Genomic DNA, 283401 nt, shown 5'->3' with positions numbered 1-283401 from the left:
TTATTTATTCATTACTAAAACTAAATTAGACCTTCAAAATATGTCAGATCTTTCTTGTCATGTTTTGCAAATGCTCAGTACATTTGGTTACACAAGTCTAGGCTCCAAAACTTTAATCTTCGCTCTTTACCTAATGACTTAACAGAAAGAAATTAAGCTCCATTCTAACAGATCCATACTACATCAGTGTCATTGATAATCATATCAATCATAATATACAATATTTCATGATTAGTTTCCTATCTTCAATCTTATGTTCAAAGCGTCCTTGTCTTTCAATCCCACCTCTGTTTTTGCACAAGTTTGCTATTTTCAAGAAACAGCGGCCTTGGCATTTCAATTGTCTGCAGTGGTCTTGTTGAACTTGTCGGTTTAAACTTGATCTCTGTATTCTTGAAGGTATTCTTGAGAAATGGAACAGGCCCAGCATCATGTGCTATGATCAACAGAAGCGAAGAACACTGTACACTAACCCTAACACTAAAATATGAGAGGTTCTCCGGTTTTAATGTCCAAGCTTCCAGCTCAGAATCGATCAGTAGTAAACCCTCCATTGATCCATCCAGCCATTCATCCATTTTCCATTCACTTGTCTATGTCTGGGTTGTGGAAACACAGCCCAACATCCTTTCCTTATGAATTTGATGGATTCCTAGAACTTGTCAGGAAATTTAATCTCTCCAGCTTGTCCCGGGCCTACCCCAGAGTCTTCCTCACGCCAGAGGGAGGAAACTGTCATTTACCATCCTGAGTGACTTCTGGCAGGAAGAGTGGGAGGAACTCCTCCTGTCTCTCAGTTCTTAACAACGCCTTAAAGAGCAAACATAGCCAAAAAGTCATTTTATCCACTTATATCCATTATTTTATTGCTGAAGTACTCAGGGCTTGAGGCTGAAGGTGAAGGTCAGGCTGAAGATGGGCTGGTTAACTTTGTCACAATTCAATCTCTTTTAGCAGCTCCTTATCTTGCCTGGGGATAATCAGACAATTAAGCCTAAGTAGTTAAAACAGGGAAGAAAAGGCTTGTTCTGTTGAGTATAAAAATGATATTGTAGGAAAGCCATTTTCAATATTCAAAGCAACTGCACTGCAGATACTCGTCACGTGTCTTTTGCAAGGTTTTCAGACTGCAAGGTGTCTCAGAGTTCTTCCCACACTTCGTGGTTGTTTGATATCAATACACATTAGATATTTTTCTGTTTCTTTTCTTCCATAAAACTGCTTGCTGCTGTTGAATTGACATCACATCTCTTAACAGAGCTCTAGGTTAATTCTTAATTTCCTTGTTTTACAACATAGAGTATTATACAGGACTTAAATAACATTGCAGAAATTTTTTTCAGGCATTTCAGGTTATGTTGATTTAACGTTGTGTGTCCTGCTGATGTATACACAAGTGAATTCTGTAGTTTGAACTAATATAACTGCAAGCTATGCAGTTTCTACAGGGATAGATTGGAGAATATGGCAACACTTAGAAAGAATATACTTAAAAACAGATGCAAAGGGGTTATATGTAACAAGGCAGTTGATGATTAAAGCTGTCTCAATGTTTTTCGAAAAAGAGCTTCTCCCAGTGTGTCTATGACTTTATCGTATGCCTCCGTCATTAACGAGTGCTCCAGGTATGAAGGCTACATACATCTATCCAACATATCAGCTGACAGTTGGAAAGTCACTTTTCCAATGACTTGAAATGAGTGGAAATCTTTAAGATTTGAAAATTGCTGTAGATTTGGGCCTTAAAAGCCCAGAAGTCTCCAAAATGATAACTTAAGACTGGTTCAGTCGATGCTGCTGTTGTGCGCGATCAACAGGCGAGCTCCAGCCTCAGTGCAGGGGAGATAGATAGACATTAGTACTGATTACTCAGTTACCTGCAGCTGCGACTGCAGCGCTGTGAAAAGCGCTGTGAACCCCCACTGCACAGACAACATTTCTAAACCGTGTTTCTGAGTCCAAAACAATACGCCGTGACATTTCCATCTCCTGCTGCAATGAAGCAATTCTCTAAATGCTCTAACTTTAGCTGCTTTTAAAACTAAACATATGGTCACCACAGCTGTTTAGTGTCTGTAAGTCACATTTAAGTTTTCAGTAGAATGGTTAAGTATTGAGTTTTATTTCTGATAGAGCAGTCTAACCTCCCTTTCCCTCCCATTTCCCTTTATCCTGGTGAGCAGCCTGGCTGTCTATCTGGCCCCCTTATTCATTACAGTTGTCAATAAATCCACAGGAACTGTTATGCCGGGCCACACAATATTTTGTTTTCTTTTTTTTGGGATGAGGTTGGTGTCAGATTAGTTGACTGTGGAGTCATTAATTCTTGCTGTGACTTGGCAAGTGGAAATAAACCAAATTATTCACAGCTTCCTCAACCTGCTTGATGTACACAGGTGATTGGGAAGGAAGTGCTAGGGACTGACTTAATACCAGTGCTCTCTTTTTCTCACATTTAAACTGATTTGAATCATTTTTACACAAGGAAACATGAAGGCACACATTTATATGGCACTAAAAAATGAGCTTTCCATAACTGAATGAATATAAGGTAAAGTGGAAATTTTATAATGACGTTGATAAAGACTGTAGTAAATGTGGATCTGATCGACACCTGAGTCATGTGAAGAAGTCAGCACTGGGACTGATACCAATCCAGTGTATCAGACCGAAGCATTGCTACCTGGCATCACCAACATCTTTTCTCTTGTGCTTCGCCATGTTTACAGTTATGTGAGGAAAACTGCTCCATGCGCCACTAGTCATTGTTGAAGGACACATTATGGAAGTTGTCACATAGGTGAGAAGTGAGGAAAAAAATGAAAAAAATATGACAACACCCCACGTCTGTGATGTAGGGCCTTTGATTACCGTTCTGATGGTCTGATTCCAACATTAAAGGCTTCACATGCTCAAGTTTTGTTCTGACAATTTATAATAATCATATTATTGGATTGGGCTACTTATATATACTATTGCCTCATTAGATCATCTTTAAAAATGTCTTCTATTTTTTCTTTTTATAAAAATGGGAATTTACTCACATTGTCTTGTAACATATGAAAAGAATCTGCCGTCGAAGCTCCTACATCTTCTCAGATTAAAGCATGGAAGCAAGGAACTACTGAATTTCATGCATCAGTGAAATAAATCATGCTGTTCAGAGTGGACCAAATTAAAGGTGAAAGGACATACTGTACATAAATAGGAACATGGCACACACACATACACACATATAAGCAAACCAAGCAATAAGGGTTATAACATGCACCATATACTTGATGGGATAGTCAAAGCACATGCAGTAATCAGTGTGGATCCTCTTATGCGTCATTCAGCATGTCACGGTCAGGCCATCAAAAACCCTCGAGAGCAGAGACACGCTATCTAGCTTTTCTCTGCTCGTTCTCCCTGTCACTTTTCTCCTCCTATCTCTTCTCTCCACTCTCTCTCTCTTTGTATCTTTTTTCCATGCACTCGCACTCACTGTCAGCAGTGTATTATTGGAGGGTAATTAGTTCCTTCAGAGTGTCCACCACTTGCTCCCAGGCTCATCCTGTTAAGCACATGCCTGATCAAAGACAGGCCTTGGCTTTTCCTGCAGCTTTAGGCTCCTGTAGTCACGAGAGACAGACTCACTGTTTGGCTTGCTAATTCTAAATCAATGTGGCTATTTAAGGGTGAAATGCATGACTGCTTGGCTTGGCTTCTTCCGCATTAGAAGAAAGGCTTGTCACTTTGTTAGAGCATCACAATGACAGGGAAAGGAAAGAGCACACGTCTGGTTAAATGTAAGATAACTGTCAAGTTGATTTCACGTGATTTTCACAGACTCATCTGTGGGATTATTGGACATTTTGGTCAGAGGTGCACTGACCGTTGCTCTCGCAGTGAAACGCCGGAGGAGAGGAAAACGTGCCGGTGCGCTTGCGCGTCTCCGCCGGCGCGGACTCCGCACACCTCTCCCAGGTATCTTTCTCTCCAACGTGCGTTCACTGCCCAACAAACTGGATGAACTTCAGCTACTGGTGCAGAAGAACAGAGACTTTTCCTCATCTGCCGTCCTGTGCTTCACGGAGACGTGGCTGTGTGGATCGACTCCGAACTCTGCGCTGGAGCTGGCCGGCTTCCAACTCTTCAGAGCGGATCGCGACACAGAGCTGTCCGGCAAAACCAAAGGTGGAGGAATCTGCTTTTATGCAAACAGTGGCTGGTGCAAAGACGTGACAGTGATCCTGCAGCACTGTTCTCCTGACCTGGAGACTTTCATCATAAACTGCAGGCCCTTCTACTCCCCCCGTGAGTTCACCTCAATCATCCTGGTCGGTGTTTACATCCCACCACAGGCCAACGTGCAGGAGGCACAGCGGGCGCTCGCCGACCAGATACTGTGTGTGGAGCAGACCAACCCGGACTCCGTAGTTATTGTCCTTGGTGACTTTAACAAAGGGAACCTCAGCCACGAACTGCCCAAATACAGACAGTTTGTTAATTGCCCGACCAGAGAGGGGAACACTCTGGACCACTGTTACACCACAATCAGTGGTGCTTATCACGCCGTCCCCCGGGCTGCACTGGGCCACTCTGACCATGTCATGGTCCACCTGATTCCCACATACAGGCAGAAACTAAAACTGTGTAAACCTGCTGTGAGGACATCAAAGCAGTGGTGCAGTGAAGCCATAGAGGATCTGCGGGCATGTTTGGACTGCACTGACTGGGAGGTGTTCAGGACTGCTTCCAACAGTCTGGATGAGTTCACAGAGGCTGTGACGTCATACATCAGCTTCTGTGAGGACTGCTGTATCCCATCACGCACCAGGGTGAGTTATAACAATGACAAACCCTGGTTCACAGCTAAGCTCAGTCAGCTCAGGAGGCAAAAGGAGGAAGCTTTCAGGAGTGGGGACAGGGACAAGTTTAAAGAGTCCAAGTACAGGTTTAGCAAAGCGGTGAGAGAAGCTAAACGACTGTACTCTGAGAAACTTCAGCTCCAGTTCTCAGCCAATGACTCTGCTTCTGTCTGGAAAGGGCTCAGACAGATCACTAACTACAAACCTAAACCCCCCCACTCCATTAATGACTTCCGTCTGGCCAACGATCTGAATGAGTTCTACTGCCGCTTTGAAAGACAGTGGGACAAGCCTGACACTAACCTCCACATCAGAGCCACATCAGAACCCCCCTCCTCCTCCTCTACCAAAGGAACGTCTCTCTCTATCCTGGAGAGAGATGTCAACAGGCTTTTTAAGAAGCAGAACCCCCGCAAAGCAGCCGGTCCTGACTCTGTCTCTCCATCATCCCTGAAGCACTGTGCTGATCAGCTGTCTCCAGTGTTCACGGACATCTTCAACACCTCACTGGAGACCTGCCACGTGCCAGCCTGCTTCAAATCCTCCACCATCATCCCTGTCCCCAAAAAACCAAGGCCCACAGGACTAAATGACTATAGACCCATTGCCCTGACCTCTGTGGTCATGAAATCATTTGAGCGTCTTGTCCTGTCCCACCTCAAATCCATCACTGACCCACTCCTGGACCCCCTGCAGTTCGCCTACAGAGCCAACAGGTCTGTAGACGACGCCGTCAACATGGCTCTCCACTTCATCCTCCAGCACCTGGACTCCTCAGGGACCTATGCCAGGATCCTGTTTGTGGACTTCAGCTCTGCCTTCAACACCATCATCCCGGCTCTGCTGCAGGACAAGCTCTCCCAGCTGAGCGTGCCTGACTCCACCTGCAGGTGGATCACCGACTTCCTGTCTGACAGGAGGCAGCACGTGAAGCTAGGAAAGCACGTGTCTGACTCCCAGACCATCAGCACTGGATCCCCGCAAGGCTGCGTTCTTTCTCCTCTGCTCTTCTCCCTGTACACCAACACCTGCACCTCCAGCCATCAGTCTGTCAAGCTCCTGAAGTTTGCAGACGACACCACTCTCATTGGACTCATCTCTGATGGCGATGAGTCTGCCTACAGGTGGGAGACTGAGCGTCTGGTGACCTGGTGCAGGCAGAACAACCTAGAGCTAAACGCTCTGAAGACAGTGGAAATGATAGTGGACTTCAGGAAGAGCCCAGCCCCACCCACCCCCATCACCCTGTGTGACTCCCCCGTGGCTACCGTGGAGCATTTTCGCTTCTTGGGAACCACCATCACACAGGATCTCAAATGGGAGCTAAACATCAGCTCCCTCATCAAAAAAGCTCAGCAGAGGATGTATTTCCTGAGGCAATTGAAGAAGTTCAACCTGCCAAGGACTATGATGGTGAACTTCTACACCTCCATCATCGAGTCCATCCTCACCTCCTCCATCACCATCTGGTACGCTGCTGCCACGGAGAGGGACAATAACAGACTGCAGCGTATCATCCACTCTGCTGAGAAGGTGATTGGCTGCAATCTTCCGTCCCTCCAGGACCTGTACGCCTCAAGGACTCTGAGGCGTGCAGGGAAGATTGTAGCTGACTCCTCCCACCCTGGACACAAACTCTTTGAGACACTCCCCTCTGGCAGGAGGCTGCGGTCCTTCAGGACCAAAACCTCTCGCCACAAAAATAGCTTCTTCCCATCTGCTATTAGCCTCATCAACAAGGCTAGAGAGCCCCACTGTTGCTGATCAATTGCACCAATCACCAGAAAAAATTCCTTGTATGTGAAAACATACTTGGCAATAAAACTGATTCTGATTCTGATTCTGATTCTGATTCTGATTTTCATCATCAGAGGCAAAGACAGTTTTGTCCGCAATGACTAACAACTTTGTAAAGCTTGAGGCAAGTGAGCTGATAAAAGACAAGACACATTTTGTCACGCCTTCTGGAGCTGTTTTTGACAATCTTTATGGTCATTATTTGGCCAGGTTAAAATCCCTGATCCCTAAACTTTGCACCCGTGTCATCATCAGGTCAAAATTTTAACACTGCCAGCACCTAGCTGTACTTTGTGGTTAGTGCTAATTAGCAAATCTTAGCATGCTAATGTGCTAAGCAAAGATGGTGAACAAGGTAAACATTATATCTGCTAAATATCCACATGTTAGCATTGTCATTGTGAGCATATTAGCATGCTGATGTTGGCATTTAGTTCAAAGCATCACTGTGTTTAAGTAAAGCCTCATGGAGCTGCTAGCATGACAGACTCTCTCATTTCAATGTGAAGTTTTGCTTGACCTGAAACATCATCAGATCGAATATGTTGCATAACAGATCGAAGCTTTATGAGGCTATTATATTGTAAATATAACTCAACATCTGGATCAGGCGTGCCCTGGAATTTAACTGTATGTTTGTAAAAGCGAGAAAACTCTTCATTAATTATCTTTCGTCATAAATGTTTTTATCACTCACTGCCTGCAACTTTCACATGCACTCTCATTATGCACGCAAATGAACCCTTATGGTTGCCACAGGGAGTGTGGCAAACAGTAAATGTGAAGTGCTGAATCAACTGAGGAGAAAGTGCAAAGGTTATAATTAACCTCCTTTAAATGAAGGATGCTTAAGATCTTCAGTGGCAGAACAAAGGAGGGAATTAAGGGAGTGACTGTGCCAACAGACGAAGAAAAAAATGATTGGCTTTATTTTTTTATTTTTTTGTCATAGTGAACAAAAGGTCCAATTAATTGACTGATTTTAATTGCCCTGGTGTCCCCTCGGCCAATTAGAGGCTTAAACAAGGTTCTGGCAGTAGCAGTGAATCGGAGCAGCGGGCAGTTTTTAAGACAGGTACCAAAAGCTGAAATTACACAAGCATCTCTTGGGAGAGGCCTTTTCATTAAGCTTTAAGACTCAGCTCGCCTCTGTCAGTGACCTCAGAAAACTTCTAAAGAGTTCTGAAGCCACTATAATATAATGTAACTTTTTACCCATACAGCGTACTGTATCTAGATCTGACCTGTTCTAGTTTTATTTTTAGTTAACTTCTTGGAATAGTTTTGTATTTCCTGTTGAAATTAGCTTCACTGAAATCAAATCAAACTATTTCTTCTGATTTACTCCCTCAGATATCATTGGTTCATCAGACTGATGAAAGCAATGCAGATGGTGTTGTTTGGGGTAATAAAAATAACAGAATAAAAGCTGTACGACCTGATTTTCATTTATCTCAGAGGACTTCAATGGCTTCAGCCTCCACTGGTCTGCACCCTGCTGTGTGTTCTCTATCTAAATTTGAAATTAAATGAGACTCACACCTCACAATGAATCAAAGGAGGGACTGATAAAGATTGAAGTTTAATTGTAAGGGTGATAAATGGGGATAAATTAAATCATTGCATACTCTCCCATTTGCTGCAGCATTCTGTCATTGTTTTGATTTGGACCTTTATGTGGGACTTAATATTGTCTGGAGTCCTTTGTGTGTTTGTTTGTGGTTTTATGTGCACCAGATGTTGTGATTATATAAGTGCTGTTAGCGTTTTAGAGATTGAATTTTCTACCTAGTCTACCCCTGAGATGTGGAGGTCCCCTGTGATTTAAATTAAAATTGTACTGTGGTTGAAGAGGTGTCTTCACAGTGTTTCTGAAAAATGATTGTTAGGCTGTAACATTTGGTGACATGATTCAGATTTAAATAGCTCCTAAAATAAGCATCAAGGGATAAAATTCAATTCAGACGGTTATTTCCCTTGGCCTTGGCGAGGCTGATTTGTAAACACAGAGTAAATGAACAAGTCTCCTAAAATGAGAAACTAGACAGACTGTAATCTCTCATCTGCAAGATACAATTGTACTCCCAACAGCAATAAATGGAAGAACTGCTTCATATGTAGCTGTATAGACAGTGAAAATGAAATTGTTTGAGCATATAGGTTCTTCAGCAAATTATGTTTTTTGAAGGTACCATCCCAACTCAAAGTCTACATATATTCTCTCTTTCAAAGTCTGTCTCTCTATAGAAAACAACAACTGCACTTACAGTCCAGCCATGCTAGCTTTGATTAACTGGTTGTTTAGCCTGTAATTAGTTTATATTTTCACTACATATTTTTGATCAGTTGCAACGTTTGCTGTGAAAGACTGCCTCCAAAACCAATTTGTGGATAACCTACGCAGTGTTTCAGTTGTTCTTCCCTGTACCAGTTTCAGTGATGGGACATGACACACAAATTATTAAGAGATGATAATGAGGAAGATGATGAAGAGTAAGCTGATGGGAAAATGTCACTGTAAAGTTGTGAACCAGTTTTTCATGCTTCTGCTTCAGTTCTGAGTCAACTGACTCACAGAAAGATCGTGTCCCATTAAAGGACCATGTTTTATTTAGATGTTGTCAAGGAAACAAACCTTTTCAGTGAATGTGGCTATTTGTGTGTATATGGGTTGTGCCCCATTTGCCCTCTTGGTGAAGCACATTCTCCTCCATCTCTAAAATGGTTCATGTAGCTCACTAAGTGCAGGTTTGATGGGTTGGGACTGTGTCTAATAATGTGTGCACCACTTCTTGACTTGAAAGCTATAGAGGTCTCTGCTTTAGAAAAGAAATAATTTGTTGTTGGTTGTCTCAGTGTTTGTGTTTGAAGAATATCACTCAGTCAGTTCAAAATCCAAGGGCATACAGAAAGACTAACAGCATCTCAATGGCCAACATGGAACTAACTAACTACTGTTGGTATCCTGTGTTTAGTTAACCAGAACAAAAAGGTTATAGAGGATTTGCATAGAGGGCTTGGAGCCACCATTGAAGCCACTGGCAGTGTTTCTGTGGTTGTGCTGGTGGGGTGAGTGTGTTGCTGTCCCAAGAGAGGCAACATTTTCTGCTTGGACGGGTGTGGGTCTATGCACCATTCAAGGCATCAGTGTTTCTAGTGGCAGTTGCCCACAATATGACCTTCAATCCAGCCTTACAAAGGGCACAAACACTTGTGAAGACACGCTCAGGGACACGTCATTCTTTATCTATTTAAAGCATTTTGTATTTGGAGATATGCTAAAAGCTTTTAGGCTTTGCCTTCACTGTTTAAACATGCAGCTGAAATGCCTCTTATAACACTATTCGATCTCTCACGGCCTTCATTCCATCGACAGCAAAGAGAAATAGATTAAACATTTGAGGGGTCATTTCACCATTTCCATTTTCCCCACTCATCTCAAGGCTTTGGTTAATTTGCCCCCAGAACTCCCAGGAGCATTTCTCTCAAAACTTCAGAAATTAAGTAAAACATTGGCACACTTAAATATCCCTATTAGTGAATGGGAAAATGTACTTTTTGTAGGGGTGTGTGTTGCTTAGCCTGCCTGCTGTAGGTAGAAAGCGAAAGAGAGAGCATTGAAGAAATGTCCTATGTAAGAGAGCAACACTTTTTAATGGTTTAACCTCTAATGAGAACGTAACAATCATCTATAATATTTTGTTTAGAAGACACTAATGTTAAATCATTTTGAGTGTCTGACCTTTTCGTAATGTTGCAGTCAGGTTAAATTTTCTTGCAGTTATGGTCTTGGCAGGCTTCTCAACACCCACATTTTAATACAGTAGATTTAAAGTTACATTATTTCCCCTTGTCTCTGTGACTTTATGCCATTACAATTGTTCATAATCTTCCTCTTCCATTTCTTCCTCTTCCTCATCTCTGTTTCATTAGGCTGCTTTTCATCTAAAGCAGAGGACAGATTATTTCGGAGGTTGTTCCGGAGGTACAACCAGTTCATCCGACCGGTGGAAAATGTATCTGATCCAGTCACAGTGGAGTTTGAGGTCTCCATATCGCAACTGGTCAAAGTGGTAAGAATAGAGAATGAACAACTAATTGACTTTAATAAAAAAAATAACATGTTTTATGAAAGCACATGGATCATTCATTCATCTAAGTTCCTTTTTGCTCTGATGACTAATTTGTCCATTTCCTCTTCACAGGATGAGGTGAATCAAATTATGGAAACCAATCTGTGGCTGAGACATGTGAGTGATATTCATCCTACATGTGATGTCTGTCAAATTATTTGCACAACACTAAATTACACTAAGTTTCACCCGTCTTTCAGGTGTGGAATGACTACAAACTGAGATGGGTCCCTGTTGAGTACGACGGAATTGAGTTCATACGAGTTCCTTCCAATAAGATTTGGAGGCCAGACATCGTTTTGTACAACAAGTAAGTTTTGTTCACCCCAACCCTAACCCATCATAGGTAACCACATTAACCCACCAGGTGGCTCTTTGGCAGTGGTACCATGATGTAGTTAGCCCTCTTATGTTTTCATAAGATTACATCTTATTCTTCTAATGTTATTTATTTATGCTCACCATCTTCTGACCTTTTGAGGTAAATGCTGTAATGGCCTTTAAGTGAAATGACATTTACATCTTCTTGAAAACACTCTCTCACAGTGCCGTGGGTGATTTCCTTGTAGAAGACAAAACCAAGGCTCTGCTTAAGTTTGATGGCACCATCACCTGGATTCCTCCGGCTATTTTCAAATCCTCTTGCCCCATGGACATCACCTATTTCCCCTTTGACTACCAGAACTGCTCTATGAAGTTTGGCTCCTGGACCTATGACAAGGCTAAGATTGACTTGGTGCTCATTGGCTCAAAGGTCAGTGGGCTCAAAGGTTAATGGCCAGAAGAAATCCTGGCCATTAACAGTTGGGCAGTTTTATTCCACATGACATATTTGCTATACAGTATGTTGCTTTTTTGTGGACTGGTATTTTGTTTTTTGTGAGAACTTTCTAATGCTAAAGGTATCAGCAAGAACATTTTACTACTAAGCCACAAATACCTTTTTTACCTCATTTTCTCAATTTGGGCAAAAAATTTTATGAGACATCACAGTTTACAAACTTCTGAGAACTTCTGAACATGTTGAACTGTCCACATTTTGTCACTTTGAACTGGCTTGATTTTGAATTTCACAGAAACTGTGAAATCTAAAAATAACTTTTCACTTTTGCATTTTCGCAGGTAAACCTGAAAGACTTCTGGGAAAGTGGAGAGTGGGAGATCATCGATGCTCCGGGATACAAGCATGACATCAAGTATAACTGCTGTGAGGAGATCTACCCGGACATCACCTACTCCTTCTACATCCGCCGCCTGCCGCTCTTCTACACCATCAACCTCATCATCCCTTGCCTCCTCATCTCCTTCCTCACAGTGCTGGTCTTCTACCTCCCCTCTGACTGTGGCGAGAAAGTCACCCTGTGCATCTCCGTCCTCCTCTCCCTCACTGTGTTCCTGCTGGTCATCACCGAGACCATCCCGTCAACATCACTCGTCATCCCTCTGATCGGCGAGTACCTCCTGTTCACCATGATTTTTGTCACACTCAGCATCGTCATCACTGTCTTTGTGCTGAACGTACACTACCGCACCCCCATGACTCACACAATGCCAGAGTGGGTGAGGGCTGTGTTCCTTGGGGTCCTGCCCAGGGTGATGCTGATGAGGCGTCCTATCGACCAGGGCTGTTCCTCCCCTGCTATTACAGCAGGGACAGGCGGAGCAGGAGGAGGGAGCAGTGGAGGAAAAAAGAAGAGAAAGAACAGCATAGGAGGGGGAAGTGGCACAGGAAGTGTAAGTGTTGGAGGTATAACTGGGGGTGTAGCCTGTCCACCGCTGGAGGGTGGCGCAGGGGGAGGAGGAGCCTCCTCAGCTGGTGGCTCCATGAACTGTGTGGAGTATGGTGAGATAAACCGTGACATGAACAGGGATATGAACAGGAGGTGCCCCTACAGAGGCAAGGAGGTACCGACTCCTGTTCCACCCCCGATGGTGCCCCCTCCTCCTCCCCAGGCACCCCAGACCCAGGGGCCCCAGGAATCGGAGCTGCCCAAACTGCCAAGGCCCCTGAATGCCCCGTCACCTGTCAACGCTGTTGTTGCCTTCTCCGTGGTCTCACCAGAGATCAAGCAGGCCATCGAGAGCGTGAAGTACATCGCAGAGAACATGAGAACTCGCAACAAAGCCAAAGAGGTGCGTAGACAGTTGTAACTGTCTGTTGTTTTCTGAAAAAGGACTGAAGAAAACATTAATATTGAAATGCATTTACTGTTGGTCATTTATTTTTTTCCCATAAGACTTAAACCATCATTCAGCAGAAAGTCTAATAATACTATAACAGTATAATTCACACTGAAAATCCCCATGTGTACAGTGAGAGAGAGCCTTGTTCTTACATGGTAATCTCTAGTCTTGCAAGAGAAAATAATAATACTAATACTCAATAGTGGAAAAGAAGCATATTGTTAAAGCTTTAAAAGGGAACACTGATTTTACACATCAGCCTGTTTACAGGAGTTGGGGAATTCTGCTGCATATGTGAAAGAAGTTGTATAAAGAGAGAGCTGTGTGAAATCTAACGAACTGCTTAAAGCGACATCACCTGACTCAGGGGGAGTTGGGGCCGAACAAGTTTGAAAATTAAAAAAATCTGGGGTTGTGGAGTTAGAAGGAAGCGAGCTCACCAGTCATCTGTAGTTGGTCCTCATCTCTGCTTGAGGCTAGTGGCTCGAGGCTACATTACCCACTATTAGCATACGACACCTGAGCCTGTTGACAGTTGAGTTTCATTGTGTGTAATGTAGGCTCCAGGTTTTTGAAATGGAAGAAGAATGCATGGAATAAAAAAGACAATATCTCTGGTTCAGCTGCATCTAGTATATTTATTAGATGCTCCACCTACTAGCTCCTAAAGGGAAACACAAACACAAGCATAAGACGAGGGAAAGACACAATCCAGAGGCCGTGGCACAACTAGAGAGCCATCACAGCTACACAAGCCTTAACTATAACTGCAAATCGTACCTTAACCATAACCTGGTCCTAGCCTAAAATCAAGTCTTAACACTAAAATAAATGGTCCCCTCTCATAGAATGGTGTGAACAGATTTTGTCTTCACAATGCACCCAGCCTGCATACAAACACACACAAAACAAAGCTGTACTGCATGTGTTTTATCTCTGCAGTGTCTGAATGTCTACCTAGCTTAGTAAATGGTGTAGAAACCATTTAGACGGAGCTATAAAGGGAGTGTAAAGCTGCTTGTTTGTTGCAGATGGAGGGCTTTGCTTTTGCCTCCTGCACACCCTGGATGCCCCTGATATGCTTGTTGCCTCAGCTCCATCTTTTCTTCGCTTCAGCTCCATCTTTTCTTTGAGGCATCTAGAATAGCCATACTGCCTCCTCTATAGGCAGACAATTGGCATTATGGTCAGTGCAGCCGTGATCCTATTGTTCACACCTGACTGATCAAGGAATACACACACACACACACACACACACACACACACACACACACACATACTGTAGAAACTCTAACAACAACCAGATGCATGGTAGTAAACACTGGTGGGTCTTTCATCTTATCTTACACATAAACACACACACTCCTTATAGCCATACCACTCTGTTGTTGACACAGTGAGATGCAGTGAATGTGGCGGTTTGTGTGTTTTTGTTACTTATACATACATCTAAAATCCTATCTTCCTCTCCTCAGGTGGAGGATGACTGGAAGTACGTCGCCATGGTCATCGACAGGATCTTCCTGTGGGTTTTTGTGACAGTGTGTGTGCTGGGAACTCTGGGACTCTTCCTCCAGCCGCTCATCAGCTTCTGGAAATGACACATTTGTCTTTGTCCTGCCTCTTTCTCTCTCTCTCTTTGTCTACTTCTGTCTGTCTGTGTAACCCTCTTGAATTAGAGTGGGAATTATCCTTCCTGCAGCTCTTTCACATCAAACTCTGGGCTGTCTTCTTTCTCCATTGCTGGCATTTGGTCTCTCCTCTTCCTGCCTCTTGCTCTTCTCTGGGACTCCATCATCATCCATCATTTCTCGCCCTCAGCTGTCTGTTTCCTCACATGACTTACTCACATTTCCCCATCCCTCCTTTTTCTTACCCTGTCAATGTGCATGCAGTGTTGTTATCCAGTCTTCTCCTCTACATTGCTGTTTTTTTTGCCCCAGACATGATTATCACATCTGCTTTCCTCCTTTTCTTCCCCTGTGTTTTCTCCTCTGACCTACCACTGCCTACAGCTTATCTCTTCATGGCCATCCTCTGTTTCCCACTGTGCTCGTTCTTCTCTGCATTCGCAATGTTATTGTACTGTCTGATACAATATTTAATATTTTCCAGTACTTACTAAAGTAATTATTGTTTTAATTACTGTGGAAGAACCTCTTAAGATGTGAATCACTAAGAAAGAACAATCTGAGTTTTGCAATACACTTCTGAGAAATGTGGAACAGTATGTTCCTCTATAATTTCTAAATTAAAGAAAATACTTAACTATTTTTTTGACAGCTGGTAATCATATGTTCGATCTTGTGATGTAAAGGTCATTTGATGGCTGCCACATTTTTTTTTCAGAAGGATTTGCTTGTTGTCAAATACCTGCAATTATCTCTATGTTTCTCTGTACATACCTTATTAAAATATAAGTGAGTTATGCATGACTTCTGAGAAGGACACTGGCTATGGTTGTATATCGTTGATGTTTTCCACATGTGGTCACATTTCATATAATGATGCACGACACATAAATTCACAACATGAGTGGAAACTTCAAATGTATAGAAACACTTTAATTTGCACAATGTAGAATAAGCTTGTAAAAAGACTTAAAAATGGCCAAACTGTCTCAAGTCATTTCTAATAATAAAGAACTTCCTGGACTCAAACTCTGTCTGGAGTTTCTATGTGTGTTTCCTCCAGTGTTCTCACTCACAATATAAAGATATAAAAGAAAGGAAAGAAAATAAAGTAAAGAAATGGAGTCTCTAAATTGAATGTTGATGTGAAAGTATTCCTCTGTATGTGTGGGCCCACACCCTGGGAGTACTCTTGCTTCTTGTCTACTGTTAACTGGCATAGTTTCCAGCTCCTCACGACCCTTAACTGGATACGTTTTTTTTATAAAAAGGCTGAATGTATAGAATACATCATGATTATGCATATAACATAAAGAGGGAATAAATCTGGGGATTTTTTCTTGTGAAGTATCAATAAACCTTTTACATTTAGCATAACTGCTTGCCTGCTGATGTGTGTCTGCATGTTGCAATCATGCTTGAGAGGTTAATGCCCTCTGACCTAGCATGTAATTGCATTGGTGTGTTTGTTTGCGTTCCATAGATGTTTTTGAAGCTCATGTCAGACAGTGACACAGGGCTTTAAGCTGTTCAGTGAAAGAATAATCTGTCCTTGTAGGGTTGGATAAGAAAAAGAGACAGAAGGTAGACAGAGAGGTGGAGATAATGCAGAAGAAGGACTGCAGAGAGGAATGACTGAGAATGAATGCAAAATAGAAACTATTAAACCACATAGTGTAGTAGGTCATCAGAGTGGATCAGTGAAAAGTGGGCACACTTATAGACGAAATAATAATAGTAATAATAATAATAATAATAATACTTCAAATTATTGCAAGTGATAAAATGCAGGCATATACCACCTGTGTTGCATTTCTTTTTACATCTGAGGCAAAATGTTTTAAAAAAACATGAAAAAGAAAAACAGGGAAACAAGGAATACTCAGATTAAAGGATGATTAAAAAATATAAAGATGTCACGGGAGCAGTCTTCAATTTTTGCTGTTGTTTAGCAGCTCAGAGACACAAGTATTTCAGCTCAGTGTTATAAAAGCTTTGCCTTTTTATTGAGTTTTTCTTGAGCTACTACTGCAGTTATAGCTTTTGACATATAACACAAAATGTTAATTTTAGTGAGCAGCACAAGAGCCAGTGATCTGTCTTTGTCATTATGACATTGAAACAGTCTAGTTGTAGACTAGTACCAAAATCATAGCGTGTATTATTAACTGTATGTTTTTTACTGTATGAGTATTGCTTCGTCACCCAAACACACACTTCTTTGAGCACCAACTTGTGCAGCTGAGTCTCACAGTGCAAGACTGCTCTTATGTGGGCAGGTGGTCATTATTTTTTATATTAGTTATTACTCAATTAGTTTTTAGCTGCTGGTCACTTAAAAAGAGAAACAATGGGACAAGAGATTTGAATACTGAGGGGGGAGAGCAGAGCAGAAAACACAGGGAGGATTGAGTGTTGAGAGAAGATGGTGAGGGGTTGGGGGAGGAAGACAGTTGTTAAAGGAGCCCATGCAACTCCCAAGTGTATAATGGGTACAACACTGCAAATATATAGAGACCAGTATAGTATCCAGGTCTCATACATGCACATACAGAGGTTCATTCAAATTATAATATCCTCATGTTAGATTAGGTTGTATTTCTTTTTTTACTTTCCTTCAAAATAAAGGCATTTAAACAATTATAATTATATTGGTCTTTTTATACCTTGTGAAGCTCTTTTTTTAATTGTTCTGAGAGGTGCTTCACAAATAAAGTTCATTTTATTATTTTTATCTAGTTTTGTATATTGCAGCTACACATTACATTAGTTAGATCTGTTCAACAATTATTTTTCTGGTGGAAATATTTAAGAAAATTAATTTCAATAACAGAAATTTCAGGGTGAATTCAGGGGATTCTACTCACGGAAACTAAAATTCAGAATCAGTTTTTACAGGACTGTGAAGACACACAGTCAAATATATTGATACATGTTGGCTGAAGTAAAATCCCAAGTGGCACAAACAGCAACTCAAAAGCAAAAAGCACAGCAACGCATTTTTTCTTTGAAGCTCCTCTCTTTTTCTGACTTATCCCTCTCTTTCCCTCCCTTCATCAAAGGTTACGGGTGAGTCTGAATGTGCCTGTCAGCACTGACACACACACACGCACACACACACACACAGATCCTGGAAGTTCAGGGTGCTGACGGAACAAGATGCAGCCCTTTCCCCCTCAAGTCAGATTGGAGAATGACTCCATCTTTGAATCAGCCCACCCTGTGGCCCCCAACAACTCAACCACTCACACTTAATCCCCACAGTGTGCACATTTCTGTGACTATATGAGTGTGTGTGTGTGTGTGTGTGTGTGTGTGTGTGTGTGTGTGTGTGTGTGTGTGTGTGTTCCAGAGGGGAGGGGGAGATTACACATGTCACCTGAGGAAGTGAGAGTGAGAAAAAGAGAGAGACAGTGAGATTGTGACAGTGTGTTTATGTGATATCATACGTGCCCTCTTCAACATGCACTTCACTAAATGCGGATTATGGGATGGATAGAGTGTAGCTATAAAGCAGCAGCCGTACAGACACACACAGTATCCCAGCAGTCTCAGGGTCACATCAGGGCTGATGTGACACAGTCACACCTGGCTGCCGCAGAATGAAGACATCAGCCAGAGAACCAGCCACCCCAGCTTCATTTGGACAGTATTTGTATGATACATTAATTATCACAAAACTCCTCCATCTTATTGAGTTACCCTTTAATCTTGAAACAGGAAATGAAATAGTAGAAAAGCCTGATAACACCTCAGTCTTTTAAAATCATATTTGTGCTAGACCAGCTATTCCACCCAAACATACAAAGACATCTCTCTTTAACATCTTTGGAAGTGACTTCTACAATATTTTGAGAAATACACGAGGGTTTGCTGCTTCTCCAAGCTGCAGCCACTTTAAGCTGAATTTGTAATGGTGTAAATTTGATATTTTAAAGCAGTGGATCTTCCTTGAGTGATTGGGCTTCAAGTACTTGGTGGCAGTAAGAGCAAAGCAGAGCACAGCACAGCAAAGCTCTTGGTGCTAAATCGAAGGATAATACATTATTAAGCCAGCCGCACGGATGAATATTTTACATGATTCCTCAGTGTTGACGGCGACTGTTAGCATCCAGCTCCTGGATAGCAGGACTCCATGATGTCAGACTTGTCACAGCATGTGTGTCTAAAGGGTCTAGTATAATGCTTTTTAGTTGTTTTTCTGATCCAATTCTTTGAAAAATAAATAACATAATTCTATTATTTGCTTCACTTGTTTAACTTTCAAACAATCTCACATGGGTGTCTGTCCTCGTCTTCCTTTCCGTTTTTTTTTTTTTCTCTCTGTCTGTCTTTTCCTCTCAGTCTTCAAGGGACCCAAGAAGCAAGGAAGTGATGAGCCATCTGCAGGGGCCCACTAGAGCATGCTGGGAAAAGTTGGGGTGGGGTTGTAGGGTGAGATGAGGGGCATACTGTAGGAGGGTGGATGGTAAATTAGGGTAGTCTCTTGTGTTGTCAGGAGCAGAATGGTACGTGCCTGCGGCCAGTCAACTGTGGATAAGTAAAGGAGACTCTCCTCTAAATAATTCATTCCAGTGGGAGCCTTCTGAACACACACACATGCATGGTCCGCTCATACACATAAATGGCTGCTTCTTGAATTAGAATACTGCACACACACACTCACAAAGAGCATGGGCTTCTAATTTTACTCTCTGATGAATATTTATAGATGGATGAAGAAACATTGTCTTAGAATTAAGAAAGAGCATTTTGGTGGAACAACAGAAAATGCTAGTGGCACTTTTTGGGTTTGAAAGCAAAGATGACAGAAATTGTGTGTTAAAATGGCAAAGAGTTTCAATTAAATAAGTGTCTTTTTAGTCACCAAATGGGAGCCTATGACCCAGTGAGGAAATTATATAGGTCCTTGCATTTTACAATTTCATGAACTGAGTGTCTGGAATGACTCACCTGCAAAAATCATAAGGAGCACGACCCACTAACACAAGTGACACGTGAACCGCGTTAGTTAGTGACTTTGGACCACAAGTATGGTTCAAAATCAAACCTGATAACTCTTCGAGATTGCTACTTTAACATTTGGGCAAATACTCACTGCACCTTAGGAGCCGTATTCATACGTTCGTGCAGACGTTTTTTTTTAATCTATTGATTAAAAAAGACAAGAAGGGAAGCAATGCTGCCTGAAATTTAGTCTGTGTATGATGCTGGTGTGTTGTTCATGGGGACATGGTGTTGTCAAGTGCTGTTTTTCATGAATGGGAGATCAGAAAAATATAAAATATAACTGTAGAAAGAAATGCAACATAGACATGTGCAGTGCTGAGTTATCTGCTAGGTGAATACAACAAGGCAGATGAGCACTGATACACCTTTAGGCTAGAATGTTTGACACAAATGGGGAAATATTGTAAGAGAAGAGGAGGAAAGAAGAAAGACAAGATGGAAAGATATGCAGCAATACTGGATCTTAAATGGACAATTTGAGGAGTGGACACTGGATTTGTAGCACTCTTGAGTAAAATCTGTCTGAGCTCCTGCATGGCTGTGTCAGTGAACTACACATGCACTCTGTTGTCAAGCTGTGTCACCAGGTTGTAGCAAAGAAAATTATACACACACACACACAGTATATAGGCAATTTGAAGCTCCTTGATGTGTTCCATAATACAGTTTAATCTTATCTAGAGCATGACAGCATTTACTGTAGACACACATGGACTTTTTACATTATGATGCATGAGGTGCAGAGGATCAGCGACAGCAGCAGACAGCCCTGCCACTGTCTTTTCAGCACCTCTGACAGCAACTGAAGGATCTCACATCACATGTTTTGAACAGCAGTTGGACTAATTTTTGGGGCCATTTCTGTTGAATTTGCTGTTTCCATTCATTTGCTCCTGAAATCTGCTGCCAGGATCTCACTGGACTATTCTGATGCCACTGCAGCAGCTTCATGTGAATGTGACACACTGCACATGTTGGTACGTGACATAAGGCGCCTCGTTATCGGCCTGTCTCGTCCAGAGGCTGTTGAACACAGCATTTCTATGATTCCAGATGAGAAATGGAGACTGATTTCTCCTGGGACAGTAGCCACTGTCTGTGTGTGTGACACTGACACACAGAGACAGACACAGAGAGACGAAGAACACACCAAGCCCAATCACATCACTGGAGCGCACACACACACACGTATATGTACAAATATAAAGAACACACATAAATACCCAACATGTGCAAGTGGATGAAGCAAACAGAAATAATATGCAAATTAAAATTTACACACATACATATTGGCACACGGACCAACACAGATGGGCAGTCACACTACAACGGCACATCACACAAGAACATGAACTCACACATGCACAAACACACACATAAACAAACAGCACAGCTGACTCACATCTGATGACAACATCTTTGGTGTGTCAGAGTTAATTTACTCTCGGCCAACTGACTCTGGTCTTAAGTGATCTGACTGACAGAAACACACACAAACACACACACAAACAAACACACACACACACAGAGTTCACAGTGCATTTAAATAATCTTTTGTACCACCGTGCAAATATGTGAATATAGTACACCGTCAGGAGTCTGGTTTGCTGCCTGAAATACTGACATGTTGATTTAAAAAAGTATTTGGTAACTGTTCTACTAATCGAGTAAGTCAATCAGTTATTTGCTTTTAATCCTAATGGGAAAGAATATTCTAATCTCAGCAGTTCTCCTGCTTCTTTATAATTTCATAAGGCACCACTTGTTAAAAAGCTGATGTAACCTCATGACGATGAACATCTGCACTAAATATGATGGCCTGCAACTGGCAGTGGTAGTTTAAGAATGTGAGCCTAAACTAAAATATATATATGATAGAGAAGTATTCTCAATATTTAAAATGTTCATGTTCCAGTAAAATATTAGCCACCAAAACCTTTCCACCATGTAAGGAGGGGCTTACGCCTGCTTCTTTCTCTCTGGAGATTGTGGGGTCCCCAACCTGCCTGACCCTCCAGACAGATAGAAATAGTGAGTTATTGAATGGAAAACCACAAGTGACTGATGTTTTACTGAAAGCTGATATTGCAAACAATTTTTTTTAAATGTTGGAAGATTTTTGCTGCTATAATAAAACACTGGTACTTTAGAAGCCACTACGAGAGTAGCATACTACATTAGAGCCACTAATGCGTAGTCATCTACAATGTAGTACTTTTGGCCACTCCAGTGCTAAATGATTACAACACTACATGTTTTTGTTAAACTATTTGTCAAAGCAAGATGTAAAATATTAAAAACAATTTAGTTAAACGATCCATTTTTGAAAGACATCAAGAAAATCTTTGTGACCTCATGTCCCAGTCTGTGATAACCACAGGCGGGCTATGGAGGTTTTGATTGGTAGACTGTTGTTACCACGCACGCACGCACGCACGCACGCACACACACACACACACACACACACACTCCTGTGTCACATAAAGGAGACTGTATTGTGAAACTGCCTGCAGGCTCGAGTTTCAATCAGTAGTCTTTTCTTCTTCCTTGTCAGTCAGACAAAAACAAAAGGAAAATCACAGTTAGCCATCTAGATGAAGTATCATGCTACAGGTCAATAAATATTTTGTGAGTGTGTCTGCTGAGTGAGAAATCTCATTCTGCTGCTAACTTTTTCCAGTCTTCCTTTCCTTTCCTTTCCTTTCCTTTCCTTTCCTTTCCTTTCCTTTCCTCTCTGTTGTAAGTTTTGACAAAATTTCCAGTGACTTTTTTCCTCTGATCTGGTCAGAATCTATTTTGCTCCACAGTTCTTTGGTACTTTAGATGATTAAAGTATCAAATAACTGAACTCTTGATGAGTGGGGATTTTTACATCAGATCACTTAAAAGTTCAACTAATTTTTTTAATGTTTTCATCCGCTTAAAGCTACTGTGGGTTTCACTGATATTCTGAAAGGTTCCAAGGTCATCAGGTTTCCGTTTAAAGTGTTGGTGGTAGCATTAGTATTAGTATTAGCTAATAGTATTAGCATGTGTGAGACCACTGACTTTGTATTTTCCTTTGAAGCCTGTGTGAGATTTGAGTTCCTTTGCTGTATCCCCCTCCTGCTGTTATCACCAAAATCCTTACAATAACAAACAGATTAAGATTAAACCCACAGGCCCAGGGAGACAGGGCTGTTTCCTTTTATTATTAAATATTTCTACACTGAGTCAAATTATGCAGATTTTAATTATGAGCGCAACAACAACTGAGAAAACAAAAACACCACCAAACAGAGGCAAGAAGAGAACACTGGCCCTCACAAACAAGCTTTGACATTTGGTAAGCACACACACACACACACACACACACACAGAAAATGTTTTGTCCCTTCTCTTTCTGTCTTCTCTCTCTCACCTCCTCCCTCTCACACACATACATTAACTAACACTACGCACATGCGCACACACTGTGCAGCTGCCCACAGTCGTCTGGGAAGAGACCGACAGGTTTCCAGCCCGCGAGAATTTATGTTTCCAAATGATTAGAGGCGAGGCGGATGGGACCATCTCGGAGGCAGCAGCTGCCCACCCCACAACTCCAAGTGGAGCAGAAAATCAGGATAATTTCATTGTGATAATCAGCCTGCCGTTATCCCCGTCACTTCAACCCATGGAGGAGGTGGAGACAAGGGGAGCACAGGGGGAGAGGGAGTGTGTGACAGAGAGAGAAATTGAGGGAGAGGAGAGAACAAAAATACAAAAAAATTGTGTGGCTCATGCCTGGTTAGCTGCAGGATATGTGCGTGCGTGTTGGTGTCTCTGTGTGTTCCACGCTTATCTTATTATACTTGTGAGGGCATGCATTCTTCTTGTGTCTTTACAGTCATTTCACCCAAATTACAGATTCTAGCAGATGTTTTAGTTTTGGTTTTATGATATCCATTGCTGTTATTTTGGCCTGAGTTTGCTTTTGCATTGTTCAGATGTAAATTGTCATTTACAAACTCTAAAGCACTGTCATTCCAGAAAAAATATCACACATACTTTAGAAAATCCAAAAACCCTATTGTCAGTTTTTTTCTATTGGAATTGGAGCTAAAAATAGTCTAAATTTAAATTTGTCACAGTCTGTGGACCTTCAGAGTTGCTTCTGTTGACATATTTCTATTCCTCTTCATTGTGTTAATGCGGCAGCAGAACTTTCAGACACTGACCTTTCAAAACTAATTACATCTCCTAATTGTTGTGTCCATGTAGTCACTAACCCAAACCCTAACCCTACCTCTACCCCAAACCCTAACGCTAATACTCTAATGCTAATACTCTAACCCTAACCCCAGCCTGAGCCAACCCCGACCCAAACCCTAACCCTTTCATTGTAACCCAAACCCTAACTCTAACCCTAATGCTCCCTGGACACTGCTTGTCATGGTGAATTCTTGAATCGGAGCTCTATTGACAATGGCTTTTTATATTCCTTTTTATATGACTCTGATCAGCTGTTCTGGAACCGAACACTCTGAGTTTCCCATCTCAGTGTTCATCAACTCAGAGTTCGGGGTTACAGTCAGAGTTTGTTAAACCTACTTTCTGGAATAGAGCCCAGGATTTTCCTGGTGTTTCTGTGTTTGTTTTCCCTGTCTGTCTTTCCTTGTGTCTTCTCCCCATTGTCTTTGTGAGTGAGTGCATGCTTCCCAGCAGGGGCATAGCCCAGCGCTAGCTACCTGGCTCGACTGATTCTGATCACTTAATCAACTCAGTATAAGAACCCTGGCTCCCCATTCACTCATCGCCAGATTGTTCTTCACTTCATGCCTGCTCCAGTGCTGCTGCCTGCTCCTGTCCAAACCGCCAGCTGCGTCACCATTTACATGCCGTGCCACTCACCTGCTCCACACCAGCCACCTACCTCCTTGCTCCTCCCACAGCCACCAGGATCTTTCGCCACTCATCATTCCCCCTGAACACTCTACATCTTTACTTTTCCAGAGGTTTTGTTCATTTGTGAAATGTCTGTATTATGATTTGCAAAACTGAAAAACAAGGGCTGACAGAATTTAAAAAGAGAGTGGGTTAATTGCTATCATAAAATTTCTTTTCAAAACATACAAATAATTTCACAGGCAGGTGAACAAGCAGAAATACTTGACTTAAAGCGCACACTGTCACAATTATAAGAACTGCAACTTCCAGCAGTCTCTGGCTTCACGCAAACCCAGTAGCAGACTGAAGGTAGCTGGGTGCTGCAGTGTGTTAACAGATTTAATTCTCTGTAATATATTTTTTTCTGTTGGTTCGACTCCTCCTTTGTATTTTCACATCAGAGACACCGAGGAGAAAGAAGAAAATGAAGATGAACGACACGATGGTTATCAGTGAGTACAACAACAAAATATAATAACAACCTCAGCCAACTTTATCGAAGTTAACTTTAGCTCCGTTTATGACTTCCTGATTATTTGCATCAGATTTAGCTCCAAATGGAGATTTTCTTCTTTTGAAATTTACGTTTAAGGTAAAGGTTGGTGGGCATCAGGTTTGAGTAGTTTACCAACAGTTGAGTAGTGGTTGGTAGCCAATCGCCTTAAATGTTTTGTGCTGAGTGTCATCTGATCAATAATCAGGCTATTGAATGGCATAACCTCATGGTGAACATGCTGACAAATAAATGCTGTTTTGAACCAAAGTTGGCATGAAAACAGTCATCTTTGTATGGATATATGTAACAAAATTGCAGTGGTCCTTGATATTTTATATTAATTAGGAAATCAGAGTAAGGGTAGGAGGGAAACCTATGAAATACAATAACAGGATTATTATAAAGACTAGACCCTTAAAGTTATTTAGTTATTTTTTATTCTTTTTTTTTAATTAAACAACAACGTTCCAGCTTTTAATTGAATGAAATATAATCACTTTTTACAGTTTAATACACATTTTCATCTGACTATTATTAACCACCCACAAAGGATCTTATCCTATAACTAGATTTGCTTCTCATTACCTTAAAGTGCCTCGTCGGTTCCTTCACATCTATCCTGCTGTCTCAGTCCCTCTCACAAATGAAAAGATGCAACATCCTTTTCCCCGACCCGTCATCTGAAGCAATGTCAGTGTCTGGTGACGACATCACAGCCAAATCACAGCTGGATCAGCTGTCAGTCTGCATGTGTTATGCCTTGGAGTTTGTAATTGCACAGATAAAACGAGGCACTGTCCAAATTAATACAGCCAGTGCAGCGGTGTTGTAACAGCAGCTGGAGATTCCTTAAGAATATATTTTGTATTCATATTGTCAAAACAGATCCATCAAACCACAGTCTGTAAAGTTACTGCTCAGACACTGAATGCTAATAGCAAGGCTTTATTTATTTAATCATTTGCATCTGCATTTAATGGCCTGTTTGTAGATTCATTATACAGTTATCTAAGTTATGGTAGGAATGTTTCCTAGTGTGTAGAAATGATTTATAATTATATGTTTATGTTTAAGTGACAGTGGAAAATATGTAAATATACCAATTTAAAATAGTATCTCTACCTGGCACACAGGTAGAAATAATAATGCACAGATTTTCAACCAATGTTTAATGTTTTTACAGCTGAAAGACAACAGACCTATCCTCTCTCTAACTGTAAGATTATTCATGGTGCAGTTTAAAATAGGAAATTTGACCAACAATAAAAATCTTTCTGATGAATGATGAAGATTGTTTTTTGCTTCCATTCTTTAAGCAGACATACAATTAACATGGATCCAGTCATATGAACGAAATGGTGAATCAGGACACAAATCAAATCTAAACCTGGTGTTGATATTACAGCTGAATTGAATCTATTTTTTTTTCTGGTATAAAACCGGAGTGAAGTATCAGATCAGTCCAATCAGCTGCGGTGTCCAATCACTAACAGTTGACAAATAAATGTGTGTCGATCAAATGAAGTTCAAGTTAGTAAATTTGGCTGAATACTTTCAGAAAGCACTATATGTCTAAGTGATTGATCTGTCAAACCGACATCCCTTAGTATTGTTTTCCATGTTTTCAGAATTTATCAGATATCACATGACTTCCAGAGGCTTCATCCCGGGGCAGCAGGGAAACTCGGCTGCTATTGGTACTAGAGTCCTTACATGTGCCCATTGAAAGGGACACTGCACTTAGTGCTGGGTAACATGACACCAGGTAAGCTACAATATTTCTTGTAGTGTTATATCATTTTCTATTAAAGTAACAATTGGGAAATGATTTAGATATTTAATTTTTTTAGGTCAGACTGTATTTCACACTTTTCTAACTTGGTAAAATATTACCTTGCTGTTTGCTGTTATTTTTAGTTATTCCTCTGCCTCCTTTAGTAATAATGATATATTTAAAGTCATGATACATGTAAAAGTAGTTTATTTGCCGTAATGGAGGTGAGACTCAGTGTTTTGGAAGTGTTCCTTCTTCCCTGCAGTTCCCAAACAGCCATGAAACCAGAGTGGCTCAGTAGACTTCAGCTTGGCACACCGCTGAGCAGTGGTGAAAATACCATCACTCACCCACTCACTCACTCATCCACCCAATTATAGTGCTATAGTGCTATATTCTGTCTCTAACAGGCCTGCCTGATACTGTTAAATACAGGGGCACAACTGAAGTTACTGAATACAAATTTTTGTATTCAAACTTTGTAGAAAACGTTGTATTCTTTTGTTTGTTTATTTGTTTGTTTTGTCTTTTAACACTTAAGTTGGATAAAATTTTATTGCAACACGAAGTGACACTGATTGACCGATGTGCAGTTAACAGATGAGGACCAACATGCTTGAGTATTTACAAAATACAGAGACCAGTCAACTGCTCCTGCACATTTTGTGCCTTGGTGATGACATGACAATGTGCCAGGCCTTCACCATCATTTCAGGCCGCACCACTGAAACAGGCTTTTCACTGATGGCTATATGTTTTTGTTTCAAGGCTTTCTTCATGTTTACACCTCTTACACCAGTGCCCCTCCACCTGGGAGTTTCTCTAGCGTGCAGTAATGTACATTTGTAGTCACGCATTATAGCTCGTTTTGGCAGAAAAAAATTGTAAAATGTCTTTCGATGCACATTTACAGTGAGCTCTTTTTTGTATAGTGTGTGTTTGCATGATTTTGAGAAATTATTATAAAGTACACAATATTATTATTATTATTATTATATTTATTGTTGTTGTTGTTGTTGTTGTTGTTGTTGTTGTTGTTGTTGTTATTTTTATAGTTGTTACGGTAGTAGTAGTATTATTGAATATAAAAGTATCAAGGCAATGAGACAGGAAATAACCCAGACTATGGGTAATGTGTAACTTAGCAACAGAGTTATCCAGCAATGGGGTTAAAGTTGGGATATTTTTTTAATCAAGCAATTTCTTGAGTGTGTGTGATGACAGTTTTGATTATTGCAGTTAGTTGACAATGTCAGATACAATGGCAGGCTAACACCAAATATGATTCCCGGGTAAGGCAGTCAAAACACTCCTGTTGAATTAATGACTGTGATTGGTAAATGAATACACATAAACACGTAAAAGATCATATCACCATAATCCTGACATTTTGAGCGGTATTAAAATGATTTTCCATTACTTCCCTGTTCTGTAATTACAGGTTTAAGTGAAGCTTTGCACCATTAGATGTTCGCCTATCCGCTTAAATAACACCAACGGCCTTTGCAGTCACTTAATCTCTGCCAAGCTGATGTCCACGGTTAGTGGTCCTGTTAGCGCTCTCCAGTGGGCGAGAAGTGACAGTGACATGCACAGCGAGACATCCGCCAATTAGACCCCAGCCTCTGCGGGGAATAAGGCACTGTGTGTGTGTGTGTGTGTGTGTGTGTGTGTGTGTGTGTGTGTGTGTCGCATAACATCCAGCTTCTGCCACACACCACTATAATTACAGCACACCCCATTTTTATATTGCTGAGAAGGAAACAATACAAATGTTACAGATGTCCAAGTCATTATATGACTCGTGGTTCCGTTGTAAAATGTGCAAACGCATTTAAAGTCGATCAGGAATATTATACCAGCGTTTTATACACACCGCGCTTTGTAATGAAACTAATTACTGAGCAGCGATACTACAGAGATAAGAATAAAACTTGCTTTACGGTTCAGAGCGACTTTTTAACTCCACGCTTCAGCCCCACCCGGGTATCTTTCCCTCCCCCTCCCCCTCCAGAGAGCCGCCCCGCTGACCGTAGCTCGCCGTGACGCACCGGAGTCTCAGTGTACGCGCACCGGCCACATGCGCCCTGACACAGTGTCCCTGCCCTCCCTTCAGCGGCGGCAGGGAGCTTGTTTTCCCGCATGGTGCTGAGTACCGCTGGTGGAAACCTCGGCGTTTCTGCCGCTCCGGTGTGTCCTCCCCGGCTGAACAACTGGTGGTGAACCAGGAGGCTGGAACAGCGCTCAGCCGCGCACCGGGGCACCATCATCATGAAGTTGGCGGTCCCCCTCCTCCTGTGGGTGTCCTGCCCGCTGTCCCTCGCCAACATCGCTGGTAAGAAAACTCTTTTTTTTAATATATCTGAGTTTACTTATCCAATACAGTTTGTTTTTTTTGGCGCCAGGTTCACATCAGACGGTTCATGCGGTGCGACGATTTAAATGAACAACCTCTGATGACCTCCTTAGACAAAAAGCTCACTCATTATTTATCCAAAAGTGGACTACTGTTCTTATTTCGTGGCAGTTTATTACAGCATCCGTGTTTACTTTCCCCATGTCTCCTTCCTTGTGCGTTATTCTTTTTTTGCTCCATAAAATTAGAAGGAGTGGGCTCTTTCGTCTTTTTTTGTATAATTGTAATGACAAGAATGAACTAGAAATACATCATTTGGAACTAACAAAAGTACTCAGATATAGTGTTTAGAATCAGTTATTTCACTAAACTGCATTCCTACATAAACAAGATTAGATTTGATTCAGTCTTCCTATGAAGTTCAACAGTAACAGCTCTTTTTCTGCTGACTCTGAGCGGCTCTCAGACAAACAGGAACACAGGTGTCAGGTGTCACTGTCCAGCTCTCCGTGCACCTCTCTCAGCCCTTGAAAGTGCAGGCAGAGGTGATCCAGTGGGATTAAAATGCCCACTAAAGCGGTGCTTTTTATGATTGCCCGCTGGATACTTAACAGTTATTCACCAGAGATGATCACATCACAGATGATGTCAGACAGATGTGAAGCAAAGTGTAGAAACCAGCAGCAGGTTAAAGGTCCACACTCCCCCTCAGCACACGCATTAGCTCTTGAACTTGACGTCCTGTGTGTCTGCCTATATAGCTCACTCGTCAATATGACTGTCTCTGTCCCTTCAGAGACATCATATTGCCTCAGGCTGATTGATGTGCTGACTACCCAGCTTCTGGACACAGTTATATTTTCTCTGCCCCCTCCCCCCCTTCATTTATTGCTCTCAGGATCTCCTCATCCTCTCTTGTGGTCTAGGGATCTACAATACCTGCCTCTATACACAGCTGGATGACTGAAGAGTATCTGGATTTGGAAGGAGAGAACTTGTATTATCCAGTCGTGTTTGCTTTTGTTTTACATATATGTGTACTTGTTATCCCTGTTCTGTTGTGTAGAGAGAATTTCAAATGAGATCATTGGAATGGATTCGTCAATGCAAATTTTCGCTCAGCTATACAAACTATACAGTTCACAAGCCTGAGATGGATTTATGCACAAGATAAATGTCCTACTTTGTAAAACATGCAAATTGATTTATCTCAGTTATGCCCCAGAAGACCTGTGCTAGAGGAGTAATCTGTAAATAGTCAAATCAATGACAATCTTGTTTATGTTCTTGGGCCAGACTTTTAATTAGCGGCCAAACACAATTTGTGACATCAAACAATGGTTATTGAGCAGAGCGGAAAGAGTGCTGACAGTTAATTTACTCAAGGTTGCTATAGATTAACATTATATGTGAGGAATATAAAAGACTAAACCTCAGCCTGTTTAAAGGGCAGTGTGGTAAACTGAGTGCAACAATTTCACTATGACAATGCTCTAACAAGCAGTCACTATTTAACTTACTGATGCTGTTCTGAGTTGTAACCATCTTTGTGAGAAAGCGCTCTGAATGTGAACTACACTTTATTGTATATGTGATACTGCTGCCGACACAACTCCACAGTTACTCTTACAGTGTGCCTTTCAGGAAGAAGCTCAGAAGAACATTTTTAAAAGATCAACTTAGATGAAAGTAGCATTAAAATGTTTCCCAGCAAATATATGATAAATGCCACCAATTATATCAATAAGCAAGTAATTAATTACTTGTAATTCTTTACAATCTGAAATGATGGAAGCAGATTGTCAGTGGTGGAAGACAGACATAGTTGCAGTAGCACAAAGCACTGTAACAATGAATGGCTGTTAATCCACATTTCTTCTTCTTATTCCAGCTCCAAGTGAGTTTGTATCCTTGGCGGAGATGGAGGATGCCCTGCTGAAGAACCTTTTCCAAGGCTACCAGCGCTGGGTCAGGCCAATCCAGCGTGCCAACGACACTGTTAAAGTACGCTTTGGACTCAAGATCTCCCAGCTGGTTGATGTGGTGAGGATGAATGCACAAACACACACAAAAAGCACATCTGTCTTCATGAGGATATTCATCTCCTTCATACATTTACAACCCATTAATCCAACAGTACCTATAGAACTAAGCCTTAACCCTTATCTTAACCTAAACCAAACCCTAACAATGTCTCCAAAACCACTGGCACCACAAGTGGATCCATCGTTACAAAGATACATTGAGTTTTTCACTAAACCCTAAAAACTTCACAATTTTTAATTCAAGCTGCTGTCAGAAATGACTGTCCCCCGACAAATGAACAATTTCCTTCTGTCTTATGTTAAACATTACTGGGTTCAGTTGATTTCATTTAGCGCTGTAAATTGAAAAACACTTTTGTGTAAAACATAAATATAATGTGTATATGTATCCATGACTAGTTTTTGCTGATTTGTATCATTAGGAATGAATGGGACTGAGAGCCACAGACATAGTGGTAAAGTTGGTATTAAGTATTGACAGATGGATGCTTTGTAAACATTCGTTTTATGGATTTGTTGAGTTGAATAAAAATATAGAATATTGCCAGTCTATGCTTTAACCACTAAAGCAAATGGTAAAACTGAAGCAGGCATATCAAGAGGCAAAGACTGAAAAAAGATGAGAGGAGAAAAAGTTAACAAACATGAAAATAAGACAAAAACTGAGAACAAAAATTAGATGTGGTCGTTATTTTCTTGCAGCAGTGTCGCTGCCCATGGTGCTGAAACCAAATAGCTGCAGAATCACAGTGTGGAGCTTTCCATGGTCCTGAAATAGATGTAGAACACTCTTCATATCTACAACCACAGTCTTTCTCTCTGTGGAGTGTTCCTTTAATATTTCAGGGGCTTGCTGTGATAGGTTGAGATGGTTTAGGTGTTCAAGAGGAGAAAACGGAGAGTGCAGATGGAGGAACCACTCTTCATGGCTTGAAATATTAATCTCAACCAGTTTAGATTTAACTCTTCAACCCTCCATGTGATGAATTAAACAAAGCCCCTCATGGTTTTGCAGAGAGGAAGGATTTATGTTGATGATCTGTTCAATTTTGGACTAGAGAGAGGAAAAGAGAACTAACCAGAGATATAGCAGCTTGGCCACACTGTCCCCTGAGTCTTTCTGAGCTGCTGCATGTCTCTGTATTAGATTATGCTTCACCTCTGCTTTGTGTGATCACCAAAATATCCAACTCAGTCTGACAGCCGAGGCTGGGTCTGGATACACTGAACAACCAGCCTGCCACTTAGTAGAGCACGTACCTCCACCAAGGTCAAATATTTTATTTCACCAAATCCAGATCATTCTCTGAATCTGCCTCAATTGTACCAATTTATAGATCTAAACACCATAAATATTTCTGATATCATCAAGATCCATTCATTATTTTCTGAGAAACTGGAGAAAATATCAGCAAATACCCATGTTAAGGAAAGTGATAAAAAAAAATCTTGGATCTGCCCCTTTAGCTGGATCGGCACCAGAATTGATTGGATTCTCCCCTGGCCCATACCCCATCCTTCCACCAAGATCGGTGTAGATGAGTTCAGTACTTTTTGCATATTCCTACTGACAAACAAAAAAACGACAACAAACAAACAGACACGGGTGAAAACATAACCTCCTTGGTGGAGGTACCTACATATTTAAATATGCCCCTTTCACTTTTGCCTGGTTTATTTCTCTCGAGTCTCTTTTCAGTCTCAGTTCTACATCTCCAACTTTGGTGATGTGGAAACAACCCTGTGTTAGTTGTTCTCTATCTCTCTATTCCTGTTGTTCCTGTCTTAATCTATTTAACTCTTGCTGTATTTATAGCAGCTTGGTCCACTGCACCCATATTGTTTGCTAAGGCAGTGGCAGAGACAAATGTGATTCTGTCTGATTTCGCAGAAAAAGAAAGGATGATTTAGTTTGCTTATAACCAAGCTTCTCATCTAGTTCATTAATCTGATGCTTTGATGAAAACTCCCAGATCAGAAATGGTGTGTGCTGTAAACAAGTTATATTATTATCTTTCTTGCTTTTTGTCGATAGAAATGAATGCATACATTAATAACAATATTAAGATAACTGTGGCCTACTAATAACTGCTCTACATCAAAGTAAATCTGAAAAACAAAAAGAAAATTGTTGACTGGTAAATGTCATTAGTTAACAGTCTTTTGTAGCCATTTTAATTCTGATATTCCCAAATATGACTTACATTTGTGGGCTATTTACTTGTCAGTCAGTTTGAAGCAAATCGCAGGTTTCCACCCTTGGTTTTTAACTTGGTTCTATTAAAACCCTTTTGTTTGCATTCTGGCCATTATATGTAGCATTAACCTGCACACATGTATCTCTCTTTTTGTTTTTTCTGTTGTCTTTGTATTTAGGATGAGAAAAACCAGCTCATGACAACTAACGTTTGGCTTTGTCAGGTAAGCAAGAGGCAAAAATAAATTGAGTTTACATGGTTACCTTAAATCTAACATTTGAATCAACAGATCAATAAAAAAAACACAAAATGATATTTGTTTAGCAGAGCAAATAAGGGATTTTTCTTTCACATTATCTAGTTTTGCTTTTATTTATTGTGAGATTAGATAATGGCAGGTTTGGTCAATATAAAAAGAATAACAATGGGAAGTACAGATGAAAGATGAATAATCAGTTTTCATCCCGATAAGGTCAAGCTAAGAATGAGTATTTTGAATAGGTCTGTTGATACAGCATCCAGTGTCTATGTGTCTATTTACCAGGAGTGGATCGATTACAAACTGCGATGGAATCCAGAGAAATATGGAGGAATCACTTCCATCAGAGTTCCCTCTGAAAATATCTGGCTCCCAGACATCGTCCTCTATGAGAAGTAAGACTTCTCTGAGTTCAGTTTCAAATGATTTAAATGTTAACAAACAACATTATGATATCTGGAGAAGTATTGATTATTTTAACAGTATGAAAAATACAGCAACAAAATTAAGAAGTAAATGTTTATATATTGTTTTTCATTCATATTTAATTTTCAAATTGTAGCCAAAATCTACAAATTTGTAACACAAAAGGTGTCATGTTATACGAAGCTATCATCAGAAGTGCCACTCTCATCTACTCCATTAACTTTAAGGTTTTTTAAATGGTTAATTATTGTAGATATTTAAATTATTAATAAACAAAAGATTGAATGTGTATATAACCTTTCATGAATGTCAGAAAGTGCTTTGAATTAACCACAAATCAACATATACAGATACAGAATTTTTTTTCTGACTTTTGCTTCATGTTTCTTTAGTGCTGATGGGCGGTTTGAGGGCTCCCTGATGACCAAAGCCATTGTCAAGTTCAACGGTACCATCACCTGGACGCCACCTGCAAGTTATAAGTCCGCCTGCACCATGGATGTCACCTTCTTCCCTTTTGACCGCCAGAACTGCTCCATGAAGTTTGGCTCCTGGACCTATGATGGCAACATGGTGGACCTGGTTCTGATGGACAACCAGGTAGATCGCAAGGACTTCTTTGATAACGGGGAGTGGGAGATCCTAAGTGCCACTGGTGCCAGAGGGAACCGGAAGGACGGCTTGTATTCATACCCCTTCATTACATATTCCTTTATCCTGAAGAGGCTACCACTGTTCTACACACTCTTCCTCATCATCCCTTGTTTGGGTTTGTCCTTTCTGACTGTCTTGGTGTTTTACCTTCCCTCAGATGAGGGGGAGAAACTGTCACTTTCTACCTCTGTCCTTGTGTCGCTCACTGTGTTTCTCCTGGTCATAGAGGAGATCATCCCCTCCTCTTCCAAGGTGATCCCACTCATTGGAGAATACCTGCTCTTCATCATGATCTTCGTCACGCTCTCAATCATCGTCACTGTCTTTGTCATCAATGTCCACCACCGCTCCTCAGCCACCTACCACCCCATGTCGCCATGGGTTCGTAATCTCTTCCTCCAGAAACTGCCGAGGTTGCTCTGCATGCGTGGACACATTGATCGCTACCACTACCCAGAGCTGGCTCCTGAAAGCCCTGAGCTGAAGTCTCGCTCTGGAGGTCGAAGAGGAGGAGGGCAGAGGAGCGGAGCCCATGCACAGGCGACTTCTGAGGGGAAGGAGGACGAAGCCTGGGCGACCATGTTGGAGAAGGCCATCTATTCAGTGCGGTACATCAGCAGACACATCCGCAAGGAGCACTTCATCCATGAGGTGTGTATAGCATCAGTCAAGAAAGATTTAAGTTATCATTAGAATAGCTCTTCAGTGCATTGCTGTCATGCCATCTCTGATTTCCTCTTTTTCCCAGGTGGTACAAGACTGGAAGTTTGTGGCTCAGGTGTTAGACAGGATCTTCCTGTGGGCTTTCCTCACTGCTTCAGTACTGGGCACCATCCTCATCTTCACTCCAGCTCTTCAGATGTTCTTGAAAATCCCTCCTCCAACTGCAAGTGAGGATCCACCTTCAAACTAGCGGGAATAACACACCCCCTTTCACAGGCAACTGATGATCCACCTTCACAAATTTGTAAAACATTTGTTACCACCAAGCAAGAAGAAGCCCCTACAGGTGCTTTGGTAAGGTGAACTCTGACCCTTTGATCTTTAGGTCCACTGTGTAAAATGTTCTGTATGTCATCAGGTCAGTATGTGTACAATTCTATTTAATTTTACTATAATTTCCTTAATGATGCATTTATAGATAAATAAACAAACTTAGTGAAAGTTGGTGCAACCCATTTATGCCTGCTTATTGCCAGAGTCATAAAATATCTAATTCTACACATAGTGGCTTTAAGTAGCATGCAGCCATTAGTACACTAGATTACACATGCTGGTCATGTTAGAAAGCTATTTAAGCTCAAACTAAATGAAACTTAAAAAAGGGTGTAAAAAGGAGTAAAACAGCCCAACCAACTTCATTTAGCATTAAATAAGACTATAGAAAATGTACAACACATTTTATCATTGGCTTGATTAAAGTACTCAGCTGACCTCCCCATTATTGATTTATGTTTCTAATTGACATTGCCTTTGCCCTCATTTTGGTGTATGAGGTTGATTTTTTTCTTGAAATGTGTCACCTGACAAATGAAACATTTAAAACAACCATCTAAGCTTTCCATTTTTTTTTGTTATTACTTCAATAATATGTTATTATTGTACATATCTATTCTGGCACAATAATAAGATCACATACCTGAAGCACAGAATACATCTTACTGCAACTCCCTTTTAGGAGCGTACTGTAATAAAATTTAAATTATTTAATCTCTGAAGGTACCATTTGAACTGTCTTACACATTCATTAGAGATGCCACCACCTTATACATGTTTGCAAAATATTTGAAGACATTAAAAACATCAAGGAAATTAAGACACTAGGTGATTGAGCAGAGCTCTAATTTGTGATGTTGTGTTTTTCTGTTAAATACTGTCGTCTGTTAAAAACCTTGTCTGTCTAATCCTGCTCAACTACAAATGTGCTATATTTTGGTCACTGCTGATAGAGAACTAATTTCAAGTTACATAATATTAAGTGTAATAAATTAATGGAAATTTTTGACAGTTCTTCTCTAAAATACACAATTCTCAAAAGTACAGTATTTGTATTGTTCAGATGTACTTTATCACACTAATAAAGTTTTTCATACACAATTCTTTGTCATACTTATTGATCAGCTTATCCTTATTTTGTGCAAGTTGTCTATTATAAATAACATTTAATGAAAATGTGGAACAATCTAGTCACCAACTTTAAATCAAAGATAACAAAGGTTAAGTAGAAGAAAGAACAGCACAGTGATAAAGTTACAAATATCTATATTACATGAAAATGACATGTATGTATACAGCCTCTGTTAAGAATATCCACAGATGGCAGCACCACCTAGTGGTAAACCACAAAGATGACAATAACGTCCCTTTTAAACAACACAGAAAACAGTGCTCAGGATTCCTTTTCCCCCCATAAACCTTTATTAAAGAAATTCTTATTTACTTCTCTGTAAACCAAATTCTGGTCCTCAGAGCCAAAAGCACCACATGTGAGATTTGTTGAGGCTGGACCATAGACTGTATATAAAAAGGGATGGACATGAAACTTAGTTTTTTTAAGTTTGATATTAAGGGTATTCAGTACAACTCATCGCTTTAAACTTCTGTTTCATTGATTTTATTTTTGGAAATGGAGCCTTAATCTGTGGATAGTCATTTGTTTAAAGAATCCAGTACAGTAGTACAGTACATTGTATTATGCAGCTTTTTAACTACAACTGTTTTGAATTGTAATGTGCTCTTAATACAGAAACAGTATCAAATGAAAAGCAAAACTAATATTTATCCTCTCCTCAGTTTGCCCTTTTCTCTATTTTCTATGCTGACCTCTCTGGCTGTCCAGGTAAGCTCCAGGTAAGCTCTCCTGTTAGGAACCTTCCTAAGCAAAAAAGACTTTTTGACTGCAGCCATAGATTCCTTTCTGGGACTCCTCTCCAGCAGACACCCGAGTTACCTCAAAGCTACTTACCATTTCCTAGATATAATTTGGCCAATGGTTTTGTCAGCTAATGCTCTCCTGTTCACGATCAATCTCAACAGCCTATATATGAACATCAATACCAAAATGGGGCTGAAAACAGTGAGAGACCAAATATCCATACAAAAATTGACTAGATACATCCTAAAACTTTTGGAAATCTGTTTAAAATGCAACAACTTTGAATTTGATGACAAACCGTATCTACAACTGGAGGGAACAGCAATGGGACTGCGGTATGTGTCCTCTTATACGAACCTTTACATGAGCCTGTATCAGTACAGAACAGCATCCCGGGAAATGGACCAGAATTCCATCTCCATCCTTTTCAATAGCCTCAGACAAAGACCGTACTCCAAAAGGTTCCCCGGATCCATTAAAAACAGCAAACTGGCAGCTCTCGCTCCCTCTGGCTCAAGTAACGGTTCCTCAACTGGGTTAGCCAGATGGCAGCACCAGGACAGGGACAACAGAGGGCCTAGAAAGGCTTGATTCTGTACGCAACAGGTGCAGACACGGGGGCAACTGGGCCTTCAAACAAAGAAAATACCTGTTTAACCCACACTGGGGCTCCAATTATAGAAAGAGTCACCCTTCACAGTCAAAATGTGGCATATTGCATCAGTTGTCAGAGTTGCTGTCTCCTCGATGTGAGGGAGACAGGACAAACACTTTAAAACAGATTAAAATAACACCTGTATAACATTGGGGAAGGTGAACTGAGCACCCCGTTGATTACTCACTTCCAGACTCATCCTGTTAAGTATCTGTCCATCACTGGCCTGCAAATGTATGCCTCATGGACTGAGGGCCAGAGCAGGAGACAAGAAAGGCTATGGAATGAAAGACTTGTGTATATGAGTCTAGACAAATATTCATGTAAACTGCAACATTTCAGGTTGGTGGAGGTGTACAACCACAAAACTGGTTTTTAAAAGTCAAATATATTTAATATTTTGACTTTTTATCTTTGCTGGTTCAGTGAACACATAAGTTTAATATACTATCATACATATATGAGAAGACAGACACAGTCAGATTCATATTTGGTCAAACAAAAAGTGACAAAGTTGAACTCATAGAGGAAGCAAAATATTTATTGGCGAAACATTTCAATGAAAAAGCCTCTACAGAGACATGAAAATATAAAATGAAAATATAAAACAAACCATTATACAATAAATGTTTTTGAATTATAATCAGCTGTGTGTGAGTGTGCTACGTGCTAACAGCTAACAACTCAAAATGGAAGTCAAAGATACATATATGATGCCTTCAGTACAGTAGGAGTGTCATATTATCCTGAGCAGGGTCCCTCCTTCACAATCAAAATGTCAGCGTTGTTGGCCCTGAACAGAAAAAAATCAACAATCAGCAAGAAATGAACTGTGAAAGATGTACTTCTAACTACATGAGACAATCTTATACTGTTTTTACACCAAAATTATCAAGTGTAAGTGGGTTTTTTTTTAAACGGGTATACCGGCTAAAAAAAGGCAACACATGCACAGGAGAAACGGTGAACTGTCAGTGTCAGAGCCCCCAACCAGTGATTGTGTGTTTGTAAAACTTATTTCAGGGCTGCAACTTACTTATTTATCACTGAGCACAGTGTGGCTGCAGTGTTTCTGGTGTAACAGCACTGTGCTGGGCAGGTGACAGGTGTGTTTACAGTGTCTGTGCTCTGAGAGACCTCACAGCAGGAAAAGGGATGTGTTCGTGTGTTCATATATCCTATATCTTATTTCAGGTTTTAGCCTTTTGACAGCATTACAGTATTTTCTGAACTTTATCATGGGACATTTTTTTTTTTCAGTCTAACCACAACAGTGCTTCAGATGTTTAAGTCCCATTCAATACAATACAAACCTCTAGTGCCAGAAAAATCTGATGAATCCAGAATTACATGTATTTTAAAACATTTTAAAACACCAAGTCTGTGTTTTCTGGGATCAACTATTCTGTTCTGATTGGTGAAGTGACCAATCAAGCCGTGAGCAGGTACAACCTGAGCAGCAGCAGATTACTGATTGGTGAGTCAGTCAGTGATCATTTTCAGTTTTTACTGATCTGGTGTCAGCTGACAGTGATCTTAGTTTCTAATGAATGAAAGAAACTGAGTAAATTATTCCCACAGTATTAGATAGGAAACAGAAAAATAAACCTGTTGTTATCATAGGGTTAGATAATTTATATGTTCACTCACAGTCTGTCAACACACAGCAAACATTCGTTTGAGTAGGTGATGCCATTGCTGCCGCACACTGGAGAATAATTCAGAGGACATGGCTGAGTCATTCTCTCCCCCAAACAGGAGGGCTGCAGCAAAAAAACACACAACAACAACACAGATGTTACAGGTCAGACAAAATTTAATCTAAATCCAGACTCCACACTGAACATAACCAGATTTAGTGGTAACAAGCATGGGGTTCGGGTTAGAGTTAGGATTAGGGAGTGTGGGTTAGGATTAGGACTAAGGGGTTTGGGTAACTCAGCAGTGATAAATCAGTCGCAGCAGCTGTTGTAAACATTCACTGTCTCTCATCACATATTTTGAGCCTCCAAACAGAAAACTTTAAAAAGCACTTTGCATCAGCTTTTCTTCCATTTAGCCTGTATCAAACTTTTTTTTTTTTTTTTATTTAAACCTTTCCATCCACTACAAATCCACAAACACTGTTTGCACTTTAAGCCCAGGATACACTGCCTATGTTATGTGTGTAAGATGCTGCAGCTTGCATGCGTGTGTGTCCACATTGCCTGTGTGTCTGCCGCGGCACTGCTTCTGCCAGCTCTGTCTTTAAACACTGAGTTTGACTTTGATAATAGCCATCAATAATCAAATCACTTTTAGTCATTAAGCTTATTTACCATCATTCATAGCAAGACATACACAGAGAGGGACAGTAGCCTTCACCTGTTACATTTTTGACATAATATAATTATAGCCTACATTTGGTTTCTGTTTTGACTATATAATACATGTGACCTCCACTGTCTGTCTAAAATGGTTAAAAAATATGATATGTATATTTTTTCATGTCTGTGTCATATTCAAATTCAGCCTAGACTCTGAAACTATAGTGAAAGGTGTCAGTTTTATGTCATGTTGCTGGTATGATGTCAACATGATATCAACTATCTTTCTCCTGTCTACTCTCAGTGATGTCCTGCAGCCGCGAGTCTTGATCAGCTCTGTTAACATGGGCGTCGAAATGAAAACCAAGATGTTTGCCGACATGCACACATAATGCAGGTAGTGAGTACTGGGCTTAAAGATACAGCAGGTGCAAATGTCACTGTTCATTTTAGTGAGTTTAAGCTTCAACAATGATCCGTGAAACAAAGAACCTTATTATCACAACATTATCCAGTATTATCACTGCAGCAGTCACCTGTCTCAATAAAACTTTATTAATGGACTAATCCCACACTGCCCCTTATGAGGGGATCTTACTGATAACCTTTAAGACTCTTCATATTCCTCGCTATAATGCTGAGCTTTGAGCCTGTAGGTAGTCTGAGATCCTCAGCCAGAGGTTTTTATCTGATCCAGAGTCCAGAAATCAAACCAGAGGCGACATAGTGTTTCCCGTCAGACCTATCTATGTAACCACACTGAACCCGTTTAAACTTGATTATTGGAGTGGAGAGAAATTTTGTTTCTTTATTTAAATGTAATATTGGTTGATAAGAACACAACAGGTTTATGGTTTTCACCTGAGTGTTGGTGTTAGAAATTAAACATTTTGTTTAAACAGGTCATTTAGGTCCCAGTTTCTTTAATTCTGTTATTTTAAAATTCTAAAACATGTACGAGCTGTTGAAAAGTTTGTTTCTTACCCTCCTGTAGAGTCTGGATTCACCCTCAGCATCTGAAAAAGAGAAAGGACAAAGAAAGAAAAGAAAAAGTTAAATGGATTAGGTTTATTACTTAGTGTATTATGTCCAATATAACCGAGACTTTAGACCTGACTCTGGACAGATTTACCTGGATTAGTAACCTGACTATGTAAAGTCTAACCAGGGCTATATATCCGAATTCATCACTCCTCAGTTTTTAGTAACACCTAACTAGTTTCAAAATAGTTATTGACTAAACCAGATTGTATCATTAAAACAGAAGAAATCTCCCTGCAGGTCAGGACTTCGTCTGTAACTAGGAAATATTTTTGCACCATCCAATCACACTCAATAACCTGAGTAAACAGAAATTCACTTTAGTATCACAAGCTGTACATGGGAGTTCCTGTTATACAGCCACCTCGCTCAGTTTGTTTGTGTTATTGTGTGGTACTTTCATTTAGGTAAAGTATGTAAATACTTCTGCCCCCACTAAAAGTCACACAATAAGACAAACAAACGAGGCGGTGCTAGACAGCAGCCTCTGTGAGGTAAAATTACAGTTTTTGTCAATGGAGTCTGGTGGCTTTGAATGGAGCAATATAGCAGTTGTTGATGGTTAAACAGAAAAGATCTTACTACTTAAGAAAGAGGTCTGTCACCGTAGGAATCCTTTCCATTATGTTGTCAGAGACTTTTAACGATAATCTGAGACTGTCAGTGGCAAAAACAAGAACTTTAATGGATTTAACGTCAAATGCTCTGTTTACATTCCAGCAGCTGTTTACTGAAGTTAAGGAGGCTCAGCAATTACAAATTGAGCTGACAGCTGTATATTTCACAATGAAGCTAAAACTGAACAAGTGAAGAGCTGTTTTCAATGTTTTCACATCAGAGCACACCTTACACTGTAAATATACCTGACCTTGTTTGCACACCTGTTCTGGTCCAGTCTTACCTGCACAGAAGAAAACAGCCACGCAAATGAGCACAAGAGTTCTGCCAATCATCCTGGATGAAAACTCAAAATCAAATAAGATGCACTGAAACTGTCTGAGAGGAGTTTAAAATCTTTTCTGTCGTCTGATTGGCTGCTGATCTGTCCGTGAGCACGACCTCTGTGGTTGTGATGGTTGCTGCTGGTGTGCTGTTGTCATATAGAGGATGGGCTCTGTGTTGTCGTCTGTCGTCCTTTGTTCAGGCTTTAATCTCGGGATCAACACTGTCTGCTCCGACATATCGCTGACCAAGCAAAAACACCCAATGACTCCAACACAAACACAACAGAGGAAAAACAACGAGCTCTGTCACGAGTCTGCACAACAACATACACGCAAATACAGACATTAAAAGTTGGCAAGAAAAAACAAAACAGCAGAAAAACAAGCTCTGAATGCAAGGATGTGACCATAATTACACAAAGCAACAAATTAAACACAAACACAATGTCTGCCTCTAAAGTTATAATTATTGCCAACTTGATCTTCAATATAGAATATGAAATCTTAATGCTGCTCTAAATGCTTTACATAAAATAATTTATACATATATATGAATAAAAAGGTGGAAAACAGCAACAAAAAAATACAGTAAAATGTGGACCAACAATAAATTGTATTAAAGTCAACCCGGACAGTCATTAAAAGCAAGACTGCAGACAACTTAACTCAAGAATAAATTTCAGATGAATTTTAAATGCATTTACATAAGTTGTTTGTGTTGTAAACCTTCAAAACGTCTTGTGCTGCTGCAGTGTTCATTTGAAACGAACGAACAGTAACATGTTGAAGAAAAGTATATGTAGCTACACAACATGTTGCTTTACTGCACACACTTACTGCCATTATAATGTCTGCCCACAAACCAATAAAATCATTGTAATTCTCCATGTGTTTCGTTCAGTGACAGAAACATTCATCTCCACAGCTGCTGTGACCATCTGTTAAAATGATTTAATAACCTGTGAAGCAGAGAAGAAGTACTGTGACTGTGACTGAGCTCCACTATGTTTTTTTTATAAGTAAGCTGTACTGCACAGCTGTGCGGGGGAGTAAAGGGTGAGACAGCCTCGCTGTGAAGTTAAAACACAGGCTCTGTTCAAAGTAAAGCCTGCCTGGTTTTAGTTGAACAGCCTGTTTCTGTGGTTGGATGTTACTGTATTTATCTGGGAGATGGTTTCATGTTTGAGGACTGACTTCACTTTCTCCAGGGCTTGTCATCCTCACAGGAGAGAGCTCATGATGCAAACTGAGTTTTCTCTGCCATCAAAGAGCATCATCTTTGTTAACCTTTGTTTATTTGTTGTTTATTTTGTCAGAGCACTTCAGGATAAAATAGTGATTGGATGTCTCAGCCAACAGGGATGGGGTTTAGTTCTTTATAAAAATGACCTAACAATGTTTTAACAGATAAACAGCTTGTCTCAGTGGATTAGTCAGGTTTATAAGAATATGGAGGCGGTAGTACCTGAAACCTACAGGAAACACCCAGACCACCAAAACACACTGGGATCTTCAACTGTGACTGAAAATTAAAATGACACATCTGAAGTATTTAATGTAAAAGAAATTAAAGCAGACGACCTATTTGGTGTTTATTTGTATTTATTTGATTGTTTTTGTTTGGTTTTCTCCTCAGTCATGAGTCTTGAGGCTGGTTTATGAGGGAGCTGGTGCATGTTTTCAAACAGTCTCTCCAAGAGGACCAGCTCGGTTGTTCACAGTCTCAGAGCTGACAGAGAGGCTTTATGCCTGCCTCCTCTCTTACCTCTGCCAGCTGACCAATCCCTGAGTGAAGTGGGGGTGAATGGCGGATCATCGGTTTCTTAAAATGACAGAAATAATGTGAGAAAAACATTGTTTGTATCCCCCCTTGGTGTAAATCACTGTTTCCTGCTGCAGCTACATCATTTACCTGCAGGTGTCTCTGTTTTATCTCACAGTGACCTCTTCTCTCAAGGATTAGATGATGTTACAAGACACCAGTAAAGCATATGGTGTGTGATAAAAAAAATATACACACAATAATCGTTGTTAAGTTATCATCTTTGCCTGAGATAGATTGATTACATTGTATTTGTGGCTGAGCCTAATCAAAGTACACATGCCACAAACTCTCATTGTGGGCATGCGCAGAGAGGACCGGTTAAAACGTTATGGATTTACCAACTGATAACTGATTCATTAAAAGATCAATGAAACAAACACATCACACAGTAGTAACCAGTTTATTACCAGCTTCATGATACCGGTTATTATTAGGATTACTGGTGTATATTTATGTGTGTGTATATAAATGTGTAGTGTCGTGCTGCAGACGGAGAGGGGCAGCGGAGCGTCACCTCTGCCTCACTAAAGAAGAAGAGAGACGCGGAAGTGACATTTAATTTCCGGGGCGCGCAGTCTTGTTGCGTTGTGTCGGAGTTTTCATTTGTTGGATTTTAATATTTTCCGAAGATAAATCATGTACGATCAGGACGAAGGTGAGCCGTCATCACCTGCACAACCTGTCACTAAACTTTGTCGATACCCAGGCTGGTTACACTTTATCAACACAACATTAGCTTCTTGTTGGTTAGCGGTTAGCTACGTTAGCTTCGTCTGCTAGCACTAACCAATGGCCAACATGCTAATAACAGCTAGCGCTAATGGCGCGGTGCTTTGTTTCAGCTAACAAGCTCATCAGTGGCTGCTGTGATTAATGGTTCATACAGGTGCAAACTAATACTAATACTAACTAAAAGTACACAAACATATGAAAGTTAACACACACAGACTGAAACGCAACCACACTGTTTGTGTCTGTGGTGAAAGAAGTGCTCAGTTCCAGATACTACAGCAAAAATACAAAAACTACAGCGTTGAAGTATGTACAGTACAGAATACTACTGTACAAAAGTACAGAAGTATTATCAGCAAACAGTATTTAAAGCTACTACAACCAACAGTTATCTGAAACAGGACCTGACCTTAAGGTGTTCCTGGTAGTTTAGTTAGTTAGTAAGTTACTCAGTGAAAAACTGTTCACATTGTGTACAGTTATCTTCAGTTTCAACAAACAGCAGAAACAAAACAAAAACGAGCTGAGGGGTCAGCCCACTGATATTGATCACTGATAATATCTCAAATATCGGTCAGTGGTAATGTCTATTGATCAGTGAAATACTGTCTGAATTTCATTTGTCAGATAATCAATACGATGAAGATGATGATGAAATCACTCCGGATTTGTGGCAGGAAGCCTGCTGGATCGTCATCAGGTAAACTCACCTGGATCTCACCTCACCTGTGTTGATGTGCCTGAGAGAAAATCCTGATAATCATTGATGAAGTTGATAAACACTGTAACAGCTTATTGATTAAACAATTGTTTGTTTGTTTTTTCAAGTGAAAGTTACAGGAGTGCATATGGTGTGTGATATGAAAAATAAACTCAATAATCATTGTTCAGTTATTGTCAAATATCTGTTGACATGAATCTCAACAGAAAAGAGTTTGTCTAACAAATCCATTTATTGCCTGTTGTTGTTCTTATTTTGATAAGCCTCTCCGTGTTGTGTTCCTACTCTCATTTTGATGGGTCTCACTATGCTCTCTTCCAGCTCTCATTTTGACAAGCCTCTGTCAGTTCTCTTCCAGCTCTTGTTTTGACAAGCCTCTCTCTGGTTTCTTCCAGCTCTTATTTTGACGAGAAGGGTCTGGTGCGGCAGCAGCTGGATTCATTCGATGAGTTCATCCAGATGTCAGTTCAAAGGATTGTGGAAGACGCTCCGCCCATCGACCTGCAGGCTGAAGCACAGCACACCTCAGGGGAGGTGGAGGAGCCGGTGAGCAGCAACACCTGAACCCTAGCCTAGATCATCTCGATCAGGACCTGGTCTGGGGGGTTTATAGGAAGATGTTTTAGTTGTCTTCAGGGACAGTGTGGAAGGGTTCTAGTTTCAAGATAATTACAGCCCCTGTGACATCACTCTGACCTCTGTTTTGTGTTTCAGCCTCGTTACCTGTTGAAGTTTGAGCAGATCTACCTGTCGAAGCCCACACACTGGGAGAGAGATGGAGCTCCTTCTCCTATGATGCCCAACGAAGCCCGACTTCGAAACCTCACGTAGGTCTCACCAGGTCTCTTCACTCTTACCTGGTCTGAACTCGTCGGTTTACTCTCACCTTGTCACCCCCCCCCTCCAGGTACTCAGCCCCCTTGTACGTTGACATTACAAAGACCATAATAAAGGAGGGAGAGGACCAGCTGCAGACCCAGCACCAGAAGACCTTCATTGGTAAGATTCCCATCATGCTTCGCTCCACCTACTGCCTGCTGAGTGGCCTGACAGATCGAGACCTGTGTGAGCTCAACGAGTGTCCACTCGATCCCGGTGGTTATTTCATCATCAACGGCTCTGAGAAGGTATGCTCTGACATCATGGTGCACCATATGACATCATCCAAAGGCTTTATACTAGACTAAGCTAACAGCTGGTGGCCATAGCGTTATAGTTACTGTACAGACAGGAGAGTGGGATCAACCTGAATGTCTCAGCTGGTCTGTTCGCTCTACCTCCAACTCAACACTCTGGGTTTTAAATGAGGCCCCTAATCTGTAGACAGGTGTGTTGGTGGTTTTCTGATCTCCAGACTGATGCGTTGGTGGTTTTTTCAGGTGCTGATCGCTCAGGAAAAGATGGCGACCAACACCGTGTATGTCTTTGCCAAGAAGGATTCAAAGTACGCCTACACAGCTGAGTGTCGGTCCTGTTTGGAAAACTCATCCCGGCCCACCAGCACCATCTGGGTCAGCATGATGGCCAGAGGAGGACAGGTGAGTCCTGACGTTAGCCTGCATACAGAGCTTGTTGATTATTGATAGATGAACGTATTGCTTGTGTTTCTCAGGGAGTGAAGAAGAGTGCGATCGGTCAGAGGATCGTATCCACGCTGCCATACATCAGACAGGAAGTTCCCATCATCATCGTGTTTCGAGCACTGGGATTCGTGTCAGACAGAGACATCCTGGAACACATCATCTACGACTTTGACGACCCTGAGATGATGGAGATGGTCAGTCTGATTATTGGTTATTGATCATGATTTTTTTTTTTTTTTTTGTTAACAGATTAGGCAGTTAACACACTAGAGCAGAATCTGCAGGAAGTCAGTGTTAGCCCGGCCTATTGTGCTTTGATGTCACCAATGATGTCACTATGTTTCCAGGTGAAGCCGTCTCTGGATGAAGCGTTTGTGATCCAGGAGCAGAATGTGGCGTTGAACTTTATCGGTTCCAGGGGAGCGAAACCGGGAGTGACAAAAGAACGAAGAATCAAATATGCAAAAGAAGTGCTGCAGAAAGAAATGCTGCCACACGTCGGAGTCAGTGACTTCTGTGAGACCAAGAAAGCTTACTTCTTAGGGTAAGTCCTATCTCGGATGATACACCTGTACAGGTGAGTCCCAGGTGATGTACAGGTATCAGTGTCAGTGTGTAGTATGTGTGTATCACTCTGTATTAGGGTGTGTATTCCTGTGTTTCAGGTACATGGTCCACAGGTTGCTGCTCGCTGCTCTCGGCAGACGGGAGCTGGACGACAGAGATCACTATGGCAACAAGAGGCTGGACCTCGCCGGGCCATTACTGGCTTTCCTGTTCAGAGGGTGGGGCTCTCACTGTTGTCACTACTGACCTTTAACAATGAGAAAACACATATACACATCAGTAGGTTTCACATGTTGTTGTCCAGTGTCGTCTGATGTATGAAACATGTTGCCAAGACAACTTGAATATAATCTTGTATTATTCGCTGAGTGTTTGGTCAGGTGATGAAACTCAACTACGTGTCGCAGCAGACGTCCCTTGGCCAGTTCAGTCATGCTGACATTTAATGACATGCATGTGTTAGATCATAACATTTTCGTTTTATTGCTGTAAAAATGAAGGCTTTAATATGGCTTTTTAAAACGTCTGCAATCAGAACGACCATTTTGGTTGTAATAAAAAGAAAAAGTTAAGGGTAAACTGATATACACGTGTACAGTGTACGAGTCAGTCTGGGATCACATGAAGAGACACTGAGACTAAATCCACGGAAGAACTGAGGCAGATTCTCAAGATGAAACAACCCACCTGACAGACACAGATCTGCTTGTTTTTACATTGAATGTTCTGCATGTTTAATGAAGTGTAATGAGGTTTAATCGTTGTCCGTGTGAGTGGGGATGATAAACCTGTGTGACCTTTTCTTCTCATTGTTCAGCATGTTTAAGAACCTACTGAAGGAGATCAGGATTTACGCTCAGAAGTTCATAGACAGAGGAAAAGACTTCAATCTGGAGCTCGCCATTAAAACCAGAATCATCTCAGATGGACTCAAATACTCGCTTGCCACTGGAAACTGGGGCGACGTCAAGAAAGCTCACCAGGCTCGAGCCGGAGTGTCACAGGTGAGAACACCAGGCTGCAGGCCTCCATGTGAAGCCTGTAAAGGAGCAGTGTAATGATCATAGTTTTTATCAGCTCACAGCTGAGCAGGTCTAGTTTTCTTACTTTGTCAGAGCTTATATTCAGATTTAATCAGGTCCAGATGTGTGCAGACAGACAGATGATTTCAGATTAATCTTCATTAGAGTGGAGCTGCTCTCAGGCTGTCTTTACCGGGTCATCTAAACATGGTCCTGTTTAATTATCCTGTTTGCAGGTGTTGAACCGTCTCACTTTCGCATCCACTCTGTCCCACCTCCGTCGAGTCAACTCTCCAATTGGCAGAGACGGCAAACTGGCAAAACCCAGACAACTTCACAACACACTGTGGGGGATGGTGTGTCCGGCCGAGACGCCTGAGGTGAAACACAGGACCCACAAAATACAAATACACTGACACCTCAGAGCCACCATCAGTGTGAATCCAGTTTAATTTAAGAGATGAGTGTAAATGTGTCACACTGACTTCTGTTTGTTGTGGGTGATTAAAAACTAGACTCCACCTGAGCTTCATTTGTTGATCACATCGATTAGTATATTGATGAACACACACTGTGCTTCAGGGTCACGCTGTGGGTCTGGTGAAGAACTTGGCCCTCATGGCCTACATCTCTGTGGGCTCTCAGCCGTCCCCCATCCTGGAGTTTCTGGAGGAGTGGAGTATGGAGAACCTGGAGGAGATCTCACCTGCCGCCATCGCAGAGTCAGTTAAATATTTTACAAGTTGAATCAAACTGTTCATCCATCAGCTGATATTAATGTGAAACATCCTTCCTCTGTCTGTGTCTCTGATGATGAGGAGACATGTTTGTTTTTCTGTAGTGATGATGTTCATGTCTCAAATTCACCTGCAGGTGGCAGCATCACCTTTGAGTCATATTTGGCTTTATTGTGTTGTTAATGTTCTAGTGCCACTAAGATCTTTGTGAACGGCTGCTGGGTGGGAATCCACAAAGACCCCGAGCAGCTGATGAACACACTGAGGAAACTACGCAGACAGATGGACATCATCGTATCCGAGGTGACAACACCGATCACGTCTAATGTAGAAACCTGTGTTTATAGCATTCAACAGGTGAATATCTCAGGTCGTTCTCCCTTCTGCTTCTGAACGTTTCAGGTGTCGATGATCAGAGACATCAGAGAGCGTGAGATCAGGATTTACACAGACGCCGGACGAATCTGCCGACCACTGCTGATCGTCGAGAAACAAAAACTACTGCTGAAGAGACGACATATTGATCAGCTGAAGGAGAGAGAGTACAACAACTACAGGTGAGACTGCTGCTTTTTTGTCTGCTGCTGTGATGAAGCTAACACAATAGAGATGTGATCTCTTCTCCTGGTTCCTGTCAGGACTGAACCTGCAGCATTTTGGATCAGCTGGAGGCCTTTTTTTTTCTTTAGAATTAATCAATTAATAATCAGTTCCCCATGATATCAAAGTGAAAACAATTTCAGAGCAAAATAAAAACTGAATAATCACAGTGACGATGCAGATCAGAGTGGAAACCATGAGGAGGAAGAAATGCTGCAGAGCTCAGAGACATGATTGTTCCTGCAGATGTTGCCAGTTGATGATGTGGGTTTAGTTGATGCCTCATGAGTTTGTTAAATGTTGCATATGTTCTCTTGGCTGACCTGTTGTTGTTGTTGTTGTTTGTGATGCTCAGCTGGCAGGACTTGGTGGCGAGTGGCGTGGTTGAGTACATTGACACTCTGGAGGAGGAGACAGTGATGCTCGCCATGACCCCTGATGACCTCCAGGAGAAGGGTGTAGCCTACTGCTCTACCTACACCCATTGTGAGATTCACCCATCCATGATCCTCGGAGTCTGTGCTTCCATCATCCCCTTCCCCGACCACAACCAGGTACAGACCAGGGAGGTTAAGTTTAAAGAAAGTGAAATCCTGTGATGTGTTGATGGGACGATCATCTTTCTGTGATGGAGTTATGAAGTCATGTATTTGTTGTTTTTCAGTCTCCCAGGAACACATACCAGTCTGCTATGGGTAAACAAGCCATGGGCGTCTACATCACCAACTTCCACGTACGAATGGACACACTGGCTCACGTTTTGTACTACCCTCAGAAACCGCTGGTCACCACCCGATCCATGGAGTACCTGCGCTTCAGAGAGCTGCCTGCAGGTAAACACACCTGTACATAACTTAAACAGTTGAGAGAAATCCCAAATGATTTCAGGAAGTTCGAGGTAGAAAAACAGCTGTGGTGCTCTCAGGTGAAGCCAGTTACTCACTGTCTTATGATTTAAAATATTTATCTGAGACCAGGTGAGTTTGTTTGTGTTTACTCTGTGTTGAAGGCACCTGTTTGCCCCACTCACTGCCTGTCAAGGCAGAGCTTGTGTCTCTGATGGAAACCTTTCTTTGTGTTTTACAGGTATCAACTCCATTGTGGCAATCGCCTCATACACAGGATACAACCAGGAGGACTCTGTGATCATGAACAGGTCGGCTGTCGATCGAGGCTTCTTCAGGTGAGTCTCTGGTCTTACTACTTCACCTGAGTGTTTGTTTCAGTCTGCGCTTTGTGTAACACTGCTGTTTTCATCGTACAGGTCTGTTTTCTATCGGTCCTACAAAGAGCAGGAGTCAAAGAAAGGTTTTGATCAGGAGGAGATCTTTGAGAAGCCGACTCGTGAAACCTGTCAGGGTAAGAACTGATTACAGAAAATCTGCTGCCTGCTGGTTAGTTGTAGTCCGGAATCACCTGTCATTCATCCCAGGTGTGGTAGCAGTGTCCAGTCACAGGTGTTAGATATTGGTGGTGGGTGGGGCTAACATTACATCACATAGTGAGAACAAATTCAAACGTCCTCAGGTATGAGACACGCCATCTATGACAAGCTGGATGATGACGGTCTGATTGCGCCCGGAGTTCGTGTGTCTGGTGAAGATGTGATCATCGGGAAGACAGTGACACTACCAGAGAACGACGACGAGCTGGACAGCACCAACCGGCGCTACACCAAGAGGGACTGCAGCACCTTCCTAAGAACCAGTGAGACTGGCATCGTGGACCAGGTGATGGTGACCCTGAACCAGGAGGGCTACAAGTTCTGCAAGATCAGGGTGAGGGGACACAGCACCACACAATGCCTGAGACGCCTGACACTAGAGGTTTTTTCTGACAAGCTTCCGTCTCCTGCAGGTGCGTTCGGTCCGGATTCCTCAGATCGGAGACAAATTTGCCAGCCGACATGGACAGAAAGGAACCTGTGGAATCCAGTACAGACAGGAGGTAAACAGGAAGCTTATTGTCTGATTAATAGTCTGTGAACTGAGTTTCTCTCTAATGCTCTAATGTTTGTGTGTTTTGTCTTGAAGGACATGCCGTTCACCTGTGAGGGAATCACACCTGACATTATCATCAATCCTCATGCCATCCCGTCCAGAATGACAGTCGGCCATCTGATTGAGTGTCTGCAGGGAAAGGTAGCAATCAATCATTATATTCTGAAATAATCAATTATCGTAAAGTGAGGGTTCTGATCACAAGGCGATAATCAGTTATTATCATGGTAATAATCAGGCTCGATGAAAGTGTGAAAAAATAAAACTCATGAATAATCTCACTAAACAGAATCAAATAAAAGCTTTTATTTTGAAAGGCGTGGGTTATTGTCACTCCCTCTGTTGACTTGCAGGTTCTTTATATTCACACATTGACAGATGCGAACAGGTACTGTGTATTTACTCTGATCTTGTTTCAGGTGTCTGCAAACAAAGGTGAGATCGGCGATGCGACACCATTTAATGACGCCGTTAACGTACAGAAAGTGTCAAACCTGCTGTCTGAGTACGGATACCACCTGAGAGGAAATGAGGTCAGTGTGTGATCATACTGTTTACTTCATGTTAAACACACAAACCCTGCATCTGTGTGATGATGTCACTGATATCAGTGTGAGGTCGGTTCAGGTCCTGAACCTTCAGCCATGATCTGCATCACATTTAACACCAGATTTTTAACATTGAAACAGAGTTGAAACAGAGTTACCTGTCCAGCTTAGCCCCACCTCTCCCCCAGTGCATGCTGGGATACATTCTTAAAACATTTTAAACTCAAAACAGTCAGCCATTTTACCTGAACAGGTTACTGCTGCACATCTGTCCGTCACTGATAATTGATTATTGATCTGTGACCAGGTTCTGTATAATGGGTTCACGGGGAGGAAACTGACGTCTCAGATCTTCATTGGTCCGACATATTATCAGCGTCTGAAGCACATGGTGGACGATAAGATCCACTCGAGGGCCCGGGGCCCCGTCCAGATCCTCAACAGGCAGCCAATGGAAGGACGATCACGGTAAGTGACACACCTGTCGGAGTTATCTGTCAGTGCTCACAGTGAGACACTCACACTGTGATATTCAGGTGAGACAGACGGGCAGCAGAGCGCAGAAGACGGCAGCTCCAAGTACAACCAAGCTTCCGCACTGAACGCGTCTGATCCTACAAACCTGTCTGTCTCAGGGGTTTCTCTCTCTCATCTCTCTGTCTCTCGTCAGTGATGGCGGTCTGCGGTTCGGGGAGATGGAGCGTGATTGTCAGATAGCTCATGGAGCAGCTCAGTTCCTCCGAGAGCGTCTGTTTGAGGCATCTGATCCGTATCAAGTTCACGTCTGTAACCTGTGTGGACTTATGGCCATCGCCAACACACGGACGCACACGTATGAGTGTCGAGGCTGCCGCAACAAGACACAGGTAAACACAATCATAACCAATCACAACACACAGGTAAACCTGATCAATAACCAGTCTCGGGTGAACATCAGTGTCTACCTGCCTCTTATTGTTTGTCTCTGATTTTCAGATCTCTCTGGTCCGGATGCCGTACGCCTGTAAACTTCTCTTCCAGGAATTGATGTCGATGAGCATCGCTCCTCGAATGATGACATCATAGAGTGGCTGAGCCAATCAGACACCTCCCTGCAGACTTTGAGTGTGACATCATCAGAAGGAAGTGAAAGTAGAAGTTTAGTTCAATGTTTTTACAGTTTCATGTCGTCTCACTTGTTTTTGTAAAAGTACAATAAATCTGATTTTCTTCTGATGTTTCTGTGTCACATGGGTCTGATCTCATTAGTCATACACAAACAAACAAGAGACCAACACCCAGACTACAGACAAAGCATCAAAAAACAGACAGCATCTCAACAGACCAACAAACAGACACATCAACAGACCAATGAACATGCCAAGAAACAGACATCAAATATCCACACATTGCTTGAAAACATTGAACTACCGAAACTATCCGAAGAACAAGACACAATGTTAGACCAACCCATAACCACAGAGCAGCTCAGGGCAGCTCATATCTCTCTTTAACAGAATGGTCAGTGAAATCAAATCAATAGGAACATACCCACTCACATGAACACAAACCTGCTCAAACCAGACAAAGATCCAACCCTCACTTCCAGCTATAGATCAATAAGCCTGATCAACTGCAACCTAAAAATAATAAGTAAAACATTAGCCAACCAGATAGAAATAGTCATATCCTTGTTAATCCAACCAGACCCAACAGGATTCATAAAGGGCTGGCACTCTTCCATCAACACACTTTCTTTTTAATCTCATCAGTTTATCTCAAAGAAATCATCTCAATGCCATAATTACATCATTAACTGCAAAAAAAGCCTTTGACAAGGTCAGCTGGACATTTCTCAACGCTACCTTGAAATAAATTGGTTTTGGGGGGGCGTTCGCTCAATGGATCACAACCAATCAGCTCCTCATCTGCATCAGTTATATCCCAATGTTTCACACTGCAGCGAGGAACAGGAAAAGGATGTCCACTCTCTCCACTACTATTTGCCATTTTTATTGAGCCCCTATCACCTGCCATTCAACAAAATACCATTGTTACTGCAATGCAAACAAGTCATTTTAACCATAAAATTAGTTTATATGCCGATGACATCCTATTGTACCACACTAAACCCGTCAACATCTCTCCCAGAAGTCTTGAACCTGGTACCCACATTCTCAACAAGACCAAGTCAAAACCAAGTATGCAGCTGGGTTGTCAAATCCTGATTTTATAACTGTGATGTTGTCTGACAAAATCACCAAACACAAAGGAAAGACAAAGACTGAGCTGTGATTTCAGCTGTATTTACTGTAAAATGATCACTCCGAGAGAACGTTAGGAGAGATGCAATAACTTTCTTTTTTAAAGTTATTTTTTAAGGCTTTTGCCTTTCTTACAGTCAGAGAGAGAGAGGGAGAGATGAAATTGGAGAGAAAAAAGAACCCAAGAGAAAATGTATAAAAATAATAATAGCCTCAGTAGAAACACATATTGCAATAAAAACAACCAAATTCACTAATTTCAGAGTTAAGAGGTCTAAGGTTGTGGGAGTATTGATTCAGTTAACAGAAACATCACTAATAATTTATCAAGAAGTTTTCTGGAACAAGCTGTTTAATACAAACAATAATTTAAATAATTTAATTATCAATAATGGCTGTAAGTAAAATTACAGGTCAAATGGAGACGTGTTGATGTGTCGACTAAAATTACATTTTCATGGTTTCAGTTAAAGAAAAGAAATTCAGACTTCTCTTGAATATTTAATTAAATATTTAATCCAAAAAACGTCTCAGTAAGTGAAAATATTAATTATTGATCAGTTTTTACACAATGAAAACTACAAACATTATGACAGTGAGAGACATTTTATTTTATTCAGAGAAATACATTAAAATATTTTCAGTTTCCACCAAGAAACAAACTGAGGTTCAGAGGAAACAGTCTAATGTTCATGTTAATTCAGAAGTGATCAATAAAGTTTCAACTTTCTGTCACTGAAAGCAGAAATAAACAGATTGTTAAATGTATGGTATATATATATCAGAAATAATAAAGAATAAGAAAAAAGGGCCAGCATTCACAAAACATTTTATCTTCCTACTCAGAGTTTTCCTGAGTTCTCCAAAACATTTTCTCCAAATCCTCCTGACATAGCTGCTGAGACCAACTTTTACTGAGGAAAACCAAAAGCTCCTGAGCTAAGACTGAGACTCTCTTGTTATGGTGATGTCAATTCTCATGGACGAGCTTGTTGCAGGAACCTGTAATGGGAAATTTTGGTATAACTCATGTGTGCCTATTCAAAACTGTGTAACCAATGACTGTGTGGATAGTTCTAATTAAGTTTTTGAACCTAACCTTTGTACATCCTTTATGGTTGTGTGAAAGACCTCTGTGTGAACTAATGAAGAACACATGTAGACAATATATGTGGATGTTGTGATAAGAGTGTTGCTCATACATTGCATTGGGGGAGAGGCAAGCAGGTGAAGACTCAGCACAGAGACAATCCCGTGAGAGAGAGTATCGTATTTTGTCTTTGTGGAATGTGTTTTTGGAACTATAAGACTGTGGCCCTGGGTAACATCTTCAGGCCACTCACTGACTGTACTACTGTTCGGTTGTGTTTGTGTGACTCCATTCATGAATGTTTATTAAACTCAAGAAAGACAGCTGACGCGTGAAGATCTTCTTTTCAATTATTGAACAAGGTAACAAGCAACATCTTGCAGTAATAATAAAAAAAACCCACTGAGAAATAAATACAAATTAAATGATTATAGATTAAATTCTGTTTACTAAAGTATCGAATTCTCCAAAATGTATAAGGTTTGTGTCGACCCAGCAGAATTGAATTTTACAATAAAAACTTTCATTCAATTCATTCAATGAAAAAAAAGAGAGCCTATGATCTACCTGTTGTACCTGTTCTAATGTAGCTGTGGGTTGAGGTACGGTGTGATATCCACTGTCCCTCACAAAGTGACAGACATGATGAATATAATCCTTTAAAAAGCTGCCAGGCCACTCTCCATTAAGATCATGAATTGTGTGTAGATACACTTTACAACAATGTCTAGAATTGTAGTAGCATCGATACAACCTGTGTGCTGATGGTGTGATTTTTATGTCTCTGCACTGTGGACAGCCAGGCATATTGTTTTCGGTTTGTCCGTCCCATTCTCGTGGACACAATATCTCAGTAACCAGTAACGCCTCTTCAAATTTGGCACAAACATTCACTTGGACTGAAGGATGAATTATTTCAGCCATTACTCAAGACTTCACACAGCACTTATGACAAAATTTCACACAAATAGTTATTATTTTATATGACTCTGGATAAACAGGGATATGTTCTGAAATTAGTCATGGAGGCATACAACCGCGAGGCAGAAATTCTAGTTTTTTCCTGTTTACAGATACGTCCTCGTCTTGTGATGGTTCAATATTTTTACATGCGTTCCATCTCTGTAGTTGGTGAACATCTTAAGGGAATAGTATGAATTGTCTTATGATGTCGGGTCTACAGAGAGAATGTATTGTTTGGTGAATAGATCGTCTTATAGACAGCTGGGAGAGCTCCAAAGCTGTCAACATAACAAAGTTGCATTTTCACTGTTACCAAGCAGCACAGCGTTGCAGCACCACAGCCCTTTATGATTCTTTGTAATCTGGTTTTAGTGAGTTAGGAGTCCTCTCCACTACTTCTAACTTATCCCAGACTTAGGTGCTACTTTTGGCACTAAGTGGCTTTATGAATTTCTCTTAGTCAAAAAAATTAGGAGTCCGAAAGTTAGGAGTTTCTCCTAAATCAGACAGTGAGGAGAAACTTTTAGCCTGAGGATGCTTTGTGAATACAGGTGCTGATTTTTAAAGAACACATCAAATAGAGTGAAGCACCAGTGCTGTTGCTATGGTGACCTGCATCAGTGCTGTTGTTGTGGTAACCTGCATTATTTAATCTTCAAATCAAAGTCTTTGCAAAATAAAAGCCTGATTGACTTCAGCTGTTCAGAGGGAAAGAAACTATAAATGATGAAAAATATAAAACATCAAAAGTAGAAAAGTTTATTTGAACAAAGGGATTGACTCCAGATGTTTTGTCTGTTGAAAGGAGGAACTAACCCTCAACCCTGAATCTCACCTTAATAAAAATAATTAAACTCAGAACGAATAAACAACAAACTTTCAACTAAAATTCAAACTAAAGTTTTGAAAAAGTTTCAGAATCAGAGAAAGAAATATCTGTTTTACTTTCAGATAAATTTCACTCAAAGTTTAAAAAAAAGATCTTCAGCTGTTTCCTGTGACGATTGTCTTCATTGATCTCTGATCAGCTGATCACAGTTCATCTTCCTTCGTCACTGAAAGGAAATTATATCATCAGAGGTTTTTATGTGATAATCTTATTATTATTTCCTGTGAATGTACCTAATATAGTGTAAAATTTAATTCTAATCTAAGAGATTTATGTACATTTTTACTGTGATGTTTATTCAGCAGATTTAAACTTTTTCTTTCTTTCTTTCTGGGGAATGGAAGAGGGGGGTGTTGAACCTGAATCTGGTCTCTGTTCAAGAGGTGAGACTGAATCCAGGTTCAGGTCTCAGGATGAAAAGCGGTTTTGTTTAGTTAAATAAAGGTGATGATTCTTCAGGTGTGTTGTGTAAACTTTTGTAAACTGTTGTGTGTGTGTTTTTTTTTATCACTGTGGTATTTGTTGATGATGGTGTTAACACCTTTCCTGACAATGATGTTGTTTAGTTTGTCATATTTGGGACTTTGTGTTTGTTTGTTGATGATGTCATTACCTGTCTTGACGATGATGTCATCAATGGACTGGACCAGGTGAATGGCTCCCACAGCCGAAGCTTCACCTTTAGAGTTGGTGGCATGACACTCATATGATCCTTCTTCTTCTTTGGTCAGAGGGGAGATCTGAAATAAAAACAGAGCAGTTTATTCTCATTCGTTCGACAGAGAGATGGAGTCATGACATCATGTGTACAGTTCTAACAATGGTTAATGATGAATATCGAGACTAGAAGGATTCTACATTGTCACTGGAGTGTCATTGTCACTTAATGGTAAACAGCCAAAATCACAGGACCCGAGTTTAAGAGAGATTTATACAGATACTATTATGAAAAGGTTTGTTTTAGTCTGGTCCATATTTTTCTTATTGTGTAGTGTGAACAGCTTAATCACACATTGAGATGGTGGTTTGGTGTGTGTGTATTTAGGGAGGGTTGTATAATGTGTATTAATGTGTGTAATTTGCATAATGTGTATCTATGTATATAGTGTGTATTAATGTGTATAATGTGTATTAATGTAATGTATATATAGTACATACATGTGTATAATGTGTATATACAGTACATACATGTGCATAATGTGTATATACAGTATATACCTGTATATACTGTGTATACAGTCAATATATGTGATACTGATCACTAACCAACACCCAGCCGGTCACTTCATGTTTCTCTGGGCCTCCTCTGGTCTGAATCGCCAGATTGTCTCTGTCTCCAGGAAGAAGCTCCATCCTATTCTTCCCATTGAGGACCTAAAGGAAGACACCCACCATCATCATCTTCATCATCCCTCTCCTCCTTTCACAGATAAATGAACAGTTAAAATTACAGTGTAAAGCTTCATATGATGTAAATTTCTTTAATTGATCTGAGATCAGATTTTAGACGTAAGTAGATCAGATGTTCAGGCTGCAGTTGTTCATACTAACAGACGTGTTGGTCACTAATATACAAAAAGCCTGTCCGATGGCTTCACTACCACTAACTGAAAAGATATAATCTTCTTAGTCCTGAGAGCTTCATGCGTCTTTGCTTTCTCAAATCAGATTATTAATGTATCAACAGTTTAGTCTCCAGATGTATTCAAATCAAGACAGTAACAGAATAACTGGGGTGAACGAAATACACAAAATATAATCTGAGCTTTACTCCATTAATTAATTAACTAAATCCCTATTAGACTGAAGGGACGACCCAGTGAGGGGCCCCAAGCCTCGAGTTGGACACTACAGCTGCAGTTTCAACGGACTGAATGTTTCTGATGATTCAAAGTTTATCCGTCCATCATCAGGTGATCTGTGACCTGCTGGAGGCGGGGCCTAATGATGATGTCACTGTGCCTGTCCATCACTTTGGACCACAACACGTGTCAGTAAACACCGTGATCTGGGACGGAATCTGCCTTCAGGTTTTACTTTGATAAGTTTGTTTCCTTCATACTCGGCCGACCTGCACAAACTCGCCCTGACGACTCCTTCACTTCATATCTGACGGGATCAGAAACAGGCTGCAGCTCGTCGGCCTGCATTTGTTTGGAAAATGACTGTCTCATCTTCAGCTTTCTGCAGCTCAGCGAGTTCAAGCCTCAGCAGAGCCTGAAGCTGCTGACAGACACACTAACATCTGAACACACCTGAACACACCTGAAGACCTGAGGCTGGAGGTGACATATGAGCTCATATCAGGAGGATTTCTACAAAGTCCTCTACAACGATGAAATGTTGATATTTCCTGAAATGGAGGAGCTGCTTCAGTTTGTACCAGTCTTATCGTAATTATTTGTTTCTGACTCACGTCCTTATGGCAACAGAGAAACAAACATGGAGTCTGGGCTCAGTGTGAGTCACTTCCCATTTGATGAATATGATCTTATTTCATTAGTGCACAGTGTTTTAACCCTGACAGACTGATGACAAACATCTTCACCTCTGTCAGTGAAGAGGAAGATCAATCAGTTTTTCATTAGAGGTGATATTCAGGCAGATTCATACGAGAGTGGAAATCATGCAGGATGATTATTACTAAATGTTCACAACATATGGAGCCATCCACATCAGTGAGCAGCAGTTCTGTGTTGATGAGAGAGGTCAGAGGTTGGAGGAGAATGGACAGGCTGGTTGGAGCTGACAGAAAAGCTACAGTCACTCAGATAACCACTCTTTACAACTGTGGTGAGCAGAAAAGCTTCAGAGTGAACAACTCGTCCAACCTGGAGGTGTTTTCTTGGCTCACTTTGTGCCTTAATACCAATCAATCGTGGTCTGAATGTTACAGTCTGTCTGAGTATTGTTGCTGACCACGTTCATCCCTTTATGGCCACAGTTCATCATTTTCTAAAGGCTACTTCCTGCTTCAGTTCAGTCTCCAGACCTGGATCCAGTAGAACCTCTTTGGGAAGCTGTTCAAGGATGTTTTTCCTTTAATCAATATTTCTATATTAGATTGGATCAACTTATCTTTATTAACAGGTTTTGTACCATAGGCTTTGAAGGTTGCAGTGATTTAACCTGCAGAGATGATGTGATGCAGTCATGTCTCAGTGTTAGTGTGGCGTCCCCAGCAAAGTGTTTGCTGAGTGTACATGTACTGTTGCTTATAATCAGCAGAGTTCACTGACATTAAATTTCATTGAACAGTGGAGGAACCTCTGTTCTCTGATCGGTTGTTCTGAAGTCCAGCTGATGTTTGTTCTGCAGGAGGTTTCGATTCTTTCTCAAATTAAAAACAAACTCTCCTCCATCGTTCTGTTCACTTTAACCGGGATTTATTTCCTGTTTTATATTTTCAGGTGGAGTCCCTGCAGATTTTTATCGTTTCAACAAACAGCAGAAGGAAACAGGAAATCACCAAAAACAGGAAGCCAGACGGAGCTGCAGCTCAGAGAAACACAGTCTCACATTTATGTTTTTAAACTGATGATGAGCCGCTGAGACAAACTCACCTTCTTCCAGGTGAGAACAGGTGTGGGCACGCCCACCGCCTCACAGCTCAGGTACACCTGAGAGCCGCTCACGTTGTAGACCTCACCTGGAGGAGTGACGATGACCGGAGCTGCAAGACAGACAGACAGACAGACAGGCAGGTAACAGCGATGTAACAGACAGGCAGGTCGATGCCAGTCACACTTAAATTACAGATAATTTCCATGAAGTTTGGTTTAGAGAATCAGGGTGAAACAGGATGAAACAGGTCGCAGGAATCCGAGTCCTCGGTGACCTCAGAGGAATTCAGTTTGCTGTGAGGGTTTTCATGTAGAAAGGAATTCAGTGTTTTCAGAGGGATCAGGAGGATTATCAGAGATCAGTCCCTGTTTCTGTCAGACCGTCAGCGAGGCGGGAACACGCACAACATACAGTACAGTGTTTACTGATCACTGATCACAGATTCTTCTCATCAATACTGCACACCTGATCAGTTTCTGTTCAGCTGTTCCTGGCACGCCTGTGTCTCACCTGCGGTCTGTCAGCAGCCTCATCTGTAACTTGTCCCACCTGTATATGGTCTGTCTGACCTCACCTCACCTGTAAGCTGTCACTCTCACCTGTGGCGCAGCGGCCCTTGTTCTGGACGCTGATAGGTTCCTTGCCCTCCTTTTGGCCTGTCAAGCTGGCGCTCTTCAGGGCGCAGCCGCTCTTGTACGTCACCCCGTCGGTCCCGCAGACCTCGTAGTTGGTCTTACAGACGCAGACTCCAAGCTTGTTCTTCTTGTCCTCATCGCTTTTGACGCACTCCAGTCCGGGTCCGCAGCGGCGCGCTGCAGCGCGGCGGCCGCCGCACAGCTCTCCCTCCGCCGCGGCGCAGACCGAGCAGCAGCCGCAGGAGTCCATCAGAGAACCAGCGGCGCAGCCCTCCACCGGGAGAGGAGCGCACTGAGCCGGGTCACACGGTCCACAGCTTGAGACCCGGACCGAGAGCACCGGGAGGATGGAGAGGACCGGGACCAGACATAGAAAGAGGATGAAAGACTTCATTATTGTCTGATGGAGATCTCTGATCTAGGCTCCGATCTGGACTCTAATCTGGACTCTGTAACAGTCTGTAACAGTCTGAGGTCTGATCTGCAGACTGAGCTGTTAAAGCTGTTGACTCCGCCTCACAGCAGGACCAGATCCCAGTCACAGACCAGCTCTATGGAGCAGCAACAGGGACTGGGCAACTGAATAGGTTACTATTACTAGTACAAGTTGTACCGCTAGTAGGCCTACTACTGCTAGTATTACTACTACTACTACAATGAAAAGGTTTTGATGATAAAAAAGTGAATCAACATTTTAAAAAAAAAATCTGGGTTATTTATAGATTAAAATATTTAACAATCAGTGTTTGATGGTTCTGAGTTTTTAATAAAAACAGTGGCAGGTGTTTTTATTAACCTGCTAATGACAGTTAATACTTTCAATTAGGTTTAAGCAGGGGAGGAACAAGATTCAGTTGGGGGGTTTCAATGCCAGTCTGACTGTGTCATGTGAGCAGTAGCCTGGCTGTTCACACCAGAAGCTCATTTTTCCATCAGTCAACAAGTGATTCTGCTCTGTTTTAATCACAACTGTAACTGTAACATCACCTCATCTTTATGTCAAACACCTTTAAACATCTCCATGTTAGACATGTCATATCTGTTCATTAAATGAAATCAGAGTCAGGATGAATTTTCTACAGAATATCATCATAAACAGAACCAACAGAACATACTCAAAACTGCATCTAATTGATCAGATTGATGTGACTGATCTGATGTGATCAGCTGAAAGAATGAAAACCTGCTGTGATTCAATTTTACACAAGTCCAAGGTTGAAAACATATCAACAGCTGAAAAAGTCACATGATTAATTTCTTTCAGTGAATCATTTTAAGGGTTTTAATTTTAATAATTGAGACTTTCTTGATTGTTTTAATTTTCATGGCAGCAGGGAGCCTTCATACATCTGGCCTGAGACAGTTTGATCTGTATCCGTAAAAAAATAGCAATTGACTGATTACTGATTTTATCCTTTTGAATATTGAAGTTCATGATGTAGGCTATTTATACTTGATAGATTATTAATAACTGAACTCATATTTATTGTCAGCAGCAGGTCAATCTTTATTTAACAACATAAATCAAACAAGTCAGTTTATGTTTGTTGAGTCCAGCACAGACCACTACAGTGAAAACCACTAGCTGCAGTCTGAAAAACTCCCCAAGTGATTGATCAGAGGCGTTTAGGAGTTGTTTAAAAGGTGTTTAGGAGACATTTCACAGATGTTTGAAAGGCATTAAGTAGAGGTTTCAAAGGTATTTCAGAGATTATTCACAGAAATTGTAGATACGTTTCAGACATACGTTTCCTTTACACCTGGTATTAAAATGTGTCTCGTATCCAGATTGTATGTAGATATGATTTTAATCTGATTACATTTAAACCTGGTAATAATCTACGTCTTCAGTCCCCACACTGAGATCTGATTGAGCTCTGATCACTCTTTCTAGCTCAGGTCACACCCTCCTCTCCTTTGTGCAGGATAAAAAAAAGATAGAAGAATGGTAGTCATGCGTGAAGCTGTGTTGTTGTGTTTGCTTGCTTTCCAAAGCGGAAAAACTGAGGGGAGGTCCACTTTGTGCATTTACTTGCTGATGACTGCTAGCTGCCTGGCTGTTACCTCGTTGGTTTGGAACAGTCGCATCTGATTACATATTTCCACCCATGTAGTTGTTCAATGTGGTCACAATTCCTCCCTAATCACCTTCAGAGGTGTTTTGCTGGTCAGATCACAAATCTGTCTTGGGTGCATTTACCAAAAACATGTTTTAATTTCAGGTGTAAATGGGGTAAGAGATGTTTCAGAGACCAGAGAGTAATTTCAGAGGTTTTAGAAACATTTAGGAGATGTTTAGGAGACATTTCAGAGAAAATTATATGTTTCAGAGACATTTAGAAGATATTTCAGGAGATGTTTAGGCATTTAGGCTTTAGGCTTTTTAAAACAGCAGGATGTCGATTGTCCGCTGGTCGGTGGGAAAATAACAAGCAGGAAATATTCCAGAGTCAGACGTCACATTTATTCTTCCTGTTATTGTTCAAACTCTGTTTAGTTTAGTTCATGCACAGCAGGATCAAACTGCACTGTTTAATGTCATTTTTGGACATTTTAACACGGAATATTACAGTGTAATGATTATTTATAAGTTAACAAGAGTTTGTCTCTTTACACTTGTAAACATTCAAACTAAGTTTATATTCTGACCTTTATACACAAACATGATATCACATGTTCTTAATACTAATATCATCAGTTTTTATTACCAAACATAAAGATCAAAGAATCAATAAAACGTATCTGTCAATATTTTTTAATAATTTTAACACAATAACCACTGAGCAACAGTAAAATATAGCTGATGATTCACTGAGAGACAAAGATAGAAGGTCAGACTGTTGCCGGTAGAGTGAAGTGGTGTAATGTATTAGTTCATCACAGTATATGTGACAGTCTGTTTGCAGCCTGAGAGGCAAAACCCAGCCCCACCCCCGACGACCATCATCACAGTCATCAGTTTGTGTGAAAGTAGGTTTACTGTGAAGACTTTCTCTTCTGATTGGTCCATTTACACACGTCTGAGACACTATCATAAAAAACATAGCAGAGGTATTCAGTGTTTGCAGTATTCTGTGTATTTATTTGTAGTCTGTGTGTTTATTTGCAGTATTTGCTGATGAAAGCAGACAGCAGGTCTCTGTATGGAGAGTCAGAGCAACGAGTTTGGAGTTTGAGGACTTTGTGCATCGCAGGAGAACGAAGGAGGAGGTTGTGACTGAATCCCAACAGACTGGAGGTAAACCAGTACAGAGCCATGGACTAGAGGGTGGGGGGACAAAAAACAATATGATGTTAGAGGGTGAATAACACCAAATAGGAATAGCACTTAACTTCAAAGTAAAATAATAATGAAACCATATTAAGTCTATGTGATAATGAACCAGGGAAAGATTCAGGTTTCAGGTGTTAATAACAAATTTAGTTTATTAACATTATGATTTCATGTTCCTCTAGAGGAACCAGAGTCACATGAGTTCGTTTTCGTGTTCTGCAGAACTCACTCATTAACAACAATGATATAATAGTCACATGAACACATGAACACATGAGGACCTGAACAGGTCCTGGAACCAGGTCTCATTCACTGTAAAGACTTTTATCCTCCATCAGAAACATGTCTTAAGAGCTGCAGATCCTGGTCTCAGATAAAACCTGTCTGTATGTGTTTAATCTGATGAATATGTGACAAACACGCAACGCTGAGTGGAATGTACAAACATATCCCAACATGTAAAACCTGCATTCCTTCTGCACCTGAACCTGGATCCACTCTGAGACCTCCAGACTCTGTTTTATTCTGCTTTATTTTATAGTCGCAACAGACACGAAAGTCAGGGGAGAGAGAGAAAATGACATGAAACCAAGGGCCGCTGCAGTAAGGACTACCAGGTGAGCTGCCTGAGGAGCCACCGGACTGTTTTTAAATGTCATATTTCACAGATGACAAAGATGATCACAGAGGGTCTGAGAGACTCACAACATAACAAAGTAAGACTCACAGAGGGGACGGTAGCAGCGATGGGGACCATCAAGACAGAGAATCCTCGGATGAAGTTCAACATCAGCTTCTGGAACCGAGTCGGACTGAGTCTCTGAAGAGAAAACACCTGAAGAAGAAGAAGAAGACAGGAAGTTAGATCAATAACATCACTGGTCAGGTGATCACACACCTGCTGACAGACTGACCTCCACAATGAGCAGGTTGGCGAGTCCCAGACAGACCGGCAAGATCCAGGTGGAGTCAGGCAAGGTGAGGTCAGGGAACCACAGAGCGCCCCCTGCTGCCAGACCATTCTGCAGTGCTGCACAAATAGTAGACAGGTTTAAGTCCTGGACCAGGACTGTTCCAGAGTCAGCTCACTGTGTGATAAAGTCCACAGGCCTGGACCACGAAGCAGGTTCAACAATGCAGGAAACTTCCTCTTATCTGGTTTAACTGAATCTAACATTGTCTGTCCTGATAACCTGGTCTATCAAGCTGGTTATCACCTGGTTAACTCTGGTTTACAGCTCCAGGTACAAGTTCGTACATGAGGAAGAGAAAGAGTTTATAATTATAGACGTAGTCAGAACCATGAATGAAGTATAATATGATCTGAGAAGAAACACTGATACATGCAGATAAATTCAGTTATAGTGATGTCATAAAGTGAAATTCACCAGGTGAAATGTGAACAAACCAGAACAGAAAGAGTAGAAGTAATTTACTGATTAAACTCAGACGGAGGATAAACTGTAAATAAGAAGATGAATCATCATCAGGTTTCTTCTTCTGTCTGATGATGAACAAACTGAACATGTGATGTGAAGTATTTCATGTGTGTTGAGGTCAGTGTGACTGAAATGTTAATTTCTAATGATGAAATATTGAACAGTGCGTGGATCTTTGTTCTAAATTAAAGACATCAGAGGTTTAGTTTTTATTTCCAGTTCTGCTCACAGAGTTCCCTCATGTTATTCTGAGCTGCAGTGATGAAGAAAAGTAAAAGCTTCATAACTGTCAGGAATCCTGTGGGATTAAAGAATCTGTGTTCAGTTCAATTGAAGCTATAATAGTTGTGATGTAGTTATTAAGTGTGATAAACTCTCCTCTGTTTGTTAGAAGCTCTGTTTTAACACCAGTGTGGACATGTGGAAAGACTCAAACAGCAAAACACCATTACCAGAATGATCCAAGCTCAGGTTTCGAAGGGCCAGAGAGAAGCTGATCCAGAGGGGCAGCTGAACCCAGACCAGCAGACTAGCTTTGAAGGGGTGACAGTTGTCTCTGACGTAGAGCTGAGAAACAATACGACGCAGGTTCTTCTGGAAGTGGAACCTGAACAGAGAACAACAGAGAACAGAGAACAATAAATAACAAACAAACCACAGAGAGAGCAGGGTGGTGAGTCCGAGGAGATAAAGTAAATGAATCTACAGATAAAAACCCACTGACAGAGGTTTGTTTGTTTGTGTGTTTGTGTTTGTTTGTTTCTTACCGGCTCTGTTTGTCTGTCCAGCCTCTCTCTCTCGCTCGGACTGAAACTTCATATCGAAGCCTCTTCGCCAGCTCAGAGATCTCCACCTGCAGCGCCTCCACCTGCACATCACCTGGAGGTTACTATAGTTACCATGATGGAAGGTCCTGGTCATAGAAGAGACCTGACCTGGTTTCATGAGACTATGATCTGATAGCAGATCGATAAACTTTCACAGAAGAAAATCAATTCTTCTTCTCTTCTCCAAAACAGTAGCCTACACAGGAAGTTGCACTGTCAGCCACTGGCAGCTGCTTTTATAGAAGAACTGATTTCTTTTTTTTTTTAATTATTTTTTTGGGGTTTTTTTTATGCCTTTATTATAGACAAGTGGAGACTGACAGGAAAGGGGGTAGAGAGAGGGGAATGACATGCAGGAAAGAGTTGGACTGGTCGGGAGTCAAACCATTGACTGCCTGCTAAGAACGTCTTGCGCTCAACATGGTACGCGCCCTAACCACTTGACTACCGGGCCGCCCAGAAGAACTGATTTCTGATAAATAGTGTAATATCAGGTGTTAGCAAAACATCAGTCATTTGGAAACACTTCACTCTGGAAAGTTGCAGAAAGGAAACGTGTTCAGGATACAAGGCTTTAATCTGGAGGATGTTCATCTTTAACTTGATTCATGACATCACATCCACACAGGGTCAGGAGTATACAGCTGTTCATTTTTTAATGCAGTGGTATCAGGTCAGTTCTCTGTATCTGTATCAGCTTATACACAAGTTCAGGTATCAGGAAGTCCATATTGACTGAAGTCTATATTGAATCCAATAGAGACCTGGAAATTACCCTTTAACACACTCTGCAGATGTTTACAAATGGAACCAGTTTTATGTGGATGTCCCTGAGGAGATGAGAGAACATCTGGAGGAGGAGGAGGAGGAAGAGGACAGAAGTCGTGGGAGAGTGTGGTTTATGTCTGCATTCCTTAAATACTTCATCACTCTGAGGACAAACTGTTTAAACTCTAATCTTCAGATTTACAGACATGAGAGCAGCAGAGTCACTGACCTCAGTTTGTCTGTTTACATGTTTACAGATTTACATGTTTACACATTAGAAAACAAAACCTAATATTATGACTCTTTACTTGGAATTAAAGTTTAACTCTGGTGGTGTTATATTTCCTGTCCCATTAAATCTCATGTTCAGACTCTAACCAACAGTGTGTCCGTCCTTCTCTCATCTCCTTCCTCCTCTGACTCTCAGCTCTGAGATCATTGGTTCCTACTGAAGATGTAAATCCATACAAACTCCTCACAGATACACAGTTTTAAAAAGATTCAGTCATTTCTCTGTATCAAACTGATAGGAAATAGGAAATTTGTTGGGGACTATTTTCAGTGGCAGATTAATCCTCATTAGGATCTGTAGTGACAATTTGTAGCAGCAGGACAGCGTGTGTGGGACTGAGTCAGAATAAACTACTGTGTGTCTGACTGATGAGTTTGAGCAGTCTGTGTAAACAGTGAAGCTCTGAGGCTCAGAGGAGTGTGTGTGAACATTTATCAGTGTGCATGTGATGTGTGGCTGCTGAACATTCAGTCCAGGTCCGGGGTCCTGGTCCACTTCATCTTGTGGATATACAAACATCTGGTCCCAAACATTAACTGGTGTTTTAATGATGTCTGTTACCATTATTATTATTCGGAGCTGCCTCTCTGCAGGTGGAGGTTCAGAGCCCAACCCTGGACCCTCAGACTGGATGTGATCAGAGCTATTTAACAATTTTAGTTCCCATAAAAGTTTCTCTTCTGTTAACACTGATGAATTCAAACAACTAATTGTGACCTGAAACCATCAATCAATTGATTGATTGGCTGATTGACAGCTGTTCTGATCATGAACAGTTTCAGTAAAAACTTCTGTTGTGTTGGTTCGACAGTAATTGAGGAAGAAGAGAAACTGATGAGGACATTAATCAATAATGAAAATGTTTACACTTTGTTCCTGTCTAGTTTCAAAACAGTTTTTTGACAGTTCACTAATCAATCAGTTAATTGAGAAGTAATCATCAAATTATAATCTGACTGATACTACAGATTAAAATGTAGTTTATATTGATATAAATATTGATCAGTCTAGATCCTTCATTGGCTCAAACAGACCACATCAGACCACAAAGACACCGATCCTGATCTATCAGTGCTCCCCACCCCTCCACACTCACCTTGGAGATGATGACCAACTGGTAGGCAGCGAGTGGCAGAGTGATGACTGTCCTGACTGAAAATGTTGCAGCAACGATGCTCAGCCACCACGGCAGCCCGCTCATCTCCTGCACACTCACCAAGAAGTGTTCACAAAGATGAACCGGAGCAGAGTCCGCCAGGCTGTTGTACCAGCCAGCACTTGCACCTGCAACATCGCCACCACCGACACCTGAGGCGGTCCTGACAGGTGACCTATGACAGCAGACTAAGGGGAGTCCAACAGATGGAGGTGTAGACCATGTGAGACCAGGTGCAGGTGACTTCCTGTGGATCACAGCTGAACAGATTCCACGAACAGGAAGGTGAAGGAGGCGGGGCTGCACAAGGCTGGACCTCACAATTCCCCCGACACTCAACATGGTGTCCCCCACCCCTCCCACAAAGTCCTGAAACACAAAGACAAACAGGACTGTGGATTAAAGACAAGTCCAGGATCCTGATATTTAAAAAAACATCCCGAACCAGAGCAGCTCTTGTTAGCACAGATCCATCTGTAGGGTATGAAGGGAAACACCTGACTCTTCTCTGATCTAACAGCTGATTGGTTTAGATGTTGGATCAATAACAGCTGATTGGTTTATTCTGTGAATAAATGTTGTGACTTTAGTCACAGTATCAACACATTTACATAACACTACAGACAGATCTCAGTCTGTCACAGTTCAAAACTACATTGTGATTATTACTGATTTAACTCTAAAGCATCATGAAGCAAAGTTAGACCTTTGGTAACAAGTGGGATGAGACAGATCAATAACTATCTGATCAATAACTATCTGTACAGATGTGACAGATCTTGGTCTGATCAGCTGATTGATGTAACATGAAAGTAAATGTTGATTTTTAAATAAAAATTGATGTGGGGGTTAAACTTACTTCACCAGTTCACCACTAATACAGGCAATGTCAGCGCTCTAATCGCCTCTTTTATTTCCTTAATTTTCTTTATTCTATTGTTATCATTTTTATTATCATTATTATTTTCATTTGTATAACATAAGGTTTGACAGATGGAACTATATATGCATCTTATGTATGTTTATGTATGTGAAATAAATGAAAAGTTCACCAGTTTAACATCTTACCAGATTAACACGTTACCAGTTTGACAGAAAATCATCATGAAACCAGCAGTTTAATGATGATCAAACAGACTAAATACAGACTAAGCACAAACTGAACCAAACTGACTGACGATGTTTCATCTCTGAAAAATTAAACCTGGACGAACCTGTGTGCCGTCAGCCCTCAGGTGACGTGTTCCCTTTTTCAGAGCGAGGAGAATAAAACATCAAAACTCAGATTAATGTTTTCGTATTCTTTCACCTTCACTCCCCCATTCACCGGCAACTCAGCGTCCCGCATATATGACGTCACACTGTTTACCGCCGCATGGCGAGTAAATGCGACGTCATATAAAGGTCGTTACAAAAAACTGAAATAGAATAAAACTTAGAAATTATAAAGAGAAAAAGAATAATTAATCGGAAAAACAATGATTTCATGAGCAGACAATTAGCTGAGATTTACCGGATACTTTAACTCGCCAAAATCAAACCGAAAAATACGCAATTATACTTAAATGTGCAAACATTGCATGCTTATCACGGATGTATAATACATCTGTGATGCTTATACAACAGTGCAGTGCATAATAAAGAAACATAACTACTCAAGTAAATTATTTTAGGATTGTAGTTAAGTGCAGTACAGGAGTGCTGAGTTACAGTAATCCTCCACAGAGTTTAGTCTTTCATTGTGAAGTCTTTAATTGTGAAGTCAGAAACCCTGGCACCGGAAGTGTTGTAGGCGATAATCGCCTCCCCGCCTCTCCCCACCCACATGACATCGGACATGGCGGAGTACAGCCAGGCGGGCCTCCTGGCGGCTCTGCTCCTTTTTACGGCTCTCACGGTCCGGGACGTTTACCTCGGTAGATCGAGCCCGCAGCGCGGATACCCACCGGCCGACAGCCCTGGCCTCTCTCCCTCGGACACAGAGCCCGAGAAACCCGCCAAGTCTTCCCTGTACACCGGGCCGGTGCTCAGGTTCCAGTACTGGTGAGTTCGTTTGCAGGCTAACAGGCTAATAGCTAACAGGCAAATATCTCGTCAGACAGGTTTTAATAAAGCCTGAATCAGACTGAAGCGGGCTGGGAACATATTATGACAGACTGGAACCAGACCAGGAGCAGCCTGGGACAAGACTGGACCCGCACTGGAACAGGCTGGGTCGGGCTGCAGCTCCATTTACACTGCAGCAAATGGAACAGCTTACATTTGCCTTTTTCCCACTGATCAGAAAACTGTCAGTTAATTGATTCATGGGCTAAATGTGTCACTTCTCAGGTGAAGCCTTTTCAGTTTTGATTTGGTGATTTTGAATTTAAGTTATTTTAAAGCTTTGAATAATGTGTAAAAACTGAATAAACATGACGATAGCGACAGAATCTGCTGAGTCTGGCAGATTAACTCTGACCTCACCTGATGTTACCTGACCTCATGTGCCAGATGTTTTGTCTCTGTATATATTTTCAGTATCTCCTGAGGTTACAGCAAGGTGTTCCAGGACTACTCTCACACCATCAGCAGGTTGTACCCGGACATCCGCATCGAGGGAGAAAACTACCCTCCAACCCCCTTCAACAGGTGAGCTGTGATATCACTACACTGTGCTCTCTCTCTCTCTCTCTCTCTATCTCTCTCACACTCTCTGTCTCTCTCTCCTCCCAGGTGTGTAGGTAACCTTATCTCCTACCTGAAGCTCCTCTCCATCCTCCTCATCGTCAGCGGTCAGAACCCCTTCCTCCTCCTCGGCCTCCAGACTCCCAGAGCCTGGACCTGGAGTCAGGACAACAAGGTACCTTTCACCATGGTAACAGATGCTGCATCTCGTTATCTCGGCGATAACTCTAACATTACATGACTGTGTTTACTCAGATCTTCTCCTGTCTCATGGCCTTCTTCCTCTGCAACATGATGGAGACTCACTTCCTGTCGACTGGAGCCTTTGAGATCACTCTGAACGGTGAGTCTGATTGGTCCAAAACATTGTGACATCATTGTTAACAATGTTTCTTTTTTCTGAAGTAAAAAAGACTTATCTATTGCAGCCCGGGGGGGATATGGTAGATGTAATGGTGATTATCATCCCCTCTCTGACTATAACTTCCTGCTGTAACGGTGATTACTGTCCCCTCTGTGTCACAGATGTTCCTGTGTGGTCGAAGCTTCAGTCAGGTTATGTCCCAAACATCCAGGAGGTCTGTCAGATCCTTGACAACCACCTGAAAATGAACCAGGTGGATCACATGACCTTCTCTTCCACTTAGACCTGCACACACAGGTAAGCACACACAGGTAACCAACTACAGCTGAACCACAGGAGTATCAGTGACAGGCTATGGTCCAAAAATAAAAATAATCATATATATATCATAATAATAGTCTCCTCGACAGACAACATCCTGAGGTCAAGGAAAGAAGGGAAGGAGAATTCATAAGGACTTAGGGAAAGACAACTGACTGCACTCGCATTAGTATTTATTTTTAAACCAACTTTTTTTACAACACAAGATAAGTACAGTGACAAACTCACTGCTGTAGACTTCAGAAAGGGTGTTCTCAGTTTATACTCAGGGAATGTTTGATCATGTGTTACTCTTTCCAAATCCAAACAAAACAAACAGGACTGAAATATACAAGCAGAGAGGTGGAGCCATTAAAATAATAATAATAAAAAAGCTAAAGTAAGTGGAAACTTGAAAATACAGCCATTCTCCTCCACCTCTGCCCTCATATGCACACTCTTCACATGCAACACAGCCGCAGCCGTGAGCCTTGGCTATCGTTAGCATGGTTATTTCACTCAGTCATGTGACCTGAAGTGCCACTCAAACACAGAGCAGGGGTGATCACAGGTGATAATAGGTGTATTTAACTTCATGCAGCACTAACTTAACACCATGGTTTGAAATTTTGTGCAACTTCACCGGGTCACATGACATGAAGACTTTGCGGGGTCACGGCGGCTGCACTGACTGGGGACCACCTGACGACAGAACTTTGCCCTGGTTGGCTGAAAGCTTCACTGACGTGTGATGCGTTCTACGTTCTTATTCAAAGAACTTCAGATTTATGGCTCTCAGTTTATTTGACCTCTTCCTTCTGGCAGCTCAGTTTTTACTAAAGTTTTCATTTCCAGCAGAAAGATATAAAACTGTTTAGTTTGTTATTGTAGAAGAAGTAATCTCCATATAGGTCATATTTTATCCTTTAACTTCCTGACAACATGGTGGTCCTTGGTTCTCAGTAAAGAGTCTTCTCATATGACATTAAAGAAAGAAAGAAAAATCTCTCCAGCAGTTATTCACACCTCCATGTTTTCATAAACATTACTGAGATTCAATCTCATGTGTCGACAGGCTCATTTAACCTTTGTGTGAACATGCTGTAGAACAACAGATGAGGTGAGTCATGTTGTTCTAGCTGTCAGAGCAGCCACTGAGCTCACAGCTCACATCAACCATCAAGTCAGTCAAAGCGAAGAACAAACACAGCTTCTGATCTGACTTCATGGTGCAGACATCGGGTCATGTGAAATGGATTGACCTTTCACCTGTCTCTCCCTCTCTCTCTGTGGTCAGGTGTCCTGGCTCAGTGGGACGTTTAGCTGCTGGCATTCATGAAGGTCTAGCCCTAAAGCAGACTCTGCAGGGCCCGACCGGATGTTCCCCGCCACAAAACGAGCACTCCCTCTGCACCTGGTCACAGCTCAGCACTACAGTACCCACAAAGCACCTGTCAGCAAGCGGAGTCTTCTGACAGGATAAGGACTGGTTTCTAACTGGTTTCTGTTGGTTCAGGTTTATTTTATTTATTTAATTTGAGGTTCAGTTTTTTCAGCAGGAACAATATTAAACAATGGTACCACTGTTAGCTTCATGCTGATTAGACTCCGCCTGGAGAGGAAGTGACAGACATAAACAGAAATGTAATGAATGATTAAAGTGCTGTTTAAATAATGTGTCAGTCTGTTAGTTTTTGATGAAATTTGTAAATTGTCTGAAATAAAAACAGAAGTTTCAGTCTGTGACTTTGTTTTAGAGCAAAAACTTTGAATTCAACATGAAACTAATGTCAGGCTTTTAATTTGAAAACAGGAAACAATCTGTGTTACTTCAAAACTGATTAAAATCATTAAAATTGGCCAGATTCAAGTGATCAGTTGTCAGTCCAGTTAATCATGATTTGTAATAGAAATATAATTTCATATATTTGTGTTTCCAGACCTGGATTTTTTTTTCTGCTCTTTGTTTCTGCTGAGTTCTGCTCTTCTGTTTTTCTGCTACTCAGATATTTTCCCCCTTACCTGAAGTATCCATGAGTACATGATCAATAATCAGGTTTGGCAGAAAACGCCTGCAGTTATTTATTAAACAGTGATAAAATGGTGACTTTCATCAGGACATTTTATGTAGTTTTATCAGACTTTATTGAGAGAAACCCGATGAACAACCACAGACTGTTGTTTGTCGTCGTCGTCTCCAGAAGCTGCTGATGTCAGATCAGATGATGGAGAAGCCTCTGAGTCGTCAATGTATCAGGAATAAAAGCAGCTGTGTCTGGTTTCTGTCTGGTGCATGATAATATCTTCAGATGCTTTTTATTGATAGACATTTTGATTACTGATCAAAACAGTCAAATTAGATTTGTATTGATAAGTACAATCACTAAAAATCAATCACTAATATTCATCATGTTTTAGTTGTGTAAGCAGAGGCAACCTGATGAATCTGAAGAGACGAGATGAAACGAGACAGACATTGACAGCAGAGCACCTGAAACATACAGGACAGGTAAATCATGTAGACCTGTACTGATTTTATTTTAGGGCAGATCAGTGTTTACCTGGTCATGGGTCAGTGTTTACCTGGTCACAGTTCCTGCAGAGATGTTTGATGATGCTGACTTTGTCTGAACAGAAGCTGCAGGATTCAACAGGGAAAGCTGCAGAAACACAAACAACACAACAGTTTACAGAATGTTTCAACTCACCTGCAGCTCACCTGAACACCTGAACTCAGGAAAGAGTCAAGAAAATGAAGATTTTACTCTTCCTGTCTGGTTGGTATGACTTTCATATGTACCATTACTCCAGGTGGTCAAATCAAACACCTTCAGAACAAGCTAAGATCAGAGGAACAGAAGGTCTGCAGTTCCCCTGGTACATTTGGACAGGTAAGGACAAGTGGAAACATGGGGTATGTGTGCAGACAGGCGAGAACAAAGATGTCCTGGTGTGTGTTGAAATATTTAAATAAAAAAATCACAGTTTGCTACCCACCTGAGATTAACTGTTGCAGGTGATCATCGTTGTTGCGATGGGAACAGGACTTGTTGGGGCTATGGGAGTCGTAGGAGTTAATTTCCTGTTTCCTGTTCAGTTCAGTCTGAAGACAGAATTTAATAATAAAAAAGGTAGAAAGATTGAAAGGAGTTTCCAGGTGTAGTTGATAAATTGAACAGGTGCCAGCTCAAGTGTAAACAGGTGGAGTAAACTGTGATTGAACAACAGAAATGTTGGTCTCAGAGGAGCTAAAGAGGTTTATTATGAAGATCTGAGACCTGAAAGGGCTCAAAGTGTCAGCTGAAGGAGAAGATTCAGTTTGTCAGTTGATGAAATGTCAGAAAGGTGTCACTGTGAGAGATGATGAGTTGTTCTCGTGTTGAATCAAATGTATGATATGAGTTTGAAATTTTAATTTTTACCCTCTGACTCTGAGTCATGTCTCAAAGATGTGTCATCTCACCTGAATGTCACCTGTAATCTTCCACAGACTCAGACTGGGGTACAGACGAGGGCTGGCACTCAGCTGTGGAGCTCTTTCTCTGGGTAAACTGCTCTGCTCACTGTCCCCCATTGTCCTCCGAGACAGCTGAGTGAAACCTTCACTGAGTCCCTGATCTTCAGAGCTGAATGAAGAAACTGTCTCAGTGTCTCCAGCTAAGAAAACCTCAGCTTCATATGGAGGAGCACTGGGACACCTGAGGGTAGGACAAAAGTACTTCAACTTTGTACAGTCATTGGACCTGATGAGATTTGGTCATTGACATAATCAAATGGGAAAGTTTTATCCACAAAATGTTTTAAAACAATAAAAAGAAAAAGTCTCACTGTCAGAAATCAGCTCACTCGCCTGGAACTAGGCCTATTTAAAAATATAAATACTACAGGAGCTAACGAGGTGTCATCAGAGGAGCACAAAGTTTTGACTGACTCTTCAGATTAGTTTCTCAGTTTGAGAAGAATTAATTAATAACACATTGAGACCACTAAAGATTAAATATTCAACACACTGTGTGCTTAGCCTGTGCTTACCCTCCTCACTCTCCTCACCCAGACTGCACCCCATCCACTCCTCTAACACTATAGTGAAGTTTGCTTACGGCCCCACTATACTGGAACTCATACCCAACAATGAGGCAACACACCGTAGAGAGGAGGTCCAACATCTGGCCAAGTGGTGTGCAGACAACACCACAAAAAGCAAGGAGATCATCAATCATTTTAGGAGAACCAGGAAGACCACACATCCCCCTCTTCACACAAATTCCTGGGAATCCACATAACTAGAGACCTCAGGTGGCTCCTTAACACCTTCCACCTGATTAAGCACAACAGAGGCTTTTCTTCCTTAACAGACTGCCCTGTTCAGACCTGGTATTAACATCCATCCCAAGTGATCTGATCACAAGTAGACAGCTCTAAGTTCAGGTGTGAACGCACCCAGGATGCATTTGAGGTCTGATCACTCAGACCACATTCAGAGGTGGTCTGGACCACATATGGCCACATTCTTTTAGCAGTGTGAACGTAAATGCGTCCTGGCCACATTGAAGGATTGACTACTCTGGTAACCTCCTCTGCTACAGTAGTCCCATCGCAGTTTCATAATGAACCAAAATATGTTACTGTTTCTAATGGCTAAACCCTTATTTCATTGTAGAGCTGTGCGCAGCACATTGATTCGCTCAACCCCTCAGTACTGCTCTCTCTAGCACTCTCTCTCTCTCCCTCCTTATCTCTCTCTCTCACACACACATACATTGACATTGACACACATTGACAACGGACATGTGTGTTGGATTGGCAACAACACAACACCACATGCCTGTTTATTTGCATATGAAGCACGGAAGTGAGATACGATCACAAGTGTCACTGGAGACACATGTGGAGACACATTTTAAAGCCAGGTGTGAACAGAGGTACTTAGAGCTGACAACTTGTGAACAGTGAGGATCACTGAAGATGCATGTTAATACCAACTCTGAACAGAGCCTTAAACTGGCTAAACTCTCAACTTCTACTAAGGCAGAGGATTGTGGGAACTGTGCTCCCAAACCTGGACACTATGTATTCTAGCCGCATACTCAAAATACCGCCCAACATCAGCAGAGATTCAACACACCTAGGTCACAGTCTGTTTGTCCCTTTGCCATCAGGGAAGAGGACTAAGGAACAACTTCTTTCCCATAATTTCGTTGTATGCCTACAATGACGAATACAGTGTCTTGTGTCTTATGGATGAATGGCGTTTCCTACCTGAAACAAACGCAGGGCATCAGCAGACAGTAACTCGAGTTGACAGATTGCAAACACCGCAGGTCTGAATCTTCCTCATCCCCCTCCTCCTCCTCCTGCCTTCCACAGAGTGTGGGGGAGGCATTCAGTCTGAAGATGACACTGTTCGACAGTCTGATCCCATCGTTGTTCACAGTGTTCACCTGGTTTTCTTCTTCTTCCTCTTTATCACACCAGTCCTCCTCATGCCCCTCACCTGTCTCCCCCTTACTGCTTCTCTCCCCCTCCTCCCCCTCACTCATCCGTGCATTAGGTGAGTGAGGTTTAGATAGAGGTGAAATGGGTTTGGGCTGTCGGACGTTTTTGCTTCTTTGCAGAGCTGCTTCCACCCAGAGCCTGGACAGACCTGAAGGAGAAGAGGGGGAGGTGGGGGAAGAGGGGGAGGACCTCCAATGCCCCCCCCGCAGTAGAGGGGAGCAGGGCAGGGAGCAAGGAAGCCTCCTACCTCTTGCCTCTTGATAAGGAGAGGAGGGGAGGAAGAAGTCGTCTCTTGTCTTTAGGAAAGGTTGGACAGGAAGTCCAGGAGAAGATACTGATGTGTTTGAGGCTCTGCCCTCTGAAGGTCTGAGATTGATGGTGTCACAGGTATCAGGTGTCAGACTACCTGAGTCAGATCTGGCCCCAGAGTCTGGACCAGGACTCTGGGTGTCAATGGTCTCTGAGACGTTCAGGTGGACCGGGGCGTCTTTCTGAAGGGTCAACTCACCTGTCACCTGTTCTTCCTGTAACAGTGACCTCCAGACAGGAAGTGGAGCAGAGGTCTGAGGTCTGCAGACTGACCTTGTTGTTCTGACATGTTCGTCCTCTCCCTCCAGGAACTCCCTGACAACAATCACCATATCAAGCAAATAAACAGACACATGTAAATAAAACAGACTCTTATCAGAACACCTTATAATGTGCCAAAGGTTAAGTGATGCTACTGAACCCTCTGACAGGAGAGTCAATCCTCTATCAACGACCTACCTTAGCTTTTTAAGTAGAAAATAGCAGGTACTCAACAACATGGCTTTGTATTTTAGTGGCTGGCCCAATTGGCTTGGGAAGTGAAGTTTGTTGGTTTATGAAAATAGAACTAAACTGTGTTGAGCTGCAGCTGGTGAAAAACTAATATGTTATCATCATGAAACATTCATTTTGAATGTCAGATTGTTTAGCTTATCGTGAGGAACAGTCCGATCTGAATCTGAATGGTTTGGGATTTTTTTTTGGTTTTTTGGGAAAAAGTTTACAACCATGTCCTCTGGGAGTACTGTAGCAGTGTGCGGTACCAGGACCATTGCTATGAATCATTTTGTCTTTTATAACCAGAGTGAGACCTGTGTCTGTTTCATCAGCAAGAAGTCAAGTCAACCAAAAATTCAAAAGTCAAGAAGTTTTGAACTTTTGGTTGTTCCTGTCACAGATTTGCGACTGTTTACCTTCTGGTTGTTTACCTGTCTGTATTCCCGTCAGTCTCTCTACCTGTCTTTCTCACCTGAGCATGCTCAGTCTGGTGGTCAGGGTAAGATCTGGATCAGATCCATCTGTCCTGGGCTGACTGATCATTCCTCCATTTAGATCTCTGCAACAGAAAGACAGGAAAAGTCACCAGTGTGATCAGTATGAGGAGTAGAACCAGAGACAGTCACACAACTCTTTATTGTTCACTTAAATACACATATAGATGTTCTGTTATTTATTTATTTTTTGGGGGAATAAATTTAATTGACATTTTGGGAGTCACCACTAAAGAAAGAAAAGTACAATGATATGAAATGCTCTTATTATGTCCAGCCCCTTGTCCTCCCACCACCCAACCCAACACCTCCTTTTTTAACCCTTTGGGCTCTTAATCTTAAGGAACTGTGCTAACAGTGTTCTCTTAATTATTTCTAAGCCACCGGTGGACGCTACAGTCTGACATGGAGGCTTTTCATTGTTTGTTTATTTTATTTTGTTTTTTGTTTCAAATGATTGATAAAGTTTGTTTCACATGAAATGAGCCAGAAGTAAAACAATCTACCACTGAAATTCATTCCAACATCTCATGAAAATGTTAAATTTAAGAAGTACCTGACCTTCAATAAACTTTATTGGTATTTTTACTTTTGAAAAATCATGTTAAGTATTTTTGTCTTAACAGCTTTAATGAGTTCCAACTTGATGAATATTTTCCTCAAAATCAAATTAGAGTAAATCTCAATAAAGTGGCCCACCCACCACCAAACATAAAGCCACCTAAATGGACACTGTTGTCCGAAATGATTGACTGGTCTGTTAATGTGACTAATGATGTTTTGATAGTTTTCTGAAAGTGTTAATGTTTCGATTACATTATCACCTGACATCCAATAGCATAGCGTCCTGCTGCTGTGGGATGGTACTCAGGGTCTCCGTAACAATGGTGACATCATGACAGGCCTCTGAGGTCAATGGTTGAATCAGGAGATTTTCTACTCCCTGTCACAATATGATAGAAAGATACAGTACAACTGTTACTACCACTGTTAGAACAACTACGAATGCAATGATATATTTGTCCACCAGGTGGGGGTCTGTTTCTTTGTGACTATATGGCCAAAATTTGCGGACACTGTGTCCCCGTCCTTTACTGTCCTTTAGCTCTGAGTCAGTTTTTGTTTTTCTGGTGCTAATTAAGATACGGCTCGGTACAACATTATACTGTGATATTTTACACAGTAAAGTTTTATAACATATTTGAACCTAAATGATCTAACCATTACTTTAAAATCCTATTCATCCATGCAGTAGTGTATTTATGGTATTTTGTAATTGAGATGTTAGGGAAGAAAAAAAATGAAAGGAATTCATATGAAAACATAGATAAGATGAATGAACTGCTTTAATGTCATTAATGGTTAGAGAGAGATTGAATCAAACACAGAGTCTTGGACATGGACATTACAGGGTCAACACGATGAAGTCAAACATCATTCTGATTGACTTATAATAACTGATCTAATTTTTTAATTAGAACAGTTATTTGTTATTATTATTATTATTGTTGTTGTTGTTGTTGTTGTTGTTGTTGTTGTTGTTGTTGTTATAATAGTAATAATAATTTATAACATAACAAACCTTAAACTGTGCAAATATATCAATAAATGCCTCTTGATATACTGAAATCTATGAACTGATTTGTTGTGTAGGAGACAAACAGAATGTCAGCAGCAGTTAATAAATTAATTAATTGAAATTAAGGAGAATGTCATGGACCCCCTTAGTTTAAAGTTTTCAAAGAGTTTTGTTCTGGCCTTGTCAAATTAACGGATTGTAGGTGTTTGATCAACTAATCATTTCATTTATAGTGTAAACTGCCTACTTTTTTAATCAAGTAGAAAATTCAGTGATGATTTTCATGATATTTTTTATCTGTTGTTTTACCTGTTAACAAAACAAACTGTGCAAATTTTCAGAGGTCAAATTAACAGGAAAAGAGATCTAAAGACATCAAACAAGTGCAGCTTGAGCCAGAACCTGACAGTATTTATTACTAATGTCTTATAACTGATGTATAAAGCACCGGCAGACAGTCTTGTACTGTGAAAGTCTTTATTGAAAAACGTGTTGTAAACTGTGAATTATAAGAAAATGGTATTAAGTATTTATTGTGACCGGGTTTAACATCAGTCTGATTCAATGCAAACAAACATCAGATCTGTGATAAAGTTCTGTGAACCTTAACATCACCAAACTGAGAATCTAATAAAAACTGTCTTCTGTAGAAACTGAATCTGTGTCCTCAGAGTTGTGTCTCAGTTGCTGTGTCTCATGTTTCTCCAGCATGTGGACTCTGAGATTTCAACAGAACAAAGTGTCTCTGAGTCCCAGGGTTAAGATTTCTAACTTTTCTATTCAAACTCTGTTAAACTGCCGGAGGACACAAACTGAGACAGATACAGGAGCTGAGGAGGGGCATAAAAGTCACTCTATATCTATAAAAACATGAACACCTGTCTCTGTCTCCAGTGTGCCCTGTAAGCAGAGCTGCAGCTGTACAGTCTAGTTCACCTGTTCTTCATAAAGTTCTAATGTCTGTAATGTTTCTGTTGTTGATTCAGTGTTTTATCAGTGAGCTGTTGTAGTGGACTGAGTTATGATCCTGTATCCTCAGCTGTCAACATCAGAAACAACAGCAGCTTTAACTCCGAGCTCAGTGACAAACTGAACTAAAGTTATGGATGTTGCATCGAGCTGTGCAGGTGTACCTCACAAAGTAAAGCTGTAGGAAGTTATTAGTTTTTTTTCTTCCCTTTAAATTTTTTTTTCTTGTTTCTAGTTTTTATAGATTCTAATTTAATCGAAACTTTGAAAGATTTATCGTTATTTATTTCATCATTTAGCAATTCATTGTTGATGTGTTTTGTTTGTTTATGTTCAGACATTGTTCTTTAATAACCACAATTAATCATAATCTATTTAATTAAGATTAAAATTAGTCCCAAAGAAATACATTTTAAACATGTACTGCATCTGCTGTTGCAAAAACAGATAACATAACAGTTTGTCTATATAAACACACATAGTAAATCCAGCTATTTGTATGGATCCACTTGGGCTGTATATAACCACTTGTGAGTGTTCACCAAAGGAGATGGAGTTGAATACAATCTCCTCCGTTTCTTAACATTTAGGTTAAGTGGTGGAGATGGTTGACATTCATCTGCTGCAGAGTCTTGAAGAGAACATGAGGTTGCAAACTATCAAAAGCTGAACTGATATCCACAAAGAAAAGTGTCACACAGACCTGAGGATTCTCTATGTTGACTTACCAGGTGGACCATGCTGTTGAGCATCATCAATTAGTTGCTGTCAATAAATTAATATAAGCTGATATTAATAAGATGAACTGTCCCTTTAAACATTGTTGGCTCTCGGTTATTATGATATAAATAAACTTCAATGATAATAACAATAATATAGAAATCAAATGTTTTTACCTTCTTTGGTTTGTTGAACCACCTCCTGATTTTATCCATCACTGCTGAAGTAATCTCTGTCTTTCTGTGTCTACCCTCTGACACTCTGAGATTTTATTTGTACAGGTAGACTTGATGTGGGCGGGCCTTCACACAGCTCTGATCATGTGTCTCTTTGTGCTTTTAATATGACATCTGATCCAGGTACAGGTACAAGTACAAGTACATCATGTTCCTGTCAGAGAAAACATGTGAACCTTGAAGGTATAAGCTGACAATCACATGAATAATTGATGATCACTCATCAATAATTGATGATCATAATTCAAACTGATGCCGTTGAGAAATTAAAGTGACATAATGTTTGATGTTTAATGCTTTCACTACATTTAACTCAGAATACTTATACTTTTACTAAGGAGACAATTCAATGCTTGACTTCAACAGTTGACATGAGGCAGGGCAATCACATGTATTTGTCTTTATTAAAACACAGAGATATGAATGACATTTATTAAAACATTAAGGCATTGATGACATTTATTTAAAAATAAAGACATTAATGAGGTTAGCCTGGGCCCTGTAAAGTAAGATACATGCTCACATGCTGCATAGCCACTTTAAAACAAGCAATGCCATTCTAATCTTAAAAATTAGTTTTAGTATAGTTTGTAACTGTAGAGTAGATGAGTTGATACTATGTGGGTCAGGTGTTAATCTCCTGAGGGAAAATTGATTATCAAAATACTAATCAGTGTCTCAGTGTAATGGGATCCAGCTGACATAAAGGAGGAGGCTGGAGTTCATTTGTGAATACACACAAGCCAGTAAGTTAAGACTGCAAGGGCCCAGACTTAGAGGGGTATTGCCTTGTGAAGAGCTGAGTTTTTTCTTTTCAAGATATATATATAATTTGTATTTTCATTTTTGGCCTGGCACTGCATGGGAATGATGGCTGCCACTGCTGAATAAATACACCTTGGACTGCATATGTGGATTTTCCTCTCAGTTTCAGCTGGGATTGGTTTTGGATAAGCGGTATAGAAAATGGATGTATGGATGGATAATATATGTATGGATGGCTCTGCCGCTGACTGTGACCTCACCGGGAGGCGCTGCGGGTGGAGCCGACGCTCCTCTAATTCTTTTACCAACTTCCGTCAGAGAAGAAGAAGTTCCGGAAGCGGGCGGTGGTACCAGCTAGCGTTAGCATCAGATGTTCGGCGGGAATAAGTCGGTCAGGTGTTCGTGATTCCGAGGTCCCGATGTTTGACTACACACTTTAAAACTGCTGCGGAACTACACCCGCTACCTGTTACCCGCTAACAGGACAGGGAACACACTGACGGTGAGGTTAAGAAGCTAACTGCTAACTGTTACCGGCGATATGTCAACATTTCCTACAAACTCTTGAGTCTTTAACCACTTGAGCAAAGAATTAACCCCACCTGTCACCTGTACCTGTCGCTTAGCGCACAGTACACCTCTTACACAACCCAACCAAGCGTTAAACCAGAGAGCAGCTCTACAGGAAACGGTTTGTAAAAGGCTACGGATTTTATCATAACACCTGCTACAGCTAGCTAATGCAAGCTATCATCAGAGTGATGAGAATTGGTTTCATTTTAACAGTTTTACGGATGAAGTGAAAGTGTCAGTAGGGTTAGCCTGAAGCTAAGTGAAGCTATTTGATGCCAACTGATGGTAAATGACCAGATTTCCTAAATGAAAACCGGGGACATTTCAAAATATCATTCAGTGTTTTTATGTATGACATAGAAAGCTGGACAGCCCCGGTTTCGTGTATTTCGACCACGGTCACTGTTGTACTGTAATTGACTATGATTGGAGACAGGAGTTCAATTGACTTTTACTGAAGGGGGGGATCATCCCAGTTGGACGAACATCGGTCATAAATTAAACTGTTTTACATCATCACAGATATTATTTGGTACAAGATTATCAGGGTCACTGCTCTGTTGTGAAAGAATGCATTCAGATGAACGCCTTGTTATGTTTTAAAGTGGGGGAGAAGACCTATAAAGATACAGGATAGCTGGGGGGGGGGGGGTGTTGGGTCCTCCCCCAGAAACAAACATTGTAATTTAAAACGGATTTCTTGCATTTTTACACCACCTAACCGCTTGGATTAAGTTAGATGACAGGCACCTACACCTGTCTAGATCAGTTTGACTGAGGTGCTGTGAAATCCAAGAATGCATCAAGAACAGTTTATAACTGGTGGATCAGGACAGGAAATTATAATTAGATTATCATTTATGTTTGAAATTATTTATAAAAACATCATGTATCTTAAATGATAGTAGGTTGCAGGCTACTAAAGAATCTTCAAGTCCAAACAAGGCAAACTATTTATATAAATGAAATTGTCTGACGTCACATCAAAGTATGATTTGAATAATTAAACCTGTTAAACCTGCGGTGTCGTTAACACTCACAAGGCATCGTCAGAGTCTAACAACTGCAACAATGTACAAACACTCTGGATGAATGATATCACCTCAACAACTATCTGTCGCCTGTTTGTTTTACTCACAGGTTCATCGGTTCTCATAGCTCCTCTAGCTGCTGTAGTTGTAATGAATAATCAGAATTTCAACAGCAGATTATTAAACCTACATTATCTTAGATCAAGGACTGTTGTAATGTAGACAAACTGTGCTCTGATGTTCATACTTTGTCCTGTGAGCACAGAAAGTCTGTTTAACATATATAATCATATTTTTTCATGAAGGAGAGCTCTGAGGCTTCATCTCATATTAACTAAAAATTTTAAATCATATCTCAAGGTTTCAGTATTGAGGCACAATTACGTTCATGATTTTGTAAAGACATACTAACCTTAAAACCTGTTATTGAGTCATGAGAAAGTTTCAAAGCAATAGAGTCACAGAAGGTTGCCGTAACGACAGTAACTAACTTACCCACCTGTGCACAGTGCAAGAGAAGCATCATGGGAATAAATGACCTACCAGATTTACGGATATTCCTCACCTTCTCCCTGATGGTCTGATTAATTCACTCCGGCCCAGTTGAACCCCTGGTTAGAGCTAAATATCACAGGTTAGACTCTTAAAACAGGTGGTTTGTATGAGATGGAAGGAAATGCTTCTGCTCCTCGTGAAGCATAAGAGTCCCTCAGCCTGAATCATGCTTCATAACACTCACAGAGAATGAGTGTCTCAATGTGGCCCTGACTCACCACCAATGTATCTTGGCCAATAATTTAGTTGGTTTTTCTATTTTTCTACATCGAGCTTAAACAGAGGGAGCAAAATATATAACTCTGCATATGCATATAACTCTTAATACCCACCTGATTGCTGGCAACCAGTTCAAAGCTCGTGCAAAGCAGCTTAGCAACAGGCAAAAAGATATATAACAATGCTACACATCCTTAACGTATAACGTTAGCTCATTGTTAGCTCTGATAGATTCTCCCCAGTTCAATTTTTCGGTTTATTTTACAAAAACCTTGAATACAAAAGTATAATTAATTCAGATTTACCCGCATCATAAACCAGCAAGACGGTGTTGACTCCCTACCTTTGAAGAGGTTAAGAAGTCTGATTGCCTGTCCATTTGTCCACAGATCGAAAGAATCAAAAGAGTTTTTATGAAAGTATTCCAGGATGTGATTATTGTCATGTGAAGTCCACTGCAGATACTTTTTTTTGCCTATAGACAACAAAAAAGAGAAATCTGATTGGATAAACTCTACTGCTTCCTTTGTGAAGCTGCTATAGCTAGCATCCAGCTCCCTCCATTGGCCAAAATGAGAACAACACAAGATGTCTGCCTGTCTGCTCTGCTTCCCGTCTCTCCGGTGTGTTTTTAATTCACAGTTAAAAACGGAGACATTTCCAAGGACAGCTTCAGCCAGGGACAGGCCACCAAAAACAGGAACGTCTGGTCACCCTACTCAGCACCTTAATAATTATTGATAAGTGGGTTTCCGTGAAGAGTCAATTTCAGTTCATTTTAGCTAATGTGATTAGGTTAAAATGGTGGATGCAGAGTGTTTCACTAACCCTGTCTCTCTGTTTCCTGTCCTCAGAGTCCTCTGTCCTGAGAGTCCTCAGTCCTCAGTCCTTTGTGTCTCTGATGATATGAGCAGCTCTGTAAGTTGAATTCTTCTTCTCTCTGACAGTTTGTAGTTTGATCTGTAGCACGTGAACATCCATTCATCACTTGATCTGTTAATGACTTGGTCAGTTAATTTATCTGTTCACAATAATCTCTGATCTTTATCAAACCTTTAGTGCTGATCTCAGATCATCAGTACAGATGATGGGTCTTATTAATATTTATGAGGAAAAAAAGCGGACAAGGACAGAGACAATGTCATCTGCTGCTCTGATGTGTCCTGTGTGACTTTGATTATATCGCGTCACAACATTAACTTGTGAGAGACTCGTGGATCTGATCTTAGATCAGTCCTACATGTCTGTGACAGGACTTTTCACTGAGGGACTCATATCATCACAATGATCATCATGACTCACTATCTCTGCAGTGATTGGCTGACAGGTGATGGCTTGTGTCACCTGTGGGGAGTGCACAGGAGGTTTAAGTGAAATGAGATTATAGATTATAGATTTGTTTTTAAATATTTCAGATATTTATAAGCAAACAAAGTAAGCATTGATTGATTATTAATCAATTATTGATTATCAAGCAAATCTTTAATTCTACACGAATCACGAGTTTACCAGGTAACCCATCAAAGGCCATGAAATCACTGATGTTTACAGGACCAGTCAAAAGTTTGGACACACTTTTGACTGGTACTGTATGTATTGATCATGTATTGATTTTAGCAGCTGACTATAATTAAAGATCCACTTTAATTAATTGATTGGAGCCTTTTGATTTAATCTGATCATATTTTTAGACAGAAACCTTATCAGTCTCAAAGGTTTTGGTGAACATGACTCCAGGGTATCGGATCAGGTGGATGAAGCCCCACGCACTGAAGCTGTGATGTCATTTGTGCCTGTGTGTTCAGGCTCAGAGGAGGAGGAGGACCACAGGAAGTCCTCTGGTTTCCAGACCCAGCAGCAAGACCAGCAGAACAGCAAACTCTAACAGAGTGGCTAGCAGAACGGCTAGCAGGACAGCTAGCAGGACAGCTAGCAGGACGGCTAACATTAGCAGGATGTCAGATGGTGACCCTGCCCCTCCCACAGAGACCATTGATGTGGTGGACAACACTGAGGACAGTTAGTACAGATCAATACTCTCATCCTTTTGATCAGTAATCAACAACAATATAAAAAGTTTCAGATACATTGATACTGATTCAGATACATTGATACAGAGTCTGTGATACTGGTCTGTGATCATTACTGTTGTAAATAACAGGAGAAAATATTTTTAAACACCAAATAAACTGCTTAGGAGCAGGTGTAAAGTGATTCACAGAAAAACTCTCAGTAACTCAATAACTGACAGGTCAATGATGTGTGAGGATTTTAAAATACACAAAATAAGAATATAAAAGTACACATAAATTCATATTAAGATTTTAAATGCAAATTTTGATGAATTCCTTACATTGAAACAGGATCATAATAATACAAAGTGTTAAGTTTCAGGAAAATATTTTTGTCACAGTCACCTTCTGAAATGTAGTTAACAGACTTATTTTTCCTGTGGTCACTCAAGATAACATGAAGACCTAATAATCTGTTTAAAGGGATCAATGCACTCCAAACAACAAGTTGATTTAAACCAGATTTTACTCAAATTTCATGTAATTTTCATGAACAGTCTAATGAATGCATTGTCATTTCTTCAAAATAGGTTTAAAAAGAAAAAAAAAAAAAAGAAAAAAAAACACTAGAGCAATGTGTACACTACCTGTCAAAAGTTTTACAAAATTTTTCAAGTTATTGAAATTTACAGTGCAGTGCCTCAGAACATATACAGTGCATCTGGAAAGTATTCACAGCGCTTCACTTTTTCCACATTTTGTTATGTTACGGCCTTATTCCAAAATTGATTAAATTCATTTTTTACCTCAAAATTCTGCACGCAATGCCCCATAATGACAAAATGAAAAAAAGTTTGCTTGAAATTTTTGCAAATTTATTACAAATAAAAAAACAAAAATATAACATGTACATAAGTATTCACAGCCTTTGCTCAATACTTTGTTGAAGCACCTTTGGCAGCAATTACAGCCTCAAGTCTTTTTGAGTATGATGCTACAAGCTTGGCACACCTGTGTTTGGGCAGTTTCTCCCATTCTTCTTTGCAGAACTTCTCAAGCTCCATCAGGTTGGATGGGGAGCGTCGGTGCACAGCCATTTTCAGATCTCTCCAGAGATGTTCAATCGGGTTCAAGTCTGGGCTCTGGCTGGGCCACTGAAGGACATTCACAGAGTTGTCCCGAAACCACTCCTTTGTTATCTTGGCTGCGTGCTCAGGGTCGTTGTCCTGTTGAAAGATGAACCTTCGCCCCAGTCTGAGGTCCAGAGCGCTCTGGAGCAGGTTATCATCAAGGATGTCTCTGTACATTGCTGCATTCATCTTTCCCTCGACCCTGAGTAGTTTCCCAGTTCCTGCTGCCGAAAAACATCCCCACAGCATGATGCTGCCACCACCATGCTCCACTGTAGGGATGGCCAGGTGATGAGCGGTGCCTGGTTTCCTCCAGACATGACGCTTGGCATTCAGGCCAAAGAGTTCAATCTTTGTTTCATCAGACCAGAGAATTTTATTTCTCATGGTCTGAGAGTCCTTCAGGTGCCTTTTGGCAAACTCCAGGTGGGCTGTCATGTGCCTTTAACTGAGGAGTGGCTCCGTCTGGCCACTCTACCATACAGGCCTGATTGGTCGAGTGCTGCAGAAATGGTTGTCCTTCTGGAAGGTTCTCCTCTCTCCACAGAGCAACGCTGGAGCACTGTCAGAGTGACCAATGGGTTCTTGGTCACCTCCCTGACTAAGGCCCTTCTGCCCCGATCGCTCAGATTGGCCGGGCTGCCAGCTCTAGGATGAGTCCTGGTGTTTCCAAACTTCTTCCATGTATGGATGATGGAGGCCACTGTGCTCATTGGGACCTTCAATGCTGCAGAATTTTTTCTGTACCCTTCCCCAGATCTGTGCCTCAATACAATCCTGTCTCGGAGGTCTACAGACGATTCCTTGGACTTCATGGCTTGGTTTGTGCTCTGACATGCACTGTCAACTATGGGACCTTATGTAGACAGGTGTGTGCCTTTCCAAATCATCTCCAATCAACTGAATTTACCACAGGTGGACGCCAATCAAGTTGTAGAAACATCTGAAGGATGATCAGTGGAAACAGGAAGCATCTGAGCTCAATTGTGAGTGTCATGACGAAGGCTGTGAATACTTATGTACATGTGATGTTTTTTGTTTTTTATTTTTAATATATTTGCAAAAATTTCAAACAAACTTTTTTCACTTTGTCATTATGGGGTATTGTGTGTAGAATTTTGAGATAAAAAATTGAATTTAATCAATTTTGGAATAAGGCCGTAACATAACAAAATGTGGAAAAAGTGAAGCGCTGTGAATACTTTCCGGATGCACTGTATATAACAAAGATTAAAAAAAGGAATCATGGAATCTTAAATTATAAATTGAATCTAAATTATTGACTCATTCAGCAGCCAAACACACTCGTGACATTCTTCCCACAGTGGATTTGTTAGTCAGTGCCTTTATTCCACCTCTTCAACTCAGAACAGCAGCCGGAGTGTGGTGGAGCCTGTGGCAGGAAAACTAGGAAGCATCCAGTAAAAGTTTCTGATGCTGCAGATGAAAAGGAAACATTGTGTTGATTACAGTCTGAAACAGAAATCAAACAAACACAGATTAACACCGGTGTGGAGAGAGAAGAGACAGACATGATGTCACCACTACAGGTTTACATTTTAACAAGAACTGGAGAAATGGGGGATGTTCTGAACTTTTGTGTACTCCATGTTGCTACATTTATAGTTTTCATTTTTAGCAATGTTAACATACCTTTCTCTTCTAGCAACGTACTCCTGTCAGAATTAAAATACTGCCTATGGCAAGGGGCAAGGGACTTTTACTTTGCTTGGCGGAGGCATCTAGCAAAATTGAAATTACATGCTCTACTATTGTTTTTAAACGTATTCCAAATTATACTAAAATAAATTACTTAATGTATATAAATTATCATATTATTAAGAAACAAAAATGTAGCCAAAGCCAATTTATGAAAAAACTCTGCAGTGGTCACAACATGATATTTTGAGACTTTAAAGAAAAGAAAAATTACAAAACTAATATTTTTTTGAAAAGTTTGTGCGTACACACATGGGAGTGGTACTACATATATATATGGTTTCTTTTTATACATTAAACTTTGAAAAAAATGCAGTCAGACAAAAAATGTAGGCATCACATCATTGACCTGTAAATGTGTTAATTCAGTCAATAACTATATGTGTTCAGATAATCAATAAGTGGTGTGTTCAGGTGTGGAGGAAGTGGTGGATCTAACCTGTGAAGGATCAGAAGCTGCTGTGGTCGACCTCACAAACAACGACTCAGTGCTGGTAACAACATATATACACTGATAGTCAGACAGACAGTCAGTCTCTGTGTTGTATCACTTTTCCTTGTTGATGTGAACTCTCTCTCTCTCTGATGATGATGTAAACTCTGGTGACCCTTGTCTCTCGGCTGCTCTGATCCAGCTGGTGGATGAAGGTAAAACCTGTTTCAATTTCACTCGACAGACAACATGCTGTTATATGGTTTAATTAAAGGGACAGTCCAACATGTGTCTGAATGTCCTCCATCAGGTCCTCAGAACAGGAGAGTTCCTACAGGTGAGAGTTACATCGTCAGCAGTGATGAAGACGAGGACACGCCTCCTGTCCTCAATGAAACTATGGTGTCCTCTGTACACACCTTCAGGTATTAGATGGATCCATCATAACATTATCTCTGTATCAGAACAAGATAACAGACTTGTCCCTGCTGACATTAGAGTCTAGCGAGTAGAGTGCAAACTAACAGTAGAATCAGTAGAGTCTCCCTCTCTGTGTTTTAGATCGCTTCCAGGGACGATCAGCTGTCCCATCTGTCTGGACTCTTACACTGAGGTGAGACTAACACACCTATTACGCACCTGAACAGCAGGTAGAATCCTGCGCTGTGATTGGCTGATGCGAATATATTGTTATTTCTTCCACAGATCGTCGACAGCGGCCGATTGGTTGTATCCACTAAATGTGGTCACGTGTTTTGCAGTCAGTGTCTGAGAGACGCTCTGACATCATCGCACACCTGTCCTACCTGCAGGAAGAGACTCACTCATCGCCAGTACCACCCCCTCTACATCTGACATCACCACACACTTTCGCTGCTGTTGGACGACATATTTCCAGTGACATCATGTGATGTTTTTTGCTGCTGATACTTTTTGTTTGTTTTTTATCTGAAACATGAAACCTTAAGTAAGAGCTGATTGATGATTGATTGATATTTGATTGATATGTTTTATTCTTCGGTTTCCAGCTCATCTTTGTTTTCATCTCTTTAAATGTTTATTTTCATGTGTGAAAGTAGAAATTAATAAATTCTATTGACTGTGAAAACAGTTTGTGTTTTCTAATTTTGGTTCCCGTTGAACTGTCATCAGAAGAACCAGAGACCAGAACACATAAGTCCATTACATCAGAGCGTAGAAGAAGTACTCAGGTCATCTACTTAAGTAAAAGTATTAATACCAAGGAGTAGACAAGGAGTATACTCTGGTACAAGTAAAAGTTCTGCATTAAAACTTTACTGAGGGTTTATCATCAATTTCTTTTTTTTAATTTAAAAAATTAAAGTGATGAATGCATCAATAATTACTGTCCAGTGATGAAACTGGACAGTAATTATTGATGCATTCATCACTTTAATGTGTCAGCTCGTGAAGGTGGAGCTGCTTTAATGCCGCTGTCAGGTAAACAGTACAATATATTGTACAAGTAAAAAGTATCTGGGAAACAGGTTGACACCATCTGAACCAGACAGGATGTTTGTCACTATAAGTCTTATAGGAATTAATAACTAATCAATAGTTCAATTAGTCAGATGGAGATTCAGTCTAAAATGTGTCCAACACATGAAGTTTTTACATGTTAATGCATCAGTGATAAGAGAAGTATTTTATATTAAAACGCTAAAAGAGGGCACACTGTGGTATTAGCACTTTAACTTAGTACTGTAGTACTGTACACTGTGGCACTAGTACTTTTACTGTAGTACAGATCCCTCACAGTGGTATTACTTTTATTGTGGTACTTTATTTTAGTACTTCACCACATCTGCAGCAGAGTTTCTTTTCATGTTGAGCTTCATCTTGTGACTCTGACTCACTTCAGACTCTTGGATCACAGGACTGATGACTCACTGTCACCTGACCCAAACTCTGAACTGCTGATTGGCTGCTGAGCAATGCCATGATGTAACACCTCAACAACTTCTGGAAAAACTGATGGAAAAAAAACAAACAAACACACACACAAAAAAAAAACATCATATGTCCAAAAATAAACTTGTGAGAACAAGAAGTTAACAATGAAGATGAGTGTTCAAGTAAAATGGATGGACATCTTCACTGATCACTGGTCGTCACTCATTTCATGTTTAATTCAGTTTAATGAAAATGAAGAGCTGAATATCAATGAATATTGTTTATTTGTTTGTTGAACTGATGGTTAAATTAATAGAAAAGTTTAATGTGACAACAGAGTGAAATTTAACGAACTATGAGAACGTATTAAAACGTCATTAAACACTGTTTAATCCTACATCTTGTCTCATGACGATGACTCAGCTTTACTTTTATTTACCTGAACCTTTTAATACCGACTATGAACTTTATACAGCTTGAATCTAATTGGTCCGCTGACTCATAGGGGAAGTACCCTCATTGGAAAGTGCTTAGTCATTCCTCGACCTCTCATTGGTCGGCTGGACTGAGCAAATTGAGCGGACCAATTGGAGGCGGCGACAATATTTACGTCTCCTGACGACAGTGACGTTTATCGCGGAAGTAAACATAAACTAAGCTGAGCGGTTTTAACGCTGCGTCACAAAGTTTCTCACTTCGGTTCAGAGTGGGTTGAACAGTGTGTTTTCTGCCCGGAGTCTGGTCCACTGTGAGCGGTCAGCACAGAGTTTGCGCGTCCGGTGTGTGGCTCAGTTTGGTCCGGTTCAGAGTGTGTAGAAGTGTGTGTTTTCTGTTCGGAGTCTGGTTCGGCTCGGTCCGGTTCAGTGTACCCGCAGCAGAATGTCAGTGACGGTGAAGGCCTACCTGCTGGGAAAAGATGAGGCGGTGAAAGAGATCCGGAGGTTCGCGGTGGATCAGGACGTTTCCTGCAGCTTTGAGTACCTGAGCAAGAAAACCGCGGGTGTCTTTAATAACCTGAAAAACAACGGGTTTAACTTGTACTACAGAGGTAAGACAATTAAATTATTATAAGAACCTGAAAGACAAAAAGAGTCTGTCAACATGTTGGAAAGAGGTTAGAAAAAGTAGGAAAAACAGCGTGAGAAAGTTCGGCATTAACATGTTTACTGAAAATAAAATACCAGGATTATTACAAAGGTGTAAACATATGAAATCGACCTAAAAAATTAAGTTTTCCACAGTGAAACAGGTTCAGGTGTTTAGTGTAAATAAAGATCCTGCTTTAAATTATGAATCAGTTAAAAATAACTTTACAAATCAAACTGTGAAGCTGTAAGCACGTTTTATGTCACACAACTTCATTTATCAGTTTCATAGACACAGATCTCACCACTGAGCAGGTGACTGAACCTCCACCTGCTCATAATCACAATGTGGTTAGGCTGGTTTCAGGGGGCGGACACAGGTGTAAACACCAGTGTGAACAGGTGTTTCTGAACTGAAGAGTTTAAAGCTCACTGACGTGATTTGAATGGGATTAGAAACTGAAATGATTTTTGTTCAAAGCTAAATAAAAACTATTGGTTGTGATTTTACAGTTTGACTTGAAGCTGCTGCAGTATAATCAAAAATGTAATCGTTTGCGGAGTGTTTCACCTGAGAACAGATGACATGTTCTGTATGAAATGAGTTGTGGTTACTGACATTTAATCACTACTACCCCCTGTAGTGCTTGGGTTTGTATGTCTGACTAGTATCAGTTTTAAACTGTCATAGTGAGGACATCTCTGCCTTGTGAGGACATGGTGGCTGGTCCTGTCTATTGCCAAAGTCTGGTTGAATGTTCAGACCCGGTTTTAAGGTTCAGGGGCAGGGAATACTTTATGTATAATTACCTCATATTTAACAACCTAATATAATAATGAGCTTGTTATAAACATCTAAATTTCACCTAAAAATACATTATTGTAGAATTTCATTCTTCAAAATTGTATTTATTCTGTGCTAAATAACTTTATTTAGATTTGATTTAAATCTTTATTTAGAGTTGATATGAATATACTGTATATATTTCTTGGTTTAATATTTTCTGTAAAAGACTTTCTAAACTTTATAAATAAAGTTATTGTGGTTGTGAATATTAAATAACAATCAGACCGAAGCTTTTCTTTATGTTTCAGCTGGAGAAGTTTTGATAATTTGATGTCATTATAATAAAGTGGAGATGATGATGATGATGATAATGTTACAACATTTCAGATGAAGATGGAGACCTGGTAGCTTTCTCCTCTGATGATGAACTGATGATGGGTCTGGCCTGTATGAAGGATGACACCTTCCGCCTCTTCATTAAAGGTAAACACATGATCCACACACCTGAGGCCTGGACTACTACTACTAAGTTCAACATACCCAGGATATCTTTTCATTATCTTGCTTGAATTAACCTAACACATCTTGTAGCCTGGACTATGAAGCTCTTATTGTCATATTGTTATCATATTGTTAAGATTATTACTGTGAAGAAAAAGAGATTAAGAATAAAATAAAAACTTTTAACACTCGGTTGTATCAGATGAATATTAATATTTAATTTTTTAAAAATTGCTTTAATGTAGAGACTAAAAACAAACTGAAATGTTTGTGTTTCCATTTGAACTCTTTCAGAGAAGAAGGAGCACCGCCGGGACTTTCCTCTCCACGCCTTCCCCCCCTTCACCTTTGCTCCCCCTCCTCCTCCTCCACCTGGAGCACCTCATATGCCCCCGGCCCCTGCCCTGCATCCTAACGTCACTTGTGACGGCTGTGAGGGTCCAGTGGTTGGAACTCGCTTCAAGTGTTCAGTGTGTCCAAACTACGACCTGTGCTCCACCTGCCAGGCCCAAGGGACGCACACTGAGCATGCCCTGCTGCCCATCTGGCACCCAATGCAGGTGAGTGGAATCATGGGAAGGAAAAGCTGAAACTGTGCTCACCTGTGATGTCATAGTTTGCCCTGAGTATGATATGACATTACTGCAGTGAGGTGGCAATAACCAGCAGCCACTACAAACAGTACTCAGTGAATAACACAAAGAGCAGTGAAAACATCATCAAAAAATTGACGGGAAATTAGATTTCAAACATCTGATATCAGTGCTCTCCCCGTTTAGTCTGAACTGAAGGACCCGGGTCCCCTGTGCACACACACAAAAATCAAAACTGTCCTGAAACTGTAGAGCTGATCTGTTCATCCACCTGATCCAGCCTGCAGAGTCACTAACAGATGACCTCACCTCTGGTGACCTCATCGTGACACGTGTTTGCTCAGTTGTGACAGGATGTTTTTCCGTCTGTCGGCAGTGGTTTCCCCGAGGGAAGTGGATGAAGAGGATGAGACACTGTATGTGGAACCAGAACCTGGGTCAGACCCACAACCAGGACAAGGACCAGGACCAGGCTGGATCCTCCACACCTGCAGCTGACTCTGGTCAGTGTCAAGAACTGTAATCTGGTTTTCCCTAATAATCTATTCAATAATCAATAACTGAACGTTGTGACTGACAACCTTCAATGACCTCTGACCTCTCCTGCTTGATGACATTATTAATGACCTCTGACCTCTATCCACAGCCTCTCAGGCCAATGTGGACTTCCTGAAGAACATCGGGGAGGGCGTGGCAGCCATGTTGAGCCCGCTGGGTGAGTAATGTCACTGTTCACGCCTGAGATTAACAATGCTTTCTGATTGGTTGTCACTCTGTCACTGTTCTTTTCAAAGTAACAGTCCAGTCAAAGGAACAGTTTCACCTCAACCTTTAATCTTTAAATGTGAACAAGATGATAATTGATTCTTCATCACCAGTCACCCGGCCTCAAACAGGAAGTGATGTCATGTGTGCAGGTATTGACGTGGACATTGACGTGGAGCATGAGGGTCAGAGGACAAAGGTGACTCCTCCCTCTCAGACTGGAGGAGTGGAGGGCGACGTGGAGGTGGACGGAGGCGGTGAAGAGAGCGGAGCCAGTGAGGGGTCAAAGGTCAGTTCTTCATCAGAAACAGCTAAGGTGTGTGAGGTATGTGACCTGAGGTAAACCAGTATAAACTGTAACCCCAGTATAACGCAGTATAAACCAGGCTGTAAGCAGACTCTGAATCTTGTGGTCTTCAGGTGAGCAGAGACTCTGATGAGGAGTGGACTCACCTGAGCTCCAGAGAGGTTGACCCCTCCACTGGAGAACTGCAATCCCTCCAGCCCGGGAACCAGGACCAGGGGCCCCCGTCAGAAGGACAGCAGGGGCCCCCGTCAGGAGGACAGCAGGGGCCCCCGTCAGGTGGACAGCAGGAGTCCCTGGGGGACCAACAGGGTCCAACAGGTCTGAGGGAGGCAGCCCTGTACCCCCACCTGCCTCAAGGTAAGACCACATTCTGACCTGAGCTATTTGAGCCTTCATGATGTTCCTGCAGACTTCTGACCCCGTCCCTCTTCAATGAATTCTGACCTTTTCTGTCCCCCACCCCTCCCCCCAGAGGCAGACCCCCGCCTGGTGGAGTCCCTGTCCCTCATGTTGTCCATGGGGTTCACAGACGAGGGGGGTTGGCTGACTCGACTCCTTCAGGCCAAAAACTATGACATTGGAGCTGCACTCGACGCCATCCAGTATGCCAAACAGCCCCGCCCACACCAGCCCTGAGGACGTCATCAGTGACATCATCACCCATATTAAACCAATGATCATTTATACAGTTTCCTGTAATGTGAGATTATCTGTCAGATGATTACTGTTATCATTTATCAATACTTTTACTCATTGATTAGTGTTTGTCACTAACATGTTTCTGTTCTGATTAATGAATAAAAACCTGAACTGAACGGCTGGATTTTTATTATTGATGTGTTCTAAAATCAGATCAATAAATGAATGTTTTCACATCATACAGAGCTGAAATTAATAAAATTAAATTGAGTAGTTTTCAATAATAAAAAAAAAAAAAAATCTGAGAATTCAAGTTCAATATATTTGACTATGGATTTTGGTAAATTATTTCATTCAGATGTCGTTACTTCTGGTTTTGTTTCTGACTGAAACTGACAAGAAGTTTGATCAGTTTTCTGATGACCTGATTTTATAGAAATGGTTAATCAAGAGAATAATTAATCAATCATGAAAATAACTGATCGAATGAAACAAATTGAAGAAGTTGCCTCTGAACAACACACAACAGTGAGGATTTCCAGTTATAAAATGAACAAGCAATCATCAGAAAAGTTGCAGATTGATCTACTAATTGATTATGTATTGTCTCAGCACTGATCAATACACCAGCAGCTGTCCAGCGGAATCAATCACTTCATCAATCAACAAAATATTGTTTAAGTCATTTTTATTGACTTTAGCTTCTTTATTTCTTGTACAGCTGCAACTATTATTACTACTAAACTGATGTTTGTCAATAAAAACAAAATAATCAGCAGGTTAATCGATAATCTTTGGAGCAGATGTGACACAGCTGGATGAACAGTTTCCTGTTTATCCAATGACCTGCTGATGAATCTGTTTCAGTGACGTCTTCAGGTTTTGTTTTGTCCACAACCCAAAGAGTCAGAAACATGAAAATGTTCTCATCTGAGAACTGGAGAACCGGACTCCAAAGGGTTCCAGATCTAAACTGAACACAACAGTCGTTCAGATTAAACACAGAACGTTCCAGTCACTGTTAAACCATTTGTTTAGAACCTCAGCAGAACAAACTGGAGGAACCGATACCTCCTCCCTGGTTTAAACCTTCTGATCTGTCAGAAAGTCCTCGTCGTCGAAGTTGAACTCCTCTTCGGTCTCAAACAGAGAGGAACCAGGAAGCAGGGGGCGGGGCCTGGTGATGACACCACAAGACAGCGAGGTGGCACTATCCATTGGCTGACTCTGCCCACTGACAGAAGGCTTGTCCCCCTTCTCTACCTGACAGTCAGAATTGAGGAGCCAAGTCCACTTGGAGCCTGGAGCAGTGCTCAGGCTAGGAGGATTAATTCTCTTCTTACTGGGGGGACTGGCACAGGTCAGACTGGACTGGTTCAGACTAGGAGGACTGGTATAAGTCAGGCTGATGGTTCTGGTTGTGGCTGAGGGTCTAGCAGGGTTCCTTATCAGACTGGAGGAACTGGACTGCAGAAAGAAGAAGGAGGAGGTCTGGTTCTTTAAATGAACAATCCAAGGTTCCTGTTCTGTGTGTGCAGTAAGTTCTGGGTTCCTCAGGGAAACTGGATCCTCTGATCTTCATAAATTTTACTGGGATTTAAAACAAACTTACAACTTTAATATCTTATTAATGTCCTGGTTCTCCAGGTTCTCATCAGTACAGAGTCCACATGGTTCAGACCAAGAGAGTCCAAACTCATGAGGACTCAATCATTTGGTCTGTAAACTAGTGAATTACCTGACTGTACTCACCTGTACCTGACTGTACTCAGAGACTTAGCACAAAGACTGACCAGACAGACTGACTGATGGGAAAATGTTAGTGAAGTGTCTGTCACTGTGCAGGTGGTGTTAGTTTAAGATGTTGGCGATGACAGCATGTTACCTGCGAGGGTGTGTCTGTTCCCTTCCTCTTCCTATCAGAACACAGAGGATTAAATGTCAGAGGTCAGTTTTTTTTTCTTAATGAACTCAGTGACTATTAACCCTTCAATATAGACCACAGCACCACCTCACCTGGTTCATGTTATCAATCAGCTATTGATTAGTTATACATCACTTATCTATCAGACCTGCTCTGTCTCTAACAGTGTGTTTTTAATAAACCTGCCGACTGACAGGTAGGTGGGCGGTGCCTCTAAGGCACTCTAAGTCTCTAAGGTCACACCTGTCAGTCATGTTGTTGCCATGGAGTTGCTGTCTGTCCATCAAAATACTGTCCTCCTCTGGTGCCTCCTCTTGCTCCGCCTCCTCTGATGCATCCAGGTACTTGCTCCAACGGCTCACCTGAGTCTGTCTCACCTGCAGCCAGTCAGAGAAGAGAGTGATTTTTAAAAATATTTGCATCTTTTAACACCATTTTTTTTTTTTTTTTTTTAATTTAGACATTTCAGAACATTTTGAGTGAGTGTGTGTGTTTGTGTGTGTGTGTGTGTGTGTGTTCACCTGGTCGTCTCCCTCCTCAGGTTCTTCCTCTCCATCTGCCTTCACCTGTTCCCTATTGGCAAACATCAGCGTTCAGAGACAGGTGAGAAACCTGATCAATAGGACACTGATGGGACTCAAAGAAGTTGCAGTGTATTGTGGGACAGGCCAGTTACCATAGCGACCAAGTGTCGTGCTCCTGCTTCTCAATCACTTCCCCTCTCATGGCATTCAGTTTCTGAACATGACGTCTGCAGTCGGCGCCGGAGCCCCGCCCAAACTCCTGTCAATCATTGAAGAATCAATCATACAGGTGAAATACATTAATAAGACATGCCTCATCAAAGTCACATCTGTCCAGGTGAGCCTCCATGACAACACCCGACCTGCTGATTTTTTATCTTATGGATCAGTCACTGATGTCCAGAAGCCAGGACCAGCTCTCCGACTCTGGTCTGTAGACCAAACAGAGCTGGTTCACACCTGTTTACAGACGCCCCGTTAACCCTGACGTCCAGTGACTGACGTGTAGTGACCACCGGGGGTTAGGGTTACCTGCTTCACGTCCTCTCTGACAAACCAACTGGTTTTCACTTTGAGATCTGGTCTGTTACCGGTGTCAGTGTCCTGACCTCAGGCCTGTTGTTACATGTGAAGTCACATGTTGTGTTTCTGTCTCCATCATGTGGTAAATATGCAAACTATATCTAATGTCTCAGAGTTTATTGAAAACATGCTGACTGTCTCTGCCGTCTTATTGATTAGCTCTCTGTCAATCGATTGATACAATCAGCTCATTGAAGACTGAAGCTGCAGCCATGAGGTCTGTCAAAGTGACTGAGTCTCTTTGGGATTTCAAAGACAAAACAATTCATGAAGAAAATAATCTGCAGATCAATAATTAACAATAATGAATACTGAGCTTTACTCTGTTCAGATAAAGGAGCAGTTCCACTGATACAGATTACAAACCCTGTGTACACCGCTCCCTGTGTTTCAAGAATAAGAGTCATTTTCTGACCTTGAGCAGTGACTGTTTCTCTCCACACACTTTGCAGCACCATCTGTTCACCTTCTTCACCTAACAGACACAGCACAGGGCAAACACACAGGTCACTCTGTAGTCAGGCCTTCAGAATAAAACAATCAGACAAAAAACATCACTCAACATTGCTGAGGACTTTTAATTTGATGAGATTGGGAGGAAATAGTTCCTCCACCTGTTTTAAAGTCTGAAAAATGCCTTCAGATGCCCTGCTGGTTTTCATATTTTCAATAAACATTAGCTTTTATTTTTAATAAAATCAGGTTTTTATTTTTAATAAATATCAAGTTTTAATTTGTAATAAACATCAGGTTCCACTTTTATTAAACATCAGGTTTTATTTTTAATGAAGATCAGTGTGTTGTGTGTAACAGACTGAGTTGTGTTACTGTGTGTTGTGTAATACAGACTGTGTTGTTACCATAGACTTTATATAAAAAGGTTGTTACTGTGTGTTGTATTCTTGTGTATTGTGTTACTGTTTTGAGTCATTCAGACTGTGTTGTGTTACTGTGTGTTGCAGTGTCTTTTCCGCCATGGCAAAAATTAATTAATTAATTAATTGATTGATTGAAACGAAAAAATTCAGTGATATAGTGATATTAGCAGACATTCATATAAGCTAAAGCTCCAATAAAGAATGAGCTTACTTGGGCATTGTCCCAGGAAAAGAAAATCAGACGAAGTAGGTTAGATGGGGCATCAAGGCATGAGTGAGGGGCGACGACGCATCTCCCTCCTCCCTCTGTGGAAACTACAACTGTGGCTACTTCTCTCACACCCCAGGGAACCCACCTCCCACAACAACTGCCCCCACCCAGCCGTCACGTTTGCCCCACGCCAACCCTCTTGATCCACAGGAAAGCCTGTGTTGTGCTACTGTGTTGTATTGTTGTGTTACTGTGTTGTGTTACTGTGTTGTATTGTTGTGTTACTGTGTTGAGCTACTGTGTTGTATTGTTGTGTTACTGTGTTGTATTGTTGTGTTACTGTGTTGAGCTACTGTGTTGTATTGTTGTGTTACTGTGTTGAGCTACTGTGTTGTATTGTTGTGTTACTGTGTTGTGTCACTGTGTTGTATTGTTGTGTTACTGTGTTGTGTTACTGTGTTGTGTCACTGTGTTGTATTGCTGTGTTACTGTGTTGTGTTACTGTGTTGTATTGTTGTGTTACTGTGTTGTGTTACTGTGTTGTATTGTTGTGTTACTATGTGTTGTGTCACTGTGTTGTATTGTTGTGTTACTGTGTTGTGTCACTGTGTTGTATTGTTGTGTTACTGTGTTGTGTTACTGTGTTGTATTGTTGTGTTACTATGTGTTGTGTCACTGTGTTGTATTGTTGTGTTACTGTGTTGTATTGTTGTGTTACTATGTGTTGTGTCACTGTGTTGTATTGTTGTGTTACTGTTGTATTGTTGTGTTACTATGTGTTGTGCCATACAGGCTGCGTTGTGTTACTGTGTTGTGTTGCCGTGTGTCTATTTTAAAAATTGTTCAAGGTCTTGATTTTTATTTTCTCAAATTCACAAACTTCCAAGGATATCAAGGACCCATGGGAAACCTGTGTCAGCCTGTTAGCTTAGCACTCAGCTCGGCAGCAGCTGTGTGTGTGTGTGTGTGTGTGTCATTGAGTGTGTGTGTGGTGTGTTACCTGTTGAACCTGGAAACTCTCACAGGAGAAACACCTGACTACGTGAAACTCCTGAACCATGACGGGCGGATTTAAAACGGATCTAGTCCTGGGTCTGCTCCTCACGGTCCTGACCCGGCTGTTTTTTTCCCGGGTTTATTTGAAGCGAGATGCTACGTCACAGTCTATGTCACAGTGAGCGTATTACGTCACAGCGCTCCCTGCAGGCCGGAGGATTTTGTGTGACTGGTAAAACCATAGACTGTATAGAAAAATAAAACATAATCAATCAATCTATATTAATTCAATCAGTCACCACTTTTTAGTACACTTTACATTTAAATAAGTTTCAAATAGTGAGAAGTTTAATGTAAATTTGATTATTGATTATGTCACCGTTTGATCAGTTTATTTAGTTCTGTTCATCAGAATCATAAATAAATAAATAGTCAGACAGAAAACTGTGCAACCTGTCAAATAAACTGCCACCTATTTGACACGAGTTTACAGCTATGTCAAACAATAAAAACCAGTTGATTTTACTCTCAAGGTTCATAAAACAGAATAATTATACTCAGTTTGGTGTAAAAAATCTCTATAACAGAAATGCTGACAGAGTGAAACCATCACAACATATAGTAAACATATAAATAATATTTTATAATACATTTGGAAGATTTGTATTTTAAAATAATTAAATCAATTTTCATGTGAAATTAAACTAAAACTGTGAACCACTTATTTGTAATTCTTATGATTAAATCAGTAATCATGACACCATAGAAGAAGAAAGCGTTTTCTTGCAGTATTTATTAGAACAACAGAAAACAGATCAATAACTGATCAATATGATGGATTTAAAAGCAGGTTGGTGAATATACACAGAGAAGAATAAAAGCACTGAAACATCCTCTGACATCATTGTTCAACAGGAAGTAAACAGGAATGATGTCATCACGTGGACAGATAAACAAACAAGGCTTCAGTGACATCAAAATAAAAGTCTACAGGTGTGAACGCATCTGGTGAAACAGATTTATGTTTTCATTTATATGACCTCATGGTTTTATTAATATACAGTTAATATATGTGACCTGTACAGAAACTAAAACATTTAAACATTAAACAAGTTTATTTTATTTCCTCTAAATAAACTGTCAACTTCCTTATTTATGTAACTGCATTTTATTTTCTTGAAATCAATGTACCAGTTCAGGTCTGCCTGTTTCCAGCAGAAATCAACTTCTGAAATGAACCTGATTCTGTGTATCATCAGGTTAAAGGACCCTGGTTCACCTGTTTCCAGGTGGGTTTGTCTTCATTATTCACTTAACTGAAATGACTCTGTATCAGAAAGTTGAGATTTTCCGTCTGAACTATGTCAGATTATTTAATATTGAGATGTGAGGACTCGGCTACACACAGATACATGATCACATGGAGTTTTCTCAGTGTTTGGACCTAAAAGACTCTGAAAGTTGTCTGAAATTATGAAAAAACATTTGTTAAAAAAAAAAAAAAAAAGAAAAAAAAAATCACCTTTTTGGACTTTGGGGCTTCTGTAGTTGTTTTAGTGTACTCCTTTACCTGCCCATCTGTTAGTGTTTGTTAGTTTTCGGCTGATTGATTGATCCTGCAGAGACTTCATAGACGTTTCACCAGCACACATCAATAAATCAGTACCAGATCAATGAGAGAGAGTTTAATAAAACTGATCGGAAACCAGTTCAAAGAGTCTGGTCCTCGAACAGGGTTTAGTCACGTCAGCCTGAATGAAGAGGGTCAGTGACATCACAGGTTAGTGACATCACACCATAATAAGCAGAGTGATGATGCGTTTCCTCTGTGTCTCTACAGGATCGATCGGCCAATCAGCGTTTGTCTGCTGCTGAAAACAGTGTGACATCATCAGGGACGCTCCAATCAGCCAATTTCAAATCAAGAATCTGCTGGCAAGTAGTGTCCCTGCTGAAAGAAATACAGGTAAACGTGGGTCAGGTGGACAGGTAAAGGCGAGTCAGGTGGACAGGTAAAGGCGAGTCAGGTGGACAGGTAAGGGTGAGTCAGGTGGACAGGTAAAGGTGAGTCAGGTGGACAGGTAAAGGTGAGTCATACGGAGTGCTGAGTGAGTTCGTGGTCGGAGGTGGAACTTATCTGACGCTCCACCGCCCTCTGGGCCTTACAGGCGGCCATCTTCTTCTGGATGTCCACCTTCCTCTCGAAGTAGTCGACGAGCGGCGGCTCCGTCAGCAGTGACGCCAGCACCTGCTCAAAGGTGATCGACCAATCAACATCCAGGGTGCTGCCCCGTCTCTGCTCACTGCCAATCAGCACGGTGTCATCAGCAATGTCCTCGCACTGCAGTGAGCTGGAGCTCACCACTGAGAACGATGACACAGATGTGTCATCTTTGGTTTCCTCGTCGGACGTCTGCAGACCTGCAGGCTCTAGCTGGGCGTCAGCCAGAGCCCGACACACCTGAGACTCATCTGCCCCCCCTTCGCCAGGCCCCTCCTCCCCCTGAGGGTTTGTGGGCGAGGCCGGGACAGAGGGCGGGGCCTGGGGAGCAGCAGCAGTCTCAGTCTTCTTAGTCCCATTGAATTTCTTGCCGACCTCTCCGATGCGCAGCAACAGACTGGCCACAGTGGCGATAGAGTGATAGAGCTCCTGCTCCAAAGGCTCCTCACTGAACATGTTGTACAGAGTCTTACACAACTCTATGAATTGCTCCTACACAGACAAGGACAGGTTAACTCACACTGGTACAATGACACCTGATCTTATACCTGACCGGGCCCTCACCTGGTTCATCCGGGGAAGGTCTTTGATGGTCTCTCTCTTGGGCTCCTTCTCTTTGGCCCACATTCTCAGGTAGTACCTGTAGTCCTTTACCTTCTCCTCTGCAACAACACCAGGTCACAAGTCAGAGGTCACAGATCAGACGTCAGGAGAGTATACAGGTCCTGGTACAACGTAACACAGGACCAACTACATATTCAACCAAGATTCAGACCTGGTCCTTCTCACTCCTCCATGAATAGTCACAGAGGGAAGGTTTGTAAAACATTTCACTTGTACAGAACAGGTGCATAACCTGTACACCCTGTCAACAGGGGGTGGGGCATTTACCTTTCTTCTCCTCGCTGTCTCCTCCATCCTTCCCCTCCTCACCTGTTCACAGAGAAGAATCATCATCATGACTGTGACAGTAACTAAGAAAATTAGTTAGTTAAACTAGTTAAACTAATCAACCCTGGTAGTTAAAGTAACAGACATCAGTTTAAAATCATTGTTGTTCAGGACTTTTCCTGAATTGATCATCAGCCTCGAAACTGCAGCATGTTGAACCTCTGGCCACGTCCCTATCAGTGATGTCATAGCACAGTGATAACAGTGCTATGACATCTGGAGCCGGGGTCTCCTACATGTTGAACATTTCCAAAGAAGGATCCTGATCAGGTGCTTGAACCAAATCGTGACTCATGTATGTATGTAGGACAAGATTCTGGTTCAGGACTTTTTCAAAAAGGTCCCTAGACTGTCCAGGTTTGCAGTTCTCCTCCCTGCTATAAACAGTCTGGACTAAGTCCTGCCATGCCCTCCCGGATCTGAAGGTTTGTCAGACCAGTAACATCATTCATAATGGACGATAAGTAATGAGAAATTAAAGCAAAGCCAAAGATCGGTGCCTGAACAACTTTAATACCAGTGTCGCCGTTTTGTAGTTTGTCCAGCAGAGAGCGCTGTGACTCCGCCTTCTTTGTTAGTCCCTGAACATGTCACAGCAGCCATGTCAATCAAACACATGCTCTCAGTTTATCAGCTGCTAAATTAATTATCCACAATGGTAGCTAATGCCACTGGACAACAGCTAATGAGTGCATACTGTTATTCTGCCAAAATGACATCATAGTAATATTGGTGCCATGGAAACATGTCTGATCTTTACTGTCAATATCACAGCTGTAGTCTCAGCAGTTTGAAGCTGAGATTTGAACTCTGACCTCCTGAGCTCATGTCTGACATTTCAGACAAGTGGGAACATCATAGGGATCATTAGACCAGCCACCCCTCATTAACTACATACAAAGGATCCTCATCAAACATCTATTTGTTTATGTTAAAACATTAATACCAGCTGATGTTTTGTTCCTGGATTTTTAAACCCTCAAATACTGAAATTGGCATCAGCCTTAAAAATCCTGTATTGGTAGGGTTCTGGTCAGGTTCTGGACAGGAGTGCCCTCCTCCTGATGAGCTGGTCCTCCTCCCTCCTCATAGACCCTCTCACCACATGCACATCTAGCTCCACAGGATCTTCTACACATGGTTATGTAATTTCCAAAGACTGGTTAGTAGGCGGAGCTTTTATATGTTTTGTAATCTTGAACCACCTTGTGTGCAGCATAAGTTACCATGGTGATAACCCAGAGTTAAACCTGAAGTTACCTCGCTAACCTCAAATCCTACTTCATAATACAGAACTCTAAGCACTGTAACACAAACCTGATGTCACTTCCTGCTGCCCCAAAATGTCCAGATCAGACAAGAAGGAAGATTCTGGAGGGAAACACATGAAGAAGAACAGGAAGAGGAAGAGGAAGAAGCAGTGTGTGAGAGGAAACACTCAGATCTGTTAATGAAAAGATTTTCCATGCAAATCAAACACAAACTGATGTTTATACCTGATCAAACACTAGAAGTAGTAGTAGCAGTAGTAGTATTAGTGACAGTTGTGGTAGTAGTAGTAGTAGTGGCAGCAGTAATGGTAACAGTAGTAATGAAGTCAGTCAGTCAGTCATTTAATGTGTTTATCAGTTTTCACCTTGTGGTTCATCCTCAGTGAAGAAGTGTGTTGCCTCCAGGGCAGATTCTGCCTCCTCAGGACACAAAGCTGAAAACACAAAACAACAAAACAACAAAACAAATAAACACCAGAGGTAGTTATCAAGAACCATCAAATCCACTGTTTATTAAATTAAAGAAATATTGTTTGTTGTTTGTTTATGGAATCATTTACAGGGTGTGAGTGTGAGTGTGTCCCTGCACACACACATAGTAACATGTCCAGGTGAGTTGTGTGGGTGTTACCTGGTGGGAGATGGAGCTTGTACAACAACTTGAGTTTCTCCGTCATATCGCCATGATACATCCCACCTGCAGACACACAAACAAGAACACACATTTAAACTGAGAACACACACACATTGAACACCACAACTCTGACAAAACAAACTAAAGAAAAACAATGTTCTGATCCTTCAAATATCTGCAGACAAACAACACACACAGAAACCTATTTATCTAAACATATAAACATTCATTCATCTGTTATCACTACACTACACAGTGTGTGTTGTTGTGTCCACTGAGTGTGTTGTTGTGTCTCCCCCGCATGGATCTGGACTTACTAAGTCCGGTGATGAATTCTTTGAAGTTGACCAGCCCGTCCTGGTTCTGGTCCAGTAGTCTGAAGAGGCGAGCTGACAGTGTGGGAGTGTGGCCTCCACAGATCCAGGGGGCAAGAGCAGTGAAGAGCTGGGTGAACTGAGCAGGGTCGATGCGGTACTGCTCCAGGTATGGCAGACTGGGGTCATGACGCTCGCCTGCAGAGCTGCTGGAGCCCCAGTAACAGCTCGTCATGTGTTTGGACTGAAGGAGGTCCAGAATAAAAACAGACCAGGATCAGACTCTGATCAAAAACAACTCAAACCAGCTGTCAGAAACATCTGGAGCCTGGATCAGGTTTATCTCACACAGGACACACTGATCCCACCCACCACAAAATAAGAACACATGCTCAGTTGTCAGGTTCAGTCACTGAGCCCTGACCTGACAGACAGAACTCAGGGCTGCTATTTATTTGATATGCTTATTGATTCATCTGTTTTCATCTCAGTGGTTGGAGATGTCAACAGCTTTGTCCCTTTTTTATTATAAATGAGAAGAACTTCTGTTTCCAGTGTGTTTCTTCTGACCTTAAAGAGACAGTACAGCTCCTCCAGCTCCTCAATACTGAAGGCCGACTCTGTCATCATCGCCCTCACCTGCACACACAAACACACAACACACACACACAGATCTCAAACACTCAGTCTGCATTAGCATGTTAGCTTTAGCTTGTAGCACGCTAACATCACCCACCACGCTCCTCTTGGCCGTGTCCTCGAGCGACTGGATGACCTTTAACCTCTGTTTGAACCTCATCTGCTCAATAACGTCAGAGCGCAGGCTACCGAACTTCTGCTCAGAGAAGAAGAAACTAGGATTAGCTCAAAAACACTTCCAGGAATCAGACCATGACTGTGCAGGAACAGGATTCAGACAAAGCGCACACTGATATATTTATGGTGTTCTCTGTATATTAATCCAATTGAGATCTTTGTCACTATGTGTGAAATATTCTTCAGTGTTTCTCACCTGTAGGGGGCACCACACAGTGATAATCAACAGTGAAAGTGAATGAGTGTCATGAAATCATGATGAGTCATTGGTCCACTCTGACCTCATAGGATGACTTGATAAGGTCGAAGATGTCGATCTCAGGTGGAGGGTCGTCTCCGCTTGTTAGCAGGGCATGCAGGTGAGGGATGGGCGGAGCCACTGTCTGTTTATTCACAACATTATCCAGGTACCTGCACATATGCACGCACACACACATGCAAACACACACACACACCTTATTTCATTTGTGTTATTACATTTTATATTTAACACTGGCACCTGTCTAGTTTGGACTCCAATCTGACTCCAGTCAGTCTCCAGTCTGACTCCAGTCTGACTCCTACCTGCCTAGGATGGTCATGGCTTCTCCCTCGTCACTGCAGGATAGCAGGGCATCCATGTTGTCATGGAGAACAGCCAGTGCCACCTGCAGGTAGAAAGGAAGTAGTTTAGTTACAGGTGAAGATAGATGTACACTGACAGACCTGCACAGACAGGTATTAGTCAGTAACACACTGTCACTGTAGCCTGAGAAGGTTAACAGAGCCTCTATCAACTAACCCTGAACCTTTATACAGAGTTTTAGTTTTTATTATCGGCCTTTGATTCACCAGAAAGTAACAGGAAGAAGAAGAAGCAGATGACCAAAAGGATGACAGTCAGCCAATAATGAGTTAACAGTGAGTAATCCGTCACTAATCACTAACCAGTTAATAGGCAGTACTAAGTCAGTGACCAGTCAACAGTCAGTAACCGGTTAGTAACCAGTTAATAGTCAGTAACCGATGGGCCAGTACCTGGAAGATGACCTTGATGCCCTCATAGAAGAAGCAGTCAACCAATAGGACGGCGCTATCAAACGGCATCACAGACAGGAAGAGGGTGAGGAACCAGGACAGGCTGATGGTGGAGATGACTCCCAGCTCCTGCATGTGTTCATACAGCAGCGGGAGGAAGGCCCGGGTCAGCTCCTCAAACACCCCCTGATCCACAAGAGCTCCTGCAGGATCACAAATCACATCAAACAGGATGCCAGGACACTGGACAGTGACATTGACTGACAACTGGACAATGAACTGGAGATGGACACTGGACCTGATGGATTCTGGCTCTGGACCTTTTTTGTCACTTGGCTTTAGCACTAAATACAGACACCACAAATGAACACTGACAGTAGATCAGAGGTCAAAGCAGCAGACTATTGGTTGTGTTACTGACCTACGACTCTGGTGTTGTAGTAGTCGGGCAGCATCCGCTCACACAGCGCCACCAGCAACCAGAAGGCTTCTTCCTCTGTACAGTAGAGCAGCAGGACAGAGGTGACGATGTTCATGGCCTGGAGGCGGAGAAGAGTCAGAGTCAGTTTTTAGTTTAAAAAACTGAATTTAACTTAAGGCGGCCTACCTAACTGACGACACATGTGTAGCTGCCAGCCACGCCCACCACTTCCTGGACAATTTGGTATTTTTGAATGTTAGTCAGCATTTTCATTTTACATTGAATGATGAATTGTTCTTCTTTTAATTCACCCTCTTGAAATAAAGGTTGAACTGAATTGAATTGAACATCAGATTCTATATTTTCTATACATCACCTGGCAGTATCCTATGCCGGGGTTGCGGTGGGCGTAGGCAGTGAGGACACGGCGAAGAGCTGCGATGCCCGTTTCGTTCTGGAAGGCTCTGTGTTCAGGCATCGAGCGATGGAGGTCACGCTCGATCTCCTCTGTGGCCAATGAACACAGTCCCATGGCCTGCTCCACCAGGTCGCCATAGTACCCAGGGTGGGTTGCCATCTCGTTCTGAGCTCCTGGATGGACAGATGAATACTTAAAAGTTCAGTTTATCTGTGGGGCATGAGAACAGCAGCCACAGCTCTCCTCTCGGGTGAATGAATGATTGAATGAATAAATGAATGAATGAATGAATGAATGAATGAACACTGACCAGAGAACAGCAGCCACAGCTCTCCTCTCAGGCGCTCTGGGATCCCGTTGAGGACCAGTTCTCTGGTTCTGGAGGTTCGGTACATGCAGACACCTCGACCAAACTCTGAGAAATGGATGTTCCATGCCTCCTCCTTCATTTTCTCCTTCATCTGCAGAAGGGAAGAGGTGAGGGAGTAGGGAAGGAGAGGGAAAGGGGGGATGTAGGGGAAGATTTACTTTGAAACTTTAAAAGCTTCATCTTCATATATCAGTTTGGAACAATGACCTGTCAAACCCCCAAAAATCTAAAAAAGGAAAATCAATGTCTGCTGGTATGTAAAAGTCCTCCTCTGTACTCCTCTGTATACTTCTGTACTGCTCCATGCTCCTCTGTGCTCCTCTGTACTCCTCTGTACAATACCAGTGTTTACAAGTGTTGTGTTGGGACATGGACTCACTGCATTGAGTTCTCCACAATGTCTCAACTGATTACTGATATACTAACAGTATACTAACAGTGTTAGTACTCTATGATATCCAACAATCATGGTAATCCTCAGTATTTAGTAGTACTAGTAATCTTCAGTATTTATTAGTACTGGTGATCCTCAGCATCTAACAGTGCTGGGACTAATAGTATAGATAGTCATCAGTATCTAACAGTATCAGTACTCTGTGTCCAGTCATGTATCTAAAGGTGCTGGACTCGAACTCACAGCTTTGGGTCCCAGGTCCTCTGGAGCATCTCGGTGGTAGAGCTGCAGCAGACCCTGGCTGGCTGTGGGCAACCCAGGGTGATAATGACGCCCCCTGTGGATGGATTCAGATCCTGCAGACGATGAAGAGGGAGCACTGGAGCTCGCCTGAAAACACACCCAAAAATCAGAGTAAAACTGGAACAACATTGCTGTGAGGATTCTTCTCTGTAACCATAAGCCTCTAACAACTTCTGGAATCAGCCAACATTCAGCAGCTGAACTGGACTCATCACTGTGAAGTATGAAAACCATGACACCACTCAGCCACATGGTGGCAGTATAACTACAGTACAGTATACAGCTTCCAATCTGTCTGATGTAGAATCTATGATTTCTGTTTGCCATTATTGATTTTAGCAGATCTGACTGGCTACATAAGTGACGTACCGAGTGACCAATCAGAGACAGCGGGCTGGTATCACCCCACGAGCTGTCAGGTGTTCGCTGCAGGAAGTCGGAGATGCGTTGGACCAGGAAGTCTCTGTCTTTGAGGTTGGCAAACAGGAAGTTCATTTTGTTCTTGGTACTGATGGAGACGGGACATGGCAGGACACTACTGCTGTCTGCCTTCTCCACGATTGACACCTGAGGAGCAGAGGATCATGGGTAAAACTGCTTATCAAGTCTGGTCTGATTTTGTTTATCTGCACAGCCACCGTTTTACAAAGGTTTAGGGTTTAGGTTCTTCAGAGGATCGTGAACATGAGCACTAAATTAAATGTTTTTCAGTAAAGCAAATCATTTCACTCATTTCACTTTGCCACATGAATTTATCATGAACTTTAAGTCTGATGTTCTTCACAGTTTGACCTGAGAAGAGCTCCCTGACAACTAACAGGTGTATTGTCTCCTTCAAAGTGACAACAGAGTAAAACTGGAAGACAACAACAACATAATTGTCTGGCACTCTACTGTGGTGTACCACATATGAATATTATGTTTCTATATAATCATATTTCAAAGAAAGACAAAATTTCAAATGTATGCAGCCCATACAAACATGAGATTAAAGGATAACACTAAAACATTCTCAATGCCTAAATAGTCGTCGATAATGTCTTAAACACATTAATGATAACAAACACTCACAGGTATTGCTCTCCATAAAACAACAAAGAAGAATGGACACAGTCCCTGTTGGCCATGACTGAACATGAGCTCTGTTTCCTTATTAACTTTAATAATTCCTATTGGCTATTGCAACACATGAGAAATTATCACATCAAACACAATAGCAGCACTTGCTGATGTGATTTAATCTCTGCCAGTGTAGCTGTAGATTTTAAACTTTTTAAACACTCCACTCTCCCACTCCCAATGAATTACACACCAGCAGGTTGTCACTTTTTACTGGATATTTCAAGTAATGTTGAAACATGTGGAAAAAAATATTTGGTCTGTAACATCAGTCTAGATTCAAGCTTCATAGTGTTTAAGTGCAATAGACCTTGTATATTCATATAAAGGGGATTCATAAAAATCAAAAACATAGTTTAGAATTAGGCTACACTGCTTGTGTTCAAGAAAATTTTACACTTTACGTATATGTTTTCATCTTCTTGATGCTGACTTTTTAGTTAGCTACTTAAGAACTTTGATGTCCAAAAAGTCAAAAAAAAATTGAGTTCACCATTCACCATTAAAAACTACAATATTTAATGAGAATACACGTCTAGACATGAATCAATAAACAACCTGACTTTTAAAAGGCCTGTGAGGGCAGCTGGAGCTGGTTGTAAAGATTAAAGATGTTTCACGTCTCATCCAAGAGGTTTCTTCAGATCTGACTGACAGGTGAGGAGACGGCTTCTTGGATGAGAGGTGAAACTTCTTTGAGTATCTACAACGAAGTACAGTTGCCCTGAGAATCTTCAGACAGTTAAAAGACATAAATACAAGGTTTAAGAGGCATGAGAGGACTGAACTCATTTATGGTGGCTCTATCTATAGTGCCTCTCTGAGGGTAAATGCTCATGGTACAGGTTACACGAGGGAAAAAGTGGCAAAGATACCCACTGACTCTGTCTATTTGATGAAAACACTGAAAATGAAAACCTGCCTAAACATAAAAGTCACATCTGACTGGTGGATCTCAAGCTCACAGGGCGTGTGGAGGCTGCAGTTTTAATGGAAGTGCTACTTCTTACTATCTTAATTCACAGACATTCCTATGAACATGTCCTTGCTACCAATCCTTTTGTACTGCTAATTCAGAAGGCATATGATTCATTGAGAAAGAGTATAAAGACTTAGTTTGCACTCCAAAAATCTGAACAAGCTCACAGGGCGTGTGGAGGCTGCAGCTGTAACTTCAACTTTAACTTCATCTGGAGTGAAAGTCTGAGTATTTGAAAATGGACCTGGGGCCACTTGTTTACCTCTCTGAGTGGTATGATGAGCTGACACAGGTCTTCTTCTCTGCTGTTAAAACAGATGTAGTTGTTGGAGATGAACAGCTGTCCGACCACGTGCATCTTGGCAAAAGGTGTCCACAGCGTGCAGTCCGTGTGTCCGTCCAGACGCTCGTCCTGCATCAGCCGAAACATCATACGGTACCGCTCGTTCTTTGCCCGAGCGTCCAGATCCCTGCAGCAATAACACAGACCGGAAGCAGCTGATCAGGTCCAAGGTCATACGTCAGCAACAGAGACATCCAGACAGTCACTGTTAGATTGATGGTCAGTTAGAAAAACTGAAGGCTGCATCATAAACATCATCACTGCTGATACAAAACAAATATCAGTTTGTCTGTGTATATTTATTAATATTTATCACTGTATGCTTGCAGAGTATGGTGCAGTTTATTGAACTATGCAGCGATTTAGTGAGTACAGAGTGATACCTCTTGAGCGCAGAGACATTCTTGAGCGTCTTGCAGGGTTTGGGCAGCGAGCGGTCGGCAGCAAATGCCTCATTATCAAGCAACTGACGCATGGCGATGTTGGCAAGCTGCTCCATTAGCTTGAAGGTGTCGTTGATGTTGAGGAACATGGAGAAGAAATGTTCAGTGTGCCGGGTGCTGACGCGAATGCTCTCTGGAAACACCAGGGTGGCGTTCTTCTCCAGCTGGGTCACCTCTGTCCACTGCACCACCAGAGTCACTGAGGGAGGGGGTGGAAATTAAATTCATAAAATATATAAATGTAAAATAAAACATGAATGAGTGGCATGCTGTGATGTGTGTAATGTCCCACCTAGTAAAAACAGCAGTACCCCCTGGTAATTACTTAAGTATCCCCTGGTAAAAACAGAAGTACCCCCTGACAGGTGCAGGTTTGTTGTATTTTAACACAGAAACATAACCCCATTTCCTATTTATTTCCTACTTCCTATTTCACAGATGAATGACATCAGTAATTGGTCTGTAGTTGGCTGGTCATACCCTCCTTGCCCAGAAGGAAGGAGTAGAAGCACAGGTGGTTGACGGACAGGTAAAGCCAGCCCTGCCGCGGGACTCTTCCCTTCCAGTAGCTGCAGGAGTAATAATTCACCAGCTTCTCTTCATCAGGCATCCCAAACAGCCTCCTCATCTTCAGCTCCGCCTCCCGAAACTTCCCACAGTCCTCCTCCTGCTCCTCCCCCTGCTTCAGCCGATTCTCCTCCGCGATGATGCCCTGCAGGAAGTGACATCACTTACTACATCACGTACACACATGTAGAGAAACAGTCTGAGGAGAACACACAGAAAGTAACATACAGAGATCTTCCCTTTGACGAAGGTGGTGACGTCTTCATCGTTGTCGAAGATGGAGATGGTCTGCAGCAGGTTAGACTCCAGCCAATCCCAGTGCTCCGTGATCTCCTTCCTGGATGACCCTGTAGGGCACAGATGAGAGTCAACAGCCAAACCCACTACTCCCAGTCCAGTAGAGTCCAGCCCAGTCTGATAAAGTTCAGCATAGTACTAGACAGCAGCATCCAGTCCAGAGCAATCCAGACCAGTCCAGTACAGTTGAACACAGTGCAGTACAGCGGAGTCCAGTCCAGTCTAGTTCATCCAGCAGAGAGTAGTACAGTTCGGTACAATATAGTTCAGTTCAGTTCAGTTCGGGTCAGGTCAGGTCAGTTCAGGTCAGTTTACTTTAGTTCGGTTCAATTCAGGTTGGTTCGGTTTGGTTTGGTTTGAACTGGTTCAGTTCAGTTCAGTTCAGTAGAGTACAACAGAGTCCAGTCCAGTACAGTCAAGGTGACTCACCACAAGCAATGTTCCAGTAGATCTGAGAGTCTGCAGTCTGCAGCAGGATCCTGTACGGAGCCACTCTGGCACTCGAGTCCAGAACCACATCCAGAGTCCCAACCAGGAGACCTGCACACAGACAGACAGGTAAACATGTAAAACCAAGAGACCCGGCGGCCTGTACTATGAATCAAGTACAACATACCCAGGATATCTATTCATTATCTGGCTTCACTAAGTCTAACAACCACAATCACCCTAAGTGGTCTCATGACAGGGTCATCAACTCAGTAAGTCAATGCAGGTTTTCCTGAGCGCGTTCACATAAAAGGTTGGTGTTTGCCATATATGACCAATGGAAAACATTAACATATTGAGAAATGGCTCAGATATGAACAAGGCCACTGGCAGCAGCGCAGCATATTTTAAAAAGAAAGAGCAAACAATATCAGACAAATATAAAGATGTCACACACATGATCCAGGCCAAAAGCAACAGTTTCTGCTGTCTAATGTGGGAAGGACAACTAGCAAAAAATCACCAACTGTGTGAATGCATAAACATAATTTAAGGCGATAAGAAGGCTTAGTTTCATATCTTATTAGTACAACAAGTAAGGATGTAACAATATCTCTAATTTCACAAAATCATGATACTAAAATGTCACAACACATCCATGGGACTGTGGTTGTATCTATCAGGATATTACAGAGTTATTTCACTAGTATAGCCACGTTCTACAATCTCTTCGTGTTGAACATTGTATTGTTTTTGTTAAAAAAGCACAGGTAGGTAGTTGCATGGAGGGCACTAAAAACACACATCGTACAGTGAGTTTTTGGTATCGTTACATCCCTAACAACAAGTACAGTGAAATGGCTTTGACATGGTTGCAGCCAACAGGAAAAAACTGAAATGTAGAAGACAGAAGGGGCCCTCCTACACAGGTGGAGTTGGGTCTCTGTTAATGAGGGTCACCCCTCAATGGGAAGTGGGTGTCCAATCAGGCCTGGAGGAAGTACAGCTCCCAGCAGGCCTCATATGTACAGGGTATGTGTCAATGAGTCAATATTAAACTAGTGGGTTGCTAATAAAACACAATTATATAATAAACTATTTGTTGGTAGAGTAAGTAAGATATAAAAACATCATCAGGGAACAACAGGTAGTTTAGATAGATAGAGAAGGCATCTGCTGGTCTCTGGTCTTCTTCACTCCTCAGAGACCCTCTCAGGACCTGCACGTCGAGCCATAAGAAGTGAACCACCTACATAGCCCTGAAAACCCAGAGTTAAACCTGAAGTTACCCCACTAACCACAAAGCCTAGTACAGACCTCTGCACACAGCGGGAGGGGTATGTGGGTAAACCAGGAGACCTGCACACCCGCACACAGTTAGACAGGTGAACAACAGACTGTTTACCAAGTCGAACCTGTCTGACGGTATCAGGGATGTGATGGACTCTGATTCCAATTAATATATATATAATATATAATATATATAATATATAAGTATTTCACACAGTCTGTTTCCCCTCACCTTTAACCTAACCATACCCTAACTTGAGCCTTAACTTGAGGGGGGCGACAGTAAACACAGACAATGAAGATGCTGTCTGATGTCACAACTAAATGAAAAAGCAACAGAATCATCATCGGTTCAGCTGTAGACACCAACAGGTTAAAGACTGAGTGATTTATCTGAACTACAAAGTCTGAACACGTGAACGTTTAAACACATAAACTCACATCAGCTGATGTTGCTAGGAGACTGTGTGGATCACAGCTTACTTCCTGTCAGCTGACATTACTGACTCAGTCATAACAAGTGGTTTGTTGAGGTTTGAGTCTGATGAATCATCATGATCCAGGTTCACTGACAGCTGCAGTTTAACATCATCATCATCATCTGTAGCAGCCAGAGGCCAGGAAACATTCAAAACATTTACTTGTTTGTTTGTTTGTTTGTTTGTGTACAAACAGCTAATGTAAACAGAAATACATCATGAGCAGCTGACTGTAAAGGACAAACGCACCTGAGTCCGAATCATAACACCTGAAAGCTTCACCACTGACAAAACTCTAAATATATAAAATATATAAATTGAACAAGTGTTAAAGGTCATGCCTCAGAACCAGGTCTTCTCTCCAGACTCTGGTTCAGGATTGAGTGGATCAGGAATGAACAAGAGGTGGTGTCAGAGACTAAACCAGGAGAAGCAGTAAAATCTAATAAAAAAAAAGAACAATGGGAACTATTTGTGTTGTGTTCAGGGTCAGTCAGCAGAGTCTGAAATTTTAACAGCAGCAAAATAAAACGGATGTATTTTGTTAGTTTTATTATTGATCAGTAAATCAGTGGTGGAAAATAACGAAGTACATTTACTGCAGTATAGTACTGAAGTGCTGTTGTACCTGTGTACTCGTACTGCATGTATCTCATCTGAACTGTGATTAGTTCACGAACTGTGGGACCGTTCCCCTGCTGAGCTGTAACTCGCTTTATATTTCTGCATCATCCCTGCATGGTAACAGATTATGATAATGTTTGCACAGGTCCATCTCCATGACAACTGGACGGACTCCACCCGCTGAAGAAGACCCTGTGATAATAGCTGAAAGCCCAGGAGAGCTTATCAGTGGACCTTATGCGTTTTATCAAACTAAAATTGTTCAAAGTGTCATTTGAACTGGATGCTAACCCTAACCCAGCCTGATGTGGACTGTGGTGTACTGCAGAGCCCCCCCCCCCTCCAACCCCCGAACCACAGCCTGTCCTCTATCTCGGACCATAGTGGACTGTAGTGAATCATAGAGACCTGGACCTAATACACTATGGAGGTACTCACCGGAGAGGCCACCCCCGCGGCCGTGCCCCCTCCTCCTCTGCAGGATGAAGAACGGGTTGGCCCGCTCAGAGACCCACAGAGCTCCAGCTAGCAGCACCTCCTCCGGCTGGATCCACATCTCACCTCTGGCGGGTACACACCGGGAGTTACTGCCCCTCGCCAGAAAACAACGGGAGATACCGTCGCCCCCTCCCGCCGGGAAACACCGGGACAAAGTAGCGGCTCCGTCTGATTCAGACAAACACGGAGCTGATGTTGTTTTCACCCGTCAGATGACTGCACATCACTTCCGGGTCTGACGACTCAGGACACGCCCTCCGCGCACGCTGCGTCATGACACCACAGGCCGGAAAATAAATATTTCAGTTTTTTTATTCAAGTCAACAACAGAGAGGAAGAAGTACGACTACACTGCACTTTTTGTTAACTAAAAGTTGTTGTATTTATTTAAATTATTTTGTCTTGTTTATAACTGAAGTTCTTGTTTTTATCTTAAATTCTATGGTTTTTATTGTAAAACACTTTGTTACTTTGTGCTGTATAATAAACTTTATTATTATTTATCTGGACAATCACTACATGTAGGTACAGTGCATTTATCACAGCTGACACTAATAACTGATCAGGTAATCAACAAAAATCAGCTGTTTTCATTTCATGTTCATGTTTTTGATTCTAGTTTTTCCTTCTAAAATCATATTTTCAAAAACTGAATCTTTTGGTTTTAGACAAAATAAACATCTGAATGTCAGTCAGACTTCTTTCACCATTTTATGTTATAGACCAGACAGTAATCATCAGATTAATCAATAATGGAAATAGTCATTAAAGTGACCAGTCTGATTATCCAGCTTTGTACAATTACACAAGTATTTACAGTACTTTATGTCACAAACATGCGGATAATTAGTACAGCACATGTACTGTATGCCAGTGTTAAACAACATCCACCAGACTTCAGAGAAAAAACTTCAAATTCATCATAAGTGATCTGGATCTGCCCCAAAATGTACTGGGTTCCTCCCTGGTCCATGATCCACCAAGGTCTCTGCAGATCGGTCCTGTAGTCTCTGTGTAATCCTGCTGACACGTAAACAGACACAGATGAAAACATAACTAAACACACAATCATACTGTGTGTATGAATACTGTTGATGAAAGAAACTGAATCTGTGACAAATATACGGAGAATCTTCATTTTAAAGACATAATGACAATTTAATTACATTTAATGACATTTAATGACACTGACATTTAATGCTGAGGCAGTAAAGAGACTGAACTGAAAGCATCACACACATCCTCCTTCTTTCTTTTGTCATCATCACCTTCATCACTATCAGTATCATGTGACACAGAGACAGAGACAGAAGCTGAGCACCCTGCAAGACTCCAACAGACATCATCAGGACATGTTCAGGTCACTTCAGAGATAATATTGATCGATCAGTCAGGTTATAGATTGTATAATGCAGTTTATATCTGATTATTACACGCTGAGTAATTCAGAAGCTGTTTAATACACTTTAAAGGAGCAGTCCGTCACTTCAGGAAACCCTCTGCTGGACAAACACAAACACGAAAAACAGACACGTCAGCAGCTGTTTCTTGACCGAAACTGAAGTCCTGGACTCACACCTGGTCCACCTGCAGACCTGTTAGCAAATAGGAAGAGAGCATGATAGAGAAGCTGGTGTAGGATGAATTTTAATTTGAAGACAACCTGATTTTACTGATGTTTACTGTGATGACTAACCATTGATCATTGAAATAATGGTAAACTATATACTATATACAATATATTTCCTGGTTTAAATGTTATAAGGTTTAACCTGATGAAGTGAGAAAACTATGCGCTCAAATTCGGGTCAAAAAGATTCTGAACAAATAATTTCAAGTTAGTACATGTGTAGAAAAGATTTGCATTTATAAAGTGTGTGAATAAAATGTGAACGAATGGTAGGAGTGGTGAAGTTACACAAAGAGGAAGTGCTCTTGTGGACATCAGTGTACAGAGACAAAGCAGGAACTTGTACCAGATGGGTTTTCTTACATCTGGTTACCGATGGTCTCATAACATTTTTTCCTTGAGGATACCTGAACTTGTGCATCAGCAGATACTGAGTACTGATCTGATACCAGCGCATTAAGAAAAAAAAGTTTTAACAGCTGTATACTACCTATCCTGTATGGATGTGATGTGATTGCTATCATTGTTGTATGGCTCAGGTTACACCCTTTGTAAAAACACAGATACATTAATTATACAGAATCTTTATTATCTAATCTGATTGTCAGTCAAAAAAAATAAATCTTGGAATAAATAATTGTCCTGACAGCCTGCAAATTAAAGCCTTATATCCTGTGCACATTTCCTTTTTACTGTTGGGACTCTCCATGGTGACAAATTGCTGACATTTTACTATCGTTTAATGTTACTTTTTACCAGAAATCAACTCTTCTTCACTGAACTAAAACAGATACCAGTGACTGCACAGCACAGCTTCCTGTGTAGGTTACTGGTTTTATTACAGCAAAGAAGAATTAATCTCTTGGAAAACTGGTATTTTAACTTGGTGTGAAACTATAAAGTTTATTAATAAATTACATCAGTGCATAGACTCACATCAGAGGCCTTTCTGATGCTAGTATCAGTACCGGAAAAACTTGAGAAAAGAATGGTCATCGTCCAGGTTGAAAATCCACTACACCTTTTGGGACCTGTGGCAGAGATGAAGGTCATGGAACCACTTGTCCTATGACTGGACTCTGCTTTGTGACTGGACTGTCATTGTCCAATGAGATTCAGGTGTAAAGATGGGTTCAAAATTCAAACTTAATTTACAAGCTCAAAATCTTTTTTGCTGGACCACAATAGCGGGGTCCACCCTATAAACGCTGACTGGCCAGCCAATTGTTGGAGTTTCCTGATTGGTTGTTGGCATAAACAGTTACTCAACTTAGTGCCTTTGTTGCTAGATTCACTGCCTTTTTGCAATTTAAAAAAGCACCTAGCAACAAATCTTGCAACTTTTTGGACAAACCTTATCTACTTTCTTTAGAAAAGAGTTGCCGGTGTTGCCCCGTGAATGGCTTGGAAGTGACTGCTGGTTAACAGACTGAAACCAGCTGACCGTAGGCTGAAACCAGCTGACACTAGAGTGAATGATAATACTACATGATGTAATGTAATGTATGTGCAAAATTAGCGTATTACGTCATGTAGCGACATTTAGTGACTTAGTGACTTGAGTGACTTAGCAGGCTTTACTTTCCATTGAAAGTCGTTGTTTCAAGCGGTTACACAACTGTTTTCAAATACATCCTGAATTTCACACATCGACCATACACAGTCCAACCATATACTGGGTTGGGACCTGGTCTTGTTGACCCTAATTTGAGCGCATAGAAAACTGTAAAGTTTGTTTTCCACAACCTGAACCCACGAATATAAAGTACAGCTGCAAAGACAAGGTGATTAATAGACTGACAGAAATTGTAAACTATTTTGATAATGGATTAATTGTTTAAGTCAATCCAAAATGCCAAATATTTAATACTGTCAGATTTTCAGTTTTTCTGTAACAGTAACTAAACATCTTTGGGTGTTGGACAAAACACATCTGAACATGTCACAGAGACTTAGAAAACTAATGGACTGGAGCTCTCCTAATGACCTCATCTTCTTCTGCAGTGGTTTAATGGCATCCTGGACTTGTTTCCGATGAAGCTCAAATTCATCTATTCATCCAAATCTGGTGAAGGGGAAGGGGGTTTGACAAATGTTGTTCCTTTAAGTGTTCCTTTAAATCTGTAAGGTTTAATAAGAAGATCCAGGACTGTTCCCTGAGGACCTCCATGTTACTGGACAGAGGAGGTTTACTGAAATGTTGGACTGTTCCTTTAAATCTAATAATTCTTTGTTCTACAGAGAAACATGTTTTTGCTACAAGGGGGTGGGGGGTGGAGTGGGGGTGGGGGGGGGTTAACACTGTTAAAGTTTACATGATTGTTTCCTCCAGAGGATCAGGATCAGGGTCCAGGTCCAGGTCCAGGTCCTCTTATGGTCATGGTTCCAGTCTGATTATAAACAGCTCTATCAGTATACAGTTATAATCAAGGTCCAGGTGACTGGAGTCCATAAGTGTCAGTGATGGAATCATCAGTCAGCCAGTCAGGAGGCCAAGTTACAGTTGTCCAGAGATATAACTGACTAAATGCAGAACATCAGGGAACACTGACAGGAACTTGGGTTCTGGTTCTGGCATAGCTGCTGTCAGGTCCATTTCGGTTTGGGTGAGGAATACTCAAGTATAGATCTTTGGCCCCACTTTCCAGGAACACAAGAAGCGTTTCAAAACTTCAGGAACTGTTTCAGGAACCTGTGTAGGAACTGGGAAGTGTTTTTAAAAATCCAAAAACCTCTTTAAGACCTCAGAAATGTTCCCAGAATCTTTTAGGAGCTCAGGAACATTTCCAGGAACCCATGTAACCTTTTCAGGAGCTTGGAAGCTTTTCCAAGAAAACAAGAACCCTCTAAGACTTCAAGAACCTTTTAGGCACTCAGGAACTTTTCCAGGAGAGGTTTTAGGAACTTGGAAATTTATCAAGAGCTCAAGAACCTTTTTAAAGACCTAATAAAAGTTTCCAAAATCTTTTTAGGCACTCAGGAACATTTCCAGAAACCCAGGCGAAATCCTATGAACCCCTTCCACAAACCCAAGAACAACTTCAGGGGCTAAGGAACTTTTCCGAGGAACAGTTTAAAAACTTGAAAATTTTCGTAACCCAAGAACCTTTTTAGGCACTCAGAAACATTTCCAAGAACCCAAGAGCCCTTTTAGGATCCAATAAATGTTCCAGGGAACCTGAAATCATAAACATCTCTAGGAACTCACAAACTTTACCAGGAACCTAGGAATTTCAAGGAACCCTGGAACTCTTTAAGGAACCTCTTAAGAATCCAGGAAATTATGGAAGAACCTTTTAGGAACCCAGGAACCATTTTAAAGGAACTCAGTAACCTTGTTCAGAACGGATGTTTTTCAGGGACCCAAGTACTTCTTTAGTTAGGAAACTTTTAAGTGAACCTTTTATGAACTCAGGAATCCGGGATTCCAGGAACCCTTATTCAGAAACACAAGAGCGCTTGGAACCTTTCTAGGAACTCAACAACAGCATCATCTCTAGTTCTGCTACAGGAATCTATTTCAAATTCTGGTTCCTGGGCTGAAATCGGTTTTGGAATTCAGTTCTCTGGCTTATTTGTTTGAAAACATCTTTTTAACCATTTGACCCGACTGCCAGCTCCGGTATCTCCAGTTTTGCTTCTTCTGGGGAAAATAAAAACAGCTGTGTCGAGCTAACAAGTCAAAACTGAGACCAGGATCCAGACCAGGATCCAGACTCCAGAGGCCATGTTCAGTTTGAAGAAAGTTCAATGGTATAAATGCTCAGAAGTCCATCCAGGTTGTCATTTTTAGATGCCTCCCCAAAAAGAAACACTTCCACCCTCCATCAGCAGGTGGAGGGGTGGTAGTGGTGGTGGGGATTGTAACCATGACGACGGCCCTCAGGACTTGTTGTCATCGTAGAGGTCCAGCGAGGCCTGAATGTCCGGCAACTCCATCTCACAAACGACGCTGCGAGGAGACATCGAGTTCCTGTTGAAGAAGTGACCACCGCCTGACAAGACAGAAACATAAAAATGTTAATTACCATTCATGAAATTAAATAAACACAACTAAAGATGAACTATTCACTAAAACCAAACTGGACCCATCCTACAGGGAGTTCATGAGATGCATCATGGAAAATTTTATGAAGAAAAAAAATTCTGCGACACAAATTTCGATTCTTGTCACCAGTTTTTGCTTTCTTTCCTTTTCGTCTTAAAAAAAATTTAGAAAGAGAGTTTGGAGGTCAAAGTTTTTCAAACAGTGTAACCAACCACAACAATATGCATCATAATAGTCATAAAAATAACAGCTTCACTCTGATCGATCATCTACAAAATCAGTGGAATCAACACTTAAACTAAAACATGTCAAACCTACAGTGAATGTATGAGGCAAGAACAGATTTGCTGATTTCTTATTTCTCCTTATGTAATTTAACTATGTTTTACAGTAACTTCGGATCTGAAGTTTAAATATTGGTCTAATAGTCATTTATGAGTGAGTTTAATTGAATATGGCTATTTGTTCATCTTTTCTGTCTAGCCAGGTCTATTTCAGTTAAGTTTAATGCTGGCTGTACTGTAGCTTTAAGAGGCAGCAGCCTCGCATGCTGGCAAGTGAGGTCATTGACCTGAGTAGTGAACGCCAGACCAGCAGTGGAGACACACGGTTTTTTACCGTGTCCCGTCCTGTATTGTTTTGAAAGCCAGGTTTGTGGATACTTGAGTGACACTTGTGGAATAAATTTCTATATTTTTCTAACATTATCTGGACTTCGAGTGGATTTTTAAGGACAACAGTGTTTTTGGACACGTGTAAGCCAGGAACACCTGCTAGTCAACATTTGCCATTACAGTGAAGGACACAGAGTTTCAACTATTTAACTATAAACCATCAATGTCTATCTGCAGGCTGATCTGATGACATCATCATATGTGTTTACATCACCATTGTCTCCATCTGTCGGACAATCTGAGACACTGCAGCAAAACAAACCACACACTGAGGGAAACAGTTCTGAAATCTAAAACCAGCCAGGATCAACTTTAACGAGTAAATCATATCATCACATTATTCTGCTGTTTGTCACCTTTAAATGTTTGTTTAAATCCCATTCAGACCTTTTCTAAACCCTCAGTGATGTTGAATCACTTTCTTTTTAAATCTGATTTAAACCAAATGTTTCAAAATAAAGTTTATAAAGGCAAAGGACTGTGTGGTAACTGGATCAAAATAATTAATCTTGCAATAGAAAGATTACAAAAAACTAACTTATGACAGTTGTCTTTTTTATTTTATTTTTATTTGGAAAAGCAAGAATTTCACAGGTTATATTTGAAGTCGTGGCTACTGCAGTTAGGACTAAGCCTTCATGGTACATGCTCTACCAGGTGAGCCACCGGGGCATCCCGATTGTTCACAGCACTTTGAGGACGTAGTTAATAAATGAAACGATGTGAATGAAAATATGGGACAAAATGCAACATTTTATTTTGAAAATCAGGTCAGGGACAGGTGGAAGTGAAGTGTCATCTGTGTCAGGACTGTGTTGACAGTTTTGAGTTGTGTCGAGCCGTGCTGCGTTCTTACTAGTCACAGCAATGGTGATGTCAGCAGGTGTTCTGGGTGTGGACTCAGGGTGGGGGGGACTGAGTGGCTCCAGGCTGATGGATGGTTGGTTGCTGTCGCCAAGTGGCGCCCTCTGGCTGCCAGATGCCTGACTGACGCCCAGACGCTCCACATCCAACACCACGCTATCCACACAGGGAAGACTGGTCTGAGGACAGAGAACAGAGGACAGACAGAGGAGAGAGGACAAAGGATGAAGCTCAGTCATCAGCAGTTGCTCCTACAACACAACAGGGTTTCAGTTAGAAGACAAAACAGGGCTTGTGTACACCACTTCCTGCGTGGGCATAGTTTAGAGAGAAAAAGACACCTCTTACTGCAAAAACCACAACCTGTCTGATCAGGTCTGGACATGATACCACCTGCTGTTTCTCTGTTGCACACATTACGTTTTCTCTCTCATTCCTCTAGATGTGTTTGTGAACCTCCAAATTTAAAGTTCAAACTTCACATGAGCACCAGGCCTCCGATCTGTTGGCGGTGACTCACCATGATGCCAAGAGCTTTGAGGATGTTCAGTTTACACATGGGACAGGTGCAGTGTTCATTCAGCCACGGGTCCACACACACTTTGTGGAAGACGTGTCTGCAGAGACACAGAGACATTAAAAAATGGACACAGATCCACCTCAGACAGTCTGATATTGGTCTGTGTGATACTGGTCTGACTGGTCATATCACTGAACCTATAGAAACACAGTGAGAACCCTGTGGAAACAGTCCGTTGGTGTTTCACTCACTTGCAGGGCAGAATTCGAACCACATCGTTCAGCTGGTATGCTTCAATACACACCGCACAGTGGTTAAAGTCTGGATCGGTTTCCTGTAACACACACACAACACCACAACATAAACACACAGAGGGAGGAGGACAACATGTCAACTGGAGTCTTAGTGGTGGTCTGGACTCTGTGTGGTGGTCTATTGTCTCTGTGAGTCAGTGGTCTGGACTCCCCTCCACTTCTTCCTCTTGTGACCTTTGACCTTGACTCGTCTTACCTGAAGCTTGAAGGTCAAGGACATAAACACCTGAAAGCTCTAGGTCCTACCGCCCTCCTGGTATCAGAGCTCCACTGTTACACTGACAATGAAAGGGTTAAGAAACTAAAGACTGATGATGATGATAACAGCAGACACCACACAGGGTCACAGTGTCTTTACCTTGTCTCCCTTCTTCACCGTCCTCGTTGTCAACTTCCCAATGGCTTTCTTCGCTGCGTCACCGAGACGACGCTGAGACACAGAGGACAGAGGGTCAGTTCACAGAGACCAAATCTCTCAGTAAAACCAGGCCCATCTTGTACATCAGCTCCTGACACTTTACATTCATGTTTTCACAGAACTGATAAACTCTTCACTTTACTGTGTGGATAAACGTGAAGCGGTTCCTCCTCCATGTCTGTGAAACGCTCAAGTGTTTCAGTTCATTCAGTTAATACTTTGATCATAAACTGTCCCTTTAAATAAATACAACCTTGCATCCAGTTCGTAACTCCGCCCCGTCCAACTAATGTTAATCCACGTTCACTTAAAGTGAAGCTGGTGATGTGGACGACACAAACATGAACCTCAACATCAGCAGCCACTACCTGAACAGAACCATGTTTTAAGGGTTAACAGAGGTTGTTCAGTCAGGGTGACATGTGAAGTTGTAGCTGACCATTGAAACAGTAATTGTTCACAGCATCAACACGTATCAGCTCTGCAGAAATCAACAGTACAACAGTACAACAGTACTACAGTACTACAGCACTCAGTGTAGAACTACTGCTGTCACTTCGTATCATCAGGTCTGTTCTCTTTCCAAATACTACTGACACCCCAATCACGTTTTTTTGTCCTGAGACAAGAGTCCTGAGAAGAAGGTTAGATTACACTGAGGGGTGAGGGGGTGGTGACCATGGTGACCACCCACTGCTGCATTAAACCCTCAGCAGAGATTTACCTCATGAAATATTAATGATTCATTTGAACAGGGGGAGGATATTAGCCTGTATATTAGCCTGTCAGCGCAAATATTAGCATGTTTGTGTGTAAACTCTACATTAGCCTGTTACCTGGCTGCGGTCCCTGGCACTGGTGTAGCGGATCTTCTGGATGAAGTAGAAGATGAGCCAGGCCGACGAGATTATCATGAGGACGATGAAGGAGATGGAGACGAAGACTAGCGAGCCTCGGTTGATGTTTTTGGTGGGACCACGTTGACCCACGACCAGTGAGACCAGGACCGTCAGGTTCCTCTCCAGGTGAGCCAGAATCTCTTTACCATACGCCTCCGTGATCATCACTGCCACTGTGTCACCAGTACCTGTACACAGAACCAGGACTAGAATTAGAACCAGAACCAGAACCAGGATCAGACTCAGGACCAGGACAAGGACAAGAACAAAACAGAGAAACATTAACCAGCTCCAGTTTTGAAAATTAATTTCTGCACACACTCTCATTCAGGTCTGGTCCACAGACAATTTTCTAATTACGAGAGTTTAACAATCCATTTATCTAAACACCTCTGCCTCAGTTAATTACATAAAGTAATCAGACTACTGGCAAAGTAATCAGATTGTGCAATATATAATCAGATTACCAATGAGATAATCACTTTATGCATGTGGTAATCAGGAGGAGGAGAAACCTGAGAAATAAAGAAGTAATCAGATTAATGGAGAGGTTTCAGATCAGTTTAAGCTCTAAAGAGATTTTAACCAAGCACCCTAATCAACCCGTCCTGCTTTAGTAATCAGAGTGTAATCTAATAACGGAGCATGATCAGATAACTGTGAAGTAATTAGATTAGCAAAACAAGTAATCAGTCATTAGAAAAAAATGTATTATAACTCTTGATGTATTCACACTGGCAAAAAATAAGATTTATAATAACAAACTTATAATAATAATAGTAATCTGATTACCCTAAAAAGGTATCTGATAACAGAATAAATAAACAGATTAAAAGTACTTGATTACAAGTGTAGTCAGATTATACACAATGTAATGGGACCGCAGAGTAATTCAAGATTACTTAATAAATAATCAAATGAAGTAATCAGATTGCAATATGAGAAATCTATTAAAGAAGTATTGCATAGAATTATTGGATTACACAAGAGTTAATAAGATTAAGAAGTAATCTGACCACATGAGAAATCTAAACTGTCTTTCTGTCTGTCACTGTCTGTCAAATGCATGCTGGGATACTCTCTGAAGTGTCCTAATAAACAGACACAGTGGGACATCTTCAGGTTACCAGAATGTGGACAGAACTGAGACTGATGAGTCACATGGACTCCGACTGAGAAAGACCTTCAGGAAACAGGGACTGAAACTGACCGAGAGTATAAAACCACCAGACTGAGCTTTAATAACCAACAGGTTGATTTGAGGATCAGGAATCTGTAGCTGCAGGTGAGATGTGTTCAGACCACACCTGAATATCACGCATGTTATTTGGATCTGAATAAAAGGTGTTGGCAGAATCACGCCTTCACCTCAGGGTTCAGTTTCTGTCAGGGTGCAGATTCTAACAGGGTGAGGCTGGTTGAGTCAGTCATCCCCAACAACATAAACCACAGATTCCTGATGTTTGTGAGGAGGACAAACGTCAACACTCAGTGATTCAGCTTCTGATGGAGGTCCAATCAAAACATGTTGAGACAGAAAAGTTTCTATCCTCTGAGCTTCATGAGGTGAAGACTATCGTATCTGTACTGACCTGAAGACAGTTTTACTCTCTTCAAGTGTGAAAATTAATCTGTTTTCATTTCATCCTAAACAAATAAAATGTATCATAAAATGAGGTGTTACTGTCTATTTTGCAGCTACATGTTGAATTTATTTAACTGTACTAACTAACCTGTAGCAACTGTACTAACTAAACCGTAGTAACTGTACTAACTAAACTGTATTAATTGTACTAACTAAACTATCGTAACTGTACTAACTAAACTGCAGTAACTGTACTAACCAAACTGTAGTAACTGTACTAAGCAAACTACAGTAACTGTACTAACCAAAGTGTAGTAACAGCACTACCTAACCTGTAGTAACTGTTCTAAATAAACTACAGTAACTGTACTAACCAAACTGTAGTAACTTTACTAACCTGCGGTAACTGTACTAACCAAACTGTAGTAACTGTACTAACCTGTAGTAACTGTACTAACCAAACTGTAGTACTTGTACTAACCTGTATTAACTGTACTAACTAAATTGTAGTACCAGCACTAACTTAACTGTAGTAACTGTACTAACTAAACTGTATTAAATGTACTAACCTGTAGTAACTGCGCTACCTGTACTAACTAAACTGTAGTAACTGTACTGTGATATATCAGTAATACACTGTACTGCAGCATATCAGTAATACACTGTACTGCAGTAGCACTGAAGTATACCAGTACTACGCTGTACTGCAGCATATCAGTACTATAGACTCACTAATACGTCGATGTTTGTTATTATGACATTTCATTTTCTCAACTCTTCATTATTATTTTACTTCCAGCTCATGTATGAAGGATGTGACACAGATACACAAACACACAAACACACACACACACACACACACACACAGTGTGAGGTCACTGTGACCTCATCAATTAGTGACACATTCCTCACTATATTTAGAAGTTGACATTGATCGGCAGGAAGTTACTGGTCTCTCACACACTCACACACACACACACACACACACACACCTTCAACCTCCTCCTCCTCTCTGGGGACCTTAGTCACAACCTTTAAAGGAACAACCAGCTGTTTCTTCCCTTTTCCAATCTTTATGCTAAGCTATGCTAACCAGCTGCTGTACAGACATATACAGCAGTATTAATTAGTAGTAATTAGTGGATTATAACAGAGTATTCAGGAGTTTTAATGGATTATCTAAATTGTGTGGAGTCATCTTGTAATGAAAATGTTGAGGTGTACCTCTACATGTGCTTCATAATTAAAAATATATATGTATATACAAATATAAAAAGGTACTGATCATTTAGCCCCAATCTGGGTAAACCTATTAAACAGATGAAAAGTGTCTTAATCTTCACTCAGACACTCAAGTGTCGTGATGTTTACATCACCAGGTTTTAACCCACTGACTTTAGTACCAGTCTGTTGACATGTCTCTGACCTTCGTGTCCCATCTTGACTGTCTTGTCGGTGGAGTTGTTGTAGATGAGGACAGCCGTGGCATTGTACGCAGCCGCCTTCAGGATCTTCTCTTTAAAGGTGCAGTTCCCTCTTTGAAGCAGCGCCACCCAGTGGACGCTCCGAGGAGGAACCAGGAAACGAGTGTTGGGGTCGCAGCCCTGCCGGTCCACCACTGAGGAGACACGCGTTACCATGATTATTGCATTAAATACCTATTTGTTACAGATATCATACAGTTAGATGAAAATACAGTAATTGATCAACCATCTAAGAACGCAGGTAACTGTAGCTAGGACACTCTAGAAGAATGCCCTGCAGATTATTTGTCCTCTTCTCCTGCCTTTACTGGCAGCATCAATGATCAATAATTAATAATCAATACATAAGGGAGAGGTGGTCTTCACAGGCAGAAAATCCTGACAGGCTGTTTTCTAACCTGAACCTCAGGCAGATGACACAGCTCAGATGAGAGTCTGGGTTCGTCTGGTCTCATCAGTAACACTCAGTCCCTGTTCTTTAAGAACAATAATCTACAGGGTCCAGATCACACTGATACATGCTCAGAGCTCAGACAAACAGGAACAGATCCTGGATCAGAGGGGGGGACCTCTTCAGACATGTTTCTGTTTTAAGACTCCTCACTGTCCCAGCTTGCTTTGCTCTGCCTGCGTCACTCGCTCAGTCTGACTAATTACATCTGGAGCTCATTATTGATGAATCTGCTGATCATCTGAAACAAGTTGTAAAACCATATTTTCTTATTTAAGAAAAAGTCTCATAAATATTTCAACCTGGTTTCAAAATAAATGAACTTTTTCTCTGATTTATTCTCAGACAGAAATGTTTTTATATAAAGACCATTTTCATTATCAATTAATCATCCATTAATTTCATTGAGTAAACAATCCACTGAATATTAAAAAAATACACAACTTTCCAAAACTAGTCAAAAACAATTATGTTCATTCTTGACACACCTGCTGGTTATTTCCTTCATTGATCTTAAACCCTTTGTCCATGAAATGTCAGGCTCTGCTAAATAGGTTAAAACCTGTTTGTATGTGAGGCGTTCAAGGAACATGGATAAATTGTAGCATCTACCGATAACCTGCATGTGAGTTGTTTAGGCAATACCTGTAAATTGTATACAGATAAACCTGGGTTACACTTTCGCCCTCTAAACTGCGTGACTTTTTGCATGTCAGTCTCACACTGACCCTCCCAACACCACCAGTAAATTCTCCACCTGTGGGAAACTGTACTGTGATAAAAAAAAAAAGAGAGAAACGCAGCAAATCCTAACATTTCAGAAGAAAATTTGAAAAAACAAATTTATGTCTTAATTTGATTAAAATAGTTGCTTATTTTATGTTGAACAACTAACTGATTAATTATTTCAGCTCGAACAAGAACTTGAAAGATTCAATCATCATCACGAAGGCAGGAAATATTCACGTTAGAAACAAAACAGTTTCAGTTATATTTCTTCAGTTTCAATTATTGAATATTATTTGGTTGTCTGTTTGTTACTGTCCTCATTTATTTTTGTGTTTTTTACGTCACTGCATTTTCTCTTCAGGGTGTCACAGTATTTATTTACGTGAAAGCGTCAGAGCGATGAGCTGCAGCTTTAACAGATATTAAAGCTCAGTGTTTGAATCAGATGCTGCAGACGGTCGGAGCTCCGTCCAGCAGCTGCAGTGTCCTTGGACCGTCTGACTGTAATCTGACACTTCAGAGCAGAGACACTCCGACCTTCAACAGCCTGAACACGGTCTGAAAACCTCTGCAGTGTCTCAACACAACACACACTACATGTGCTCCATCTGCTACATAAACAACAACACTGAGATACACAGACATGTACAAAGACATGTAGGGGACCAAGACTAGACACAAAACCAACACAAAGAGACAGATGATGACCACAAGAGACGCAAAACCAACTACACTACCAAAAACAGACAGTAAACTACCACAGACAGACACAATCAGACAGTAAACAACTACAAACTGACAGTAAACTACCGCAGACAGTAAACTACCAGACCGACACAAACAGACCGTTAACAACCACAAACTGACAGTAAACTACCACAGACAGACCGTTAACGACCACAGACAGACACAAACGAACACTAAACTACCACACACAGTAAACTACCACAAACTGGGAGTAAACTACCACAGACAGACAGTAAACTACCACAGCAGACACAAACGGACAGTAAACTACCACAGCCAGCAAACTACCAGACAAACACAAAACAAACTACCACAAACGGACACACGCAGGCGGTAAACTACCACAACTGGACACTAAACTACCACAGACAGACAGTAAACTACAGATGTGCTGATAATGAACTGATTCTTTAAAGTTCTTAAATGGTTGTGACTAATTCAGTTCAGCTGGATTCAGCATTGATTGAGGGATGATTGATTGATTTATGATTGATGGATTGATTGATTTCATTATGTGTAAACGCTATAGATGTTGGAAGTCGCAGTATTTTGAAGAGAAGACTCCATTAGACAGAGGTGGTGGTTTGTTTTTGTTTTCACCGTCTCTCTTATTGTCAGATTTATCTTTTTCATTAAATGTGTCCTACAGTTCAGATGTTGTTTAACATTATTGTGTTCAGCATGTGAGCTGAAATCCGGTTCCCTTTGTTTTTCTATATTCATATCTGTGTTTCTCTGTGACATGGAGTCGGCTGAGTTGAGGTGTGACTGTCGTTATCAGACTCTGTGGAGGTTTTAAATGTCAGGACTCTGTGACTCCAGCAGTTTGACTTTGTTCTGCTGACTGGACTGAACTCATACAGACACATGATGCTGGAAACTCACTCTTTATATCTTTCTATCTTTATATCACTCTTTATAAGCTGCCCCTCTTGCTCCTCTCCTTTCAGTGGTGTCAAACAGGTGTCATTTCAAGGAGTTTGTGAGGTAAATTATGAACGCTGACCACAACACATTCAGGTGGTTTACAGGATGCTTCTGTTTTTCCACAACTGAGTCTCGGAGACAACTCATACTTGACATCACAGTGACATCACTATGAAGGCTGATAGGTGTGTAACACTCATTTGGAGGAAAAAATGAAGGTTAAGAGTGAAATAATTTACCCAGCTGTTATTAACAGCTTGAGGTGTAACGATTAATCAATTAATTAATCAACCAATCAGCAGAAAATTTATTGACAACTACTTTGATACATTAATAACAACTTTAAATTAAAAATGTTGTTTGTTGGTTCCAGCTGCTCACATGTGAGGATCTAATGTTTCTCTGTTTTCTGTCATAGTAAACTTCAAACCTGGCTTCAGGACAAAATAAAGTGAAACCAAGACGTTTCACATTGTTATAGAAAATAATCTACAGATTGAATGCTGGTGAAAACGGGTCCAGGTTACCTGCTCACTGTCAGGATTTATATGACCTCAACAAAGAGACTTTAAAACCCTGAACAAGCATAAAATCAGATTTTAAATGTTTGACACATCTGATGCAGTGAACTGAAAATAAACTCTTCACACATCTACAACATCAACTCAAACAACTCATTGTGATTAGATTTGACTTCCTGTGTCCAATAATTTAAACAGTAGAGAAACAGATTCCGGAGACACCAATGTGGAGAGTCTCAGTCAGGTGTGTGATGAGGCCTCTGGACTTTACTGCAGCATGAACTTCATCATCAGGTGAGATCAGGTAACTGTGAAGGTCACCTGTCCTGTCTCACTCAGTTTTCAGATGTTACCTTTAACCTATTCTCTGAACAACCTCATCTCTACGTCACTGTGACAACCATGTGTTTCTCTGTCTGACATTAAAGAGACGGAATCTTTGTGTTTTACACTGTCGCCTCCTAACTGTGGTAGGTCCTCAGATGTCTGTTGTGTCCTCAGGTGTATGTTGTGTCCTCAGGTGTATGTTGTGTCCACCAGTGTCTGTTGTGTCCTCAGGTGTATGTTGTGTCCTCAGGTGTGTGTTGTGTCCTCAGGTATATGTTGTGTCCTCATATGTGTGATGTGTCCTCAGGTGTATGTTGTGTCCTCAGGTGTATGTTGTGTCCACCAGTGTCTGTTGTGTCCTCAGGTGTATGTTGTGTCCTCAGGTGTGTGTTGTGTCCTCAGATGTGTGTTGTGTCCTCAGATGTTTGTTGTGTCCTCATATGTGTGATGTGTCCTCAGGTATATGTTGTGTCCTCAGGTGTGTGTTGTGTCCTCAGGTGTGTGTTGTGTCCTCAGGTATATGTTGTGTCCTCAGGTATATGTTGTGTACTCAGGTATATGTTGTGTCCTCAGGTGTGTGTTGTGTCCTCAGGTATATGTTATGTCCTCAGGTGTGTGTTGTGTCCTCAGGTATATGTTGTGTCCTCAGGTGTGTGTTGTGTCCTCAGGTATATGTTGTGTCCTCAGGTGTGTGTTGTGTCCTCAGGTATATGTTGTGTCCTCAGGTGTGTGTTGTGTCCTCACGGTATATGTTGTGTCCTCATATGTGTGATGTGTCCTCAGGTGTGTGTTGTGTCCTCAGGTATATGTTGTGTCCTCAGGTGTGTGTTGTGTCCTCAGGTATATGTTGTGTCCTCATATGTGTGATGTGTCCTCAGGTATATGTTGTGTCCTCAGGTGTGTGATGTGTCCTCAGGTGTGTGTTGTGTCCTCAGGTGTGTGTTGTGTCCTCAGGTATATGTTGTGTCCTCAGGTGTGTGATGTGTCCTCAGGTGTGTGATGTGTCCTCAGGTGTGTGTTGTGTCCTCAGATGTGTGATGTGTCCTCAGGTATATGTTGTGTCCTCAGGTGTGTGTTGTGTCCTCATATGTGTGATGTGTCCTCAGGTGTGTGTTGTGTCCTCAGGTGTGTGTTGTGTCCTCAGGTATATGTTGTGTCCTCAGGTGTGTGTTGTGTCCTCAGGTATATGTTGTGTCCTCAGGTGTGTGTTGTGTCCTCAGGTGTGTGTTGTGTCCTCAGGTATATGTTGTATCCCCAGGTGTGTCTCCTCCCTACCTCCATGATGCGGTGCAGGTGCGATGACAATGCCCCTGGTGTCCACTTTCGGTGAGTTCTGTCCGTATGTCCCGTCATCGTTGCTCATCATGTGGACAGTGTTTCCTCGTCCGTCCAGCACTGTGGCATTCACTGTGGCGCCAACATACTCCTCCGACACCATGCTCCTGTCAGAGCGAGCTGTGGACACAGAGCCTGTCAGGACCTGGAGCAGGACTAGTAGTGGGACCAGGACAGACGAGATGGGGAGACAGGTCGTTTTCAGGGATGTCATGTCGTACCCTTGGTCGTCTTCACATCCAAACTGTGAGGAAGCAAAAACAAACCTTTTAGACCAGAAAAAGTCCAACAACTACTTCCTGCTCTGGGCTGTGAGGTCCAAATGTCACATGTCTCACATCTCAATTTGCTGATGTGTCTTTGTCTTTCAGTATGTTAGTAATTGTCCTCAAACCTGTTCTAAATGTCTGGTTGTGTTCTGAAAATGTCTCATTGTCTCAAATATTTCAGTGTTTCTTTGCCCTAAAAAGCAGTTTTTGTCCTTTCTATAATTTATGTTGGACCTCCTCTCTATAGCCTCTGACCAATGATGATTGGTCCACAGAATCTGTTCTTCGTCTCTGTTTTGTCCTTGGAAGGACTTCTTTGTCTTAGATCTGAAGATTTCTTTATATTCATCAAATGTCTCTTTCAGGTTTCTACTGTCCTCAGTTTGTTTATGTACATGGCAATGAACTAATGTCTTCTGTCTCCCTATGTTCTGGAAAAACTTTAATAACTGTTTGTCCTTGAAGTCAGTTTCTCTTTACATCAATGTCTCTTTGTTTCTTTTATTCAATATTTTTATATCCACTGAAGTTTATCATCTGTTCTGATCGTCCTCCAGTTACACCAAAAACTCTGTTGTATGTCTCTGTGTCCTACTATAGGATCTTTACATCTCTTAGTCTTCAGGAACATGTCTTTATGTCCTGATATGTCCACCAGGGTTCAGGGTTTTTGTTTAGGTTTTTAAACAATGCTATCAATGTCTCTCAGTTACCGCAAAGCCCTTTGTCCTCAAATATCTCCTTTAGTCCCAGAACATCTCTTTAATGTCTCTTTATGTCCTCCAGATGCTTCTTAAAGTGTCTCTGTCTTCCAGTATCTATGTATGTCCATGTCCTCAAACATTTATCATCTCTATTTTATCTCCTCACATCTTCAACAGATTTTCTTTATGTTTCTGTCTCTGATCTGATTCTGTTTATTTACACTAAATGTCTTATTTTTATGTCCTGCGGTTATATCAAATGTCCTCTTTTGTCCAAAAATGTCTTATGTTTTCTATATCACCTCTAGGTCTCTGTACTCGAATATTTCAATGTCAATTTGTCAGAGTTATAATGTCAGAAATGGTTGTAACTGGTTTAATGGTTGTCTTTGCTGTATTTCCTTATGTGCACCAGATTTTAAAATAACTTTAGTTTATTTCTGCAGCAGGAAAATGTCCCTGACTGCCCTCTGCTAGTTTATGTCCACAAAACATTTCCTATGGTTCTTGGTCCTTTAGTCTGTGAAAAGATTTTTTTTATTGTCCTGAGGGTTATTTACCTGATAATGTCCTGTTCTGTCCCTGATTGTCTTCTTTATGTCCCCAGAAGGTTTTATGTCCTCCTCAGACCCTGTTTATGTCCCAGCATGCGTTTTCCTGTCGTCAGTGAACCCTGGGTTCAGACTGTCAGGTGGAGGACGGACCGTGTGAGGACATCAGGACAGTGGTCCGTCAGGACATGGAGCATCATCACCAGGCCAACATCTGGACCTTCACACCGTCATGTCTTCAGTCCTGAAACCCTCCGTCCGTAGAGCCACGCGTTACATTCAGATCTCGGTTGAATAAATGCTGATTTTAAGCCGCAACGGTGAATCCAGCACCATGACTCAGTGTTTAAACGCCGTTTGAAAGCGGCGCTGGCAGCCGCTTCACCCCGCTTTGTTTCACCGTCTGCAGGCGGACAGACAGGCAGGTTCTCGGTCCACCGACCTCCGCTCTCCCGTCCTCTCTCACGCTGATATCACGGTGACCGTCCGGGGGAGCTCGGTGGGCTCTCGGTGGGTGGATCCTGCTGTAGTTCGATGTTTTATTGCGGTTTTGCTCCCGGTGGTTGCTGGACGGTGCAGAGGCTGGAGCCCCGTCTCTCGGTGTCTCAGTTTGGGTCTCACTGCGCAGGCTCAGAGCCACGGTACGGGGAGGCGGTCGACAGGGCGCTTGTGCGACACCTTCCTGTTTAGGTAGCTGAGATTTGGACCAGCTGTCGCGATACCTGCCCAGAGACCGTCCACTTACTGTCTGTCCACCTGTCTGTCGTCCGAGGGTAGTTTTAATTATTGCTTTATTTACCAGTAACTAACAGTGTGTCAAAAAATCTGCTGGAAATGATCGATGGTCGATGATGTTTATTGAACTTTATTAACAGAACAGTCACAAACAAAATGAATGTACAAAGAAAGTCCTCAACATACAGCGTAAACAGAGTCAATTAATAAAGGCTTAATAAATGGATTCATTAATGTTAATAATTAATGAATAATAATAGTTCTTCAACAGTTTGACCAATGAAAAACAGCTGCCGCACATCTGGACCCAGGTCCATTTAGAAAATGAATATTAACACATAACTTATTATACAGAACAATTTATTAACAGAGTCTGACTCTGTTGATCTGTGTGTGAAACAGTAAACGTGACGTGTTGATGTCAGATCTGTTGAAGTGAAAAAGATAAAGACTCATCAGTGTGTCCTGTTTATGTAATGCAGTCATGACTGTTGGTAAACCATTAATAAGACATTTCTATTATTAGTCATCAGGTCTGCAGCTGTAAATATTAATACCCAGTTTCTCAAGGGATTTTGGTCCAGATGTGCTGCAGCTGTCTTCTAGAGGATCAGTGGCCAGACTGTCTGACAACTGATCTATGAAACATCAGTAAGTGATGTATTAAGAGAGATAGATAGATAAATACTTTATTTATCCCCAAGGGGAAATTCAAATATGCAGCAGCTCATCATAGAGACAAACATTCCTCCAGTCATAACCACAAAAAAGACTAAGGGTGGTGAGTAGGAACATTAGACTTAAATGGGGAGAAGCAGGAGGAGGTGATGATGACGGGTCAGGACTGACACCTGGTGGACTCAGTCAGTAAATGCAGCACCAGGTTTATTTCTGTTTGGGTTACTGGCCCACCGCTCATCCGTCAGCAACAAAAGAGACAAGGAGCAGACTGCAGTTAACCCCACATACATGGACATCCTCAACTGCTCTCTGCAGCCCTGTTTGGTCCCTGCCTGCTTCAAATCCTCCACCATAGTGTCTCTTCAGGATGAGGAAACAGAGCTCAATAACTACAGGCCCGTTGCTGTTGTCCCTTAAATGTGAAAGTTTTTTAAAGCCGTATCCTGTCCAACCTAACAACAATCACCGACACCCGGATGGACCCCGAGTAGTTTGCAAACCGGCTTAGGTCTGTGGATGACACAGTCAGTCTAGGCCTGCACTGTATCTTCCAGGGTCTGGACAGCTCAGGACCTGTATGTTTTTTTGCTTCCACATTTATTCATTTCTTTCACAGTTTTATTTTCTGTCTGTTTCTGTCACCATGACAACACAAACAGCTGATCCAACTGTCTACTGCAGAACAATAACTGCACAGATATTACTGTGTTTCTGGGACAGGAAACCTGCTTATCAGCTGCTGGGAAGACAGGAACCCACAGAGACAGAATGAAATATTGTCTATGATGCTCAGTTAAAAACTCCTTCCATGTGTATCCCTCATTCCTCCTGTAGCTCCTTCTCCAAAATAAATAAATACATTTATTAATCTGTCACCTGCTGATCATACTGCAACAGAGTTTAGCTCAGTGACCAACAGATCAGTCACATTTCCTGTTTGATGAAACTGAGCATGTTAAATGTTTCCATTAGTCTGATTCACAGTGTAGGAGGAATAAATAAAAAACACACTGGCACTTCTATACTTGTGAGGACACACTGCATCTTTTTCATACCATTACAACCGTCGCATTAAATGTCTAACTCTGACCTGAGCCTCGTAACTGAACCCTGAAACTGACTGTTAAGGAAGTGAAAACCAGGCATGTCCTCACTGCTGAGGTCTAAGGCTCTGGTCCTCACAAAGATAGCCACACCAGGCTTACACACACACATCTGGATTCCATCAGGGGAGGCAGTCGCTTCCAGCAGGTCTGAGATCAGATAACACAAGCAGACTGTTGAGCCCTAATACTGCAACCACTACTACAAAGCCGCAGCCTGAACTTCTGCTGTAAAACCACAGGACAGTCAGAGGAGGAACAAGACAGAAGACAGCCGCGACTGCTGCAAAAAAATTTCAACAACTCAGGGACAGAAACAGAGGTGTTGAAGGAGACGAAGAAGCAGAAAAGGTGTCAGAAGGGACAGAAAAGAAGAAGATGAGGGTGTCTGTTGGGGCTCTGGTCTTCGTCTCTCTGCTGTCGTTGATCTGCAGCGTCTCTCCCTCCTCTCAGCCTGCAGACGAATGCGCCGGCATGTCCGTCCGTAAGTCTTCTTCTCTCCCTCCTGTGAACATGTGGACAGGCAGAGACAGGTCTGATTCACAGCAGATTGACATCAGGACGTGTTTTCATTGGTCGTTTTCTGAGAGAGATTCATTAGTCAGATTCAGAGGTGTGCATGTTCTTGTTTCTCGGTCTTTGTGAGGATCCTGGTGATGTGTTTTTTAAAGTGTGTGTGTGTGTGTGTGTGTGTGTGTGTACATGTCTTTCTAATGTTGTGAGGACAAATTTAGGTTTGAAACCATCGTTATGAAGTTGGTCCTCACAACTTCAAAGGGCTTTTTGATGGTTAAGACCTGGTTTTAGGATTAAGGTTAGGATTAGGTTCACCAGGTTTAGGTAAGGATTGGGTTTCCGCATTCATTTGTGATAGTTAAGGTTAGGGTAAGGGTCTAGGGTGTGTGTGTGTGTGTGTGTGTGTGTGTCTGTACCGCACAGTTTATTTATAACATCAGATCCTGTTTACTGAACAGGTCTACAGATGACCTTATTTATTAAACTGAGTGCACCAATACCAGTTAGTCAGATTCATGTGTGTATGTTCTTGTTTCTCTGTCATGTGAGGACCCTGGTGATGTTTTATTAAAATAAATATGCGTGTGCGTGTGTTTGTATTACCAGATCCTGTTTACTGAACAGGTCTACAGAAGGCCCTTGTTTATGAAACTGGGTGCACAAATACAGTCTGGTATTAAGTGGTTTGAAGAGGATTATAAAAACCTGCCTCCAGTTCCATAACAGCCAGAGGCGACTAGAGGGTGACGAGGCCTATATGATTAAATGACATATGATTACTCTTCTGGTCTCTTCAGGTCTAAAGACAGGCTGACATGTTCTGGTCTCTTCAGGTCTTAACAGACTGACAGATGTTCTGGTCTCTGGAGGTCTAAAGACAGACTGATGTGTGTTCTGGTCTCTGAAGGTCTAAAGACAGACTGATGTGTGTTCTGGTCTCTGAAGGTCTAAAGACAGACTGACAGATGTTCTGGTCTCTGAAGGTCTAAAGACAGACTGATGTGTGTTCTGGTCTCTGAAGGTCTAAAGACAGACTGACAGATGTTCTGGTCTCTGAAGGTCTAAAGACAGACTGATGTGTGTTCTGGTCTCTGAAGGTCTAAAGACAGACTGACAGATGTTCTGGTCTCTGAAGGTCTAAAGACAGACTGATGTGTATTCTGGTCTCTACAGGTCTGCGGGCCTTCAAGCTGACGACCACCTGTAACTTCACCACTCTGAAGGAGAAGCAGCTGAAGGAGATCCAGGCTCCAACCACCAACCTGTACCTGCCAGTCCTCTACCTGCTGGCCTTCGTCGTGGGTTTGCCCTCTAACCTCCTGGCTCTGTGGATTCTGCTGTTCAGGACCAAACCGGTGCCGTCCACCACGCTGCTCATCAACCTGACGGCCGCTGACTGCCTGCTGCTGCTGGTGCTGCCCTTTCGTATCGTGTACCACTTCAGGGGAAACCACTGGGAGCTGGGAGAGCCTTTCTGCCGCATCGTCATGGCAATGTTTTACGGCAACATGTATGGGTCCGTGTTGTGTTTGGCGCTCGTGGCTCTGGACAGATACATTGCTTTGGTTCATCCCTTTGGTGCCAAGACGTTGCGCAGCCGGCGAATATCCCTGTACATGACAGCAGCAGTGTGGGCTGTGGTGCTAGCTGCCATGCTGCCACTGCTGGTGTCGCGCCAGACCTATGTGCTGGACGAGCTGAAGATCACCACCTGCCACGACGCGCTGCCCGAGGAGGAGCAGGAGAACTACTTCCTGCCGTACTTTGCCACCTTGTTCTCTCTCTGCTTCCTGGTGCCTTTCGTGGTCGTCCTATTCTGTCACGGTGCTGTGCTGCGCACCCTTCTGGCTGAGGGGAAGCGCTATGGTCACGCCATCCGGGTGACAGTGCTAGTCCTGGTTGTCTTCATTGGATGTCTGCTGCCCAGCAACATCCTCCTCCTCCTCACCTATGCCGACAACTTGGTGGATGGAGATGGTGAGGACTTTTACGTCCCATACATGGTTAGCTTAGCGGTTAGCACCTTCAACAGCTGCATCGACCCCTTCATCTTCTACTACGTGTCGGCGGAGTTCAGAGAGAAGGCCAGGAGTGCACTGTGCTGTCACAGCGTTTCTGGAAACATGTCATCCTCTCTGGGGAACAACGTGTCATACTCATCTTCAGGCCAAAGGTCAAAGGTCACCCTGCTATCGAAGTCGAGTCAGGGAACGACAGAGATGGCATGAGGAAGCATCAGAACTGCAGATCTTCCCCAGTCTCAGTGAATCATCATCAGTCACAGTCCTGTCCACATTCAGGTGACCTGAAGAGGTCTCACTCTGTCTATTTATCAGGACACTTTAGACAGGTATCCCAGCATATATTTCACACCAACCAGTGTTTTTTTTCATTTTCCTCCTCCAGCTGTTCAGATTTCTAATGTGGTCAGGTCATTGAAATAAAGTCACTGTAACCAGCAGCTAACAGCCCTACTCAGTTTTCAGTCAGTCATTATCCTATTAACAGTATGATCTAAGATGTTTATGTTTACTTTGCAGAGAATTCTGGAAAGTTCAACACCTTTTTAATGGAACTTGATGAGCATTTTAGAAAGCAACACATGCTGATCTGAGTTTATCAATGCATCATAAATCAGTGTTGCAAACATTTCTTATTTTATTTTCAACTTTTATCATTTATCACAACAGAGCATCATCAGGAAGGAGCTAAACACAAGGCAACAATGCATTTCCCCTGTTGTTTCCCACAATTACGCATTAAAATGTCATAATACTACAGGAAAAATGTCAGACAGATAATTCGGTCATAGAATGCCCACATGAGTATTTGAGAATGAAAATGCAAGTTGGATTACTGCATTTTGATTTTTTACTTAAATAAGGCATACTGTAGGAAGTGGGGTCACATGACTGCTGGGCTGAGGACAGCACAGGTGTGCTAACTGGGCAGGTTCTGTTTGCCCTTCAGTTGAGCTGCTTCCCGTTACCATCTCATTAGAGATGGGGAAGTGAAGCGTTATGAACTGGTGAAGCTTTCAACAAGGTTTGAAAAAGGGTTCATTACTGCAAGCTTGATGGGGACCTCTGCTGGTCAAAGCACTGTAATGCAAAATATGTCACAACAAAACAACATATGAATCTTCTTGAGGCAAAAATGAATGAATTGATAGATTAATGAATTAATGATACATAAACAAATAAATATGTTCCATTGCATAGTCCATGTAACTGAAAAACAATAAAGATAACATTAACATTGTGGATTTAGACAATTTCCCTGTTTGTACGACTCTGATGTTCTGATGATAAAACTGTTCTGATGGTAAAACTGTTCTCATGCTAAAACTGTTCTCATGATAAAACTGCTCTGATGATAAAAATGTTCTCTGTTCTCATGATAAAACTGTTCTGATGATAAAACTGTTCTCTGTTCTCATGATAAAACTCTTTTGATGATAAAACTGTTCTGATAATAAAACTGTTCTCATGATAAAACTGTTCTCGTGATAAAACTGTTCCGATGATAAAACTGTTCTCTGTTCTCATGATAAAACTCTTTTGATGATAAAACTGTTCTGATAATAAAACTGTTCTCATGATAAAACTGTTCTCATGATGAAACTGTTCCGATGATAAAACTGTTCTCTGTTCTCATGATAAAACTCTTTTGATGATAAAACTGTTCTGATAATAAAACTGTTCTCATGATAAAACTGTTCCGATGATAAAACTGTTCTCATGATAAAACTATATTCCTGATATTTCAGTCAATGTTTTTGGGTGTAATCAGTACAAAGCTAAAGAAATTTTAGCAGCTGAACAGAAGAAATCAAATCTAATTTCAACAATGGGAAATGTGGTTTTATTATGAAAAGCTACTTTTAAAAAACGCGACTCTTATTTTGAAATAAATGACCAGAAGTCGTGTGTGTTATCGCGGCTTTTTGTGGGCTTGTTTAGCAGAAAGTGCGACTGGCAGGAGGGAAGGAGCAGGAAGAGACGGGAGAAGGGATCAGGACAAAACAAGACACAAACCGGAGAAACCAGAAAAGAAGAAAACAACAACAACACCAAGAGAAGAAGAAGAAAAAACATCAGCAACAGGTGAATAATAATAATTATAAGAAGAAAAAGAAAACAACAAAAAGAAAACAAAAAGAAGCAAAAAAACTGTGACTGAGCAGAGAGACGCTCTTCTGCTGCAGCTGCCAGTCAAACAGGATCCAGGTGTGTTCAGGCCACGCCCCCTTAGACAACCCCTCAGGTGTGTTTCTGCACAGGTTAGGACACGCTGAGACTAACTCAGTACATTTAGTCCAGTACTATACTGTGATGTACTACTTAAGTAAACGTTTGAAGAACTTAACTTCTTTATACTACAACTGCACAACGTTTATCTGACATGAGTACTGCACAGAGTACTGCACAGAGTAGTAACGTTAGAGGACCTTGTAAACATTCTGCAGTAGAGGAAGTACTCAGATCCTTTATGCCATGTAAAAATACTTTACTGCAGCTAAAAGTCCTTCAAAATGTGAGTTAGGTAAAAGTAAACTATTCTATTTTATTCTAGTGTGTGTGTGTGTGTGTGTGTGTGTGTGTGTGAATGGACTCATTGATTGTAAGCAGCTTTTCTGAAACAATGAACTATTTCATCACTTCCTGTCAGACTGCAGTGTTACTGTGTTATGTGAACTTTATTCTGACAGCATCACAGTATCACACTAACGTTCATATCTAATATCTTTACAGTACAAACCAGATCACAATGGTTAGATCCAGGTCAGGAGCAGGACACAGTAAAACATAGATTATAGGCATTATCTGTTAATCTGATCATTTCCACGTTCTCAAAACCTAAGATGAGCTCATTTTGAGACAGATGAAGAAAAACCTCTGCTCCTTCATGTCTAAAGGAGCTAGTTGAGGAGGTTCGGATATCTTGATTAGGATCCTCCTGGGCGCCTCCATTGGTGGTTTTCTGGGCACATCCACCTGGTGGGAGGCCCTAGGGTACACCCAGAACACGCTGGAGGGACTGTATCTTATCAGGCCTGAGAATGCCTTGGGGTCCCTGAGGAGGAGCTGGACAATGTTTCTGTGGAGAAAACATCTGGACATATGGCTTAACCTGCTGCCACTGAGACCTGGTCCTTGAAAACCAGCAGAAAATGAAGGTTTCAGACTTGGTTTCATGGTCCACGTCAGAATCAGGGTGTGGAGTGGAGAGGGTTACAGTCCCCTGGTTCTGAGGCACTTCCTGTCATTATCCTGTCTCATTATTTTGGAGATAATTTCCTCTGAACTTCAGTTTGTTTCGAGTCTGACAGAAGAAGAAGTCAAGTTCCTCACTGCACTAAAACACCAGACTTTAAATAAAGTATTACTTGTATAAACCCTGTTTATTCAGTATTATAGTACTGTAATATTTCCTCATACTCAGCTTCATTAAATTAGATTATTTTTAATAATAAATAAAAAATGAAAAAATGCAGAAATATTAAATTTAAACCATTTAAAAATTTGATCAAATGACTCAACTAACATGGAAAATACCCGAGTTAAAAAATGTAGTTTACTTCAGATCAGGTGAAAACCAGAATTAAAAGATGATGTTGTGTTTTTTAACCTGGATTTTACCGTCATGATGAAAACTGAAAAAAGGTGTGTTTAATAATCGTACCAGGATAGAAGTCGTCTTCCTCTTCTTCTCTTTTCTTTTTTTAGCAGGATGAATGGAAGTGGCTCACCAGGAAATCCCAGAGCTGCTTTGTCTCGCTCACTTCCTGCCCACGCTGACGAGGAGATGCTGAAACCAGCTGAGGAAGACCAGCAGAGCTCAGAGTCAGGCGGTCTGTTTGGGTCCCAAAAACACCAGAGTCCAGCAGAGACCCAACGGATTGAAGAGGGACCAGATCAGCCGGACATCACTGAACACAGAAACCACCAGGACCCTCCGACAGAAAAACAGACACTAGAAAACTTTCCTGCTCCAAGAACCAAACCAGATCCTTCTCCTACAGAGCAACAAGAGCAGGGAAATCCAGAAGAGCCAGAAAAAACTTCTCCAGCTAAACCAGATCCTCGTCCCTCAGAGCAACAAAAATATTGTTCTGAAAAACTGGAAAACAATGTTCCTTCTCCCAAAGATCAAGAAAAACAAGATCAACTTTCTCCAGCCAAACCAGATTCACTAAGACCAGATCTTCTTTGTACAGATAAAAAAAAACCAGGAGATCCTTTTTGCCTGAAACATGAACTAACTCTCTGTGACACAAACCAGAGAACTGAAGAGGACCCCCCTCAGCCCACAAAGGATTTAACAGTTTCCACTTTTGATAAACAAAACCAGAAGGAGGTCCAGATCCGCAACTCTGAATCCAAAGACCAGCAGAACCATCAAGATCCACCTCCTCCTCATCCTCCTTACCTGGGCACCCAGCAGACTCCTCCTCCTCCTGTAGACCAGCAGAACCACCGGTCTCCTCCCCAGGTTTTGTCTTTGACTGGACATCTGACTGAGGCATCGACTCTGGCTCCGCCCCTCACCATTGAGGCGTTCTGTGACCAGGTGCCACCCTGCCCTGCGGAGCCCAAACTATGTGGCTTCCTGCAGAAGCAAGGGGGGCCCCTGAGGGCCTGGAAGCAGCGTTGGTTCACCTACGAGGAGAAGAAGAACCAGCTGTTCTACTACCGTACGCCACAGGATGTGACGCCGCTCGGCCGGGTGGAGCTAAGCTGCGCCACCTTCACTTACCCGCTGAAGGCTGAGAGGGGCACCTTCCACATCAAGACACCTGAACGCACCTTCATACTCAAGGTAAGGGGGACCAGAATTGTCTCATCTACTGTGTGGAGACAGAACTGAGCGGGTTCAGGTCAAGACTTTTTATTCAAGCTCTGTCAGACTGGTTGTTACAGTAACAAACAAACAACAATACTAACTGAACTCCTCCCCCCTACAGGCTGTGACCCAGGAGCTGATGCTCTATTGGCTGCAGCAGCTGCAGGTGAAACGCTGGCAGCACAGACAGACTTCCACCTGTCCAGACCCAACAAACAACAACACAGGTGAGAAATAACCAATCGTAGTCAGCTGTGTCTTAGACAACTGGTCAGATGATGATTGAATTAGCCTGATGTTTGGTTTAACTGGTCTGATGTTTGGTTTAACTGGTCTGATGTTTGGTTTAACTGGTCTGATGTTTGGTTTAATTTGGTCAGATGATGGTTTAACTGGTCTGATGTTTGGTTTAACTGGTCTGATGTTTGGTTTAATTTGGTCAGATGATGGTTTAACTGGTCTGATGTTTGGTTTAACTGGCCTGATGTTTGGTTTAACTGGTCTGATGTTTGGTTTAATTTGGTCAGATGATGGTTTAACTGGTCTGATGTTTGGTTTAACTGGTCTGATGATGGTTTAACTGGTCTGATGTTTGGTTTAATTTGGTCAGATGATGGTTTAACTGGTCTGATGTTTGGTTTAATTTGGTCAGATGATGGTTTAACTGGTCTGATGTTTGGTTTAACTGGTCTGATGATGGTTTAACTGGTTTAATGATGGTTTAACTGGTCTGATGTTTGGTTTAACTGGTCTGATGATGGTTTAACTGGTCTGATGTTTGGTTTAACTGGTCTGATGTTTGGTTTAACTGGTCTGATGATGGTTTAACTGGTTTAATGATGGTTTAACTGGTCGGACAATGGTTTAACTGGTCTGATGATGGTTTAACTGGTCAGTCACCTGTCTGAGTGGTTTTAATCAGCAACTGCGTGAAGTCTTTTCCAGTTGTGTCACCTCCTTGTGTCCTTTTTCACCGGTCATCTGCAGGAAGTGAGCAGGTCCTGTGGTAAACACCCCCTCCAGACAGAGTTGGGAAATCCATCCTCCAGGCAAGGGAGTGGCTCAGGATCAGAAACCACACAGACTGACTCACTTTTTTCAAAACTCTGTCAAACACACTGAAATATGTGAACTGTGAATCATTGACTGACAGGACAGAGCGTGAGCCTTTGACTGAGACACTGTGTTTGCATTCTGCTTTAATAGGGTTATATCCTGTTTACTTTAGGATGATTACTGTCTTCTACTTGGACTAACAGTATCTCAGTGACACTTTCCCAACAGGATGAGTGTCAGAGCCTGGAAAACCAGCTGACCAGAGCAGGTGATGTTAAAATCACCACCCCTACTCTACCTCCACCTCCAGTCTCCTCCCTTCCAGGCAAATTTACCTGCACCAAAGGTTGGAGTAAAATAGGATAATAGGATGGAGGTGTATTTGTGTCCTGTCCTCCACCCGTCCTCCACTCGTCCCCCACCTGTCTATCACCTGTCTTTCACTTGGCCCCCACCTGTTCGCCACCTGCCCCTTACCTGTCTTTCACCTGGCCCCCACCTATCTCTGTCTCAGAAACTAGCTCAGTCTGCAGGTCACAACCACCAGAATTAAATGGTGGACTGGTGGACCGGCAGGAAACCGGATGTGATGTGAATTAGACACTCTTTGATGTCTCTCTGTGGAGCTGAGGATCACCTCCTGATGATCCTCAGCTCCTGAGACCAGTAGCTCATTCAGTTACTCTCCCATTAACTCAACCAGTTTAACCAGTAACAAACATCAAAACCAGTTCAAAACAGCCACAAGTCTTTTCCATGATTAAATCAATAATCACCAATTATCTAAACCTTACAATGAATGAGTGACCGGCACACACACACACACACACACACACACACACAGACACACTCACACTCACTCAGTAGGCTGCATTACATTACACGAAGATGTTTCTAATGTTTTACCTCATTGGTATAAATGTGGTGGACACAATAATAGGAACCTGTTAGTGAATAGAATATTGATTAGCACTACAAACATGATCTCACAGTGAAACCAACACATGTGAAACAGTTTGAACACAAACAACATTGAACATTATGACCTTCATGAAGGAGGATTTATTACAGGACTGATGGATTAGACTGACTTAGCTGGTGTTCCTAATAAACTGACAACTGAGTGTGAACACACAGTAACAGGCTGCACAGAATTAAAACTCTTGAATCATACAGTTCAGAACTTCATTCGGTTTTCTGTGTTTTTGTTTTTATTCTTCATGTTGATCTTTGGGTCAATAATCAGCTGTTTGTCAGTCTGAGTTTGGTGCTATGGTCGAAGCAGCTCACCTGGTTCTCAGGTATTCTGCTTGTGTCATGACCTGTGAAGAGCTTCAGGTTTCAGTGTTTTACAGCAGACTGAAAAGTCTTTAAGAGGAAACACCCCTGAATTATTCAGACAAGCTCATATAAACTGCTTGAATATTAACCAGTCTGATCAGTGCCCCCTACAGGCTACAGAGCTCACTACAAACATCATGCTGGTAAAATCATCTCTTCTTAGTGTAGTGGAGTTAATCATGTAAACTCTGTCCTGAGGTGGTGCTACAGAACAGATCATGGATTCATTAGAAATTATATAAAAAAATAGAAGAACTCAATAGTAAAATAAAAATAATGAATTATAAATACAATTGATATACTGTAAATAATACAACATAAGTAATATTAAATTATCTAATACTACTACTACTACTACTACTACTACTACTACTACTACTACTAATAATAATAATAATAATAATTATTGTAATAATAATAATAATAATAATAATAATAATAATATTAGAGAAATCACATTAGATGTCTGAGGTGAAGGTTTCAGTGGGGCTGGTTTATATCCAGGTGTCATCAGACTGAAGACAGGCTTGTTTTAAAAACTAAATTTTGTTTCTTATTTCTGCAGACGACTTCCTGCCAATGTTGAAGAGCCCTCTGGGTCTGGTGGGGGAGGAGGCGGCCAACGTACCGTCACAACGAACGCCGCTCGCTAACATGTCAATCAAACATCCGCTCATCGAGCTCCAGTGAGTGACCACAGCATGTTCATTATCAACTGCTGATATGTGGATTTTGAAGAGTTAAACACCATAGGTTTACAACAGGGTTCAAAAGTCTGAGACCACTTCCCCATCAGTGAAAGGGAAAGTAGCTGGGCTCTCACTCTCATTGTAGGTCTGCAGCAGTGGCTCTGAGACAGCAGAGACAGCAGCAGCAGAGGGGCCCTCAGGCTGGGGCCTTAATCTGGGCAAACCCAGAGGCCAGTGTGTCCACTGTCAGTGCCAAAGGTTCATCACATCTGATGCATATGTTCTTGAAGGAAGTAAAGCAGTTTCTGCAATGTAATTGTCATACCTGGCCAACCTGGCGGCCCTCTCTGCTGATAGCATGGAACTGTAATTAGTGCAAGTATTGTGTTCAATAGGATGATGATGCGATGAATACCTGTCATATCCTCTAGTCTGAGAGGGACCAAACAGGAGTTGCAAACAGAGCATCAGTGACTTCAGGACAGAGTTCCTGTCATAAACCAGCAAGAAGCCCATTCCTACCCCATACAGACACTGACGGGCATTTGTAGTGTTTTAGCACCTATAACGCTATAAGGCTAGTGATGTAGCACGGAAGCGAGAAGCACTCAGATACAATTCCAATAAAGCTAGCTCCTGAAACAGCTACAAATCCAACTCCAGCCACCTGTAGTATAGTTCAGTATACAGTATACAGCTTTTTTGGCCCATTTCTTGTTCTGATTTGGCACTATACAAATAAAATTGAATTGAGTGCACAGGATGCATATCCAGGTATTCTGTACCATCTGAGGTGTTCAGGTGAAATAGAACATGTTTTAGACATTTGTTCTCCTATTCATATGTCAGTGAAGTGTGTCAGTAGAGCTGTAGAGCTTAATGATGACACCATCATTCTGACAAGGAATGAAGTACGACTGTGTTTCCCATGAGTCTTGGTTCATCATGTCATCATTATAAAAAGCTCATTTATTTTATGTGTCCAGAAACTCAGTCCACAGTCTTCGTAAGAGGTCGTCTCAGGAGTGGAGTCAGAGTGTGTTTCATGTAGAAGCTCCACCGTGGATTCCTCCAAACCCTGCAGACACCAACACTACCTGTACGTACTGTATCACAGTAGTAACTACAGTACTAGTACTATTTGTGTCTCATCACATGGGTCTTTACTTGAGACTTGACTTAGGACTTGTTGATCTTGACTTGAGACATGACTTGAGACTTACTAACCATTACAAAAAAATCAGCTACACAATGGGCCATAGGACCCAGAGCATCTGCCCTGTAAACTAACCCAGAATAGATAATCAACAAACAAAAACCAAAATAGAACTACCAGACCTCCATCCTCAGAAGAAACAGAACAAACAAAAGAAAACAGGTTGTCAGAGCTGTTTGTGTGTGCGAGAGAGAGAGAGAGAGGTCAGGATGGACAGGGTCATATAGTCAGTGGATCAGGAGCACCTGAGGAGAGGGAGAGGAACACAAGGGGGGAGCGCATAACAAGACCCAATCTTCAAAGCCACAAATATAAATCCTTTCTACATACAATTGTGAAGTACCTAGCATCTAGCATCTAGCTAGGTTCAGGGAGCAGTTTGCCTCTAATATTGTATCATATGGGTTACCATTACTCTAGAACATCCTAAAAAATGATGCCTACTGTGGTCTAAACATCATCACCACGACTAACAACAAACCTGTGAACGACCTGAGAGACAAGGCAAGACGTGCTTTTTACACCATCAAAAGGAGCATCAAGTTGGACATCCAAATTTCAGACTCCATTATAGAACTTATTGCCCTTTAAGGTTGCAAGGTCTGGGTTTAGAAAATAGGACAAACACCAGATTTAGACTCTGTAAATTCATTCTCCACTTCCAGCAGAATACCCCAAATAATCCGTGCAGTGCAGACCCTGACATGCTTATTATGGAGCTCCATAACAATGAAACAATGAAACCCTAGAGAGAAGCACCATCAGCCAACTGGTTCTGGTACTATACCTGTCCAGACTTTGGATCTGAACTGGGAGTTACCCTTCTCGACTTTTGGACCTTTGGACTATTTTACTTTGATGTGATTCTTTACTTGGAAAATGAATTGGTACAAACCTGTCTTGATCTGGGATTCTTCTTGATTTCAACTTCTCAGGACATTCAGGACAAGGATTTGTGACTTTTGACTTAGGATCAAGACTTAATCTAGACTTGACTTAATCTGTATTTGAATTTACCTATCTTGATTTAGATTGAGACTTGAATCTGTACTTTTCCTGTCTACACTCAGGATTTGACTCTGGACCTTACATGTTTAATTTTGAACTTGTTGACTGTGGTATGGATCTTGGCACATGTCTTTACTTGGAATTGGAACTAGTATCAACTTGTCTTGACCTGGGACTGTTGGGATTTGACCTAGAAACAGTTGGTCTTGACTTGGAACTTGACTAAAGACTTGTTGATCTTGACTTGAAACTTGACTTAGGACTTGTTGATCTAAATTCTGAACTTGTTGGTCTCAACTTGGGACTTGACTCTGGACTTTATCTTGATTTGGGACTTGTTGATCGTGACCTCGGACTTGGACTGGAACTTACCTGTCTTGACTTTGGATTTGAATTGGGACTTGTTGATCTGGACTCAGGACTTGTTGAGCTTGAGTCAGGGCTTGTTGATCTTAACTTGGAACTTGTTGATCTTGGGATTATATCACTGCTCAGGTGATTTTTTTTTATGACTTGTTTCTTACATTTACCTAATGTTAATTGTATCATACACTTTATCATACACACTGTCCCATGTCAGTCCCTCCAGCTCCAAGGAATCCTCCTGAGCCTCTGATGCCGACCACTCCCCTCCCATCAGCTGATCCAGTAGGTCAGGTGTTTCTGGCAGAGGACAGGAAGTCCCCATCCCTGTTTGACAGCCGGAGCAGGAGGACAAAGAACCGCAGCTCGTCCACCATGCCAGTCCTCCAAAGAGACACTCTGTCCTCATCCTCAGACCGGACGTCCCGCCTCCAGCATGAGAAACAGATGCTGATGGAGGAGGTCAAAGCTCAAAAGGTGATCAGTCACACAGTGATCAGATAATTGATGATTTATTGATCAGGTGAAATACTGATGGTTGTTGTGGTAGTCATTCATCTACAGAATGAAAATGCCATGAGCACACACACTGTAGTTTATTTTGACTCAGTCCCACACACTGTCCTACTGCCCCAAATACTCACCAAAGCACCAGATGTAGATTAATCCACCACTGAAAATAGTCACCAACAAATGTACTAAAAAATATTAAAAACTAATTAAAATTACATTAAAAACTACAGTGAGCAGCTGTTGTAGAAAATCAGAGATACAGTAGTTTGAGGTGGAGATACAGATCATTGTTTGGTTCAACAACTTTAAATTTAAATTATGATGATTTGACATTTTTAAGTTTGTCCTGTTTTTTAAGTTTCGAGGTTGCCAGTCATGTTACCATCCTGACTTTTATTTCAGTATCAAGTCAACTCACAATTAATAACATAAATGACCCATAAAACAACATAAGTAAATGTAGCCTCAATGATGTTACAGCAAAACACCATTTTTCAGTGAAAAATAGGCATATTGCTTCGATTATCAATAAATCCCCCACTCCTAGTGTCATTCTCCACATTATCAATAATAATAATAATAATAATAACAATATTGGCACTGTCCAGGAGCTGGTGTGGATCCTACACAAAGCCTTGGAGGCGGCTCAGCTGGAGAAACGAACATGTGCAGAGTTTTTGGCGGAGAAGGATGAGCAGGAGCGTCTTGAACTGCTTCGACACCGTGAGCGGCAGGTGGCTGACCTGCGAGGCCGGCTGGAGGAGGCGAAGACAGAGGTGGAGGTAATGAGGAGGAGTCTGGCTCAGAGAGATGCACAGCTGGCCCAGCTGCAGGAGAACATCAGGGTGCTGATGGAGAAGAATGATGCCAAGCAGGAGGTGAGGTCACACCTGAGGAGAAACTACAGGTGAACCATAAACACTCTAACCCATTTTTATGGTTTTGTGTGTTAGTTGTGGTAAAGTTTACATCATTGTTATGAGACTCAAGCAAAATTATTTGCTGTGCCCTTGTAACTTGAAATTAAATTCAGATATATCAGTACAATAACATCATTGTGTGACGTTACCTCAGTAATGTACGGAGCTGTTAGATATATCAGCACCACCTCACCTCCAACCTGCCTGCAAACAGACAGAAATGACATAATAAAGAAGTTACAATCAAGAAAATTAGTTGACAATCTGCCCTTTAAACTGTTTGTTGCTGCAGTGCAGTGTGATGATGAATGTCTCCTTCCAGCAGTGGTTCCTGTTTGACTGAAGTGACTCTTGTTTGCTGTCAGGTGATTATAAAGCTGTCTGATCAGGTGACCGCCTGTCTGTCCGACTCACGGAGCTCTGACTCGTCCTTCAGTGGCGGTCTGGACTCTCAGACCCTAAGACCATATCAGCAGGAAATTGAGAACCTGAAGGTGAAGAGTGTAGTGAAACTGCATGAGCATACCAACAATGTGCAACACATAGGTACCACCCCTCCTAAACAAAGACAACTTTTTAATGTTTTCAGCTAAATGGTTTATTAACATACGATCTGTATTAAAACTATACACAGTATAAACACAAACAATATTTTTGTATTTTTTCATGCAACATCAACATGTTTATATTCAGTTCCCCTTTTCCCCTTGATTTCACCTAAGATACAACAGTAAAATGCTGCTAATCCAGTGATGCATCAGAATTAACAATCTAATAATGTAAGGCTGGTGAGATTAGGTAGCTAACAGGTTCTCATGTTAAATCACTGTGGCTAGTTACTTTACTAACTATTACTGATGCTCTGGTGGTGAAAACGCTCCTAATGTCTCTTTTTTGGAGCCATGCTATCTACAGAAGTACAGAACATGTTCGTCTGAATGAAAAAAAAAAAAGTTATATCTGCTGTGAAATTCAGGAAACAGATCCACTCTAGCCTCCTCCATGTCTGGCAGTAAGTGTGATACTCGCACATGAAGTGAGCCTTCAGATAGCCCCCGCCCTTTCAGCCAATCAAATGCTAGTATGCCTAAATCACTTGTCTTGGAGACATAGCCTCAGGGAGGGCACATCAGAAGTATCTAATGACTTAACTCAAAACACAGTGTGAACAAGTTCAGTCAAATATTAGTAGAGACATGTCCCTACTGTCCATATGCAAACCTTCGCCCATACTTGCGTATCTACACACTGTGATCCAGTAGGTGGCATTATGCACTTAACCGGTTTGTGATCTGCCAGTAAACACAAAGAAGAAGTGGTGTGCCTCCATCATAGGCCTCCATTACCACCAACACCAGTCTACTTCCATGTTTTAGTACAGTAGTTTTCACACCTGATGCAAAACATAACTGAGTACACATGAACTGCTCCAAGACCACCTTTTCAAGTCGACCTGGGCACAGTTCATTGATCTGTGCTCAGGTACGGTGTACAGAGCTCACACAAACTGGACTTTGGGGTCAAGTGTTCTCGGATCTGATGTGTGTTACAGTAATCTGTGATCCAGTATCTGTCAGGTTCTACAGTAATCTGTAGTTCAGTGTCTGTCAGGTTCTACAGTAATCTGTGATCCAGTATCTGTCAGGTTCTAAGTAATCTGTAGTTCAGTGTCTGTCAGGTTCTACAGTAATCTGGATCAGTTTCTGTGTCCTCTCCCTCAGGATGACATCGAGGCATATAAGACCCAGAACAAGTTTTTGAACTCTGAGATCTACCAGCTGACCAAACTGTGGAGGACCAGCTCTGCGCAGGAGAAGAGTCTGATGGTGAAGGTGGGTCTAACTGGAAACACCGGGCCAATTTCATCACTGTGAACCTGACTGTTCCTTTTCTCTGCTGAGATGGGTTTGTTGTTTCAAATTTGACTGTTTCTTCCCCTTTGATTGGCTGCAGTGTGCCCACCTGGAGGCCACTAACTGTCAGGTGGAAAGCCGTTACCTGGGCATCCTGCGGAAGCTGCAGGAGACCAAATCTCTGGATCCAGTCCAGCGTGGTGCCGTCCAGAAGATGATCGAGGATGCTCTGAAAGGAGAGTTGAACAGCATCATCAAGCTCAGCACAGCCAGGTACAAACGCCTGAATACAACACCTCACTGTCAGCTGCTCCATTCACTACTGCTTAAATGTTCATCATCATCATCATCATCACCACTGATATAAGCTTTGCTCCTGAGCTCCCATGCACTCCAACACTGTCAACATGTTAGTGAGTCAATCAGGTAACACAAATGATCCAAGCTACCAATCAAATAAAGACACAAACACAAAGTATAAAATAACTACGACAGAAACACGACATACATTTCATTACAAAGAAAGCAGGAATATTTTCAGATTCATATTTAAGAGGAAAAGTCCTTTGTTTTGTAACCAGCATAAACAGATGGTGGAGAACAGCCAGAGCAACTTTATGAAATGCTCTCTAATGAAAAGTAAAGAACAATCAGCACAATCATCATCCATCACGCAGGTGTAGAGTAACACCTGTGTCATGATCTCTACCTGAGCACCAACACCACGCACTGTTTCCACATGTTGGAGTAAGGATCTCTTTCCCAGATTTTCACACACATTACACACACTGTGTGTTATTCATGTAGTTGTGTGTCTGTGACACAGCTATGTTGTGTCCTCAGGGATCACGACGAGTACGGCTTTAAAATCATCCCAGACTATGAGGTGGAGGACATGAAGCTGCTGGCAAAGATCCAGGCGCTGGAGATCCGCTCTCACAACCTGCTACACCAGGTCTGACCAGAACCTGAATCGGGGGTGAAGGGGGTCACTTCCCCCTCACCTTTAATGTTGTCACTCTCTCTATCAGGGAAAACTGGTTTTACCTCAGAGTCAGTTTGCTGTAATATCAACATCTATGAAATGTGGGACTGTCAGAGGACAGTGGGGGACAGGTGGGCTGGTGGAAGTAAAGTAAAGAGGAGTGAGTTCAGATACAGACCAGGCAGCCTGGGAGGACGCCTGTAACACCAAGCATTTAAAGCAACACACAGCATTTAGATGTAAAATTAAATAACATCATCATCCACCTTTTTTATTCCTCCAACCAGCAACAGTCAGCGTCCGTCCGTCCATCTCATTCTCGTGGACCTGATATCTCAGTAAGACCTCCGGGGAACTCAAAGATGACTGGATTAGATTTTTGATCTCACAAAACATACACAAAATGTCAACAGATGGTTCATATTTTCTAACAGGGACGTAACCTGCGACAGTCTGTTGTTATGGTTTAATCACACAATGAATAAATGTGATTAACTGCAGTAACAGAGTGGAGCTGCAGCTAATGATTATTTTAATTTTGGTTAAAACTACATTCAGTATTGGTGTGAAAAAACCTGAAACCTGAAGGTCTTCAGTTTACTCACCAGGAGATGAAGTAAACAGGAAGTTTGACATTAATGCTATAAACAGAGTTGTTAATCAACTTATCAGTTAGCTGACTAATCATTTAATACTTTGGTGCTGTCATCCTGTCTAAACATTAGTAAACAACAACAACAGTAAACATTAATATAACAGTAAAGATGTTTCCATGGCAGCAGCCATCAGATGAGCTGACCAATCAGTAAACAGATCTGTCAAACATTGATCAGAGGGGGAGGAGCCAGCACCAGCAGCATGACAAACCGCTCACAGTCCATCTCTGGTTTCAGGATGGGGTAGAGCACCCCCTGCTGAGCCGCTGGGCTCAGTACCTCGCCGGCAGGTCGGATGATGACCTCTGTCCCTCACCAGAGCTCAAAGGTCTGCTGCGTGGTGGCGTTCCTCAGGAGTACCGGCAGAGGGTGTGGCGCTGGATGGTCCGAGCCAGAACCAGGACCATCAGAGACCACCACCCACAGCATTACCAACAGGTAGAAGTATACGGTCTCACCTGTCCACAGAATGTAGGTTGTAAGATCTCCATGTTCCTGTTCTGAAACAAACAGAACCTGAGTGGAACATGTTGTTAACAGCTGTTGTGTTTCCAGCTGTGTGAAAAGAGTCACACATCTCCTCATCCGGCCTCCAGGCAGATCCAACTGGACCTGCATCGCACCCTGACAACCAATCGGCACTTCTCTTCACCCTCCAGCCCCACCCTCCAGCAGCTGCGGCGCATCCTATTGGCCTTCTCTTGGCAGAACCCTGCCATTGGCTACTGCCAGGGACTCAACAGGTACACACATGCACTGTGTATGTACAGGTTCACGCAGGTGAAGACTCTCAGGGACCCAGTCTTGAGTCTAAACTGGACTCACTGGTCTGGAGGACACCTGGAGGAGATGGACACCAATGCAGAATCTCTGTCATGTTATCATGTGACATATCATGTGATGTGTCTCTCAGGTTGGCGGCCATCGCTCTGCTGGTCCTCCAGAGTGAAGAAGATGCCTTCTGGTGTCTGGTGGCCGTGGTAGAAGCCATCATGCCTCAGGACTATTACACCAAAAACCTGGTGGCCTCTCAGGTCAGCAAGCACACTCACCTGTTCACCTGTTTATCTGTCCTCTGGTCACCTGTCCTCACACCCGTGGTTTAAGTCAGGTGAACAGATCATACATTATACTCAGGTATAATCGTGGTGCTGATTAAAACATCTGATTTCAAGCAAAGAATTTACAGAGAAAAAAAATCTGTCCATCTGGTTTTAGTACCAGTAAAACAGTGATTAGTTAGTTAATTATTTAGTCAGTTAGTTACTTACTTACTTAGATGCTTAGTTTCTAAATTAGTTACTTATAGGTTAGTTAGTTGGGATAGATTAGATAAAAGCTTTTCAAAAATAATAAAAAATTAAAGTCTAAAGGTTTCAAATTAGTTAGTTAGTTAGTTAGTTAGTTAGTTACTTACTTACTTACTTACTTACTTACTTACTTACTTACTTTTTTATAAAGTTAGTTAGTTAGTTATAACTTAGTTAGTTCGTCAGCCATAGGTTGGTTGGTTAGTTAGTTCTGTCCTTTATTGATCAGTGTTACTGATTGATCAGGTTTATTGACTGATATGACTGTGTGTGCAGGCGGACCAGCGGGTGCTGAAGGACTTCCTGGCGGAGAAGCTTCCCCGGCTGGCAGCTCACTTTGAGGATCACAGCATCGACGTGTCTCTGATCACCTTCAACTGGTTCCTGGTGGTTTTTGTGGAGAGTCTGCCCAGCGACATCCTGTTGCCACTATGGGACGCCTTCCTGTATGAGGGCACCAAGGTACCGACACCGAGACACATGACAACAGCAACAAAGACCAAAAACTGCCGAGAACAATGATCAGACATTTACACACATATACACCTACAGACGTTTGTTCACCTATGTACAAGATGTACTTCTCATGTTTCAGGTGTCTGAGTTTTATATAGATCTGAGCAGTTTAATCTGAAAACCTCTCAGTTATATAAAGTGGTTTGTCTGTCTGTAACTGAGTCTGAAGACTGATAATAAACTGACTGCACCTGTTCATTTATATCACCTTTATCACGGTGTTGAAGGGCTGCACAGAATGAGGCGGCTGCTGCACCTGAATCATGAAACATGATGTTTGTCAGAACTTAGACAGGTGTGTGTTTCTCAGACGTTACCTGTGTGCTTCCTGCTGCAGGTGATCTTCAGGTACGCTCTGGCTCTGTTCAAATACCAAGAGGACAACATCCTGAAGATCCACGACAGCGTGGAGATCTACCAGTACTTGCGTTTCTTCACCAAGACCATCTCTGACAGCAGGTAGGGACTCACCTGGTCTCACCTGAACCCTCATCATCATCATTTGTGTCCATCAAGTGTTTCACCCCGTACCTGTGTGATTTCTATGTTTAATGTGTGTCCATGCAGGAGGCTGACCAGCATCGCCTTCAATGACATGAACCCGTTCCCCGGCCGCCTGCTGAGGAACCGGCGAGCGCTTCACTTGGACCGCCTGCAGAAGGAGCTGAGAGAGCTGGAGGAGCAGCAGAGGGAGTTTGTGACAGAGAGCGCGGAGCGTAAAGACAAAGAGCTGGACACCATGGTGAGCGAGGATGACGAGGAGCTCTAAGCTCACATCGATGTTGATCAGCTGACAGTCGTCACTCAGCTGATTTTATCCTAATGCCTGAGTGTTGGCGCCTGCAGGAGCTGCTGCCTGTTGTTGGGTGGGGATAGGGGATCACATTCCATCATAAATGGATTAAAATAGTCACGTGAGGCTCAGCTGAGTGAAAAGGTGTAAAAGTAACAATTACAAAACACACAGCTGTAACTAACTTTAAACCATGTTCCACTTAACAGCCTGCAGCTGAGGGGTGGGGGCGGGGGTTACGTCTTCTGGTATGAGGTCGTGGACGTTGGTTCAGTTTCAGGTTCACCATCATTTCATGTCTACAAAAACCTGTTGAAGCTTCGCCTGTCTCCATCAGGTCAGAATTAACTTTAACCTCTGACCTCAGGTGGAAAGTAACTGAGGACATTTACTCAGTTTCTGAGATACTTGTACTTCACTTGAGTATTTCTCTTCTCTCCTACTTTATACTTGCACTACATGTATGTAATAACTACAGATTCAGATTATTGATACAAAATATCAACAAATAACTGATGTATTGGTCATCAGAGGAAACTCACCATCAGGATATAAAGGCAATTAAATCAGCTCCATCTTCAGCTGCATCATTAAAGTAATCAACACAGTAATGCATCAATCATTTAACACGTTATTCTGAAGTGGTACATTCTGTACTTTTACTGTTGGTACTTTATTTGGAAACAAATACTTTTATCAAGTAAAACAGAGTGGTGTCACTACGTTTACTGCAGTAAATGATCTGAGTAGTTCCTCCAGTGCTACAGTGGAACACTACATCTAAACTTTAACCTGAGTGTGAACCTGCAGGTCTTAACCACAACAACACACGGTCTGTTTGTGTTACATTTTGTACCCGAAGACATTGAACTGTGTCAGAGGGAAACACCTGAAATGACAAACTGACAGATTTACACTGTTACACTCCTGCTGACACCTGTACACACCTGAATACACCTGTACACACCTGTACACACCTGTGAATGTTGTACAGTTTGAATGTTGTAAGCGTTCTTCTGCATTATTCAGCGTTCTTCAGTGTTCTTTGGCATTCTTCTGTGTTCTTCAACATTTTTCGACATTCTTCGGCGTTCTTCAACGTTCTTCCGCGTTCTTCAATGTTTTCGGTGTTTTAGGGTTAAAATTGTATTGTTATTTATTTGACCTGCAGGATTGAAATAACTTTGTTAGCATGTTGTGTTGAACAAGAAGCAGTTCTCTTAGTGAACAGAGGTCAGACAGAGGTCAGAGGTCAGACAGAGTGAACTTTCTCACATTATCAGCAAATTGTTGTATTTGTTGTTTATTCAACACAAACAGCTGATGGTACCATGTTCTTTTATTAATGCTTTATAAATATCAATAAGAACCAGCTGTGGGTTGCCAGGTTGTGTAAAATCCTCCTCCTGCAGACACTTTGTCTTTTTATCTCTTTTATTCATTGGAGACATCTCAAGGCATCAATTAAAGGTAATTAATTTCTTAATTAGTAATAAACAGAATAAACCTAATAAACCTAATAATAAACCAAATGAATGTTAATTTATAATAATCCACCGGGTCTGCAGATGTTAATAATCAGTTACTGCAGCTGTTTTCCTAAGAATCAGTGTTCAAACTGTTGGAGACGTCTCCTTAAAGACATAAAAAGACAAAGTGTCCACCTTCTGGCAGCCCAGGACCTGTTCGTATTGATCATTTATAGGTATAAATAAATGATTCATTATCAAAATAATATATCCATTAATTACAGCCTATAAAGCCATGTCAAAATATGAAGTTATGATAAAAATACTTATTGTAACACAACTTCAGGAAAAGAAATGAAGAATTCATCCTGGTCTTTGTCTTTGTCAATCACCTCCAGGTCATTAAGACAGATGTGGTCGTGTCGTTGTCTCAATTCAACAGAAACAATTTATTTGATATTGTTTACGTTTTATACACAAACTCGTTCTGTTCTGTCAGGAACCACTGTTAGCCCTGTTAGCTCCATGCACTTTCTCAGAACATCCCATCTGACTGTCTAATGAGGATAAAAAAGTTTGATTTAACCTTCAGCTAGCTAACACTGTCATTTCATTAACAGAAGGTGCTGGTGCCCGCTAATTAAAAATTACTTGTTGAGAAAACAAAATTCTAATGCTGACATGAGTTAAGCTGCTAACATTGGCTAACTGAAAGGTTAGCTTCTTAAGATGCCAAATGAAAACTGGTTGAAACTGATAAGAGTAATGATCATGAATAACTAACTGCACTGTTTAGTTCACCATAGTGAGTCAGTTCACTGGTGTTATGGTTTGTTGTCATGATAACCAGTGTATTTTCCACATCGTGACCAGTGAGCTGCTGGTTAATATTTTTGTATTGTTGTTCTGTTATTCTTTTGTTTTTTTTATATAAATATTCTGTAATTTTAACTTTTTGTGTTGGATTAGATTTTTCTTCATATTCTATTAACATTCATTAACATGCACTTTTTAATTTAGTATGCTCGCAAGCCTAAATGTATAGCTTAAATGTTATATACAACGACAGGAAATAATTATGAATAATAAAAAATAATGACAGGAAGCAAATAATATTGTCTCCAACATGATGTCTGAGGAAAACTAAATGTAGCAAGACTCAGACAACAGCTCACCCAGTTAGCAGCAGCTTGCATTGAATTTTCAGTCAAAATCATTGGATTTTCATTTACATAGATTTATTGTCACAACCAGTTATCTGAATTTGTTTGCTGCTGACAACATATGTAAAAATTAAATTTAGGTAATTTCTTAAACGAGGGATTCGGGGATCAGGGATTTTTTGAAATTAAAAAAAAGTCCCGGTGTCAGATTTTCAGTTTTTCTCTGTTTAACTTTGGACTCTGAGAAACTGAGATGAACATTTTCCATTTTCAGACATTTCAGAGGCAGTTTAACTAAATATAAAAATAATTGACAGATTAATCAACAATGTAAATCATTAATTGCTACCATTTTGTTACAATTAAATTTCTTGTTGAAATAGAATAATTTGGTAGAAAAATGTTTTTATAGATTGTCACTATAATGTCAAATTCTGTTTGTGTTGAAGGTGTTCGTAAAGCAGAAGATAACAAGCAGAGATTAAAATTTTCCATTTTATTATTTTTCTTAAAAAACAAATATACATAAGAACTGAAAAATATAAAAAAATCAACCCAGAACAAAAGAAAAAGTTCTTCAATGTTACAAATGACTTCTTACTGCAGAGAAAAGCTAAACACTAGTGTTACACCTGACAGTTAAACTCGTGTCGGCCTAAAGTCAACTTGTTCTTTTTGCTGTGTAGCCACAGAGTCACATCTGAGAGACACTGAGGCGTCCATCAGGTGACTCAGAGGTTTCAGTCCCGTGAATCTAACAGCTGATTATTCACATCGTACGAAGGTGACGTGCTGTGATACAGAGCAGAAAAATATGGACATGCAACTGGTTCTGGATCAGCTTCTCTACAACATCGGCCCTTCATCTGCTGCGATCAGGGCTGAAAGAAGCTGGACAACAGTCGTCAGGATGAAGGTGTAACCATGACGACCAAAAACTAAGATTAATTAACATGATGAGTGAATGCAGAATTAAGGACACTCCAATCGATTGATATTTGTTCAGATTTGTTAAAATGTCTAAAAATTCACAGATCAGGAAATAAGACAACATTTCTCCAGAAGATTCAGTTTGAATGAACAAGAACACAAACCACAGGCTAATGCTAACTTAATGTTACTGTGTAAAACTGATGTAGATGCCTTCGCTGCCTCACTGAGTGACGAGCTAACAGTTGTGTTAACGTTAATATAAAAACATATAAAAACGTTTGTTGCAGCCGAAACAAAACATCAACATTTCTATTGGATCTCCAGGATCAGGTGATCCCTGGTCAGTCGTTCCTGTAAAGTTTAACTTTGGTGAATCTGGCTCACAACTACATTCTGACATGAGACACACATCATCACACATCGTGGTCATTGATTGGAGCATCCCTAACCCACGACTCACCTGTCCACCCTACACCTTCAGCAGGCAGAGCCTCTCCTCTGCGTGCTGATTGGTTTGATTTGGTGAACGAAGCAGATTATTGGTCAGCAGACGACAGAGGAGCTGAGAAGTTTCATTCCAACAGTCTCAGTGTATATTAATAAGTTTGTCTAAAGTCAAATTACCTGCTACAGTTTTATTGGTTCATATTTCTCACACAATATAAACAATATTTTCTCATTATCTGTGTGTGTTGTAAAAGTTTCTCAACCGTGAGTAAATACATTTAATTAAGTCTCAAAGAACCTGAACGTCAACTACAACAGAGAAACGTTTGAGCTCCTTTGTTGATAAAATAAAAACATAGCTGTTGTATTTTCTGTTATATTTTCAGATACAACAGAATTTTTTTTTTTTTTTTTTTGAAGCAGCTTCTTTCTTTTTGTTCTGCTGTATAAAACAAAAACTGGGTGAAAACTTCCTGGTTTAATCACAATGTGATTATTGAAGGCTCATTTAAATGTTGGAGAGCAGATTAAAGTTGGAGGTCGAGGTTTTTACAGTGAAACTAACTTTTCTGTAAAATCTGTTATTAACACTTTCATTTGGAGCTACTTAATAAATTTCAATTCATGTCGAAATTTTCTCAGAAGTTTCCTGTAAAGTAAATGTAGTTCTAATGAAACAAGAACAGTCGGTAATATCTAGTTATTTCTAAATGCTAAGCTAACACGAAGTTTCTTCAGAAGATGCTGAGCTGAGTCTGTAACATCATCAGCAGAAATGAAGAGTGAAGTTTTCAGTAATGAATGAGGAATAAATATTCACTGCGCTAAATTTCTTTTAAGGAAATTCACCTGAAAGTTGATGATAAACTCAACTGAACCAAAATCAGTCTCTGACCTTTGTCTGTTTTGATATTAGACTTAAACAAAAACCTACGAGGAAAATAAACAAAGCTGTAAAATGTTCAATGGGCATCAGAGAAAAGACACTGCTGTGTTTAACGATCAAAACCTGACATTCGTCCTCGTCTGAGATCCAGATTCTTTAAGTCTACAATAAGAAAAACTAAACTCAAATCACCTGAACCAGGTGAGCAGGAGTCGGTCACAGCAGCTGCTGATGATCCTGACCTCAGTGTTGACTAAGTGCAGTTTAATTATCACTAATACTGGTTCTAAACTAGTTCTATGTAGCGTAGCTGAGCTAGCTCACAGAGCTAACATTAGCACACTAATATCTGACTAAATGAGGCAACATGGTTCTTAGTCAAAATGCTAACAATGTAAATTATGATTTAGATACATTTCATAAAAACAATGTGTACATCTAATTAGAAAACAAGCTGAAGTTAGCTAGACTAAATGACTGAATAGCACTGGTTAAGTTATCTTATGTTAGTTTAATCAGATATTTCCCTTCATTCTAAACTGTATGTATATCTAATGCTACAACACATTTCTCCATGTACATGTGAACAATATGAAGTGCTGCTGTTAGCTTTAATATTCTTCACCTCTGTAAAGGTTTTTGTTACGTTATAGCTTGGGATGCTACAGCTAACGGCTGCTGATTGGACGGCTCCAAACGTGCTTTTTACTCCCTAAAACATTTAAAAGATTTCATTAGTGCATTTTAGTCAATCACAAGTTTAACACTAACTAGTTGTTACTCAGACAGGAAATTAAGTTAATCAGGTTAATGAACAGCTACTGCAGCAGTCCAACGAACATGTGATTTCATACTTCATTATTTGATTAACTGACATTTTATTGTGATATTCAGCTTAATTCGTTTAAGTAATTACAGTAACTCTTAATTTTTTCTTGATTTATTTCCTAATAATCTTCAACAAGCGTCCTGGAGAAAGAATCCTGTCATTTAGTAATTAATAGTGAATATCATGAAAGTGAAGAATTAGTCCACTTCCAGTTAATTCCAGTTGATTGTTGTATAAACCAGAAAACTGTTTGTTGTGAACTGAAGCTGTTTGAAGACGACTGAGAAACTGAGATGAACGGTTTTCAGTTTTAACTGAACAATAATGAAAAATAATTTTTGTTGATTTTGTGTCTGTGATGTTGGAATGAGGCTTCAGCTCCTGCAGTCAGCAGGTTAAATCTGCCTGGCGACAGGGTCACATCATCCAAAATAAATGTTTATAAATGAGTGTGAGAAGCAGATTTAATGATTTCTATTGATTGAAGATTTTTCTTTTTGGGACGTGAATAAGTGTCTGTGTGTGTGTGTGTGTGTGTTAATATCTGAGCTACAAACACTTCATCTAAAATACTTTACAGCTACTTTAAACTGACGTCGTGTTAAATGAACTCCATCTTTAGTGCAATTAGTTAACATGCTCGTCCTGTGACCACTGACTCACTGGATCAGCAGGTTTATAACAGACATGCTCTGTTTATGTGAAAACACACAGGCCAACTACATGAACAGATGTTCTCCACAGCTGTGTGATTCGTGTGAATCTGATCTTTTTAAACAGCTACTTGGTCACATCTGTTCACTTTGTCTTCGTTTCTCTCCTGAAGTGAAAGAGGAGTTTTTCTGACAGAGGTGGATGATGGGAACAGTCGCAGCCTGAAAACGTCACACAAACATCACCGCTGCCGGCTGAGCCAATCAGCCGCAGCTGTCACATCTGAACAAAGAAAAATAAACTTTAAAACAGACTCACAACAACAAACCTCTGTTGAGATCCAAACATCAGCAGGATGATGTTTATCTCTTTACACCACCAGACTGACGCTGAATCCAAACGTCCTCCAGACTCAAACCAACTGGAGATAAACAGCTTGTGGAGCTGATTCTACCATTAAACCACTGAAGAAGAAGAGGAGTTCGTTAAAAGGTCCAGTCAAAGCTCAGGTGATGGAGACATGGAGAACATCACGGAGATGTTTCTGTTTGTTAATGTGAGGAAGGTTCGGCCTCCTCCTCCTCCTCACATTAATATATGGTACATTATCATCACTGTGAACCGTGGTCCAGCTGCAGCCAAAACCAAACTGATTTTATGACCTGATGATAATCTGAAACTCATCTGTTGAATCAGTTTTAGTTCAGATGAACCTCAATTATTTTTGTTTACTGATGAAGCTGGTCACATGACCACTGAGCGGGGACTCTTAGTTCTGGACATGGACGGTGACCTCGGCTCTGTTTGGAGGTTTGGCTCTTCAGACAAAAAATTCACAGGACGAATCATTTATATTCAGGTAACTGAACCTCAGGTTGTGAAACAGGTATAAATATGTTTTTTGTTCCAGGATCAACAGATTTCAATCGAAACTGAGCTGAGACTGAGAGGAGCAAACTGAGGACAGAGGTCCTGGGAGGTGATATTTCTTCTCTGTTTGACCCCGCCTCCTGACTGGAGTTGGATCAGCCAATCAGCTTGTTCGATGTTAAGACATGTGTTGACTGGGCATGTACATTGATGTTTGGTTGGTCAGATAATCCCACTGATTAAATGAACTCTGGTACCAGTCTGTGTCTGTATGGATTAAGTCTGGATAGAGTCTGGGTTATGTCTGGACAAAGTCTGGACAAAGTCTGGGTTGAGTTTGGATTAAATCTTGATTAAATCTAGGTAGAATCTGGATTAAGTCTGGATTAAACCTGGGTGAAGTCTGGATTAAATCTGAGTTAAATGTGGATTAAATCTGGGTGAAGTCTTGATTAAATCTGGGCTAAATCTGGATTAAGTCTGAGTTAAGTCTGGAGGGGGGACGTTTGGATTCAGCCTGACACACAGCTCAACCTGCAGGGAAACAAGGCAACGTGTTGGGCAACAGATGACCAGCTGACTCAGCAGCACCGCCTTCAACACGTCTGGTGACTGAATAATACTCAGTAACCTGTTGGTGAAGGTGTTTCCCTAACATGCCAGGACAACTTAAAGGTCCACTTACTGGCTTTTCTCTGAGCTTTCAGTTGCATCTCTCAGTCCTATGAGGAACTGAGACAACCTCTCTGAAGTTGTCTGTTGGACATTAAACCAGAACCAGAACCTAAACCTGGACCATAGTGAACAAACAGAAGCAGGAAGACTTGTTGTGGATGATGTGGTCACATGATGCAGTTTGTTTTATTGCTGAGCCGTCACCTCCACAGGAAGCTCCGCCCACACACAGCCCACCTTCTTCTTCTCTGGACTTTCAGTGGAAACAGCTCTGACTCTGTTCTGGAGATGTTGGGCCGAGAAGTGATGGAGCTGTAGGACAGGAAGTTCAAATCCAGGACAGGAAGTTAAGATCCAGGTGCCAGCTTGTGGAGACGAAAACAATCTGTCAATCCTCCAAATCACAGGTCAGCTGACTGGACGCTGACGCCAACAAAACATTACGAACCCCCAATCATGTCCTCCATCATCACTGTGACTCTGCTGCCCCGTGTGGATGAGAGGTGAATGACCTCTGATGGAGGCCGAGGTGGAGCCAGAGGCGTCGCACTGTGAGCAAGACGAGCAACATACATTGATTGTCTGCGACCAATCGGATTTCAGATTTTTCAGATCTTGTTTCTATGGCGACTGATCTGATGTTACATTTGTGATCTGATGACCTGGAATAAACTGTATTTTACATAATCTGACTCGAGGACTGTGTCTCAGTGCAGTCTCAGGTAGCTTGAATATTTTTACTCCCTGTTTCTTCACACTACTACTTTCTTCACATCAAACACCTGATAATGTGTTGTTACAGGTTAAACTGAAGCTGTGTCACCTTCACCTGCTGCAACACTAAAGTGATGAACACATGAATCCATCAGTTTAATAATCCAGTCATCAGATGTAGCTGCGTTCTGCTCCGATGCTTTCACTAAAGTACTGTCTGCAGTACTTTAACTTTTTAACTTGAGTTCTTCTACTGTGTGGTATTATCACTTTTACTTGAATTCAGATCTGGGTGTGTTTGTCTGTGGACAAGTAACAGACCACTGACTGTGAACTGGGTCCTGAGGAACAGCAGGTGGATTTTTAGCTGTAAATCAATCAGAAGTATTGATCGACATGCTCGCAGTGCGATCAAACCTGGTCAGGTGACCAACAACACCATGTCTGATCTCATCTACCAATCAGATGTGGAGCTTTATGGCTGCTGTTCCACCTGTGCACAGACTCCGCCCCTCTGCTGACAGATCCAACATGGAGTCCAGGTGTGTCAGTGTGCCGCAGGTCGTCTCCAGAACAAAAGAAAAAGTGTCTTCACTGTTCAAACTGAAGAGTGATGAGTCAGAGTTTTATAAAAAACGACATCACTACGAAAAGATGCATCAGCCGTTAAAATCTGCAGCGCTTCGATATAAAGTGCTTCATTACATTGTTACGTTTTTACAGTTTCTTATTAAAATATTGTTTTCCCTGGAGTGAAACCATAGTAAACATGTTACACGTTGGTAAAAATAAACTTCTGGAATGTCTCTTTTTAAGAAGAAGTCCCATTGGCTGATTTTGGTCAAGCTGAACTCGTCCCTGGAGCCTGAAACACAAAACCAATCCACGTGGTTACAAGGTTCACACGGGTGACAGGAGGATGACAGGTGATTGCTATGGTAATGGAGGTGAGAACAGAGCATCATAGGTAGTCAGGTGTTTAAACCAGCCAGAGGGACTGAAGCAGGAGACACAGGCTGTTTCATATCCATAATCATGTTCATGAGTCAACGGGCCCCTAACCCCAAATACATAGGACCCCATAACTACAGGGTCTCAGACCTGATTCTGTCCTGACCAGGGCTGTTTCAGGATTTAGATTTTAGTCACAGTTTTTCCCTCCTCAGAAGATTTGGACCAGACACCAGAAACAGAGTCTCAACTGTTTTCTTCACTTTTATTCATCAGTCAACTTCAACTTAATCTCAGTGGATCCCGACCTGAGGATCTCAGACCTTGGAGTTGCTGTGAGACAATTAAAGAAGAAACTGAAAAAACAAACTAAATACAAAAATCATGATTTTCAGATGTCTGATTTGTCTCTGGATAAATTTAAGTTTGTTTTACAGGTTCAGGGACCAGGGACCAACATGGAGGTCTACAGAGGTCTCCATGGGATGTGGGACATGATGAGTCCTTTATTTACTGAGAAGAGGCTGCGTCAGTGTGAACACACCGGACATAATTCAGGTCATGACCTCAGGTCTGGAGATGATTTAAACATCATCATCATTTGTTTCTGATGAAGCACAGAGGAGGTAGGTTAGTTAGCAACCACTTAATATCACCATGGAAACCAACAGGAAGTAAGGCAGCTTATGTTTGTTGGTCTTTTATCTACAGTGAAGAAGACAGAACATTCCGCACAGTCCTGATTATCAATGCTGATCAATATTGATCAGCTCAGTTTACTGATAGATCAATAGGACAACAGGTTGGCCTACAGAGCGCCCTCTGCTGGACCACCAGGTGAATTCAGTCAGTCTGTGGTTTGTGTTTAGACATGGATCTGGACCTGAAACCTGACCCAGCTAAGTCCATCGTCTCCTTAAAGCACCATGGTGAGAAAACAAGGCCCAACACCAAAACACAAACACACAAAAAGACACACACATAGCAGACACACATTCAGCTGCAAAGTAAAAACTGGAAAAGTATAAAGATACAAAAGTATAAAATAAATTACAAACAGAAAGTCAATGAGTGCTGATGATGATAATAATAATGATGATGATGATGGTAGTGATGGTGATGATGATGATGATGATGATGATGGGTTAGCATACAGAAGTGTTCATCCAATCAGCATGCTTAGGACAGTGTCTGTTAGCATGCATCAGTTAGCACGTGGTAGTTAGCACACATCTGTTAGCACGCGGCGGTGACGGCGGCTGATTTGGTGGTGTTGGCAGAGGGGGTGGTGCTTGGCGTGTGCAGCAGGCTGACAAACAGGAAGAGGGTGGAGGTGGGCAGGTAGAAGCAGAGGAAGAGGACGACGTCCTCGCTGAGACAGAGGATGAAGCCACTCTGCTCCGTCAGCACCCAGTCCACCAGCACCCCCACCAGCAGGTAGTATACCTGGAATTCCTGAAGCTCCTCCCACTCCCCTCCGGCCCCTTCCAGCCCCACCCCCACCTCCTCTGATGAGCTCTTCCGCCTGGCCACGCCCCCTCCACCACCGTCACTCACCATGGGCTTCATCTCCGCCCCCTCCGACACCGCCTCTTTCACCCGGCTCCGCCCACGCTCCACTGCCCGCTCCATCCGCCGGCTGCTCTCTACGAACTCCTGCAGGGGAGGGGTGGGGAGAGAGAGACAGATGAGTCAGGACTCTGAGACACAACAGGCGCAATGGAATCTAAATTCACTGTGATGTGAACATGGTTCTCTTCAGCAGCCAATCACAGCAAGCATTTCATCTGGGGCTCTGCAGAGACTGACTGGTCCTCAGCTGGTTACTCTGGACCGAGTGACGTCAGATTTATTAAAGGCTGATCAAGAATCAGTCAGTGAGCCCTGATCACAGCAGCAGCTTTAACTGTGACGTCGGAATCACCTGACTGTGGGTCTGGCTGTCAATCAAACTGTGTATTGATTTATTTATCTGCACTAGTGATGTCATTCTCCATTATCTCTCATTATAATATTACAGCTTTTTTTATGTACTGATGTTTTCATGTTATTGTCATTTTTGTTTTTCTTAATGTTTGTGTTGCTGTGGTTGAGCATTCTTTTTTGTGTATTTTGTGTTTTTTTAATGTCTACTCTATGTGCGCTTTATATTACCCCCAAGGGACAAATAAAGTTTCTTGAATTTGATTGGTTTGAATTGGACTGGATTGGTTTGGACGTTCCTGCCCCGGTGGACTCAGTAAGGACCTGGTCCCTGCAGGTTTCTACAGGACTCTAAACCTGGGCTTCATACCAATCGTTCAGCTGGCTGCTGTCTCACCATCAGAGCTTTGTCCATGAAGAACTCCTTCCCCGGGGTGCCGTCGTTGTACTTGGTGTCGATGGCAAAGCAGAGGAAGAGGACGTCCACCACGATCTCAAAGATGGACAGGAAGCAGTGAGCCACCAGGAAGGAGAAGAGACACACGATGATGAGCGGCAGCAGCCACTCGGTGTAATCACGCTGGTAGTTCAGGAGAAGGACGCCGGCGAACGCAGTCGTCGTCACGATCAGGATCTGAGGACAGATGGAAACAGCTCAGAGGTCTGAGGAAGGGGACAAAGGTTTCTTTACTGCTGTTCAGATCAACATGGTTCATAATGGTGGTCGCAAGATGTAGATCTGTATGTACAGGGACAAACTGTCACCCCTCCTCCTTCAAAAACCAGCTGCATTTTCCAGACCTTCATTCAGTCCTGGTTTTATCATGTGCAGGCCTGAGTCCAGAGGAGTCCTCTGAGACAAGAGGGGATCAGGTCTTTGCAGTCAGGACTCTGGAGTCACAATCTTCTTATAAATCACTTCTTCTTTTCATCAGTGAGTCTGAATCAGTCTCATGATGTTTCAGATCTTTACCTGCTGTGTCACTGGTTGCTGTTGTTCTCTGATCCTGAATCAGTTTTATACCCTGTATGTTTCTGGGCCCATATTCACAAAGCATCTTGAGGCTAAAAGTAGCTCCTAAACTGCAGTTTTAGGAGAAACTCCTAAAAATAATGGGCATGTCAGTCCTAACTTTAAGACTCCTAATTTTTTTGACAAAGAGTAATTCACAAAGCCACTTAGCGGTAAAAGTCTGGGAGAAGTTAGCAGTAGTCGTGAGGACTCCTAACTCACTAAGAATCGTAAAAGGGCTGCAGTCACCTTGCAACACTGCAGTATTTGGCAACGGGGAAAATGCAACTTTGCAGTGCTGACAACTTGGAGCTCTCCCAGCTGTCTGTAATACCAATTCACAAAAACAATAAATGTGCTGTGCTCAATTCATACGATTCCCTTTAGATACTTGCCAACTACAGAGAAATAAAGCCACTTCATGGCAATTGCTGGTCTACCCAGTGTGATCGGTGCCATAAGGAACACATGTAAAAATCACTGCACCATCGCAAGATAAGGATTATTATTATCTGTAAACAGGAAAAAAGTCACACCATCAACACACAGATTGTATAAGATGCTACTACAATTCTGCAAAGTGGCGAGGATCTACACGCGATTAATGGAGAGTGGCCTGAGGCAGCTGTTTGAAAGGAATCATTTTCATCATGTCTGTCACTTTGTGAGGGACAGTGGATATCACACCCTATCTCAACCCACAGTCGGGACCACAGCTACATTATAACAGGTACAACAGGTGGATCATAGGCTCTCAGTAAGGTTTAAGTCAGTTTTCAACTTTTTTATTATTTTTAAATAAAACAATGTAAGTGCTTAATGTAAAATTAAATTCTCCTGGGTCAACACAAGCCTTATTATACAGATGTATTTTGGAGAATCCACTACTTTTTTTAAACAGGATGTAATCCGTAATTAATTCATTTGTTTTTGTTTATTTCCCTTTTCTTTATTATTACTGTGGGAGGTTCCGCATGCATTGTCACAGACTGGTCTTTCATCAACCAATCACTATGGTTCTTGCAAGCAAGCTCGTCCATGGGAATTGACGTCAACCATAGCAAGAGTCACACTCTTAGGAGTTTTTGCTTTTCCTAAGTAAAAATTGGTCTCAGCAGCTTAGCAAATAGGATTTAGGAGAAACCTTTTAGTTAGAAACTACTAGAAAGTATTAGTGGTAAGATAAAATGCTTTGTGAATACTTGACCAAATCTTCACCTGCTGTGTCACTGGTTTGTTTTTTTCTGATCTGAGTTTTTCTCACTTCTTGTGCCTGAACTACTCTGAAACCTTTAAACCTAAAATGTGACAGCCAGCAGCTGTGAGACAATGGGCTGGGATATCCCACAGTCAGATGTCCATCATGACGGACAGTATGTTGTCCTGGAAACAGATTTTCCTCATGACTTCAAATTAAAAGCCTCAGTCTGAGTCTCCTGTGGAACAGGAAGTTATCAGCACCTGACTGGACCCTCCTTGACTGAATCAACGGGGTGGATGATCACTGCTGTAGATCTGAATGACTCCACCATCTTCCCTCTAGCACCAACATCAGGTCTACTTTATTTACTGGGTCTCTGGGTCAGAACCAGGTCAGAACCTAAACAAGGGAACACCAGTTAAATCCACCTCACCTTCCCCAGGAAGAGCACAAAGTCTCCAATGGCGTTGATTGTGGCAACACGCAGAGCATTTTCCACCAGGATCACGAAGGCGTCACGTGCAGACGTGCAGAAACTGGTGCTGTTGATGGCTGTGGCTGCATATGCATTCTGGGAAAATAAAAGCCCAAGTGAGACACGTGAGACACGTGAGACAGGTGAGAGCATGATACTTAAAAAGAGGAGTGGGCTGTTCGTCACCTGATTGAGATAGTTGAGGCACTTCTCCAAACACCACAGACAGCAGATACAAGTTTTCAGCAGACAGCGAGCACATGCGTTCTCCTGAAACAGATCACATGATACATTAAACATGATGATGACGAAGATGATGCTCAGTCTCTCATTACAGGCAGTGTTTCGCTCTCTGGTCACCAGTTTATCTATAGAGGACAGCTACCTGTAGTAACAAACTGCAGTTACCATAGAAACCAAGGTTGTGGTACAGACCCTACAGGTGTAGTAGAGGATGTTTAAGGCTGTGGTTAGTCTTAGCACAGATACATGCACAGGTGTGACAGGTGATTCAGCCCCATGAAGAAGAACCTCACAGGGACAGTATCATTATACTCATCACTGCCCCTTATGCTTCAGCCACCTGGGTCTCCTGAACCTTCCTCCATCAGTTCACACCTGGTGCTGCAGGTGAATCAGACTCAGACAGGTGAGTTTAAAAGTTGCTGCTGCTTTGGGATCAGTCTGACACTTCATGATATCTCTGTCTTCACTGGCTTTGTATTTCATTTCTGACCTTCATCACCTCAGACCCTCTAACACTCTGATTGCATCTCACCTCAAGGTTTAAATAAAGTTTTCCTATCAGCTTGGTGTAAACAAACTTTATTTGTACCTTTCCTTTGAGCTGGTTGTGGATGTACATTAGGATGAGTCTGGGGATCTTGACCAGTGTGATGATGAAGGATCCTTTAGCGACGGTGCCCAGGTGATACCGAACCAGCCTCAAGACTGAGGACAGGATTGGGGTCACTGGGAGGCGGTTCTTGTCCCTGAAACACAAAGTCTTCATTAATCTGGTTTGTTCCTCAGAGAACCTGACCTGTTGGAGAGAAGGTCTGTTTCACACAGAGCTGCTAGACCACATTTCCCATTTTCATTGTGGTAAACATGGTGACTGTGATTCTTCTTGTTCACAGACAACAGATCATTTAACTCTGATAAACAGTTTGGAAATGTGTGTTACAGGTGTGTTACAGGTGTGTTACAGGTGTGTACAGGTGTATAACAGGTGTGTTATATGTTTGTAACAGGTGTGTAAGAGGTGTGTTACAGGTGCGTAACAGGTTTGTTACAGGTGTTTAACAGGTGTGTACCAGGTGTGTACAGATGAGGAGGTCTTACCTTGTGAAGTAGTATGTGACCACGGCTCCGGCCACAGTCATCTGCTGACAGGCCAGGATGAACTCACTGATCCAGACCAGACCCACAGCGTGGTACCAGGTCAGGTACTGAAGAGGACCTGTAAGCCTGAACTCTGTCAATCCTGTCTCCTCATTCTGCTCCGGGTTTCCTGCAGGGCCACAGTAGACCAGGGTCCAGAGGGGACAGAGAGACCATCAGACACTAAGTGTTTACATAAGAGCAGTTCTCACCTGCAGAGCCAAACAGCTGCAGGTTTCAGACTCAGACTCTGAACCTCACACTTTAATGGTCCTGTTTATTTTTCTTTTGAACTGAACTTCAGGTCTAAAATGCTTTAAATGAAGAGGGCTAGTGAAACCAGTGAAACCAGTGAAACCAGTAAAAACGGTGAAACCAGTGAAACCAGTAAAACCAGTGAAACTGGTAAAACCAGTGAGACCAGTGAAACCATTACAATGATATTTTCAGCAAAACACGTTGTGATTTTTGTGATTTCTGAGTGTTCAGACTGACCAGTAGTTCCCAGGAAGAGCAAAACCAGGATCCAGTAGATCCAGAAGAGCAGGAGGGCGAGGAAGGTGACGAAGGGCTGGAGGGTGAGGAGGGGGAGGTGGATGAAGACTTTTCCCGCCACGTGGAACAGAGCGATGGTCAGAGCCACTCGCTTCCTCATAAACAGCATAAGCAGCAGAAGGATGATCTGAAACAGAGACAGGACCAGACTGTTCTGAAGGGTCAGGGACCAGGTTTTCAGGGATCATTAAAGGATCATTCATCATCGTGGATCAGAGGATCAGACTCAGAGAAGAGGGAGGAGCTGCTCCCAGACTGTATGTACACACATACACACACACACACACAGATTTACATACAGTGAAGACGGTGGCAGCAACGGCGTAGACGAGCAGCGCCTGTCCGCTGTCTCTGCTGACCTCCACCTCCTCCTTCATCTCTTTTGCCTCCTTAGAAGAGGTGTCGTTTCCATAGAGACGGTGGTCGATGTAGAGCCACCAGAGGACGCTGGTCCCCGCTGACACAACAAACACAGGTGAGGTCAGGGTCCTGAAAACCTGGACCGACTCAGTATTTGTCTGTTGCTTGATTCATTAGGAAAAACTGAACAGGACAGGAAGTGACCTCACCCAGGGATCCGAGGACGACCAGTGAGGTGAGGATCCAGACGAGGACGGCAGAGATGTACCGAATGATCACCATGAGGATCATGGAGAGGACTGACAGACAGAGGTCAGAGGTCAGAAAAACACACAGTTAAATTTGATTCACTGATGATGTCATGACCTTGTGTCTGTTTGAACCAGAGTCTGTCAGAGGTCGAGCTGATCCTCACCCAGAGCCAGCACACACAGCCCCATGATGATCTCTTTACTGGCGGCGACGCCAGCAATCAGCCGGTGCAGGACGCTGTTATCACCAACGAACGTCACCACGGCCTCCGCAAACTTCGCATAACAGGAAATATCCACCGGAGTGCAGCGGTTAAACACCGGCAACGGCTTACTGAAGAGAGAGGTCAGAGGAGAGGTCAGAGGTCAACGAGGAGAAGATAGAGAGATCAGAGGTCAGAGAGGAGAGAGGAGAAGACAGAGAGGACAGAGGTCAGAGAGAGGTCAGAGGTCAAAGAGGAGAAGACAGAGAGATCAGAGGTCAGAGAGGAGAGAGGAGAAGACAGAGAGGACAGAGGTCAGAGAGAGGTCAGAGGTCAAAGAGGAGAAGACAGAGAGTACAGAGAGTAAAGAGAGGTCAGAGAGCAGAGAGGAGAACAGAGAGGTCAGAGGTCAGAGAGGACAGAGGTCAAAGAGCTGAGAGAGGTCAGAGAGGTCATAGGTAAGAGGTCAGAGGTCAGACACAGAGGAAAGTGATCCAGGTGTGTGAGGTGAACAGCTGGACGTACCTGGGAGGAACAGGAAGTTTGGGACACTTGGAGAACCTCTCAGGGAGACCTGGATATTTATGACCTGCTAACTCGTAGGAGCACAGCTCAGAGCCTGAAACAAACAAAGGGAAACAGCTGATGACATAATTCCTCTTGAATACCTGCTGACAGGTGAGCTGAACCAATCACAGAGCTCCAACAGAGACATGTCACTGACCGACCAATCAGATTCACCTCTGACACTGCGTTACATCACATTGTTATTCTGCCTCATCATCACTTTATTAATGACTCACAAACACAGTCCTCAGACCTGAACACACACACAGCCCAGATCGGGTCCAGGTCCAGAGAGTGATGTGATGAGACCAGCATGTCTCCCCTCTGTCTCACTGGACATGAGAGCTGAGGACAAAAACCTCACTGTTGTACTTTGTTAACACAGATGCACAAACACCAGCTCAACTGTCGCTCACAGTTTTCAGCTGTTTGTGATTCACCTGTTTATCTGCAACTCTTACAGCTGATTACAACTGATCACAGCTGATCACAGCTCTCGCAGAGTCCAGGGTTAAAGGTCACAGCTGTGGTAGAAACATCCTCAGACTGAATAAATTGAACATGGCTTTACACATAAACTGGCTCCTGTGTCTGTGACAGTGGCTCCTTTCATAAACAACATGGCTGCCAGAGGGGCAGTGAGGTCACATGATCAAATGTCTCTGTCACGTTTCAACAGTGAACTGAGTCACAGCTGATGGAGGAGAGTGGCACCAACCACACCGCACATACACAGGACTTAATGCTGCCTTTGTCACTATCCTGTGTGTTAGTGTGTGCGTCTGTGAGTACACCGTACTTTACACTGATGGTGTGTCTGCAGACATTAAATCATCATCATGATGTGATGGCGAGCGTCGGGCCAACTGCTGACATCACTGCTTCCTTTATAACCACAAACACACACACACACACACACACATCCTGACGCTAATGTTAAAACAGGGCCCATATTTATCAAACTGCTGAAAACCTAAAATTCAGACTGGTCATAAATCAATAAACATATAATTAATATGAAGATAATAATAGAGAAAAAAAAAACATTAACTTTTTAGACAGTAAAGTTCAAAGGTCAGAGCTGGTTCAGGTAACAGTTATTTTAATAACATCATTAAGAACAGAGTGGGTCACTGATCAGGCCTCAGCATCTCTGACTGGTTAATCCTCCTCTGATCAATTATGTGATTAACTGAGAGTTGGCTGGTCTTCACTCTAAAATAAATACATACATCATAGTCATGTATGTTAAGGTGACTTTCAACGTGACACATAAACACACACACACACACACACACACACACACACAGTCAGTCTTCCTCTTCTTGACGCTGTCGTTCTGTTGTCCTCGGTCTGCTCTGGATGCTGATTGGCTTCAGGCAGTCACCTGACCAGAGCATGATCTGTGTGGATTGAGGATGCGTGCTGCTCCCTGCAGAGCCAGAGATTCTGACAGAAGAGGCTTAGTTCACCTGTCTGAGTGCCAGTCAGGTGAGGGACTGAGAGACCAGAGGTTTCTCTGTGCAACCACCAGCTGACGTCTATCAACAGCCTGCGTGAGGCGTTTGGGGAACATCTGTAAACTGTGCCTGCAGGAAATAACCTGGTGACAGTCTCCCCCTCTGCACTGCATGTCATCACATCAGTCTCACGCTGCACCTCCCACCACAGGTAAATTCTCATCACTGTAAAAGGACACCTCAGACCAGGATCAATCTGAACAAGCTCAATCTAGTTTCGTCATGTCAATGTGTTCAGGTCCGACTCAGTCAGTCCTCACACACTGTTCAGACCAGATCCTCATCTCACCAGGGTTAAAATGTCAGAGCGGACTCTCCTGATCCAGTCTGTCCTGACATCACCTGTCCAGGTGTGCTATGAGTCACATGACAGAGTGATGACCTCACCATTGAGCATGGCGAACCTCTTCAGGTCCTGGTAGGTCTTCAGCTCCTCAGTGGGACACAGAGACACACACAGAGCCATGGACTTAATTTTCCTCTGGACAATGTCGATGTTACAGGGATCCAGGAAGAAGACGAACCTGCAGCAGACAGAAAGCACAGGGAATCACTAAGGTTACGTTCACTAACAGTCAAAAGTCAGACACTGTGGAGCCAGTGAGGTGTTTGATGGGAGGAGGGTTTAAGGAGCTGCTCCTTCAGATTAAGAGCGAGCAGTCTGACAAATTATTACTAATTATTCTCTTTATTGATTATTTTTCAATGAATTGATTTAGACCCAAACTGCAGAGCAGATCACCAATATATCGATAATCAACTGATCACTGCACTTGACAGTTAGCTCGGGTGTTACATCACATCAGATGATGAATATAATTCAGGATTCAGTCACAGGTAAAGGTGGAGCGATGAATGCTGGACTGACAGGGACTGAGGGTTTCTCTGATGGAAACTGGATCCTGATCCAGCAGCTGGTCTTCATGTGAGCAGAATGTCAGAATGTGGATGTGGGAGGGAAACAAAGACTCTGCTGAAATCCTTCAGCTCCAGGAATCTGGATCACACTGGTGCTTCACAGTCTGTTGAGATCACCTGAGACCACCAGTCTCAGCCCACAGTCAACACCCAGGTCAACACACAGTCTGATCCTCCTACAGGAAGGTCAGAACTGCACCTGGAGACCTGCAGAGCTGGATTCAAACCCACAACCTTCATGCTGTGTGACCACTGAGCCGGTTTCATCTAAAAGTTGATGTGTGAATGTGACGTGTTCATCAGTGTTTATTTTCTGTCACAAGGTTCAGTCACTGAAATGTTCACAAACCACCAGAAAGAAACAGAAACAGAAACAGAAACAGAAACAGAAACATGAACATGAACAGAAACAGAAACAGAAACAGACGCAGACACATGAACATGAACATGAACATGAACATGAACATGAACATGAACATGAACATGAACATGAACATGAACATGAACAGAAACAGAAACAGAAACAGAAACAGACGCAGACACATGAACATGAACATGAACATGAACATGAACATGAACATGAACATGAACATGAACAGGGACAGGGACAGGGACAGGCTGACATCAGGGACAGAAACACGCCTCTCCACATAAAACTACACACAGAACATGTTTACATTGACATTGACTCAGACTCTTCTCCACAGAGACTCTTAGTGAGGTTCATCAATGAAGCTTCAGTGCAGTAGAAGACCTTGGTGTAAGGACTAAGCCGCACATCTATGTAATAAGTGAAGGAGATCAGGTACAGAAGTGAACTGAAAGTCATAGTCAGAGCTAGTGAAATATGTGAGAGGGACGCCCCTGCTCTGATAGACTTCAGGAGCTGGTTCCACCATCAGGGAACCACAGACCAGAACAGGCTGGACTGAGACTGTCTTATGTGCAGGGATGGTGATGACAGACAACATTCATTAGAGGAACACAGTGGAGGAGAAGGAGCATAAGACTGAATGATTGAGTTCAGACCCAGAAGTCACTCTGAAGGCAGCATTGGAGACTGAATCTGATTCAGGATCATGGCTAGTTAGTGGAGGTCAATGAGGAGCAGAGTAATGAAGACCAGATGGGCTGCTGCTTCTGGACCATCGGTAAGTTTCACTGTGAGTGAAGGGAGATCTGTCAGAAGAGGTGAGAGATAACCAGGACCTGGACCAGGAGCCGGATTGAGGACTGAACCTGGTTCAGTCGTGACAAACAAAAGCATCAAATCCTCATTCAGGAACTGGAACCAGACAATTATTAAATATTTGATATTTTTGATTAGACATTACTGAAACGATTAATCGGTTATCCAAATAGTGGCCAATTAATCTTCTGTCAATAAACTAATCGATTAATTGCCTGACTGCTCGCTATTCTCTACAGCAGGATGACCATGGACACTATCTGAGAGCTCAGGAGTCAGGCTGTTGTGACCAGCAGGTTTCAAACATGAAGTCTGAACTTTCTCTCCTGCTTCATGGTCTTCCTCGTTACCTGTTGGTTTCCTGTGAAACCACTGATCCAGCTGCTTCCTGCTGGTCAACATCTGTTCTGTTCAATTCTATTTTATTGTGTTCTGTGTCTCCTGTGAGAAAGAGAGAGAAAGAGTGTGTGTGTGTGTGTGCGTGTGTGTGTGCATACATGTCTTTCTATGGTTGTGTGGACAACCTGCTTTGAAACCATCACTGTGAGGACATTTTGTCCTCACAACTGCAGAAAGACCATTGCGTGTGTGTTGACTCACAGCTCTGTCAGCAGAATCAACACAAAAGAATCCTACAGGACCAGAACGCACCGTGTGTTCAAGGCCGAGCCAGTTTAACAGGAATGCTACAGTAATACTACTGCATTACACAAAATACCACCAAAATACACAACCAGTGACAGACCCTCCAGCAAAACAACAAATACAACAAAAATATTCAACAAATATCACATCATTACACAATGATATAAAAATACTACTGCTGAACACTGACACGCCATGTTACCACGACACCATGACACCATGTTACCATGTTACTATGACACCACAGGCAGACAGTGGACAAAATCAACGACTGGATACAAATCCAGACTTACTTCCTGTCCGTGTGGTCGAGGCCACTGAGCCTGACGCCTTCGATCTGTTCATTGCGTTGACCACAGGTGTTGCCGTAGCTGTCATATCCAAACACGAGCCGAGCGGCGCCGCCGGTGACGATGGTGAAGCCGCAGATGCTGCCCTAAGAGACAGAGAAACACCAAGTGTTATGTATAAACCCCCCACCAAGTGAGGGGGTTCTACATGGTGATAAGTTTTTTTTTTTCAAACAAGGACATAATTTAAATTTCTCTGCCTGTGCATTCAAATCATCTTCCTCATGATGCTGCTCACTGCAGCCATGAACGCACAGCCAACCGTGCTAGACTCTGATGTGTAGGATCAGATCTGGACCCACTTCAGGTGGGTCACATTGTAGTGAACAACTAATAAACACTTACTGTACACAAGGGTTAATAATACAGTATATAATGTAGTAATAGCTACTAAGCAATGATGTAATCATGTAATAATGACTACTACACAATATACTTCATGTGTACACAGAGTACTATGTGCAATTCTGAACTGAGTGAGACCAGACTGAAGCTGAGCCAGATCCAGGTCCAACACAGGTCAAACTGAGTAGACCTGCATTTGATTATTGATCATCGGGCAAGTAATCAATGAATTATTTAGTCCATAAAGTGTCATAAAACAGTTAACTCCAATTAAAAACTGGTGACTAAACTGAAATGAAAAGTGACTTTTGATAACTGTGATGACGACAGATGGAGCCACTGAATACTGAGAAAAATTAAAAACACAGAACATGAGACAGAGACCTAATGAAAATCTGGAACCAACATGAACTCAGTCTGTCAAACACACAGGGTGGGGGTGGGGGTTGGGGGGGGGGGTCCCTGCAGGGTTCCTATGGGACGTCCTAATAAAACACTGACACCACTGAAACAAACTGAAAATTATCTGTTAATCAAAACAATGACTCATTTAAGTCACGTCTCCATCAAAGACCACCTGACCCCTGTGGTCCAACACAAACACTTCAGCCTGATATAACAGGTTTCTAACAGAGGTCAAAGGAAACAACTTCACATCCTCTTCCTCACATCCTCTTCAACCACAGGACGTTTAAGTGGTAAACTACCATTCAGCTCAGGTCTATTTTTCAGTCCTGGTCCTCCTCTGCTGTCCTGCTTTAATCCCACACTCCCATACTCTGTACATCAACAAGTAGGTGAATGTGTCCATGTTCTCATGATGGAGCTACTTCAGCAACAGAGCTCATAGTCTCAGAGTCCTGCTGAAAAACACAAACTGATGTCTTGAGTCATTTTAACACATCCACACCTTCAGTAAAGTCTCCTGTAACTCTACAGTGTTTGTACTGCCTCTGTCTGACAGCTGCCTCCACTGATTCACATTAAAACATATGAGTTTATGAACCATGATGAAATCAATGGCTCCAAACCTGTCTGTTGTTTTCAGTTCACTTGTCCTCTGGCCCTCTCACCTGGTGTCTTCTCAATAACTGTTCAAATTTTCAAAAACATCCAGAAACTGAATCCACATCAGCGAATAATCTGACAACCCCTCAGATTTATCTGATGACCCTCTGGAAGGGCCTGACCCCTAAATTGGTGACCCCTAGGTTGGGAACCATTCCCACTTATACACATCAACATGAAGGTGAATGTGTCCTCGTTGTCACGATGGAGCTACTCACAATAGACTAAACGATCTAAATGTATATGACATAGTTAAAGCCTCAGGATCAATGATCTGATGATGTCACAGAATAATAATAATAATAATAATAATGGCATATAATACTACTACTATTAATAATACTACTAATAATAATACATAGTTTAGTCTTTACTAAACTATTTATTATACTTTAAGTAAAATTGAGTACTTCTGTAAGCATTTTACACTGTTATTTTACTCCGGATACTGTGGTATTATCACTGTACTATCACAGTATCACCACAGTGCTGTCAAAGTACCATGATCTGAACACACTGTGGTGATGATGGCGGCTGTATTGTGGTTACCATGCCGACGCAGAAGACGGTGAAGAGCAGGAACCAGGGCAGGTCCGTGCAGCTCCGGTCCTCCAGCGGTCTCCATTCTCTCTTTGTCCTCTGAAAGACACACAAACACGGTCACAGTGAGAGCAGCTCCCGGTGCTGCAGGCCGGGAGCTGGTCCCCACCTACACCCCGCCTGCCCCGGCCTGTTAGCTCGGCTCGGCTCGGTTTCATCCCTAATCAGATCACACATAGCTGCACTGAACCGGGACTCCGGGCCGGTTGTTTACCGGGAGCAGTAGACATGACGGTCCCGTTTACAGGCCCAGTGACCCTCCTGTCCCCGGGAGGAGCTAATTGGATTACGGCCCCTGGCTCTAATCCCAGCTCGGCCCTCCTCGGGACGGTTTCCCTTTCATGGGGAAAAAATGAACGCAAACCGGGCAGAGATGAAGGGCACCGGTGGGAGGACGGTACCGGGCCGGCCGGGCCGCGCTTACCTCCGCGCTCCCGCAGCATCCCATTGCAGTCAGGGTGGACGTGCCCGGAGCCTCACGGAGCCTCACGGAGCTTCACGGAGCTTCAGCTCAGCAGCGGCGGGGTCTGCAGCCCGACAGGCGGGGGGAGGACACGGACAGCCCCGCACGGTCTGCCTGCATGCACTCACTGCGCAGCGGCGCGATCCCGGAGGCCGAGCCCGGAGCGGAGACGGTCCCGACGATCAGACTGAGCGCTCCGGCCCGCTGAGCATGCTACTGTCGGTGCCTCCTCCGGTTACCGTACCGAGCGGGGATTAACGGGAGGATTTGTCCGCCACACTTCCTGGTGGGTCGTCAGGTGCTGCGGCCATTCATCTAATTGCGCATGCGCAATTAATTCCCGTGCCGGAGCGGAGAACAAACGGTTTCACCGGAGATGCAGATGCAGTACCGGAGGAGACCACCGAGCGGCCACCAGTGACAGGGTGGCGCTGTTTCCTCTGCAGGAAAACTTCATGTAGAAAAACATTTGAACCGAGTCTGCTCCTCTTTCTCTCTGGAGTTTTATTTTGTATATTTCCTGGTTTCCTGTCAGCTCTCCACTAAAACTCTCCAATAAATGATCTGACTTTTACTTTGACATCCACTTTATTACTTTATTTGATAGGAAACAGCTGACAGGACATGAGGGGGGGAGAGGAGGGGTGATTGAATAATCTTTATTTATACAGTAACGTATAGTAACAGTAACATATGAATTCAAATCACTGGGAATAACCTGAACTAGAGTAAAAGACCTGATCTGAAGTAAAAGCCTGTTCATTAGTCCCTGTTAATTTCAGCTGCAGAGTACCATTTGAAGTAGGGCCCCAACAACTAGTTTTGGCCCCGGGGCCCCTCAAGAGGTTAATGCTTGTTGTTGTTTGTCAATTCATTATTAATAAAGTCTGTTTTCAAAAGATTTTTTCCTGCTCTGTTCCTGTTGATCTTTGCCCTCTGTAGAAGTGTGTCAGTGTAGATTGTGGTTGTAGTGTGGTTGTAGTCTGTTTGTAGAACAGCCAGACTACAACCAGACTACACCCTACACCCAGGTGCAGTCTGGTTGTAGTGTGGTTGTATTCAGAGTGTGGTCTAGTTGTTGTCTGGATGTAGACTGGATGTAGTCTAGTTACAGTCTAGTTGTAGTCTATTTGTAGTCTGGTTGTAGTCTGGTTGTAGACTGGGTGTAGACTGGTTGTAGTCTGGATGTAGTCTGGGTGTAGACTGGTTGTAGTCTGGATGTAGTCTGGGTGTAGTCTGGGTGTAGACTGGTTGTAGTCTGGATGTAGTCTGGGTGTAGTCTGGGTGTAGACTGGGTGTAGACTGGTTGTAGTCTGGGTGTAGTCTGGGTGTAGACTGGGTGTAGACTGGTTGTAGTCTGGATGTAGTCTGGATGTAGTCTGGTTGTAGTCTGGTTGTAGTCTGGATGTAGTCTGGGTGTAGTCTGGGTGTAGACTGGTTGTAGTCTGGATGTAGTCTGGGTGTAGTCTGGGTGTAGACTGGGTGTAGACTGGTTGTAGTCTGGATGTAGTCTGGGTGTAGTCTGGGTGTAGACTGGTTGTAGTCTGGATGTAGTCTGGGTGTAGTCTGGTTGTAGACTGGTTGTAGTCTGGGTGTAGTCTGGGTGTAGTCTGGTTGTAGACTGGTTGTAGTCTGGGTGTAGTCTGGGTGTAGTCTGGTTGTAGACTGGGTGTAGTCTGGTTGTAGTCTGGATGTAGACTGGGTGTAGTCTGGGTGTAGTCTGGGTGTAGTCTGGTTGTAGACTGGTTGTAGTCTGGATGTAGACTGGGTGTAGTCTGGGTGTAGTCTGGATGTAGTCTGGGTGTAGTCTGGGTGTAGACTGGTTGTAGTCTGGGTGTAGTCTGGGTGTAGAGAGGTGGTGCAAACTGTCACACGGAACAGACTCTGACATCGTTGTTTCAGTTCAACATGAACACAGAATTTACTCTCAGTGTGATTTTACAGTCTCCACCAGTCACCACACACACACACAGACACACACACACACACACACACACACGCACACAGACACACACACACACTTTAAAGTATTGACACTTGTACTTTTACTGCTCTCCATGTATTTAACAGCTGAGTTACTGTGGACATTTTATGTTCTGATTTCAGAGTAAAACAGGTGGTGTAACTGAAAGTTATCATTTCAGATGAAACATTAGAAACACCACAGAAGAAGAAAAGCTCGGCATGAGAGAATGTGAGAGTGAAGTGATGTTAATCTGATTCTGAATCAGCTCCTTTTATTCTTGGTCCTCATCTATAAAGAGAATATTTCAGAGTAGAAGCACCTGTGTCCTTTTCATTATTTCTACTTCTGATCTTTTCTCAGCATGAAAACACTAAATCATCAAAATCATCGACACAATACAACACTGACCCACTGTGTGTGTGTGTGTGCGTGTGTGTGTGTGTGTGTGTGTGTGTGTGTGTCTGCCCAATGAACAGAGCTCTGCTGTGTGAGGAGTTTATAAAGTGTTCAGATCAGATCATTTTACTGTTGTAGCTGCTTTAACTACGTACACACTTAGATTAGTTTAATCCACTGTTTCCCAAGCTAGGGGTTGGGCCCCTCCAGAGGGTCACCAGACAAATTTGAGGGGTCATCACATGAACCACTGATGTGGATTGTAGCGGCAATTTTCAGTTTCTAGATGTTTCTCTGACTCTTAGTTATTGAGATGACACCAGGTGAGAGGCTCAGAGTAGAAGTGAACTGAAAACATCAGACAGGTTTGGAGCCACTGCTTTCATCGTGGTTAATAAACTCCTATATTTTAAAGTGAATCAGTAGAGGCAGCTGTCAGACAGAGGCAATGAAGTGTGAAGTAGCAGAGAAACGAAACAGTGGTGAATCGTTTGATCAGTGATTGAAATGAAATGTGAGAAGCTGGAGGGAAAATGAAAACAGCTGAAAGGCTGAAACATGATGAGCTCAGAGGTCAAACAGTTTTGGAAACCACTGTTTTGTGAAAATGTTTTCTGAGATGATCATATTGTTTCTGTTCGTATGTAAACTAACAGCTGTTAGAGTCCTGCTCTGCACGAACACATTAGTGTTTCTCATCTGTTGTTGTATCTGTTTTCACAGTCAAAGACTGAAACAGGAAGAAGACCATGTACATGTGTCCCATTACTTACTCCACTAAATGTCACAGCTGCTGTTCACACAGAAAACACACACTCAATCATCCCTTACCTTTTTCCTGAGGTGAACCTGCTGCTGAGAGCTGGAGGACAGACGCTTCGGGTCCATGTTCATGTAGAGGGTCCTGGAGGTCCTGGTGTTCCTGTCAAACTGAGCACAACACTGATGTGGGTCTGATCAGCCTGCAGAGCAGAGCACAGAGAGCTTTTGTCTTATTGTTTACTGTTGTACCAGGCTGAAGCCAGTGTGTGTGTGTGTGTGTGTGTGTGTGTGTGTGTGTGTATGTGTGTGTGTATGTGTGTGTGTGTGTGTGTGTGTGTGTGTGCGCATCATTTCTTATCAAACTGTAGATTTTCAGTCAAACTCAACAGGAAGTCACAGAAACTTCATTAAACTCATTTTAATATAGAATCTGTTTTCAGGTCAAAGGTCACAGGTAACATTTCTCCTGTTTATAATGGAAATTTTGTCAGTGGTGGGAGAAGAACTGTTGAGATCCTGTACTTCAGTAAAACTTGTGCTACCAAAGTATAAAAATACTAGACTACAAAATCCTGTTGTCTATGTCTTACTGAGAAGAACAAACCTGGACCTGAAGCTCATCAGAGATCAGTCTGTTGTGTTGTTGTTATTATTATTATTATTATTACTAGTAGTAGTAGTAGTAGTAGTAGTAGTAGTACTAGTAGAAGTAGTATTAATGTGTAAACAGATTTTTTACATTTCCAAGGTGAAGACAGTTTCACTTCCTGTTCTGTAACTACAATAGTTTATAAGATGATCATGTGTTTTATGTGTGACTTTAATTGTTGTTTCATTTATTTCACCATAAGAAATAAGAAATAAGAAATAAAATGCCAGTATATACATACAAACACAAGCTTCAGAAGCTTGTGAAGAGGCAAAAAAACAAACAAACAAAAAAAAACATTTCAGCCACAGTGTAGCTGAATCCTAACACCATAACAAGATTAATTACCGTAAATGGTCCAAAACATCTAGTCAATTAGTCCATACATTCATTCAATAGGCAAGAGACACAATCAGCAAGAAATGGTAAACACATGCAGTGATACCTCAGTTCCACTGGAGAGCACTCAGAGCTGTGATTCACAGACAGATGGTGAAGGCATCACACAGGTCAGTGGCTACGCAGAGACTCAACAATGATCTGTGTGTGAGTGTGGACGTGTCCACAGTCTCTGATGGTGTGTGAGGACGTCTGTGTCTTATTCTGCTCACGTCTTTGTCCATTGTCCTGATGTCACTCAGACCTGACTCTGGTCCAGGCTCGTTTATTCCTCCTGCAGTTACTCCTCTACTGCACTCAAGTACAGCTCGAGGTACTTGTACTTGACTTTGTACTACTCTACACTTGTAGAGTAGTAGAAAGTTACAGTCAGAAGGTGAGCCAGCCATATTTATCCCACACAGTTCACACTCAGACACACAAACACAAACTAAATTCAACTGAGAAAAATAAATAAATAAGGAGAAATTAAAAAAAACAAACAAACAGAGCAGAAATACAGTTTTAACAGTGTGAGGAAATATTCTACATCTCCCTGACCACTGACCATCAGTGACAATAACAGTCCAGGAGACATCGTCACACTGACTGTAGTTTGATTGTAGTCCACTAGAGGACAGCAGAGGACAGTAGAGAACCGTGGAGGGCAGTCGAGAACAGCAGAATACAGTAGAGAACAGTTGACGACAATCTCAGTCCGACTCCTCTCAGTCTGTATCAAATGGATCAGTTTCTGGTTTGAGTCAGATCCAGGTCAGAGCAGAGGTCAGGAGTCTGAGGCCCTGTTCAGACCTGGTGTTAACATGTGTCCTGAGAGATCCGATCAAAAGTGAAAGGTTGCACGAATCAATGAGCTGCGCACAGCTCCATAGTGAAATAAGGGTTTATCCATTAGAAATAGTAAAAGGGAGCATTCACACCTGTACTTAGAGCTGTCCACTCGTGATCTGATCCCACAGGACGGATGTTCATACCAGGTCTGAACAGAGCCTGAGGACCAGGGTCAGAGGCACCACGGCAGGAGGTTTCACTGATAGCCAGGCCGGGATCCTGTTGTGTCATGTTGTAGATGATGTGACATTTTTGAACATTTAACGTTTTAAAACTGGACTAAATGTAGTTTAAAAGTGAGGGTTTGAAAGTAGCTGCAGAGGATCTGAGACTGTTTTAACAGCGTTTCACTTACTGTATAAAATGTGTTCATTTATTCATTGATGCTGATTGATTTTCAAATGTAAAGTAGAATCTGAAAATTTACACTCTGCTTTAACTTTAATGCTTTTTCAACTGAAAATCAGCTGATCAGAATCTGCATCGATCTCCATCAAAACAGCACTTTCCTTTGGTACAGTTTCTTGACCGCTTAACTACCATATTCCTACACACAAGTGCACCTACAGCCTCACTGTATTACGCCGCAGCCGCAGGTCAGCTGAGTGAACCAGAAAGAGCAAATTTCACTTTGTTTGACAGTTAGATACAGAGCTGAGAATATGCTAATGAAGTGAACATTTGAACAGATGTTGGACTGTTTCAGTTTCAGTTTTTTCTGCTGACCCTGAATGCATGACTATACATGACTATACATGACTACGTCACGCAACCCGATGTCACATGACCACAACTATCACTTTAATGAAAATGAGGCTAAATAAGAGAAAGAGGTTGCATTTGTTTGACATTCCCTGAGTGTTCCCCAGTAGTAGTAGTAGTTGTTGTTATTGCAGTAATTGTGGTAGTAATAGTAGTAATAGTAGCAGTAGTAGTAGTTGCAGTAGCAGTAGTAGTAGTAATAGTTGCAGCAGTATAGTACTAACTGTTCCCAAATCAGATGAATCAGTGGAAAGTCTTTTATTGTGAAACATTTGCATCGTTACGAACGGAAGTAGAGCTAGAATTCAGATTACAAAATAAAAGCTTTGGTGATAAGTTGCTCACGAGGGGGACATAAAGTAGACACAGAAACGTGTTTTATTCTGAATCGACGGTGGAGAAGTTTTGTTTTTGCAGAAAAAAAAATTATTTAACAGTTTATTTTATTCAACAGCTTAGTTTTTGATTCCTGGTATCAACAGCTAAGTAGCCTGTGTGACAATAATGTCAGCTGTTAGTATTTAAAACAACATCTCATAGTGCTACATAGCTGTTTTTATTGTTGTTAAAAACACAGATGTCTCTCAACGTTAATATAACAGTTAATTTTACCATGGAAATAAGGATGTGTTATTTTTACTAAATCTTACCTGACGTCACAAACTTTAATTTGAAATCAAGCATTCTTCTGACAGAGCCAACATATTGGACAGTTATAACTGTAAATATCTACATTAGTGTTTATATCATTTAAATATTATTATAAGGAGAGCACAGGGATCTGACAAAGGCCTTCAGTGAGTGGAGCGAATTGCCTCCTTCTGAACACCTCCAAGCCCAACCTTAAGCCAGTCAGTGTTAGAGGGAAGGACACTGAAGTGGTGCACACTTATAAATACCTATGTGTTTACTGGACATATAGGTAGAAAGATGCAGCTATCTTGGACAATACCAACTATCCTCTCCAAAACATCCGTCAGGCCAGAGAAACAGCTACAGCAGCGGCAAACGTTTTATCTCTCTGTGCTGCAGGACTGACAGGTTCAGCAAATCCTAGGTTGTTCTACCTACCTGCCTACCTACCTGCCTACCTACCTACCTACCTACCTACCTACCTGCCTACCTACCTATCATCTATTCTGTCTCTTTGTAAATAACTGGAAATCAGAGTGGTACCGGTGCAGTGGCCTCGCTCGGTTTTATTTTGAAATCGTAAGCGGAAGCAATGTGATTGATTGATTATTATGAATTGACTCCGCTGAGGTCTAGTCCGGCGGCTGCAGCTCAGTGAGGAGCAGATGTTGCTGCATGAAGGTGGAGGAGAAGATTGATCCGCAGCCCTGACACACGGTATGTACCTTTATTTCACCCGGTTCACCTGGTTTACTTTGTTTACCTGGTTCACCTGTGTAGTTCACCTGTGTAGTTTAGCTGCTCCACGTCTTTAGACCTGATTTAAACTTAGTCACGGCGAAAACTAAGCAGCTGAAAAGGATGAATGTGGAATTTAAACACGTCGTGTTTCGTTGGAGATGAAGTTAATCATTTGAATGAAACAGGAAGAAAAAGTTTCACATTAAAGTTTAGGTTTTCTGAGGCGGTGACGTGTTAAATGAAGTTAAAGACGGTTTTGTTCACACAAAACCAGACCCGGTCTTTATCCAGCTGTTCAGTGTGAACGGACTCACACTCAGACAGCCTCAGCCTGTAAAGTGTTGACTGCTCAGGGGTTGAAATGCGTGTTTTGTTCCGATTTAATAAAGTTTCAGTGAGAGAGGATAAAATAAAAGTGGGTTAAAAAGTCAGTTCATAAACAGAAGGTGAAGTTAATGAATGTGCCGCTGGGGGCGCAGCAAATTAGTGAATTCAACAAAAACAATCAGAAAGAGTCATCTTCAAATAAACTGAATGAAAACAAACATCAGAATCAGACTGTAAAAGTCTACATGTTCAGCTTTTAGTCATTAAACTCCCAGAGAAAATACAGAGGATGGAGAATAATGATGTAATGTTTGAGATGGATTTTGTGTGAGAAAAGCAGCAGTTTTTTCACCTTGATCATGAAGAGTCTGAGGAACTGGTGAGAAAATGTTTGTGAATGTTTTTTTTTTTTATTTTGCAGCTGTTTCAGATTGTTAAAGATTTATAGTGCAAACGATTAATCTAGAGAATAATCTTTAGATCTGTCCCGGTCAACTGGAAGTCATTGGTTCAGGTCAATTAGTTGTCACATTATGATATTAATTTTATTATTGAAATATAGATATTTGGGGGCTGAGAAAGAAGTCACATTTCTAACGGTGTGCTTTATTACAGAAAAACACAAAAGTGTGATAATGAGTCTTTGACAGGAAATTATTCTATAACTAAATGAGCCCAGTTAGTTGACACAAAGATGATTTGTTACATTACTGTCTAATAACCACAGGGACCGGGTGTGTAGACGATGTCAGTCCCTGACTGAGTCCCTGAGCGTTGCCACTTCCTGTGGAGTTAGATTTTTTTACTTGTGACCAACCAACTAATCAAAACCTTGTCAACAAAGACCCATCTCATTGACTAGCATTTGATCAACTACTGGGAGACAGCCCTAGTAATCTGCAGATTTATCAATAATGGAAATGGTAAACTGCAGCTGGAGTTCAGACTTTCATCAGCCCGTTTACACAGCCTGTTTTAGGTAGGAATGCTGTGGCTTTATTCTGCCTCTGTCTCCTGTATAAAGGTACGACCACAGAATGGGAGGGGCACTTAAACCCAGAGGTTTAAGGCAGAACAATATGTTGCAGTTTAAACATTGCAGCTTTAATGCTGCAGTTTTATTTCTGCAGCTTTAATGTTACAGTTTAAACGTTGCAGCTTTAATGTTACAGTTTAAATGCTGCAATTTTAATGTTGTAGCTTTAATGTCCGATGTCTGAGTGTGCGACTGGGCTGTTCTTCAGTTCTCCGCCATGAAGACGCTACGGGATTTTACAGTGTGACGCTCAGGTGTTGATCTGGAGCATGATTCAAATAGTTTGATTTAATCATCATCATCATCATCATCATCACAGCATCTCAGTCAGAGTTCAAGGACATTTTTATGTTAGTGTGAGTGTGGGTGGGGGTGTTAATGACCCCCCTCCACAGTCATTATTCGGACTGTTTCCTGTGTTGTGAATGAACAAAGAGCTGTAGCTCACTGTGATCAAAGTGTGTGTGCGCGTGTGTGTGTGTGTGTGTGTGTGTGTGTGTGTGTGTGTGTGTGTGTGTGTCGTCTGAGTGCATTTGCAAGTGTGTAAGTGTCCTCAGACCCCCGTCTCCTGATTGTCTTCTTTCTCTCAAACCCCCGTCACACTGTTCAATCAGCTCAATATTGATTAGAATCAGGAAGGTTCTGTCCTCTGGCTGTGACGTCAAATAAAAGTTAAAACTGATCCCAGAATTGAAACTAAACATTGTTTTTGAATGTGAGAAATTAGGAGATCCAGAGACATGTTCAGACACTGTTGAACATGGTTCTTATCTGTAATCGACTGATGATCTGTGACCTGATCGTACAAACATCCCTCTCCTCTGCCATTCACCGTGTTCCTGTGCTGTCTCATTTCTGTGGATATCAGCTCAAAATTAATCATCAACTGTTCTGATAATCCACTAATGGTTTCAGTCATTTCTCAGTCACATCCTCTGATTTCAGCTTCTCTGTTTTATATCATAATAAACTGAATCTATGACTTTAGAAACTGTGATGGGCTTTTTACACTAGTAAATAGAGCTGCACAATTAATCCAAATTTTTGTGATAAGGGTAAAAATATGTCACAACATTGTTGTGCATTGTTAGCACCATACGTATTGTGCTACGGAGACACCCCAGCCTGGAAATCATATTCTCCAGTTTATTTGGTACAAGGTCCAGAAAAAATCACATCATCATCATTTCTGAAAAAATGTAGTAAAAATGATAAATTGATCATTCCAACTGAAATTATGACTCATATCTCAATATCTGCAAAAATAATTATAGTATGATTTTTTTGTATACTGTGCAGCCCTACTAGTTAATTAAAAAAATAATCAACAGATAAAGTGATAATGAAAACGATCATCAGCTGCAGTCTGGACTAATGACAGGAAGTCAGAAAATGACATAGAAACACTGGATGTTTTGGTTATTTGGATTTACGTAAAGTTGACAGATGAAAGATGACAAAGTTAAAACAATATGTGGTAATGTTTAAGGGAAGTTCCACTGATATCATATATATATATATATATATATATATATATATATATATACATATATATATATATATATATATATATATATATATATATATATATATATATATGTATATATGTATATATATACACATACATATATATATATATATATATATATATATATATATATATATATATATATATATATATATATATATATATATATATATATATATATAAGTCACAAACTTATAATATATATGAGAGAGATAGAGAGAGGGGTCCCAAAGTCTGACACCACTTTCCCATTTTGGGAAATAATATCACATAATATTACAGCCAGAACCTACAGAGTGAAATACTTTATTATGTGAATTAATTCTAACTGTAGTGTGTGTGTGTGTATGTGTGTGTGTGTGTGTGTGTGTGTGTGTGTGTGTGTGTGTGTGTGTGTGTGTGTGTGTGTGTATGAGGCTGATAAAGAAAAGAAATGTTTGTGATCAGCACTTTCAGCAGAATCACAATCTAATATCTGCTGTGACCTTTGACCCTGGCACCTTTGAGCCGTGTGCTGGCTGAACCTCCGTCTTGTTGTGTTTAATGCAGAGTGAGCAGCGGCCAACAATCATTCAGACTGAGTGCCAGCAGAGCGACAGCAGAGTGACGGCAGAGCGACGGCAGGCAGATATGTCCGTCCTAACACAGCTGGGTCTGCTGCTGTGGAAAAACTTCACCTACAGACGACGACAGACGGTCAGTCACATGATTGTTTCACCTGCTTTCTGCAGATGTATTTAATGTCAAATCAGAGTCCATTCATCTAATGATTATTGATTATCTACTGTTTCCTCAGAGAAGTGATGAATGGTATGGAAACCAGCTCATCCTCACTAGAGGAGCTGGGACCAGAAGTAATTCACTCATTCATCAGGTTTTATTTATTTTAGGCTTAAAATGACACAAACTCTAATGTGACCTGAGGGTTTAGATCATTACCTTTCATAATGTTTTAACTCTGATCAGTGATTAGAACAACAAACTGATTGATCATTCGCTCACATCAGTGAAACTGATCTGAAATATTCACTTTACTCTGACTCAATAATTCATTTTCTGTTGATTAATTAATGACAGTTGTAGTTCTGATGATGACACCTGCTGTAAAACTAAAAGATAATCTCATCGTTTCTCTCTTGAGGTTTATTATTATGAGCTGATCTCTGGTTTTAGTAATCACAGAGTTTCTTTTCTCCTTTGTACCTGTGATGATGTCACACTTCTCTTATCAGGTGCTGCCTCATAAACTCTGATCTCAGATCAGTTTTAGTCTGAACTGACTGATAAGGTCATAATGTACTTTACAAACAGTTCTCTTTCTGCGTGACTCTTCATCCCGACACATCTCATCATCTCTTCTTTAACTCACTCGACTGAACTTGTATCATCTCAGCTCTGACTCTGTTTAGTCTGATAAGTTATTTAACGGAGTTAGTTGAATTAACTCAACAGTTTCACGTCTGAAATCATTTACATCATTGAGTCTTGTTTGACTCTCGTGTTTAAACTCTGATGTTTCTCTGTCTTGTTTAAAACTTCAGTTTAAAAGTCAACAAATTATCATCAAATCAGTTTGTGTTAAATGAAGCTTTAACTGTGAAGGGATCATTTTAATTAATGATAACTCTTTCACTCATTAACTAATTCATCTTTTTTTGGTCCACACATAAGAAGAATGATTTTAAAAAAACTAGCAGTATATTTCTAATGGCTCAGTTTGATCAGTAGTTATCAGTTATGAAGGAGGTCAAAGATCATCCTGATAACAGCTGTGATCATCTTCACTTTAACCCCATGAGGTTTTTGTCTTCGTCAACATGTCTCATTAAAATCAACTTAAAGTCAAACAGAATATTTTTACTTTTAATTCAAAAGTAGCTGACATCCCATTTTTACAGCAACACCAAATGATAGAAATCAGGTAGACATTTTTTCAAGCTAGGATTGGAGGTTAAACCAGGTTTAATCCAGTTTTAATGCAGGTTTAATCCAGGTTTAATTCAGGTTTAAACCAGGTTTAATTCAGGTTTAATCCTCAATGTGTGGTCAGATAAACAGAGCAGCTGATTAGATGTTGGAGTTTTGTGTCTTTGTGATGTCAGGTGTTTATCTTTAATAATCTTTAATGTAAACATGTTGACCGGGTTTATTTAAAGTCTCTAACCTGGTGACATGAAGACACATGTTTAAAAGATGACATCACCAGATACAGTGGATTTATTCTCCTGTGATTTAAAGTGCACTAACATATGTGGACTCTGTGGAGCCTGGTCCTTCTCAGTGGCAGATCTCTGCTGTGTGAAGTCACTGATGTGACTCCAGCTCTATGAATCTGTGCATCACAGTAAAGAACAGAAACTCACTGATTGTGGGGAACAGAGAACATGATACAGATCATGTACCAACAGGTGATCAGGTCCTGAGCTGCTGGATCAGGTCCTGAGCTGCAGGTCTCTACAGGACAGGCCCTATTAACCCCTCCCTGGAGTATAAATCCAGTTTAAGATGAGTCTGAACTGGATTTGAAGACCTGAGGGCTTTAACTCAATCTTCAGGTTCTGGTCTGTCTCCTCTGTGATGTATGCAGGACTGAGGTAGTCTGTGAACCTGCTCATGTGAGGCAGGTCTCTGGATGTTTCTCCAATCGATGAGTCCTCATCAATTATGAATGACTTCTAATAATAATAAAAACATGAAGCTGCTTCCTGCCTCACACACAGACACACACAGGAAGCTTTTAACCCACAGTGTGTCAGTGTGTGCTAGTGTGTGTTTAATGGTTTCCTGTCTCCTCACTCTCTCTCTTTCTCTATCTCAGCTTCAGCTCCTGGTGGAGATCGTCTGGCCGCTCTTCATCTTCTTCATCCTCATTGCCGTGCGGCTGAACTACCCACCGTATGAACAGCATGAGTGTGAGTTTAAAAAAAAACTTTATCAGAATTTATTGACCCACAGATTGGTGCTTTGCTCAAAGGCACTTCAGTGGTGGTCGTACTGTACAGCTCACTTTATATATTATATTATATTGATCAGAAACCATTTTTATGATCTAATGATCATTGATCACTAAACAGTCACATGACTGATGGATTAATTGACTAGTTGTTGTACTTTAGATACACAGACAGTACATGAGCCCGTTCATAAATCTATAAAAACTCATCACAATATAAAGTTTCATGTTAAAAAGACTCTTTTCTCTGTAGTTTTTATCAAACTAACAGGAAATGGTGAATTTGTTGGGGACTATTTTCAGCGGCAGATGAATCCTCATTAGATGCCGTAGTAAGTGTTTGGGGCAGCAGGCTGGTGTGTGTGGGATTGAGTCAGTATAAACTACAGTGTGTGTGTTCATGGTGTGTATCTGACTGACAGTGGATCTCAGAGGACTCAGACACATCACACACGTCAGAGCTGGTCTGGGATCTGATGATGATAGGAAAAGACAAATATTATCAGAGCTATAGTTTAAAATCTGAGAGTCAGGACTAATCAGAGGTTTCAGATAAATACACAATCATCAACACAACAGCTGTCATACATCTGTAATATTGGACATTGATTCTTTTAACATGAACATATCTTGTTTATTACTGTGCACCATGTCACAGAGTTGCACATGTGTTATCAGATGTAACCTGAACTTGTATTTCTAGCTCATCTAATGCTTTACTTCTAAACGATGACTCAGTGACAAATGTTCAGAAATCATAGAAGTTGTGTGCTGGTTTATATGACTGTTGGTTAATATGGCTGCCGGATGATGTGACTGTTGGTTAACATGACTGTTAGTTAACGTGCATGTAGGTTAACATGGCTGCTGGTTAAGGTGACTGTTGGTTAATATGACTGCTGATTAATGTGACTGTTGGTTAATGGGACTCTTGGATAATATCACTGTTGGTAAACGTGACTGTTGGTTAATATGGCTGCTGGTTAATGTGACTATTGGTTAACACGACTGCTGGTTCATATGACTGTTGATTAATGTAACCGCTGATAAATGTGACTGTTGGTTAACATGCATGTTGGTTAAAATGTCTGCTGGTTAATGTGGCTGCTGGTTAACATGGCTGCCAGTTAACGTGACTGCTGGTTAATATAGCTGCTGTTGGTGAACGTGATTGATGTGATTGATTTCTGCTGACGTACTCCTGACTTTCTGCCACTTTCCTGTGACCTGGACCTCTGTGTCTTTGAGATCTGGGTCAACAACCAGAGCAGATCCATTTATCCGTCAGGTGTTCTGTCACTGTCCACTTACTTATGGCCTCACACTGACAGAGTTGTCCCGAGTTGTCCTGCTGGATCGCTCTGTTTCAGGTGTCAGCCAGGTGCATACTGCTGCTGTTGCTCATTATCAGTAGCCTTCAGACCCTTGCACCTTTAAGGATGTCTGATATCAGCTGTCAGTTTGACACTGAACACTCAATGGAGAATCTGAGGGTATTGATTGATAATTGGTCTTGAGGAGGAAGTGCAGAGGAAGTGTTTACCGCTGTAGGATTTCAAATTAAAAGTCTCCTAAGCTCCTCATGTTGATTAATCAGAGCAGTTTATGGCTCTTTATCACTGGGCTGTAATGTCATTATCAAACCTGGTGAAGGTCACAGAGCTCCCTTCGGGATTGGGAGGTCATAATAGAATTACATAATAACTCTGGACCTGAAGGGGTTAAACCTCAGTCCTGCTCCTTCTCTCCATCAGCACAGATCTGTCAATTGTCTGCTCCGCACTGACCTGCAGCAGGAAGTCAGCTGGTTCTCACTTTGCAGCCACCAATACTATCAATCAATTAAAGAGCAAAGAGCAGAGGAAGCTGTCTTAAGGGTTAAAACTGCAGCAACAGCAACAATTAGTCAAATAGTAATTCAACAGAAAAATAATCAATAACCTTTTTTTGGTGTTTTATTGACAATGATCCATCATTCACTAGTTCAGCTTCAGTGATGAGTCACTGCATTTCTGAAGTTTTCACACAGAAAATATAATCAGCTGACTGAAAATAAGTTAGCTGTTGGCTGACTTTAATAACGACATTTAAATAAGATCAACATGAAAGGAATTTAAAGACAAGAAGTCACATACAGTGATGACAGGTGATGACAGGTGTTCACAGGTGATGTCAGGTGATCATGTGATGACAGGGGTTGACAGCTGATCATGTGATGACAGGGGTTGACAGGGGTCTCAGTGATGATCTAACCAACAGATTTTTCGACACTTTCAGTTTTCATTCATTCACCTGGCTCCTCCTCAGTTGCCAAGTGTCATCTGTTATCTTAGCTTAATCCTGTCATGCCTGAATGAAGCAGTGAGGAGCAGCCTGTAACAGCTGATCCACACAGACAGACTGGGAACACTGGGACAGTGATGGGCTGCAGGTTTCAGTGAGATCAGTTAAACCATGTGTCCTGAGGTCAGCAGAGACGGACTGTGGAGTCCATGTGGTCCATATCCTGTGAAGTCCATGTAGACAGGAGACGGGCACAACCCCCAAAGTCTAGACTCTGGAGGTGGGTCAGTAAAGCCCACAGAGGTGAGACCAAGTGGTGGTCTGAGAGAACCACATTGTTTAAAGAACGGCCTTAGGCCTGACTGCGTCTAGAAAGGTCAGCAGGAGGATCTGTGTTCATGACGATGACAGTGACGGTGATGAGAAAGATGATAATGATAATGGTGGTGATGATGATGGTCATCTGTCCAAAGTCTCTTCAGTTCTGTTCTTGCCTCAGAGACTGGTCCTCAGGAGTTTCTCTACATGTTGAAGCTTTTCTTTCAACTGAAAATCAAAACAACATTAAACAGGAAAATAAAATTATGTAGGTCAGCTCAATGATGAAATGCTGAGGATCTTATTTTAACGATCTGGTAAAGAAAAGGTGTGAATGTCTCTGGTCTCATGTCCATTGATTAAAAACCACAGTTTTTACTGACAAACCAGAGTAAACATTCTGGACACATAAGACTTTATTAAAGTCGTCTGCAGGAAGCGGTTCGTCTTCCTGTTTCCCTCTGAAAGCAGAAGCTCTCAGTTTTGTCTAAGGAATGTTTGTGATTCATGCGGCATGTGAGGCCAGACGTGTTGAAACTTGTCTCTTCCGAGCCGCTAAGAGAAACTTCCAGAGGATCATAGACAAGCTGGGAGATGCTTTCACTTCAACAGTGTCCAATCTTTTATTTTGGAAAGGCACAGTTCAGCTACAGCAGTTGACATCTCGCTCAGAGTTGCACAGTGAAGTCCATCCACATGTTCATCTGTCATTCATTTCTTCTCCTGGCTCCATGTTGATTCTTTCAGCCTTAAATCTTTTCTTTCCTGTGCAGAGGCTCGTCTATGAATCAGTTTTTTGTATGTCTCACTAAAACAGTCAGTTCATGTTTAATTGAACATTAATTGATAAAAGCGAGTTCAGACATCAGTCAGTGATCAGGAGGTGGAGCGGGTTACACACAGTTTACATGTTGTGGGTCTGTACGACTAAAAATCACATAATCTCTTTAAACTTCACTGTTTTCAGGCACATAAACTGTTTCACTAATAAATGAACCATCATTAAGTGTAAATTAAAAGTTATTTGTTGTTTCTCATGTAACTGAACAAGATGAAATATAAATGGACACCAGACAAGTTGAGGCGTCACTGGGAGAATGAGACTTGTGACCTTTGAGTTTTTGTGAAGTCCCTCATGCAGATTGGGGACCTGAGTCCTGGTGGTGATGTTGGACTCTGTGGTCCCTCAGCGGAGGATCTGCTGACAGCTGCACAACTAAAATAAACATAGCGCTGGTGAGAGCAGCTAAAATAACATCATGAGACTTAATCTGAGCTTTAACTGACTGCAGCAATTTTATTATTAATTCATCTGGTGATTATTTTCATTATTAATCAATAAATTGTTTGGTCTCTAAAGAAGACTGAGAGAGTGGGGGGGTCAGACACTTAAACAGAGGACATCAATCAATATGAGACATCAGAGAAGGTGATTGGTTTTATTTATGACCTCAGTGATTGATCAATTATTGATCGTGGAACAGACTCTATACTGAAAAGCAACTTCTTGATGGAGATGAGTCAAAGACTGAATCTACAGCCTCTTATCTTATCTCTGATGGATTAGGAGCAGGCCAGGTGGCAGTCTCAAGTTCTCTGATAGCAACTTCTTCACTCAACGTGAAGCCTCCTGCTGCTGGTGGGTGGAGGTGGGGGGTGGAGAGTAAAGGTCGTAATCCTGCGATACTGCCTCCACCTCAGTTCTGCAGCAGCTGATGCTCCACTGCAGGCGACAATAAACCAATCGCAGGTTATCTACCTGTGTGAGGGCAGGTGAAGGTGTGGACAGTCTGTTCCAACGCAGCTGATAAACAGGAGGGATCCTGAACACCTGACCGAGGTGCTCTTCTGCTGCTGGAGGCTCAACACGTGTAGTCCTCAGACCTGGTCCCCAAACTGGATCAGGTTATTGCAACATCAAATCATCATTCAGTTACAGTTACTTTGTTAGCATTCAACAACGACCTCTCCCATGAGTCCTCGCTGCAGAAGAACAGTCAAAGTCTGATGGATGTTGTAGTTTTTGAACAGAACACTCACTGTTACAGTTTTTTATTGTTGTGAAAGTGATGAAGAGTTCAGATGTTTCTGTCGTGTTGATACTTTTACGTGGTAACAGATTTTCTGACAGGTGTTAACACTGAGTCACTTCCTGTTTCTGCAGGTCATTTTCCCAACAAGGCAATGCCGTCGGCCGGCACTCTGCCATGGATTCAGGGAATCCTCTGCAACGCCAACAACCCCTGCTTCAGAAATCCAACACCGGGCGAGTCCCCGGGCATTGTCGGCAACTTCAACGACTCCATGTGAGACAAACTTTATTTCACTGCAGCTGATGAAAATGAATAATTTATATTTTATAATTTATCACCTTGACAATTCAGCTTCTTTCACCTCAACAGTTCAGCTACTTTCACTGTTCACTGTTAAAAGCTGACACCTCAACGGCTCACTGTGCTTACATTCTCAACTAAATAATAACACCTCCAGATTTCAAATGCTTCAGCTCTCACACTTAAACTGACACCACCTCCGTCAATGCTCACCCCTCAACAGACACTTCATTTGCTTTGACTGTTCAACTTTCATTGCTCACTTGTCACATCCCATCTCAACCTCTCACCAATCGGCTGACACTTCAACTACTTTCAGTCTTCCTCAGCCCCCTACATGGTTTAATCTGGAAATTTAATCTGCTTCCAGTGATTACACTTCAAATGACACAGACACATTTACTGCTTACACTTCATCTGTCACTTCAAACCCTTTCAGTGCACACATTTCAACCTCTTCTTCCACCTCAACTTCCTCAAATTTTAACAGCTTTTATTGTGGACAGTACAACTGACATTTCCACTTCCTTTATCTCTTGACACTTTAACTGCCCACAGGACATAAAAAGAAAGTTTTCAATGACTACACTTCAACTTATTTCAGCTGCTGTCAGAGCTTCAACATCAACCAACGTTTCTTCAGTTTAGTTGAACATACTCAGTGTTTCCACACAAACTGACACTTCAGCTGCTTTCAGCTCTTACACGTCACGACTTCCACACAACATATCGAGTTCTTTGCACCTGCAGTTTGTAGTGTCAGTGAGCACACTTCATTTTCCTTCAGCAGAGGCTTATTTTGCTCAGATGTTTCAGACTCTCACTGTTGGGTTCTTTCACTTTCTGTTTTTGCAGAATTTCCCGCCTGTTTTCAGACGCCAAGAAGATTCTTCTGTACAGTCAGAACGATAAAAACCTGGATGGATTCAAGGAGCTAGCTCGGGCCCTGCAGGTGCTGCAGAGCAGTCAGTCAGGTAGGAAAAAAGTGGGAACAGAGGGTTTGCTCAGGAGCAGCAGCTGAGCAGAGGCAGAGACATCTCACGTTCAGAGGATGTGATTCTGAATCAAAGTTTTCTGTGACTCAACAGGAATAAACATTACATTATAATTATTATATAAACAGATAAACCATAGAACTGATATCTTTAGTTGATGATAATTAAATGTCTTTTTTTTTTGTGATGATCATCAACTGTTTACATGTTAGAGACTAAATGACACACCAGAGCTAAAACCATTAATGAATCACAGGCTGATATCAAATCTATTAGAGTTGCTGCTTCCCTTGTCTTTCATCAGTTTTCATTGATAATAGAGATTAATTGATAATGGAACTGATCACTTCTTACAGCCCTGATCCGTCAAACTAAAATGAACACATGAACAACATGTGTTCATGTAACCAAACCTGATCCAGGTCCAGTCTTTTAAACCTGATCTGGACTCAGCTGTATGAAATTACTTCATGATCTGGTTTTAAACCCATGTGTATCTGAAAAGGTCTTAGAGCTGAACAGTTTTTCACTGGTCCCTTCTCTGGTGGTGGATTTTTCAGGCTCATTAAACAAAAAGAATTTTTCTCCTTTGTGTGTTAATTTGCAGTTTTATCTCACTGTGGGGGGCGTTTCTTTTTTCTACCTGCTCTGACCTGCCAGCCCTTTATTCCCTCACATCACCTCTGATCACACGAACACAGGAGCTGGTCTGATGTGAGCGGGGGTGGGGAGGCGAGCCACGGCAGGTTTACCCTTTAGAGGCTTCTCAGGTGATCTCACCTGGTCAATGTGCAGAGCAGAGAGGAGAGACTTGGAATAAACCTGGATCTGATCAGGATTTTATAAAATGAGAAGGTGGATCTGAGTCTGTGTGAATTGGTTCTGAGTCTGTGAGGTGGATCTGAGTCTCTGAGGTGGATCTGAGTCTCTGAGGCGGTTCTGAGTCTTTGAGGTGGATCTGAGTCTGTGTGGTGGCTCAGTGTCTCCGTCTCAGCCTGGTCAGGGTGGACGGAGCTGTGCCACCCTCTGGCCCTGCCCCTGCAGGTGAGGGTCAGTGTGTGGTTTTGCTCCAAGTTTCCTGTCATGTTGAGTTTTCTGCTCGGCTCAGCGGCGACATGCTGAGCGTCACTGAGTTCAAACATGTCGCTGCAGCTGAACAAACACAGGAGGAGGTCCTGGACCTAGACCAGTTCACTTCAGGTTCTTTTACCCGGCTCACCTGGAGCAGCGTCTTATGTGTCTGTCAGAGATTGAAGATTAGTTCACTGTCACTTGATCTGATCATCATCAATCAAGAATCAATCACTAATTAATCACCAATCAATCACTAAGCAATCATTGCAGCTGACAGGATGAAGGTCTCCCTGCATGGTGAGGTCAGTTCCTGTGTCACCCTGACCCTGTCAGTCAGAGGAAGTGATTAAAGTTCCGCTGGTTCCAGTCGGACCTGAAAGATCCAGGTCCTGATTCTAGCTGCAGGTCAGCCGGTTTGTGTCATGTGTGGAGCTGAATAAAGTTTATTGAAGCCGACGTCTGTCTCTGTTGGAAACTGGTCCTCATTTGACCAATCACATCAGTCAGAGCTGCTGATGTCAGACAGCTCCACCTGTCCTCTGACCCGTCACTAATACAGTTAGTCCACCTCTGCAACGTCAACTTTTTGTCCCTGTGAGGCCTCCATACCCCCAGTTTGTCTCTGCTGCTGCTTCCACGCTCTGTCTCCTCACTGTGAGAGTTCTCAGTCCACTCTGAGGAGACACATGGTGGAGGAAGAGGAAGAGGCAGAAGAAGAGGACAAAACTGAGCTCAGTTTGTGAAGAAGCCTCATTCAATCACTGCAGCGCTGAAACCAGGAGTTAGACAGTGTCTGTCAATGGTTTTCCCCGTCACCACAATGACGAGATTCTGATGTCACCACAGGATGTCAATACAGATATGATGAACCAATGAGAAGCAATGAGTCAATACACAAGGACAAGAGTCTCCTTCTTGTGTCCTCCTCATGATCTTTGATGAAGACAGTTTGTCCTCTCTGAGGACAGGGATGTCCACATCAGTCCACTTCAGTCCCTCTGAGGCACGGAGGACTTTTAGATCTTTAAACATCAGGATAGAGAGCAGTCTAAACAGTGACAGACAGAGGTCACAACTTAAAAACTGTGTGGTTTAAGTGTGTCGAACTCAACACGCGAATTTGTGTTCGTGGTCGTCACAGCTGCGTGTTCGGACCTGTAGAAGCAGAAGAGAGGGGGAGGGGGCGTGTTGAGGCTTTGTGTGAGTGAAATGTAAATATCAGGTGTGATGCAGGTTTTTCCTCTGAGACGTGTGACGACATGTGGAGAGAAGATCCGCTTCTTCTCGTGACATATACCTCACCTATCCATCATGCACGCACAGACTCATTTACATACACACACCCCCAGAATGCGGGGAATGTGGTGGCTCAGTGTCTCCGTCTCAGCCTGGTCAGGGTGGACGGAGCTGTGCCACCCTCTGGCCCTGCCCCTGCAGGTGAGGGTCAGTGTGTGGTTTTGCTCCAAGTTTCCTGTCATGTTGAGTTTTCTGCTCAGAATGCCAAATATTTTAGACTTCCCTCTGAAAGGTCCAGCACTCTCATCTCTAGTATGCGTGGGTAGGGTAACAGCTCTAACCCACCAGGATGTTTCCCGAACTGACAACGTTACTGAGGATGGGGAGCTCACCAGACAGGGCAGGCAGGTTGATGCCATACTGCATCGTCAGGACCCAGGTGTTGAACTGAGCAATACATTAATGATGCATCAATCATCTATTAATAATTATTAATAAATTAATGAATCCATCACTGACATCATGAGGCACTAGGTGTGACCCTCCATTCAGGTGGTTCAGGTGGTCTCTTCTTGCTTCAGGCCTTCAAACTCACTGTGTGAAACTCTCCTGGGCATGGTTCAGGAAGGAGACTCTGTCACCACGTCTCGTGCAGTTTGATTGGTTTAGAAGAAGATGGTACAGAGGAGTTGACAGGATGTTGTTACCCTGAGCAGTGTCTGCAGGCACAACCTCCCACAGCTGGGGGAAGGTAGCCTCTGTTCAGCCTGAGAGGCAAAACCCAGGAGGAGGAGGAGGAGCAGGACTGAGGAGGAGGACAAGGAGCAGGACTCCGGAGGAGGAGGAGGACTGAGGAGGAGCAGGACAAAGGAGGAGGAGCAGGAGCAGGAGGAGCAGGACTGAGGAGGTGTCGGGTTTCTCGAGGACTCTGGGTCTGACTTGCTGTTTGTCTGTTTTTTCTCCCTCAGGCTTCAAGCTGAAACACTTCCTGAGAGACAATGAGACTCTGTCGAGCTTTCTGCTGAGGAACGCCTCCTTCCCTGAACAAAGTGTCCAGCAGATCAGAGAGGCCGACGTGGACCTGGAGAAGGTGAGGGGGCGCTCTGCACATGCACAGTCTGAGCTCAGGCAGTCAGTTTCATTCATGATAAAAACAATTTAAACTTTGAGGCTGGAATAAAACTTCTTCTGACGATGAATCTGACCTTTGAATTTTTCTTCTTGCCATCCTCTGTCTCTGGTCTTTGTTTCTGTCTCTGGTCTTTGGTCTGTGTCTCAGGTCCTCCTCAGAGGTTTCGGGGTCCACCTGAGGGACATGTGTCCCAGGAAGGGGGGCGAACGGAGTCTGGAGGACTTTGTGACAATCAAAGACCGACAGGTGTCAATGCTGGTACAGGAAGTGATCTGTCAGGCGCCCCCCGCCTGGCTGAACCACGCTGAGGACCACTTCCTGAACAACCTGGACTTCCTCAAACCCATCCGGGTAAGAACACACCTGCCGACAGGAGGCAGGTCACTAACAGAGCTGTGATTGGAGGAAACGTGAAACAAGCAGCAGCTGAGAATAAAAATCAGAAGAAGGGACAAGAGGCTCAAAGTTGATTTTATTTAATTCAGACATTAAAACGCTGATTATTAACAGCCATCTATTGATCATTGATTATTAGTTTAAAAGAACAGCAGTTAGTGGTCATCAGCAGAGATCACATGATCGGTCAACTGACTAGCTTTTCCACCTGAGCTTTAGATGCCTTTCAGAGGCTCAGAGAAAAACCAGGAAGTGGACCTTGAGTTGAGCTGAGTGAAGACATTTTGAATCTTGTTTGATGTTCCAGTTTCCACATTTACACACACAACAGTAACACAACACAACACAACTACACAACAGGAGCTAGGAGCTGGGCGTTTCCTCCTCTCTGTTCAGGTGTGTATTCAGTGTTGTGCGTGTGTGGGAGGAGGCGTGTCTCGGCCTGTCTGCTCCTTACAGTCTCAGTTTTCGTAGCCTGGAGACCAGTTTTTGGCCCGGGCCTCCTTTGTACGAGCTGCTGCGAGACTGTGAGAACCTGAACCTGTTTCTGTCTGAACTGAACGTTTCCACGGCAGCAGAGACAGTAACTGTAATGTGCTTCATTCAGACGAAGATCCTAACTGTCTGTCTGAAGGGGACAAACACGCAACTGCATCACAGCTCAGTGTGTTTTAAAGGATAGAGGTCAAGAGTCAGCAATTATTAGAACTAAAATTAATCTGTGTCATGTATGTGACACAGATTTTATAATGCAGAATTAAAAAATGTCCTCTGTCCTGAATGAGATGAGTCAGATCAGCTGATCTTTGTTTGCTCTTTGTTTATAAGAGACAGATATCAGTGTATTATGATAATGATGATATTATATGATGTAGTATTAGACTGCTAAATACTGACAATGGGGAGAAATAAATAAGTTAATAATAAGCAGTGTTGTTGAGACACAGGTGTCATCCTCAGTGTCCCTGAGACTAAAATTAACATTAACTTTGACACAAATAAGAAATGAAACATTAATTGAAGAGAGAAGCCTAATCCTAATGCCGTGATCTGAGAAACTGTGAAATGCTCCTTTAATGTTTTTATTTATGGGTCAAACAGCTGCTTTGTCTCTTCACTGGAAACTACAACTGATTTGGTCTCTTCATGTCTCTCAGGAGGACGTGAGGACCGACCCCGAGGCCGTCAGACAGGTCGCCAGGGCAACTAACAACCTCCTGGACAGCCTGGGTTCACTGGCAGTTGAGGTGAGAAGCACCTTATTACCTGACCCTCCAGTAGAGTTCACCTGCTGGACAGACGTGTCCTCCAGTGTCCTCCAGTGCAGTCAGTATCTTCTGGTCCACCTTGGCACTGGACTGGGGCCACTGGGTTTACTTGGCAGCTCTGAGTGTCTCTGTGAGGCTTTGTGTCCAGATAAAAGCCCTTGTCCTGCAGCTGAGACAGATGAGCTCCCAGCTGAACAAAGTCTCAGACGTCTCTGCAGGTTTTCCCTTCACAGTCCTCAGAGCACGAAAACACAACTCTGAACAAACAACAAACTCCCAGCATCTGTCCTTGTCCTGCTCAGTGTCCTGCTGAGACACTGCAGACTGCAGCTGGCTGCACAGAGACGTTAGAGGCTGGGGTGGAGGACACAGCATTACTGTGACAACATGACTTATATATGATAACATGACTTATATATGACAACATGAGTTATATATGATAACATGACTTATATATGACAACATGATTTATATGATAACATGACTTATATGTGACAACATGAGTTATATATGATAACATGACTTATATGTGACAACATGATTTATATGATAACATGACTTATATGTGACAACATGACTTATAGAGACTGGGGACACTGGGGACTGACTGTAAGCTGTAGCAGACTGAGGCTCTTGGTGAGGACAGTATGATAAAGTTCAGTCAGACTCACCCAGTTTGTTGTTTTTCACCCTAAGGGTATCACACACTTGAAGGAACACACACACACACACACACACACACACACACACACACACACACACTGGGTTAAATTGAAAACATGTGACTGCTGTGTTTTGTTTGGTTTATGTGGATGCTGAGTCAGGAACAGGAGAGAGAGAGAAAGAGAGAGAGTGTGTGTGTGTGTGTGTGTGTGTGTGTGTGTGTGTGTGTGTTTGTGTGTGTTTGTGTGTTCATCTGTAACAGAAATTCTTGTCTTCTAAAGTTAATCCCATCAATTAACAGGACATAGTATAAAATAATGCTTTGATCTTTTTAAATAACTCAAATGTCTTTTATCCAAACTGTTTTTCTAGATTCTGATTTGAGCTTTATTTTGAAATTCTTGTCAAAGGGGAAGTGTCTGGTTTGAGTTTATGGGTTATTTTTTTTTTTTGCAGTACTTAATCACAAACAAACAGAATCACATGAGGAAAATAAAGACGTCAGAGCTGAAGTCAAGTTTTTATGTCGTTTTTATTCCTCTGACGTTCACATCGTTGTGAATCTCAGGACACCCGGAGGGAATCTCTTCATGTGTTTGACTCAGACTCAAGGATGAACAAATTTGATTCTGGTGGTCACATGTCAAAGATCACTGTGACCTCACAAACACATTTTTGGCAATAACTCACAAATACATACACTAATTATGACACAATATAACACAAATGTCTAATAGAATAGAATTATGACATTTTAGATTCAAAAGGTCAAAGGTCAACTTCACAGTAACTCAGGAAGAAGAGACTGACCATGTTTCCTGTGGCTTGGTTGGTGTAGGAGCTGATTCCAGTTCTGTTTCTGTCAAAACAAACTTTATTTAAAAACTCAAACCCGTGGCTGTCAAGTGAAAACCTTGTATGTTCCAGCTGGTTTAACCTGACAGAAACCTGTCCTGTTGCCTGAGGGAGACAAACATACGACCGAGCTGCTTCACAGAAATACACTTTAAAACTGTTTGACTAGTTTTATGACCCAGAGTTTATCTGGACCCACATCAGGTCTTAGCCTGTTAATAGCTTCTCTTATGACGTCCATATTGAATTATACAGTAAAAGCAACAAATGTCACACGTTTTTTTTTTTTGTTTGCTTGTATGTTTTGTGACGTGTGTGTTTTCAGTTTAGATTAGTGAAGGCCTGTCAGTTAAAGGAAGATGATAAATTAAAGAAAGAAAATAAATCAAACAGCAGCAGAATCTTGTGACATTCGGGAGCCAATAATCAAGAATAAAACTAATATTTATTTGAACATGACCACCAACATGAAGCTGCATCAGGACAAAACAATAACAGTGAATCTAAATGTGCTGCTCCACAACACAAAGTGTTTTTATTTTGTCAGTTTGTGTTGATTTGACCTCACAGGTCTGTTTGTACTTTTAATTCAATGACATAGTTCACACACATTTTAAACCTGTTTCCACTTGGTCTTCATCACTGTGAAAATCTGACCTGGAGATGTTTGATCCATCACAGTGAACGTGAGTCATATGTTACACATGATGAGACCAGTGGAGGAAAAACACTGAGCACTAAACCGTCAGCAGAAATCTGACTCTATTTGTATTTAAACCCACAAAAAAGGGTAATGCTCCTTTAAAAAAAAACATCACCTTTGCCTCAGATTTGTGTCGTGACGGTTTCATTTCTGCTGCAGTGTCAGTAACGTGTCGAACTGCAGTAACCTCCAGCTCTTCCTCTCAGAGGAAACAACAATCCCTCTGGGTGAACCTCAGCTTTACTTTTACTCTATTGTCTCTACTGAATGTATCTGATTCACTCCTAACCTTTAAGTTTTCTTTCTTCAAAACATGAATTTTTTTGTTTACCTCTTTTCTTCTTCAACTTAACTGAAATCACAAAACTCAAGATACAAGGTTTTAATCTGATGGTGAAAGTAAATTAGATCATTTTCATTTTGTTTTTTGATACTAAAATGTTTCATTTGAATTAATTAAATAGTTAATGCAACAGTTTCACTTCAAGGTAAAGAAGAGAAAACATGTTGGTTTCAGTTTATAATTTGATATCTTTATATATGAGAGATACATCAAAGAGCAGCGTGTTGGGTAACACATGAAGTTTAACATGTCTCACGTCATGAAAGAGTCTTGTGCTTTAATTATAATATTTCTGACAGTCATTAAAGGCAGACACAAGGCATGATGTCAAATGTTGGTGTCTGAAGCTTTGGTTATTGTTGTGAACTCAGACTGAAAATGAGTCAGAGCTTCAATAGGAAGTGATGACAGACCTCAGTTAATGTCAGCAATTATTTCAGAGGTCAGATTTATTCTGCACCATGATTCATACTGAGGCCTGATGTCTTTTAATCATTTTCTCCTGACAAGTTTTTCTTAAGCTGTTGTCTGTTGGTCTCTAGTGTACATTTCTATATCACCACTGTATCGACTGATGCTGTGAAAACCGTGTGTAATGTTCTGGAGAAGCTGTTTGATCATAAGTGTTTCTGCTGAGGTGAACTGGAAAAGGTCAAATGTGGAAGTGTGCTTCCTTATGAGAGTTGCTGTTCGATGTGGAGCATTTCAACAAGTTCAATTGTAAAGTCGACAAAACATCAACCAGCTGGAAACATGTCACTGCAGGTCTGGATGGTATGAAATGTGTTGGTTTGAGCAGTTAACTGAATTTTGCTCCTGATACTGAAATATAAAAATATGACAACACAGAAACCACCTGACAGAGTCTTCAGAACCACCTAACAACCATCGGTAACACCCTATCAGATCTGGTCCATGAGTTCAGTGTTCATCTCTCTCTGTTTTATACTGCGTTTACTTGTGTTACTGGTAGACCAGTCTAACCAGTCTCCTGTCGCTTCTCTCTGGTCTGTAGTTGGCCGGTATGAAGAGCTGGATCGATCTGAGGAATGAGATCATCTTCCTGACACAAAACGCCACATCATCACCCAGTGCTATGTACCAGGCAGTCTCCAGAATCGTGTGCGGTCACCCTGAAGGTGGCGGCCTGCAGATCAAATCCCTCAACTGGTACGAGGACAGCAACTACAAGGCCCTGTTTGGAAACCACAACAGCAGTGAGGACGAGCCCATGTCACTCTACGACAACTCTTCCAGTGAGTGCTCAGGGTTTACACACTGACAGAGGTCAGAGGTCGGCCAGGTCTGACAGGTCATTTTACTGGTGTGATCCTGCCACTATTGGTTTTATTTCCACTATAGAGTCATCTGGAGAAGAAGGAAAGAAGCTGCCAATATTGTTGTAAATGTATGTAATGCAATGTAAAACATGTTAGGTAGCTGCTGGATTATAACAGATCAGAACTGTTCTGTCGTTGACTCAAACAGGACATGAAATAATTTTAATTCACCCAGAAACAGACTAAATAAAGTTTCGTTTTAAAAACGAGAACACCTGCCTCTGACAAAAGGTAATTTCGCGAACAAACAGCCAATCACGGAGCCTCATGTTGTGTCATTGCAGGTTTCTACACAGAGGTAACGCTGTGAATGAATGAATTCAGTAACCCTGGCAACAGTTTTAAACATTTTGAATTCACTGCAGCTCTGATTGTTTTCTCCTTCATAGCAACAGCTGCTGAGGCTCCTGGGTATTGTAGTATTTAGAGACAGAACAAGTTTGAAAGAATTTAGACTTCACAGCTCTGTAAGTCTGCTCCTGTAAATGAACCAGGGTTAAACTCTGTCCTCCGTGTGTGTGTTTGTGTATGTCTGTGTCTGTTTGTTTGTTTGTTTGTTGTATTCCAGCTCCATACTGTAACAGTCTGGTGAAGAACATGGACTCCAACCCGATGTCCAGGATGATCTGGCAGGCTTTGAAGCCTCTGCTGATGGGGAAGATCCTGTATACACCCCACAACCCCGCCACACAGAGGGTCATCCACGAGGTATGATATCAATTCCTGTCTCATCACTTCCTGCAGGAGGAGGCGTCGGTCTCACGTGTATGTGACCTGTGTCTGTGTTGCGTTCAGGTGAACCGTACCTTCCAGGAGCTCGGTGTGTTCAGGGACCTGGGAGGGATGTGGGAGGAGATGAGACCCAAAGTCTGGAACTTCATGGAGAACAGCCAGCAGATGGACCTGATCAGGGTAACCATGCTCTGCCCACCACCTCCACTGTTCTTCACCTGCTATGTCTCACCTTCTTTCATATTATCAGCTTTTCTGTCTTGATAAAGTTCTTTACCTCGTACAGTAGAACAGTTACTGACACCTGGTGGAGGAGCCTGATGGTGCTGTAGTTCTGTCTCTGAGTTAATCTTAAGTAAAATTCAGCAGAAATAATAATAATAATGTTTATTATAAAGTATTATCAAATACAGGCAAAAGAAGCAGCAAATTCTCACAATTTCTGGTATTTTTCTTTGAGAAATGATTTGAACAATTATTTGATAGTTGTCGGTTAATTTCATCAGATAACAACTGATATGGAAAAACAAGAGTTTATGAGATCAGTTACTGACCACACATTGTACAAGGGCTCAACTAACTACTCTCAATGGTTTTGCTGTGGTGAATAGATTTATCTTCACGAGATAAATAAAGTCCTCATTCAACCTCCTTTCCATTTGTTGTCCAGACTCTGCTGAAGAACAATGTCACTGCTAGCTTCTTCCACGCTCAGCTGTCTAACACCGACTGGACCGTGGCCGACGTCTCCAACTTCCTGTCCAAGCAGGCAGCTGACCCCCGGCCACCAGGCAGCGCTGTCACCTGGAGGGAGGTGTTCAATGAGACCGATCAGGCCATCATGAGCATCTCCCGCTTCATGGAGGTCAGTCAGAAAACAGAAATTTTATCACCTTGATATGAATCAGGGCCATGTTACATTCTCCAAACACCTAAACATGACTGAGCAGAGTCGTTGTGTATGAATGAATCATTTGAGGACTTCAAACTGTCATTAATACTAAACCTAAATCCTGACATGAACTTACAAACTGTTTTCTAAAGAACAGTTTTCTGGTCAGTGAACGGTTGGGTCTAGGTCCTCACATGTAGAGGCCTTGAAGTCCAGCAGGTCCAAAAATTCATCCGAAAACCTAATGTGGCACCCCATCTGCAAAGGTCTGCAGGTGTGGTGGGTTATAACCTTTATACCAAACCTACACCTAAATTTAACCTCAACTCTCACACCAAGTCTGAGCCCCAGATTAACTTCTCAGTACCCACAGTCAACCTGTTCTTACATGAACTCTGAAGACTGAATTCATTCTGTACCCACATGACAGCCATGCTCTATGCGTTATCCATTTTGGCATCAGCTCATAAAGGTCTGCACAGACTGAACACAGTACAAGAGTGTATATAAAAAACCAAGATGGACGCTTGGTTCAAAGACAGGCTGTTTTTTGTTATTCAGAGATCTTCTTTTTTTTCTGACACAGAGCTTTCATTGTTTTCTGCAGAAGGCTGTTTGTATCCTCAATGAACTGAACAAACCTTCACACTAACTTTTAAATTAGGGATCAGTTTTTTAAGCATTGTTTGTTGGGCTGCTGAAGTTTAACGGTATGATTGATATTGTGGTGGTGTTGAAGATCACATGACCTGACCTCCCAATGTATGTGTGCGTGTGTGTGTTTGTGTTGTAGTGTGTGAACCTGGACAAACTGGAGCCGGTCTCCAGCGAGGAGCGACTGGTCAACCAGTCCATGGTGCTGCTGGAGGACAGGAAGTTCTGGGCGGGAATTGTGTTCCCGGACGTCCCCCCCAACGCCACGGAGCTGCCGGCCAAACTCAACTACAAGATCCGCATGGACATCGACAATGTGGAGAGGACCAATAAGATCAAAGACGCGTAAGGACACACACACACACACACACACACACAGATGAAAGTGTTCCTGTCCCTAAATGGTGGGAACAACCCCCACGACCCTGAAATTACTCCAATGAAAACAGCAGAGGGCCCTGAGATGTGTGTTTGAATAGAGTCATTGTGGGGACTCACCTGTCATGTAAGGACAGACAGCAGGTCTCTACAACAACCACTCAATGTTGTTTTATTCCTTTGAGTTATAGTTCTGTATTATAAAGCTGAAAGATGATTGATTATTGATTGGCTGATAACCAGTCGACCTCTAATGTGGATGTTGGTCATAGAGGCAGCTGTGTTTGTCTCCTCCTCAGGTACTGGGACCCGGGTCCTCGTGCCGACCCGTTCGAGGACATGCGGTACATCTGGGGTGGGTTCTCGTACCTGCAGGACGTTATTGAGCAAGGCATCATCAGAGCGATGACGGGCACCAAGGAGAAGACAGGAGTTTACATCCAGCAGATGCCCTACCCCTGCTACGTAGACGACATGTACGAATGTTTTCCGTGTTTCTCCTGCTGTGATTTTCAGTTTTCTCTCAGCGCTCTGTCTCCAACCTGTCCTCATGTCCTCTATCTCAGTTTCCTGCGGGTGATGAGCCGCTCCATGCCTCTCTTCATGACCTTGGCGTGGATGTACTCAGTGGCGATCATCCTGAAGAGCGTGGTGTATGAGAAGGAGGCGAGGCTGAAGGAGACCATGAGGATCATGGGATTGGATAATGGCATCCTGTGGTTTAGCTGGTTCGTTAGCAGCCTGATTCCTCTGCTGATCAGTGCTGGACTGTTGGTGCTGCTGCTCAAGGTAATGAAGGACAAACAGTGAGGTCTTCATCACCTGATGGCTTAAAAGGTTCTGTTAATGATCTGATTTGACTCTGTTGTTTCTGGTACAGAAGGGGAACCTGCTGCCCTACAGTGACCCTGGTGTGGTCTTCCTCTTCCTTGGATCCTTTGCTGTGGTGACCATCATGCAGTGTTTCCTCCTCAGCACGGCGTTTGCCCGAGCTAACCTGGCAGCCGCCTGCGGAGGAATCATCTACTTCACCCTTTACCTGCCCTACGTGCTCTGCGTCGCCTGGCAGGACTACATTGGCTTTGGAGCCAAAGTCTTTGCTGTGAGTTTATCAACCTTTTAATAAGTCTGTTGTTTTGATGCTGTGTTGTAAATGGACAGAGTAAGTCACATGACCTCGTCCTCTGCAGAGCCTCCTGTCTCCAGTGGCGTTCGGGTTCGGCTGTGAGTACTTTGCCCTGTTCGAGGAGCAGGGAGTGGGTATCCAGTGGAAGAACCTGCTGTCGAGTCCTCTGGAGGAGGACGACTTCAGCCTTCGCACCGCCATCATCATCATGTACTTTGACTCCTTCCTGTATGGAGTCCTCACCTGGTACATCGAGGCTGTGTTTCCAGGTGAGAACTGACATCATCACAGTCAGACAGATCTGATGGTAAAACACATGCTTTTCAGTTTACAGGTGAAATAGTTTTATTTAAACTGTAGGCGTGTCTTCTTTAAGTCCATCATGATATGGACAATGATGATGTCGACTCTTCTTTTTGACTTGAACATGTTTCATAGATTTATTGGTGCGTTGTCATTCAGACTCTGGTCACCAGGCAACAGTTGACATTGTGTTAATTTTTACAAATAAGAAGAAAATGTGTCTTTTTGATTTGAGGCTGAAGAGCATCAATTGTCGTTTCCTTTTGAAATATGATAAAATCTTTACACAGAGATTCTGATCATTAGTCTGAATTCAAATAAATTAATTATCTTTGTCTCCTCAGGTCAGTATGGGATCCCTCGACCCTGGTACTTCCCCTTCACCAAGTCATACTGGTTTGGAGAAAAGGACGGAAAATCCAACAAAGTCCCTCTGACCCGCAAAGGAAACTCAGGAGGTGAGACTGCAGTAAAAAAGAATGACGACAGTGTGGTGGTACAGAGCTGCACCCAGAAACAAAACGGAAACTATCTGCACTTTGTTTTGCAGCTGTGTGTATGGAGGAGGAGCCAGCTCACCTGGAGCCCGGTGTCTACATTGAGAACCTGGTGAAGGTTTACCGTCACGGTAAAAAACTGGCAGTGGATGGACTGACGCTCGGCTTCTACGAAGGACAAATCACTTCCTTCCTGGGACACAACGGAGCTGGAAAAACCACCACCATGTGAGTCAAGGACAACAACCAGGTCCAACACAGATACAGATACAGACACCAAGATGTGAAAACCAAAACCATGTGAGACAGGATGAACCAGTATCAACCAGTATCCATAAAGACACTGATACAGCCACAGGAACAGATACACATAAAGTTTACACACAAACAGATACAGGCACAGACAGAGGTACAGAAACAGTTTACCTGTAGCAGTACAGACTCAGCTTGTGACACAGATCCTCATGCCTGGTCCCTGCAGGTCCATCCTGACTGGTCTATTCCCTCCAACCTCTGGTACCGCCTACATCCTGGGCAGAGACATCCGGTCGGAGCTGAGTGCCATCAGACAGAGTCTGGGAGTCTGTCCACAGCACAATGTCCTCTTCAGCATGTGAGTCCTTCTCCACGATGATCAGTGTGTTTCTCCACGCTACAGGAGGAAATGTCTCTTTATTTTGGTTTTAAAAGTTTTCCACAGTGAACATCTTAATCCACTTTATCATATGTCCATGCTCGTGTTGTGGGACCCCCTGCAGGCTGACAGTGGAGGAGCACATCTGGTTCTACGCACGGCTCAAAGGCCTGTCAGAGGAACAGGTGAAAGGTGAGATTGAGCAGATCCTGCAGGACACCGGGCTGCCGCACAAACGCACCTCCAGGACTAGTACTCTGTCAGGGGGCATGCAGAGAAAACTGTCTGTGGCTCTGGCCTTTGTTGGCGGGTCAAAGGTTGTGATCCTGGATGAGCCCACTGCTGGCGTTGACCCCTACGCCCGCAGAGGGATCTGGGATCTCCTGCTGAAGTACAGACAGGGTGAGACTCTATGATTGGTCTGTTTTGATCAGCCGCTTTTTGGTTTTTATCCTCCACCTGGATTCGATCTGAACCTTCTGTCTCCTGTCAGGTCGGACCATCATCCTGTCCACTCACCACATGGACGAGGCGGACATACTGGGTGACCGGATCGCCATCATATCCCATGGGAAACTGTGCTGCGTGGGCTCATCTCTGTACCTGAAGAACCAGCTGGGGACGGGTTATTACCTGACGCTGGTGAAGAAAGAACCAGAACCATCACTCAGCTCCTGCAGGAATTCGTCCAGTACCGTCTCCTTCACCAAGAAGGTCTCAGCAGTTGCCTCTCATTCTACTCTTAGAAACTCTAGGAACCACAAGTAGACTTGCAGCTGAAGGCTTTTCACTGAGTTACTGGGACATCCTGATAATCAAGAATTACAGTAGTCCAGTCTAGAGGTAACAGATGCATGAAATGGTTTTTCAGCCTCCTTTAAAGACAGGATGTGTCTGACTTTCAGAATAATGGTCAGGTGGAAGAAGGCAGTCCTAGAGACTTGTTTTATGAAAGTAAAGGACATGTCCTGGTCAAAATGACCCCAAGGTTTCTGACTGTAGCACTGGAGGCCAATTTTTAATGCCATCCAGATAAGTATATTATCAGATCGTGTATAGAGAAGTAAAAAATGTAGGACTTTATTTCCTTAAGACATGCCTGAAGTTTGACCATTTGGTTAGTCTCACCTGGCTGCATAGATAAGCACAGCTGAATGTCATCTGCCAGTTTACTAATGCAGTATATTACTCTCAGTGTAGTACTCTCTCTGTAGTACCGGTCCTTAGTCCTGTACTCTGTGTTTCAGGAGGAGGAGTGCGCCTCGGTCAGCAGCAGTGATGCAGGACTTGGCAGCGAACATGAAAGTGAGGCTCCCACCATCGGTGAGCTCTTTGTTCCTAGAGAGCGTTGATTTGTTCACCTTCAGGTGGATCTGATCTGTGTCCCTTTTCTTCCTCCTCAGAGAACGGCCCTGCAGCATCCATTTCGGACATCCCTTTTGTCCCCCCGGATGTGTCTCTGGTCTCCAGTCTGATCCTGCGTCATGTCCCTGCTGCCCGCTTGGTGGAGGACCTGGGACACGAGCTGACCTATGTCCTGCCGTACAGTGCCGCCAAGGATGGAGCCTTCGTGGAGCTCTTCAAGGACCTGGACGTGAAGCTGCCCGACCTCGGCATCTCCAGCTATGGAGTGTCTGACACCACGCTGGAGGAGGTGGGACATGTTTTTATTCCTCATTGTTGTCGGAAGCCGTGAATGGAGCCATTATGTTTTCAGGTTGTCGGTCATGTTCTCGCGAACACGTTATCTCAACATGTTGAAGGAACTTGTTCAAATTTGGTGCAAACATCAGTCAGACTCAAAGATGAACTGGTTTGATTTTGGTGGTCAGAGGTCAAAGGTCAAGGCCGCTGTGACTTCACAAAATATGTTTTGGGCCATCTCAATAACAAGAATTCAAGTCAAGGGGTCAAATAAATCTAAACAAATCTGTTCTTGTAGATTTTCCTGAAAGTGGCCGAAGATAACGGAGTGGACACAGAAGTGCCATCAGGTGAGGAGAAACCTCTGACCTCATCTGTCATTTCAAAATAAGAGTTTCTCAGCACATCAGTCTTGCTGATGTCTACATTTGTTTTATGGTGTGTGTTCAGATGGTACACTTCCTGTTCGGAGGCGGAGGAGGACTCACGCCTTCGGTGGAGGAGACCATCAGAGCTGCCTGAGACCTTTAACAGAGGATGACAACAACGACTTCAACGACTCTGATGGAGACCCTGGTACACAACAATTACACAGAGAAACACACTAACACACACTGACACTTTCATTCCTGCAGACACAACATATTAAAACCTTTAAAACAGAGACTCAGTAAACTTCAAAGAAGCAGTTCACAGGTTAACTCTGGTCCACAGTTCGGTCACTCATAGTCAGATCTGGTTCACAGGTCAGATAAACTTTCAGGATTTCAACAGGAGAATCTTACCTGTGAGGTTTTGATGTGTATCATGTGTTTAATCATGTGACCTGTGGTGTGCTCTCAGAGTGCAGGGAGACGGACTGGTTAAACTGTACTGATGGTAAAGGGTCGTATCAGGTGACAGGCTGGAGTCTGAGGAGGCAGCAGTTTGTGGCTCTGATGTGGAAACGGTTTCTGTACGCTCGACGCTCCAGGAAGGGTTTCTTCGCTCAGGTGAGACCCTCATGTTATCCTGCTGGTTTCTCTGTTAATTTAACTTTAGTAGGATTTCCTGTAAATTCGTTCCATTTCTTTTTCAGATTGTTCTTCCTGCTGTGTTCGTCTGCATCGCTCTGGTCTTCAGTCTCATTGTCCCCCCGTTTGGAAAATATCCCAGCTTGGAGTTGCAGCCCTGGATGTACGAGGACCAGGTCACCTTCATCAGGTACAGACTGTCCCACACTGTCATCAAGTGTATGGATACAATATAATTGTGCTGTATTTATTGTAGTCTGACTGTCCACCTGTGTTTCTGTGTCATGACAGTAACGACGCTCCCGGAGACGCCAACATGCACAACTTATTAAACGCTCTGATGGACGCTCCGGGCTTTGGCACTCGCTGCATGGACGGATACTCCATCCCGTAAGACACTTTGTCTTGCATGATTGGTCCAATACTGGAGCAGATATTTCACCTCCAGCTCATAACACTGTCTGCCCATCTCTTCATCCTCAGAGAGGCTCCCTGTACCCTGGGTGATGAGGACTGGAACACTCCTGACATCCCTGAAAGCGTCCAGCAGCTGTTTAGCTCCAGAAACTGGACCATGGAGGATCCGTCTCCGGCCTGTTTCTGCAGCTGTGATGGCAAGAAGAAGATGCTGCCAGACTGTCCTGCTGGAGCGGGAGGTCTGCCCCCACCTGAGGTCAGAGAACCTGAGACAGAGCATGGACTCTCAGAGGGAATGTTGTGGTCAAAAAACAGATGTTGAGAGACAACAGAGGTCCACTGGTTCATTCAGAAAGTGTTCAGACCCCTTCACTCTCTGAACGTATACATCAATGTGATATTTCAGTTTTCCTTTTTAATACATTAGTATTAACTTTGTCATCATGGATACTGAGGTTAGAGTGATGATTTTTTTATTTTAGTATAAGACTGTGACATAATAACATATGAAGAAGTGAGGAGAAGATTTATGTGTGTAATGTTTGTGACTCTTGTTGTTCAGATGAACCTGAGCGCCACCGACACTCTGCAGAACCTGACAGGAAGAAACATCTCCGACTACCTGGTGAAAACCTACGCTCAGATCATCGGCAAGAGGTGAGACACTCGGAGGACTAACCTGAGTAAAACACACCTGGAAATATCCAAAACCTGAACTAAAAGTTTCTGCCTGATGTTTGTTTCCACAGTTTGAAGAACAAAGTCTGGGTGAACGAGTTCAGGTCAGCGTCTGGTTTTAGTTTTAAATCATAAACTCTGTCAGTAATTGTTTCCAGTTTTTCACATTTTGAATCGGGTTTCTCTCTCTGCAGGTACGGAGGCTTCTCATTGGGCGCCAGGAGCACTCAGGTCCTCCCACCAGCCAATGAGATCGATGACGCCATCGAACGAGTCAGGAAGATCTTTGAGTTACGGAAGGTCAGTTTGAGACATGTTGATCTGTAGCTTTATTCATCTGAGCTGCAGTGAAGATAAACACATTTCAGACACACTCACAAAACAGCTTTATATCTGAGTCACAGTTGCAACAACCAGTCAAACACAGGAGGGGGATCAGACAAAAACCAGCCCAAGTGGAACTTATCTTCGCAACCATAAAGAAAATATATCGTACATAAAATTAAAATGAGTCTGATGAAGGCCAATGACTGAAGCGCTGAAACACAACCTGCACCAGACTTCATTTGAAAAGTTGGAGGTTAAAATGAGCTGTGACATGTTTTTTTCTGCAGGGAGCTGCTGCAGATCGATTCCTGGGCAGTCTGTCAGGTTTCATCAATGGTCTGGACACGAAGAACAACGTCAAGGTGAGAAACAGCTGCTTTTAGTTTTATTGCAAATAGAAAAACAACACAACACTTTTAAGTATGGCACAGGTGCCTGTATGATGAGTACTTGTGTAGAAATAATGGTTTTATGTAATAGTTGCTTTAGTTCCAGGTGATTTCCAGATCATTTACTATGGAGAACTAATCTTAGGGAGAACAATGCTGAGGAGTTAAGTTTAATTGAAAATCAGTTGAAATGAATGAGAGGTCAAACCAGAGTTTAGAGGTCAAAGAAAAGATTCTTTTTCGTGTCTTCTGAACATAAACATACAGTTAAAGACATGGAGAATAAAGGATGAATAAACCACAGGTAAACAGAATCCAATTCTAAAAGTCCTGGAATTAATTTAAAATGGTGCATTCAGATAAATATCTGGATGTGTTTATGACAATTTAAGATCATAAAAGAAGAACTGAACCATATATTTCAAACAGGATTTCACTCATTCACCTTAGAAGAATGAACCACTGATGATAAACTCTCTGCTGTCAGATCTGGTTCAATAATAAAGGCTGGCACAGTATCGGAGCTTTCATCAACGTGATGAACAACGGCATCCTGAGAGCAAACCTGCCTGAGGGCAAAGACCCCACCAAGTACGGCATCAGTGCCTTCAACCACCCTCTGAACCTGACCAAGGAGCAGCTGTCGCAGGTCGCACTGTGAGTACACACACCTGGACAGCGCGCACACACAAACACACACACACACACACACACACACACACACACACACACACACACACACACACACACACACACACCTGAGACACCTGCACAACTTGAACTACCACACATAAACAAGCACAAACTGACTGTCAGGTACATTACACACTCACTGCCACAGGAGTCCTTTATTGTTACATCTTTTGACCATTTACATATGTAATGCCTCCTCCTTCTGGTCCTCGTCTCCAGGGTGACGACCTCTGTGGACGTCTTGGTGTCCATATGTGTGATCTTTGCCATGTCCTTCGTCCCAGCGAGCTTCGTGGTCTTCCTCATCCAGGAGAGAGTCAATAAAGCCAAACACATGCAGTTCATCAGTGGAGTGCAGCCGCTGCTCTACTGGATAGCCAACTTCATCTGGGACATGGTGAGACACGAAACAAGCACACCCTCTCAAAGTGTGTAAATTGTAGCATGTGTTTGATGTTGATGTGTGTGTGTTTATGTCTCTCTCTCTCCACAGTGTAACTATGTTGTACCAGCAACGCTGGTCATCCTCATCTTCATCTGTTTCCAACAAAAAGCCTACGTCTCCTCCACCAACCTGCCGGTCCTCGCCCTCCTGCTGCTGCTCTATGGGTCAGATACTACACAACACTGCACAATATTACATTACACCACACAATGCTACACTACACAACTTCAGACTCCACAACTATATGAGGTGAATGAAGTGTCATTTAAAATTTTACACAGTATGAGAATAATTCAGTGTCATCATTTAGTTTCTCTCCTTGTTGTTTTATTTTCAGCTGGTCAATCACGCCTCTCATGTACCCAGCCTCCTTCTTCTTTAAGATCCCCAGCACGGCGTACGTCGTCCTCACCAGCGTCAACATCCTTATCGGCATCAACGGGAGCATCTCCACCTTTGTCATGGAGCTGTTCGGAAACAACGTGAGTTCATGCAGAGACAGACTGCAGTTTTAAAATAAACCTCTAGGCTGTGGTTTAACGTTGTGTTTTTTGCAGGAGATTGGAGGAATCAACGACATCCTGAAGAATGTCCTCCTCATCTTCCCTCACTTCTGCCTTGGTCGAGGACTCATCGATATGGTGAAGAACCAGGCGATGGCCGACGCCCTTGAGAGATTCGGTAACACCACAACACACAAACAGACACAGGGATATATCACTGTGATTTACCCTCCTGGAGAGTATCGAACCGTTACAGTTTGTGATTATATTTAAATAGACACTTTAATCTGCAGTAGAGGAGGAATGGTTGAGCACAGTGACAGAGGAAATATTAACTTACCAGAAGTATTTTGAGACTGTGTGATGTTCAAACACTGGCCTGTTGTGTATTTAACCTTAGAGCTGTATGTTTCATCAAGCAGTGGTTTGAGTAATGTAGTATTTTACCATTATAACTGAAATATAAGACAGTTAGGTCTTTGTTTTAGCCCATAGTCGTCAGGTGCAAACATACACACTGACAAGCCACACACCAGGTTCCTGCAGGTACATTTCCTGTGAAACAGGAGAACATTGATGATAAAATAGCTTTTATTAAAATACATTTTATTTAGCAGGAAGTTGTTTGATGTTTAATGATTGTGTGAATGTTGCTGTGTTTCAGGTGAGAACAGGTTCCGCTCTCCTTTGGAGTGGGACATGGTGGGAAAAAACCTCTTTGCTATGGCTGTGGAAGGAGTGGTGTTCTTCATCATCACTGTCCTCATCCAATACAGATTCTGCATCAAACCCAGGTATACATACACACACACACACACACACACACACACACACACACACACACACAGCATAAAGATTAACTGTGACGACTGAAAACAGGAGAACAGACTTCAGTGCTCCTCACCCTAAGTTGTGTGTGGAGGAGTCAGTCTGTTCGTGTGTGTGTCTGCAGGGCGGTCAGTAAACTCACCAAACTAGGAGCGCTGGGTGAGGAGGACGAGGACGTGGCCCGAGAGAGACAGAGGATCGTCCACGGCCTCGGACACGGAGACATCCTGGAGCTCCGACAGCTCACAAAGGTACATGATCTGACCCAGCACCAGGAAGTCAGTGTTTCACTGGGCATACTGGGTAAAGGTTTCTGCAGCCAGCATCACTGAAGGATGTGGCCTCAGTCGTAGGTGTGTTCTGGTGCATTAAGACCAAAGTCACAGGTTGATGGTTGATCTGTTACATCAAAGTATAAGGCTTCAAATATTTAGAGAGATTAAGTCCAGGGAAAACGCCAGAGATAGAACAACTGTGATACCTGAGCAGAGGACATCCCTCAGCTGTTGCCTCCTGTAACAGGCTCACTAATTCAGTACAGCTGCTCTCTGTAGTTTCATCAGAAGCAGGAAATATGTAAAAAAAAACAAACAGTTGGGGTCCATTTTCAGCGGTTGATGGTGATGACAGATCAGTGTTAAAAGTTAAATGTGTCCTGCAGGTGTTCAAGAGGAAGCAGAAACCAGCTGTGGATCGACTGTGTGTGGGGATTCCTCCTGGAGAGGTGAGACTGATCGCATCACCCACCACTGTCCTGGAGACACTTTTAATAAGATAAAAAATACAGTAATGACTGATGAACATTAACTGTGTGTGTGTGTGTGTGTGTGTGTGTGTGTGTGTGTGTGTGTGTGTGTGTGTGTGTGCGCGTGCTCTCAGTGTTTCGGTCTTCTCGGTGTGAACGGAGCTGGAAAGACGACAACATTTAAGATGCTGACAGGAGACACGTTGGTGACCAGCGGAGAGGCTTTCCTAGCTGGGAAGAGGTGAGGTCAAAGGTCGCACAGGTTCTTATCTGACCTCAGATCAGCTCCTCTGAGCGTTTGATAAAGAGTTGACCTGTTCTTCAGGTTGTTAGAGAGCTGCTGAGTTCAGGACCTGAGTTGAACCTGAACTGGTTTCTGTAGGACTCGAGGATTGACCTGGTTCCTGCAGCTGAAACCAGATCAGCTGATTTAACCTGAGGATTAACTGAGTTCATCACACAATCTGGATCACAAACCAAATGTGATCATGTTTAACCTGCTGAGGTTTAACCTTCACTGGTGATGAGCAGGATCTGATCTGAACACACACACACACACACACATACACACACACACACACACACACACACACACAGTTCCATAAGTTCACTTGTTTCTCGTTAAGCTCATTAAGTGTTGCTCAGGTCTTCATCAGCAGCTCTGCTGTAGAATTAGAATAAACTGAAGTGCTGCTTCATCTTTTCATTAAAACTCACAGCTGACTGAGGTTCTCAATCTTTGGCTCTGGGACCCTGCAGGTTCTCCTCAAACACAGGAGAGATCACGAGGAAGACATTGTTCAACTTACATCTTTATTGATTTTTTTTATTCCTAATTTATTTGTGTGTTTAGTGACCAGCCTGTCTAGGGTCTGAGGACAGGGTCTGTGGGGGGGGGGGCTTCATTCAGGTGTGGAGCTGACGTGTGTGTGTGTGTGTGTGTGTGTGTGTGTGTGTGTGTGTGTGTCTCTGCCTGCAGCATCCTGAGGGAGATCAATGAGGTCCATCAGAACATGGGCTACTGTCCTCAGTTTGACGCCATCAATGAGCTGCTGACAGGAAGAGAGCACCTGGAGCTGTATGCCGTCCTCAGAGGGATCCCCGAGAAGGAAGTCTGTGACGTGAGTCTGAGGACACACAAAACACAATGCACAGTGTGTGTATGTGTGTGAGGGTACACTACCCTCTGTACAGTGGACAGTGTCTTGGTTGTCATGGTGATGATGCTGTGTTTGATTGACAGGTGGCAGAGTGGGGGATCAGGAAGCTGGGTCTGGTGAAGTACGCTGATAAAGCAGCAGGAAGTTATAGTGGCGGGAACATGAGGAAACTGTCCACCGCCATGGCTCTGATCGGAGCGCCGCCTGTCGTCTTCCTGGTAACTCAACTTCTTCTTCTTCTTCTTCTCTGATCTGTGGACGAGTTGTGTTGTGGAGCAGTGGGATTTAAACATCAGCTTACTGTTTCTGAAGCTTTCAGCCTCATCTACGGGTCACTCAGTGGATCATGTGGCTCAGTTGTCAGGGAGACAGTTTAGTTGTCATCACATAATTAAAAGTAAGTCCTGAGGAAGACCACATCATGTGGCTGAAAGCTTCAGCTCAGTGTTTTCACAGAGCAGCCGTGAGTTAAAACTCCAGAGCACAACACAGTTACACAACAGCAGCACAACACTGTCAGCCAATCAGTGAGCAGCTCAGCAGGATTTGGGGGGGCAGAGGGGGGTTAGGTTGGGAGGGTTGTGTAACAGAGGCAGGATTAAAAGGAGCTGCTGCTTTGTTTACTGAGGACAGAAGAAGACGAGACACACAGGCAGGTTAGTACTGAAACCAGAGAAGAAAAGTTAGTCAGGTGCAGGTAGAGTTCAGACGATGCTTCTCCCCCTCCTCCTCACCTTCACGCTGTGCTTCCTGCTCCACCTGTGGGCCAACCTCAACCTGGCTGTCCTCCTCGTTACAGGACGAGCCCACCACCGGCATGGACCCCAAAGCTCGCCGGGCCCTCTGGAACTGCATCCACAGCGTCATCAAGGAGGGACGCTCAATCGTCCTCACCTCACACAGGTAAGGAACATGAGGACAGGTGACCTCAGTGTGTCCTCAGGTTGGCAGAGTCCCTGACTTTGTGAATTCAGTTACAGGACACAGGTGACAAAGACACACCTGAGGACACAAAGATGTTAGTTTGTGTCCTCATTTTGCACCTTAGTGTCTTCATATATGTCCTCAGTTAGTGTCCTTTGTTTGAGAAACAGGAAGTGGACATTAAAGACACAGTCAATGTCCTGAGGATACATGTGTATAGTGTATATCAACAGTGTGTGTGTGTGTGTGTGTGTGTGTGTCCAGTATGGAGGAGTGTGAGGCTCTGTGCACCAGGATGGCCATCATGGTGAACGGCAGGTTCAGATGTCTTGGCAGCGTCCAACACCTGAAGAACAGGTAACAATGACTCACTATTTACACACAAACTACACACAAAACAGACACACACACTGAATTTCAAAATAAAATGTGTCAGTTGAGCTGCAGCTTTAGAAATAGGACGGATTTATTAATTTAAATATATTTATTCATATGAATATGTATTAATGAGTTTAAATGTAAATTTAACTAAATCAGCAGGACATTAAATCAGTGTTTTCTGAATCGACCACCAGGAGGCGACAGATGTTGTCAGATGGTTTAAAAGAACAAATCATAACCTTGAAGAATTAACTTGAACTTCAGAAACAAAATCTGTTTGTTTGTGCTGATAATTTAATATTTAAAGTAAAACTCATGTGACGTCACTGCATCAGCTCGTTTTAAATGCTAATCCTGGTCCTCAGGTTTGGGGACGGCTACACCATCATCCTGCGGGTGGCGGGACCCGACCCCGACCTGCTGCCTGTCATGAAGTTCATTGAGAGCGAGCTGAGCGGCAGCACGTTGAAGGAGAAACACAGGAACATGCTGCAGTACCAGCTCCCATCCTCCCTCACTTCACTCACTCACATCTTCTCCATCCTGGCCAAAAATAAAGAGATGCTGAGGATCGAGGACTACTCTGTCACTCAGACCACACTGGACCAGGTAAACACGCCGGGCCAGGTGCACTCTCATCTATAAATGCAGTGTTGAGCTGATGTCTCTTGCGTGTGTGTGTGTGTGGGGGGTGGGGGGGTGGGGGGGGGGGGGGGGGTGGGGGGGGGGGGGGCTGATGAGGCTGATGGGAGATGTGGTCTGATCCTGTCTGTGTTTTCAGGTGTTTGTAAACTTTGCGAAAGACCAGAGCGACGACTATCACTCCAAAGACTCTGTGAGGAGAAAAGATGTCTCCATCAACATCCCGACGCTGCGCTCGAGCCCAGGAGCCGCTGAGGGGGGGGCCGCTCTGAGAGAGAGCGTCATGTGACCATGTGATGTCAGGAGGCTGGAGCTCCAGCCTGGACTCGACCTTGCAGCAAAGAGGACACACCCCTTCACCTGTTGTGATTTGTAGTGGGCGGAGTCACCTGCTGCCTCATGCCAGTCAATGCAAAAAATTTTCCTGTGGAGGCGCCAAGCCACTTGCTGCCGCTAACCAGACTGAATGTTAAAAACTTGAATAAGTTCCTGCAGCTCTTCGTCGGAGCTCAGGTGTTTTCTTCTTTGTGTGATTGAAGCGGTGCCTCTAATGAACTCGTCAGGGTCTGTGTTATTCTGAACTAACGATGAAGAATCCAAATCATTTCAAACGGCCGAGGGCTCGACTGCAAAAATCACATTTTTAAAAACTTGTTTGATTCTAGTTTTACAGTGAAACCTTTATTTATATGTGTAGCTGAAACAGAAAAGTGTCATTTGCTGTTTTATTGTTGCGGAGTCCAAGTGGCTTTACTGTTTCCTATAGTGTTTAACAGCCAATCAGAGCGTTCAGCACAGAGAGGAGGAGTTGATTGATTTTATAGTTTTTCTAAGAAAAAATGATGAAAGGAGCAGGTTTGTTCATCTAGGGGTGAAACAGTCAAATACCTCATCAGCTCCTCACAGCACACTACAGTATTGAACAGCTGATCGATGATTGATCATTGATTGGTGTTTGGTTTGGTGTCTGGTTCTGATTCGGACCAGCAGGAGGCGACACTGAAGCAGCTTCAGCACTGATGATAAAACTGTTGTTTTTCTCTGATTGTCGCTGATGTGGAAGAAGATCTGTTACTGACCCTGAACACCTCACATTAAAATGAAACAAATCCACTGCCTCCACTCTGTCTTTAATCTCATTCACACAAACACACAACTGAACTTTGACCTTTAACCCCTAAAAATCCTTTTGGTTGGTCCATCTGATTTACTGATGTTTCTGACGCTTTGAGACAATGTTAAATGTCTGTATAGTTTAAACAAAGCTGCTGAATCTCTGAGTGTTTGGGTCTGACCTCACACAGCTGATGCTGAACCTCCACAGACTGTGATTAAAGATGGACGCAGCATCTGTGAGGTCATCCACAGTTTTCTGAAGCTCAGAGTGAGCTGCTCACCGTCGCCAACATGGCAGCATCTGACTCCGCCCCTGACTCCCAGCTAATCCAAAAATGGTGAGAGAGGTGGGGCATGGGTGGAGCCAAGACTTCGGTGCATGACGGTTTAATGACTGTGGCAAACAAGGTAATCATCCAGGTGAGCTCTGACATCAGGGGTCTGTTCCAGAAAGGTTTAGTGAAAACTTTCTGCTCCAGGAACTGAGATCACCCGCTAACTAGTTACCATGGTAACTGACTCTGTGAAGCTCACCTGCTCTCTGAAAGGTTTTCTTCAACAAACCCTGAGTTTCTCTTTGTCTCCTCCTGTTGAGCTGAAGAAGCTCCTGAAGCTTCATGTCCTCATCATACTGTCTACATCAACGAGCAGATCAGAGACATTCATTTAAACAAGTTCACACTGGAGGAGATTAAAATCCTGATTAGACATTAGTTTGTTACCTGAGACCTGTCTTTACTAACATGACCTCTATGATGGATCAGTCACTGTGAGGACAGAGACAGATCTCTGACATTCAGATATTACACATGGAGGCTTCATCCTCAGCTCAGATTAAAATCTGCACTGTCTGTCTTTATAACACTGAGACTGTGAATATTAAGACACCTGTCAGTCAGTTCCTCTGCACTGAAACATTTACTATACATTCATCACTGTAAATAAGCTAAATAAAGCTGAATAATGTGGTAATGATAATAATAATGTGATAAATAATAATAATAAATAATGTGGTCTAGTGGATGACGCTGAATAAAATGTAATAGTTTGAACTTATTGACTCTTTTCTTCAGCTCAGACTCTTTCACTGCTGCTTGTTTTTTTTTAAAGATAAACATGTTTTAACATCACACATTAATCTCACATTAATGACTCCACTGGATTAAAATTGAGGCTCCGCTCTTTATTAACCTGCTACCATGGTGAATCGTTGAGCCTGAGCTCCATTGATGATGGTGAACTGACTCAGATCGGCTGTTCTGGAGCAGAAAACTGGATCTCCTACATGTTGACAAAGTATAAATATAAATACTTTAAATGTAGAAATAACTTGGAGTATAATTACAGAGCAGCTTGAGGTTGTAAAAATATTGTTTCATATTTTAAACGCGAATGCAATATAAAATGTGAGAAATAAACTACAAGTCTGTTTTCATGTATGTGATGTATCCTGTGAATCAACAACATGATGGTTTAAAACCTCTTTAAAACCATGATGTTGTGTAACTGACTGAACCATAATCATGTGACAGATTCATATGCATCACTTTTTTATTCAGTTGTTTTTTCATGCAGCACAAAGAAAACTGTTTTTCTGTCAGAAGGAACAGTCTATCAGGTAAGTGCAAACCAAAGAGAGACCCCCCCCCCCTCAACATTCAGACCACACGATTGGACGCAGCCACTGTCACTCATACACTGACTGACAGGTCTATTAGCAGAGTCCAACAGCAGACTACTGTTACACCTGATGTATTATAACATGTTAGTACGGAGGCTCTCAGTTAAAGTTGTGTTGAGTCTCTGTCGCCGTGGAGATGCAGGTGTGAGGACAGGAGGTTACTTCATCGGAGAGAAGGGACACGGAAACATGAGTTTATTCTTCTGAGAGTCGAGGTGGACGACGCTGTTTCTGACTGAGAGACAGAGAGAAACGTTAGTGATGCTATTGATTGATTTAAGGTGATCACTGACACCTGCTGCTCTGACAAACACACTTCAATGTAAAAGTGAATTTTCAGGTACAGTGCTTGATGTTTTCATTACACAACATTACCTGTTGTTACATTACGAATTCTGATTATTCATGTGAAATTCAGAAATAATTAACGACCCAGCAGAAATATAAACCAGTTAAAATCTAACGTCAAACAGATGTTTCTCTTTAACAAAAACTACGAGTTCACATCCAGCAGATCTGCAGCGGCATGACATCAACACTGAACTGACGAGTCAGAGCTCTCTGGTGATGACGTCACACCGCTGTGGAGGGGGCCTCACCTGCAGCGACCACTCTGGCGTCACAGTGAGATTTATGACGAACTTCAGCTCGTTGGTCGGCGCCCTCGAACCACCAGAGGGTGTGAACTGACCATGAGACAACACAGTGATATAATTAGCCACACACACACAGTCAGTGGTGTTAACACTGCACACAGGACACTGATCCCCCCCCCCGAAGCAAATAAACAACGTAACATAACTGCTTTGTTTACTGGCAGGTCAATGGGGCCAAAAGTCAGACTAATGTGTTTTACAGCGCCCTCTGTTGTTGTGTTAATAGAGTTTGAATTAAAGCATGTCACTACAGTTTGAATATTGACACCAACATTTATATTATAGAAACTTTATATTATAGACACTGGAGACTGATGTTAAACGCTGGACACAGACGTGACATTAAGCAGTGGACACTTGCACTTTAAACTGGACAGTACACGCTGACTGATAATAGAAACTGGACACTGACATGATGCACTTGAAACTGGACGCTGACAGTGGTACTGGAGACTGCAGGAGGCCCAGGAGGTTCTGTGAGGAACCTTTAGGGTCTTCATGTGTCCTCAGTCAACTGTCTGAGAGACCTGTTCTTGGCTGGTACCTCTGTTCAGCTGGCCAAACTCGCTGTGGAAAGCTCCCACCAGCTTTCCATACCCTGGTGCATCATGGGAAGTCACAGAGGCCTGGAAGGCATTGCCCCAAACCGCTGGACCACCGGGACGCATCTGGTATGAAACCAGCTCATAGACACCTGAAACACACACCTGGCGTTATTACATAGACTTGATCTCATTGAGAGAAATTTGTGTATTGTTTACAGTGTGGGGGTGGGGCTTACCACCCTCCTGTGGCGGCATCTGCAGGCGGCTCCAGGGAACCAGGTAGGTGACCTCATTGTCCTGAGATGTCAGCATTGGCATTGCCTTGGAGATGTACTCTGAGATCCAAGAAGGGTCCTGAGCCAGGGCGGCCCTAACTGCTGCCCGCTGAGAGTAACTGTCTGCGGTGAGGACAGGTCAGGGGAGGACAGGTGAGGGGAAGATGTCAAGTACACTGAAACCCCGATGAAGAAGAAGAACCTTTAAAGACCTCACCATACTTCCATATATGGAAGACCTGGTTCAGGCCACCATACTCAACGCTCCAGTAGCCAATCAGCTCAGAGTGGGCGGTGCGCAGGTGGATCTTCTCCCTGGTCAGTTTGAGGAAGGCTGCATTCTGGTCTGGACGGATGCAGTAGGTGCGGAATTCATAAAAGGTTTTGTGGTTCTGCTGGTGGCCAGTGGATAGGTGCACACGAGGCTGCAGGCAAGAGAGAAGAAAGCAGAGGTCTGATGTAGAACTGAGTCTGGGACCTGGACTGGTCCTGGACTCTGGTTACTGCCATTAAACATCAGACAGGGACTGACGCTGTCCATCAGAACTGGGCACCAGCAGTGGAAACTTTCTCATTTTTGTTTTGTTCTGATTTTTCTATTAAAAGAAAATTATATTTTGTACAGTTCATTTATTTCTCCTTAGTTCTAGTTTAGTTCTCGATTCAACGTCCTAATTTATGAGGAGCAAGAATGAAGTTTGTAAATATTCTGTGTTCATACACTGAAACTTCATTTTAAATAAAGTTTTTATAAAGACTCAATGAGGTTTTCTTTCTCTCATGGTCTTTTTTCTACAACATAACATTTATTAATATTATCTTCATAAAATCTTTGTTAGATTAAATGAGTGCAGTGAATCAGAATCACAGAAACGTCTTCTGTTGCCCCCTGCTGAACAGGATGCAACATCACAGGTGAGAGAGACGTGACTGTGGACTATGAACCAACCCTCTGTTTGTGTGTGTGTGTGTGTGTGTGTAAACTGATCTGGTTGTGATATTAATAAAGCCTTCCAGACTCATCTGTTACAAAAAGTGATTGTTAAATGAAACTGATTTAAACACATTCTCATCAGTTCTGTGGCAGAAAATCAAATACATAACTTGAACATGAACTTGATTGTGATTTTTTCCACCTGATGTAAATCTGTCTGTGGGACACTGAGGCTTTCAAGTGAACTGGTTTCTGCAGGTTTTTCCTGTGTTCTCTGCAGAGGCCCCTCGGCTGCTGGTTAATCTTAAACTTCAGGTTTTGACCTTTTCAATCAGATCAGTCCAAAGATCAACGACAAACCTCAAAACTTTACTAATTCTAACCTTAGCAGTCGGTGGCCTGTGTGTGTGTGTGTGTGTGTGTGTGTGTGTGTGTGAAGTTTACCGTTTCTGTCAAACCAGATTGTATATTTCAGTGTCAACCTGTGTGTGTGATCAGAGGATGAAATCTGTGTGTATCTGCAGTTTGAGGAGGACCAGGCCTCCTTCAGTGTCAGTGCTGAGGTCATGGGTTAGTTTAGGTCAGGTTATAATTAATTAGAGTTAAACTCACCTGAGCAGCAGCAGGTGAGATCAGGGCAGCAGCTGATCTCAGCAAAGAGCTTCTCAACCTCAACATGTTGAAACTAAAGTGAGAGAAACACAGGGAGCAGAAACGGGAAGTTCTCAGCAGATCCTCTATGGACGAGAGGTCTCACTGCACACAGAGAAACGGTCCAGCATTGCAAACCAGACTGAGAACAGCTGCTACTGAACAACTTTCTATGGATCAGCACTAACAGTCATTTTGTGATAAAGAATCAGTCTGTACAAACAAAAAAACAAACAAACAAACACGTTTGTAACTACACACAACATTGACACAAAAGTCAATGATCCGATATTAAAGTTTTAAACTTGGTTCCTTAAATCGCAGCAGAGTGAGTCCTCCTGTCGTCACTGTCTCCTCTCAGATTGGAGAAGGCTCTGACGTCACGGTGAGCATGTTTTACTTATTGATTATTGTTATTTTATGATCTCAGGCGGTATCGATCCTGTACGTGTCCACATGCGACCAGTTTGGTTTTATTTTGAAAATAATTTTTAAAACCCTTTTCGTTTTTTACCGGAACATAAACAAGCGACGAGTTTGACGACACATCCGTTCAGGAAGTGGCATGCCAGCAGGCTCGTGTGTTTTAGCTCCAAGGTGAGCTCGGTGTTTGCAGCTGTATCCGCAGGTCTACAGATGTTCCAGGTGTTTCAGGTGTGTGTCCGCCGGCAGCTGTGGAGGACGGTCTCTCGCCGGGTCCCCGCTGCGGTCTCTGCGGGCCGTGGGTGGTCGGTACCGGGCTCAGGACGGACTCTGACTCGGCAGCTCAGCAGTAAAGTCAGAGGGGAGGTCCGGAGCTGCATCGTAGACCCGCACCTGGAGGAACAGTTCGTGTTTCATACAGGTGAGACCGACACTGACGACACCGACAGGTACCGCACAGGCACAGCTTCTGGGAAGTGAAGTGAATACTAATAGGCTACTAATACTTAGACTACTACAACTACTACTAATAATAATAAAGATAAAACGACAAATAAGGACAAAGAACCTCCTCAGTATGTGATGGGTCACAGCTCCTCTCCGGGTAGAGTCACTTTCCTCTGTGGTTCTGGTTCTGGTCTTGATTTGGTCTCTGTGTTCTCTCCTGGCTCAGATCCAGAGGAGGACCCACATCAGGAGGAGAAGGATCTGCTCCACCAGCTGAAGCTTGCCTCCTCTCCCCTTCCTGTCTCTCCTGCTGAAAACCCTCAGACCCCCACTCAGAAACACCTGAGGTCTCTGGAGCATCAGCTGCAGGTATTAAGGGGCGAGGCCCAGCAGGACGTGGACCCTGACTCCCTGATCCAGTTCCAGGACGTGGACTTCCCACTGGATGAGAACCTTGTGGCTGCAAAAACCAAAAAGAAGAAGAAGGCAGCAGTTAAAGGTGAGCACAAGATCTTCGGGACTCCGGACCTGGATGAGCCTGTCAGTGACACCTGCTGCTTTGGCTGTGGGGCTGTGCTGCACTGCACCGCCATCCAGGCCCCCGGGTATCTGCCCAGTGAGAAATACAAGGCCCTGCTGCAGGAGGGGCGTCTGAGCGGAGCCACCTGCCAGCGCTGCCACCTGCTCACCCATCACCACAAGGCCCTGAACCTGCAGGTCTCCAGAGACCAGTACAGGGATGTGGTTCGGCAGATCCGCCCCCACCAGGCCCTGGTGCTGCTCATCGTCGACCTGCTGGACCTCCCCGACTCTATTGTCCCCGACCTCCCCGAGCTGGTGGGGACCAACAAACACGTGGTCGTCCTCGGCAACAAGATCGACCTGCTGCCAGGGGACTCACCCAGTTACCTGCGGCGGATCAAGCAGCAGCTCGCCCAGTACTGTCAGGAGGCTGGCTTCGGGGGCCAGGTCACCGACACCCACCTCATCAGCGCTAAGACTGGGTACGGCATTGAGACCCTGATCTCCAGCCTGCAAAGGTCCTGGAAGTACAAAGGTGACGTGTACCTGGTGGGGAGTGCCAACGCGGGAAAGTCAACTCTCTTCAACACGTTGCTGGACTCCGACTTCTGCAAGTCCAGAGGCTCTGATGTTATCCACAAGGCCACTATATCACCATGGCCCGGTGAGAACCAGACTCCATTCACTTTTCTATCAATTTAATGTGATAAAGACACAGAGGATCCCTGAATCTGCAGAGTCCTCCTCTGAGTCCAGAATGTAGTCCACCAGAACTCACCACAATGACCAGAAGAGTCAGTGTTTCCATTTATTTATCAACTGATTAGTGGTAAAGTTAAAAACTAAAAATAATTTTCTTTGAATATATGACACTTTATGGACAGGTATATGTATATATTTATATGTTCTCACTCAATTATAATTCACAGTATTATTTAGTTTAATTTATTGATGTTGTTTTGTTTTGTTGTTTTATTGTGACTCATCTGTCTGAACATTAATCAATAATTATCATGATAATCAGTCATCATTCATGTAATCAGGTTCATATGTTTATAAATTGATCGTCTGTGTTATGTGACTCTTCATCATGTGCCTGTGTTTGTGTTTTCCGATCGTGTTGCATTCAGGGACTACGCTGAACCTGCTGAAGTTTCCCATCATCAACCCGACTCCGTACAGGATGTTCAAACGACAGGAGCGACTGAAAGAGGCATCGAGACAGACGGAGAGCGAGCTGTCACAGGAGGAGCTGAGGAGGCTGAGACAGTTCAGCAGGCAGGGGTACTTAGTGGGTAAGACAGGGGTAAGATGGGGGTAAGAGTTGGATTAAATTGGGGGGAGGGGGTAGATATGTTTCCTTTTCTGAAGCCAAACTTCTACATTTTGTGAGATCAAATTTGACCTGGTCAGCTGTTTACCTCTTCATCTTTTCTCCTGGTCAGGTCGCGTGGGCCGAACGTTCCGGTCTGACAACAGATCCAGACCAAGTGAGATCCAGTTTGATCCTGACAGTCTGTCTTTTGGAGAACATGAAGAAGAGACCACAGGTGAGAGACTCACCTGATGAACATGGAGGTTCACAGAGAGGACGAGTGTTTGGGCTCATTGAGAGTTTGTCTGGTCACTATTGATTGCATTGATCACATTGATCATATCATGTTGAGTCTGACCTTTGACCTCTGACCTTTCAGGTCCCAGCAGGGCGCCGGAGCAGTTCACCTACAACGAGCTGAAGGATGCTCACTGGCTGTACGACACCCCGGGAATCATGAAGGAGGATGATGTGAGACCATCTGACCCCCCACAGATGCTGAGTCCTGACAGCAGGAGGAAGTCAATAACCTCCCTCTCTCTCTCTCTTTCTCTCTCTCACCCAGATCCTCAGCCTGCTGAATGAACAGGAAGTGAGGTTAGTGGTTCCCACGCAGGCCATTGTCCCGCGGACGTTTGTGCTGAAGCCCAATATGAGTCTTTTTGTGGGGGCTCTGGCCAGGATCGACTTCCTGCAGGTCAGTGACTCTGACCAGGACCTGGTCCAGGATCAGCACACATCAGGAGGCAGAGAGAGTTCAGTAAATAAGACTTTGACCTTTAACCCAGACCAGGTCTCAGAACATAACCTCATCATAAATGACCTGTAGAGTCATCAAAGACCAAAATAAGATGTTCAACATGAAAATCAGACAGTTCACTTTGTTTGTAATGATGATCAATAAATGTGGTTCTTATTGATTAGGAGCTGTCATTAATGGATCATCAGTTATTGATTGATCAGCTGCTGTTTGGACCAGGTGTCTGACCGACTCATCCTCTACAGGGACAGAAGTCCTGCTGGTTTTCAGTCGTGGCCTCTGGTCAGGTCCCAGTTCACATCACCAGTCTGGAAAAAGCTGACAGCATTTACGAGAAACACGCAGGAGACGTCCTGCTGGGGGTGAGTCACATGGTCACAGTGGTCACATGATCGCAGTCAGCTGTTCTGTTGATGGCGGTATAATACTGATATGTGTGTGGTGACGGGTTCAGGTGCCTGCAGGAGGGTCGGAGCGTATGAAGGAGTTTCCAGCACTGGTTCCTCAGGAGTTCAGGTTGGAGGGTCGAGGTTACCTGGAGGCTGCTGCTGACATCAAACTGTCGTCTGCAGGTAAACACCTATGGATATGACCTATGACCTCCACCTCCCCTGCTGTATGAAAACCTAGCCAAAATACCCCGGAGACCGGTGCTACCATCTTACACTGGTGGCATCATTTGAACCAGAGTCAGTGCAGTAGTGATCAGGGGGTGGAGCCACAGTCCTGAGGTTCTACCCATACACACACCTGGCCCAATCGTGAGTCAGTCAGAGCTGTCAATTGTGATGTCATCACCCAACTAAATATAATGACTTTCTGACAGTTTACCTCCAACAACACGAAATGGTCCTACAGCTTCATCTGTTGTCTTTAAAGCAGCTTTAGAGTTGCATAGCGAACATTAACATTAGCATTAGCAGCTGTTTACTTAGCAGTGTGACAACCCTCTCTAGGCAGGCCTCTTCCTGCAGGAGCCTGATGGGTGGATCCGTCGTCAGGAGGATTCAGCTTGACTGGACTGGTGGCAGTCAGCCAGTCCCATGAACAGATGTTGTTTGATGATATTCTGCAGCTCACTGAATAAAACCAAACATCACTTTATTTAGTTTTTCTTCCTTGACTTTAATCTTTGTTTTCAGGAGCCTTTTTCATTAATTTTCATCATGGAAATCATTTTTAATCATTGTCCTGCCCCGCCCCCTCTCTGTGTGCAGGTTGGGTGGCTGTGACAGCGGTTGAAGATGATCAGGTGTTGTTGAGGGTTCACGGTCCAGAGGCAGCAGGTTTCCGTCTGAGGACGCCCCCCCTGCTCCCTCACATCGTCTCTCTGAAAGGAGAACGCATCAGAAAATCCCCCGCCTACAAACTGATGAAGCCTCCAGGCCTGCTGGACAGAGAAGCGAAGAGGCTGCAGGTGAAGAAGAAATGAAACTGCAGACACCAGCTGACAGGTGGACATACAGAGCAGGGGCTGGTGTCCACAGGGATGTCTGTCCATCACTGGTTTCTCACTTTCCAGAGACAGATGTGGACAGACAGATGTTGCCTTAATCAACAACCGTAGCAGCAGAGGAGCCTCTGGGCTTCACTCATGACTCTGTAGGAGGACTTAGGTTTAAGATCACCTCTGACCTCTGACCACAGCTGGATGAACTTGATATTTAAGTATGAGCTCCATCAGTAGCTCTTCTCTGCTGCAGCAACGTAAAATAACTTTCTCCATGAATGTCACATGATACAATGCAGCATCAGATGTGGACTGTCACATGACATAACGCTGATGTCACAGGAGGTATTGTTTGTTCATGGACATGTTGTATCTCCACTGTCACATGATGTAACATCATCAGAGGCCAGTGAAGCAGCAGCAGATGGTTGGACCTCAGGGTTCTTATGTAGAACCAGGTCACATGGAAAAGAGAAGCTGCTGTGATAAACAGACATACTGAAGATGTTCATGTCTGAGTCTTTACACTCGTCCATGTTTATTGTTCTGGTTCAAACTTGTTATGTTTAATAACAGAAAGACGTTGATTTTGAAAGTCTTTATTAAAAAAGAGCACGATACAGTTAATTTTACACGAACCTTCACCTCACTTTATAAAGAGCGCCCCCCCACCTGCAGATGATACATGACACAGTTGTAATGCTAATGTGAATCTGCCTGTTTGATGAGTTCAGTGACCTCAGAGGAGGACACAGGACCAGGTCTAGTCTGAACCCTCTGATCATAGTTGGTTCAGGTTCAGATCTTGATCTGAACTCAGCTGTGGATTCTCTTCTGTTTCAAAGCTCATTAACTTCAAGCTCAGTGATTTTTAGTGATTAATTGTAATTTATTAGTGAAAATGTCCAGTCAACTCCAGTCAACTGAATGTGTTTCTGACAGAAAAAGCCTGTTTACATAAATGAATTCATTAACTGTAACAATTGTCAACAGAAATAACACCATGACTTACAGCTCTGTGCTCGGAGGAATAGTTGTTTATAAAAGTGTAACAGCAGTTCTGAACTTTAACATTGACCTCATCTCTGTCGCTGCTGTTTTGATCACAGATACACAGTAATGTTCAGTATCATCCATCAGACACCAAAATAAAGAGATTACAGTTTTTACAAATCAACAGTGAAGAGAAAAGAATAAAATTTAAATCCTCATTAAATCAAACGTGTGGATTTGGTCGTCTGATTTTCAGTTTTAGTTCAGAGAATTTCTATTTTCATTCTCCTGATGTTTCATGTAGTCACTGCTCCTGGTGATGAAGGTGAAAACTACACGACAGCATCACACACACTAAAATTCACTTTGGCATCTTAACTACAGAGAATATTGCACAAAATTATTTACAAGGAAACGACTTTGACTATTTTTTTTCAGCTACAGAGTCATGTTTGACCAAAACTGATTCTTTTCTTCTCCTCTGGTACCAAAACAAGACTCACATGGTTCTAAATGCAGAAAGTATTGTCCTGAACTCTTCAGACACACAAGGAGAAAGGAGAAGAAAATATCTGGTGACAAAGCTGAGATCCAACAAACACTCTGCATGTTTCTCATTTTCCTCCTGCTGATCATTGATCAACAAACATCAAATAATGAGTTCACTTAAACACAAAAGAAGCTGACGAAGACGAGTCACTGTTCAGAGACATGATTGTCAAAGGCACTGAAGGTTTTTAAAATGGAAACAATATCTGGACAAAACTGTACAACATTAGACAGTCAGACAAGATCTGAAGCAACAGATGAAACCTCAGAAGTCCTCAGGTCTGGACCTCTGTCTGAACAAGACCTGATCAAGACCTGATCAAGACCTGGACAGACTGGACATCAGACCTCAGGGACCTGCCACTAAATTAAGCAGGTACAGCCAAAAACCACTAGACCTGTACACAGGTAAACCAGGGTCCAAATACCCAAGTCAATCCAAGACCCTAGTTCACTGATCCAAACCTGGTTCTCACAGACCACTAAGTAGCAGCGTTCTGCTGAACCACCATCAGGTTTTCAGGGCAGTTAGTTGGACAGTACTGGAGAAGGTTTTAGATCTGAGAACCAGATTGCAGTCAGTGTAAGAACCAGATTTTGTAACAGCTTCACTTCCTGTCAGATTTCTGCCAATCAATCATGTGATGTTCAGAAGTGTGACAGCGCCACCTGCTGTTGTTCTCTGTGATAATACTGGAGGACAAACATAAAGTGCTGCTGTCCTCTGAAAAGTGTAATCCTGAGATCACACTGACCTCATTATGGTGAAGTGGACCTGGACCACGTCGAGGATTGCTGTACTGTGTTGTCATTTAGAAAATCTGTTGTTAAGATAAACAAACTCATGTAGCTCCAAACAATAGAAACAATAAAAAACTGATTTAACAGCAGTATGGTCTCAGGGACCAGTTGATGCTGATGCTCTGATCACGAGACAGTTTATAAACCATCTTTAGAACAGGCTCTGACAGTTAGTGTGTTAAAGTGAAGAGACAGTTGATGACGACCATTGGACGACTGGGATAATTGTTCTGTTTTTATTCCTCAGAGTGGCAGAAGTCAAAGTTTTTACTTTCAGCAAAATGTCCGTTTCAAAAACATGTTGCTGTGGACACAGATCCTCACTTCTGTCCTTTGGTGGTATTGTCCATGTAATAGACGTTGACGAGGTGACGATTCAGGTGCCGGCGGTACTCCGCCTTCAAAGGGAATGTACGGTCACAGAAGATACACATGTGACTCTTGAGCTCAGTTGGTGTTGGGATTTCATCAGTGGGCGTTTCTGGGTCATTGGGCAGCTTACCTGACCCAGCACCATTGCCATTGAGGCCAGAGTCCTCACTGCCCTCAGAGGCGCTGTCGCTGATGTCACTTCCTCCCTCATGACTGCTGTGGATTCCTTCATCGTCCTCCGGGTCGGTGGGTTTGTTTCGCTGGCTTGGAAGCACCAGAGAAGGTGGTGACGTGGGTTTAAGGAAGGTCGGAGCAGGTCGGTCTTCAGCTGGAGAGGGTGTGTCCTCACCTGAGCTGCAGGTGGGTGAAACCTCCATCTTCTCTGAAGGTTTGGTCAGAGTCTTTTCTACCACTGTTGGAGTGGTTTCACCTGGGGGGGGTTTCATCTGTGCAGGGCTAGTTTCTGTCCGCTGCTGCACAGAGTTTGTGGCTTGCTTTGGGTTGTCCAGCTGAGCAGATGCTTCTGGAACCTCTGTGGATGGACTGTTGACTGACGCTGTCTTGTCTTTAGCTGGATCCACGGCTTGTTGAAGGCCTGCAGCCTTCTTGTTGGAGTTCCTGGTCTTCTTCTGATTTCCTGGTGCGGTCCCATTGGACTTGTGCTGCGTTGGAGTGGCATCACTTAACTTGTTAGAGTCTTCTGAAGCAGGTTTTGATGGCAACTTCTCGGCAGCTGTGGCTTTCAGTCGTCTAGCCTTTGATGGTATCTCTGATGAGCAATTCTTAGAAAGATCCAGTGCCCCCACTGCTTTTCTCTTTGCAGCCTTTTCTTCTTTGACCACCCTTTCCTTTTGATTTTTCTCACGACTTTCTGGTTTCCGTTGAGCTTCAACATTTTCTGTAATTTTCTCTGACTTCTTTGATCCAGACTTCCTTGGCTTGTTGAGGCTTTTGTTCTCCTTTCCACTGCCATCATTTTTCTGCTCTTCTTTGTCTTTCTCAGGCTTCAACTTTTCTTCTTCTTTAGCCACTTTCTGCCTCACTATTCTTTCTTCCTTGGATCTTTGTTGGCCAGATTTCTCTTTCTCCATTTGGGCTTTTTGGGATTCAGGTACCTCTGCTTGGTCCTGGACAGTTGGTTTCTCTGCCAGCTGCTTCTTGACTCGTCTCTTTACCTTGCTGTCTGTATTTACAGCAGCTGTTATCATCTCCGTCTGGGTTTCTTTAACTGTTGTGTTCTCTGCAGGATTCTCGTGGACCTTCTCTGTCTTCTTCTGCCTCGTTGTGACCTTTTTCTCTGGTTCAACCCTATCCTTCACCTTTGGTGGTTTCTCGTTCTCAAAAGTTACGTTGGATTTCTTTTGAGCCTTGTCTGGTGTTTCACTCTGAACGGATTGGGCGATGCTGGGCCGGCTGCTTTTTCTGATGGACAGATTGATTGGACTGGAGTCCACAGCCTCATCCTCTTCCCTGTCACCCATGTCAAAGTCCTCCTCAACACTGGATGAATTGTCATACTTGCTTGTTCTGGAGTCTGCGCTTTCCTCTGCACCGTCAGGACTGGGTTTCTTCACACGCAGTTTGACTTTAGAGACGTCCACGGAGACATTGCACCCAGAATGCCTGGACTTGATGTGGTACTGCAGGTTGCATTTCTTGGAGGCGGCGTACTTGCAGAGTGGACAGAGGAACTGGCGGGGGTTGAGGTGGAGTTCGACGTGCTTCTTGAAGTTGCTGCGGTCAGCGGTCTTGTAGTCACAGTAGGGGCAGGAAAGAGGTTTGGGGCCGTTATGGACCTGCCGCGCATGGCGGGTCACCTCGTGCTGATTGGCTGCCAGGTAGTTACAGCTCTCACACTTGAAGGGACGCTCACCTGCAGAAAGAAAGTCAGATGTTATGCTGCTGCAGTGGATAATGTAGTGGTGCACAGGTAGAACATTAAAGGGTTTCATGCAGCAGATGAGTCTGACAGATACATCAGAGACCGATATCATCAGCTGATAACGACTCTGTATCAGCGAACAACAACAGGAGGAGATTATGTGTTTCTTTTATATTTAAACGTTAACTTCCTCTAGCTGCTTCTTCCTTTCGGTTTCAAACTTGCCTCCTGACAGGAAGTTGGATCAATCAATCAGCTTGCTTAATGTGCACCATAGCACCTGTGTGACCTACAGTTACCCATAACACCCTTCTCTGGTTGGGTCTACGGAAACATTTATGTTTATCTTCAGAGAAACATAATTCCACCTAAACATACAAAAAAAATGCAGTACCTTAATACTACATTATTAATCACATGTCCAGGTCACTGCCAGTCTGCAGCCATCTTTGTTTGGTTAAAAACGTTTCTCATTCAGTGGACAGAATATTTTTTCATCCAGATGTTTTTTTTTTTCTCAAGATGCCTTCAGAACTATGCTGAGGATTTTTAAACGACCTTATTGGCAGTTAATGACCTTTTAGAGAAACTGATGGTTACTGTGTCTTTACTGTGCAGGCATCTGCCTCAGTATCTCTCTCTATCACAGACAAACCAGGCAAACATGTCGAATATTATTGGCTGATAAATTATTACAGGTCTTTTTAAGAAAAAATTTTGACTTTAAAAATCCAGTATCAGTCAGTGTGCATGACCTTTACTAGTGTCATATTTCATTGGGCCTACATAGTCTAGACTAAGATGAATATTATCAAACTCTATGGTTGTGATCGATTTCAGACTATTTAATAAACAAAGTCTCTATATTTTAAATCTTTGTCAATGTATGACTATAATTGTACCGAATCTCATACTTAATGAAGCCAATACAGGCCACATGATGTAAACACTGGTCTGAAACCACACTGTTCATGCAGGACGATTCAGATCCACACCAGAGCAGGTAAACCTGAAAACATTTCCTGTCTCAGGTCGTTTTCTAAAACCATGGATGTCTGTAGATGAACAGGTGTGAGGTGTGTTTTCAGGTTCATCTGCCCTGGGTTGAATTAAAGACACACAAAAAGTAACACAACACAAGAAGTTACATCATGAAAATCACTTTACCATGTTAATCCACTGCGTCAGTGAGAGCAACACAAACAGAAGAGTTAACAGTGTGAGTGACAGCAGAAAAAACAACACAGACAATGACTGTCAGTGATAATACTACTGCACTGATCTATCACTCAGACTAGACAATACTTGATATATCACGCAGTATTTTAACTGTGCTGTTTTTTTGGCAGCTATCACAGGTGGAAAGTTCAGTTCCTGCAGGATCGAGGTGTAAAAAGGTCAGACTTTTTGAAAGCTGAGGAGCTTTGAGGCTGAACATCATTGACACACACATTGCTAAGACTACAGTCACAGAATCAAGAAGAGCTCTGTGTGAGACTGAAACTGGTTTAGTTCTTGATGTTCATTACTGTTTAAAGTTCAGCTGTCGTCAACACTGATTTTTTTTCTGGCTTTTTATGCCTTTATTTATAGGTATAGTGAGAGAGAGACAGGAAAGTTGGGGAGAGAGAAAGGGGATGACATGCAGCAAAGGGCCGCGGGTCAGATCGAAACCCTGGGCCGCTGCAGTTAGGACTATGCCTTAATGGTACGCACTCTACCAGGTGAGCCACTTGGCGCCCCTAAACACTGATTTTTAATCTGTGGTCAGAAGCAGGGAAGTCCCAGGTCGTGGTTTCAGCCACATTGGTGTTGATTAAAAACAAGTTACTAGATTCATGACTCCGGACTGACTCTGGTCCAAGTCATGTGACACCAGTCTAGACCTGTGGCTCACCTGGTCACCATCCATCAGTGTGGTCATAACACATAAACGACTGACTCCTGTTAAATCAGATCCTGAAGGCTCACGTCACTGATTCAGGACTGAGTTTTCCTCAGACCTCATCTTTTAACCTGTTTCTGTGTTTAAGATGAAGAACATTTCACAGACCTGAGTGAGTCCTCATGTGTCGCGTCAGGTGGGTTTTCTGTGAACTGGAGTAGTCACAGTACGGACACTGGAAAGGACGCACACCTGTCCAACATAGAAAACACAACACAAATATCACCCGCTGAAGACCGACACGCTGCTCATCACAGAACTGAAAAAGACTGATGATGGAAACATCTGTGTGTTCATCTGCAGGATGTTTAAAACATGATCTGACACTCGACACAGGAACACCTGTACACACAGTGACAGAACACACCTGTGTGTGTCCGGATGTGCTGGATGTAGTTGCTCTTGCGGTCGGAGAAGTAGGAGCACTGGCTGCAGGTGTGCAGTTTGCTGGGGAAGTGATTCCTCAGGTGTTTCCTCCAGTGGTACTGACTGACGGTGGTATATGGACACAGAGTGCACTTGAACACCCTGCAGAGACACACACACACAAACACACACTCATCACTCAGGTCTGGACATTGACATGTTTGTTATTGGTGGACACCACTCATTTTGAAAACCAAACTTCCTGTTACCTGTGGTCCTCCCCCTCCTTGCTGTGGTGCTTCAGGTGAGCGATGTAATGGTCGTATCTGTTGGTGTTGTATCCGCACCGTTCACACCTGATCAGCCCTTTGATGTCACCTGCCGTCGCCATGGCTCCCGTCTCCCCACTGCCATCCACCTCCCCAGCAGACGGAGCCTGGGACTCAGGTGTTTCGGCGTCCTTGGTCTTGGTCTTGCTGCGCCCCTCCACCCGGTTCACCACCATCATCTTGCTGACGCTGTGGCCGCTCAGGTGCTCGACAAACTCCTGCTCGTTCTGAGCCTGGAAGTGACACGGTTTACAGTGGAACGGTTTCTTCTTCTTAACGCTCTCCGTCATGGCGACGGGGCTGTCCTTACGTTTGCCATCCTGCTCAGGTGTTTTAGTGCTGGCAGAGGGGCGGGGCTGAGGGCGGCGGGATAGGTCTTCAGCTTTAACCCCACTGTCCTCCTCTTCCTCCTCTGCATTGTTACCTACAACCACGGCCTCGATGCTCAGGCCTGGAGACTCTGGATACTCAATGATACACACCTCTCTGTGGTTGTGGTTGTCGTAACTGTACCTGGTCAGACACACAGGTGAATTAACACACAGGTAACAGTGACGATGTGGATGTAGCTTTTCCTCAGTTTTTGAACATTAGAAATTTTTTTTTGATTTTACAACCTGCTCTCAACATCAACACTTTGGATTGGAGCGTGAGGTCAAAGATTCACCCGTTACCTGAACCAGGTGATTCTTGAGATTTCTGACCCTGAACAGGTCTTGGAGACAGATGTTTTCTGTGATCTGAGCTGCAGATTAATCAGCTGGTAAACAGCTGAAGATACATGTACACTAATGGAGCAGAAGAGGACTCTCACCGGATGATACTCTCGTCCTCACTGTCCGAGTAGGTGCACCCCACCGTCTTCAGCTCCATCATCTCCTTCTCGTCGGCTGCGCTGCCGTCACAGCCGCCACCCTCTGACGCCGTCACCGCCGCCACGTTGGCCAGCATTACCAGCTGAGGGGCAGGCAGCGTGTTCCTGGGCATGTCGTTGAGGCTCTGACCGTCCTCCATCAGAGAAACACCCACGGGAAACATCTCCACTGAAAACACCGTCTGAGCGGCCATGTCGAGCTCAGCTCTTCACCTCAGGGACGAAAAGCTGCGGAGACGACAACACGTCAGAGAGTTTAACAATCAACAGAAATGACAGCACAGATGGAGAGAAGAGCTGCAGGTGAGTGAATCCTCTGACCTGTGTTTATGTGTCAATGTTTCTTATAATATGGTTTGATCTTCATCTCAGTTACAATAATGAACAAACACAATCTCTTTTAATAACACACTAATGATTCCATTGTTTTTGTTCTCATTGAAAACATCAAACATTCACAGTGAAGGTTGGAAAAAGTCTGTGAACCCCTCAACTCATGACTTCAACAAAGCTTTGTGGAGTCAGGAGTTATCACATCCAGACCCATTAATGAAATGAGTCACGGTTTGTGTTAGAGACACTTAATAAACACTCAAACATTTGGAGTTTGTAATTCACAAGAAGAATCTGCTGATGTGAACCACACCTCTCAGTAGACCTATGATCATCTCAAAGAGTGTAGACGTTCATCCGTCTACAGTCAGACAAACTGTCCATGAAAAGAGAAAATTCAGTTCTGTGGTGACTCTCTAGAAGTCTGAGAACATGTCTGAGCTGAAGCAGGTCTGTGAGGAAGGAGGTTTGTGCGTGTGTGTGTGTGTGTGTGTGTGATAAAGGATGCAGTGCTGCGGAATAAACTCACTTTACTGATGTTTCAGAGCTGAAACATCACGAGACAAAGTGACTGTTCGCTTTCATCAGAATGAACTGAGCTTTATAATCCAATAATATAACACGTTGTCCTGAGATTAACCAACAATGATGATCGTACTTTTACTTTTGGCACAGTTGATAGTAACAGCTGTGTACTTTTACGTCAGCCGTTGACTGAATGCAGGGCCTGTACTTGTACCAGATTGAGCACCTCTGTCACCACTACATGGCAGGGAACTCAAGGTCTATTGACCTGTTGACAGGACAGAACAGGATCCTGTGATGCACAGTTTTCACCTCACGTTTAATATAACAAACCAGTAAAGGAGAAAATAATCAGCAGATTAAGTGATATTTGTAGTAACCGTTAGTTTCAGCACCAGTATAATTTGGGCTGACATGGTTTATATTACATCTGTGTTTAATACATACATGATTCATAAAGAGTGAGAGCCACTGCTCAGTTCTGTCTATGAGTTTTACAAAGTGTTTACAATGTTTATAAAGTTCATCTCAAAACGTCCTGCAGTAAAACAGTGATGTTTCCCTAAACATCAAAAAATCCACATTAACTGTAAATGCCTGAGGTCAACTTTTCACCAGAGGTTTCATGTGGTGTCTGTCGGCCATTTTGAAACAGCACCACAGCTCAGTCGACAGCGCCACACAGAGAAAACACATTCAGAAGTCCCCCTGGAAAACACCACACTAACTCACCACGCTGCAGACACTGTCCGTGGTTGGGTCACAAACAATAGTGGAAAAACTAACTATGTTAAATTTAACTTTAAAAGAAAAGTGACCCGATTCTTCTGTAGGAACATAGAAAGTGACAAAAACCTTAAATCAGCCAGAAACAACCGCTTATCAACAAACATCTGATTAAATATTAAGTATGGTAAAACGTGAATATGAGTTTGGTCTAAGGAAAATGGAAAGTTGGAGCAGAAAAAATATCATATTCGGCGTCGACAACGCGGTAAAAGATTAAGAGTTAAAGATTTAAAAGTGACTGTGAACCTCCACATGGCTTCAGAGGATGTTAATCCAGATTAAAAACTTCCGTCATGATTATTTTCTTTTCTTCAGACCTGTCTGTTACTGTGAGTGTGCTCAGGCGTGTCTGAATAAACCTCACTCTTTAGTGTTGAAGTGAGTGTAGCTGGTGTGGTTTGCAGCCTCCGTGTCCGACCGTCACTTTTTCACCAAACTTAGTTTGCGGAAGCGCGGAGGTCGAATCAAACAGCGACATGTTGGTTCAGGTGTTTTAAGTTGTAGTAAAGTACTGGATGAGCTTTCTCCTGTAGTTTTGGGCCGTGATGATAAAGTTAAAGCGGATAAAGTGAGAGCACAGTGGGTGGCGGCGGTGTCGGAGTGTTAGCCATGGTCCTGATCAGCCCCGGACAGCGCCTTCTTCTCCAACTCACCGCCTCCATTTTCCTCTCAACTGCCAACAACTTTACAGCCGCTCTGCTCGGACTCACCCCGGCCTGCGGCCCCACTCTCAGCCCGACATTTCACACCCAGGCACTGCAGAAACTCACCGACTCCTCCGATCCAAACTTTATACAACTTTCGCGGACTTTCCTTGCAACTTTGTGGATTTTCTTTTCTTCGACGGACGGCGCGGAGAGAAAAGTGTAGACGGAGAAGTTTCCGCACATTCCTCCACAGAGAGCCACAGAGCGACGTACAGCCGTGACGTCAGCACGTCGCTCTGTGGCCAACTCTGTCAGAGGTTTGTTATTAAGATGTAATAATGATGTAGAAGAACCGCCCGTGTATCAGCTGTTACTGCCACACTCAGAGAGCTTTAAATATGCTCTTTGAGCTCCGGTGGGTCACCTGCATGCTGCTGCTGCTGCAGCGGTCCGACCCAGGCACAGGGGCCCCGGACCCCCAGGAGCCCCACAGCCTCGGGTTAACTGCGTGTCATTTGGGTCTTTATAGTGTGATTAGTCTCAGATTTGTTAGAACCTTTCTGACCTGAAATAAAAATGGATTTGTGTTTTATTGATTTAATTATTTCTGTGTGAAGTAATGAACAGACAGAAAACCTCATGACAGCTGTTTTATTCCATCATAGGGGAAACTGTAACTCTGCAACCAACAACTTTTTTCATTACCGTATATATACATCTGACAGTTTTTTGTTTGATAATCAGTTGATTGTTCAGGGAATAAAAAGCTAAAAAATGTGTAAAATACTTAATTATTCTTTGAAGTCTACATGAACACATTCTAATGTCTTGTTTTCTATGACTAACAGTCAAAACCCCAACAATGCTGAGTTTACAGATTGACATTTGAGAAGCTGGTACCAGTGGATTTAAAATATATATTTTATTATATATTATTTATTTAAAAATTGCTTTTAATCAGGTTCATTTCCTGCAAGTTAATTTTCTGTCAATGAACTAACTGGAGTTGTGAGTACTCTGGAGTCATGGATGTTTCTGGGTGTTTTAGGAAATGACGAAACTGACATCAAATAACTTCCTTGGGTTGTTAATCCAGCTCTGAGTAAAACATAGACTTCTAGCAAGGTAGTGTGACTCCTGAAGCTGTCCTATGACATGGACTTCATCTTCAGTCTCACCTCAATCACTGAACAAAGTGTGTTGTCTTCACGGAGACACAGCTGTTTCTGCAGCTGATGGTAATGAGCCTGGATGTGACTGTGCTCACTGAGATCTTTTTTGACCTCTTCAATGGTAGAATCTGTATGTAACGAAGGCCATAACTAACTGTTGTTTTCATTATTAATGAACCTATTGATTACCTCCTGACTGATCTTTTGGTCTATAAAATGACAGTAAATAGTGAAAAGTGCTGTTATAAGTTCTCACAGTTGAAAGTGACATCTTCAGATGTGGTGTGAGTCCAAAACACAAAGAGATTCTGTTTACTTGCCAAAAACATCAAAGAAAAGCATCAAAATCCTCATATTTGAGAAGCTGGAAACAGAAAATATTTATCATTTTTGCTTAAAGAATTACAACAATGATTATCTGATTATCAAAATAGTTGCAGATTAATTTCCTGTTGATCAACTAATGGATTCATAGACAAATTGTTGCATCAACATATTATTTGACTTTATCTGTTAACTCTGACTTTATCTGTTAACTTTAACTTTATCTGTTAACTCTGACTTTACCTGTTAACTTTAACTTTATCTGTTAACTCTGACTTTATCTGTTAACTCTGACTTTATCTGTTAACTCTGACTTCATCTGTTAACTCTGACTTTATCTGTTAACTCTGACTTTATCAAAGACACTGAAAAAAAGTAAGGCAATGTGATACAATCCTCATCAACAAAATAAAACAATAACATAACTAAAGAGGACAAGTAAATCGAAATGAAGAAATAATGATGTAATAATGAATAGTAAAAACGAAAAATAAAACAATGAACAAGAAAAGTAAAACCTAAAATAAAAATAAATTAGGAAAAGGAACAGATTAATTGACAATTTGACTGTTGGTTGTATTTACTCATTTTCACCTCATGAGGATGCTCCCGCTTCACTTTCATCGTCATCACGTGTCTGATCAGTTTGATGTGTGTGTATGTTAAAATGGAAAAAAAAGGTTACAAGTTGTTCAGTGTTTGTAAAGTTAGTTTTATTTTTTCTTACAGGCATTTTATTAATCAATTAAATCAGGATTTGATATCGGAAAGGATTGTGATCTGAATCACGATTGATCAAACAGAAAGCAATGATTCAGAGGATTAATGATTCAGAGAGATTGATTTGTATTTCAGAGACACTGATCAGTGATTCAGATCAATAGGCTAATGATGAACTTGGTGGTGGGCGGAAATGCGATGTCACAGATTGACACCTACGGCGACCACGCCTCCTACTGAATCGACTCCACAAGTGTACGGAAACACCCCGGACGTGTGGTGCGTTTGCCTCCAAAATAAAAGCCTAATATTTGTTATGGGGCTGGAATAGATGAGGTACAAAGACTAGTGTTATTTTTTGTTTCTGACCATTTTATCATATAAATATTGATTTTTCTGAAAGTTATGAATACTTGAAATATAACATATAGTATCAACAAAGGCAAACAATTAGGAAATAAAAAATGTTTACATACATACAACATAGCAGTTTGACAAGTTTTCCAAGGAAAAAAAGCTTTGATGTAATCACATTATAATCATTTTGTGTAGATGAAAAATCAAGTGTTAGTGTATGTAAATAGGATAATTTAAGAACAAGTATTTTATTTACCACTACTTTTAACAGCAGTCTGGAGTGTGGCACCAAAAATAATAAGGATTTCCACTGTGGTCAATTATAAAAAGTTAAACAACAGATCGACCAAAAATAGTATCATACACTGATTTTCATTTTGTGAGTTAATCACGTAACTCTGCTTATTTTCATACATTATCTTCTGTCTCTTTCTTCTCTCTGTAAGACACATGGATATAATATCAATATTCTGCCTTTTAAAGAAGGATAAATAATTTAAGATAAACTTTAAATAGGATACACTTTAATGAAATCCCATTGCTGATGGGGGAGTACAGAGCACTGACCCAGAGAACTGACCCCCCCATCTTTTGCAGGAGACTGAGCAGTGAGTCCCCACTGTGGGACTAATAAATCTTAATCTTAATCTTAACCTTAAATCGGACTCCTGCCAACACACAACACCTGAACAAGGACAATTCCTGCTGCGTGTATTTATTATTATTATTATTATTATTATTATTGTTGTTGTTGTTGTTGTTGTTGTTGTTAAATCATTGACAGTGAAAAAGTCTGATAGACTTTATAGTAAAATCCCCAACCGGAAACGTTCTGGATAATTTCGTCACGCTGACAGTTCGGCGTTCTCCGTTGTGTCTGAGCCGAAGTTTGCCGAGTTTCACTTTTCATCGCCGCTGTTTGAAACCAGCTGTTTCAACTTGTGGTTCAACCGGTCGTTGAAACGTAGTCGTTGACGTTGCTCGTCGGGAGCCGCGGGCTGAACGTTTCATCTTTTACAGCCGTTATTAACGGAACCAGTTAACGGAAACTCGGAGTTCCAGAGCGGCTAACCCTGCGTAGCCGTTAGCGTCATCAGTTCACTGTGCCACTGAGCGGACGGGGAAGGTAACTTTTCTCACTGTTATCCGACGGTGACGGGGTTGAAATTTTAACGACTCTTTGCTTTGTTTCTCGGCTTCTTTTCTGGGAGCGTTTTGATTAAATTTGACCGTACCTCGGTGGTTAAAACTTCTAAACTTTAACGCAAACTTAAACGAAAATGGAGCCCGAAAGAAGCAGCTAACGGTTGGTTAACGAGGAGGAAGAAACCTGGGACACAGTAAAAGTTCATTCCTGGTCTTAAAGCTCTCCTCACAGCGGCCGACCGAAGCATCTGTTGGGTTTAAAATACGTTTTTCAGGAGGAGAACCAGTCGGTCAGGATGCCCGGAGACTCCACCGTCAACTTTAACCTCCTCCACCGGACTTGTAAACTGGTGGTTCTGCTGTGTTTCCTCCACATCTCTGTCACTGTCGTCTTTTACGTCCGCTCTCTGGACATCCGGTTCGCTTTCGCCCAGAACCAGCAGTCCAACAACAATGCCACTCAGCGGAACCAGCTTAGAAACGCTGGGTTCACATCCAGAGCCGAGCCAAAGCAGGCCGAGACCAAGGAAGATAAATCCGCGGGGGTGCAGAGAGACGAACCGCAGCCACCGGAGCATCCGCCGAAGGGCCCGGTGACGAACCTCAACCTCCAGAAATGTCCTGAAACATCACCTCTGCTGGGTAAGGCTGGTCTCATTTTCTGCTTGTGATTGAAGTCGTTCCACTGCCGAAATGTCAGGAGCTGTTAGGGTTAGAAAGACGGTTTCGTTTCAGGGGAAATCCAACTTGCGGCCGGTTCTTCTGTTTCACTGATGTTAAAATCAAACATCCCCAGAGACCTGAGACCTGACAGAAAGTGTTATCATGTGAGGTTTGGTGTAGTTTAGTTTTGCATCGATACAATACATTTTGTGGGGCTGCAACCAAACGATCACGATTTTCGTTTTGTCTATATAATGTCATAAAACTTTGAACAGTCCCAATGACAAATGATAAAATCGATCATCCAAATACGAGATGATTGATTTTCCGTTGATGTATCAATAAGTTTATATGTAACACAAAATGGCTCTAAGTGATTCATCTCCTTATTGTGTGTAACCTTGGCTTCACAGGAAGCCTCTTCAGACTCATTGTCTGTGTGTCATTAGACCTGGAGTTTAAACAGTGACATTTAGATAGAGTGGAAACGTATTAAAATCTTGTATATGTGATCTCAGAGTAGGAGAGAAGAGCTGAAACCATCTGACACAGTTTAAATGATTATACTACATGATGAAACTTAGACTAAACTGGACACTTACTATAGAAAGACCTGCTCATTCAGTTTATAGCATCTCTTTCTGTTCATGTTCAATAAAAACAGTGGAAGTCTTAGATGGAGCATTTCACTCTTCCACATGTGTTAGTGCAGTACCTCAAGTGTCAAAACTTGTCAGTGAATTACCACATGGAGGGGACAGGGCCAACATTAATAACTTGTCTATAACCATTAATAACCTGTCATTAACAATTATAAGTTTAACATGAATAACCTGTCTATAACCATTATTAGGTCAACATTAATTACCTGCCTATAACCATTATTAGGTCAACATTAATAACCTTTCTATAACCATTAATAAACTGTCTATAACCATTATAAGGTCAACATTAATAACCTGCCTAGAACCATTATTAGGTCAACATTAATAACTTGTCTATAACCATTAATAACCTGTCTATAACCATTATAAGGTCAACATTAATAACCTGTCTGTAACCATTGATAACCTGTCTATAAGGTCAACATTAATAACCTGTCTATAACCATTATCAGGTCAACATTAATAACCTGTCTTTAACCATGAATAACCTGTCCATAACAATTATATGGTCAATATTAATAACCTGTCTATAACCATTGATAACCTGTCTATAACATTAATAATCTGTCTTTAACAGTTATAAGGTCAACATTAATAATCTGTCTATAACAATCATAAGGTCAACATTAATAACCTGTCTATGACCATCATAAGGTCAACATTAATAACCTATCCATAACCATCATAAGGTCAACATTAATAACCTGTCTATCACCATTATAAGGCCGTTGTAAACGCTTCTCACATAAATACGATCCTGGTGACACTATCTGGTCTTGGCAGGACTCAATGTCACACTGAGGAAGAATTTAAGTTGTTTCAGACATCAACCAGTGATTACTTTCTGATTATTTTATCAATTAATTTTTAGTTCTATAAAATGTCAGAAAATGGAAATTCAGTGTACGGTAATATGATAGGAAAGAGAGAAAAATAAATCAAAGACTATAACCAATGAGTTTTTTTTGCCGTGTAATTCTCTGTGATTCTGTAGTTTCAGCTCTAGTTTTGTAGAAAATGAAGCCTCATTAATGCACTAGAACCACACTATGTTCACTGACAGGCAGACATCTCAGTGTCAGTGCCAACACTGTCTGCACATGTGAGACTCAGTGTCACCACCTCACCTCAGGAGGCGGAGTCACCCTTATCTGTGACAACTGGACCTCCGCAGCAGAGGACTCAAGTTGAGTCTTTGGTTCATCTTCTGTATATATTTACTTGTGTGTTTGTGTGTGTGTGTGTGTGTGTGTGTGTCTCCAACACTGTGGTTGAAAACACAGAAACAACCACAGCAGAGAGAAGTTTCAGTGGTTTGATTGACAGTCTGAAGCTGTTGTTTTAATACACTGCAAATATAAGTGGTTAATATGAGACTTGTTGACCCAGAGTGTACGTCTCTGCTCCACAGCCCTCTGCACTAAAGACACATGCTGGTTATGATCATTAAAAAAACACTTATGTAAACAGTGTTGTGTTTATACAAGTACAGTTTACAGATTAAACATCACTGGCTGAATCAAATCAGAAATCAGATTGACTGGATCAAGGAATCAGTGGTAGTAACAGCTGATGTTATCAGGTGACATGTTAAATCTGTGTCATGATTCCTCTATGGGGTGAAAAATGTGGCAGAAATAATGTAAAATGTTATGTAAAATGCACCTGTTCCACCTGTGGCCCCTGCTTGGAGATCCATTGTTGGTTCAATTAGTCTGCCAGGTGTCAAACAAGTTTTGTTACGCAACCAGCAGTTAAAGGACATACATATTAATGGAAGTGAAACCAGCAGCTGACAGGAAGGAAGGGAAAGACCAGTTCCTGAGACAGCTGATTTACACAGACCAGGTCCCTGCAGTGTTAGAGGGTCTATCTGTTGTTTGCTGTTTATGGATGGATGGATGGATGGATGGATGGATGGATGGATTAATGAATTGACTGATTGACTGACTGATTGATAATAGTTGCTGCAGTCAGACTTTAACCCTGTGGTGATTAATGATGAGGTGTGCAACTCTCCTGTATCAATCCCAACTCTTCCAGTTACAGTGAAAATGGTTTGTATTGACTGTTAACGCCTCCTCAGTGTTTGAACTCTGGTTAAAAGTAGAATAAATTCACTTAATCAACACAGTAGACTCAGGCTGTTGGCTGAAGGCCGATGTAGGACTGGTGATGATCAGCAGGTTGTTGTTGTTAAAAGTCTTAGTTTGTTTCAGCTGCTGGTTTTTAACTGGTCGGACTGGAAGTTTGTGGCATAAATACAGTAGATTTTCTAATGGTGCCTGGGCCCCACTGCTGATGAGGGGCTGCTGCTGTGGCGAATGTTATGTGGGGAAAAGGCCTAGGCAGGAAAAACTGAGGTTGCACAGTGCTATGGGGCAGCAAGGAAAACTTTTATAAGAATTATATAACATAGAGCTCTCCTTATCCGTAAAAACCCTCTGTCTGAAAGAGACCGTGTCAAACAAACACTGACGGAATACAGACGGAATACGCTGACCTAACTCTGAGTCCTAACACAGACCTTAAACAGAAACACATACTATATAACTACATGTGTAGAACATACATCAAACCAGGGTCCACTACAAATGTTGAGGGTTTTGGGAGTTTGGACTGTCTCATCTCCTAATGTCTCTTTAGACTCAGAGAAGTCTGTTATCTCCTCAGTAGCTCCACATCATACTAAGTTATTTGTTTCCAGATGTAACATTTCTGAGCCAATCACAGCTTCGGTAGAAGATCCTCCTCTTTCTCCTCCTCTTCACTCTCAGCAGCTCTGACTCAGAGAGTTTAGAGTGAGGGAGGGGTTAAATCTGCAGACTGAAAGTGGTAATTCGACCCTCTGATTGACTGTTGTGGATATACAGCCAGTTGTTTCTATGAGAGTAGAAACCAACCAACAGCAACAGCTGACAGTGTTACGAATCTCTAGGGAAACAGTTTGTAGAAAACCAAATATGTGTGTTGGTGACTGAGGCAGATTGTGTCTTAACTGATTGTGGAGGTCGGGCTGTCCAATTCTGCTTACAAGGCAGGAGTTTGTTAAAAAAACATTTGACTTTAGAATTGATCGTTCTCTCGTGCTCTCAGAACACATCCTTCTTTGATTTACAGACTTGAGAAAGATCAGTTAATCGATGAGTTATTTTCTCTATAAATAATTTGATGTATTAAATGTCAGAAAACTACAGAAATTCTTCATCTCAGTTTCTCAGAATCAGAAATTTTGTCCCAGAGATTCAGTTTCCTAAGATAGAAAACAAGAACAGATGACCTGAGACCCCAGGTAATGAATGGTGGTTTAAAAAATTGTAGAGTTTCAATGATTAGTCAGATACCCATTAGTTTTCAACTGAGAAATAATTTGCAACTGTTTTGATAATTAGTTTGTTGTTCATGTAATTAATAAAGCACAAATTATGCTGTTCCCAAACAATTTTATAACATCACCACAGATTTTAATGAATTGTGACAAACATGTATCACAGTTCTTTGACATTTTATTGACCAAACAATTAATCAGTTAACTGACTGATTAATCATTAATTGATGATACTTGCTGATTAATTTTCTTTCAGTAAACTGATGATTAAATCCAAAAGTTGTTTGAGTCACAAATGTATATCTAGTATCTGTCCTTGTATCATGCTAATGATATGCTGCTGGGTCTACAGGGATGCAGTTTATTGTTCCCATCGGATACAGCAGTGACTTTCTGTTAAAGTATCACTGGGCCATTTTAACCCCTCCCACACAGTCCTGAATCTGATCATTGGTCATGTCTGAACAGGATTAGCTTTTGTCTGCAATATTTACTTAGCGAACAGGTCTGGACCCTGCAGGTCTGATGTGGTTTCTGGAAGGAACAGGATAAGGTGAAGCTGTGGTGTTGTCTCTCAGCTCCACCAGTTCATCTCAGTTTAATCAGTTTGTTTAACTTTGATGATCAGCGATGTTTATTATCAGACTGGTGGGCTCCATGTTTACTCAGCTGGGACCCCCCCCACCACCACCACCCCTGACCCCTTGTCTTATGGAGCTCAGTCTGCTCCTTAAACCACCAAACTGAACTCATCAGGTCTGATCTCTCAGTCCAGTTTAATCTCTGAAGTAAAACACTCTCCTCACACTCAGATGTCATTATTTTCTTAACAATAACATGAGTCTGACTTTATGTCTATGAGAACTGCATCATATACAGATTCAGATGTATTTCATATATGGGTCATTGACAAATAAAGCTTTTTTAAAAAAGTCTTTTTAAAACAGATATTATGCATATTTTTGAAATTAGAATAATGTGTTTCAACAAGCCTTATTTGTGTTACAACATTTCAAAGTTTCAAATTCATTTTTTGACTGTATTTTTAACTTCACCACCTGAAAAATGTCAGATGGTGCAACCAAATTTATATACTTTCCTTCTATTTATTCTAAGTGAAATGTTTGGCAAGTATACCTGAGTGTGTCTATAGTGGCTAACACATTGTTATTTTCACTTTAACCTATCATTTATTGGTTTAAATAAATATTTTACCTGGTCGCACCACCTGACGATTCAGTTGTGTCACCTGACTTTTGCAGCTAATTTCAAATTAAACAGGCTTCTACTTAACCACCTGTTTAACCTTTAGCCTTTGCTAGCAAGTTCATACATATAGTTTTTTAATAAAATGAAGAGTTTTATAATAAAATAACATTTTCCTAGTTTTACCTTGGTTGTACCACCTGACATGAAAAGTGTACCAGCCCAACTATGAGTTGAAAGTAGCTATTTTTATCAATATTTGAGAGAGCTCTACAAACCTTTTCACTCATCAGTAAAGATCACTTGGGGTCCTCTGGCTGCTGGAATATACTATTTGATGTTGTAACTATTCGCTTCAGAATAAAAGATGCATGTATACAGTTGCACCACCCTGACATTTGACAATACACAAATTCCCGGACAAAAGTTTTTGAATTTTCTTAACACCTTTAAAACTATTAATATTTGTGAATTTAGTTTATTTGAAAGGTCTCAAACATGAAATCATGCAACAGTATTTATTATTATTAAAATATCATATTTGATACTTTTCTCAGGCTGTTGATTAACTTGGATGGTTGCTCCACCTGACATTTTGGTAGTTTGAGATGCCAAAATATAAAATATATACATTATTATAATGTACTGAAAACATGGTCAAACTACAGCAGTTTTATAGAATAAAATTATGCATGTCATGAATTAATTAAAAATATTTTAAAGGAAAGTAATACACTCGGACACAAAAATATGCACGTCATGTCAATGACCCATATATTATTCAGACTGATGTCATATATACTGTATGTACATAAGTGGGAGAGGACTAGAAACATGAGATCAAATCTGTGAAGTTGACACTGTGACGCTGAGACGGACTCACTTAACCAGTGTGGTTTTGTTTATTTACCACTAAACAAAGAATTGTAGTGGAGCTGTGTTTGTGGTGTCAGTTAATTGACAGACTGATTGTGTGTGTTTATGTATTGGTCCTGTGTGCAGCCTTTCTTTTCTTTTATTAGCACTAGCCACATGGTTGTTAATCAGGCTGCTGGTTCTATCACCTACATGCACTTCATAACCTGGTTACTGTATAACTCAGGTTAATATGCTCTGTAGTGAGAGATTTTCTTTATTTTAGCATCAGTATGAGTCACAGTGAGACTTTGGATCTAATTGCTTTACTCCTATTAAAAGGTGTCCTCTAATCCCTCTAAATTCACTGTTGTTACATGATCTCTTGGTCAGACACATAGCACACATAAAAGAAAAACATGTGTAGAGACCCAGTTTTATGACAGAAAACAGGTTTCAGGTTTTTCAGGTTTCTCTAGAGACATACGGGGATGTTACCTGTTGGCTCTAATTGAAATGACAGAAAACTGGTTTCTTGTCAGAAGCAGGGTGACTACAGCTTGCAGGCAGTAACTCAAGTTCCTCATTTTGTCTGTTACCTCTGAAAGACCACATTCCAGTCATCCATTGCGTGCTGGGAAAGACAACAGCTCCTGACACCCAGAAAATAAAAACATTGATTTGTGAACAGTTTTAATCAGTTTCTGGGCTGCTGGGAAAATCTGGACCAGGAGAGTCCATGAACGAGGCTGTTCTCGTTCATGGTCACACACGACTTCATACAAACAAACAAGAGGCATAAACATGAAGTCGCATGACTGACAGGTAGTTCTGGGGATGTCATCTTGCACCATCAGAGTAGGTGACTGACAGCAGGTCAGTGATGATCATCTTCATTGATATGATTGATTTTCAATCATGTTGAATAAGAACAGAGACAGGTAAATCACTGTGAAGTCAGTGTGTCCCACACACTGTTTGACACCACATATTGATTTTCTATTTATTTACTGTTCAAAGGGTAAAGTCTTATTTCATCGTAGAGCTGTGGACAATGTATTGATTCACTCAGCTCTGTCATAGGTCACAGATCTGTGAACCATAAATCCTGTTCTTCATTTACTTTCACACCACAAACAAACCACTAGGATCCACTTGGAACTAGAACGAGAACAGGGAACCCTGACATGTTAACATGTGAAACTGTATTAACTGCAGTGTTTCCTCTGGAATTCTTTTTTAGTCACGGGGGCAGGCCAGTCCACACCCTCCAACTCTCCTGAAACTAATAACTGTTTCATTTCTAAAGGTGATGACTGAGCCTCATATGGATTAAACAAAGTTTTGATGCAAAGAATTTGCCTTGATGACTTTTTTTAATCGAGTTTCTTGAGGAATTGTCTCAGCCCTACATATTACAAACATATTACCTACCTCAGTGGTCAGACTGAATATCAAAACATATTACATTGAAATAAACTTGAAATAAGCTGTTTACTGTTAAACTGCAATGGGAGTGCAGGCCAGTGGGGGAGGACAGTTCGGCAGGAAACCTATAATGTGCAACTGCCCTAATCCTAAAACAGCGGTGGCAATAATTTTGTGGCTGCCACATAGAGGAAATGCAGAACTGTCCTGCATCAAGATAACCAGCTATAATATGAAGTTATGAACTGAACCCAGGTGGATTTGATACTTGATACAGATTTGATGAAATACTATGAAACCTGGTTCTCAGCCGAGTTCCTCTTTTCTGTCTGACTGACTGCTGACAGTTTGTGGTGAATGGACGGACTGAGCTGAGGGCAGTGATGACAATTCTGAATGCACCAGATGTTCAAAAACCTTATATTCATGTCTGTATTTGATGGTATGTGATTGGTTCAGTTCTGGTTTATAGTCCAGATGTAGTTTTGTTGTAGTCCAGAGGTCTTTCCTAAAAACCAAAGCAGACACATTGTGGTGTTGACTGTGAGAGGAATTTGAGTATTAAGACACAGAGTCCAGATGAAGGTTATTGACCTGAGACAAGTCTTCGCTCGGCAGCCTCTCTGTCTGTGTTAATGAGCAGTCTGGACAGAAACCAGCCTCTGTCTGCAGAAACATATTTGTGTGATTACACACTGAAACGCTGCTGGATCTTGGAAACGTCTGTTGTTTCCCCTCAGTTTCAGCCTCAGAATAAAACGGTGAATAAACTTTAACCCTTCACCTTAACACCTAAGGTTTCACCTCTGTTCAGTGTTTGTGTTGATAGACAGGTGTTCTTGGTGTAAACGGTCTGATAAGTTAGTGAAGTACAGATGTTTGCCCATCTCTGACTTTATCTGTGACCATTAGTGCTGGTTAACATGGCTGCTGCTCTATTTTCTTTAACCTGTGTAACTGAGAACAGCCTTGTGTTCAAGTGAGGTGATCTCTGTTAAGATGAAAACAGTTACCTGTTCTCCTGTAGTTCAGGTCTGTAGCTGTGGACTCACACAGACCCTGATGTTTTCTGTCCCCAGTGGGTCCACTGCGGGTGGAGTTTAACATTCCGGTGAATCTGGAGGAGATAAAGAAGACCAACCCCAACCTGCAGCCTGGTGGACGCTTCAGACCCAGAGACTGTGAGGCGCTGCAGAAAGTTGCCATCATCATCCCCTTCCGCAAACGTGAAGAGCACCTGAAGTACTGGCTGCACTACCTGCACCCCATCCTGCAGAGGCAGCAGCTCGACTACGGAGTCTACGTCATCAACCAGGTACAGTGTGATGTCACAGTGTCATCAGACCCCAGGTGTCTGTGACCTGCAGCACATAAAGAAGTTTTTCTAGTTACAGTATCAGTATATCTGATATTAGAGATGGTGATACACTGATGCTGGACTGAGGTCTCTTCACAACATGTGCTCTCACCTGGTGATTCTTCGTACAGTGGATGTATCCACAGGAAGTACAGCTGTATGTTCTGCACGTACATGAACATGAAAATTGCAGCCTGTGATCATAGATGACTCATGTACAGATGGCTGTGTTCTTCATGGTGTGTTCATGTCATATGTAAGTTAGTGTAGATACAAGTTTCTAATGTGTAACTGACATTCAAATCAATCAGGTAATAAATAACACTGAAAAACTACCTGTTGAATAATAGAGGGTTTGTGTTGTCTTAAGTAGTTCAAATCGATTGATCAATAAACAAATAAATAAATAAATTGATCAAAATAGTGTTCAGTTCAGTTCAGTGATGGAAAAACATCACACACTGGACACAAAGTTTGGTATTTTTACTTTAAAATTGCCTTAAAAATGAAAATTGTTAAGTATTTCAAATCGATCGATTGAAGTAGTTGCAAATACATTTTCTGTCGATTGCCTAATTGATTCATTGTTGCAGCTGTAAGCTCTGGTTCTTTATCCTGAGGACATTCACAGGTCTTAAACTAGAAAGACTTTGATCGTCTGTCCATCACACATGGCCTAAACTCAGGATAAGAGCAGGTGTGTTTCAGAGGGTAAAGTCACACTGACGCACTTTTTCCCAAAGTGACAGAAAGGTATTAGCTCAGGGTGTGTCACTGAAAAGGTCCTGGAGACATCCAGAGTATTACGTCCTTTGTTGGAGTGAATGATCTGTTCCGTGTTCCTGTGTGTGTGTTGTAAAATGTGTGTGTGTTGTAATATTTTTGTACAGCTGACGTCAACGTCTTCTCAGCCAGAGCAGGGACACAACAACAGGAATAACCATGTATCTTCATCAGGATTTTATAATTAACTGGAAACCAGGAGGAATCTCTGAGGTTAAATCTGATCTGACTAACCTATCGGGATCTATTGTCATCTCAGTACTGACTGCACCATGACTTCTAATAATACTACTACTATTACTGCCTCAGCTCCTCCACTGTACAGTACTGTCAGACAGTGCTGGAGAGTAAATTAGTTCATTTACTCAAATCCTAAACTTATATACAATCTAAAGGTACTTGCACTTCATTGAAGTATCTTCATTTAGTACTACTTTATACTTCTGATCCACTACATCTCAAACAGAGTTTTTACTTTTACTATTATACTGTCACTGTCATTTAGAACTACTTTATACTTCTGATCCACTACATCTCAAACATAGTTTTTACTTTTACTGCAATACTGTCTCTACAGGAAGTACTTTTACTGTGATACTGTCACTGCAGGATGTACTTTTACTGTGGTAATACAACTACAGAAAGTGTTTTTACTGTGATACTGTACCTACAGGAAGTACTTTTACTGTGGTACTGTCACCATAGGAAGTACTTTTACTGTGATACTGTAACTACAGGAAGGGTGGCACTGTGTTGCAGTGGTTAGTACTGTCGCCTCACAGCAAGAAGGTTCTGGGTTCAAACCCCTTTCTGTGTGGAGTTTGCATGTTCTCTCCATGTCTGCGTAGTTGAGGCAGCATCTTGACAACGGAGTCTGCGTCATCAGTGTACAGTTGGATGTCACAGTGATGTCATCAGACCAAAGGTGTCTATGACCTGCAGCACATAAAGAAGTTTTTCTAGTCATAGTATCAGTATAGCTGATATTAGAGATGGTGATACACTGATACTGGACTCAGGGCCTCCTCACAACATGTGCTCTCACCTGGTGATTACAGCAGTACGTTCTGCACGTACATGAACATGAACGCATCCTGTGATCATAGATGACTTATGTACAGATGGCTGTGTTCTTCATGGTGTGTTCATGTCATATGTAAATTAGTGTAGATACAAGTTTCTTATTTGCAACTGACATTCAAATCAACAGGTCATAATTAATACTGAAAAACTACCTGTTAAATAATTCAGGGTTTTTGTTGTGTTCATAGCCAGCAAATAGTGGAACATGTCTGTTGTTAATGTATGTAAAGGGACTTTGTCTGACCAATAGTCCAAACACAAACATGTTCAGTTCAGTGATGGAAAAACATCACAACTGGACACAAAGTTTGGTATTTTTACTTTAAAATTGCCTTAAAAATGAAAATTGTTAAGTATTTCAAATCGATCGATCGAAGTAGTTGCAAATACATTTTCTGTTGATTGACTAATTGATTCATTGTTGCAGCTGTAAGCTCTGGTCCTTTAACCTGAAGACATTCACAGGTCTTTAACTAGAAAGACTTTGATTCTCCGTCCATCACACATGGCCTGAACTCAGGATAAGAGCAGGTGTGTTTCAGAGGGTAAAGTCACACTGACGCACTTTTTCCCAAAGTGACAGAAAGGTATTAGCTCAGGGTGTGTCACTGAAAAGGTCCTGGAGACATCCAGAGTATTACATCCTTTGTTGGAGTGAATGATCTGTTCAGTGTTCCTGTGTGTGTGTTGTAAAATGTGTGTGTGTTGTAATATTTGTGTACAGCTGACGTCAACGTCTTCTCAGCCAGAGCAGGGACACAACAACAGGAATAACCATGTATCTTCATCAGGATTTTATAGTTAACTGGAAACCAGGAGGAATCTCTGATGTTAAATCTGATCTGACTAACCTATTGGGATCTACTGTCACCTCAGTACTGACTGCACCATGACTTCTAATAATACTACTACTATTACTGCCTCAGCTCCTCCACTGTACAGTACTGTCAGACAGTGCTGGAGAGTAAATTAGTTCATTTACTCAAATCCTAAACTTATATACAATCTAAAGGTACTTGCACTTCATTGAAGTATCTTCATTTAGTACTACTTTATACTTCTGATCCACTACATCTCAAACAGAGTTTTTACTTTTACTGTTATACTGTCACTGTCATTTAGAACTACTTTATACTTCTGATCCACTACATCTCAAACATAGTTTTTACTTTTACTGCAATACTGTCTCTACAGGAAGTACTTTTACTGTGATACTGTCACTGCAGGATGTACTTTTACTGTGGTAATACAACTACAGAAAGTGTTTTTACTGTGATACTGTACCTACAGGAAGTACTTTTACTGTGGTACTGTCACCATAGGAAGTACTTTTACTGTGATACTGTAACTACAGGAAGGGTGGCACTGTGTTGCAGTGGTTAGTACTGTCGCCTCACAGCAAGAAGGTTCTGGGTTCAAACCCCTTTCTGTGTGGAGTTTGCATGTTCTCTCCATGTCTGCGTAGTTGAGGCAGCATCTTGACAACGGAGTCTGCGTCATCAGTGTACAGTTGGATGTCACAGTGATGTCATCAGACCAAAGGTGTCTATGACCTGCAGCACATAAAGAAGTTTTTCTAGTCATAGTATCAGTATAGCTGATATTAGAGATGGTGATACACTGATACTGGACTCAGGGCCTCCTCACAACATGTCTACATGTAAGAGCAGGTGTGTTTCAGAGGGTAAAGTCACACTGACGCACTTTTTCCCAAAGTGACAGAAAAGTATTAGCTCAGGGTGTGTCACTGAAAAGGTCCTGGAGACATCCTGGAAATGTCTTGAAACCAGAGTATTACGTCCTTTGTTGGAGTGAATGATCTGTTCAAACAGAGTGTGTGTGTGTGTGTGTGTGTTGTGTTGTGTTGTGTTGTGTTGTAATATTTTTGTACAGCTGATGTCCACGTCTTCTCAGCCAGGACACATCAACAGGAATAACCATGTATCTTCATCAGGATTTTATAGTTAATTGGAAACCAGGAGGAATCTCTGAGGTTAAATTTATAGTACTGTCAGACAGTGCTGGAGAATAAATTAGTTCATTTACTCAAGTCCTTAATTTATATGCAATTTAAAGGTACTTGTACCTCATTGTCACTACAGAAAGTACTTTTACTGTGCTAATACAAGTACAGAAAGTACTTTTATTATGATACTGTCACTGCAGGAAGTACTTTTACTGTGCTCTGTAACTACAGGAACTACTGTTACTGTGGTACTGTCACGACAGGAAGTACTTTTCCATGTGATACTGTTACTACAGGATGTACTTTTACTGTGGGAATGCAACTATAGAAAGTACTTTTACTGTTATCCTGTCACTACAGGGAGTGTTGTACTGGTACTTGTACTTGTAGGATCACAGTGGTTGTTGTACTGGAACTTGTACTCCTAGGATCACAGTACTTGTACTGGTACTTGTGGGATACATTTTAATGAGCTCCTCTCTGCACATCTGGATGGAGACTTGTCATGAGACTTCTGGGATCTGTAGTTGTTCATTCTTACCAGTGTCTCAGCTGCTGACAGCTACAGGTGTATTTAACAGTCAGTGCGTTGACTCTGAGGAGCTGCACAGAGACTTCAGCGCCTCTGAGAGACACCGTCAGACCAACAGACAGCCACATATTTTCACTAAATGTAAATGAGCTGCTGACAAGCAGGTGTTCACTTGTCCTACCTGGCTCTTGTTTTGACTGTCACACCTGTAACATGAAGGAAGAGTGTGGCTGCTCAAGGATCAGTTTATAGCTGATGGCAGAGTATAGACATCATAATCAATTAATACAGCACAGTCAGCTTGTTTAAAGTCTGTTAAATGACCAGCACTTAGTGCCGCAATGATAAATTGATTGATCAATTAGTCGATTTACAGAAAATTCAATTAATGTGATTATTATATTATATTATATTATATTATATTATATTATATTATATTATATTATATTATATTATATTATATTATATTATATTATATTATATTATATTATATTATATTATATTATATTATATTATATTATTTCTCAAGCAAACATTTTCTGCTTCCTGTGCTACAGGAACTCTTCAGGTGTGTGACAGCCTGCAGGTAACTGATGTTTATGAGGATGTGAAGTCACCTGCAGCTGATTATTTCTGTAATTATATTTAAACTTTTCTTCCACGTTGACCATCATCCACAACATGAAGGAGGAAAGTGACGTTAGATAAAGGTTATTAAATCAAGCACAGGACAGAACAGTGAGGATCTGTCTGTTTGAATCTGTGACGGTGCAAAGGCAGGTTGTGTTTATATAGGCTGTCTCTCTGGTTGTGTGTCACTGAACTAGTTTCTCCTCTGAGGATTAATTAACTTAACTTATCAGCTCACATTGCTCCTCCTCTTACCTATTTCTACTGTCTAAATACTCAAAATCATCACTGATGTTATTTCTTTAGGTGTTTTTTATGAGCACGCTGTTATTCTCTTCTTCTTTTGCACTTTCTTTTTATTATTTTTTAAATTATTTTTTTGGGGGCTTTTTATGCCTTTATTATAGACAAGTGGAGACTGACAGGAAAGGGGGTAGAGAGAGGGGAATGACATGCAGGAAAGAGTTGGACTGGTCGGGAGTCAAACCATTGACTGCCTGCTAAGAACGTCTTGCGCTCAACATGGTACGCGCCCTAACCACTTTACTTTACCTGATCTCCTTCACTTGTTAAATTGATGTAGAACTTAGTGCTTAAATCAAAGTCTCCTACTGCACTGAAGCTTCACTGAGGAACTGCACTTGTACGCTGCTTTGGTAAATAAATAGGTAAATGATAAGTAAGGTAAATGATAAGTCATGCGTCCTGGGTTCGTTGGCTACAGAACTAAATGAATCTGTTTTACTTACCTGGCACCAGATCCCAATGAACTGGTTATCAGAGCCAAAGTAGTGTGAGTGTGTGAGAGAAGTGTGTCTACAGAACAGGACACAAATTCATCTGCATCTGTTGTCATACCAACAGATCCTTAAACCCAGCCCTGCAGCTGATTGACAGTCAGCTGGATCAGGACCCAGAGGTTTTAGGGGGACTATTGAATGACTGTTTATAATGATTTCAGATGAGAAATCACAACTGAATTTTATGATGAAGTAACCTGTACTTATATATGATCAAATATACAAATACCTAAAAACCAGGTTTAATCTGAGACACTGAGAAAACACTTATGTGACATGAAAACGTATGAAATGATGAACTCACTGAGCTGAAAACAGAGATGACACAGAGAGAAGCTGCTCAAACTGGTGTCAACACTCACCAGTTTGAACTGGTGTGGCTGAGTACATGCTGATAGGGTTCCTAACACACCTACTTCTTTGACCTGTGATCACACAATACATTGAGCCAATCAGACTGATTGTGGTTTCAACTCTCTGCTCATTTAGCCTTTATTTCAAAATGAGACTGCTGTGTTATTTAGGATAACTTTATCGTTGATTAAACCAGGTCTCTTAGTCTGAATTAGACAAACCAGGTCTGAAGAACAGGGTCATTCAGGTCTGAGTCCAGGAGCAGATTCATGTCTGACTCCTCTGTTAACGTTGTCTTCTTTTTCTCACAGCTCTGTGTGTGCGTGTGTGTGAGTGAGACTCTGACTCACAGTTGTTCTTCTCTCTCCTCTCTCTTTCCATCGTCCTCCTCTTCGTCTTCCTCCTTTGTTTTAGTTTCCTCCTCACCCTGCTTCTCACACCCCCCACCCCCCCACCCCCCCCACCACCCCACCCTCCCCACCACCTCCTCCTTCTGCATGTCAGGCATTTCTGACCAATGGCTGTGGTCGCTGGAGATGCTGAGACCTGCCCCCTGCTTGGCCTCAGCCAGTAGCAGCTGGTGTTGAGGGTCCCTCTGGTAAACAGGTTTCTTTCTTTTTCTATCTGTTTCTACTGTTTTCTCTTTGTTTCTACTCAGAGGTCAAACAAAGTGAAGGGTTGTTCGTGTATTTATGACATCATCAGACTCTGACATGTTTCAGTGTGAACTCATCTGGACGTTCTTCACCTGTTTGTGCAGACATTAAAGTCTTCAGTGAAAAGAGCTAAAATCCAGTGAGGTCTCTTTCATATCTGTGGTTGTTTGAGGCAATGATTTACTGATGATTCACTCAAACAGCCACACCAACTTTACTGTGTTTACATCAGTGTTGAGATGAAACCTTGATTCATAACACCACGTGTGTGTAGGTGTGACATCTGTGGCAGGAGCTGTGAAGTTTCTGTGTTTTTGAGTGTTTGTATTGTCTCTACACCCAATCTGAAGATCCTTGTACTGACTGTCTGATTCAAACAAGAACCGGAGCAGGAGAACATGAAGAACCACAGACACAGAACATCTGGGCGGGGTTCATATGAAGCTGTTAAAGGACCATTGATTCAAAAAAATACTTGGCCAATGATTGGATGAACCACAGGACAACTTCAACCAATCATTCACTGCATCCTTCCCATTGTTTTTACCACCATAGATCAGACTCAGTGATTGACCTGATGCTGCAGCATCTGCACTAACCTCTTCTCGCTCACTCCTAAGACACACCCCTAGCTGTCAGTAGCTCCTCCCTCAGAGGGAGCTGATTGGTCCAGACAGATGGATTCTCAACACATGCTCATGTCTTCATATTAAATAGCTGTATCTGTGAGTTCACATTGAAACATGTTTATGTGCCCACCTGAGAGCTCATTGTGGGTATTGACTGCCTAGCAACCTGAGGTGTGTTTACTGCAGTGTGCAGTAGTGTGATGAGGAGTTATTATCAGTCACACAGCAGGAAGAGATTTCCTGTTTGTTCCTCAGGTCTGAAAACAACTATACACCTGTTAAGGTGAGACCTGCGGGGGGGGAGGATGATACAGACTGTACAGGCTCAAATTAGGGTAAAAAAGATTCTGAGAAAATCAACCTTTGTAAACCTGATAAATAATAAAAGAAATGTTTGTGTTCGTAAACCGAATAAAAGCCGTGAACAAAAAGACACTACACATGTTCACAATGAACACAACTACTGCTCTGTCAAATCCTGATGAAAGCTGTTAGTCTGATTAAAACAAAACTGTCTGTGGGGAGTTTTACAGGTTTACATCTTGGATAGGAACCAATGAGCTGAGAACCACAGATAGGAAGGACTAGTTCAGAGATGGACTAACACACTTTTAACGGCAAATACCTGAGTCTGTGTCAGTTTGTCATTATAAAACATGAAGCTTTACAGTGAAGTGAGTGTTAAAGGAAAAAGGACTTCTAATGAGTTTTAATGAGACAGGGACAGAGACAGAGACCAGTTCATTTCAACACACACACACACACACACACACACACACACACACACACACACACACACACACACACACACACACACACACACACACACACACACACACACACACACACACACACACACACACACGTCTTTAAATGACTGACAAATCCTCTCTGATGTGACCAGGCTCAGTTTGAAGGAGATTCTCATCATCACACCTGGCCCTCAGGTGAACTGTGGTCACAGTGAGACAGGTTCCTGTCTCTGACCTCTGATCTGTTTTCTCTCAGGATGGAAATGAGATCTTTAACCGAGCCAAGCTGCTGAATGTGGGCTACACCGAGGCTCTGAAGGAGTATGACTACAACTGCTTCGTCTTCAGTGATGTGGACCTGATCCCCATGGATGACCGCAACATCTACAGGTGTTTCAGCCAGCCTCGACACCTGTCTGTGTCCATGGACAAGTTCGGCTTCAGGTGAGATCACACCTGCTCAGTTATGTCAATTTCACCTGTGTAATGTCCCCTCCCTCCTCAGGTGTTAACCACCCAGATCCCTGTTTGATTGGTCCCCTGATAATTAAGACTCCTTCTGAACACACATCACTCCTCCTGTCTCCTCATGACTCCTCAGGAACGTGAACATTAACACAGATGTAAACACATGAACAAATGAAGGAGCTGTTTTAATGTTCAAGTATTCAGAACTGCTGTCATGGAAAAAGTGAAAGCCCTTAGGAAGCATGAGGTTAAAGGAAACTGCTGATTCACTTAGACTGTGTGTGTGTGTGTGTGTGTGTGTGTGTGTATGTGCGTATGTGCGTGCGTGCGTGGGTCTTGTTGTGGTTGAACAGAGTGTACAGTGGTTCAGCCGTAGGTCTGTATAACATGTTTCGACCTTTGACCTCAAAAGAAATGTTCTTCAGAAACACTCACAGGTTCTTCTCCATGTTCTACTGAGGTTCTGTCAGATCCTCATCACCATCATTGATATGACTGACTAAGTTATTAAAAACAATAATAATGATAAACACAATGTATTTGTAGACATGCTGCAAACAAACATACAAACCTACACAAGATTTAAAGGAGCAGACTGAGAGTTTAAACAGCTTCAGACAAATGAAACAAACAAAAACTAAAACAGATGATAGTGTTGATAGTGGTGATAGTGTTGACAGTATTGGCTGCACCTTGTTGGTTTATCCTCAGGATTATTCGGTAGGTTCACTCATTTTATTGACCAGGATCACATGCAGCTGTACATGTGACCAACATGTAGAGAGATAATCAATCAGTTCAGTTTCCATCACTGATTTTTATTTAGTACATTGTTAATAACTTTATCTTGGTGCAAATCCAGCTGATGTGGCTGTAAATTCAGATCTTGAACTTTAGGATGATTGATATTTGTTCCCACAAAATGCAGGTGCACATGATCATGTATATTAGCTCTTTACACACCACCTACAACACCTGTCAGGCTGTCTTTATGATGATGTCAGCAACAGTTTGTCCTGAACATCAGTGACTCTGCTGATGATGGACCATCGCTCACAGTAAATACTAAAATACTCAGTACAAATACAAATACTACAGTACCCATGAGAATTGGCTGCCATAACCATGGAGAAAAGGAATTCAAGACTCTTTGTTGTTACAGTTGAGAACAAACAGATCACCATGGTAACTGAATTCACCCACAGTTGACCCAGAAATTAAGAGTTTCGGGTGCAGATTGTAAAACCAGTTTCATCAACAGTTTGATCTTTAGCTTCCACCTGCTCTGTGATTGGCTGTTTATCAGTGAAATGCACCCTGGGAGTTATGGTTGACTTCTCCCTGTCTGTTGACAGCAGTGACCAGAGTCTTACAGACCTGTAGTCACTCTGACGTCTTCCTGTAGCCTCAGTGTCTGATCCACATGACGTCTCAGAGGTCCAGAGATCAGAGAGTGGTTTCTCACACAGTTTACAGACAGGATATTTACAGACATAAACAGAAACACACATGTCTGATCATTAACATGTGACAGTGCAGGTCAGTCACAGATGAGCCACTGTGCAGGTACAACAGGCTCATTAAATGTCTCAGTGTGGACGAGTTGTTTGTAGCTGGATGGGGTCTGTAGTCCCCCATATGGTGACGATGATCATGACATATGAGTTTTGGTGGGTCCACTTCAAGTTCACTTCCTGTCATGAGGGACCGGGGGTTTGTGTTCAGATAGTGCTGACAGAAACACCACAGAGGAAGAGATCAGCTCTAACACACCACCATCTGCCTGACTCCTCACTTCCTGTTTCCTTTTCACATACAAACCCACACCCACCCACACACACACTTGTACTTGTGAGGAGAACCTTAAAACCAAGTATGAACACACAAACAACTTTTTGAAGTTGTGAGAACAAAATGACAAAGTTCTGTAACTCAAAGTGGTCCTCACAAAGATAGTGGCACACAGCATAAAGCCTTGAAACAAAGGGAAACATCTGGCCTAGCTTAGCATAAAGTCTGGAAACAGAGGGAAACAGCTAGCTTAGCTTAGCACAAAGACTGGAAACAGAGGGAAAAACTAGCCTAGCTTAGCATAAAGCCTGGAAACAGAGGGAAACAGACAGCCTAGCTCTGTCCAAAGGAAACTAAGTCCACCTGCCAGCTCCTCTAGTAGTTAATATGCTTCCATCAAGGCAGAGGGGATCTACCGTACTCTGCTGTACTCTGATCTACTTTACTGAACTCTGATGTACTGTACTCTACTGTACTCTGACCTACTGCACTACTAATAACCAGATTAGTGAGTCGTTGCTCTCGGCCTAGAAACAGTGTATAGCAAGTGTAAAAATATGTTGTTTTTGAACAGATTCAACAAACAAGATGTTGATCACTGTTAAAATCAGGAACTTCATAATGAGGGTAAATAAAATGACTGAGAGATCACCTGAACAGTTTCTCTAACAACAGAACATTTCACTCAGGTTCTACTGCTCCTCACTGTATGTTAATGTATTGTGGTGTGGTAAAGAGTCTGACAGTGTGTCCTCCTGTCCTGTAGGTTACCCTATAATCAGTATTTTGGTGGAGTTTCTTCGATGAGCAAAGAACAGTATCTGAAGATCAACGGCTTCCCCAACAACTACTGGGGCTGGGGAGGGGAGGACGACGACATCTACAACAGGTATAAACCTCCTCTGACACATCAGCTGACATCCACTGACACCTGGAACTAATTCATACATTCGACAAACCAGCAGCTCAGTGTCTTTCTCCCTCCTCCTCATCACCTCAGCAGATCAGACTGCAGCAGTAGCTCTGAGCTGGGATAGGGATAAAGTCAAATGTCTGTTATCTATTACCATTACCTGTCCAGTTTACAGGAGTTGCTTCTGTCTGTTCACTCATCACCTTCATGATGCTCAGATTTTAGTGGAGGGGGTCCATGTTGTTCTATTCACAGTATGTGGCACATGAAAACAGCAAGTATGAAGTGTAACATGTTGATGTGTAAATGTTGAACCATGTGAGTCAAGTCTTGACCTGAACAAACTGTGATCTTTACATTCAAAGATGGAGTTTGTTGTGTTTGTCTGTGAACCATTAAGATCTTAGTCATTTAACCAACCAATCACAAAACCAGTGTCAATGAACCCTTTATGTCTGCTCTAACAGTCATTGGTCTTTAAAGGCCTGAAGGTACTAAATATAAAACATGTTGTCTCAGCTGCTGCAGTGATGTTATTAAATGTTTGTGTGTCTGTCAGGAGACGTCACACTGTGCTGCAGGAGGCCGGTCTGTGCAAGTGATAAATAATCCTTGGATGTGTCAGTCCCACTGGTTTCACACTGGGTTTGACCATTAAACTGGTGATTTCATTCAAAAGTGAACTTGTTGAACTTGCTGAAATTCAAACTTCAGCCTCCTCTGGTGAAGACACAGATATGGAGGATTGACCACTGCTGCCGCTGTGCAGGGTGGAGGTATGGTGGAGGTGTGGTGGAGGTGGAGGTGTGGTGCAGGACACACACAGACAACAGGAACAAGCCGAGCAGAGAGGAGTGAATTTGTGTTCATGTTGTCGACCTTTGTTGATCTGACTCACTTTCACCAGGTTTTGTTTTCTCAGTTGTTTTCTCATCAGCCTAGTTTTATTTTATTTAACCTCTATTAAACTATGACAGATGAACCATGATCTCTGACAGGTCATGGTAAACACAGGTCACATGACTGCAGAAAGAAAGAAAAGGAGAAAAAAAAGGGTGTGTGTGTATGTATACCTAGGCTATACACTGATCAGCCATAACATTATGACCACCTGCCTAATATTGAGTAGGTCCCTCTTTTGCTGCCAAAACAGCCCTGATCCGTTGAGGCATGGACTCCACTAGATCTCTGAAGGTATGCTGTGGTATCTGGCACCAAGCCGTCAGTAGCAGACCCTTTAAGTCCTTAAAGTGTGATGCCCAAAGCATCACACTGCCTTCTTCGCCTTGCCCTCTTCCCATAGGTGACGTAAGCGATGCACACACACCCGGCCATCGACATGATGTAAAAGAAATTGTGATTCATCAAACCAGGCCACCTTCTTCAATTGCTCTGTGGTCCAGTTCTGATGCTTACATGCCCATTGTAGGCATGTTTGGCGGTGGACACGGTTCAACATGGGCACCCTGACGGGTTGGTGGCTACGCAGCACCATACACAACAAACTATGAAGCACTGTGTGTTCTGTACACTACTTTTTTGAGCTACAGTAGCTCTTCTATTTGATGGAAAAACATGGGCCAACCTTCACTCCCCTTGTGCATCAATGAGTCTTGGCCGCCGTTGACTGCCAGTCCTGAGCTGTCCCTACAGGAACTATTCTGTCTGTTTGTCTGACATTAGAAGACCATGTCATTCATCACATGTTGAGACCTGAAACAGGATTTAAATCTGGTTTAGTTCTCAGGAAATATGTTTGAGCAGCCTGCAGTGACACTGAGAAGGATCTGGTCTGCAGGGACACTGAGGAGGATCTGGTCTCATACCTGACCTAACACGCGATGAGCTCTCTGTCTGTGGTTCATAGGGAGGAGGTCTGTCAGCTGATCGACAGGTGATCTCAGGTGTTTGTTTACAGTCTGAATTATTGATGAGCTGCCTGCTGTAAGCCCTCAGTGCTGACTGGAAGGTGTCAGACAGACACCTCTCTATTTGACCTTTGTCTTGTCTGTCATCAGTGGTGTCACTTTGAGGACAGAGTGTGTTGTTCAGAATCAAAGACATTCAGTCTGATGATTGAACTCAGATCAGCTGCTCTGCTATGAGGACAGTCACAGTTGTCTCTGATGAGTAAGGAGACCTTGGCTCAGGACAGACTGGTGAATACTTGGAAACTCGGACAGCTCCTGGTAAAGCAGGATGAAGGTTGTCATGTCACAATGTCTCAGGATCAGACTTAGACATTGAAGCTGACTTTTTATTCACCAAGTGATTATTTGATTAAATTAGAAAAAAGGTAAATTAATATTTAATGAAAATAACCATTGACCCCTGACACAGCTGACAAAACCGTGTGATGTGGTTGAAAGCCCCACAATATTTGAATAAGTGGACAAGTGTAGTTCCCAGAGCAACCTGACTTAGTAATGATGTCATCAGTGAACTTGGTCTGAGATCAGCTATGTAGCTGAAAGAGAGGAAAGAGGAGACCTGCCCCATCTGTCACATGATGAACAGAACATGTGTGATCATGTCACCTCTGACCCAAAGCCTTCAGACACATGTTCTCATCTGTCTGTATGTTTCACTTCAGTGCAGAAAGCTTTATTGACATGAGCATCAGGTGAACAGCTGAAGGACAAATCAATACTGCTCGACATCTTTTTGTGTTGTATCTGTCACATTCTCAGAGAAGTTCACCTATCTGCACCTGTTAGCACCTGGAACAGTTATTGCAGGACCTGTGGTGTTGTCTTCTCTCTGTGGTTGGATTGTGGTCACTGGGTTTGTTTGGTCTGGATCTGTCTCTGGAAGGAAACCAGTGCAGAGCTCCAAGACTCAGTTCAGGTTCTGTTTCTTTGGGGTTTGTCCCCTGTAGTGATCTGACCTCTGACCTTTGACGTCACCCCAGTTTGTGGGCATAATATGAGTCTTATTGTGATGTTGTCATGATATTCATGTTTCCTAATGTGTTTCAGGTTGGCGTCTAAAGGCATGTCCATCTCCAGACCAAGCAGCGAAGTGGGAAAATGTCGGATGATCCGACACGACAGAGACAAACAGAATGAGCCGAACCCTCAGAGGTAAAACTCTTCTTCACTTCAGGCTAAACCAACTTGTCTCCTGACTTTACACATGACAACTGTTATTTAGGCTGTGGGTCCCTAAACCTGCCTGGACTATGACTCTGGTGGACTAGAATCATGGGGACTTCATCCTGACTGAAGACTTAAAAAAAAAACTTTATTTGTATGTTTCCCTATAAACAACACAAACCTCCACAGACACACAGACACTGTTCAGTCCCATTACCATGATGGTCACAGTGAAGTAGCTCAGTTTGTTACAAGTGGAGCCAGTCACCTACTGCAAAGGTGTATTTACACGCACACACACACACACACATATTGACATATTCATACCTGTGTATCTCAGTGGACTGAGGACTCTTCATCACACTCATCCTCAGTTTGTGATCAGATTTGTTTTGTTTGCTGCTGAAGGCAGTGCTGTGTTGTTTTCTGTGCACCTGTGTCTGTCCTACACCCACGTTAACCCTGGTTTATCAGGTCCACACACCTGGACTGAGGTACCTAACCGTCCTCTGTCAGTCTGTGATGATGATCAGACTTGCAGCTTCTTAAGTCCAAGATTTTTCCATCAAGAGTTTAGTCTGTAAAGACTCGGAGGCTACAGTGATGGATGGTTTGTATGAAGGACATGAGGCTGGTTTCAGGAGGTTTAGGATCAGGACAGACCTGGATCCAGACAGGAAATATACAGACTGAAATGCCTTTGTTTCTTCTTCCTGTAGATTCGACCGGATTGCTCACACCAGAGAGACAATGCACAAAGACGGAATCAACTCTCTGTCCTACAAAGTGGTGAAAATAGAGAAGTTTGACCTGTTCACTCAAATTACAGTGGACGTGGGGAAGCCGTGATGAGGAGCGGAGAGGTCATGTTACTGGATGAGGAGACTGATGCAGTAAAAACCAAACGCTGCCTCTGACACTTGAATCTCTCAGTTCTGGTCTGGATGATCAGATGCGCTGGACTCATCTGTTTCTGCTGTTTTCTGTTATTCTTCCTGTTTTTGCACAAACTCACAGACTGAAAGTTTGTGTTTTTGTTTCCTCCGCGGCTCCTCGATGACTCGTCTCCGATTGGACGCTGACTGTAACCAATTGGCTGCCTGCATTTAGTCAGTCAGATGCTGCTGCTGCGACACATCCTGAACGAGCCTTTTATTTTGAAAATCAGACAATCAGAGCAGCATTCATCAGGGCTGCTGGGTCACATGGTCCAGACTTTTACCAGTCGGGGATTATGGGTATTAAGCAGGGTGATTTTAGATCTGGTCTGATCCTGATCCTGGTTTGTTTAGTGGTCTGGATTCTGTTGATCTGGTTCTGGCTCTGAACCAATCCTGAAGATGTTTGTGTGAAAGGTCACAAAATAAGCTTAACTTGTGGTCCACTTACTAGCTTTTTCTAGCTTTTGACCAAATCTCATCTGATCCAGTGTCAGACAGAGACCTGATCCAGGGACAAACAGCAGCACTGACATGAGTTATTTTGTCTCAGCATGGTGAAAGTGGGCTCAATTGACCCTGTGGAAAAACTGCACTGATCCGGTTTACTGAGTTACTGCGGTGATCTGGTTTAACTGAGTCACTGCACTGATCCGGATCACTGAGTCACTGTAAAAACACTTTAAACAAATGGAGTCATCGTCAGCTGTGATGAAGTCTGAAGCTTCTTTCACAAACTAACTGACAGCTGCTGCTACCTGAAGTCAGTCTGACACTGTGAACAGTGTTAGCTTTAGCATTAGCAGCGAGCTTTGCAGAAAACTGATCAAGGATCAGAAACAGGTCTGTGGAACAAGGTTCACTTCAGAACCAGATCTAAACACCCAGTCTGATAATGTGTGTGCGTGCATGCGTGTGTGGTTAGTTATCAGGTTGTGATCGGTCCCAAAGTTAATAAACTTTACAAGCTGAAACCAGATCAGCTTCAAACCAAAAAATCTGTTGATGATTATTTTGATTATTGATTGATCAGCTGAAAACACTCTCAGTTCACTGATCAACATTTTAGTTTGAAACTCAATCAGAACCATTGATCGGTTAATTGATTGTCTAAATAGATGCAGATTCATTTTAAGTTGATTGATTAACTGTTGCAGTTGTAAATTTATTTTTGATTTGACTGATAGACTGATTGATTGACTGATTGTATCTCTAAGTGTCCTTATCAGAGCTGTTGGTACCAAAGACTTTATGTAATGTGAATGTGATCAGCTGACAGCTCACTGATGACAGATATCGATTGAGTCAGAGCAAAACAAACAGAACATCCACCATTTTTTAATTAAACAATCAGTGTGTGTGTGTGTGTGTGTGTGTGTGTGTGTGATCATGATGCTGTTTTTTCTATCTTGAATGTGGAATCTTTATTGTCAACAGGTTTGTGTGTTTCAGACCAAAAATCTTATTTCTTTAAGTGAATAAATCACCTTTGTATGTGCCTTAAACTCAGCCCAGTGTAAATGTTTGAACTGGTTTAACTGGTGGAGGGAACTAGTCTGTGTAAAAACAGAAGAGATGAAGTGTGTTTGTGGTCCACATGGTCTCAGTACATTAAATCCAGTTTGATGGTTGTGATGGTGGTTGTTGTGTTGTCATTTCCTCTGTGGTGACCCAGTGTGTTTGTCTCTGCAGCTGCAGGTGGAGGTGGATGTGGAATTTGACTGCACCAACAGGAGAAGCTGCATTTCTCTATTAAACCAGATATGTTTATGGGTCAGTCTGAGTCTGGATCTTTGGATCAGGCTCTCTGCAGGTCTTTGAGTATCAAAAGTTACCTTTAATATTCATTAGGTCAAACACAGATTAATAATTCATTAATCATGTTATTAGTGATAATTGTTACACACATCTGGAAATGTGATAAATGTGATGTAAAAATCAACAACTGACTCCTCTTCAGGGGCTTTGACCTCAGACCTGTAAAAACCTGAACCCTGGATCTTTGAGAGTACAGTGGATCCCCTGTAGTTCATTACAGATTTCAGACTGACGTAATTTTCTCTGTGAATCAGTTTATTTGTTTTAAACTCAGTGATGACGAAAATCCTCATCACACATTTCCTTAGAAACATATTCATTCTCAGTCAACTCATAAACTCAACTTTATTTATAACACTTTACACATAAAGGAAAACAATGATAAATATAAGTGACAGACATGAGAAGATAAAATCAGACAGAACACATCACAAGAGTAAACATGTAAATAAAAACAATAAATAAACAAAACAAACAACATTAAACACAATAAAGACACATTTGAATAAATACAAATGTTTGAATAAGTAATTTTAAAAAAGTGATGCAGTGAGAAAAGGCATTAAAAACAACAACTACAACAACTCCAACTCCAACTCCAACTACCCCTACTACCAGGGTTCAGTCATACTGGTTCTGTCAAACACTGAACCCCTGAAGTTTTAAACTGAAAACCAGCAAACAGGAAGTTGCTCAGCTGCTGGGTTTTGCTGTGTCAAACTGAATCCTGATCCATGTAGATCTGATCCAGTTTGTGTTGAGAGCAGAAGGTCTCAGACCAGTTCTCAGGCCAGCTGCAAGATCCTCTGACAAACATTTGGATGCTTCAGTGTTTACTGAAATAAGATAAAAATGACAACACCGAAGAAACAGGAAGCTGAGCTCTGATTCTTTGTGTTAATATTTTCAGTTTTTGTCCAGAAATGTTGGTGAAGATCCTTCAGGACTTTTTTTCCTGCAGGATCCAACCAGAACTCTACATTCAGGATTTGATTCAGGTTCAGTCAGACTGGGGGAAAAGACCTGAGATACTGAAGCTCAGTAAAGGTCACAGTCTGAGGTGGAGAACCAGCTCCACCTGCTAGAGGATCAGAGTCCATGAGTTCAGGTTGAAGGTCTGAGTCCCCTGTTGAAGACCAGAGGAGGAGGTCCACAC

The 283401-nt window shown here is 42.1% G+C and overlaps 21 protein-coding genes across 36 annotated transcripts in view; 11 read left to right on the top strand and 10 right to left on the bottom strand.

Moving 5' to 3' along the window:
• Positions 1-15627, top strand: part of LOC139606119 (neuronal acetylcholine receptor subunit alpha-3-like) — a 20184-nt gene extending 4557 nt beyond the window's left edge. Inside the window, exons 2-7 of the mRNA XM_071458142.1 lie at positions 10584-10723; positions 10856-10900; positions 10984-11093; positions 11330-11537; positions 11906-12916; positions 14443-15627. Coding sequence (XP_071314243.1) covers positions 10584-10723; positions 10856-10900; positions 10984-11093; positions 11330-11537; positions 11906-12916; positions 14443-14568 — 1640 coding nt within the window. The 3' untranslated portion in view covers positions 14569-15627. The remainder of the gene's footprint in view (positions 1-10583; positions 10724-10855; positions 10901-10983; positions 11094-11329; positions 11538-11905; positions 12917-14442) is intronic.
• Positions 15628-28849: 13222 nt separating this feature from the next.
• Positions 28850-36821, top strand: LOC139606185 (neuronal acetylcholine receptor subunit non-alpha-3-like). The gene is made up of 6 exons (XM_071458216.1): positions 28850-29121; positions 31034-31185; positions 33564-33608; positions 33930-34039; positions 34463-35375; positions 35473-36821. The coding sequence occupies exons 1-6, from the start codon at positions 29058-29060 to the stop codon at positions 35635-35637; spliced, it is 1449 nt and encodes a 482-aa protein (XP_071314317.1). The 5' UTR covers positions 28850-29057; the 3' UTR covers positions 35638-36821.
• Positions 36822-38757: 1936 nt separating this feature from the next.
• Positions 38758-42915, bottom strand: LOC139606042 (probable pancreatic secretory proteinase inhibitor). The gene is made up of 4 exons (XM_071458007.1): positions 42503-42915; positions 41545-41576; positions 39905-40017; positions 38758-39047 (listed from the first exon to the last, which is right to left on the bottom strand). The coding sequence occupies exons 1-4, from the start codon at positions 42552-42554 to the stop codon at positions 38996-38998; spliced, it is 249 nt and encodes an 82-aa protein (XP_071314108.1). The 5' UTR covers positions 42555-42915; the 3' UTR covers positions 38758-38995.
• A 1970-nt stretch (positions 42916-44885) lies between these two features.
• polr2b (RNA polymerase II subunit B) lies at positions 44886-54095 on the top strand. Its single transcript, XM_071458623.1, has 25 exons — positions 44886-45025; positions 45730-45802; positions 46219-46369; positions 46538-46650; positions 46731-46950; positions 47203-47361; positions 47436-47600; positions 47754-47950; positions 48072-48191; positions 48791-48977; positions 49232-49375; positions 49578-49717; positions 49924-50035; positions 50135-50289; positions 50688-50886; positions 50997-51165; positions 51419-51515; positions 51597-51691; positions 51860-52110; positions 52190-52279; positions 52366-52473; positions 52752-52865; positions 53188-53348; positions 53551-53746; positions 53856-54095. The coding sequence occupies exons 1-25, from the start codon at positions 45007-45009 to the stop codon at positions 53943-53945; spliced, it is 3525 nt and encodes a 1174-aa protein (XP_071314724.1). The 5' UTR covers positions 44886-45006; the 3' UTR covers positions 53946-54095.
• Positions 54096-57919: 3824 nt separating this feature from the next.
• igfbp7 (insulin-like growth factor binding protein 7) lies at positions 57920-62746 on the bottom strand. Its single transcript, XM_071458627.1, has 5 exons — positions 62229-62746; positions 61629-61738; positions 59332-59439; positions 58679-58805; positions 57920-58231 (listed from the first exon to the last, which is right to left on the bottom strand). Exons 1-5 carry the CDS (start codon positions 62656-62658, stop codon positions 58209-58211), a joined length of 798 nt encoding a protein of 265 aa, XP_071314728.1. The 5' UTR covers positions 62659-62746; the 3' UTR covers positions 57920-58208.
• Positions 62747-64706: 1960 nt separating this feature from the next.
• Positions 64707-71431, bottom strand: cox18 (cytochrome c oxidase assembly factor COX18). Its single transcript, XM_071458626.1, has 7 exons — positions 71235-71431; positions 69961-70389; positions 67745-67845; positions 67430-67584; positions 66453-66568; positions 66266-66373; positions 64707-65525 (listed from the first exon to the last, which is right to left on the bottom strand). Exons 2-7 carry the CDS (start codon positions 70360-70362, stop codon positions 65364-65366), a joined length of 1044 nt encoding a protein of 347 aa, XP_071314727.1. The 5' UTR covers positions 70363-70389; positions 71235-71431; the 3' UTR covers positions 64707-65363.
• A 398-nt stretch (positions 71432-71829) lies between these two features.
• Positions 71830-75225, top strand: selenot2 (selenoprotein T, 2). The gene is made up of 6 exons (XM_071458628.1): positions 71830-72063; positions 72541-72651; positions 72736-72862; positions 72943-73030; positions 73213-73348; positions 74649-75225. The coding sequence occupies exons 1-5, from the start codon at positions 71846-71848 to the stop codon at positions 73332-73334; spliced, it is 666 nt and encodes a 221-aa protein (XP_071314729.1). The 5' UTR covers positions 71830-71845; the 3' UTR covers positions 73335-73348; positions 74649-75225.
• Positions 75226-75449: 224 nt separating this feature from the next.
• Positions 75450-81088, bottom strand: LOC139606431 (uncharacterized). Its single transcript, XM_071458625.1, has 7 exons — positions 80973-81088; positions 80127-80213; positions 78611-79471; positions 76815-77049; positions 76349-76454; positions 75935-76011; positions 75450-75842 (listed from the first exon to the last, which is right to left on the bottom strand). Exons 1-7 carry the CDS (start codon positions 80987-80989, stop codon positions 75759-75761), a joined length of 1467 nt encoding a protein of 488 aa, XP_071314726.1. The 5' UTR covers positions 80990-81088; the 3' UTR covers positions 75450-75758.
• A 3634-nt stretch (positions 81089-84722) lies between these two features.
• On the top strand, positions 84723-93197 carry rnf4 (ring finger protein 4). Of its 4 annotated transcripts, XM_071457885.1 has the most exons (10): positions 84723-84919; positions 85044-85108; positions 87438-87539; positions 87650-87713; positions 88601-88814; positions 92071-92150; positions 92292-92304; positions 92400-92514; positions 92651-92702; positions 92795-93197. In XM_071457885.1, the coding sequence occupies exons 4-10, from the start codon at positions 87702-87704 to the stop codon at positions 92942-92944; spliced, it is 636 nt and encodes a 211-aa protein (XP_071313986.1). In that variant the 5' UTR covers positions 84723-84919; positions 85044-85108; positions 87438-87539; positions 87650-87701; the 3' UTR covers positions 92945-93197. The 4 variants fall into 4 exon arrangements, with proteins under 4 accessions (XP_071313986.1, XP_071313985.1, XP_071313987.1 ...); XM_071457884.1 differs by lacking the exon at positions 85044-85108; XM_071457886.1 differs by lacking the exon at positions 87438-87539.
• Positions 93198-94642: 1445 nt separating this feature from the next.
• sqstm1 (sequestosome 1) lies at positions 94643-98856 on the top strand. 3 transcript variants are annotated; one of them, XM_071458350.1, is made up of 8 exons: positions 94643-95051; positions 96263-96358; positions 96671-96936; positions 97346-97472; positions 97616-97684; positions 97887-98023; positions 98155-98398; positions 98514-98856. In XM_071458350.1, the coding sequence occupies exons 1-8, from the start codon at positions 94883-94885 to the stop codon at positions 98675-98677; spliced, it is 1272 nt and encodes a 423-aa protein (XP_071314451.1). In that variant the 5' UTR covers positions 94643-94882; the 3' UTR covers positions 98678-98856. The 3 variants fall into 3 exon arrangements, with proteins under 3 accessions (XP_071314451.1, XP_071314450.1, XP_071314449.1); XM_071458349.1 differs by having other exon boundaries at positions 97887-98050; XM_071458348.1 differs by having other exon boundaries at positions 97887-98059.
• mrnip (MRN complex interacting protein) lies at positions 98853-103955 on the bottom strand. The gene is made up of 7 exons (XM_071458354.1): positions 103800-103955; positions 102126-102185; positions 101281-101387; positions 101126-101177; positions 100848-100981; positions 100566-100596; positions 98853-100147 (listed from the first exon to the last, which is right to left on the bottom strand). Exons 1-7 carry the CDS (start codon positions 103857-103859, stop codon positions 99764-99766), a joined length of 828 nt encoding a protein of 275 aa, XP_071314455.1. The 5' UTR covers positions 103860-103955; the 3' UTR covers positions 98853-99763.
• A 615-nt stretch (positions 103956-104570) lies between these two features.
• Positions 104571-120230, bottom strand: LOC139606271 (TBC1 domain family member 9B). Of its 2 annotated transcripts, XM_071458346.1 has the most exons (23): positions 119934-120230; positions 117103-117213; positions 116605-116723; positions 116290-116521; positions 115750-116008; positions 115286-115493; positions 113295-113492; positions 112866-113012; positions 112169-112319; positions 111817-112031; positions 111441-111558; positions 111020-111222; positions 110567-110649; positions 110284-110413; positions 109923-110021; positions 109757-109825; positions 109190-109430; positions 108870-108935; positions 108604-108672; positions 108285-108338; positions 106908-106949; positions 106581-106678; positions 104571-106508 (listed from the first exon to the last, which is right to left on the bottom strand). In XM_071458346.1, exons 1-23 carry the CDS (start codon positions 120049-120051, stop codon positions 105888-105890), a joined length of 3651 nt encoding a protein of 1216 aa, XP_071314447.1. In that variant the 5' UTR covers positions 120052-120230; the 3' UTR covers positions 104571-105887. The 2 variants fall into 2 exon arrangements, with proteins under 2 accessions (XP_071314447.1, XP_071314448.1); XM_071458347.1 differs by lacking the exon at positions 108285-108338.
• A 4764-nt stretch (positions 120231-124994) lies between these two features.
• Positions 124995-139609, bottom strand: rnf130 (ring finger protein 130). The gene is made up of 9 exons (XM_071458351.1): positions 139000-139609; positions 137407-137710; positions 132372-132563; positions 129298-129548; positions 128402-128473; positions 127981-128063; positions 127730-127826; positions 127202-127388; positions 124995-125618 (listed from the first exon to the last, which is right to left on the bottom strand). The coding sequence occupies exons 2-9, from the start codon at positions 137678-137680 to the stop codon at positions 125506-125508; spliced, it is 1269 nt and encodes a 422-aa protein (XP_071314452.1). The 5' UTR covers positions 137681-137710; positions 139000-139609; the 3' UTR covers positions 124995-125505.
• Positions 139610-141750: 2141 nt separating this feature from the next.
• Positions 141751-144402, top strand: LOC139606275 (proteinase-activated receptor 4-like). The gene is made up of 2 exons (XM_071458352.1): positions 141751-141993; positions 143199-144402. Exons 1-2 carry the CDS (start codon positions 141888-141890, stop codon positions 144251-144253), a joined length of 1161 nt encoding a protein of 386 aa, XP_071314453.1. The 5' UTR covers positions 141751-141887; the 3' UTR covers positions 144254-144402.
• A 1565-nt stretch (positions 144403-145967) lies between these two features.
• Positions 145968-164510, top strand: tbc1d2 (TBC1 domain family, member 2). Of its 5 annotated transcripts, none has more exons than XM_071457152.1 (17): positions 145968-146131; positions 147758-148847; positions 148993-149098; positions 151834-151954; positions 152944-153056; positions 154762-155021; positions 155666-155935; positions 156343-156471; positions 157699-157809; positions 157931-158103; positions 158674-158785; positions 159709-159909; positions 160012-160214; positions 160385-160505; positions 161058-161243; positions 161635-161756; positions 161865-164510. In XM_071457152.1, the coding sequence occupies exons 2-17, from the start codon at positions 147759-147761 to the stop codon at positions 162064-162066; spliced, it is 3519 nt and encodes a 1172-aa protein (XP_071313253.1). In that variant the 5' UTR covers positions 145968-146131; position 147758; the 3' UTR covers positions 162067-164510. The 5 variants fall into 5 exon arrangements, 4 of the variants coding, with proteins under 4 accessions (XP_071313253.1, XP_071313255.1, XP_071313252.1 ...); XM_071457151.1 differs by having other exon boundaries at positions 145969-146131; positions 147755-148847; XM_071457153.1 differs by having other exon boundaries at positions 145972-146131; positions 147755-148847; positions 160027-160214.
• Positions 164511-165203: 693 nt separating this feature from the next.
• Positions 165204-190037, bottom strand: slc44a1b (solute carrier family 44 member 1b). 3 transcript variants are annotated; one of them, XM_071457158.1, is made up of 16 exons: positions 189903-190037; positions 186196-186285; positions 184177-184319; positions 181519-181655; positions 179570-179663; positions 179006-179175; positions 178800-178889; positions 178530-178687; positions 178171-178357; positions 177637-177805; positions 177128-177284; positions 176479-176562; positions 176251-176388; positions 174002-174238; positions 173239-173337; positions 165204-171595 (listed from the first exon to the last, which is right to left on the bottom strand). In XM_071457158.1, the coding sequence occupies exons 1-16, from the start codon at positions 189963-189965 to the stop codon at positions 171572-171574; spliced, it is 2040 nt and encodes a 679-aa protein (XP_071313259.1). In that variant the 5' UTR covers positions 189966-190037; the 3' UTR covers positions 165204-171571. The 3 variants fall into 3 exon arrangements, with proteins under 3 accessions (XP_071313259.1, XP_071313257.1, XP_071313258.1); XM_071457156.1 differs by having other exon boundaries at positions 165204-173337; XM_071457157.1 differs by lacking the exon at positions 189903-190037 and adding an exon at positions 186671-187009 and having other exon boundaries at positions 165204-173337.
• A 3681-nt stretch (positions 190038-193718) lies between these two features.
• abca1b (ATP-binding cassette, sub-family A (ABC1), member 1B) lies at positions 193719-231749 on the top strand. Of its 2 annotated transcripts, none has more exons than XM_071458630.1 (49): positions 193719-193824; positions 197289-197435; positions 199558-199651; positions 204458-204599; positions 205482-205600; positions 208900-209021; positions 209211-209414; positions 210617-210706; positions 214307-214547; positions 215200-215339; positions 215427-215543; positions 216034-216228; positions 217049-217254; positions 217587-217763; positions 217854-218076; positions 218168-218389; positions 218478-218682; positions 219061-219174; positions 219267-219441; positions 219695-219826; positions 219972-220249; positions 220341-220561; positions 221095-221152; positions 221251-221501; positions 221790-221841; positions 221942-222067; positions 222335-222483; positions 222570-222694; positions 222796-222894; positions 222988-223177; positions 223484-223578; positions 223671-223703; positions 223794-223899; positions 224214-224288; positions 224803-224972; positions 225228-225405; positions 225502-225617; positions 225791-225935; positions 226011-226134; positions 226621-226750; positions 226909-227035; positions 227446-227508; positions 227664-227770; positions 228509-228650; positions 228773-228907; positions 229489-229592; positions 229878-229970; positions 230360-230603; positions 230776-231749. In XM_071458630.1, exons 2-49 carry the CDS (start codon positions 197370-197372, stop codon positions 230923-230925), a joined length of 6870 nt encoding a protein of 2289 aa, XP_071314731.1. In that variant the 5' UTR covers positions 193719-193824; positions 197289-197369; the 3' UTR covers positions 230926-231749. The 2 variants fall into 2 exon arrangements, with proteins under 2 accessions (XP_071314731.1, XP_071314730.1); XM_071458629.1 differs by having other exon boundaries at positions 221095-221170.
• Positions 231750-233285: 1536 nt separating this feature from the next.
• Positions 233286-236612, bottom strand: nipsnap3a (nipsnap homolog 3A (C. elegans)). The gene is made up of 6 exons (XM_071458635.1): positions 236456-236612; positions 235127-235334; positions 234871-235032; positions 234634-234783; positions 234033-234119; positions 233286-233668 (listed from the first exon to the last, which is right to left on the bottom strand). Exons 1-6 carry the CDS (start codon positions 236519-236521, stop codon positions 233592-233594), a joined length of 750 nt encoding a protein of 249 aa, XP_071314736.1. The 5' UTR covers positions 236522-236612; the 3' UTR covers positions 233286-233591.
• Positions 236613-236954: 342 nt separating this feature from the next.
• On the top strand, positions 236955-242038 carry LOC139606438 (nitric oxide-associated protein 1-like). Of its 2 annotated transcripts, XM_071458633.1 has the most exons (9): positions 236972-237338; positions 237591-238550; positions 239017-239181; positions 239332-239436; positions 239581-239672; positions 239767-239898; positions 240207-240323; positions 240416-240533; positions 241179-242038. In XM_071458633.1, the coding sequence occupies exons 1-9, from the start codon at positions 237131-237133 to the stop codon at positions 241391-241393; spliced, it is 2112 nt and encodes a 703-aa protein (XP_071314734.1). In that variant the 5' UTR covers positions 236972-237130; the 3' UTR covers positions 241394-242038. The 2 variants fall into 2 exon arrangements, with proteins under 2 accessions (XP_071314735.1, XP_071314734.1); XM_071458634.1 differs by lacking the exon at positions 241179-242038 and having other exon boundaries at positions 236955-237338; positions 239767-239956.
• On the bottom strand, positions 241995-252100 carry rest (RE1-silencing transcription factor). Of its 2 annotated transcripts, none has more exons than XM_071458632.1 (6): positions 251940-252100; positions 249463-249750; positions 248589-249155; positions 248321-248481; positions 248062-248145; positions 241995-245999 (listed from the first exon to the last, which is right to left on the bottom strand). In XM_071458632.1, the coding sequence occupies exons 2-6, from the start codon at positions 249714-249716 to the stop codon at positions 244075-244077; spliced, it is 2991 nt and encodes a 996-aa protein (XP_071314733.1). In that variant the 5' UTR covers positions 249717-249750; positions 251940-252100; the 3' UTR covers positions 241995-244074. The 2 variants fall into 2 exon arrangements, with proteins under 2 accessions (XP_071314733.1, XP_071314732.1); XM_071458631.1 differs by having other exon boundaries at positions 248589-249161; positions 251940-252099.
• A 3139-nt stretch (positions 252101-255239) lies between these two features.
• On the top strand, positions 255240-282062 carry b4galt1l (DP-Gal:betaGlcNAc beta 1,4- galactosyltransferase, polypeptide 1, like). Its single transcript, XM_071457144.1, has 6 exons — positions 255240-256177; positions 264760-264995; positions 273479-273666; positions 276248-276370; positions 279373-279477; positions 280209-282062. The coding sequence occupies exons 1-6, from the start codon at positions 255832-255834 to the stop codon at positions 280336-280338; spliced, it is 1128 nt and encodes a 375-aa protein (XP_071313245.1). The 5' UTR covers positions 255240-255831; the 3' UTR covers positions 280339-282062.
• Positions 282063-283401: the final 1339 nt, after the last annotated feature.

This window comes from Trachinotus anak, unplaced genomic scaffold, assembly GCF_046630095.1.
Source record: "Trachinotus anak isolate AG129_WGS33_773 ecotype Australia unplaced genomic scaffold, CSIRO_AGI_Tana_v1 ptg000021l, whole genome shotgun sequence".
In the NCBI taxonomy this organism is placed as follows: domain Eukaryota; kingdom Metazoa; phylum Chordata; class Actinopteri; order Carangiformes; family Carangidae; genus Trachinotus; species Trachinotus anak.
Note: the sequence above shows the minus strand (reverse complement) of the source record. Positions and strands in the feature narration are given on the sequence as shown.

Bases quoted from the DNA above. Each gene is read 5' to 3' on its own strand.
- igfbp7 (XM_071458627.1), bottom strand. From the start codon at position 62,658: ATGAAGTCTTTCATCCTCTTTCTATGTCTGGTCCCGGTCCTCTCCATC. The intron at 61,739-62,228 runs GTGAGAGTGACA...TCTGTCTTGCAG, and splicing joins CAAGGGCCGCTGCGCCACAG to CTCCGGTCATCGTCACTCCT. The intron at 58,806-59,331 runs GTTAGTGATCAG...TTTTTATTTCAG, and splicing joins AAGTGACCGGCTGGGTGTTG to ATCTCCCCTCTGACCAAAGA.
- rnf130 (XM_071458351.1), bottom strand. From the start codon at position 137,680: ATGACATCCCTGAAAACGACCTGTCTCCCCATCTCGTCTGTCCTGGTC. The intron at 127,827-127,980 runs GTGAGTGAAACA...GTGTCTCTGCAG, and splicing joins GTTCGAATTCTGCCCTGCAA to ACACGTCTTCCACAAAGTGT. The intron at 125,619-127,201 runs GTAAGAACGCAG...CTGTCTTGTCAG, and splicing joins CATCACCATTGCTGTGACTA to GCGGTGGTCACTTCTTCAAC.
- LOC139606438 (XM_071458633.1), top strand. From the start codon at position 237,131: ATGTTCCAGGTGTTTCAGGTGTGTGTCCGCCGGCAGCTGTGGAGGACG. The intron at 239,437-239,580 runs GTGAGAGACTCA...CTGACCTTTCAG, and splicing joins ACATGAAGAAGAGACCACAG to GTCCCAGCAGGGCGCCGGAG. The intron at 240,534-241,178 runs GTAAACACCTAT...CTCTGTGTGCAG, and splicing joins CATCAAACTGTCGTCTGCAG to GTTGGGTGGCTGTGACAGCG.
- LOC139606431 (XM_071458625.1), bottom strand. The intron at 76,455-76,814 runs GTGAGATGACAC...TTCTGTCTTCAG, and splicing joins AGATTACAGGTGACATTCAG to ACTGAACTGAACAGGAAACA. The intron at 75,843-75,934 runs GTAAACACTGAC...TGTATGTTTCAG, and splicing joins TCTGCAGGAACTGTGACCAG to GTGCTCTGCTGTCAATGTCT.
- b4galt1l (XM_071457144.1), top strand. From the start codon at position 255,832: ATGCCCGGAGACTCCACCGTCAACTTTAACCTCCTCCACCGGACTTGT. The intron at 256,178-264,759 runs GTAAGGCTGGTC...TTCTGTCCCCAG, and splicing joins TGAAACATCACCTCTGCTGG to TGGGTCCACTGCGGGTGGAG. The intron at 276,371-279,372 runs GTATAAACCTCC...AATGTGTTTCAG, and splicing joins GACGACGACATCTACAACAG to GTTGGCGTCTAAAGGCATGT.
- rest (XM_071458631.1), bottom strand. From the start codon at position 249,716: ATGGCCGCTCAGACGGTGTTTTCAGTGGAGATGTTTCCCGTGGGTGTT. The intron at 249,162-249,462 runs GTGAGAGTCCTC...GTGTCTGACCAG, and splicing joins GAGGACGAGAGTATCATCCG to GTACAGTTACGACAACCACA. The intron at 248,482-248,588 runs GTAACAGGAAGT...GTGTCTCTGCAG, and splicing joins AAGGAGGGGGAGGACCACAG to GGTGTTCAAGTGCACTCTGT.
- cox18 (XM_071458626.1), bottom strand. From the start codon at position 70,362: ATGTTGAGTGTCGGGGGAATTGTGAGGTCCAGCCTTGTGCAGCCCCGC. The intron at 67,585-67,744 runs GTAAGAAACAAA...TTCTCTGTTCAG, and splicing joins TGGACAGACAAACAGAGCCG to GTTCCACTTCCAGAAGAACC. The intron at 66,374-66,452 runs GTCAGTCTGTCA...CTTCTTCTTCAG, and splicing joins CCAACCTGCTCATTGTGGAG to GTGTTTTCTCTTCAGAGACT.
- sqstm1 (XM_071458348.1), top strand. From the start codon at position 94,883: ATGTCAGTGACGGTGAAGGCCTACCTGCTGGGAAAAGATGAGGCGGTG. The intron at 96,359-96,670 runs GTAAACACATGA...GAACTCTTTCAG, and splicing joins CTTCCGCCTCTTCATTAAAG to AGAAGAAGGAGCACCGCCGG. The intron at 98,060-98,154 runs GTATGTGACCTG...TGTGGTCTTCAG, and splicing joins AAACAGCTAAGGTGTGTGAG to GTGAGCAGAGACTCTGATGA.
- nipsnap3a (XM_071458635.1), bottom strand. From the start codon at position 236,521: ATGTTGAGGTTGAGAAGCTCTTTGCTGAGATCAGCTGCTGCCCTGATC. The intron at 234,784-234,870 runs GTAAGCCCCACC...TGTGTGTTTCAG, and splicing joins GATGCCGCCACAGGAGGGTG to GTGTCTATGAGCTGGTTTCA. The intron at 234,120-234,633 runs GTACCAGCCAAG...TCTCATGGTCAG, and splicing joins GTTTGGCCAGCTGAACAGAG to TTCACACCCTCTGGTGGTTC.
- rnf4 (XM_071457884.1), top strand. The intron at 88,815-92,070 runs GTTAGTACAGAT...TGGTGTGTTCAG, and splicing joins GGTGGACAACACTGAGGACA to GTGTGGAGGAAGTGGTGGAT. The intron at 92,515-92,650 runs GTATTAGATGGA...TCTGTGTTTTAG, and splicing joins TCCTCTGTACACACCTTCAG to ATCGCTTCCAGGGACGATCA.
- LOC139606042 (XM_071458007.1), bottom strand. From the start codon at position 42,554: ATGATTGGCAGAACTCTTGTGCTCATTTGCGTGGCTGTTTTCTTCTGT. The intron at 40,018-41,544 runs GTAAGAAACAAA...TTTTTGCTGCAG, and splicing joins AATCCAGACTCTACAGGAGG to CCCTCCTGTTTGGGGGAGAG. The intron at 39,048-39,904 runs GTGAGTGAACAT...TTTTCTGTTCAG, and splicing joins TTGCTGTGTGTTGACAGACT to GGCCAACAACGCTGACATTT.
- LOC139606275 (XM_071458352.1), top strand. From the start codon at position 141,888: ATGAGGGTGTCTGTTGGGGCTCTGGTCTTCGTCTCTCTGCTGTCGTTG. The intron at 141,994-143,198 runs GTAAGTCTTCTT...TGGTCTCTACAG, and splicing joins ATGCGCCGGCATGTCCGTCC to GTCTGCGGGCCTTCAAGCTG.
- slc44a1b (XM_071457156.1), bottom strand. From the start codon at position 189,965: ATGAACATGGACCCGAAGCGTCTGTCCTCCAGCTCTCAGCAGCAGGTT. The intron at 178,358-178,529 runs GTATGTAAATCT...TCTCTGTTTCAG, and splicing joins TTGCTGCCACCGTCTTCACT to ATCATCCTTCTGCTGCTTAT. The intron at 174,239-176,250 runs GTGAGGTGGATT...ATCTGTCCTCAG, and splicing joins TTGTGCTCTTCCTGGGGAAG to ATCCTGATCGTGACGACGAC.
- polr2b (XM_071458623.1), top strand. The intron at 51,166-51,418 runs GTAAACACACCT...TGTGTTTTACAG, and splicing joins CTTCAGAGAGCTGCCTGCAG to GTATCAACTCCATTGTGGCA. The intron at 52,866-53,187 runs GTCAGTGTGTGA...ATCTGTGACCAG, and splicing joins ACCACCTGAGAGGAAATGAG to GTTCTGTATAATGGGTTCAC.
- LOC139606271 (XM_071458346.1), bottom strand. From the start codon at position 120,051: ATGTGGATCCAGCCGGAGGAGGTGCTGCTAGCTGGAGCTCTGTGGGTC. The intron at 116,009-116,289 runs GTATGACCAGCC...CCCCTCCCTCAG, and splicing joins CTTCCTTCTGGGCAAGGAGG to TGACTCTGGTGGTGCAGTGG. The intron at 110,650-111,019 runs GTACTGGCCCAT...TTCTACCTGCAG, and splicing joins GCATCAAGGTCATCTTCCAG to GTGGCACTGGCTGTTCTCCA.
- LOC139606185 (XM_071458216.1), top strand. From the start codon at position 29,058: ATGAAGTTGGCGGTCCCCCTCCTCCTGTGGGTGTCCTGCCCGCTGTCC. The intron at 29,122-31,033 runs GTAAGAAAACTC...TTCTTATTCCAG, and splicing joins GTCCCTCGCCAACATCGCTG to CTCCAAGTGAGTTTGTATCC. The intron at 33,609-33,929 runs GTAAGCAAGAGG...TCTATTTACCAG, and splicing joins CTAACGTTTGGCTTTGTCAG to GAGTGGATCGATTACAAACT.
- mrnip (XM_071458354.1), bottom strand. From the start codon at position 103,859: ATGGTTCAGGAGTTTCACGTAGTCAGGTGTTTCTCCTGTGAGAGTTTC. The intron at 102,186-103,799 runs GTAACACACCAC...TGTGTCTGTTAG, and splicing joins AGAGTTTCCAGGTTCAACAG to GTGAAGAAGGTGAACAGATG. The intron at 100,148-100,565 runs GTAACATGCTGT...TTCTTTCTGCAG, and splicing joins GAACAGACACACCCTCGCAG to TCCAGTTCCTCCAGTCTGAT.
- abca1b (XM_071458629.1), top strand. From the start codon at position 197,370: ATGTCCGTCCTAACACAGCTGGGTCTGCTGCTGTGGAAAAACTTCACC. The intron at 218,683-219,060 runs GTGAGAACTGAC...TTGTCTCCTCAG, and splicing joins CATCGAGGCTGTGTTTCCAG to GTCAGTATGGGATCCCTCGA. The intron at 223,704-223,793 runs GTCAGCGTCTGG...CTCTCTCTGCAG, and splicing joins GTCTGGGTGAACGAGTTCAG to GTACGGAGGCTTCTCATTGG.
- tbc1d2 (XM_071457152.1), top strand. From the start codon at position 147,759: ATGAATGGAAGTGGCTCACCAGGAAATCCCAGAGCTGCTTTGTCTCGC. The intron at 155,936-156,342 runs GTGAGGTCACAC...GTTTGCTGTCAG, and splicing joins AGAATGATGCCAAGCAGGAG to GTGATTATAAAGCTGTCTGA. The intron at 160,215-160,384 runs GTACACACATGC...TGTGTCTCTCAG, and splicing joins TACTGCCAGGGACTCAACAG to GTTGGCGGCCATCGCTCTGC.